Source organism: Xiphias gladius, chromosome 18, assembly GCF_016859285.1.
Source record: "Xiphias gladius isolate SHS-SW01 ecotype Sanya breed wild chromosome 18, ASM1685928v1, whole genome shotgun sequence".
NCBI lineage: Eukaryota > Metazoa > Chordata > Actinopteri > Istiophoriformes > Xiphiidae > Xiphias > Xiphias gladius.
In genome coordinates, this window is record NC_053417.1 from 24353934 (window position 1) to 24595471 (window position 241538).

Here is a 241538-nt window from a genome sequence, read left to right on the forward strand (position 1 = left end):
TTCAGCCTTCCCTCCATTTCCCGCTCCCCATCTCTCCTAATTTCCCTGGTTCTGAGTGCTGCACTAACTGCCTTCTGCCTTTTCATTCTGTTACAGGTCAAAAGACCCGACAAAGTTCCTAAAGCCTGGTGGCACTACACCAAGGAGTGAAATGGATGAAAATTTGAGTGGGTTCAACAAAGGAAAATTATTACACAGTACACAGATACACAGATACACGGTACCAGTTACCTTTTCTGCGAATAGCTGTAGCTGTTGTGGATTTGTCATAAACATCCAAACTCAGAAAGGAAAGTTAAAAAACACAGAGGATCAGACAACAACCTGAGATGCCGAATGTATTTTGAGACTTGCGTTTGAAGATTTAAGGCTATTGTTTTTTGCACAGCTTTGCAGAAAACCTTCACTGTTCCCTGCTGGTCCTTGATTAGCGTGAATAAAATTCTAATCCTCATACTCCATTCATTTATATGATTTTAAAACAATCATTAATATACTTTTTGACACAAAAGGGCATATAGATGAAATAACCAATGTTCATACCTCAGCGTTCCACTTTATGTACCCTGATGACACAGTATATCTTCACCATACATGTAGACCAACACTTCATGCCAGCTGTGTGTCAGTGTCCCCACATGTATTTACTGTTTAGCCTCCTGTACTGTGCTGTCATCCGTTTGAGTCAGACTGCACATCTGTCATTGTGGATTGGTACAGTGGTCTGTGTGACAGATGAGTCCTTCCCTCTCAGCAGGGACTCTCCAGGGAGGTGCAAATTTCTGCGCATCCAAGCATTGGCAATCATGCGTAGCACCTTGATGAGATACGGGCCCCCGCCACTTGATTGACTGGCATACTAACGTGACGCGATGGCTACGAACACCGCAGGCCCAGAAACATCAAGACCGCAGGCATGCAGCCCCGTCCTCGACACACAGAAACACGCTTGGACACACAGAACGAATCACTGCACATTAAGAGCTCATCTTTCTCCCTCTCCCCTCTACTAAATAATGTGACTAGCTGATATCCGTGGCTAATCTCATTAGGGTATGTCACAGTGCAGGGGACAGGTTGCCCCTGAAGTTGCAGAGACAAGGTATTATTGTTGATTGCACAAACGCAAGTTACTCCATCACGGAGAAAGATGTTTTATTGTCCACTTCAGAGGGAGGATAATGTATTCAGTCAGGGTTTGGAGAGTTTCTTGAAATGGGCGGCAGAGGGTCAGAGACAATTAACTTTCAAGGGTCTGGTGAGAATCAGGGTTAAAAGCATCCAATCAAGTCAAGACAGTAATTTGCTTTCCCCCTCGTTGCACTGCTAAAGCCAGTTACTGGTCGATCCAATTAAGACTTTGGTTCAGACCTGGCGTCATCCTGCAGTGGCGCCCTGCAGGCAGAGGCACAGAGAGCAAGACGAGATCTCTGTGGAGGGTTGTCTGTCACACAGGGATTGTTTGACACTCAGTTTTGATTGCTCCATTTTTCTGTGCTGGGTTCCGCTGTAGGAGGCTAACAGGCCAAGTTGAAGACCGTCTCTCTGTCTGTCCTCCCCAATGAGGACAAGCATATCTCCCGCTGGGTCAGCAGGACACTGATTGGGCGAGAGACTCGACATCTGCCCAGAGCCAGAGAGAGGATGGACCCAGTTGTCCCGCTGTTTGTTTAAGAGCAGGACGCCATAAGGAAATGCCTAATGTCTTAATTGGTGTGAGTGGCAACGGACGGTACCTGACGAGACTCATTAATCAGAGCAGGGTGAAAAGGCTAGAGGCCTGGATAGTGAGAGGGAGACAGAGAAGTGGAGAGAGAGGGGGGATACCAGGCCAGTGCTGTGCATGAAGCAGGGCCCCTGAGCCGCCTTGTCCTCCTGCCTCGCACCAACCCAAGACACCCACTGATACCCTCACAGCTGTGTCTGTCACACTCGGCCACTCTACCACAGTGCAGAATGAGCATGCAAAAATAATTACAATCCTTTTACACCCACACACATATATGTCCTCCACATGCATAGCGACATTCGATGGTGTAAAAAACCCCCAGATCACTGCCATGTGCCACGGAGACAAGATCTTTGTTGTACAGAGAATGTTCCTCCCAGAGTTTCATCTCTCTGCATCATGTCCAACATGGCCTCTGCTCTTTGGGGGCCATTACGAGCTCTGTCTCACATGTCTGACAGCAACCCTCAAGAGGCTGATATATCCACAACATACACTCTCATAAAGAAAATAATCATAGACACACATGCATATACACACATACAAATGTTTTTCCCTTTAGGTCAGTCCATCAGACAGCAGCCATTGTGTAGGGACTGATGTTCCTCTGCACAAAGTGAAAAAAATGTTCTTTTCTCCACTCTGTCTTTCTCAGTTTGTCCTTTCAGCATGTTTGCCCCGATCTTGTCCAGGTCACTTCACCTAATGGAGTAAAATTAAGGCCCTGAGGCCAGGAGTTGTCCTCTGGACACAAACATCCATGTTTCAGGACAAGGACTTTCTTTGTTTTTCACTGTTCTGCCCCTGTTTCTGTGCCCCAGGCTTGCAGAGAGAAGTCACTTAACTGCCTCTTACGTTGCCATTTTCTCTGGCTATTCATGGGCATACCATTAAAGCAAAGATAGCACTTTATGTTTGTGTCACTGCGTTTGCTGGCTGCCTCCCAATGTCCTCCATTTCTATGGCTGACACAACAACCAGTTGAAGCATGACTCACTGTAATACTGCTTGTGGAGTGCCCTACACTGTAGGCCATAAATACAACATCTTTTATTGATAGATCTCATTTAATAGCCAATCTCGGATATCTGCAAAAGATTAATGTTTCTGTTGTCCAGTAATGGTTGTGTTTTATTGAAAGTTCAATGTAACACACTGTGGGCTTAAACTGTCGTAATTCACTTGAAGAAAAGTGCACTTGTGTTGTTTTTATATACAGCTATGATCAAAGCAGAATTTGTTTTATTTCTCTGTATATTGACAGCTGGCTCTTTCATGCACTGCCAGTTTTCTGAGTTTTTTCTCCAGCTCTCATTTCCTACACATTTATTCCTTTTTTTCTCCTTTGTTTTTGGATGCGTAATTTTTAGTTGCACCACAGAATACATGTACAGTATTATGCAAATGTTTGTGCAGTGTTATTCCTTCAGATGGATTTCTATCCACAAAATATTTCAGTATGAAGAAGAAAGCACGTAGAGGCAGACTGGGAAGAAATCAGTGGTGCATTTGGCATTGTTTGTCCAAATTGTGTGTACACTACTCAAGTCTGTGGTATCAGGGAAAGCGAAATTACATCTTTTTCTTTATTTGTTACTTCACTGCAGGTCTCAAACTAGCAATTGATGCCCACATGTGGATAGGTATGTGTATCACTGAAATATTACCTAAGAAGATATTGACAAGAAGTTCTTCATCGCACAGGGCCGGTCTCCCTCGAAATGATCTCTGCATATTTTTGACGCACCCCTGATCTGGCAGCCTACCCGCTGCTCCAGATCGAGGCAGCGACCTGAGTATCTGTGCTGTATATGCCACCTACATGTGCAGTCCCCCACGGTCCTTCCCATCAGGCCATGCACACTATGGAGGGACACTTTGGCTGGTGGGCATGGTTTTCCTCAACTGTCCACCCACCAAAACTCATCATCTTAATTGTCTCTTCTGTTGATGTGGAATTCAATAAAAGTGGCAGGGACCACTTTGAATTGATCGTGAATAGATGCCACTGCTTGGCTGTCTACATGACAGCTCGAGGAGCGTGGATTTACTGTATTAAACAAAGTGTGTGTGTGTGTCTGCGCGAGTGTGTATTTTGGGTTGGGGGAGCTTCTTCATTATCCTGACTTGAAAAGTGGTTTGCTCTGAAATCTGGCACATGGGTGAAAAACTGTATCTGCATTGCCCCCCCCTTCTGTTTTCCACATAACCTTGCTGGTAGTGCATAGCAAATCTGTCTCTTCACATTTGTATAGATATGTTCAATTGCTCAAAGGGCATGAATTCCTCACTGGCGCCGGAAAATGGCGAGGTAAAGATGAAAAACCATCAAGTCCTTACTTTTCACATGGCTGCATTCAACTCATTGCTCTTCGACAGCATGCCCCTGCCTCGACCTTGCCTTGTATATACAGCCCAACCAATATTTAACATGTCACATGTCCCACACCTGCTGTCCTGGGACACCCTCGGCACAATACTCCTGCGACGTTAGAAGGGCCAAGTGTGGTGAAGCCTGCTAGTGGCACACTTGGACATACAATGACAGGTGATCATCTGGAAGAAAGCGTCCATTCATCATGAGGGATCGAAACTATAGGGCACGTTGGGAGGTAGATCAGTAAAGATGAGCGTGAAGTCATTTCTGGAACTCACCGGAAAATCTCATAGAAAAAGTCATACGGATACAGCTACAAAACACAGAAGGTGCACATGATCCTAGCAGTTAATTGATGTGGTCTTTACATGTGTCTAATGTTTTCATTGTGGAAAAGCACAAAATGAATTTGACTGCTCTCTTCTTTTTTATAAATAAGTATTGATCAGCACTGTGTGCTCCTCTCCAGACAGCAATCAAGACCACTGCGATGCTTGGCACTCATTTCCTCTCTCACCCTCAGGCTACATTGATTTTATGAAAGTGGGGCTCTTCTAAAACCAGTTTGTACTTTAAAACTTCATCGTCCTCTAGCCCATTATTATCATGGCTCATGAGGCCTCTCTGCCCTTGGGAATGAGAGCTACTGCAGAAAATGTTGCCAGAACATTTGCCTCATTGCCATTTTACATATATGTTTAAAAACTGTCTCCTTTCCTTTCAAGCTCTTAATCAGTGTTTTCCTCTGAATGTCGAAAGGATTAGATTTTTTTTCCTCCTGCAATTTCTGTCTGAATCCATCTCTTTTAATTTTTAAATCAATCAGCTACATCAGTTGGGGCAGTCTTGTTGTCACGTGATCACCCCACACTGCACTTTATTTATAAGATAAAAGCTGATCAGGAATCTGCAGCCGACTAGATTAAGACCCAGTGGTTGTGGTGCAGCTTCACACAGTCCGCGCACTAGTATTCCCCCGAGGCTATTGTTATCCGAGAGGAATTTTTTGCTCTCTTTTTGGCAGTTAGGAAAAATCCTTTAGTATTGGAGGCATTTTGTCCCCGATAAGAAATTTGGGGTAGGCGTTGCATTTGAAAAGCTGATGCTACAATGTTTGCTGTTTGTTAATTCTGAGGAGATATTTTACCCTCATAATTTGGTTTCTTGGGACACAATCTGAAATTTGGCATATTAGTAAAGGACCATATCTGTATTTTTGCATGTATTAACCCTAGTACTACTACTAGTACTACAAATCACTGTTTTCTAAAACACAAACTGTGGGATGGGGCACGGGCCAGTGCAGAGCCCATTAAACTTTGGGGCAGATCCAGATCATTTACCACGAATTTGAATCTTTTGCGCTCTACTGAGTGCGATTCTAGTTGTACTACTTTCCATTTAGTGTTTCTGACTTAAAGTGGTGGCATTTCACATCTACCTATTCACATATTTATGAATAACAAAAATATTCAACTATTAAAAGAATTACATGGCATTCTCTATTCCCATTATAGGAACACTGCCCAGTATTTTATTGTATTACAGCTACAATATTAACAAGATAACCTGCAGCTTGGTTATTGGGTCGTTTCAAATTGGTGTACTTAAAATGTTAATAAGCCGTTTCTGATCCGTAGCTACAGAGTGTTACTGGGGTAGCTAACACACATTTTCACAGATGCCTGACAAAAGAATGACCAAACTAAAATTTTGATTTAAATGGAGCATTTGGCAGGGGAAAATGGCAAACTGGCGAATGCATTTGGAAGTGCTGCATGTGGTAAATCAACTTGAATTCCAAGTAGCTAACAAGGTAGGATAGGATCAAATTTGCTGATGATAAATGTAAAATAAATACTATTTTGGAGACTCTACAACCTTTCCTGTTTCCCCAGGTGCTATCTCTCTCTCTCTCTCTCTCTGTCTTTCTCTCTCTGTCTTTTTATTAATTACAGTCTTAGCATCAGCAGTGCATCTCACAGCATGGGGTTAATGTGGAGGAGGATATGTCGCCCGGGGAGGCTGATGCCTGATGCCATTGAGTTCTCTACACCCCTCGCATCCCACTGTGCCACCCACATCCACGCTCTTGCTACCAATGTGCAGCTAAGTGCACCTCTTAATCTGCTTACTGAACTTTCCTAAACATTGGATATATTTCCATCAGAAATTACTTTGGCTAAACGCCATCGGATTCTTTGTATTTTTCTTTTCAATTCCCGCTGACAGGAAGAAAGCTTTATATTAGGACTAATTTTCCATTCAGATGAATTCTTTTTAGTGTTGAGAGACCCGTACAGGTTTTTGGCTTTTAGCTTTTCTAATAGTCTGTGGATAATTTCATTCAAATAGTAAAAAAAACCCCTCACTTTCCTCTAGTTGGAGCTAATCTAGTCATTTAGATAGTTATGTTTTTTGTTTTTTTTTGCTTTGGTTTAGATGTTGGAAGTTGTTGGAAGTGGATAGAAAAATAATTTATGACATTTACTGTATAAAAAAAAAAAAAAAAAAAAAAATCTCCAGCAACGTCCGTTTACAACAACAGTGCTCCTGGGTAATCATCAGACTTCAGTGTGAACGGTTTTCATTGGAACTACTTTTCAGACCCTCTTTGTCATTTATAATGTGTGTTCTGGTAGTTTTAACATTACTGTGATGTAATGCCCCATGTCTTTGCAGTATGTAATTGCCTGGCCTAGGATTAGATGGGGGTTACATAAATAAAGGGATTAGTACGATCGGTGTCAATCTCCAACAGAAAGGATTTATATTGCCTAAGGTGTACTTATTCTTCTGAGACAAAGACAAATAATGATTAATTAGTTACAAAACACTGCATTATTGCAGTGACTCGGAAATTGCGGAAACAATAAATTTTATTTCAGAAAATCCGTTCGCTCTGACGCATGAATTTTGGTGGTATGTTTGTAATTGTGCTCATGTACATTAATTCTCCAGCTCTGTTCAGTGAAATGCAACACTCACATCTCGCCTGGGAAATACATTCTGTTATTGCTTTGGAAAAATAAATAAATTCAATTACGTCCTATGCATCGAATAACGTGGCTCTCGTTCAGCCGGGCTTTCCCTGTTTCTAAGTGGTTAATGCCACAGTGTGGAGCGGTAACTGAAACACAGGAGAGCCTTATTGACATTAAAGAAGATATCATCCTACCCGCATAGACTCTACCCATCAGTCCAGGAGCCGTGCAGAACAGAACACAAAGTTTCTAATTTCAGCCAGGTTTATTGAGGCGTCAGATTGCACCTGCCATGGGCTCACACTCCGATGGCCTTTCAAACCTTAACTTTCTTTCTCAATCAGGGAAAATGATTGCCTGGCTGGCTGCTACCTGCATTCGTCATTCTGTAATTACACTTACTTCCATTTAGAGACACATGCCTAGCAGCTCTGACTGGGACTCGACAGCTCCCGCTGAGGCGCTATGGGCTGTGTATCAACAAGGGCCCGGCTAGCAGGTACCAGATGAGGTGGTATTTATTTAACAATGGAACTATATGTGACGGATTCTCACCTTTTCAACATCTCTTTTCAGCACAGATGTTTTATTATGTGGTGTTAAACAAGTCATTGCTCCCTGTGAGCCTTTTATGTATTAATGGTCTCTGTGATGGTTCAAAGAGCACTACACAATTTTTTTTTATTACAAGAGCAAGACCATAATTTTGCGATTGTTGGACAAAAATCTAAAAAACAGCCCATTAGAAGGCAAGAAAGGAACAATGGAGCAGCTCTGGGAAATGTGATGATGTAGGCCCCGAGAGCCCACAGTGGATCCACCGTAACAGCTGCATCACTTCACAAGTTTGGCACAGTTTCACAAGGCTTCTGTTGTGCCCTGTTCGGTTTGCTCCGCAACTTCCACCAAAGCAGTCTCTACTTACTGTGTAAACCCAGCCCAGTTGTTTAGAAGTTTGTTGGGTAGACATAGCACATGGAACAATAGGCTGTGGTGCCATCTGTTTAGAGAAAGAAGCATGAAACACTCCTATACAGAAGTTTGTTGTCTCTCTCCTTAATGAGTGGTACACATCCATGCTTCCTCCAGAAAAAAAAAAAAAAATCTGTACACATCAGTATCATAGTATATAAGTCTTCTTGTTTTTCTAGTTGTTTCTGGGTACAGATGGCTCACAGAATCTTTTACCTCTTTGGAAGTGTCAACATACATTTCTGACTTCATTTTTTGGAAAAGACCAAGTTACCAAAATTGTAAATGGTGAATGATTTTTCACTGTCTGCAGTGAAAATTTATCATAGGTTTTATAATTTTTTTTAAATCAATGAATACAATTGTTTGAACAGTTATTCAAATCACTATGTAATTTTATTGTTACCATTAAGTAATTCACACTTAGTGAGCCTCTTCATACTTCAGTCACATCTTTTTGTCAAACCTGACAGTTAAAGTGTTCTCTCAATACAAATACTACATCATGTGGAAAAGATTACACCAAAATCTCTCTCTGTCTAGATTTCTAGATAGACAGTGACAGTGATACATGTTGCTGGACCTAAGCATTTCTTCGGTAGCAATGCAGCATCATGAAAGACGTCAAAAGGGACCCTTCCCTTTTCCATTCCTCATTTTACGCTTCTATTGTACATTATAAACCCTTTTCACACTGACTGACACACGGGTGCTGACAATATTTACAATGCTATGTCAATGTTACTGTATCGGAATTTGTGTCTCAATTCGCTTCGTGTATTGTGTAATTACTAATCAAGGTCTCTCAGTCACGACGATATGTCTTGGTTGGTTTTAGGTTCACGTTCTGGCTCGGTATGACATCATCTGCCGACCCGCTGGACTGATTCAGTTGTTCATAAAATCTGATTGCAATTTGGGCAGGAAATTAACCTCCGGGGCAAATTGGTTTTTTAATGTTAGGAGTAGCATTAGTCATGCCGAAGAGGTGGAAGCATTAAAGTGTAGCTGGTATTATTCGTTCTTCCTGAGCTTGAAAGTGAATTCAGGATAAACATCGCCACAAAGACAGACACAACCAGAAACAAAACATTCAGCTGGAAAGCTCAGAAAATAACACACGAGCCGTAAGTGACGCACCAGAGCTGAATGCCTTGACAATGGCTAATTTATCTGTCATGTCCATGGCATATGCCTCAATTAGAAAGTAATTTTCTACAGACATCATTGTTCAGCTTTCTGGTCTATTTTTCTTGCTTTCCACAGTGGTTCAGCTGCAACAATGCTATACATTAGGCGCATTATCACTGCCTCCAGGGGCTGTTTGATCAAAAACATAGCATCCAGGTTTCTAGGGGACTGCAAGAGAGAAATTTGGGGCAAGGGTTATATATTGCATCATGATGATGGGCCATTTTGCTGAATGGAACCCAATACAGAATTACTTTCTTCAGGAACTGCAGAAAATGTCCATCAGAGCTGCGGGCAAGAACAAAGAGGCTTCATTATTGTCTGTGGCTTTCATTCTGTTACTCTGCTAGTGATGAGAAACCAAATAGAATCGCAGAGAAAACTACGAAAAGCAGCAATGTAAATATTTAGGGTTACACAACTGTTGGAAATGTGTTGAAGCCAAAGTTTATTTTTTCTGTCTCGCTTGTCAATAATTGCATCGACTTCTGGAGGTGGCCATATCACATTTCTGCAGGACATAAAGGACGAGCCGACCTGCATGCGCTGTAATGAGCTTTTTGATTAAGAATGAAAATCCGCTGGAGGGAGAAAAAAGTCTTGTGAAAGAGTAATTTCTCCCGCGCCACATCGCTACGCCTGCCTGCGTAGAGAGCATTAAACGGCTGCTCTAGCCAAACGTCCTCATCCTCCTCCAACCCAGTGTGCCCAGCCAAGAAGCCAAAAACAAGTACTTTGTTCGACACTTATGCATCTGTGTGCATTGTTACTTAAAATGAGACGGCTTGGCAGCGGCGAGTTATCCTTCGAACATTCCTATTAGAGCTGGCTTCAGTCAGCCTCTTTCAGGTTTGGACTCAGAGGATATGAATCCATGTCTCAGAGAAAAGTGAGGAGAATGGCCTGAAATGGAGAGGAGGCTATAGATGAGAGAGCATTAACGGGGGGTGTGTTCCTCTGTCATTCCTTGGATAAGGTCTCTGCCATCAGCCTCGTGGTTAACACACTCTTTTGTCACACCTCAGCCTTGTTATCTATTACCTCCCCCTCCTTCTATTTCCATTTCACTGCCTTTGTGTGTCTGTGCATCCTCTTCTGCTTCTTTTGTACATTTGGCCTACGTGCGAAGTTCATTACTCTCTTCCTCGCTTCATTACAGCCTAAAGATGGGCTGTCATCACCACTGATGGCTGTGCATTAGTGTTTCCTCCCTCTGTCCCCCTACCAGTGCGACGGGACACCCGCCGCAGCACAGCAGGGGTGATAGTGCCATGTGGCCTTTGCATGTTTTCGTGTGTCTTATTTGGTAGACGGAACGTTTCCGACGCTCTTACAAGACCCCCCAGAGCTGTTATCAGCAGAAACAAAAGTCACCTGCCTGTAAGAGATCCAAGCAAACCAGGCAAGAGAGTCCTAGAGGGAGGAAGAGGGAAAGCAAGGGATGCTTCCAATTAAAGCTCATGGCGATCTTGGTGGTATCAGAGTGGTGGCGATGTCTGTCTGTTTTGCTGTAAAGCTTCAGGGCTCTGGTACTCTTCCACTGGCCGTGTTTCGACAACATGCTGGGCCTGCATGTGGAGATAATCGGCCTCTATTCAGATGAGGATCAGGCAGGTTTGTTTGCTGGAATCCTTAGCACCCTCTCCCTGCCATATAAACAACGGGCATGCCATGTCTGGCAGGAGGCTGTTGCTGCTGCCAGAGGTGGCACAGGTGAAGCATGGCCGCCGATTGAATTACGGCGTTCATCAAGTGATTTTCTTTTGAGTCACTGCTCGAGTCACAGTGGCATCATACTCTTCCTCTGGAAAGCTTTGGTAATCAGGAGGAACTTTTTCACTGAGCAAACGGGCCCGAAGAGTCAATGACCAGTCATCGGGTCTGAGTGAAATCTACTGAGGTGCTCTGTAGGAAAATTGAACAGTGCAATTATCAGCGGTGGCGACGCGCATTCTCAGTATGAATGCAAAGAGATATTTCTTTTGAAAATCTGTCAAGGGGGGGACAAGTTACGTAAGCATATGACATCCATGAGGAAAAACGTACTTCCTACTTACTATGTGTGCGATTTACTACACATGGAAATCACAAAATGTCTCATTGCATTTGAGTGAGAAGAGGTACTGACTGCTATTTGTAAATTCCGACCAAGTTAAAAAAAAATCTAGGAAGGTTTAAAACAACATTTCTAACCAATTTAAGTTGCAGCGCTGCTTCTTTCTTCTCCCCTCGTACGCTTAATACGTACACTGTCCTCTAGGGGGCATTGTTGGAGTCTGATTGTTCAGAGGTGTCAGACACATAGGTCTAATTTTGTACCTGCAGGAAACATGCCCTTTCATCATGTTCAAGGATACATGCTGCATTGATATATGTCATAGAATTAAATGATTTAGGTTTTGATGAGAACATTTTTAAATCAACATATTGTGTGTATCTTAAACCTTTAATGAATATGTAAATTCGGCATCTTATCGTTGCCTCTTTTGGGCTCTGTCTTTCTTTGTAACGCATCCATCAAAGCTTTTTAAGACTGAGGTGGTCTTGGTGCCCCCCCCCCCGTCATGTTATCTTTGGTAAAAAGCTGGCCAGGATGGATGTGGGATGCTTTTGGTGTGTGAGGTGTAGCATACAGTATGTGCGCGTGGGCCTAGAGTCCATCTGCGGCAGAATAAGAAGGTTCCTCTGTCATAACCCACTCCACTGCACTAACATCCTCAATTAACAGCAGCCAGATACTGATGACATATTTTCGGGATGTTGCTCTGCCTCTGTGACCGATATCCTCATACTCTGCTGGGCTCCAAAGTGCCAACAAAAATGCAAAGGTGTCACGGACATGCAGTGAAACCATACGTGCCCTAAATACCTCTTCCACTGGTTCCCGCTGCTGCTCTTTCAGCCTGCAGGGGGAAGGAAAACTAAATGTGACTTAGGAATTGGTGCATAATCGCGTCTCCAGGTGTAAAGGAATTTGCAGCATGTTTTTTCCCCTGGCTGCATATGGGATGCATAATCAGTTAACACTTGACCTTGACTTGTATCATTAATTCAGTGAGTCAACTGCCAGCCTCTCTCACCAGCTGTGCTCGGGATTGTAACCTTGGCTTGCTGAAGGTCAAGCACTCCTCACAAGAGTTTTTACTTTTCTTTGATGGTGGGGGTTGTGCAGGCAACTTTTCAGCCGACTTTTTATCCGTAATCCACCTTTATTATACTTTTACATTTGAGATTTCAAGAAATTGGATTAGACTAGCTTGAATTAGTTATCACAGCAAAGTAAAGTTTATCTGATGGGTTTACCTGCTACCTGAGAAAATGGCGAATAGGAATCTCTCGGTTTCCCTTTTACCCTTTTTCTTTTTCCTCAATCAAGTGTTGGGGCCAGCTACTTGAAAAAAATGTAACCAATTATTAATTACACATCACTAATTGAAAAAGTTAATTACTTTACTTCTTACTCAACAGCAAAAGTAATTGTTACATAACTTTAATTGCTTAGTCTAACACTGTCAAAGGTGCCTTTCTAAGCCCTCACACCCACAATTTATATCTTTTTTATTAACTCTTGTAGAAATCAAAATTTAGACATGATGGTTAAACAAGCAGTCATTCTATGGTTTGGAGGTAGCCTCTGATCAGCAAGGTCTCGCTTCACGTTGGCCCTCGTGACCGCACACAGAGCTCCAGAGGCTCTGTTCTCACCGTGAAGCTGCAGCATTCACACACCCTACAACTAAGAACAAAACCAGGTGTTTATCGGTGGCTAGCATTAGCAACCCAGCTAGGAACACAGAAAACGGAGCTTTACTGTATTTAGTAACTGTAAAGTAATTACAGGAGTTTAAATTGTTATCCCTTCGGGACTGTACGAAAATTATTAATGAGGGAAGAGGGTCAGAAAAAGGGGGAGGGTTTTGTATTTTTTTGTAAGAGCTGGAGAGGCTCTTCTTAATTTTCTTCTCACCCCAGATTTAAATTTTATTTCAGTTCCCCTTGAAGATTAATTGAAAAAAAATTCTTTAAATTCTTTTTTCTTTGCCTCTTTTAGTCATTATTAGGGAATCAAGTTACTATTATACAATATTTAGATATTCAGGGGAGGGTATTGTAGTTTTTCTCTAGTCATGCTGTGGAGTTTCTTGTTTCGTGAACAAGTAAATTATTAGGTTCAACCCCCCCCCCCAAACACCTATCATTTCCATACAGCCCCTTACACTACTCATTGCAGGCAAAAAAGTAATCATATTACTTACTTTGATGCCCAACACTGGTCAAATCTAATTCTTTTCAAACACTGGTAGAAAAGTGGTGGCTTGATCAGGTAAGAGGGGGAGATGGAGGCAGCAGTATCTAGGTCAGCAAAGACGGAGTCCGTTGAGTAACAATGGTATAGTAGCAGGTGAGCAGCTGAGTTACCAAGCCAGAAAATTCAATTAGAGCCCAGTGCCTGCCTGCATTCAGTTTATTATGGTGTGGTTAACAAAGTCCTCCTGCTTGGCGAGATAAAGCCAAAGACTGGTGCCTTTTGTTGGTCCCATCACAGGCTGCACTGATCAGCCTGTGATGCCCTCGATCCTCCTTTGGCCAGCTGGGAGTGAACTGTAACGCACTCCAGTCTTTTGTGGAGTTTTACTTAAAATAATTTCTGCCCGTGTCTGCCCACCCACAACCCCACCTGTCTTCAAATTACATTAAAGGCCCTCTAGTACATTAACCACCAGACAAATCAAATTGCGGTTTCAAGAGGAGGATCAGGGTTAAATGAGCCTTTCAAGAGATTTGGACCTGGACTGATTTTTAAAAGCTCATCAAGCAAAAACACTCAACCTTGGCGTGCCCTTTAGACCTCAGTGCCTTAGAGTAGTGTCTCCTCAGCTTCTGTTTACAAGGACACAATGTCATCTACTCTTCCTTGTTTGCGGTGCTACAGAATTCAGTCAAACAAAGCGTCGCTGATTGAGGCAGGGTCACTGCAGAGATGTCACTGTCTTCGGTGTGACGTGGCTATCTCAAGTGAAATGAGCTGGAAAAGCTGCTGTCATGCGGTGGCAAAGCAGACCCACAGCAAGGAGGGAAATGGATTGTAGTTGGAGCCAGATCTGACTTTTGATAACAGGCGAGCCGGCCTTTGTGTGAGCGGACACACTAATGTGCAGTTAGCAGGGGCAGTCATCCTCAGAGTCGATATAAGTCACATGAACCGTGAAGGGCAGAGGTCAGCCGAGGTCAGACGCACACTTGCACATCAGCTACGTGGCAATCAAATAACATTTCAAAATGCCAAACGGGAAAAAGTATCTGCAAATAGGTGAAATGAATGTATGTGAAGCACAGACAAGTCCACATCTGTTTTTGCAGTATAGTAATTTCACTATGGGTGGTCAAGCATGAGTTTTCATCTGTATGATGTGATCTGAAAGAGATAAGAGGCAACTGAGGTAGTATCGTATGCTGTCTCAGCTGCGGAAAGATGGGTGCACCGATTCATTGCTGCAAGCACAAAGGGACAAAGTCACCCCCCTTTTGAATTTTGTGCATTTATTTGGATAGTTGACTTTTTCTAAATTTCTTGCTTCCTTAGTTTTTTTCAAGTTCAGATGCAAACTTCCCCGTCTTTTTTGATTTCAAATGGACATCTGCCTTAGATGGCTACATTTCCAAAGCTATTCTGCTATTTCCCCTGCAAGTCTGTGATGTCCTTTGCTGCCAACATGGGGACTTTGAGCAATGCAGCAAAAGTCTCCTATATCAACAGCAGTCTCAGCCTTGACTAATAGTACCTCCTCTTGTGGATTTTACTGCAGGGAAAAAAGAGAAAGTATTCTACCACAATCGTATGACCATTTACTCTTATCTGTCTTATTAAAGTGATGTACGTAGGTGTCCCATTGACAATATGGCTTGTAAAGAAAAAACTTTATATCAAACTGGATATGGTCTTTTCATAGACAGCAGATAATGTTGTTTTTATTTTGTACGGCAAGTCTGGAAACTACCAGAAACTGATTGTTATAGGTTGAGTATTTTGATCATTTATTCTATACAGGGATTGTATCTGATTCTTGCTGGAGGTGTATCATATTTTCCGTGTAAATCCTTCCCTATTGGTTCCACAGGCCCTGAAACAACGGAGTCAGGGTGCGGCAAGCCCCCCCCCTTATTATCGGGTTTTAAAACCCGGTGGCCAGTGAAGAGTAATTGCTTTAATGGTGGAAAAGGTGAGGGCAGTTTAAAGGATTGATTAAGGGATTTGGTTTCACGCTGAACAAACCAAAGAGGGAGCCAAGGTCACAGCGAGGGGCCAAGACAAACAATAATACCTGTCAGCCCGCTGTCTCACCCATGGACTCACACTCAAAGAAACAAAAACACACCTCAAGTCACCCTACACCTCACTGTGTTTTCTGTCAGGAACACTTTTTATTCACCCACAGTCATGTATACTTCCAAAGGGCTGGAACAAAATACAAACCAGAATGCTTATGTTATTGTATTATTATGTATTAGCGCTAAATTCGTTTTGATTACCCCATATGTTGCTCCAGCTTCAATAAAACTTAATTCCTTAGCTCATGTGTGACAGACAATCACATTTATGCATTTCGAACTGTGTGTTTGGTGTCTCAAGCAGGCTTTCAAGCAAGAGTTATATTTCAATAATTTTAACATTAAATGTCATTTAAGCCATAATTTAACATAACTGCTATTCAGTGTGTGGCATGTGTCAGGTCTAAGGGCCCCTGAATGTCAGGGAAATGTAGAATATAATGGATGACTGCGCCCCCCCCCTTTTTAAATTTCATGACATGACACCCCCCTCCCACCACCGTTTTTTCCCAGTGAGTGGCTTGGCATAACACAGGGTCAATGCCACTGCTGAAGATAGTGTGCTATAACCGAATTAGCAAATTCAATCTCCTAAAACAAGGTCACGCTTCTTTCGAAAAAGACTCCACACTTTTAGTGTAATTGCCCACACAATTATGTTAATTTAAAGGTCCTGTACTTAATGCAGTGCCTGTTTGTTCTTAACCAGAATCATATGCTGATTTGAAAGAAAATGTTCCTTCACTTGAGTTAAAAGGCTCGGATAAATTGCATGTCCCCCTTCACAATTGCCTGTTAGTTTTTGTCCCCTGGAAATGTTCTGAAATAAGACGTTCAGTAACAGTATGAGCAGTTTTTGTCCTCCATGCCATTCAAGCTATAAAAATATTTCCAACACACACAAGGCCACACACAGTGTTTTCCTTCGCTTAGAAATGTATTTGCCTCTGGCCTCTGCTCTTCCCAGCTGGTCACATCTGTGTGAACAAGCAGAACAGGCACAGCCGTACGGCCTGTGTACAGCACTCATGAGCAGTTGTTGCTTGGCAACCTTAAAACTCTAGGTGATTGGGGATGTCTGGCTGCTTGGAGGATGGGTAGGGTTAAATGAGGAGGTGGTGAGTTTGAGCTAAAAGGGCTGCATTTATCTGAGGCTAACCAGCTTCTCCTATTCACGCCGCTGCCTTGACATTATTTGTGCTATCATGTAGTGAATATGGAGGTGCAGCGTTTTCTGCTGTTGGGACATTTGAGACGCAAATATCTATTTATGGATGTTTTCACTTCAAGACGTCAAAGAGCAGACATTTTTAAATCACACTCATGGTGGTTTAAAGGTTAGACTTTGGAAATGAGATTTTCTGTGTGTATTGGAGTCAAACTGCACAAGGCTGTTGCATATGTGTGTGTGTGTGTGTGTGTAGCTGGCTGAGTGTGTGTTTGTGCTAGTGTGTGACACTGTGTCATCATGACACTGTCCTACTGTATAGCCAAGGGCATGCCATCATAATTGCTGCGAGTGATTCAATTATGATCCAATTCTATCTACTCCACAGGGGGCAGGAGGTGCAATGGGACATTAGAAATGGATAATTTACTTCACTGTCAAGAGATGTACACTGCTACTTCTTTTATCCATGACAAAACCCATATGATGCTATGCACCCATTAACTCACTGCAGAAATCCCGGACAGATATGTACAGCTGTTGGTCTCAATCTGCAGCCTTTTTCAAACAAAAGGAAACGTGTATTTGGAATTTTTTTCTTCCATGATGTCTCATTGGGTCGTGGCTCCATTAACTCTATACTCTCAGAGGGAGGCTAGCTTCATGCTACATTAGGAATATGGCCTCATGGATTTCACATTAGATGTTTTTTTTTTTAGCAAATCACAAAGTTAAGAAATATTAAAGCTTAACAAACCACACACACGCTTTGAAAATTCACATGAGCAAAACAGCCTCAAGCAAATGCAATTTTGTCACATTCGGGAGGGTTGTTTAATATCTTAATGTCTGCTGCTTTCCTATCTGACGTCATAGCGTGATAAGGCCTGCAGTCTGGCAAACAGCAGTCATGTGTGAACAGTAATCATGTGTTGTCAATCAATTGCCTGAAGCTTTCACTCAGGAATCAATCAGCCTTGGGCGGCTTACAGGCAAATCAACACTTCTGCAGGAGTACAGGATGGACCGGCTGACTGGTAGCTTATTCTGCTTGTCAGTGCAGAATTGAGGAGAAATCAGACACTGCCTTGCTGCAAACTGGGCAGAAGAGATTCTATGACTTTTTCTATGTCTCCCTATCACTAAAAATACACATACGCACACACAAACGCACCACTTTCCGTATTGAGAAAGCCTGATCTCCCCCCCGTGCCTTTGTCTGTTATCAGAGCAAAAAATCATATGTTAGTGTATTGGAAATGTGATGAGCTGTTTTAATGGTTGAAAAGACATGGAATGAATCACCAGCCATTCTGGACTGGACTGGTTAAGTGCAAACCTCAATAGTCAGTAGATGATGGTTTCACATCTTTGGAGACTGATGCCATGATTTGAAATAGCCTCAGCGGGTTTCTTACTCACACCCCAGTACCGTCAGTTTTTTTGGAAAAGAGGGATATTGAATTGCAGGATCTAGTCCAACACGCTTCTCCATCTGTTCCATACAAAGAAGTGTCTGAACAAACAGGTGCCTCAGATGGACCATGGTTCAGGGGAAAATTACACGTTGATGGTCGGGTTCACCACTTCGATTTCCACTGCAATTAAAAGGCCAATTAAATGCCCATTCTCTCAGTTTCCTGGTAATGGCACTAAATAATACGTGTTGTGGGGCTGTGGAAACTGTGAACGACTGTGCTGCCATCCAGCTGAACTTGGCCATTGTCTCATATGCTGTTGCAGTTCCAACCCCTGTTTTGATGTGCTTCATAAACATTTAACTGCCATTTTATAGAGCTCTAACAAGTCACACAGAGACACAATGGGCGTCCCTAACAAGCCCTTTTTTTTAAAAAATTACTGACATCATAATTTACCACTGAGAGTGCAGTTGGTAATTAGCCAAAAGCATCAACAAAAAAAAGGCGACAACGTGCAAAGGCAGTGATGACTATTATGGTGTTCATTTTTGACCAGTCCGAATGTCTGGGGTTGTAATGCCCACCCTCCTGGGCACCGCAGGTCTACTTTTGTACACGTTCATTCAAACAAGTATGAATTTTATTCCATTTTTCTGCAGAGGAACTCATTCAAACTTCATTAGCCTTCTGGGCTCAGAGGTGCATGATGGCAGTAGCAGAATCCAGGTGTGATTTAACATAGCTGTGTTCTGTCATCATTCACATGGGCACATGGCTGAGAGAGGGGGGTTGACAGGTAATGGTGCACTAGCTCTCATGGCCCCTAAACGTGGGAGATTCATCATTATGGCATACATGGCTTAAATACCTGTCATATCAAGGTGGGAAATAAGCACCGCTGCAGAGATTGAAGACACTGTTATAGGGAAACATTGCACCATTTCTCTTTTAGCCATATATTGGGTTACATTTTTCGTTATTTTGAGTCTGAAAAAGCCTTGTGGTATTTGATTTTAAAAAAATATTTCCTTTAATATTTCATTTTGTTCTTGCATTTCTGCAACACCAAAGAAAGGAAAGAAAATCCAAATTCACCACTGCAGTTTCATATCTGTGAAAAGTTGTTGTTTTTCCCCAGCTATGTATAAAGAAAAAAGATCAAGAGGAGACAAACAAAATGGAGAATTAAAATTACACTGTGGAAATAAAAAAAGACCCAGAGGCATGCAATCCAGACATTTCTACACTATCATTTTGCATTAACAACTGTAACATTTGGTTCCATTTTTAGCCAAAGTCACACTGAAGGAAGCCAATTCTGCAATTCTCCCGCATCTTCCAGAGAGTGGCTGCGACAGCTAAATATTTTTTTTCTATTTGACATTTCCTGTGACCACAAAAATCTTGCAAAAACATGTTTGTCTCATAGAAAAAATGACACTTCTTTGTGCTCCAAACATTGTTTCTGGAAATCATGCTGGAGACTCCCTGCCATCAGCGATGTTTGGGGTGCAGCACAGGGCTCATGCCAGGGCAGGCTACACAAAAATAGTAGTATTACTAAAAATCTTAAGGGGGTTTGGCTGGTCATGGCTCCCTGGGGAGGAAATCCTGATCTGTTCTCTGAGACACATTCGTACATGCACGTACACAGACACAAAAAAGAGAAAACTAAAGGCCACGCCATAGAGGGGGAGAGAAAAAGGAAAGAGAGACAGACAGGGTAGACAGTGTAAGATAGTGTAAGATTAGTTTTCTGTACCCCGATGTGAAAAAGCAACAAGAGCAGAGCATATGATGGCCTGTGAGAGAATGAGAGAGCACACAAATCGTGTCCATGGACAGACGAGGTCGACAACAGTAGCACCTCTGTTCTTGTCTTCTTTTTTGTGGTTTCTGTTGCACCTGAAGAGAGATATTTGAGGTGAGGCCTCAGAGACATAAGCCAGGTATGGACGGCCAGCTGGTGTGATTCTTTGCAATTGCCGCTGTGGTTATGATTTTAAAAACTGGACATCGCATGCTCATGACTATCTCATGCGAAAGTAAGTAGAGTAAAATAAGGACATTTCACAGGAAGATAACTGATATTGATCTTTATTTCCCCACACGATGGATGACGTGAGAATACATTTGTGACTGTACTGAAATAGACTGGGTATAAGAAAGTAAGATAAGCCACTGTGTAATTATGGAGAAAATAAAGCAGCACAAGTGGGAAATAATATTGAACATCTAAGAGTAATTGCATTAGCAGTAATTCGGGGTAGGATATGAGACAGTACCAAACAGGCACACTCAGCAGAAAGGTAAATACCACAAATTATTTATCCTAGTTCTGCGATGCAGGGTGTGTGGCAACACACAGTTTTCATGTATACACGTGTGTATATATGTCTATACTGTGTATATACACCATTCAGCCGCAACATTAAAACTGGAAACTAATATTATGGCTGATTGGTGTATAACTGCACACATGTGTGGGAGGTTTCGGAAAAAGATTGGCGATGAAGATCTCAACTCTTGCACAACCACCAATTATTGGTCACCATACCAAAGAATATGCAATCTTTGTTATTGTTTTCCTTCAGTGATTCAAGGAGGTTAAAGGAGTCAGAAATCCCAAGTCCAAATATGGAGATTTCATATATTTTCTTTGAAGCACCAGAGCGACCTTCATTCCCGAAAGTAATTTCCATTCTTGTTTATTATGTTTTGAAAGCATCACTTGAAATGGTCTGAAACAGAGTTTCTCGGTATTCACAGGATCAATTCATTCTCCGGCTATCAGAATGTGCTTATTCATCGCATGTTCGAAATTGATGCACATTTCTTTGCATTTAGAGGTATAGTTACACCTGCTTTGCATGCATTTGGCAAAAGTTGTTGCAAACACAATGTGTCTCAGAATTGTCTTTGGGAGAACAGATGAAGAATTTTAAAGGCTTTCCTCAGGCTACACGTACATTTTTAATATCATTTTTATAGATAATGATAGCCCAGAACTCCTACAGGATACATTTGGTGGTGCTTCGGAGCTATTTCATTGGTAAATAATTCATGATTAAGAAATGAAAGTGTGAATTAATCTAATTTGAATTTTAATCTTTGGCAAAGCGAAGAATGATTGAAGGACCTGGTGTAAGCATCCAGATGCTATAGTAGATGTTGCTATCTGGCTTCCTGTTCTGCCTACAGGAAGATGAGGCTCATAGCAGCTTAGTTGCAACCTTCATATTATGCTGAAAAACCTGAAGAAGTCCAGCTGTGAAAACATCAATTATTCTTCATGAGAGATAAGCATGATCATTAGCATAATACAGTTTTGTTTTGTTTCTTTGTCTGTGCTTTGGTATGTGATTCTATGTGTTACATGGACGTAAATGAGCTTTTTCATGTGTTCAGGCCTTTTGAATGTGTGTCTGCTTAATTGTGTGTTTGCATGTAAGTTTTCCAGTAAAGATACTCTTTCCGGATTTAACTCTGTCACATATTCCTTGTTTCCATGCCCTTATTTTTTCTGCTTGTGGCACTGGGAACAAAAATGATAAAGTTAATGACTATGTCAGTTTGAGTTGCTGGCATTTCCCTATTGACATCTTCAATCCCCCATTTACATTTCATATCTGGACGAGCCACTGGCTGGAGCCCTATGTGAAAGGCCAGGCTGGATTAAGGTATCATTGTGATTGTATGCTACTTTATGGGCAGGCAGGCAGGCAGAAGACCTAAATCCCTGTCTGGAACAGAGCAGGTCTCAAGCTGCTGGTAAGCTCTCATCAGTCTCACCCTCTGCCTCACGGCGCTCCCCCTCTCATACCTAGGAGATCAGACGTGATGGCATGTAATGGTGGATATAATTGCTTTGTCCTCTATCTATCTTTTTCCCTCTTGTCCTCTCTGAGTTGGAAGTAACCAAATGAACTGAGGTGACACATGAGGAGAGCATGAGCTCTCCCTGTCAAAGAGCCCAGTGATTTCTGTCTCACGTCCAGAAACAAATGTCAGATTGGCTGCAGTCCGACAATATTTTGTTGGTGTATCTGGCAATGTTTTTCCCTCACCCACATACATCTGGTATCTTAGTACAAGTCAACTGTTTTTATATTGATGCAATGCAGGAAGTAGCAGACGCTGCATGCTGACTGAATATGTTGTTCTCTCTCTGTTTATCAGGGCTCATAAGCCCTAAAATCACGTTTCATGTACTGCAAGCTTGCTCCTCGGGACTGTAAATAGCCAGTCTCCAACACTGAGCTAAAGTAATCCAACCCATCGCAGCCAGTTGTTGGGATTTTCCCCCTCTCCTTTACAGATGCTATGGATAAAGTGATTGTCTTATTTTCTCTGTTAACACTTATGAGTCAGAAAATGTGTTTCTCATTGTTGTGGAACATACCATATCCTCCGTAACCATGAAGGATAAGGATATCCAAGGTCCCTTGTTAGTATGCAAAACATTGCATCATATTTTTCACCATGTCTCATTTCCAATTGCAAATGGGGAAGGAATGCAAAATACGCAGGAGAATAGTGCATTAAACAATTTGGTTCCGCTTAAAAGTGGTTCCTTTGACTTGGACCAAGGCCCCTGAGATGGGCATGGATGAGAGATGACTGAGATGCATGAAGGAGCTTGTTCCTGGCTGCTTGCTCGGCTAAGCAGGCCCACTTCACCATAATAAGAGGTCATCCCTGTTGGAGTGTGGAAATGTGTCTAATTAAAACAAAATGCTTTATCAACAGCTGAGGCAAAGTGAGCAGCCCCAGTAAAATAAATAGCCAGCAATTTCCTGAGATTCATATTCTGATAAGCATCTTATTAAAACCACTATCTAATGGAAATGCTCTGTATTGTAATAGGACTTTTGCTAATTTTCTCTTCCCTCTTGCTCTTTTTCTATCATCCTCTTCGCAGCCCACATCCTGTGTGTGTGCATGTGTCTTAGTTGTTCACATCCATGTGTATGTTGTTGGTTTTGGGCATGCATGACAGATGCACAGTAAAACAAACAGGAAGTCTACCCATTTTTTTTAAAATTTCTTTTAAATTTTGGATTTTGCTTGCTTTGCAGTTAAGCAGGATTGTACTGTGAATTACATAGTGCTGTAGGCACAAAGTCCTTAATTGTTTTTCTGTATCATCCTTATTTGTCTTTTCTGACAGCTCAATTGTGGCACTGATGTGTTGAAAGACGGACCATCAATACTTTTGATGTTTTCTCTCTCCCTCTTTCTCTCTCCCTCTCTGCTGCTATTTTTGAGGTGCCATGTTTCCATACTGATGGCATCTGAGTCCATGATTTGTTGCCACAAGTCTGATGTCTGAGATTACAGCACAGGGATGCAGCTCATGGCGCGCCTCCAAGCAAGGACAAAATAATAATAATAATAACAAAAAACAATTTAATACAATGCCTCACTCTGCAAACACATCAGCGCAGCACGCAATTACCACGTCTCCTGTGACTGCATCTCTGTGGAAATTAATTGCTATTTAAATTTTTGGTTTTCCATTGATAAATCCTGACAAGCTTAAGAAATGCAATGCAATCCAAAGAGAGACATATGATTGGGCCGCAGATCGGGCACATTATGTTCAACTGAACTTCAGGATGGATTTTTTTCCCAGAAGGGGACAGGAAAAAAAAATCCCAGCTATGAAACCGCTTCAAAATACATGCACAGAAATCATCACTCTGACATCCTCCAAATAGTTGCAATTTGTTGACTAAAACTTGAACTGGTCATGATGGTGTTAGGCTTAATTTTAATTCTCTCCCTCTTCCAGTAACTTCCTGCGTGAAATATTTCTCCTCAGTGTAGAGCAGGAAAGCTGGCCGAGCATCACCACATGGCAGGGGGCTGCTGAGGCTCCATCAGTGGGCCATTACGGATGTAATTGGCTACCTGTATGAACGTGGTTTCTGCGTGTAAGAGTGATAGAGTGCATATTCTGATTGCATGGCATTAGTCCCTAGAGCCTCTCGAGTATGTGTCTGGTACCCAACTCTAACAGGTGGATGGTGGGAAGTAAGCAGCGGGGGTGGACTTCCTAATGGACCTGGTTCACACACATCCAATTCCCAAGACACACGCTGCACATTGTGGACTCTTCTGCTTACAGCTCTGCCATGAAACATTAAAAAAAAAATCTATTCTGCTCTTTGTCTGCAGAATATAATGAGACCGTAATGAACGTTTGTAGTGTCGCATGGCTGTGTGTGTTTGTGTTAACGTTTCTTGTTGCATACATTAGACAGAGTTATATTACAACAAAACCATGGATACTAATTGGTATAAGTCATTAATATTATATGATAATGAGGTCAACGAAAATGTCCCCATTAATAGCTGACATCTTTTAACCTTGGAGCATTACCTTTAAGGAATTACATTCATTTTTATACGTAGTCCCTCATTTTGTGAGGCTCAAAAGTAATTGGACAAACCAACATAATTATAAATATAAGGATTATTTTTAACATTTTGATGGAGGTCAGGTGACTGACTTGGGCATTGAAGCATATTCAGTTTCTTTGCTTTGAGAGGCTCTTGGGTTGCTTTATGTTTTGGGTCATTATCCATCTTTACTGTGAAGCTCTGTCCTATCAGTTTTGCAGCATCTGGCTGAATCTGAGCAGACAGTATCATCCTGCTATTTCTAAACACCTGTGACCCAGTTCCATTGGCAGCCATCCTTCCCAATGCCATAACGCTGCCTCCACCACGATTGACAGATGATGTGATATGCTTTGGATCATGAGCCGTTCGTTTCCTTCTCCATACTCGTCTCTTCCCATCACTCTGGAACGAGTTAATCTTGGTTTCATCTGTCCAAAGAATCTTGTCCCAGAACTGGGCAGGCTTTTTCGATGTTTTCTGTCAAAGTCTAATCTGGCCTTTCTGTTCTTGAGTGTTACCACTGGTTTGCACCTTGTGGTAAACCCTCTGTATTTACATTCATGAAGGCGTCTCTTGATCGTAGACTTTGACAATGATTTGCTTACGTCCTTGAGAGTGTTCTTGACCTGGCTAGATGTTGGAAGGATTTTTCTCAACCAAGGAAATAATTCTGCGATCATCCGGTTTAGTTTTTCCAGGCCTTTAGGTGTTGCTGAGCTCACCAGTGCATTTCTTCTTTTTAAGAATGTACCAAATTGTTGATTTGGCCAATCCTAAAGTTTCTGCTATTTGTCTGATAGGTTTATTTTGTTTTTTGCAGGCTAATGATGGCCTCCTTCATTTGCATCGACACCTCTTTGAACCGCCTATTGGGAGTTTCCGTTACCACCTACCAAATTCAAATTCAACACTTGGAATCAACTCCAGACCTTTTATCTGCCTAATTTGTCATGAAATAACGAGGGAACAGGCCACACCTGACCATTAAACCGATTGCCCGTTAATTGTCCAATTACTTTTGAGCTTCTAAAAATGAGGGACTATGTATGAAAATGGCTGTAAATCCTAAACAGTAAATGCAATATTTTTGTTATTTTGTTGTTTATGTACCTAACTGTATGCACAAGATTGAAAGTTATGCTTTTTATCTCTATGTTTCTTGGTATTTGTTTTTCTCTACAGTCAGGCCGATTGCTTACACGGGTCAGAGAACAGAGGGGATGGAGTTTCACTGGAGTCGACAGGTTGCCACATTCCCTCGTGATATCTTCAAATATGGCCAGAGAGAGAAAGAATTAAAGGCATCACAAGAGGCCCCTTTGAAACCTTCCAACTTAGTATGAAATTACTGCGTGCAAGCACTTTGATCAGCAAACGGTCAAGCGGCAGCCCTGTAATCGGACATCTCTCCATATTACCACTGGGAGCCTCATTCCCAGCACTGTGCACACCCCTCCACCTGACCAGTGTTTGATTTGCTCACTGAACTGATCTTCCAACAAATAAGCTTTGTGCGTTGCCTCGAATTACCCCATCACTATCACCCGTCGCACATGCTTTGCAGTATCGCCCCCCCACCCCCCTCTTCGCACGCACCCAGCTGCCCCGTACATCAAGAGATAAACAGTAGGTACTGCACATCACACAGTCATAATTCCAGCAATTAACCTCCTCACCCTCTATGAATCCCTTGAGTTTCTCGCCTCACCTCTTCACTCAGGAACTGTGTTTGTCTACCAGGCTAGATTCCAAATGTAAACATAAATGCAAAATGACCAGTGGCTTGCCTACAACACCCTAACGACACGCGCCGTTGGGGCGTTGTCGCCCAGTGATGTGTGCTTCGATTTCAGGTCCAATATGAACAGGTGCCAGGACCGAAAGTGAGTCAAACCACTGCGGACGTGGACCATCTTGACACAGCCCTCTGCTGTGTAAGAGACCCAAGGGTTTAATGAAGGTCTGTGACAAGAGGTTAATCCGTGAATTATGAGTGCATCGGAAAGCATCTGCTGTACTATTGCATTGCAGGAAGGTGCTTGAAAGAGCAGTCACAGAGATGAGCATGATAGACAGAAAAGGAAATAGATGATATTTGTGCATGTTAGTTAAAAATGAAATCAAAATAAGGACGTTACGAAATTAAAGACTTGAATATTATATAAATGCTATAATGATTCAAAGGCTAACATCAGCTACACTCCTTGCAATTCTTATTTATTTTTCAGATGTTAATAATCTAAGATACATATTTTTCCTATTTCAAAAAATGTACTTGTCTTTTTCACCGTTACAGAATCTGCAACCAGCCTCAGTGAGTCGATACGTGTCCTAAAGTGAAACATGACTGATGATAACGTACTGTATGTAATAACCAGACTTCACCTTGCAAAATGGGTTAATATATCATTTCTCTTTGCGCAAATCAGGCAAAACCTCTTCCAGACAGTTCCGTGCAACCTGTTTTTTCAATATGAATTGAGTTATGCTCCAATCAAACAAATCATGGCTCGTTCAAAACAGGGCTGTGTCAAACAGGGCCGTGAGTAATGTATTGAATAAGTCTGTATTTGATTACCCCTGCCACCCAGGGTTGACTAAGATCCATTTTAGAGGTAGTGCGGTGGAATTCCAATATGGACACCCTCCAGCTATTGACCCTGTCTTTAAGTAGGCGCTGTGCTTTTAGTGTACTTACAGTGGTTGTTCCACATCTTCTTCCTCCTGGCAGTTTCACAATACTTTTGATGGCAGACACTCGCTCCCTTTCTCCCCACTCTGCATTATTGATGCATCAGAGAATGTGGATAGCCTACTTTTTGTCATAACTCACTAAGGGCACAGAGGCAAGAAGATAAGGGGCTGCTGTTGGTGCGATGTGGGACTATTTCCATGTCACTCCATCATTGTAATAGAAAGTAAGAAATAGATTCTGTTGTAAACACGACCGGGTCTCTGAGAGAGAAATGCAAAGAAAGCCAAAAATCAACACTTGGCGGCCAATATTGCGATCACTGAGCAAAGATTTTTCATTTATGAATAAAATTAAAGCAACGATAGGCAAGCACTCGTTTGGTGCCTTCCCATTGACGTGAACACAATTTAATGGTGTCTTCATCCCAAGTAACATGGCTCTTCATAGATCCGAAAGAAACAGATATAGCAGCATAAGGACGAGAATGCACTGTCATGAATTTCTACCAACCAAATACCTGAAACGTCCAGTCAGCACGTGCTTAAAATGTCTTTGGTCCCGGACTGAAGTCCGTAACCTGAGCTGCAGAGCACCATGTCGCTGATGCCATGGCACATTTCAGGAGAAAAAAGAAAAAGAAAACTTGAAGGATTTAAGGAAACTCTGTCTGTGGTTATTATCTCCCTTATTATCTGTTCATTTCTACTGGTGAGTGATGCAATAAACACATCTCTGATCCAGAGAGTGGTTGAGGGAGAGCAAATCAAAAAGTAAATATAAAACTAGAGAGAACAAGGCGAGCAGAGATGCAGACATGAAGAAATCACAGAGGAGAGAGAGAGAGAGAGAGAGAGAGAGAGAGAGAGAGATGTATCTGAGCAGAAAGGACCTCAGGATCTCAGTTTGGTCTTTAGATGGCAGTATTCTAACAGAAACAGAGTTGGACGGGAGAGTCGCTGGCTGGGTCCAATGTGTGCTGCGCAGACAAGACTGTTATGGGTAAGAACATTTTCTCTTCGCAAATGTGATGCAATATCCACATGTTTCAATATTAAGTCCGTTTCGTCGGTTATAAAGATGTCCAAAGGAAATGAGGGGGGATTTCAATCTCCACGTGATAGTTCATTTCTACAAGGAGTTCTTTAAACTGCAAATTATGCTTAGCGTGTTAGAAAATTCAGACTATCTTTAATCAGTGAGCCTCTTTTTGGTGGGCTGGTTTTGGGCAGGTGGGGTGGGGTGGGGTGTGTGTGTGTGGGGGGGGGGTGCATTGCAAATTGCCATACAGCATCATGTTTACAGCAAAGTGCTTAGTGTCTCGAAAAGTTGTTATTGGTATAGTTCTGATGTTGTTCTGGGAGAGAACCCTTGCTTTACAGGCAAATGTTTCTTTAATGTATTTATTATTAATGTTTTTCTTCGGGCGGAAACAGTTAACACCACAATAAGCCGGAGTGTGAGGGGGCTGGGTTTAAACGCGCAGTGTGCCAGTGGCAGCGTACACACACTACTGTACGTTGATGGAGCCGCCGATCTATGGCAGTCCGGCAGAGCCCTGTGAGCAAGCCACGCTGCGGGTCTGAGCCGACGCTGCGAGACCACGCCGTCGGACCGCGGCCAGCCTGGCCACAGCTCGTACACGAGCCGCGCGTACGGTAGAGCAGCCCGGAGGACGCCGGATCCCCCGACCGGAGGAATGTGCCGTCTCGCCGCCACGGTCCAGTAAAGTAGCACCGAGGGGGGTCACCTCAGACGGCGAAGGCTCCGCCGCGAAGTTTACGCTCTGAATCGTGCAGTTGCTCGCGGTCGCGGAGGTTTTTTTCACTTGAATGAATGACGCCGCTGCCGCCGCGGAACAGGTTTCGTGGGCAGATATATTCACGGACTTGGCAGAAGAAGTGACTGTAGAATAATCCAAGCATCCCCACAAAGGGAGACCTTGCCCTGCTAGAGCATTTGGAAAACATTTGTTTGTTTATTTGTTTGTTTGTTTGTTTTATTTTTTCTGGACGTGAGTCTAGCGCATCAGTTAAAACCCAGAAGGCAGCAGCCGCGCTGGGGGGAACGGGATTACCGGGAGATCCAGTTTCAATGAAGAGGTGAGTGAACGATCAACGGGCTCGTTTAGGCGAAATCTGCTGTACGGGGTGTATTCGTGTAAATCCCACATGACTGTCATGTGCGCTACCAACAAAAAACGGCCAGACTGCTCCGTAGAGGGCTAATTTCCGACACTGCGGAGGGACAACTGAAGAGAGACATTTTTTCATTTTTTTTTTTTTCCATTTTGGGCTGCAGGCTCTGATGAGGTAGCAGCCTGCTCCAGTATTTCACCGTGGCTTTGCAGCGGCTCAAACGAGTGATGAGGCGCGACCATAAAATATATGGTTTGCAACAGCTGAGACCGTTTGCGCATTTGAAAGCGTTGCATTGGAACAGGGCGCTGCGCCTACAACGGGCTCTACACACAGGTGTTGCTCTGGATCCTTCCCGGTTCCGCCAATTAGGCGCCGTTCTCATTCATTAGAAATTTGGCTTCCTCCTAATACACCGGAATTATTGAGTTACAATCTGTTCTGCAGAAAACGATCATTCCAGTTAGCCTCATTCTGGTTGAAGGGGGTGCCTCTGGTTTGTGTTAGTTCTGCAGTGTTTAATGAAGTTACTTGACAGGCCGGGTTATTTTTAGAGTCTTTATGTCCTAATGCTTGCAATCCTGGCACTGCAAGACTGTCTAACGATTTTGACTCCTTGACCTTGATTGTGAGCGCAGAATTCCACAGCCATATATTTAAAGAACTACACACCACACACAAACCGTTTTTAGATGTAATGCACTGACTGGTACCAGGCTACAGACCCGGATCTGTTTTTCGCTGCAACAAGTGAACCTTAAGTCTGCAGCTGGATCGGATTATCAGTTAAATATCTCCCTTCTTATATTCCCTAAAATAGATACACTATGAATTACTTTCACAAGGTCACTGATCTGGTTCACGTCCCCTAAATCTGATATATTCCTTGTCAGATTTGTTCTCTTCCTCTCAAATGGTAAACAAAAAATCCAAATTGAAAAAAACAGCCAAAAAAAACCAACAAAAAATAAAAAAACAATCCTTTATATTGCTGCCAACTAGCATCAATTTAGGATTCCAGATCGTCTCTAGACCGCATCTGTCCAATTCAGCAGATGCACCTACAAATCTTCATTCTCTGTCAGACTGCCACTGCTCCGGCAAGCACCCGTGACAATGACTCTAAAGAAAATAAATGTTGTCTTAAGTAGAAAATTGCCTCACATTTGCATGAAAATAACTTACATCTGGCATGGCTGATGGGTAGCATATTAATCCCTCCGCTCGCGCAATCAAAACCCGTTCCTTCTCGGCCCGAAGGAACGGGTTTTGCACGTCTGAAATGTGACCAGCTCCCATCATCGTTTTAATATCCATCTCAAAGTGAAACGACCCTTTTACCCCAAAGCAGCCACTAGGTTGGAAATAGCCGCCTATGGAAGAACAAACCCGAACTCAGCATTGGTTTGACCATCACATGCTGATTCTATTCACCTAATGAACTCAAATCTAATTAGAAGAAAAAAAAAAAAAAAAAAACCCCCACTCTCTGATCGTGTACTGCTAACACTGAGCTATCAGTCCCTCTGACCAGTCGGCTATTCAGCCGCCGTTATGTGACTGTCACACACAGTTTCTATTTTTGAACCTACATTAACCTTATATGACTCAAGTTTATTGCTGCGAACTCATTTCTTTGAAGACAAGATCATACAAGAGAACTGCTGTTAAAAGTATTTCCAAGGCTGTTGTCGACACCCTCTTTCTAAATAATGGAGGATATGAGTAAAGATATTAAGAATTCTGCTCAATGAATCGCTTTCAAGTGATGCCTTTGAAGGCACGCCGTCCGAGAAAAGCCTTTTGAGAACCACAACATCACACATTCACCCAGTCAATAAGGTTAACCTCACCAGGATGGAGAGAAATTGGTTCGACTGGACAAACTTAGATCGAGCTTTGTGGAGCAAGGCTTGTTTCTCTGCTTCTGCCCCTCCACTTCACCTCTCTGCAGGGGGGCTGCAATATTTTGATTGAATTTACGGTGAAGCCGTGTGGTCAGAAAGGTATTCTGTGCCTGGTCTCTGATCGAGTGATTTGCATAAGTCTGTTCAGGACTACTACATTTTCCCCAGGGAAAATATTCAGGCCGTGCCTACTTTTAATAGTGGTGTTTTCACCTGTGCTCAAACACAAGATAGATGTACTTTGGCCAGGATTGTGCAGGATTTTGTCTTCACTGCAAATGTTTAATCCTGTCTTCTGGGATAGATAGAATCAGCATCTATCAGTATCTGCGACAAACTCTGCTGTCTGGCGCACATGGCTCAAGAGCGTCCTCTGTTGATGAAGAGCAAAGAGCCTAAATTACAAGTTGAGTTAATTATTGGGCCACAATGCGAGCATACAACCTCTCTTCATTCAGTGCCTTCCACTTACGCTGCTCAACAACTCTGATGACATTAACAACTCATTTTTTAACTGCCTGATTTGCTACTGAATGAGTTGTTTCTGCTTTTCTGTGTGCTGTGTCACCACCAGCATTCACACGGCACACTGCTGCTTGCTCCTCTCTGGATTCCCCCCTGAAGGCAGCCAGACTCACCACAGTTTTAGCTTGAGAGATTTTGACAAGTCGCTACGCAAGCAGGCAGAATCCTTGACCTATTTCTTAATGAGTGAATACTGCAAATGCGCTCAGCGGCTGTGTATTCTGAACCCCCCCCCCCCCCCCCCACAAACCTTCCCAACTGTCTTTTGCTTGCACACACACAGGCAAACACACGAGCACATGCAGGTAATGGTGCTTTAGTGATTCACTGCTCATTCTACCACACACATAGGTCCTCTTTTTCCTATCTGCTGGAGTGTACAAATAGTGGGTGAGTGAGTGAGTGTTTGTTTTAATGCAATTGGCCTCCCATCTTCCCTCACTGTGGGCTGTTTATCTGAACCTCTCAACTGTCCAGCTGTCACAACAGAGATCTCAATCTCCTTGACCCACACACGCTCCGCTCCCTCAGCCTTGTTATGGGCATGTTTGTGTCTGGAATCCGGGTTTATAGGGAGTGTGTACGTGTGAGGATTGACATAAGGGAGATCTGGATCTGTGGTGACATTGATCAAGTGCAGTGCAGCAAGGGGGATCATTTAGTCTGAGAAGGATCTGTCTCCAGTGAAAAGCAGAAGATCTCCATCCACGCAGCAGGCAGCTCCATTCACATCGTCTGGGCTTGTAAGCAACACAAGTTTTTTTGTACCTGTCTGTGACGCTTCAAGCACCAGATTCAGCAGTCTCTGTGGGCGATGATTATCCCAACAAACATTCATTTCAGCTGTTGTTGGTTGTAGAGGCAGGGCTCTGATAACTTGATTCTGGAGTGTAGAAACTGAGGAGTCTGTCTCTGCACCTGGTATAAGATGAAACAAGAAATTTAATGCAGTGACTCTGATGCTCAAATATTGGGCAGGTATTGGGCTAAATTCGGGAACTGATATTAGAGAGCTTCCACAGTGTTACGACATCATAGCAACCGAGCTTATGTAAGAGGGCAAATGAATGATGGATCTCTTTCATTGAGAAATAGATCATTTTTCATTTGCTTTGTCCAAGATGTCCTACCTAACAATCTGTGTCTGGATTAGAATACATTTGGTAAAATATTTTTGATGCTTCTCAATGCCCCTCTGTCCCCCTGCTTTATAAAGAGACTCCCTTGAGATTAACATATAGATACCATTGATCTTAAGATACAACATTACTCTTTGATAATTCCCGCACAATAGCAGATGTTAGAAAACACCACGGGGCTACATTTAATGGTCTAGTCATGCTGCTGCAGCCGTTTTCATCATCTTGAGTAGTTGTGCATGTAGCCTTCGGTGACTTATTGAATCGTTGAAACCATTTTAAATTGATGACTACAGGCCACTACATTGTTAAGTAGCAGCTTGCCCAGTATGAGCAACACATAGCGCAGAGTGCGAAAATCAATACCCCTCCTTTGCATTTCATTTTTCACAATACACAGTGAGACCGTACTGTTTTTTAAAATGTTGTAAGTACTTGAAAGAGAAAAGCCACCTTTTTCTGCTGTGGTGTTCTAACGTGCTGGGATATTTTTTCTGTGATAGGCCTGTTAAGAGAGTTTGTTTCCCCATGTCTGTCAGGATGCTGACTGTTTCTTGATAGAAGAGGGCTGTGGGTGTGTGTGTGTGTGTGTGTGTGTGTGTACACAGCTCCCAAACAGGCTCCAGCCAGTCTCATCAGAGGACCGACAGGGAATGGTTAACCGTCGTCTCTCTGCCAGGCGCAGACATGGCCAGTTCAGATCCTGCTCTCTCTATTGATGGCAGCAAGTTAGCAATGAACCCCAGAGTGCACTCTGCTGTCCCAAAGGCTTGCCAGCTTGCTGAAACAAAGCCTTTTGTAGGGCCACTAAATCCAACAGATGGAGAAATGGACAGTAAATGAAAGTAGAGGGAAAGGGGAATAAAAGAATTTAGTGGAGCTTGTTTGTGAGTAGGCATTTAGGCTGCCCCTTTGGGAAGCCTAACACCCTCACAATGCAATACTGGCAGAACTTAAACGTTCTCTCGTTGACATGCTGCGAGATCGGCTCTGGGCCCCTGTGTGAGCAGAGAAGGCGGTCTGCTCACGAGGCCTCTCCAGGGCCAGGGAAGCCTTTATAAAGATGTTAATGGAACTGCCTTCATGACACATTTCCATGGGACAGGATCCCTCGCCTCGGCAATTCTTTAGCGCCTCAATCTGCCTGCCACAATCATCAGTCTCGCTCCCTCTCACAACTGTGTGTTTAGGCATTCAGCCCCATATCTACATTCCCCTGCCCAAGCGCTCTCACTGTTTATCTGATCTCTCCTGTCAGAAGCCGTCCTATATTTTACCACGTGTAACAAAATTACGCGATGCCAGCGATAAGGGCAGCAATCCTGGCACAGGAGCTCGTAGAATAACAAGACCGGCTGTTTGTTTGTCAATGATCTTCACACTGGTTGGAAGTCAGACTGTCACCCCAGCAAGACTGGAGGATTGTAATGTTTTTTTTTTGTTTTTTTTTCTCCAAACACAGTCAGCTGGTTGCTTGTTTCCCAAAAACTACCCACACTGCTTCCCCCCCAGTCGCCTTAGCCCTCAAGGCTGCCCAGCACAGCCCGAGTAGCTTATCAAAGCAACAACAAGAAGAGAAGGGGAGAAAGACCCTGAGCTGTAGATACAAATGCCTTGACTTACCTCATTTACAAGAAAAAGGCACTGAATGCATTGTCTCTACCATTTTCTCTTTTCACACCCATTTGAATATAAGTCAGTTTAGGCTGGCACCATCAATAATCAATTAGCTGGTGTCATGGGAGGATGTGTGTTTTTGTTTGGTGGAAAATTGACAATAAGTGAGCAACATAAAGGAGCGGGAGAGAGAGGCAGAGTGGGAGGGGGGTTTGTGCAAGACGCCATGGGCAGCTGTCAGGAGCAGATGACTGTGTGTGTGTGTGTGTGCGGTGAGCGTGTGTATTTTGTGCTTGGCTGCGTGTGTTTGTGTCCATTTTAATTTATTTTTGTTTGACTGCATGGCACATGCGTCTTTTTCGGTGTGTGGTGCCTGTGTGTGCGTGTCCGTGGAAGATGAGGCCCCAGGGTAGGCACCGAGGGCAACCACAATGCAGTGCTGCCCACACTGCCCCCTGGTGATGAGGATGCCTCAGCCTCCCATTGTCACCATGGTTACTGCAGGAAAAGGGGTGCAGACGTTGCTCGTCTGGTCTGCTCATGTGCGTTAGGGGAGCATAGCCAACAGTAGCTTCGTCCCTCTACTCTATACACTGTGGACCAATTACAACTAGGACCACTTTCATCTCAAAGGGGCCCATTATGGCTATTAGCTCTCTTCCCCATTTCAAAGCAGTGTGTAATTGACTTATGGTAGTATTTGCCCAAGAATTGAAAAAAATCCAGCAGGTCACTGTATTTACATTAACTTAATTCTGTATATGCTAATTGTATTGAATTTTCTTCCTATGGGATTGCAGGAAACATAACACTCGAATTCTCTCGTTGAGATTTAAGGCTCAGTGACACATACAGTATATACCTGCACCTATGCTCTCTTCATTGTTACTATTTTGCAGTCAGCCATGGCCTTATCTGGGTGGATAGCTCCTCTCAGACAGGAGCCCCATCCTCAGCCCTCAGCAAAGAGAGGAAGAAAAGAGAGGGGGGAAATAAGGCCTTCCAAATTCATTCCCGTGTGAGATAGCAAACAGAAAACCCTGTCTGGAAAAGTCCTCCCCCTTCCTCGTCTAACTTGTTCCCTCCTACATACCCCCACCACCACCACACACACACACACACACACACCCCCCTTCTTGATGAACTTTTTCCACTATTGTGGACCAGAGTAAATTGTGCTAAATTGATGATGAAAGACCTTGAAACTCCCTCATCTTCAAAACACAGAATATGGGCCACGGTCTTATTTCCCTGTAATATTGATAGAAGAGTAAAGGCAAACAGTCATGCTGAATGAGTCAACTGCATACGTGACTTAGTAGTCATGACCCTTCCATGTTTTTAACACGAACGCTTGGTCAGTTTGTGAAGGCACTAGGAAGGAAGGATCTTGGATGCATCATGAAAAAACTTTGGACCAAAGCTACTGCTGCCAGCCCTGCAATTCCAGACTCTTTACTTTGGCCCAAGGTGATTTATAGTGTCCAGGCCAGGGGAAATGAATTCTCCCCTTGGATAACAGTAATGTTTATGTGTGGATACATGACTCTGATCTGCACACTGAAGCCAATGGGAGAAAAGGGATGAAAGGTACCCAAAGAGGGAGGCCGCTTGTCATAAAGCCCACACAAAGTCTGTGCCGAGGATGTCTACTCACTTTCCTGGCATGCCTGGGGCTAAACCGTTAATAACACTTTATGAATGTAATTGCTTTTGCTGTTGATTTTGACCTCGGCCTGACCTTTAAGATTATAGCTTTGTACACCCTAAGCATAGGGCTTTGTGGAATGTGTGGGATACTGAGGAACAATGAATCCTGTTTTCCCCTTGATGCTTTTCTGTTTTATCAAATGATATCAACAAAATGGCTATTGTGAATCATGCTGTACAAACCAAATTGAGCTACATTAACAGTTTGCCTGCCGAGTGACTGGTATTTGTTCCTGCCAGCCAAATGTTATCAAGATGAATCTGTCAAAGGGGAAGTTAGATGTTGTTTCATAACTCTTACTTCCTAGTGCCCCTCACTATCAAGGGGAAACACTACATGTACTACATGCACTCAGTGGAATAGCGGGAGATCGCCCAGACAGGCACATTATTCTGCCTCTGTCATAGCCAATGAAATGTGAAACATGACAGCAGCATCTTCATGTGACCTGCAGTACATGCAAAGAAAATCATTAACATAGTGTAAGTGACACGATGTGATATCACACCTCGCAAAACACATGATCAGAAATCACTACATCTTCACACGTCAGCTGCAATGTAGGTCAGAAGCACTGTCTTTTTCTGTACTGTTTAAGAAGAATGAATCAGGGTATTTGAGACAGTTTTTCCAAGTGTGACAGCCAAGCCTTTCGCAGCGGAGGACATGAAATCCCTGTGTTGTCCGTGAAGATGTTGATTAAATATGACTGCTCTGTTGCACTTGCCTGCCTAAGGGAGGCAGAGGTAGAAGACGGGAGGGACGTGAGTGGAGAAAGTGAGAGAGGCTGGGAGGTGGGCAGGTTTGTACTTGAAAGCAATGAATGAGCATCTTTTCTTCTCTTCATCTGCAACAGATAGGGATATGAACTATGGAAACTAATGGTGTTATCCAGCAGTTCCGCACAGAAGGTGCATTCAAAGAAAATTTGACATAATACAGCTGCTACAACCTCAGTTTTACCGGACACACCTTTATTTCCTCGTTCATCTCACAGAGAAGGGAATTAAGAAGTTATTTTCTCCATGGAGAAGGCATCTCTGAGCTTGTAGGTACAGTGTTTACTGTTAAGTACACTGCACAAGCCTCATTGCCTCTGCTGCTGCAAGTCCTCCCCCACATTTTGTAGAGAACATGTTCAACCTGACAGTGGGTGAATAGGTGAGGTGAATTTGCATTTTATTACAAAGCATGCACAATGTTTCAGGCATTGCATTTCAGGCAATGTTTTCAGAACATAATGTTGAATTTAAACAATATGCTTTTCAAGGTTTGTTCACAAATTCCACATATCACTGAAGAGGAGGGCTTGATCAACCCAGTTAAGCATTAATATTAGTTTGTCTTTTCTTTTTGAGGAGTAAAGTCAATGTTTTTTCTTCAAAGCTGATCAAACAGTATCATCCCCTCTGTGTCCACTCTCCTCCCTTGCGTCTGACTTCTCTCTTCGTTCGCTCCTACTTATTTGGGACGGTGGAAGAGTGAGAAACAGGGAGAGTAAGCTGGGTGGAAGAATGCCAGAGGGGACCGGCATGTCGCTTCACCTGCATTCACCTGCATTTTGGGACCTGAGCCCGCATTCTGCAGTGCATCCTCAGGAAAAAAAAGAGAAGTAGAAAATAGAGTTTTAAAAGAGAGAGGGGCTGCTGGGCAACATGTCACAGCTGAATAGATCCGGAGAACACATTACCACATTCTTACTCATCTGAGCGCATGCACACACCTATTCTCACCACAGTGTAAATCCTTCTAGGATTCCTTGTGTGCAGACATTGACAAGGCTGATAAAGGACTCCGTGCCTTTGTTTATTTTGCCAAGGCTACAGTATTCATGGGTTGTGTCATTCAAACTTTAGTTGCTTCAATGGCCTAAGGTCTGAAAAGCTGAAATGTAGTCTTTCTGCCTGTCTGTCTCCATGAGAACATGTGCAGTAGCTTCTGTGTCTTTGAACACTATTATTTGATAAAACCAATTAGAAAAAGGAAAGCAAAGAAAAGAGAACAAAACTGTGACAGATTTTACTGCAGGAGTCACTGTTAGAGTATTTCAGTCATATTTATAACAGTATCAGAGTTACAAATGGAACCTGTTTCTAACATAATGTGTTATCTGAGCTCCTTGTAACATTTGGCAATAAAAGGGTCTTCGCAAGCCTTCCCTGCACTTGAGAAAGATGTTACTGTTGATAATCACCTCAGTGAGATGGCATGTGTAGACAAGAGATTGATTTCTCTGATTCAGATGATGATAAGAATGCACCTTTTGGATGCGTAAGGCCAACCTTAAAAAAAAAAGAAAAACCTACACTAAATTCCGGTAAATGACTGGCATATTGACTCATCAAAGTCAGGGGTCACTCCAAGTAACACTCAGAGGGCTGGCTGTCACAGTCCGCTGAAATCCAGCATGCCCGGCCTCTGGTGCAAAACAGAACAAGAAAAAGGGGAGGTCTGGGATTTTTTACTCGTGACACTGAGTCAGGCAGGAAGAGAAGAGGAAGCTGGAAGGGAGGGACGGATTAGGAAGGCAGAACCGTTTTAGTGGAAGTCAAGGGCACTGTGTGCCAGGCAGAGGTAAAACCAAGTGGCATTAGTTAAAGAAAACAGAGGGCCTGGGAATAGCTGACTAACCAGCCCCGCTTCAGCGATCTCACAGGATGTGCAGTATGGGCTCAGATGCCCTAGGTGTGTGTGGAAGTTTAATACTCCAGACTAATGGGAAAATTCTCTCATTGACTCCTAGTTGGTCCCAGCCAGACTGAAACAGCAGTGAACCAGCCACCAAGTGTCCTAATTAGCCCACTTCAGCATGTTAGTCTGCCCCAGCTGCTCCTATTTATGTTACTGATGAAATGCTGAATGGGGCTTTTTTTCCCCTTCGTTACATTTTCTTGAGGGTAGCAAATAGTCAGTTTTTATCTTTTTTATCCTTCCTGTTATTGCTGTTTTTTGCCAGAGTGTGATTATATGTTCTCCTCGCTGCTGATGCAATTTATGGGGAGCAGCAGCAGGACTGTTTTGTCTGGCTGAAAGGGTGACTGCCAACTACCCTATCCCATGTTTTGCCCCCATCTCCCCCAACTAGGAAATAACAGAATGTGGTGATAGAAGGAAATACTCAGGCGACCCACTGCTGTGTTTATGCTGACTCTCACGTGGGCACCAATTTCGTCATATCCACTGCCATAGCGTACTTATCATCGAGAGGTTTCAGTTACATCTCTCAATTGGATGGAGAGAGGCCAGCTTGCCTGCCGAAGCCTCATTTTACTGCTTCACTAAACCCGTGGCCCAGTATGATCGCTTTTAAAGCAGTCAAGCCACAGCGTCCCTCTCTCAGTTTCATCATCTATGTGTGCGGTCTAAGGAAAACGTTACTGCGAGGTGAAAACTGCCACAGAGGAATTCAGATCGACTGGGTTTGGCATTAGACATACTAACCGAGCATGGGAATGCTTTCTTTCTGTTCATGTTCTTTATTGCTCCCTTTTTTTCTCTTGATATTGTTCTTTCCCCATCTCCCCTCTTTATTGCTCTTTCACCTCTCTCTTTTTGGCTGTCTTTTTGTCTCTCTCTGTCTTTTGCATCTGGTCCCAGCCTGCCTCACTTCCTTAACAATGAGACAAATGCTAATTTTAATCATCTTACAAGCAGAGATTAGTCTCTGATCAAACTTAATGCTCAAAAAGAAACTGCTGCGTTCAGCTTCAGAGGGAGAGAGAGAGAGACTGTGCTTGTAAATGTGATCTGGTGACTAAGGCAATGCAAGATTCTCCACTGGAGAGCTGTTACACTTAAGCCCTTTATACATGTATTTGTCTTTCCCAACATTTTACATGATGTGCAGTAAAAGCATTGTAAGAATTACAGTCCGTTTCACACTATAGCTGGATTTAGACAGTTCCTGCTCTGAATATCAATGTTTTCCCCCCGTCAAGTCCTACTTATGTTTGATTACATCAGTGACATGCTTTCCAGAGATCCAAGCTCCTCCACTGGGTGACTATATCAAGATGTAGTACAAGGAGAATTCTGATGGACAGTTGTATGAGGCTCAGTGGCCACATTTAAAAGATGCTCTCCAGTGTCTGAAGAATAGGGATGGCCTGACTATCCCCTTGTTATATCTACAGCAGAGCAAGGGACACACTCGGGAGCCTCTGGCCTGTGAAAATGAGTGTGAAGCACTTATTCCCAGGTTCACTGATGTGGTGTACGGGCTGTAGTAGCTCTTCATAAAGCTCTGACAGACTCAGAGTGGCTCTGACACTCAGGAATCTTGTATGGTATAAACAACCTACATGTGTGCGGTTGCCTCAGTCAGCTCTATCTCATTTCAGGCTGCTTGACTTTCCTTGGTTCACCAAAAAGGGCAGAGCCCTAGCGCAGACTTACTGCAGTTGTGATGACTCGAGGAAAGGAAGAAGGGAGAGCGGAGATGGGAGCAAGAAAAACTTGGCAGGTAATAGTCTGTGGTGTCCAGGTTTTTTTTTTGTATTGCCTGGCTGTTTAAGGACACAAAATATAATCCCAAGAAGTCCCTTCCCCCCTCCGTGAATTTGAACATAATGAATACTAGACTTCTTCACCCTCCGATCCTTTTCTGTTCTCTGTGCTTCATCAAAGTGGTGGACGATAATGTTCATACAAACGCTGCTTCCATCTCTTGCGTATTTACAGTACAATACTCAACCTTCACAGCTATATTGAATAACACCATGCATTGCTTTTACTCTGCCAACACACTATTTTTCATTATAGACCTTCTAGGTTGCTACATGTTCTTTCCACTTTTTATGAAGACAAAAACGCTGGTAATTCGGAGCATCCATTCTTTGTACTTGCGCAGTATAGTAATTTGGCAGTACAGTGCACTAGTGTGATTTAAATAAACATCTTGTTTGGCAAAAGTTATAACGGTGCTCCTAAAACTTCACACGAGTGTTTTTGAAAGAAAAGTGTTTGCTGTGGTAGTGTGCCGGCTCAGCTCTCAGTCCACTGACTCACAGGAAACCAGCCAGTGCTGATTTTCCACCGTATCCCAGCCAGCACTGCATCCTGTACGGGGTTCACACGGAACAGGCCGGAAGGCATGCAAGTGCACTTAAGCACTGATCCTCCAAGTAACTCATTCAGTCAGCCAACTTGCTCTCCGAGCCCTGTCTTGTCCTGCTATGGCCTGTCTGTAGCCGCCGCACTCCAGAGGACGATCAGGTGGATTTTTATACACCCAGACGAGTGCAAGGCCGAGCTAATGCTTACTGCAGCACTCACTACTGTTTTATTATTCATATTCATTGCCAGTCCTAGTTGGACTTGCATACAAATGTAGAGTAAGCTTTTCTCTGAGCTGTGGTCTATGGCAGCGGTCTTATAACTGTACTTCCCTACGTGCTAGACTTAAACCATGTCTAGAATTTGTCAGGTCTTTCAGGTCTTTTAGAGAACATGTAACAAATACTTTATGTATATGTCTCACTTCAACCATCAGGAAACCCACAAAATTCTTTCATTTACTCATGTAAAAGTTCAGATTTTACTAGAGGAATATAATTTTTAGGCTGCTTACAATTTTGCTACAATTGTGTTAGATACACGCCCTATTTGGCCCCTTGCTGCCTGTTAAAATGACTTAAGTCTGGTGTGTACACATAGAGAGATGAACACCATTGTCGTGTTTTGTGATGGGTTGTCCAGAGTCTTCACAGAAAACAGTACATTCTGCTTGCTAGGCATGTATCCTTCTGTGTGAGTAAGCACCCAATTTCCTCACCACATGCTGTTATTGCCTCTCATCCGAAAGGGAGATTGGGTTAAGTAACTAGCCGCAGACTTGATTTTGTGGTGTTTTATCACCTCTGATGAAATAGAGGGGCCTCTACTAGGCTGAGGTAGAGAAAGACACAAACCGAGAGAGCAGGAGGGAGGCTGAATCATTTGCGACTGTGTGATAATGCATCTGTTATACGTGCCTCAGAGGAAAGAGCCTGAAAATAGGACTTAATGGTCCCCAGACAGTGGTTTGTATTTGAGAGGCAGGCACCACTATGCTCTGGGTCACAGCAGGTCTTGAACACAATGAGTGAAGGTTTCCTTCCTCCTGTAAAAGTTTACATAAAAAACAATGTAACCACTACATTAACTGAAATTTACTGTGTTATGTTACTGTAAGAATGTCATGATGAATGTTATTTACAAGATGATATGAGCGAAATGCTTTTTACACTGACAGTCGTTTAACGTGCAGGTCTCAGGTCTTCTAGATTTGTTACCATTGCTACTGTGAACTCGTACCGATATCATAAACAGTCCGTTTTTTCTTCACTTTTCCACATAAATCTTGATCTGTGCTATTATTTCACAGAAGCCGTCTGGCTTAGGTCAGACTCTAATGTTTGGCCTTTTAGTCACCGTTAATCGAGTTTGGTGCAAAGACAGAGCAACGTCAACATGAGGACAAGGCACGATGTTTATACCGTCGCATGCAGTATGGAGGGAAGAAGAGCGGGTCGTTAGGGTTAGGCGGTTAAACTCCTCACAAGTGCTTCCATTGCGGTAAATCACGGTCATGAGTGTGAGATAAGGTTAACCAAGTGTGTGTGTGTCCGGAGCTAGCGCTGACCCTGAGCGGACTGTGATTGCGGTTTGGAGTACCACCTGCACTGGAGCTTGGACTGGAAGAGCAAGTCTTAGACCTGGTGACAGCCATATTCCCAAGCCTCCTATGTGATAGCGGGAATCGTTTCGCATCTTGGAACCAAGTGTTTGTTTATACAGTCTTGCTGTGTCTGTCAAAAAATCAGCTAAGGAGCATGGCTAGCTGTAAACATCATTAACCCAGTGGAGAGAGTCCCAGAGAAGACTGTCTGCTGTCCTGGATGAGCGCTGACACAGACAGAGAGACAGCAACTTGTGTACACACACACGCGCACTAACTGCAGCTGTAGACATCATTAGTCAATCACATGAGAGCTGAGATGAAAAAATCCCCCTCTCCTCCTTTTATGAGTATACCGAAAAACTGGGCGTTAACTCTCAGAAGGTTCACGAGGGAGCAAACGTGTCTTTGCCTAGTGTATAGTGTTTCCCTTCGATGCCGGTGCCAGCGCATCCCGCCAGCGAACTGGTCCAGACTCTGAGCGGTTGGGGGAATAGTGATCACACATACTCTAATGTCATGTTAATTGCATTGACAGATAATTGATTTCAGCAGGGATAGAGCTACAGCTGGCCCAGCCAGCATTCATGGTTACATGTCTATATATTACATCATTGGTCCTATTCTCAGTGTTCAGAGTTACATCGCATCCCTGGTCCATAGGTATTGTACCGCATGTCACCATACTCGGAAACAATACACCGTCTACCACCTGTCTAGCCCATCCCCGTTAAGCCACGTTATCAATTCATGGTGATCTTTACCGTGGTTCTGATAGAGGAGCTCAGTAGAAGAGTGTGTTTCCTGCTGCACTTCCAGTGCCTGCGTATTGGCCAACCCAGAGCAGCCTCATCCTCTCAGCGAGGGAGTGATTAAAGAGCTACACCAGGCTATACGGTATCATACACTCCTCAGATGAAACAGTAGCAGTAGAAATTGAAGGGATTATGTTGTCTGATAGGATTCTCACCCCCCCCCCCCGAAACTCTTACATAACCTTTTGGGATTTTAGCTTGTGGCTACTGAGTGAATGACTAGATATAATATACATTTAGACCAAAATAATAGTACTATCTCAATTTTCGTTCACCTCCTTTTCTCGACACGTCTGCTTCTCTCTATTCCTCTCTGTCTTTGACACCCCTCCCACCAAGTGTGCAAGCCTGTGTAAATTTGCTCCAGATAATAGTGGACGTACCGTGCCAGCTTCTGGAGTTGTGGCTGCCGCTGTGGCTGTAACGGCTTGTTACCCAGCTGGAGTAATGACTGCATGGCTCCTTTCCCTTCCTTCCTGCTCTACCTGTCTTTTCTTTCATCTCTCTATCTCTCTCTCACACACTCAAACTGGGGGCACTGTTTTGTTTTGTTTTTCTCACTTTCACAGACCATCATTCACCTTTTCTGTCCCCTTATCTCAATTCCTCCCTTGCTGCATTTTGTTGTTTGCCTTACCCTTTTCCTATTTCCTCCCTATTCTTTTCCTTCTCTCAAGCCCTCCAGCAGTAGTTTCCTTGGCCACTGAGCCATGCTCCAGCACCACTCTGAACTCGATGAGACATATGATGAAGCAGGGAATGGGGGAGTGAGTGAATGCATGGGGAGATATGTGGCTACTGAAATGGAAGCCATTTTTTTAAATGTGATTTTCTTCATTAATCTGCCTCTGTGAACCTGAAATGTTTCACACACTCTCCATGGAGCAAGTGCTTCATCTCACACATTTCAGCTCACTTGCAGGGCTCTTTGGTGGCGCTTAACTGCGGATTTGGCATGATTATTTGACGGAAGGTTCGGTCCATTGATGCCTCATTTTGATTTGGTAACTCCACACTAAAGGTCAGAGTCCAGGCTTTGTTTAGCGGAGTGCAGCTGCAGGCAGATAACACCTCTGCAGGGAGAGTCTGTTGATAAAGAAAGCAAATACACAACAAGAGCCAGTGCAAACAGACACATGCTATGATAATGCTGGTGCGTGCATGCACACACACACACACACACACACAGGTCGTGCTGTGGCCTGCCCTTGTTTGGGTTAATGCCATTTGTATCTTCTTGGCTTGGCTACCCTCACAACAGGTAGTCCTCTCTCATTACGTTAAACTCTGCAGCACATTAATGACCGAGAGTTTATGTAATCTGATTGCAGCAAGGCCTGACGAACTGAGCCATTGATTTCATTCCATTCTACTCGACGCACAGTTGCCTGCTCACTCAGACCAGTGCCCCTCTCGCTGTCCTTTTGACCTGTTGCCCGGTGCCCCAGCCAAGTTCTTCAGTTTGCCAAGTCCATTTGTCTGCTTCAGCAATTCTTAAATGTGCCATAGGATTTGGCCAGAAAGATGCAACCTCACATCTGAGAAATGTAATGTATCATGGATGTGCAATTTAGGAAGTTTAGTTCACAATTAAAATTAGTGGCTTTTTTTAAGACTGCTTGGAATTTATAATTTAATTTAGGAGAATAGTTGACTTAATTTTCTTTGCAGGTTTCATTCATTTCTCTCCCCTCGATATACATATGAGTGGACAAAATATTATGTACACTTTACAGTGTAATGCAATCCCATAAAACACCATCACAGCCTAAAAACTTACCAGTTTCTGTAGCTATTTTCACATATCATTCATTCTCTGTAAAATAATCCCAACAGTAATTTGAAATGTAATTTAAAATCCTTTGGATTGCAGGGGTTAGATAGATTTTACAGCCGTGTGTCTGTGTATCTCCTGTTTTTTAATAATTCATGTAGACATAATTACATTTCAGATTCACCAACCACCGAAACACACCACACCACAGGTACTTTACCTTTCATGCTGTACAACTGCATCCGTCCCCACGCAGCTTTCATTATACCACTATATTGACTTTCAAAGTGACAGGATTGTGCAGCATCGGCAACATGCTTCAGGGATAGCTAAGACCCTCTGATTTGATAAAATGTGTATGGTGTCAATCAAGGTGCCTGATTCAATTCCAATCTGTACGTGAGCTGAGGTGAACTATCTGATCCCGCGGCCTCCAGTGACATGCTGCTGTGTTTGTTTTCCTCGCCCGCTGAGGAATCCCTCTCCTCTCACTGAGGCCCTTTACAATTTAGATTTATGGAAATGCCTCCTAACAGAAAGCTGCTTTCAGAGGATGACAGACAGCCACGATGAGGCGTACACCATATAGCTACTGGTAGTGGGACTGGCTGAGAAGATCACGCCTCAGGATTCAAGCTCCAATTTAGTAGGGAAAGTACAAGTAGCCTGTTGGTTGTGTCAGCAGAAACAAGGGTTGAGAAAAAAGGGTGATAATTTATGTACTTCTGTGCGGGCGGTGTGTCTGTGTGCCCTGTCTATAGGTGTGCATGCCTTTGATTGAGGGCGTGGATGTGTGCCTGTCTGAGCTTGTACAAGGGCACAGAGTGAACGTCTTTCCGTCTGGCGGTTTGGAGGAGGAGGTGGTGGCTGTGGGAGGGGAAACAAAAGTAATTTAGAATAACGTTGACATTGTAATCTCTCTCAGCGGACGTCAAAGGTTTTATGCGTAATACCGGTGTGTTTTTGCTCAAATGGAGTTTGAAGTGTGTGAAGCAGGAGAGGGGCTCAGCAGAGTAAGGCTCAAAAGAAAGATGAGATACACGTGCCCTTATTTGCATTCAGGGATAAGCGGCTATGCTTAGACATAATTATTTCATTATCATGAAGACATGCTTTTTTGTGGAAGGTCCCAAAATGTGTGTGGGGGGTGTGTTTTAAAAATCTTTTATAGGCATTCATTGGAGTAATAACTCTGAGAGGCTGAGGTGGTATGAAGTACTTTAACTGCTTTCATAGGTGCAATTCAGTGAAAAGCAATTGAAGGCCTCGCTGCAGGCATCTAAACTCAGATGGTCATGAGCAAGTGCACTGATATGGGTCACTAACAAAGATAGTGCAATTAATCACTGGATGCCAAGTGCTTTTTTAGAGTGCCCTCAGAGCACATGCCTTATCTTGGACAAGTGCACATTAATTTACTATGCATCACTAAATTACCGTTCTTTTAGCCATAGCTCAGAGCGTGGCACATATCGTGTAAAGATAAACAAAAACAAAACAGCTTATAAAAAGGCTTTGCACAAAAAAAAAAAAAAATTGCACAATGGTCGATTTAAATTAGCAGCACCAGTGTTTGCACTGTTCCTGTGTTATGAGCAGGTCTTTGTGACACTAATGTCACTATTTCCTGCATCAGTGTGATGGAATTTTAAATTGAGTCACTGAAGGAACTAGAAAATGCGCTCAGTAGAGCATATACGTCCACCAAGGCCAACGCCAAACAATATACACCAGACTTCAGAGGCAAAAATTCAAGTTCATAGTAAATGATCCACATCAGCTCCAACATTTAATGGGTTCTGGCCCATGACCCATCCCTCCACCAAGTTTGGTACAGATCAGTTCAGTAGCTTTAGTGTAATCCTGCTGACAAACAAACAAACAAACAAACAAACAAACCAGTAGACACGGGTGATTACATAACCTCCTTGGCAGAGGTAAATATTAGGCATAATCAGCAACCTCCAACACTACAGCACAGGAAACCAGACTGAGTTAATGATAGCAGTTACTGGAGGCTTGTGGTTTCCGAGGGTGTTATCCCTCTACTTTGCTAATGTGTCATTTCCTTGTGGTGGCTGGAAGGATGGATGGATGGATGGATGCAGAATAGATGTGTTGAATTTCCTTGGAAGCTGACAAGATAGACCTGGCACTGGAGCAGAGAAATCCATTCCATATTGAGACAAAAGAATGTATAAATATAACTCTAGCTCAGCAACTCAAGATGCCAGCAAGTCCTCTCATTATCTCTACTCTTGATAGCAGCAAATAGTGAAGACTAATGGACTAACCTCTGCCGCTAATCGCTTTTTTATAGTCTCCTATAGAAGAAGATCTCCCTTTAGGGAAGATTAAACTTTCTATTTTTACTTCGCAAACGGCCACATCAACTGAAAAGCTTACCATCCAATGAGCAAAATGTAAAACATTTTAAACCTTTTACTTTTTCTTGACTAGCTGGTTTGTTGATTTTTGTTCCAAGTTGTCTGTTTGATTTGTAGCGTATCACTTTTACTCAAGCATTAAGATTTCACGCTTTACATTAATCATTCAGGGAATAACACATTAATCCAAGGCATGAAATTATGATCTCCCATTTCCTTTTCCTATCTGACAACAATGGATTTAGCACCATAAATGGATTTTGGTTTATGTTCTTTATCTTCTGCAATACAATTGCTGTAAATATGAATTTAGGAGATCAAACAAATTTGGCTGCATTGTTAAGAAGCTTAGTATGTGTGGACAAAAAGGAGAAAAAAAAAAAAAAATCAAAAGGCACATAAACAGAAAACCTGCTGCCTATTCCAGGGTGACAGAGGTTTAGAGCTGCTCCTGCTCCAGAGGCCGCTTCCTAAAGCCTGTTCTTTCCTGATTCAGTTTGCTGGCTGCGGCACTGCCCTCAGGCTGAGTGTCCACAAGCCTCAGTGATGGTTTGCATAGCTTTCATCATTTCACACTTTCTCATGTCTGTCTGCCTATTCCTTCTGCTGCTCCTCAGCATCTTTTCATGAATTCATCGGCACAATGCAGCCCCCTTTGACCACGGTTGGCATGGCCACTCCATCTTGCTCAGTGGCTGGGGAAATCACCAGCATTTCGGCAAAGCGACCCACAAGCAGACACGGAGACAGAGCACAGGCAGCCAGTGGGAACAGTTTGTTTAACAAGTGCTCGGAAGCAGCCTGGCTGAGTGTGCCAACGCAGTGTTTGGTGTGCCTGACTATTCATTCCGAATGGAAAGTTTTGCGAAAACTGCCTTTTCTCCGAGCCATGATCACAGCCTGCGTATGTGCTGGAATGTGATTGCTTTTTTGTCTCTTTTTTGACTTGATGCTCTTCTTTCTTTGCCGTCCATGTCTGCCAAAGAGATTGTCAGATGATTGTTTGAATGTAAATCTACTGACAATGACCATGTTATTTTGAGGTTTTTTGGCATTTTATATTCTTATGTGATGGAACGCACCGAAGCAGTTTGCCATCATGCCAGTCCTTTTTTCTTTCCTAAGTTCAACGACCGCAGTTGCGATGCATCAACAAACTAAACTTACTTCAGAACCAGGGCTTGTTGTGTTTGGTGTTGTCAGAGACAGACAGGCATTTGTTCATTGTGTGTTAAAATAGAGCTGATATTGCAAACAGTCAGTTCTTGTTAGAGCCACGGCACTAATGGCAAAAATAGTTCTTGCATATCAAGAGCCAAATTTTCAAAGCTCCTGACTTGAATTTGTGCGTAAAAGCTGAAAACACTTCCTTCATTCTACCTTACCCATAATTCTATCCACTGCCAACGCAGTCATGCCCTCTTGTTTTTCTAGGTCAGTAGGTAACTATGTTTAAGTATGAATCATTCCTGTTTGCATTTATATGTTAATTTCCTTCTTGGTAATTCTGACTCCTCATAAACAAAAGAAAGACATGGCTTTGAACTGAGGAGCATAAGGGGCGATCTGGTGTTGTTCTTATTCTTTTCAAGTCTACTCCTCAGCTGCACAGTACAGAGAGGTCTCTGTCAAGTGCAACAAAGAGGTGGTCATGCAATCAACTTAAACAAAGAGTTTATTCCCTCTGTTACCCAAAGCAATATGAATGGATAACCTTTGTGGAGCCTTTTATTTACGCCATTCAGTCACTCTCTTTCTCTGCCTCTGCAGCTGTTGCCACAACATGAGGGACTGATGCATATATTTCTTCCAACGACTGGGGAAGAAGAGAGGGGAAAAAAGGAAAGGAAGAAAAGATGGATGGGAGTAAATGTTGCATACACACATACGATTAAGGGGTGGAGGTGCAGCAAAAGCTCTAAAGGGCAAAAGGCTGCGGGGCTTGAGCAAAAAGCTGGCTCAGCAGGAGGCTGATTATACCACCAAAGGGATCCACTTTGCACATCTAGCAAGTACAAACTCAAACAAAGGAGCATGGCAGCGCACAGGCAGCTTAAAGTGAGGGTGGGAGTCTGGCTCTTGCTGCTTTTTTAGAGGCAATGGCACTTTTATGACCATGCTAATAAACTGCTTCTGGGACAGAGCACCTCCCACACCTCCGCCTGCACACACGCCAAGAACAGCTTGACTGGGCCTTAGGACCTTTGTTTATGGTCACATGGATCAATACACTCCCTAAGGGTCTATATTTAAGTCGGAGCTGAGTAGCATGCCCGTTGATCACAGGGGGAGGGGAGGGACCCCAAGATGGCCATTACCAGATTTGGAGCGAGGTGTCTGAAAGGGCAGGCACGGTTCAGAGGGAATCCCAAATCGGATCTGCAAATCGAACTTGCCTCGAACACAGTCGCTGTAGTAGCCTGGATTTTACAGTATCTCTCCATATAGCAGTCTTTTTCTGTCTTCAATTGCAAGTGCTTGTTAATTCAAGGCGCAGTCACTGATTATTCTAGCCACATCTTTCACCCTTGATTCTCTGTGCCCTCACTGCTGGAAATGCAAATCTGGAGCGTGACAAACGATGTAGGGCTGTCTCTGACACGTTCAAGCCCCTTGGCGTCCCCATGTCGCTCCCCTGCTTACTTCCTCCAGCTCCACGGTAATTACCCTTGTTGGATCGCTACGCCTAATCATACTTGATTTTGGGATGCACTGCCATTGTCTCCACTTGTTAGCCCCTCACACTGCCTGGTTCTGATAGAGCACACTGATAATACTGGGGAAATGTGGCACACACACACCAAAACACACACATACACATACTGTATATTCTGCTGGCTGGTGTTTTTGTGAGCAAGCTGTGTAAAGATCCAATAAGGTAGCTGGTTCATTTAAAGATGAATGTTGTGCTGCCAGTGATTAATCCCTCTACAATCTGATCATGTCAGCAGGAGATGAATAGAATAAAAGGATAAAAAAAAAAACAAAAGCAGTGTTTAGAAAAGAATAATTAATAGATTCAGATTCTGTAAAACAGGCCCCTTAAAGAGCAGGGAGCGAGGGGAGGGGTGCGTGGAAGTGGCTCCCAATTTGTTCTCACTTTGTTCCAGTAATAAGATCCAGGCCTTCCTTTCCAATGGATGAGATAATTAACTCCTGGGGACAGGCTGCGCAGAGCTACGTCTCTTGGTTTATGGCACATGGAAAGAGATCCCTGCAGCCCAGGCTGAGCATGGTTGCATAAACTGCAGACATTGCTGTATGTTTTAACAGATAGTTGTGGAAAAGGGATAAATGATAGGGCTGTTGTTTGATGGCTTGTAGTCAGAGTAAAGGGGAGGGGGTGAATGTAAAAATAAAATGAGGAGGCGGATTAGAACGGAGGAGAACACAGGGATTTCAGCTGTGTACTAATATATCTGGTATGTCTTTTATTGTTGAATTTTTGTTGTTTTCATCAAAAGTTGCATTTATGGATATTCTTGTCAATGTTTTTTGAAGCTTCATTTCATTACAGTGTTTTATATAGCTGATCATGCAAAAAAGCAAAATAAAAGCCTTATTTTATGTCATGATAATATTGCTAATATAAACTGGATTGGATTTTGTTAATAAAATTGTCTTTAAAGTTTCAAAAATAGATTTGGATAAGTTTAAATAAATTATAAATTGACTTTATGTGCCATGAATCATTACGAAGTGTCCAAGGCTTTATTTGAAATGTGAGTCTGTGGGCGATGTCAATGTTGGATGCTGTATTCTTGGAAACCGCTTGCTCAGTGTGTGACAGCAGCAGTGGTACTATGAGTCAGGTCTTCCTAATTTCTGTTGCTGTAGCCTGCCTCTCATTCCTGCATTGTCCCGCTCTGTCCAGCAACTCCTTTGGAATGTGCACCATAATGGTTTCCGCATATTGTCTCTTTAAACCTCCACTTCCTTTCTCCACAGCTCATCATCTTACTGAAGTTAAGCTTTGACCTTTTTCAAGCAGAAACATCTCTAATGAAGAGCCTTTTCCATTTGGTCACACATTTCCTGTATATGAAATGTGTGTAATAGTTTGATATCTAACATCTTTTCTCTTTCTCCCTTTTTTTCTTTTCCAGAAACATGTGAAGACCCTTGTGAAGCTTTGACCTGTGAGTTAGCCTTAAACTACAAAAAGGCGAAGGTCTTTTCCCTTCTTCCCCTCAACCATTCTCTCTGCTTCCTCTGCACTTTCCTTGCAGGCCCGTTAAACATGGAGGGCCAGCAGGCTACACGCAGGACTTTATCACCTACCCCTAAAGTGAGGGCTGTAGCTACTCTGCTAGGCTTCTTGCTCTTAGTGACCCCTGCATTGTGCAGTGGGCAGACATTCACTAGTTTCCACCCTGAACACCGGGACTGGGTCTTCAACCACCTGACTGTTCACCAAACCACAGGGGCATTGTATATTGGAGCAGTCAACCGTGTGTACAAGCTCTCAGGCAACCTGACCCTCCTTGTTTCCCATGATACAGGCCCAGAGGATGACAACAAGGCCTGCTACCCCCCTCTGATTGTCCAGCCCTGTTCTGAGCCCCTTGTCTCTACCAACAATGTCAACAAGCTTCTCCTCATTGATTATTCCCAAAATCGGCTGCTGGCCTGTGGCAGCCTTTACCAGGGTGTCTGCAAACTCCTCAGATTGGATGACCTCTTTATCTTAGTGGAGCCCTCCCATAAGAAAGAGCACTACCTCTCTAGTGTCAACCAGACTGGGACCATGTATGGGGTCATTGTGCCATCACAGGGCCAGGATGGCACCCTGTTTATCGGCACAGCAGTAGATGGAAAACAGGACTACTTTCCTACCATTTCCAGTCGAAAGCTGCCACGTGACCCAGAATCATCTGCAATGCTTGACTATGAATTGCACACTGACTTTGTGTCCTCCCTCATCAAGATACCATCAGACACACTGGCACTGGTCTCCCACTTTGATATTTACTATGTTTATGGCTTTGCCAGTGGCAGCTTTGTTTACTTCCTGACTGTCCAGCCTGAGACTCCAGAGAACAGCATGTCATCAAGTGGATCCACCAGCGACCTCTTCTACACCTCTCGCATCGTCCGCCTCTGCAAAGATGACCGCAAGTTTCACTCCTACGTCTCTCTCCCTGTTGGCTGCGTGAAAAACGGCGTCGAGTACCGGCTACTGCAAGCCGCCTACCTCGGCAGGCCAGGCCGCGTTCTTGCTGCCTCGCTCAACATCAGCGCCCAAGACGATGTGCTCTTCACCATCTTCTCTAAGGGCCAGAAGCAGTTCCACCGCCCGCCAGATGACTCAGCGCTCTGCGTCTTCACCATCCGAGATATCAATGCACGAATCAAGGAGCGCCTGCAGTCCTGCTACCAGGGAGAAGGAAACCTGGAGCTCAACTGGCTGCTTGGGAAGGATGTGCAGTGCACCAAAGCTGTGAGTTTCATTGATAAACGCTGATTAAAAGCATACACACACACATTCACAGATGTAGTGTATATACAGCATGCACCTTTTACTCATTTAGAGTATGAAAATGATGACTGAAATATGTCTTTTCCATGTGCCATCCGCTATTGTACACATATTAATCATCAATGGTCCAAAGCTGCTCTTATTGGCAAATGTAAATTACCATTTATGCAGTTCAGTTTTTGCACATTAGTAAATATTTTAAGGATCTAACTGATATTCAGTACAGCATTTCTATTCACCCTGAGAATGTAATCAGCCCTCAGCCAGCCAATGAAAACACAAGAGAATCATTAATGTACTGTACAATTCGATGGTCAGAATTCTACGATACTCCAGCAACATCCACATCTTGTTTCCTTTCCCAAAATAAGATGGTAAACAGTAAGGGGTTGAACAGAGGTTCTCAATGAGCCTAGAAACCACAGTGATCAAACAGTTTTAGGGCATATGCTGTAATGAAAATAAACTCAGCAGTCATGAGGAAATGCTTTTGACTGCCTTGTGTAGCATCCACCTCTGTTATCAAATGATTCTCACACTACCTGTAAAAAGTATATTTCAGTGGGAGATATTCATAAATTAGGGGAGATTTTTTTCTTTTCTTTGTTTCTATCTTGGTAATCATCAAAGTGATAATATTCTCCTTGAGCACAATACAAATAAACACACTCTCCCCCATCTAGAGCAAGGAAAAGCAGTTCAAATTACCCTGCCTCAGATGATGGCGTAGATCACACATCAGTCTATTCTTTCTGAATCACCAATTATCCTATAATACAAGGCCATGTATCTGCCACATTGTGTCAAGTTAGAATTAAGTTTTTTTGATTTTCCCTCATTCCCAGGAGGCTACAGTCCTCGGTGCTTTCATTTAGTAATTGCTATTAGGATTTTAAAAATATTAAGAATTAATGACAAGTTAAGTGTCTGACAAGTCAGTTACAGAGTGTGTGTTTGCATGTAAGTGTATTTGTGTCTGCATGTATGCAGGAAAGGCTTGTGAATGCTGGATTTACATATACAGTATGTTTGTTAGGGAGCTGTGGCATAGGTCTTAATGTATTTTTAGGGTTTAATGATATCCCTATCCTCACTATGGTGACAGCCACTGATCAGCTCCCTTTGTTGCTAATCCCCCTTGGGCACTCATTTGACCACTCTTATTGAAATAACTAAATTCCCCATTAGCACAGTGTCAGAGGTGATTGTCAGGAGGAGGGAGACATTATCTCGACCTAGCGCTGTTGGGTTTTAATAGCTCAACTGAGAAGGTGTGAGAAGAGGTTGCGAAAAGGAGAGTAGGCGGAAGAAGGAGAAATGGGGGCATACAGCGATGACAGTGCCGAGGCAGGGAGACTTTCTAACTGTTGGAGCTCGAATTAGAACCTTTTCCGGTTTCCCAAAAGAATCCCCAATCGTCGCAGTATGCTCTGAAGGGTGCCAGGCATTACCTGCAAAAGCTGCACCTCCCACTCCATTCTTTAGACACGCACTGCCAATAATGTTTTGCTCTCCTTCAACATTATACACCCAGGATACACAAGGTTTGTGTGTGTAGCCGCGGAGATAAGAAGATGTAAAATACAGTCCTTAAGACCATGTCCTCATGCTCAATGAACAGCCAGTAAATCCATAGTGTAATATGGATTATGCAGATAGATGTCAATGGATGAGGAACTCTTAAAGCCTATACAAATTACATTTAACAAGCTAATATGTCAACCATACTAACACTGTCTGCTTGCTGTTAAATCCCCAACTCAAACACTGTGGCTGCTTTAAAGTGCACATATGTTTCACATGTCTTTGTCTTTTTTTAAATAAATATGTTCCTATAACTCTTTGTGCAGTATTTTTAGAGTGCCCGTGTCTGAGATCCATCAAAATATGAGGCGAATCAACCAAGAGATTGTATTTATGTTACCATTAACTGTACCTCGCTTGGTTTCAGAGTAAATTACACACGCAGTCCCAGTGCCTCTCCTCTGGTCCATTGCTAACAGCAGGTAGCCAGTGAGCTCAAAGCAGAGAACCTTAATTATACCCCGAGCTCCCACTCCTGTCTTGCAGACATTTCACTGTGTGTACGCTTACATACAGGCCAAGGGTGAGGCTGAGGCTGAGAATGGAACTGAGGCTGAGCCAGGGGATTCTGACACAGCAGCCAGTCAAAAAGTTTATCACCCAAATGTCCAACCTTCTGCCATCGGGAGATTCACACAATCTCTGTAGTCGCTCCCGAGGAGGAGAGCCATGATGGGATTCTTTCTGTATCGGGCTGTGTCTGTGGGTCTCTCTCTCTCTGAGCAACACTATCATCCTGTCTTGCGTTTTGCTCATGCCCCACCAACTAATTAACAACTCGTGAGAGCAAAGGGAAGCTGGTATTGATAACACTGACTTAATGCATCCTTCGTTCAAATTCCACACCAAATGGAACACTTTATCATTGTTTAAGAAGATTAGCAAGCAGTTTATTGTTGAGGCAGACCAGGGTAACTAGTAAATATTATACTGTACTGTGAGTTATTCAATAATGATTAATTACAAAGAGTTAAAGTCTATTTTTAGTCTCACCACAGCCCTGCTAAAGGTAATCAATGTCATTTGTATGAGATCATTTGTATAACAGTCTGAGATGTGGCAAGCCTCCATTTCTTCACCACTTGTTAGGTTTATGAAAAGGTAGAGGAAAAACAAAAAATTCTGCAAGAAGGCGAACAAGAAAACACAGCCACGAGGAATCCATGGGGATTTGGCTTGGCTGCCAAGTCTGCTAAATGTACATCATCTAAACAATCTAGATATAATCAGAACCAACTGGTATGGAGCCCAACACACCATATGTGGAATAGCTGCATGATTTGAGGGAGTAGCTATTGATAAGCCATAGTCTGGAACTCACGGCTGTCTTTCAAGATAGCTGCCTGCTTTCCCATCTGATTAATTCTGTGTCCCCATTTCCAATCAGTATGTTTTTGAAACAAGCATTAATCAGTTATATACCATGCATTTAAATTAAAACAATAAGAGTAAATGATAATGTAAGCATACCTGATTTTGTTTTTTGTTTTTTTCTGATTTAAATACTGTAGTGGAATACCTCGTAGCACCCTGTGCTATTTCGGGCAAAGGAAATGCCATAAAGTGAGGGGGTGTGACTATAAGAGCGGAGGTGATTATTCTCTGTCAGCATTACTGCTGTTGCTGTGCTCATGAAAATGTGCATAGTACTGAACGGTTTTACAGGCCACGGTGTGTAGTGAGAAGCCGAGCTGCCTCCCAGAGTGGGAAATGTCACTCATCATAGTCTGCATATACCATTCTAAAATAAAATAAAAAGGGACAGAGAAGAGACAGACAAAAGATAGATATGGTGACAGAAAGAGAATTAATGAGTTGGGGTTTGAGTAATGGGATATGTATATTCAGAGGGTGAATAAGATAGAGTTTGTGAGCAAGAGATTATGGGTTATATACATGGGAGGCTCGCCTGGCCATCTCACTTTACTCCACATGGCACTTTGAGGCCACTGCCAATCAGACTGTCTCAGTTGACCTGATTCAGCACCAGAAAGACCACTGTCTTGATCCTCATGCACATCCTCCTCTTTTACTATTATCTTTTCTTGTCTTATAATCTTACCTTGGGATACACTACATCTTCACTCCCAGCAACTCTCCTAAGAAGCATAAGGAGACCAAAATTTTCCTAAGAACTGAAGTCAAACTTCATGAGACTTTATGGTAGTGATTATTTTCTAATGAATGTGTAAATAAAGTTCATTTCAGAGTCTTTGCTCACATGAATATTTCGGGGCTGCACGGTTATCATGCAGTGTGTTTGCCATTGCAAATAGTTATCATGCAGTATGTGTCTTCCTGCAGAGGTGTGATGATAGGCCAGGGTAATGAGCCACGGTGTGAGCAAGGTGGAGCTCAGTCAGGCGGAGCTGAAACATGTCTGCCAAGTGGAACAGAGAGGCAAACGTTTGTCTGGCTGGGAGATTCGCTCGTGCACTTCCACCATGTTTCTGACCTCCCCTATCTCTCGCAGGCTCACCTCTCGCACCCCCTCCTTTCCGTTTCAGACAGTCTCTGACACTGCCCCTATTTCAACAACTCGGACCGTAGCCCTATCCTTCTGTCTCATTCTGTAACCTTCAACTTTCCTCCTTACTGAGCTGTCTTCTTTTATAATGTTCTGCATCTCAGCCTCTCCACTCTACTATTGTCTTATTCTCTAAGTCTGTTTCTCTGAGGTATTTTTGTCATTCCCCCTTCCTACACTACATTTCATGACGGGGACTTCTATGTTTAATGTGACACATTTGTCTCATACTCCCTATCACATTTTTTTCCCCTCTTTCTGTGTTTCACTCTTCATTTTAATTGTCTTCTCTTGTCATTCAAACCTCACTTCATAACCTTTTCTTTTCCTCTCTTCCACTAGCCCGTGCCCATTGATGACTCTTTCTGTGGTTTGGACATCAACCAGCCACTCGGAGGTTCTCAGCTGGTGACCGGTCACACTCTCTACACTGAGACTCGGGACCGCATGACTTCCGTCACCTCCTATGTCTACAATGGCTACTGTGTAGCCTTTGTGGGCACCAAGAGTGGACGGCTAAAGAAGGTGAGTACCAGCTCCTTTCCTCTTCTCACCCAGCAGTTTTAAAGGCCTGTTTTAGGAGATTCCTGCTCACCTCATCACTGTGATACATAAGGACCCTGGCTGTCCAGTGGTCCATGGGGTTTAGACCCTGTGAAGTGGTCCTATTTCCATGCAGACAGATCATGGTCACGGGGAAACCTATCTCCTTAATATTTCATGCCTGCTGTCAAAGCGTTGGAGAGGGGTAATGGTGATGGCTAGCTCACTGTAGTGGTCATCACCAGTTCCTTGTTAAGTGAGCTCCAGTGTCACAGTGTTGAATAGCCTGCATTGGCCTATTAATTTTAATAGGCACCTTTCTGCCTGTGGCCCTCTGAGAGGCAAAAGAGAGAGAAGGTCCATGCACTAAACCTCCAGTCTTGGTTACGGAATACAGACGCCACAGAGGGTTAAGGTCTGCTGGCCAGTTAACAATCATAGTTTTCACACTTTAGCCACAGGAAACAGTATAATAGGTGAGATTGCTTATTGACAGGATTGAACAGCGAAGAAAGTGACTGCTATGCCCATGTTTGCCCACAATGTCTATGTCTATGTTTTGCTGATTAATTTCCAACAGCTGTTGCAATGTTTTGGCGCTGACATTACTCCAGACAGCTGATGCTCAGACTTTGTGTTGAATTTCAAAATGTTAACGACATGCTTCAGTTTAGATAATATGTGTTGGTGTCGGTGCACTGTGTCACAATAGTTGATGTCTTGCATACTGATGGGGCTCTCTAGACTACACATAGACAGCTGGTTGAAGGATTTGTCACTATTCACTTGGCTCCTCCTCCCATGGGGCTGCTTTTTTGAGTGACAGCAGGAGTGTGTCACAGGGCCATAACTGGCTCATACAGTCTTTCCTCCGTGCTTAACAGCTGTGTGAAGTGCAGAGAAAGAGACAGGAAAGGAAGGAAAGTCGATAAAAACCATTTATCGTATCATACCTCTTTTGGCAAGTTCTTTGTTATTTCAAGGCTGGCAATGCAACACAAAAGGTGTTGGCCTTGCTTATTTTGGTCTTCATATATTCACAATTATATCAATACACCAATCAGACTGTGGTGTAGAGAATATTAATTCCATGTAATCCCCTGTTTGAGCCGTTTAATAATTTAGCACCCTTTTCTACTTGGTTACATTAGATTAGACAGAAAAAAGTGTTTTTCCTCACTTTGTTGTTATTACTTGCATATTGTTTTTATCTTCCTGCTTCTTTCAACACTCTTGTCTGTAGCTGCCGCCTGCCTTCCCCAGTCTCCTGTATCTCTTTCCTGTCTTCTGCTCCCTGTTTGAGAATCCATGCAAAATAGCCTTGCATGCTGCTGTGTACTTTGGCTCATTTCTCACAGGGGCATGACTGTAACCACAGTAACACTAACATGGGGGGGAATTAACCAGAATATGAGAAGGGCATCTAGAGAATAGGTGCCATGATCCAGGGGCCAGAACAGAAAAGCCTAGTAGAGCATGCAACCACAGAGACTGATCCAGATGACAACAGAACAAGGTTATAACCGTACTTTCACTAGTGTGGAGTTTTCCCCTCAGCTGATTTATTGTCATCATAGCCATCATCCTCTGCCTACGAGGTAGCCTAGATAAGAAGATGCAGGAAATCTTCTTTCTGTGAGAAATATTCTGACTAACTCGATTATATCTTGCAAAAGAAAGATGAACACTGGCTCTCAATATTATGAGGCATGAGAGAAAACAATTGTCAGTGTTAAGAGTAATGAAACTAACTGTTTCTCTCACTGAGGGACACAAAACTGAAACTGCAGACTATTTGAATTGCAAGCTTATCTGTGTTTTTGGTAAGCTTGTATTTTAGTGTAACATTGCTGCTGAAGCAAGAGTTTGCTGGGCTTTATTTAGACCTGTTTTTGTTTTTTTTTAGTTTGTTTTTTAAATCACGTGATTAGACAAGGCGCTGCCACTACTTAGCAAAAATTTGCATGCAAGTAAATTGTTGGACAACGACCAGTGGTGATTTGCATACAAACACATGATTCAACATGCGCTGACTGTCAGTCTAATGTCCACGAGAGAGAGTGACCACAATTAGCCTACCCAGCGTGTCAGTTTGCAACAGCATGTGAAAAGAGAGTATTACTTTTTTAATAAGTAATGAATAATCAATAGTACTGCATGATAGCAGTGGTAGGAGGAGGGCTGCTTTGCCCGCTGTCATTTTTAAGCGCGCGTGTGCTTGTTTCAGTGTGTCTGAAATGTGCATGTGTTTACATTGAGGGTGTTATCCATTCACTCCCTCAGGTGTCACAGGGAGGGCAGAGGGATAGAGTGACCTGATGAGCCCTGGCTACAGCTCCTCTGCAGAGGGCTGATAAGCTCCTACAAGTATATGGGGTAGGGTGCTGCAGGCTTCCTTCAGATCTAAGCATGAGCACAGCTATAGGGTGACAAGATTTGATGCTTTGTTGGAGATACCATTCCAAATCTCCACCTCTTTCCAGCAACCAAGAGAGACAGACAGATGGGGAAAGGGAGGGGTGTGTTGTTTGGGGATGCATGGTTTTGGGGGGGTGTGTGAGAGACTTGGTGGAAAAAAAAATAAGAAAAGAGTAGCAGGAAGAGGCAAAGATAGAAGGTACTGGGGCAGGGAGGAAGAGACCGTTGAAATGTGAATTTTGTGCCGCCAAGGAAACCAGGGCTGCACTGCTGCCTGTAATTGGATTGGCTCCCTTCCCAAAGAATCCCCCCTCCCCCCTGCCCTCCATCTCCCGCTTCCCCATTCAATCTCGCTCCTCCCCTCCCTCCACCTCACTCTTGCTCTCCCTGCAGACCGGCTCCTGTATGTGCTGCTGTTTCCTGGGCTTTGCTGGAGCATAGCAAAGCAGGAGGGATAGTGTTGTCGGATATCGCTGCCTGTGGCAGGCTTTTGCAGGGGATTGATTGAGAGAGAGGGGTTAAGAGGGTGGGGAAATAAGAAGACACTAAGGCGGGGAGAATGCATATATAGTGCGATAGAATGCAGGAAACAATAACATTGCAGCTGTAAATGTTGGATACCGTTTGTGAGGCTGGGGTATTCTCAGTCCCAATTTAGAATAACACCTAGTACTATCATGCAACGGATATGTGTTAAATGTGTAGTCTGAATGTCATGAGGCTTTCAGAAATTGGTCGTGGACTACTGGGTGGCACCCCTGGAGGCAGTGACTGATTGTGGAGGGCAGTAGATGTTCACCTCAGCAGAAAGCTGCTAGGGGGCAATCAATAGTCTTCGTGCACTTTTTCTAGCTATAGTGAAACCCTTTCCCATCAGGACCAAAACTAGACCTTTTTTTGACTCTAAGCTAACATCAGAAGATTTTCCAGTTAGCTTGTAGTCTAGCTCATGAGTTGATGTCCTATTTAAATTCAAGACCTAGATTTACATTGATACTCACCAGGCTCCATCATCTACATATCACTCTTATGTACCTGGAGACCAAAAGACTGCTACAGGGCTCCGTGGGTCAAATTGTAGAAATAGGCAATCTGCTATGCAGTTTATTCTGGATCCACATTACCCAAGAATTGCATCATCTAAATCCAAATTGGCTGTGTGTGGTTCACTCTATGCTTAAGCACAGACATATCCCATAAAGACGGACCGGGATTGATGGAAAGCAACTATGGCACTGAGGAGGAGAGGAGCTGTGGGGTGTATTTCCTTTGACATAGATGGAGATGGAGGGCATGGCTGCATGTGTAAAATTGGATGTTGAAAGACATCCCAGCAATAGATGAATGGGGAGGTTAGGGGAAGCTCAGCCGATGCACATTCAGGATTCCCCTGTTAATCAGAGTCAGTTCGCAGATAGTAAGAAAGAACGTTCTCCATCCCAGTTTTGCCATACAGAACAGCAGAGTTTAAGAGCTCTTGAACCTGAGACCAAGGAGATACATCATCTCCTGCTTTCTACATCCCACAGAGGTACTCAGGTCTATGTAGGTTGGTTTATTAACTTATATAATATGTACAGTAATTAAGTAATGAGGCCTTGACATAAAAAAAATTCTATTTTATAAAAATAACCATTCTTTTCAGTAGTTTTAAGCTAGTACTTCCTCAATACTTTAACCTGCACTGCATGCATTGTTTTCTTTATTCAAAAACCACAAATTATGATGTCAGTGTTGAATGGAGGGAAGGGGTTGATTAGTGGTGGGTTGTACCAGCAGTAAACCACTCATGAAAAAAAAAAAAAAAGTCCTCCGGTTCTTTATCTTTCAAGCCTTCAACCATAATGTGCTGTTTCAGCCTAATTAAATGTTCTCATCATGCCCTGATGAATAATCACGAATTGGTTTGGATGTTGCCCCTGGCAGCTAAAGGGGACAACTTGAAAGGGTGGTTCAGGTGTTTAACTGGACAGACTGTTGAACTGGTTATTGTCGCAGAGGGTGCGTGGCTGACTCATGCGGCTCCCAAACTGGCCCGAATAGCAGCAAGAGTGTGTGTTGTGCAGACAGTACTGGAGTGTTGCTGAGGGTAGCAGCTGATCATAGGGCATAAAGTGTCGGGGACTTGAAAGGCTTGTAAATGCAGGCAGCTGCTCCTGCGTGGCTCTGGTGGACAAGTGGTCAACCCCCCTTCCAACCCCTCTCTCGCCCCTCTATGTTGTGTTCAACCCGTAATGAGCCTCAGAGAGTTAGTTCTTAGATTTGTCGCCCTTAGAGGAAATGTGATCTGAGAGCCTTGCCTGTCTGTTGCCTGTCAGCCCCGAGGCTGCTCACCTGCTTGACGTGTCCAGGCCCTGCTTGGGTGTGGCCGGGCTTTGCCTGGCAGGGTTATTTATGTGGAATCCAGGGATCAGCTGAGCAGATTTGTTGTCACTGTTCTCCAACCTTTGTGCTCCATGTTTGCTCAGGCCCACCTGGGTTTTCTACCTGGTAATGGAGGAGGAAAATGGGATAGAGAGGAAGCAGGAAGAGGAAGGGAGAGGAGGACAGGGACGGAGAGACAAACTGATAGACAGATGGGCAGATAGACAACCTGAGAGAGAAGGAAAAATGTTCTAACTAGCACGGAGGATGATGTCCCTAGCAACAGCTGAGGCCCATGGCAACAACTGAATGGTAGGCAAACCTGTTCCCCTGAGGGTACAAATTACTATTTGAACTGAGGGGTCCTGTCACCTGCATCCCCTAAACCACACACGCAGACACACACATATACTTGCTATCTTGATATGTGAAATATGACCATGAACCCCTGTTCATGTCACTTTATAAACAACTTTCGGTTGTAGTTTCCATTTGGTCAATAATGCTTCCTCGTGGGACTGCAAAACAAACAACAAAGAACACAAAGAATTTCTAATTGTAATGGCTTTATTATACATCTCCATTGTTGCCGCGTGACTTGCATTAACCTTGAGCTGACGTGAAAAGAAATACAATTACAAGAGAAAAGTGTTGTCACAGTTGCCACCAGGTAGAATGTGTTTCCAATCATTATAGACACACATTATTATTTCTCACTGAATTATAATAGCCATTGCATCACTTTGTATCAGATTGAATGCTGTGGTCCAATTAAACTCACACAGAGTGAATAATTGCATCCCTTTGTTAAACTGTATTTGTTTTTGTTGTTTAAAATTGAATGAAAACCACCCCACTCGATACACCTGTTTATGAAGCAGACAACTAACACTTCAAACTTAGCAAAGTGACATAATGACAAGTGACATGGAGACATAAGGAGCATTTTAGCTGAAATGATAGCTGCCAGTATGCATTTGTTCCAGCCATCTTCAGGACTCTCCCTGCTAGATTGTCTGCAAACTTTTTAATCCCGTTAAATTAAGAGATAGAGCTTCAATGTGCCCATCGGCAACAGCTGGGAGCCTGGAATAGCCTGCAGAAAATTACTTTTGCTAGTAAAAGAACATTTTCCCTCCCAACACAACTTGCAGCACATTCTCAAAGAGGCTGAACCACAAGTCTTACAGTAAAACCAGCACTGTTTGAAGAACTGCAAATACAAGTAAATTTTATTTTGGCATTATCTAGACCTCAGGGTGTCTTTGGATGGTAGCTCACAGAGAGTGTGTCAGGCTTCCTTTCAACCTCTACAGCAAGACACAGGACCAATGAATATTATCCTATAGTACTGTAGAGTGCACTATCTAACATCTGCTTTGTGCTTTGTTGGGAATACCCTGATCACAAGGTGGTCTGAATGCAACACAATGTCCATGAGGAACTTCAGTAGAGCCTGAAGTCCTCTGTTGTATCTCTACAAGCTATTTTTTAATGTTGTTATTAATGTTTAATGTTGTTTATTTTCAAAAACAAAGGGGGCCTTTTTTTCAGGCAGTGTGTTTTTAGTTTTGTGTTTATTTGAACGTGCATGTATTCGACTGGGGTGTGGGTATTTGTGTGTGGAGGTGGTTGCCATAGGTGTTCAATTGCCACAACCATCTCTCTAGACTAGCTAATGAGTAGCTTGTTCATTGAGTCGTAGATTGGTAGGAGTTCTGTCTGACCTTTAGGAACCTGGCCTCCACTTGACCCCCTCCTGCTCAGTTCTTAACCCTGAGCCAGATAAAGAGGCAGCCGGCAGCAGCCCGAGGCTGCAGCAGCAGGCCGTGTCTTTCATGACTGTCTTTAGAGTTCAAGCCTCTCTATCTGCCAGACCTGTTCCAGGCTTCTCTAAACACTTCACTGTTAAAAGGCCAGTAGAAGACTGAGAGCCCCTGCCGTTCCATTCATCCAAGCTTTATACTGGTTTTTCCCTCTTATTCTCTCTGATTTACCCTCTGTCTCTGTCCGTCTCTCTGTCTCATTCCGTCTTTCTTTTCATAGCAATGAGTTAAATGTAGCCTGGTCAGTCACCCGACCTGCCCCTCTCATTTTCTTTCTCTTTTCTTCTTCCCTCTCATTCCTCTTTCTCCGGGTCTCTTCTCTGTCTCAGTCTCCCACTATTTTTCCCAGTCTCTTTCCTCTTCCCTTCTCTGCTCAGCATATTACAATGACATAGCCTACCCTGCAGTGATCTCATTAATCACATTCAAACAGCTCTCCATTGCTTTCTCTCCTTCTATCTGTCTCCCTCTCCATTCTCTTCCTCTAATTGCTTGCTCTTTTTTTGCCAGTGTCTCAAAGGAAGCGTTTTTCATTATCTAACAACCAGAGACAAATACTCATACAGTGCATACATTTTACTACAGATGGGTTTTATACATGTCGGCTTAGTTTAGCCAGAAGATATGTAATAGTATGCCTTCATGCCAATGTAGCCATATCCCAAAAGACACAAAGACAGACTCACATATGTCTGTAAATATCATGTGCACTACTTATTCATTAACTTATCACACAGATCACATATGATTTTATTTATGAGAGTTGTTATTGGCGATGCCTTTTATTTTTTTTTAGGAAAAAAATTACCCTGTTGAGTGCATCCTATAATTGGACATAACTTCTTGAGTGTGATTAATTAACCCATTGCTGATTAGAGGCAATTTTCACCAGAGACTGCCTGTAGAAAGCGCATTGCTGTAATCCAATTTCTTCAGCATTTTTTCTTGTTGATTGCGCTACAATTTAAGTTGATGGCAGCATTATTTACCTTGCTCTTGAAGATTTTCTCGGGTTTGGAATTACTTGGAGCCTTAAAGGGAAAAGAAGACATAGGTCTTGGCTCGGCTTTTACACTGTTGCTCGCACACAGAGCCTGGGAGTCATACTATGCCTGTGGCAGTGGATTGTGTGGTTTTCACAAATGTTGGGAGCAGTAATGACATTAGGATTGGGAAGCCACATCAAACACTACTGGCTGCCCAGATCCATGTCTTCCTGGTAAGGCAGAAAAATTAGACAAGTAAAAGTAAGGGTGAATATTCCCAAATGTTTCTCTTAATAAGAAGTGGCCTTTTCCATTCTTATGAATACGGTATTTGTAGCCCACAAAGCCTGGCACTTGACTGTTTTATGTGCAATAAAAACACAACAAAAATCTGTCCAAAACATTATGCATGGAAGCTGTGTTGGGAGGCAGGGCCTCCAAGCCTATCAATATTCCTGTTTAGTCGGCAGCCAATGTAGGCCCCACGGGGAGATAATTTAAAATTCATAGAAATTCTTATCAGTTGTTGCGTCGCTCTTATTGATCTGTTACTGTGGAAACAGCATAGTACGTGTGTAGGCCTTTTTTTTTTTTTTTTGCCTGAGGTATTAGTCCCAGAGCTCCAGTGACTTTAAACAGTTCTTCCAATCAAAGAGAAAATTTCTCTCGCTGTCAAATGAACTTTAAGCACTCAGTGCTTGACTTTTGTCCTCTGATTTGCCAGCTGGCATGGAATATGAGTTGTTTTTTTTTTTTGTTTTTTTTTACACTTCAGTTTCCCCACTGACCTTGCTGAAGTACACAGAGAGAAAGGGGACGGACAGAGAAAGATTAAACATCTTTAGGACAGAAAAAACACAGAAATAGATTTGTGAGCAACGTCTGTCAAAGTGGATGACTGGCTCAGTGCCAGGCCTTATTGATTTGCTTTACAAAGCACTTGAATGGGCCAGATAACTGTGATTAGCCAATTCATTACTGCTGGCTCTTAGAGTGGTCCAAAATTAGATAAAAGGGGGAATAGGAAGGACAGAAGGGGAGTGAGAGAGAAACTATTACTTTGTAAACTTGCACAGAAACTCTATCAGTGACCCACAACAAAGGGAATCTTTTTGAAGTTCTTGATGAATTTTCCCTATTTTACATGCAGCGTAATGATCATCCTCATTAGAAAGCTGTTACGAAATGAAAAAAGAAAAACGTGCATTGTTTATTCGTTTGATAGCATGCATAATGATTCTAGATTACTCAAGCAACCAAAACAGTATTCCTCTCATCCACTTTGCAAATGTGTGTTTCCATTTCAAGTGTCTTTTCAAGTTGCACAGCTCTAATAGATCTCAGAAATGAGAACTGTTTTGGCTTTGATGATATACTAAACTGTTGTCTGTGCAAAGGCAAACTGAGTGTGACAGCGACTAATGTTTCTGTCTGATAGTGAGACAGCTTTGCTGCTCCTCTGTCTCCCACTTCATACAAGACAGCAGCAGTTATCGGGGCCCTTATAGTTAAGCTTGTCTGGGTGACAGCATTCTTTAATGCATTTCTGTGATCACACAGTGTTTACAGGAAGATTTCATGAGCTCTACTTTTCTTTGATATATGTGTCTTGACATTGTGCAGTCATCTGGTTATCATTTATTATGATTGTTATGGCTATAGGAATTAGGGGCCGTGGTAACATGCCATGTTCCTTATTCCTGTGACATTAAATAAAGCAGCTTTCCTGTTTCCCTTGGAGATATCCCTGTGTACCTCTGAAACCTGGACGCTGAATCTCTGACGGCAAAGGATCGAGGCCAGCGGGCCTTTATCATTTTCCCTGATATCCCACTTGTTCCAATTTCCATTCTGCATTTGTTCTGGGCACAGTCTGTCTCCTTATTTCTCTCTTTCTCTCGCTCTTACCACAGGGCTGTCAAGTAACTCCAACTAGCCATCAGCCTAATGAACAGTGGTACAGTGCTAATCGCATGTGATAATATTTCAAGCCACTGGTAATCTCCGCTCACTCAGCCTTTACCTACTCCTCACTTCTGCGCCTTCAACACACACATACACACACATGGGGCGTCTCTTTCTCTTGACAGCTGCATGTCAGTGATCGGCCTCATGCTGTCATGGAACGGAGCTGTCAGCCTAGACTCCTCCTTAATAGTCCAGTCTAAATGTGACTGGACGGTTCCTTTTTGTGTAGCTTGTAACACATTGTACAGTGTGTTGTGGTCACTGGCCAGAGCTTCCACTCAAGCCTCATGGTCTACTTTATTTTAGAGACCTATCTGCTGGTTTTAGTGGTATTTATAGTCACTCGTGTTTTTACCAGAAAAAATATTCACCAAAATTTACCATTCCCCTTGTCTTCCCTATATATCAGTTAGTATAAGGTTATAGTTCACTTTCAGTATGTTCTTTCCAGAGGTCCGGGCAGTACCCAACCATAAAGCACAATGACACGGCCTTGTAATGCCATTAGAGATTGAAATAGCGACAGAAAGAGGCAGTTGTGTGAGAGGCCACGGACACCAGATATCGCCAGATATTGTTTGAATGGAGATACCGAATAGAGAGAAAATATAGTCAATGTACAATATGTGATATGTCAGGATGTATAGGTGGATAGATTGCTGGACAGATTCTGTGTAATAGGAAAGTGGAGATGTGCCGAGGTGAAAGTGAAGAACTGAAGGAGGTAGAAAATAGCAAGGGCATGTGTGTGATTGTGAACAGCACCTGCATCACCAGGAAAACCCATGCCAGGCCACTGAGAGGGCATTAACAAGGTCACGATATCAAAGAACAGAGCAGGAGCCAGAGGCCTCTTCCAGTCACAGGTCAGCTCAGCCACCGCTGTTATTCATTAATCCCTAATGGTTAGCGTTTGGGAAAACATTATCTGGGCCTCTGGTAACTTGAATAAAGGTAAGGGTCAGGGCCAGAGGCATGGGTTACACATTCCCTTGCTTGGTGACACTGGTGTGCTGTGTCAGATTGGATTAGCAGTCAAGGCAGAGAGGTGATGATTTGATGGAATCACAGCACAGCGCCACACCATCAACGTTCCTCCTTTTTACTTGGTTTAAAAGGGCAGTTAAATGTTCCTGTGGGGAATAACGCGTTACCGTCAGTCATAGTTAAGTGTTTTGGTGCATTTGGCAGTCACAGTTTGGCGCTGCTGGAAGCAGCTGTCGGCTCAGTGGGGTGTTATAGATAGAGGAGGTGTGTCGCGTTTTCATGTATGTGTTTGTTTGGCCTATATTAGCTGGCTGTGATAATGAATTACCAGGGAAGCAGACAAAACCAATTTTAGGTTAGCCTTGTGTCAGTTAAACTGGGTGATTAGAAGGCAAAGATTTTGTCCACATCGTTTGCATGGTGCTTCTCTGAGGTATTTTGCCTTTGACAAGTGTGCACACAGTACATGCAGCTGAAGGCTTATGTGTGTTTTATTACGTGTAGGCCTACACTTTTTTCCTTTGGTGTGGTGCTCATACAGATTTTGCTCACTTATTTGAAAGAAAGAGGTGTGAGAAAACTCCCTTGATCATACATTCAGAAGACAGTACGTGTTTTCACTCTATTTCAAGACTGTTTCATCACACACAAATGTGCGCGCGCACACACACACACACACACACACATACAAAAAAAGGGGAGGGGGGTTGGTGTTGGGGGCTTTTGCCTTCCAAGTGATTAGGAAACAAGAAACACTTATGTCATGAGTTTTAACCCTAATAAGCCCAAATTATTGCGGTTGGGTGAACATTTGGGTGCAGGTATGCTGTGTTTAGGCTGCGAGCTGGATTGGAGGCTGGGGCTGAGGGGGTCGGATCGGAAGGTGTGGTAGATCAGATGACTGTGTCGGCTCCCCAGGATCCTCGGCTGAAAGGGGATAGGATGGTGTTTGGGTTACACCATGCTGGGAATGCTGTCCTCTTTAAATAAGACACACTTGAACAAAGTGCAGCTGATCAGATTAGCGTGGCTGATCAGGTTTCTCAGCGGGTTGTTGGCTCCCACTGTCTGAACATCTTGACTAGGAAATGCTGTTTGTACTACACACACTGAAGAACAAAAGGAGTAGAATGAAGGGATATACCAAAAATTGTTGTTAAGCTTTAGTTGGAAAATACTGTAGATGATGATTGAACATGGATTTTAGTGAGTTCATTTGTTATCAGTAAAGCCTAGGCTGCTAACATGGTAAACATCTATCCTTTTGTTCAGTGAGTTTTGCTTTTCTCCATCTGCAGTCTTTCTCCAGGGTGAAGTTATTCTTTTTGGCAGTGGAGAGAAATTCTACAATAAAGTGGACCTTTGGGACTTGTCTGCTACCATTGTTTCAGACAATGATAGCAGGATGAATTGTACCAATCGAGTTGCGCTGGGTTCTATTGTTAAGTTTGCTATTGTGTGATGAGAAGGAAATTGTTTCTCTTCTCGGGCCCTGATGAATCCACCCTTCAAAGACCAGAGATCATTGAAACAACATCAGAGGAGGAGAAATACGAATAAGAATATCAGCAGAAAGGCAGCATCTTGGTTTGATTCTCAATTTCTTTTCTCATTCGTTCTTCATCTAATACTCTGCTGCTGTTTACAACTTTTCACTATATCTCTTCTTCTGTCGTCTTGCTTATCCACTTTTCAGCATCTTTGTCTCTGTTTGTCTCATGTTGTTTTTCTCAAATTCCCAGTCCCTGTTCCTGTCTCTTTCCTTCTCTGCCTGTGTTTCTAATTTTTCGTGGCTTTTCACCCTCGATCCATCCAGGCCAAGCCACAATCCCTTATAAGGCCAATGGAAGCCCCCATCTGGCCTCTTATTTCCATATCAGATCTCCAGTAACAGACAGGGTTTATAAAGGATCAGGCCCGGAATGTGAAGCTGCCTCTCACTCGGCTGTGCCACAAACCCTGCTATGCTCCCTGCGCCTGGGCACAAACCTGGTGACATTTCTTCTTGCAGCCTTTTCTCCTCTCACCTCTGTTTCCCCACATTACTCCCCACTTCTCCTAAACTCATCATCTCATCTCTCTCCTTTATCCTTTCTCTTTAGCTTGTTTTTTTTCCCCCTCCGTCCTCCTTTTCCTGGCTGCACCTCTCTCATCTGTTGGTGTCCTCTATTTCCAACCACCTCAACAGCAAACACGCACAAACACACTCACACTTCTCTCCTCTCTTGGCAGCATCTTAGCCGAGCTCATATTCACGTTCGGGGACAGAAACAGCTTGCTCAGATGGTTGCTTTCTCTAAGTTCATAGCTTATACAGCGATGCAGCCGCAGACAGCCAAACAAAAGACTAAGCCACATCTGAGAGCAAGACAAAAGGAGGAACGCAGTGAAGCCATACAGTACAACTCCACAATAAACACTCTTAAAACTGGCTCAAAGGACATCTGTGGTTTGGGCCCATTATATTTAAAAGCTCTCTTTCCTTCGTCATTATTACATCTCTCTGTCTTTCTGCCTCTTCTTTTTTCTCCGTTTTGCACTCACCAAGTCTGTTCCTCATTACAATTTGATGTTTCCACAGGCTTTTTTCCTTCCCTGTCGAACTCTAATATGTAAAGTGTCGACTTTCCTGTGTGTGTGTGTGTGTGTGTGTGTGGTTTGGTTTGTTGTCGTAGAGAGTCTGTTTCTGATTAGGCTAACTCTCACTAAGCTTTTCCTTTACTGCCACATTTGGGCCTTGCTTGGCAGTGGAACCCGTAGAGTGAATCGCGCCAGGCCTTAATTGTTTTAAAAGGCTGGCAGAGCTGGCTTTCTCTTTGGCTCTATTTGTTGTGTCTTTCTATCCTTCGCTCTCTCTGTGCTCTCCCGGTCTCTCTTGCACCTCTACTTCCATTCCACCACATTCTCCTTTGTTCCTCCTCTGTCTCCTAGGGTCTGACACAAATGGAGGGATGAAGGGATGAGAGGGGATCTCATATAGCCTATAATGCTTATTTCCTCTGGGGCCTGCATAGCTCATTAACCTATGTTAGTCTCCGCATACCCCCATTAAAGAGAGACACCTGGCTCCCGTGGGGCCAACAGGGAAATGACAAGTCCAGTCTCCTTTCCCTTCATCAGCATCGTAGACACACATAGGGAAAGGACTCATTACACTGAATGCTTGTGATACTTCCTTTACTGTGGCTACAGCGGTTATTGATGCTGATGTGTTGATTTCTCTGTCATGTCGGCTGTGCTGTAATGTGACATGTATACTACACATTGAAATAATGATATCCACATTATATACAAGTGGCTTTTCATGAATAACAAGCAGCCCTGCTTCTCGCTTTAGAGGAAATCAGGGGAGAGGAATGTTGAATGTTAACTACACAGACCAACAGCCCCAGCCCTTACACACAGTTGCTCTGTTCAGCTGGAAACAGACTGTAAGTTTCTGGTACAGTGGCAAGACTCAGATTAGCCAAAGTCCTTTTCAGAGCCAGGGCAGCATCAGCTGCATTCTGGGTTACGCATTGAAATGTATATTGTGAGTAATTGTCAGTGAAAAGCCTAAATCTTGTTTGGGCGATGCATCCCAAATCTGTGTTCAGGTCCCCTGGCTGGCTCTGGTTAATCTGCTTGGTGGGGACTTAGCCTTTCTAATGTTCTTCTCGTCCACTCTGCAATACAGAGAAATGCAGAGATAAGCAGAATGTCCCTGCACCCTGCCACCTGGCCACAAAACAAATAAATGCTATCAAATGCTTTTATTATAGATTAAAATATATGCAGATATGAAATGTTGCGCCATCTGTCTTTGTTTCATTTTCAGTGACTTCCTGTTCCTGTTTTTCTCTTTCTCACTTTTTTCTTTCTCCATCTGTCCTACCCCCTCAATTTTTTTGTTTTTCCCCCTGTGCGTGTAGATCTCTCAACCATGCATTTCTGGGACTAAAGCGTGTAGGTTGAACTGCATCACTTTAACGTCAGACTCCATGTTTTCCACAACACTAACCTCTTTGTCTTTTGCTGGCTGCAGCTTCTCAGTCCTCTCCCCGTTTCTTTATTCCCCAGTACTCCCTCTCACCCTGTGCTGTGTGTGTGTGTGTGTGTGTGTGTGTGTGTGTGTGTGTGTGTGTGTGTGTGTGTGTGTGTGTGTGTGTGGCGGACAAGTGGATGTTAGAGAGTTACAGTGACCTGGAACCGTCTGTAGATTGTCTCGTCACATTTTGCGAATTTCCTTTCCCCCTCCTCTTCCGTTAGTGTATTTCTTTTTCTGCTGCACCTTGCTGCTTCTCATTCTTCTGTCCGTCTCCATTGCTAATAAATATTAGCATATCATTGCCATAAGGAGCTTCTTCAACTTCACAATTAATGGGTTTTTAATGGTTCCCCGGGCTTCACCATTATCTGGCCGAGCTTCTTAGCCTAATCCAGCTGGGACCATATGGGCAGCAGCCCTACTCCATACACTGGACCCAGAGCTGTATTGAAACCAGTGGGGAAGCAGAGCCGGAGTGTATTTAAATGCAGAGGAGCCCAGGGCTTTATTTAAAACCAAAGAAAGTTTATTTGTTCAACAGCCTGAGAGACTGGAGTGAGTGCAGGAGGGCTCGCTTTCTTTTACAAGAGCTGGAATTAATTGTCCACTTGGGTTCAAGGTGTGAAAGTGTGCAAAATGTGTGTATGTGTGTGCGTATATGCACATTTGTGCATACGCTTAGTTAATTTTACATCATCTTTTTCTTTTTTCAAATGTGGGCTTTTCTGCAACTTAGTGTTCCAGCCAATGCGAGTATAAAACTAGCATCTAGTGAGTTTTGAAACGCACTCAAAAGACGGCCAACAAGCTCGACTATCTCATCCATGTGAGTTGCTGGTGTGGACCGAAACATCAGCAGGGTAAAATAGACATGTTACTTGACACACCGACAGTGTTGGAATATTTAAATCCACGAGGATTTATTGTTACATATTGCATTTATATTCAAGCACTCAGCTTGTCCTGAAAAGGAAGGTGTCTGTGTTGTAAGTTTATGAGCTGCTGTCTGTTTAGATAAATGTCCCTCACGGAAATTTATTCACCTACACTTCCCTTGCACTTCCAGTTGCTTCTTCTTGTTTCCTGAAATTCACCATGGACATCTGTGCCTACAGGTAGATAACTACACTCTTGGTGAAATTCCAACTTTAAGGCAGGTAAATTGTCTTGATTCAGCAAATACATGCTTTATTTGTTCCACTGTCTACTGTCAGTTCTTAACAAAACTTTGAACACCTTCAGACTTTGTCCTTGTTCACTCTTCAGTAAACTCAAAGCTAGCCACTTTTGAAATCCAATTCTTCCAGATGGACTCGAGAATAAATTACTAAAGGTCAAACTAACTGGCCAAGCAGCTAACAAGCCAGCAGGCCACAGTCAACACCTGAGTGGAAAGCAGCCAGAAAAGCTCTTTACTCATTACAGTTTCTGTCGATGGAAAGAAGATTAAAAATGGCTAAAGACTGTGTCTCCTCAGCTTACTTTTACACATTTTGTCCTCAGCATGATCCACTTAGGCATTTAATGTAATGCATGTTATATAGAGGGGTTGTGGTAAGTATAGAGTTCCTGCTCCTCCTCTCTATTCTGTGTGTGTGTGTGTGCGCGCGTGAATGCCAGACAGTACAGTAAGTGCTGACGCAAGCTTTATGTGTCCCTGTCCAGGTAATGGCCTGTAGCAGTACTGCAGCCTGCGGCCTGCCAGAGGAGGAATGACATTTACTGCCACCTTAACTAGCTCATTAGCCTGCTTCACAGCCTTTCTGTCTATTCACCACTCCACAGAGGGTAATGAGAATAGCACTGTTTTACGCTGCCAGTTGTTATTCCGCTCATGTCTTTCAAGGCTATCAGGATGGAACACTCCGATTGTTTTGGGAAAAGGTTTCTGTTTCACCTGCTTTCTATGCTGTTTTAGATGAGTGTTCACTCAGTCTCTCTCTGAAGAAACAATTGATGAGAGTGTCGAGTCTTTATATGACTACGACTCATTGTACCCTTGTTGAGAGATCACTGCTGCATACTCACCTACACTAGAGCTCATCTTTTAATCAGACCCGATCCAGGAGACTGATTGGCCCTATTGTTCAGTGTGCAGGCTATAGATATCTGTCTTTCATTCATTCTAAATAGACAAACACTCATTTGTATTCACGCAGACACAGGCAGAGACACGCACCTGCACACACACCTATGCACACAAGCTCACATCTTCATTATGCCACTTCTTCAGTTGATTGGAGGGTTGTTGTGCGATGTTGATGTGGGACAGACACAACATAATCCTTCCTCTCCTCTCTAGTTGCCTGACATTTCTCTGTTCTTCATCAGGGATGCGGGGATTGAAAGAGAGAGGTTCAGAAATAATGGCAGTGAAATGACATGCAAATAGCAAAAAATGTAATTAAAACATCAACGTCCGACTTACAAGCCCTGTCTCCTTTACGCCGGTAGCTGCGTTCACCTCTCTGCTGCTGTCGACTGACATGAGATGCGGCACGATGGGATGTGTTTGTTTAGTAGACGTGTGAGCACGACGGCTGTACAGTGATACAACCACACACTGACATACACACACACGTACAAATCAACAACGGATGTGTCCAGTCAGGCTAGTGGAATGCCCCAGGCCCAGGCACATCCCAGGGCCTTTGTTCTGGCCGTGTTTTCTTATTGATAAGGCAGCAGCGATTTGGAGACAAAAAACATTAAGACAAGAGACTGATTCAAAATACGGCACACTAAAGTATATTTCCAAGCTGCACAAAAAGCTTACTAAAAATCCTTTTATTGCAGTAAAATTTTTCTTCCTGCCGTCCAGTTCATGGTCTGCTCGGTACAGTCATTTATCTAGTGACTCTCATGTTGGTCAGCATTCCCTTTCTGACTGAAAACAGCCCAGGGCCTGTTCTTACAGTCTGATACCCTTTTGTCTCCCTTTCACTAATTGACTGTGTGTGAGTGTCTGCATGCTTCTGTATGTGTACTGCTTCACCAGGGCCATCATATCCTGTGTCTACTGCCTTAATGTAGCGGGTTAGACATTAGACTGTCTGTGACTCATAAAGAGTTATTGTACCGCTCCTAGAAGAGCCATTCAGAGGCGTAACTGCGGGCAAAGTGCTGAGGCCTCTGTGTGTCTGCACTCTTAACAGGTATCAGACAGCATTACAGGTTCCCACAAGAAGTGGATTAGACAGACCGTACCCAGCTCCTCAAGGTAAACACGCCTTTCCCTTCTATCCGCGTCAACATCAGTCCAGTGTGCTCCTGTTTAGACTTTGTTGAGGATCACTGGGAATATGAAACACTCATGTGCTGTCAGTTTTCTTTAAGAAGTATTTCAGTCTGTTCTGTTCTTTTGACCCCGCTGTGCAGTAAAGAGAAATGATTCACTGTTGGCTAACCTGTTCTCAATGCTTATTCTCAGAAAGTAATGAAGCGACACTAAAACCCTGCTCAGGGACTGGTTGGGTAAAGATATTTCAGCTTCCCTTTTACTTCTGGCACGAGACTGTGTTTAAACAGAGTTGGTTTTGGTGCCAAATGAGGTGCCCATTTGGCCAGGACCTCACACTCTACTCCATTCTCTACGAAACCCGCTAGAGAGGAAGTGTCCTCACCAAGCAAATATGCCAGCTGTGACCAATCGCAGAGCTCCCGCCATAGCTCTCTCCACTCACAGCGACCACTGTATATTCTTTTTTAACTGTTCTGGATCTCTTCATAAGTGCTGGCCAAAATAGTTTGAGTCTTTGTTTATGAGGTTTTAAGTCAAAACAAAAACCAAGTGACTTTGCATTGTCTTTTTTTCATACAGTCTTAGATCATGGCCTGTCCATCTATAAACAACTGCTTACTTTGGATAGTTTAAGTAAACTGTTTTTTTTATTCCCAACTGCTTTGTTAGCTCTGTGACTGCCAATATTTTCAGCCTACCAGTCTGCTTGCTTAATGGCAGCCTTGCTTCGACTTTCACAGCGTGAGTAAGTGATTGTAGGTGTGTGTGTGTTTTTGTTAGCTAGTGTGCTTGCCTGTGTTTGCAAGTTTTAGTGGCACCATGTGACAAAGAGGTCTATTTTGGCTCTGGCAGGCTTGTTTTGGGGCTCTCAGGGGGATTTGGGGGCCGTGTCGAACCATTCCAGGTTGTGTTACGGCAGCTCTGCATGGCCTTATCCAAGTGTAGTTAACATGTATGAGTGTGGATTAACATGGAGGCCTCTCTCCTCAGGCACACTCTGTCACAGATCTGTCAGGCAGATCTGTCTCTGAGACCCCTCACACCACAGCTCTCATCTGTCAACAGGCAGTACCCTACTGATACACACGGGAACAAAGGCATGCATGTACATGCAAAATACACAGATGCTTACAGATGTATGGCTGTAAACATACACTACAGGCACACATGCACCCCCACAAAGAAAGGATATGAGGTGACATACATGCACTACACCAGTTGATGTGACCTCAGGGAGCGAATATGAAGCTCGTGTTTCATCACATGAATTTTGAAATATTTTGGACATTAAAAATGATGCATTCATTTCCTCAGACAACCAGCTAAGAGTAAACCACAGCCTGTCAGAGGCAAATACCAAAGCTCTTGTTTAATTTATGAAAGACAGCTGTCCAGGGTTGTAGACTAATGCTAACAAATAGCTTGTAAGAAAGTTTGATATTTAATATGCTCTTTCTACATGTCTGTGAACTCATCCAATAAAATAAATTAAACTAAATCCAGGAGACACACACAGTTGCTCTTTTTTCATGGTAGTTCCCGGATTTCTTTGTTGAACAGCAATGTTGACATGCAGTCTACTGAACTGTGAACCGGATTTTCAGGAAATGTAATGGTAAATATGATTTCAATTTATTCAAACTTCCAATGGATGGAAATTTGAAAAATACTGAAAAGCAATACATTTTGCAGTTACACTGTATGTTTCACAACACACACAATGACACACACACACACACGCTGCATCAAACAACAAATTAGCTGCTTCTGAAAGATCAAGAGCGTAACACAGATGAGGAACTCCCATGCTTTAATTACCTTTAATTTGCAAATTCTTATACCTTAGTTACTGTTTGTTGTCAGCTGTGTTCCATCTCTAGGCCTCGTGAAAGCATTAGAGACAATTTGGTCTCATCTAAGCTACTTACCGTACTGTTTGTGTCGTCGCAGGCTAGTAACTCTAAAGGGCTTGCTCAGACACTGGTCGACCGAACAACCAAATGGATAGCCAAACGATACAGTGCATCACGAACGGTGACAGCTCAGTTCGTCTTAATGCAAGTATAAACCAAAATGAGCTCTTAATGAAGTCATAATCATTCGCATAGACACTGACCAAGAGGCTTAACACACTATTATACATACATACACACATCATGCATGTGGGCACTGAGACACCCACTGTTTAACTGTAATGACATATTTTGTAACTTTATAACATAATGATTTAAGCTCGAAATGTAATCTCTCTTCTTTCCACAGTGAGTTTATCACCTCAGGTAAAGTATTGTAGGGCTATTAGAGGGAGGGTCATGAATGTTTGCAATGTTACTATCATAAATTATAATGTTATGGATTTCAGAGGTCAATCCGCCGTCACGCCGCATTAAAGGACAGGTGATTGATTTGACCATAACATGATCGATAGGTGACCCCTACTGAGACACGCTTCTCTATACCCTGGTGTGTTTCGGTGTCAATTGTCTGTGTGTGTGTGTGTGTGTGTGTGTGTGTGTGTGTCTGTGTGAGTGTGATTTTGTGTGCGTGTGAGTGTGTGTGTGTCTGTGTGGTGGGTTGCAGGCCAAGCTAGCAGTCATGGGCGCTCAGTCATCCGGGGAACTATGGGAGGCAGCTGCACTCTGCAGGGGGGCAGACTGGGGTGATATGGGCTGGGGATCGACAGGAGGGGGGGGTTAGAGAGGAGGGAGGTAGGGATAGACAGGATCCCTGTCTCTGTCTGTGTGCTTGGCTGCTGGCTGCTTACTGCAGACGGCATGTCAGCTGGGCCTTTTCCCCAGACCCCCACCCTACTACCCCATTTCGCCATCCCAGTCTCTCTCCCCAATCAGTGATGGACGGATGGTTTGGAGGAGGAGGAGGGGCACAGCCAGTTAGTTCCGCCCCACGGCGGCATGCTTTATTGGGCTTTCATTGGGGATTATTGTTATTGAATTATGGAGGGCCTCCCTTCAGACCAGTCACTGGCAGGAAGTAGGGACGGCAGGCCTTCACACAACTGCTGATGTGTGACAACCCCCCCCCCCCAATCCTCCAGTTTTGCTCCAGCTTCATAGCTTTAGCTGGCCCCAGTTAGCATACACACCGTTCGGATCCCTTACATTTGCACACAAAGACACACGTGCAGGGACACACGATCAGGCTCACGCATTCAGATGGCAAAGGAATGCAACATTTAGAGTCATTTGCCTTTCGGCTGGCATTACCCCTGCATTAATAGAAAGGGAGAACAAATAAATGGAAAGTGTGTGGGAGACAGATGAGGTGTACGACGGTGGTCATATGGAGAGAGCTCTGGGTGCGGGGTTACTATCTTTCCATATCGCTGCCTGTCTGTTCAACCCAGTCCATCCATATCACTGCCCTCAGGACTCTGCATTCCTCACACCCATCCCTAAACCTCTTCTGCCTCTGGCTGGCCTCAACCCTCACGCATGTGTTCAGCGGAGGGGCACAGACCAAGAGACACCCAAGAGACTGAAAACCATTTATGCATGTATGAACGTATACACGCACACACACATCTGCTCAGCACCCGCTCCATGCCTTTGTAAGGAATTGAGATTATGATTCCCTATTGTGCTGCACCCAGAGGATTACAGAAGGTGATCCTGGCTTTGCTTATGTCTGGGACCTATGTATATAATGTAGATTTGACACTGCAACTTATGTGGAATCAGAGGATTGGTTGATGTCATGAAACTATTATGGCTAGACATCAAACTGAATTCTTTGCAGTAATGTTTAGCCGATTATTGTGAGTTAATCTGGTTAAAAAAGCAACTGTTGGCTAAATCTTAGGGATTAACTTTATATCCACCAGGAAATAGTTCATGATACCATGGCTGCCCAATTAATGTTTCCTTTTTGACCCTCCAGCACACTCCCTGCCATTTTCACATGAGAGAGCTTATGAAGGGATTTAGTGACCTTTGAACTCAAACGACTCCCCTTCCCTTATGGCTTTACACCTGCGTCGAAAGAACATATGACATCTGCGGCTCTGCATTAACACACCAGACTCTACATACTCACAAACAGTCCTCTTGGGACACCGCACAATTTATAAAATCCTGATAACAAAGCTTTAACCTTGTTTCTGTTTGTTGTGTAAAATAAGCAAAATGAAATTACTGGAGCTAAAACTTGTGGCTGTTCAGACAGCACAGAACCCAGATTGTTTTCCTTCCCCCTCTCAGGTACAGAGGGATATTCTGTACCCAGCCGAAACTGATCCTAACACTGTTTATTCTGGCCCGTATATTGTAGCACAACTGTGTGTGAGGAGTAAACTATTCCTCTTGCCATCTGCAGTTTTCTGTCTCTTTCTCTTCTCTCACACTCCATGCTAGTTGGAACAGTGAATCAAGTGCATAACTGTTCTCGTGACTCATTTTTAATGCACTATGACCTGTCCTTTTTAATAGTCCCTTCATGGTGGGTGTGTGTATGTGTGCCTCAAGGGTGTATCCACTGTCTGCCCCCTCTAAGACAAGAGAAAATACCTCCCTGGGTCTGCCAAAAAACCGTTAACTAACCAAGCACCCCATTCTTCTCCTCCCCCCTCCTCTTCTTTCTCCTCGTAGTTACTTCCCACATATGGACACAGTTATTTAGCCTCTAGTTGAAAGGGAACAAAGAGAGTGTAAGCAGTGGTCGGGGGGGCGTAGATGCACTATATCAACTTGCTATGAATCCTTCCCAAAAGGCCTCCATGCCCAACCCCCCTTGCATTCAAAGACGGAAAAACAAGCTGCTAGGTTTTTGTTACCCCAAACATTTATGTGGTTTTTACAGTAAAAAGAACAAGGAAGAAAGACGTGGAGAGAAAGGGGAAAAGAAAAGAGATGTGTTTTTCCACAAAGAGACAGAAAGCCCATTTGTGGGATAACAGGAAGCCAGAGAAGTATGGGGGGGTTCTGGACTGAAGTACCCAAACATGGAGCCGTCTGGACGGAGTCTGTGGTCAGCTCATGAAATTGAGAAAATAGAGAAAGCTGGCATTGTTTGATGTGGGTCTTACAACTTAGTGTCTTTTGCTAATTAAAGGACACTGTACCTGATCTGCCAGTTTAGCTCATATTTGAATGGTACATTCAAAAAAAAGGTATCAATGAGCTCTGAAATTTTAATTGGAAGCGTAAATGTGTGAAAGTAGATGAACGTTTCCTCTTAGGAGAATGATCTCATCCTAAAACTGGCCAAGTCGTGATAGAGCAAGAGTAAGAGAAAATGACAGTATACTGTAAAATGCTTCCTTTTTGGATTTCACGGTGCTCTTGTATGCTTTTTGGCAGAAGATTTTTGGTGTAACAGAACCCTCTATGGCCCCCGCTGCTAATGCTAGACATTACCTCACAAAAGTGGATTTATATAGAGGAAATAGCTAATCCCTCAGGTAATATGGGCATGAATCAGTCAGGCCAGACAGCAGGAAAGATCATGCTTGCTCCCTCTCTCAGTTCCCGACACAGTGCAGATAGCCCCTCGGTGCTGTAGCCGTACTGTATTTGTGAGGAGAGGGAAAGGAAGAGCTGTCACAGCCCTTTATGCTGTGACTCTCACTCTAGCTCAAGGCTAGAGCATAGAGCAGGGTGTTTGTGTGAGTCTGGTAGTTGTGATGTTTTGAGCAGGAAAAAGTAAGCGGTGGGGGGTTCTTGGTTTGATTCCTTGTAGTTATGCTCCATCCCGAATAAAGAGAGACACTTATTTATGCAAACATCGTTGTATGAATGAGCAGGCATACTCACACCCACATCAAAATATTACAGAGATACATGCTGATACACCCCAAGGTGCAGTAACTGATGAATTTGGGGCACCTTGCTGCTTCCTGTCTAATTTTGAGATCCTTACAATATATACCAGTTGAGCACGGCATCAGATTCCATCTCCTCCCCCATGGTGTTATTTCACATCCCCAACTTCTTCTCCGCAAACCCTACACACACACGAACTGTCTGGCTGCTGACCGGCACTAATGTCCTAATGGCGCTGTCCTACATACTTGGTACACTAGTGTCTGTTGGCAACCTCACTCGCCCACCCTGAGCTGTAGGCGGATGGGCAGGCGAGGGGAACAAGATGGGAGGCTAGGGCTGCCACCTACACCTCAAATCATCTCCTGTGCTCTGCTCTTACTATAGTTCACCACCAGACCACCTTTACACTAGACTATCCTGTTTGCAGAAAGAAGGGGTTGATTTTAATTATTTTTCATCTCTCTTTGATCCTGAAAGTCTTCAAATAAATGATCTTAATTTATAAGCATCAACATTTTATGCGCAGTTATTAGGATAGAAAGAGAGAGAGTCTTTATAGGTGTTCACATCAGTAGTCAAGCAATCACAGGTTTTATGTACCTGGAATTAGAAACAATTATAATTGCACTTCAATTAAGTGCCCATTTCCATTCATCAGAATTTGCCCTAGCCGTGTTCTCTGTGAACAAAGGACAGTGAACTGTTTATGCAATTATAGGATAATGGTACGTTGAATTTCTCTACATTTCCCAAGCAAGTCTTGAGCCTCTCGGTTTAGGTTTGGATTTTTTTCAAGTCTCTCTTAATACAACTCTCACATGCCATTTACTGTATGTTGAAAGAGTTGTGAGTCACTGTAACCACCCCTCGTCTTTGTTTTGGCCATGATGCAGAAACCTTCATAGGGCAACTACACTGTAAGAAGTGGGGGGGGGGGTGACAATCCTCGTTATGAGCAAATTGCATTCAGAAGTTCAGCTGAAGTTTATATGAAGCTTCGGCAGTCTGTTAGAAGTTTTCTTTTTAAGTTTAGTAAGAACACAACTGCCTAGATGAAGTTAGTGAACTACTGAAATAAGCTACTGAGATTTCTGAAGTCTCATATAAGCTTTGGCTGAATTTTGGGGGGTTGTGGCCTGTGGATTTTGGCCTGTTTAGGATGGATGTGCTTTATTATTCATACATTATTATTTTGATTACTATGAGAATTATTGTGGTATTTTTTTCATTGAAAATGTTTCTGCAACATAGCTTTCAAATAGCGCTGGTATGCTGAAACTTGAAGATACCCCGTTTACCTATTTACCAAATGTGACCTGCAGACAAACTGGAGGGCTTGTAAACGTTTCTGCTCTTCCTCAGTCCGTACCTGATTGCCACATGGCACTGTCTGTCTGTGAGCATCAGCGCCGTAGACAAAGATGGTCTGATGGGGCTGGCTGGTCATCACGGTCCATCCCCTGAGCAGGGAAAGTGCCACTGTCTGGGCTCCTATTTATCCATTCATCCCTGAACCCTCCACTGCTCCCCGCTCATTTTGCATATGGAAGAGGGAAGCAGGAGCTTTGCAGTGTGATGGAGGTGTGCATTGATCCAGCGAGGCGATGAGGATGGAATACTAATGGGGTTAATGGAATTAATGGTGCTGTCACCCTTGGTTGGTGAGGAGTATCAGGCATCTTGCTGGCTGTTCGCAAGCTGATTGCTCTTTGCTTGCTGTAGTTATATTCAGGCTATGACTTGGACTGTATCTCACTGTCTCCAAGTCTTTTTGTTATCATCCGTGTCTGCATCTTTGTCTCGTTCTCTTTCGAAGTGCTATATGAAGGCAACTGGACTTGCTTGTGGGTTCTTTGAGACATTTCACCTCTCATCCCAAAGGCTTCTTCAGTTCTAACTCACTGGTGGGGACTCCCAGACATTTAACCTCTTGTGGAGTCGTTAACACCTTGAGAGCTGTTGAGGTCACATATTGGTCTCACAGGATACCTCGACCTTAAAGAACTTAAAGCAAGTCCAGATGCCTTGAATAGCACTTAGACTAGCGTTATACTTTGCACATCCGCGGCTACGCGGGGGTCCGCTAGGGTCCGAGTCACGTAAATTATGTGCACGCCTCGCGTACACCCTCTGAGGACAAAATTTTATGTCACTTTGACCCTAGAAGACCCTCACGTACTCGCAGATGCAGAAAGTATAACACTAGCCTTAGAAAGGCCAAGAAGTGGATGACTGAGAATCTTCACAGACATCTGATTCTCTTCTTTCTCCATCCCCTTTTTCTATACTGTATCCTTCTTTTCCTCCCTCATTCTCCCTTCAAATGGCTAAAAGCTGCTTTAATAATGCACCTTTGTGGCAAATGTCCTTTGTTCATTCAGCTATTGATTTTATAAAGTGCATGTGATCTATAAGTCTTTATATTCCTTGTGTCCTTGCAGGGGCCTGATTTGTGGATCTGTGTGTGTGTGTGTGTGTGTATGTGTGCTGTCTGCGTTTGTGTATCTGTGTGTATTTATGATTCTGCGCCAGTCCTGAGGCAGGCAGTGTGTGTGTAATAATGGAAGGTTGACATTTAAAGCAGTGTATTTAGTGCCACTGAATTAGCATACTTTAACAGGCTGGTCTATTCCTTCTGGAAAGAAGCAGGCATTAAATCCTGATGCAAGATTGGTGGGCAATTTTAAAGAGCTTTAGTGAAGATTCATAGACTACAAAATGTGCTGGTATCACACGCAATATACACACACACACACACACATTCATCCACACCTTCTCTGTCTCCGTCTCTCTCCTTCTTTTTCAACTTAGTCTGACCTGAGCGTGTGTTGCTCATTTATTTCTGCATACACAGCATTTTCCCCTCCTGCTGCTTCGGAGCATGTGTATGAGTTATGACAGGATGAGAGAGGATGGGGGATTGTGTGTGTGTGTGTTTAGATTTGTTTGTGTTTGAGTGTTTGGGGGATAAAGGAAGATACTCTGTCACCAACACATGTCTCTGCTGATGAGTATCTGTGATTCCCTGGTCTACAGGAAGACGCAGGACTGTTGCTGTTTTGCATGTATAATGTGGAAAAAGGGATACACGGCTGCATTCTATGGCGTCGGTAGATTTCCCTCTGTACACAAGCATGTGCCTGTCTCATCATGTATTTGTGTGGCTCGCAGTAAATGTCATAAATGTGCATAGAAATGTTCAGAACACAAGACCATAAGTTATTCTTCACAGTGTTTCCTAATGAGCAGAATAATGAATCAAGGCCTTGTTTACTGCTCTCACATAGAACAAATATGCCTGAAAGTCATTAGCGTGTTTTATGTGCAGACAACATTACACATGCTTGCTTGGACACACGTTACAGAGTGGAGGTATACATGTCGTCTGGACTCTCGGCTTGGCTGGATTCTTTATGTTCAGTAAAGCTGTTTTTTAATTCAATTAGTGATTTGCTTTTCATGTGCATTGCCCTCACAGACATTTAATGCTAAGTACATTGATCTCATCGGTTGGATAATTAGGCCACACAGAGACACACACACACACACACGTTTTCATTAATATGCATAGTACAGCATCAGTTATGCGGTAATAAAATAAATCTAATAAAGGCTTACTCATCTGATTATTCTGTTGTAAACCATGTAAAATCTTCTGTTACACAGGTTTCATTATTTAGGAGCCTATTTCATCACTGTAAAGTAGGCTGTTTATTCTGAGGTCTCACCTCCATAACAGACAGGGAAAGTCTGGGGAACGTACCTTATTTCACTGCCTTAAAAGGATTTTTACTACACAATGAGTTGAGATAAATTAATGGAGTGTAATAATAATAATAATAATCTGTAATATGCATAGATGATGATAACATCATGTTTCTTTTAAATCACTTTTAAGAATAATTTTGCATGTTATATTTGTATTTGTGTATGGTGTCTTGTTGACAGTCAGCCCTGCCATTATCAGCATAGAGTTTATCAATTGAAAAATATCTTCCAATCAAATTCTACAAAAATTATGTAATTTCAAAATGGAAAATATGTAGAAAACCGAACCCCTTTGTTTCAGCGTAGGAAACAAAATAAATGTGTGGGCTGATATCAAAGTCATGATGTTGGTGTTGTAACTGCACCAAAAGCTATTAACCTGCGAAGATAAATCAGGTTTAACTACAGTCATGACCTTACATATCCTGTTTTCAGTCTGAGAGGGTTTTTGTGCTGGAATGCCGTTGTTTCCTGGCAAATTGAAGTTACGGTATATTCTCACTGGGGAAAATCAAAACTGAAACAACCAACAGGACAGAGTCTAAAAATGGTCAGCACATTCTCTTACTCACTTCATCCTGAGCCAAAGATCGGCCAAACAATAGTGATGACATAATAGTTTTTTATATCTCAAAGCACATCTATAGACATACACACACACATTCACACGGACACACACTTTCAGTTGATTCCCTGCTGATCCCGTGCCCAAGGGGAGAGAAGTTACCATGGCAACCCTTGTCCAGCACAGGGGTTTTGGCCTGCTTTTCTTGTGAGAATGTTGAATGGGGTCAGCCCCCCCCCCCACACACACACACACACACACACACACACACACACACACACACACACACACACACACACACACACACACACACACACAAACACACAAAACTCATCAGTAGCATCGCTGTCTCCGTTCAAACAACTGATTGGGTAACCCCTGTCCCGCATAGTTCATCCTTCTTTCTTATCCCTTCCCCCTGTTACTTTTTTTTTCTGTCGGCCAGTTGAGGTTAAAGGTTCATGGTGTGGTGTCCATCTCACCTTTGTCTCTTTGTGGAAACCTACAGGAGGAGCTCTAATTATCCAGGGGCTGCTGGGAACTTGGTAGGTTTGAGGTAACAAGAGGTTAAAGGTTGTGTAATCCGTCTCTATGGAGCTCTGTGTGGTATGGGATGGTTTTATGGTAGTGGTGGGATGTCATGTAAAGGACAGAGAGGTCATCTCACCTGACCACCAAGGCCTATCTGTACTGGCTTCTTACTTCAATATCTTACCTCACTCCTCCAAATTGATCTGATGTTTGTATTATTAAAGCAAATGTCCAATTTGGTAATCTCTATTCTGATTGATTGAGTCCATTACGTGTTCACATGATAAACACCTGGGCATGTAGGTTTCTTCTGAGAAAATTCCCGCAGCACACATGTTTTAGTGTGTATGTGGCGAGCAGCAGCAATAAGGATTATGTGGGATCACTAATTTAAAGAAAAAGATCTTTTATGGTAATTTCAGTGAATTTCACTAACGGAAAAATAACTCACAGTATAGGGTGCACACAAGCAGTACGAAAATACCACAGCAATGTGACTTATTGACTGATCAAGGATGATGCCAAAAATAAACTAAAATATTGATCTTGCAGATTACTTCTGGTTATAATCACTCTTTCTCTATATATATATCCATATTACTATGTTATATACACTCATCAAGCACTTTATTAGGAACACAATACTAATGCTGCGAAAGGCCTCCTTTTGCTATCATAACAGCCTCAGTTCTTTGTGGCATGGATTCCAAAAGATGTTGGAAACAGTCCTTTGAAATCCTTGTCCAAGATTGCATCATATAATTTCTGCAGATTTGTCAGATGCACATTCATGCTGCCAATCTCCCTTTCTACCACATCCCAAAGGTGTTCTACAGATCTGGTGACTGGGGAGGCCACTGAAGTACACTGAAGTCATTGTCATGTTTCATGAAACCGGTTTGAGACCATAAAGGGATCCACATGGTCTGCAAACAATACTCAGATAGTATGGGGCATTCAAACGATGATTAATTGTTATTTAAAGGGGCCAAGTGTGCCAAGGAAACCTTCCCCACAGCATTACACCACGACCACCAGCAGCCTGGTCGGTTGACGTAAGGCGGATCGGGTCCATGAATTCATGTTTTTGACGCCAAATTCTGACCCTACCCTCTGCGTGCCCCCGCAGAAATTGAGATTCATCAGACCAGCCTTCTGTTTTTTCTTTTTTCTTCAGCTGTTCAGTTTTGGTGAGCCTGCGCCCATTGCAGCCTCAGCTTTCTGTTCTTGGCTGACAGGAGTGGAACCCGACGTGGTGGTCTGCTATTGTGTTGTGCATCCCAGGAGATCAGCAGTTTAAGAAAATACTCAAACCAGTCGGTCTTGCACCAACAATCATGCCACGGTCAAAGAGATCACATTTTTCCCCATTCTGGTGTTTGATGTGAACATTAACTTAAGCTTCTGACCTGTATCTGCATGATTTTATGCATTGTACTGCTGCCACAGATTGGCTGACAGGATAATTGGATAAATAAGCAGGTGTTCCGGTGTTCCTAACAATGTGCTCGGTAAATGTATGCTTGCAACTCTGTAATTTCCCTTATTCTACCTCAACATTTCTCTCCTTTCTTTATTCGCTTTGCTTCTCCCCAGGCTCCCTCACGCCCATGTCTCAATACATGCCACGTGCTTATACGGTAATAGTTAATAGGTCCAGCACATGTCAAAGAAGGCCCCACATTAACGTGCCCTTGATGAAGACCTCACTGAGTGTCAGAGCCTTATAGCAATATCATACATTCATCAATAGCATGCTCACTCACTCCCCTATGGCAGATACAGTACATCTCGGTAATATCAACCACAGCATGAAACATACTATATAGGGAGGTCATTCAAGCTCACACACATTACAAGTGTAAATGGTGGGCTTGATTGAAGTGCTTTTATTTCCTCATTTGCTGTGCAGATCCCACTGGCTATAATTTCCTACTATCTCACTTCTACCTGCCAATCTTGTCCCACATTTAAAATCTTACAAATCCGGTGGGAGAAATTGAAACAATTTCAGCTAATTTGCCCCTCACCTGAACGTTTTCTGAGATACTTTTTGATTCACATATCTTTGTGATCTACTTTGAAGTATGCCGAGGGAAAAAAACAGGAGGTGTGATATTTTCCTCGGGTTCAGAATGTTTGACATTCCTGTAATAACTTTTGTCTTTCATCAGTGCATTGGCTGTGCGTACTGCTTGTAATAGATGTATGATTGCTTTGTCCCTTGCTTATTTACTCACATAAGTATAGCTTTTATTTCTTCTTCAACGTGTGCATCATAAAAGTAAGAGCTTCACCTTTGAAACATAATTTTCCCTGGAGAGTAGGCTCCAGTATTAGAAGTCAGGCTTTTGTGAAGAGGCATTTGTTACGTTGTGCTGATAACATGGAATTGTTAAATATAACTGTGAGAGCTTGTGTGTGTTCATAATCGTGTAAGCATGCATTTTAGCTTGGTATCATATATTGTGATGGTGCTGCTGTGTCTCTGTTGGGTGTAGCCAGAGTGCTGACTCCTTTTTCTCACAACCCCTTTACACTTTGCCAATTTTCTTTTCTACTCTTTAAGACATCCTTGTTTTCCATTTTGTGCTTGTTTAATCCACCTTATCTCTCTTTCTGTTAGCTCTCTGTGCTGCTTTGTTTGTTTCTTTCTTCAGTCGGGTCAGCTAAAAAAGCTAAACTTACTGTGGTGTCAGCTATTTAGGCTGTGTATACAAATAATTTTTCTCTCAGTGTTCGAGTGCCAGTTAAGTTGAAACAGTGGTCTCTCCGTACTGGTGAACCCCATCTTTGAGGGCTAAGCAGAAAATCCTTCCCACCACATCCCTCCGTTTTTGCTCTCTGAACCTTCTTGGTACACGTCCATCACCAACACGCCGGCCACTGTTTTAATGTGGAGCTAAATATAGGCCTCACATTGTGCCGCTGTGCTTAATATGTGTGTTTGGGCTGATTAGAGTTGAGTCCTGATCTCATCGCACCACAGACCCCTAATGCAAACCGCGGTCTCTGGATTCCATTTGGACTCGAGGGCAAACAGGGGAAAGTGCTGATATAATCATGTTTAGAGTTGTGAGTTATGTGACTGAGAGAGATGGCAAATTTACAATTACAGAGCTAAAATGGAATTGAATGATTCTTGGATAGAGCTATTATAGACACAGCTGTTGTAAGATTGGTTGTTAAAACTCACTGGGAATCAATTTAATAGGATGTTTGCTTTTCGATATTCACTGACAGTCGATGATAATAAAAAAACTGGTCATTTGAATGGTCACCGTGTGTGATTTGTTGGATACAGTCTTGTGCATTTCTGTCCAAAGGGATGAGGACAGATGTTGTATAGGAGAGGGTTAACTGCTCTGTATTTGAAGCGGAGAGGCAAATCAATAGGCTTTATGGTGCCTGGCCAACAATATGAAGTAATTGCCCCTTGTATTGGCTAAGGCTCAGGTCATTTGACCAGATATGGTGCCGCCATATGAGCAGGTTAAGGAAAGAATTACACATGTGAGGAGTGGAGTCTTTCTCCTGAGACCTGTGTCTGTTTCTGTCATTTGCCCCTCTCCTGCCTCCCCAGCCTTATGTGGCCTCTTCTCTTTTTTTCTTGCTTACCTTTACTATAAACTCTACATGTGGCCATTTTTTTCCTCTCTTCTTTTCCAACTTTTCCTGTCTTCCCTCATGTTCCTCTCCTCCATCACCACAGAGAGACCTCTCCAGCCTCAGTCTGTCCGATGGGAAGTGACACACAGCGCATATAGGCGAGCAGTCTAACATGCGCCTTATGGGAGCTTATATTGTACAACAAGAACAGGAACAAAAGAGACGGCGTGCTGGGCTGGTGGGAACCATCACGCGCGCACACACACACACACACACAAATACACATAAACACACACATTTCTACATGCTGCTCGCTACTGACACCAGAATTCTTCAGCCTGACACTGGTGATGGATTAGATGTGTTATCGAGGCGGAGAGAGGCTCCATGTTTTCACCCGCTGTGCAGGGAAAGAAAGCAGGAGGAAAGTGGAGGGGAGAGAGAGACATATGCACATACATAGGCAGCTGAATAGCCTGTACCCATTCCACCTGAGGTAAAGAAATAAAATAACAGTCTGCTACATTTCAAGTAGGGTTTCCAGGACAGAGCCTGGTTGGTACACACTGTTCTTCCAACTGTCGAATACAGACAGTTGATTTGTATCTGTGTTTTTATGTGTGTGTTTGTATGAGAGTGCTCATTTATCTTCCTTCATGAGCTGTGTACTCGTGTGTACAGTATGAATATAAATTTAAGTGTACGTGCCTCTGTTTTCTTGTGAAACAGAGAAAATAAGGATGAATTTGTGTGTCCCGCTGGTATCTGACTTCTGAAGTGTTGGTGATGAATCCCCCCCGGCCCCAGAGAGACTCATACTACCAGTCCACTCACCCTGATGCAGCCCCAACTCAAGCCCAAAGGGACTGCATTCATCTTAGGCTGGGAATTATATGTCCATTTGCAGGGGGGTGGACAGTGTATCTGTCAGCACACCTCACACCCCAGTGCCACCATTCATTCACTATGCCATGTACTCACCCTCACATACATGTATGCAAAGACTCTCAAATACACAAACACTAGAGCACAGACCCCATGCACAGGGGCTCATTGAAAGAGGGTGTTGAGTTTGATTCCAGCTGGGGCCTTGGTGTCTAGAGTTTGAATATTTTCAGAGTGTTCTTATGGGTTCCTTATTGAGTGCGCTGATTTCTTCCTACACTAAAAAAATATTGGGCCCTTTCTCCTGCCTTTGCCCTTACCATGGCGACCATAAACACAAGTGAACGTTCAGTTTGGAGGGGTGAAAAGCAGAGGACAAATTACAAGTACTGTATGTGGATAATGTCTTTTGTTTCCCTCAAAGTTGGGCTTGCAATGCGAAAAAGATGCGGTGAGAGCTCTGCCCTGTCACAGAAGGCTTTCAAATCATGGCTGCCTCCTGACAAGCTTCAGTAGCTCTTAAAATGATGTCGTCAATCTGTCAACTGTCATCTGGCCCAAGGTACCAACCAATCTCAACATCAAATTCAAGGCCCATTAACCGAGGCTGAGACTGGCCCCATCAGATGAATTGGATTTGATTGGATAAGGTTTATCATGGTCATTGTCAGATCCCTCTGACCTGTGGCTTTTTCAATCGGCATGACCCCACTTGACTACAAAGCTCCCCCTTTCCTCAGCAGAGCCTCCTCAGTGGTGTCTCTGAGAAGGGTCAGTGTATTGAGACAGAGCGAGAGAGAGTGTGGTGGTGCTGGTGGTGTGCTGCCGTAGAATCTAATCCAGTGCATGGGATCAGGCAGATAAAGGCAATGCCTGTCACTTCAACACCAAAGACTGTTGAACTGGATTAGTGCAGATGCAGGAGATAGCTACAAGATAGGTTACTTAGAGACATCAACTTTCACTCTCCATTCTGTTTTTCTCTTCTCTCTCTCTCTTTGAGCACAGCTTAGTTTTAGCCATAGCAGCAAAATCTCCCTAAAATCAACTCCCATTATACTATTCTTGCACAAGATGTAGGTGGAAGCCCTACAATTTGACTTAATCCGAACCCGCTTCTAGGCGCTAGTGTTGCATGTGCCACACACTGTGGTTTGGTAAAGGTTCCCATGTGTCGGTTACGGTCTGCTTCTGCCAGCTGTAATATGGTGGTAAAATAATGTACACCCCCAGATGTATATTTATTCCGTGCTGTCAGCCACCTGTACACATGTATGTGCTGTTTTCAGAAACGCTAACCTCCCTCAAGGCAAAGGTTTGAAAATAGCTTTTATCCAAATCTGAAAAGAAAGCAGCTCTCAGGTAATAGTTACCAGCTGTGGCCATTAAAAGAGAAACATTCTTTAAAAATTGAGTGGCTAATGTTGAACAAACACTTGGAGACAAGCTTTAAAACAGAGACCATATCAGCAAACCAGCAAATCATCCTCCACAATGTTTTTGTTGTAAAACATGTTTATATTACAATGTTTTCCCTTTAAAAATAAATTTGAAATATATATAATTAAAAATTATACGCTGGCATTTTATTTTTCAGTGGCTTCTCATGCAGTGTAGGATTATACAAACTGATCATTTTGGCATTTTGCATATGTTGCATAATGGTGTCTATAAAGGCAACTGCAGTTTTGGCTTTTCCTTTTTCTTCTATCTCCGAGCAGCAGCATCCACAGTGCACTGCAAACACACATTTGATACACTTTTACCCTGGATTTATTCAGCACTTTTCACTCAGCAAATTGCTTCACACAGACTTACACGGTTGGGGATCCAGTGTCTGGCACAGTGTTCAAAACCAGTGAGACCAAGTGAGAGAGCGAGAGAGAGAGAGAAAGAGAAAAAGGGAGAAGGGCAATTTGAATTGGAGTTTGGTCAATCTTCAAACGTTTTTGCAGGGTGCTTACATGGTCTGATCAAAAGCACCCCACTGGCACAGGCTCATGTAGCCACAAGGGGAGGCCTCTGATGCCGCTGCCATGGCTTCCCTGCTGGCCAAACCCCCCACCTCCCACCCGCACATGCCTGACTAGGTGCTGTGACATAAAGTTTATCCATAGAAACAAAAGCTCAGTTTTTGATCCTTTTGTTTTTGCAGGATGCGGCAGCTGGGAAACTTTGCCCTCTCTCATCAGTAGTAAAATATTATTTTTCTGTACATCACTGGGAGGTTGTGATGGATGTCTCAGAAACGTATTTGAATTTTAGAGTGTCTTCAATATTAAAAAAGATAAGTAAACTTTGAAAGGTTTTGAAATGTACATGTATCTTAATAACACTTAGTTTATCATTATTCTAACTTTAAAAAAAATGCATCAGACATCTGTTTGAATGCATTTGGCCAGCCTTCCCGAATGCTGTGAGAATTGCCGTAGGACTCCACTTTCACTGTTCTAAGCAGCCAGGTGTTACGTCAAAAAGTTTCAGTATTGGGTTGCTAGCTACCCACTGATTGCAGAAGTGCAAAATGATGTATTCAGGACGAAATTCAAGACATAACTTTTGGTCATATTGAGTTGTTAGTTTTATGGCAACACATTAATTTCAGTGTCATTCTACACATTACATTCCAAAGTGAACATTATCTGTGGGGTAGTATCGGGAAGCCTGGCCAGACTCTGATGCTTTCAATTTAAAAAAAAAAAAAAAAAAAAGTTTTATTTACACTATGCAACCAAATTACATCACATCATCTCCAGAAAATTAGAATACAAACAGCTAAATTGCAAACTTTGCTTAAGTGAGAACAAACCGCTCATATCCACCTAAAGGTTACATCACATTGCACACAGCTACACAGACATCCTTCATTCTGAACTGAGAGATAACTCCCCCCTTCAATAGGTCCTCCAATCTACAATCAGTTAAGGCAGAACCATATTTCTCTCAGGGGTGTCTCATTCTCTCACACCTAAAACAGGCAATGACAAAATGTTTCTTGTATCAGTAAACATTAGTACAAACGAGACAAAATATTCCTCTCCAACTTGACAAGAACTCTAATCATATCATTACAAATAAAACAAGTTAGTATCAACAAAATGTTCAACCCAATACAATCACACCATACTTGGTTTAACTTGGTTGCCACCCCTTTCATTCCTGAGAAGCATGGTGAGTATGGAAATTTAGAATAGAAGACACCTAACATTTAATTCAAGAAAACTATAGATTAAATCAATGAACAGTAGCTGAATTTGAACTATACCTGTCTGAGTTTTGATTTAACCATGAAATGATGTTACTGTAACAAAATATGATGTGAAACACAGACAAACCCGAGATAGTTTTCACTTGGAATGCTATAGAAAAAAGAGGCAAGTTTGACTGATCAAACAAATGACAAACATAATGAGAAATACATAAACGCGCACATGGGAAAATGTGGTGTGACCTCACCCACTTTGTCACAGCATTAGAAAAATATCGATTCTATACATTACACTGCAGTACTGCAGCCAAGAGAATGTGGTCCAGTGTTATTTCAAAATGGTGAAAGTGGTTTGGATTTTGGGAACCAAATGTTTCAGCCCTGGATGTGTTCCAGGCTTTCTAGCTAGTTGATGACAACTCTCCCACTTTGTGTCGCTTGGGCACGTACATTTCTGTCCTTAGTTCTCCAGGCATCTTTCACAATGACTCTGTGTATGTTTGTTTGGATTTGTTAGTATCTGAAGGATATTTTATGCCTCATGTTAATATTGAGGAGGCTGCTAATAGGTTGGATTCATACTCTCAAGCCCCTCCGACAATGTTGTGTCTGTGAATCTAAACCTCAGTGTCTGATCATCATTTTTTGATGATCAAGACAAGACTGTTGTGTCCCTGGGGTACATGTAGAATGTTTTTCAACACTCATCCATCTTCACCCTTTCCCCCGCTTCCTCACTTTACTTAGTTGCCGCTCCTCGATGCTGGTGACAGAAAGAAGTTAGCTAATGGTTGTGATATTGAAATGGGGAACCATGTTAGATCGGGCCAAAGCAAGGACAGCTCTCTGGGGCATCAGGGGTAGATAGGTCCTCTTTAAATAGAGGCAGTATTAAATTCATAGAGGCTTCCGGGTATGAATCCAACCTGTTAGAAGCCTTCTAATCCAGCCTGATAAATAATGCAGGGTCAGATGGGGCAGAGAGGGGGATATATGTAAGTACCTGAGAGAGCAGGCTAAAGTTGACGTAAAGCGATGCCAGGGGAAAGGGGTGTTTTGAACTTCAGTCATTTACTCAGGTGGTAGATACGGTAGGCTGGTAGAATGGTAGTGAGATCGAAGTTTTGAAAGAATTATTTTTGGTCCAGCAGAGATTGGTTTCTCCATTTACTGGCCAAGGGTTTTCATTTTCCTCTTTTTTTTTTTTTTGTGTCTCATTCGCCCACTCAGAGGTGAGCCTGCGCTGCAAAGAACGTTCAACTAGCCCACCTCACACACAGGCACATTTCTTTGCTTCCTTACAATGATTTGGGTGTGTGTTTGTGCCTGCATGCAGGCATGTGTGAATGTAACACACTTTGCGAGATTTACAGCTAGTGTAGAAAACCGATTTCTTAATGTGAAAAGCAACTGGCTGTGGATGTGTTTGTGTGTACATGGTGGGATGGTGTGAGTGCTTCTGGAGTGCTTGAGTGTCAGCAATGTTGATTCAGTTTTCTCTGTGAGAGCTGTAAGCTGTTGAAAAAGAGGTATATACAAAAGAAGCAGAGACTGAAAAACAGAGACAGTATTCGGGACTGGGGAAACGGAAGGCCATTCATCATTTATCTCCGTGCACATTTCTGCACACCTGATTAAATGTGTTTGCCTAACAGGACAGTTAACTGTTTAGTATTTGCTAGTATGGTACTAGTATGATAGTACCCTTGGTGTAGTGTGTAACTAAGCGTTACCCCAGCCCGGAGAGTAGACGTTTTGTTTTGGACACACTCTAAGACAGCTGTATGCGTGTGAATGTACTGGCCAAATGTGAATTTCGAGGCCCCCCGGACAGTGTTGGGAAGCTTTGTGATAGCGATCTGATTCAGATGAACTGCAGACGTGCAGGGGGAAGGTCGGGTTATCTTGTGATCCCCAGTGGCAGCTTGCTAGGACACATATTATAGAATGATGGCCTGCCCCTACGGGTGCATACACATAAACCCGCTCACACACACACACAGAATAGGCCCACGCTGACAGAGTAGTGAACAGAACAGTCTGGCCATGCACCGACATGCTTTATGGATGAGCATATTTGCTGAGGTCTCCCTCCACACTGCAGTGTCAGTAACCAGATCAAGACTGGCATGGCTCCCACATCCTGCCTTTCTCTGCTTACATATGGTTTTCACATATGTCCTCTTTTTGGTGTTTGGATTAGCCTGTCAAGGTCAGACGTAGGTCAGCCGCGGAAGGCTCAACCGCTTTGAGCTCTGCTCCTTAACTGTGCCGCCTGCTGTCGTGTACTCAGCTAACCCCTCAAGATTTGATGGCAAAGCTCGAGGGGCTCTGTGTGAACTTACATCACATTTCTCTTACTTCACCATCCAGCAGTTTACCACACATTCATACGCACAAGTACATACACAAAGGCCTGTGTGTGCGCGCGTGTATGCGCACACATTTGCCCAAATACCCTCCCACGCGCCCAGTGCAACTTCTTTTGACTGACATATGACCTTGACTTTCCCCTGTGTGATGTTTTATAGAAAGTCTGGCTGCTCTTTGACGCTGTCACCATCTGAATAGATAGATGAATGTTTGGGGGGGGGCAGACAGGGATGGACAGATGATAGAGCCATCAGCTTTCATGGGTGGGGGAGGGCCTAGTGACATGTGACATGACAGAGGCATCTCTCACGCCCAGCATCAGGGCGCCAATGTCGACCCCCCAAGATTTACTGTCCTGGTTATATATTTGGCCATCAGAATCTGATGAATATAGTAGAAACAGGGCAGGCTTTGGCCCATTTGGATCAGGGAGGGTCACATACCTCATATAAGTCATTAGAGTGCTTTTCCACTGTTTTTGTAGTGAGGTGGTCTTGGCTCTCAAGTTCAAAGCTTAACTGTGGTAATACATCATTCATCAGGAGAAAGCGGAAAGGAAAACAGGGCTAAGGTTTCACAAAGGTCTAATGATATCAGCAAATAATTCTTAACAGTTGTTGTAACCCCATCCCTCGTGGAATCACAGAGGGCTGACATTTACCTCATACCATAGAATAACACAATGAGTGGCACGCATTTTTGGCCATTATAAAGAAAGTATTTGAAAGTCAAGTAATCATCCCTTTGCTTTTGGCAGTTCTTTAATTCACTATTCAAACAGCCCTCGTGGACTATCTCCCCCCACCCAAATCTCCAAGTAGCCAAATGATGATAATAATAGATTGTTTTGCAAATATGATTTGACCCGTGTCTGTCATTCCTATCAATCATTCTTTTTTTGTTTTGCTATTCCTGTCGTCATACTGATAAGATAGCATAGATAAATAGCAATCATGTGACCTGTTTGTCTTCTGTGTTTCTCAGATTCGTGTCGACGGGCCTCCTTACGGTGGTGTCCAGTATGAGACAATATCGGTCATTAAGGACGGCAGCCCTATCCTACGAGATATGGCCTTTTCACTTGACCGAAACTACCTCTACGTCATGTCCGAGAGACAGGTAGGTGATGGACGACACATTCATCCAAAGTTGTGCTCGTTAAATATGCAAGTGCCGTCATGCAGGAGAACGGATGATTTGAGCATGTCTGTGTGTGTGCATATGTTTAAATGTCAGGAAAAGTGTGTGTGCTCTGGCAGGGCCCGAGATGGCCCACCTCTTAACATCACCAGCACCACCACCCTCTGTTAGCTATAAATAACCTAGGTGGCACAGCAGGGGACGTTGTGACAGCGTTTGATAATGAAGGAGAAGAATGAGGGCAGGGAGAAAGAAAGAAATAGAGAGACAAGGAAAAGACAAGGCACAAATGAGAGCGAGAGAGAGAGAGAGAGATGAAGGGCACTTGCCGGCTGGGTGGTTGGCTGGCTGAGGCAGAAGATGAGAGGAAGAGTGATGAGGGAAAGAGGGACAGCTGGAAGAGTATATGACTTAGACAGAGAAAAAGAGAGACAGGGTACAAGGTCATCCTCTCACACTTCTAATGAAGTGACACAGCATTACAGGGCAGGTGGGAAGAGGCTGATACCCATCAATGCAACTAACATACCAAGTAGGCAGAAATGGGGAGGGCAGACAAGGGCGAAGGGGGACACAAGGATAGAGTAGGGGTGAGGAGATGAGAGGAGATGAAAACGTGGCAGCATAGAAAAGAGAGAGCGAGAGAGAAACAGAAATGAGAGCGAAAAGAGGAGGAGAAGTGACGGAGAGGAGGCGCAGCTGCAGGGGAGCGTGGCAGCGCGGCAACCCTAGAGACAGACGACGTGCGAGGCTGTCAGTGTGAGGTGATAGATTGCCGTCCTCTCTCCTTATCTTTGCTTTTAACACACTCAACAACTGGCTGGCCAGAGCTTACAGGTTAGGAACCACGGTGGGCGGATATGGTGCAAAGGAGTTAGTTAGACAATAGTGTCTATTGCCGAGAGAGAGAGGAAGAGAGGAGCAAACAAATTTATCTCATTCTACAGTTGCTTTTTATCCCCTCAGCATCTGTGACTAACACATCACTGTGCTGTGTATGATTTGCTTTATGCCTTTTATTACTCTGAAAAACCAAAAAAAACCGAAAAAGAAAACAGGTGAAAAGTCGCTCAGTTTTAGTCAAACACTTACGTGCTGTGAGAGTAAAAATATAACTGTGTCTAATGCAATCACCAGTAATAGCTCAGTACTTCATCCAATATCACTACCGATTTCTTACAAAGGCATACCACAGAAATGAAAATTCTCTCTTTTATTAACATTTGTACAGTATATTCAACAAAGTATTTTGATCGTACAACTAGTATTTAAATGTTTTTTGTTTTTTTTTTGGATATCTCGAGGATAAGTATTCCAATCTGCTAAGTTCATGCACAAACACAGTATATGCACTGGTATCTGACAGTGAGATGATGACTCTGTTGCAAGGCATGACATGAATTACACAAGTAAAGAAGAGTTTGTACTGAGACTAAAGTCTGTTTCCCGTATTTATTAAATCCTTTTTTCCCACTTATTCTGCGGATGAAACAAGCTTTTGATGTTGAGCTCATAACTGCTAGTCATCTGAATGAGAAGTGATGTTGGTGAATATTATTAGTATTCAGCATGTCGACTCTTCTGTCTTGCTCTCCGGGGGTTGGGGAGGATCGAAGCAGACAGACACACACACACACATACTCAAATGCTCTCAGCTGCTTTGGGGATGTTGCCCTGCATGTTCAAGGATACAACTATACTTAGACTGAGAGAGTAACTGGATTGGGGTTCAGCGTGGCCACACACTCATTCAGCCTTTTTTCATTAATGTGTCAAATTCAACTGAAACTACATGTTTTTGGCTGGACTGCAACAGCGGGGCCAGCCCTATAAACATGAATGTCGAACGCTGACTTGACTGACTGATGAAGTTACACCATTGGTCCGCCGAATGCTGAGTGACCGAGTGATGACATTACATCATTGGTCGGCCGGCCGAATGTTGGAGTTTCCCAATTTGCCGTTGCATTGTCACGCGCAGTTTTTGCTACGTCATCATGGGGGCGTTTACAGGCAGCGTTGCCAACTTAGCGCCTTTTTTCCGCTAGATTTATCAACTTTTCAGACCCCTTCAGAGCCTTTTTTTTTTTTTTTTTTTCAAAAAGAACCTAGCGAGAAAAAATCTGGCAACTTTTTGGAAATGACACTAGGCAGGATGCAAATAAGACATGATGATGTCGTGAAGATGCTCATTAGCGTATTACGTCATCGAGCTACATCTAGCGACTTTTCAAGCAGGCTTTAGCCCCTTTTCATTGACAGTAGTTGTTTGCAGCGGTTCTACAACAGTTTTCAACTATGTACTCAGTTTTGCACATTGACCATATACAGTCCAGCCATATACTAGGTTTTGACATACTCTTGTTTGATATGGACGGTTAGAATTGGATTTATTTAGAATTTAACTTCTGATGTTCCCCAACCTTAAAGCCTGGACCTATTTCAATGTCATTTATTTTATAAGTCTAGATGGAACTGCCCATACTTATGTGTATCTTAGTAAGAGTATTCTCTGTGATGAAGCCTCTTTCTACGCAGGGGGATGAATTTAGAACCTATAGTAATGGATACAACTGAATTTTTCAGGAATCTACTAGCAGTATCCACTGTAAAATCACAGAAGCCACCTCCAAACCAGCGCTTTTACACTAACGTTCAGTGGAATAAATCTATTTGACCTTCATCTTATCGTTAATCTAAATATCACCTCGAGCTGCACTTGAAGTTAGACATCCAGGACATCACGAGATCTATGTTTTCTGAGCTTCACTTGTTCCCATGTGTCTGGCTGATGCCGTCTGAGGCCAAGCGCATGGTGATGGGAGACGGCAAGAACAAAGGAGGGATGATATCAAACAGAAAACAGGGCATATTTGGCTCCAGTTGCATTTCCTACTCTGAATAACAAAGAGGCCCTCTGTGTTTGGCACAGTGGGAAAGAGAGAATACAGAGAGTGAAAGAGAGAGACAGATACTGAATGACAGAGCAAGAGAGGGAGACAGAAATCGGGAGAGAGTAATATTTGCTTAGTGAGGCCATGCTCCAGAATCTGGGCTCTCGCTCCCTCCAGTCCTCACACCTGTCTGTGTGTGTCGTGGCAAGGCTGAGAATCGTGGGATGTGCGAGGCCTTTGTAAATACAAACATGCAGACAGGCGCCCACAGGGACAAACATGTACACACGCACATGCTTCCTCATATTTTCATTTGCATAGGTACCGACATAATGCACAGGCTCACGCAATCACATGGACACCATAATTACAGACACAGGCAAGCGCCGGTCTCCCATTCAGTATTCAAATTGAATCTCCATAAGGCTTTCAGAGGCTTTTCATCTAGCCTTTTTCTCTCACCCGCATATGTATAGATTACACCTACTGCATATGTATAGATCTTCCTAGACTCACTCTTACACATTCACTGCCTACCCCAAATTATCTTTCAGTATGTGAAAGAACTTTATGCTCTCTCTCGTTCTCAGTTTTTTTTCTCACACTCCCACACCATCATTCACTCACCCCCAAAAATATTTAATAGCTCTCTGTTTCATATTCGATCCATAGTGCTGTCATGTTAAACTGTGCTTTTGTTTTGTAGATGTAATGACAATAACATCCACCATATTAATGATGTGGTGAGATTGGCCCAGTGCGAGGCAGTGCAGTGGAACTGATGAAAAGACCTGGCTCACTGACTTTCTCTTCTCAGGGAGTAAGAGTGTGTGTTTGTGTGTGTGTGTGTGTGTGTGTGTGTGTGTGTGTGTATGCCTTCCAGTAGGGTGCTGTATCATTACTGACAGTCCTGAAATACATAACAGCAGGTTTTCATCTCAAGATTTATCTTCAGACATCTGTGTATATCCACTATGGTGCCTCTATTGAAAAACCTCAAAAACATGTTTGTTGCATCATCTTTTGGATTTCTCACACTTTGCACTTTTTGTCTGCCAACTCTCCTGGTGCATCCTGTGATTGTGCAGATCCATCATATGGACTTCTGCAAGATCACATGTTTGAGTCATGTTGCGTGAGTGTGTGACAGCCTCTATATTTAGACCAATAATCCGACAATTTTTGGTACTTGGCTCGGCAGCAATGTCAGCAGCAAATACAGTCCTATGCCTTAGTCTTATGAAATGCCCCTGAAATGTCTTACATTCCTAAAACACCTCACTGCATTTAATATTGCATCAAAAGCCGTAGATTTCCAACTGAATACCACATCTTGCTCTGCATGAACAAAGCACACATATGTACGTACTACATAACATCTGCATATGTTTCACATGGTAAAGGAGAGAGGGCTTTAAGCTTTATCTATAAGCCATACTTTACATACAGCCAGATACACTGTGCCTGCTTTAAAGACATAATTATTCCAGCAGAGGCTTTAATCAAACAGGTAGAAAGAGTATTCATGTGTGAATGGCAGTTGGAGCATAGCTAAACCACCGGTGCTGTTGCCAGCTCATGCAAATTCATTTAGTAGGATCTGCCCGAGTGTTTGGCCTGGCCTCATCCTAACCAACTGGTCTCTCTCTTTCTTTCTTTTTTTTCAGGATATGTATGCCTGAGAATGCAAAACGACGTCACCTGGTTCTCTGAATTTAGTGACCAGTCCTGCATTTGTGTATTTTTGAATGTCTTCTGCATTTTGAGAGTTCAGGCCGGTGAAGGGACATACAGTACAAGCACGCCTGACACTGTGGCCTAGACAAGCCCTGAAGCAGCATTGGCACTCTTTGTTGTCAGTTTATCAACACAATGCAGTGCGCTGGGACTGGTGACTGCATTATGCCGGTTGCTTTGGTCAGCGGCCAAAATGGAGAGCCCAGGCTGTAATGTATTATTCATAGCAGACAATCAAGATTTAACATCTGCAAGGGTTTTGAAGTGATACCTGTGGCGTGGCCTTAGTTCTGCCTGAAAAGGTTTTTAAAAACACCTTAATAAATAAAGTTTAAAAAACTACACACAAAAAAAATAAAAGTGGTTAAGTTTTTATCACATCATAATTTAATCCCACGAAAAGAGGCAGCTGTTGACTTTGTAGTGGAGCTCAATGGTTTTTGTAATGTTTTATGGCTGTGGCACACACGAGTACATAATAGACCTTAACAGATTTAATAGTGTTTCCAGTGAAATACTGGCCCTCTAATTGCCAGCTCTTTGTAAGGATAAGTGTGAAATTCTTGCTAGCATGACCAACTGAGGGATACTGAGCTAGCTTGTAAAACAGACTTGTCTTTCATGGACAAATACACAATCCTCCCCCTATAGAGGCTTTCAGCCATGTGCTGCTGTCACTCTCCAATACACTCTTGGCTCTTTAGCAAGCATTAAACCCCCTCAGCCTCCAATCCTCATACGCCATCCTTCCTCCCTTAGCCAGCTGTATGGAACGGCAACATTACAGCTCACAGATTATCAGGAAAGAAAGGAAGACCTCTTTTTTTCAAATCTGGCAATTTCTCTCAGGTGCTCAGCTGTGAAATTTGAAATCCATGCATGGATTCTTTCTTCTTCTTTTAAACCTTTTTTTTTTTTTTTTTTATGAGGCCTCTTCTCAACCTATTCTCCCTCCAAGCACCTGCCCCCCAGAGTTTTCTGGTTCTCCTCCCTCCTTCCCCTTATCCCCCAGACCCTTTGTTTGGCTGGTGTGGTTAGATTGGGAGGAAATGGGTTCAGTGCTTATCAAGACAGGAGGAAATAGGATTCATTCACACCTTGTCCAGATTTAGATTAGCTGACATGCTACTGGCTCATTATTATGCAGGACTTAGTGTGTATGACATGCTGATTTCGTGTGTTAATGGGCATAGAACAAATGATGGTTTGTGGCCAGGCCATCAACTGTGCACTGTAGGTGTTACCGCTCGTTCAGACTTATAAAAAGCGACCAGCAGCAGTGTGGGTAAAAGCTGTTTGTTTCCTGGGTTTACTGTTTACAGTCTCCACAACAAACAGATTGGACTAGCTCATGTCCAGGCCACTCATTCAAAGACTTAATTATGTATGCAAGTTCTTGTGGCTTTTATTTTCCTAAGAGCCCAACTTATATTTACCATCTATTTCAGAGCTTACCGGAAGATGCTTGCTACCTTATCTAATAGAAGAAGAACAATAATCCAATGGGGAGGGGAAAAGACTGGGCACAACAGTAGGACAAACAAAGTCAAAATGGCACAGGGACAAAAGATTAGCGCTTTGTGTTTACTTCTTTTGAGTTCCTCATTCCTTTCCATTAGCGGTTAGTTTGCTGTTAGGGCTGAGTAGTGAAGCAGTTTCCGGTTTCCAACGGCAAGGCAAACTGTTGCCTTGCCGTTGCATGACATTGTGCTGGCCCCAGGGTAGTCTGGATAGCTTGCGGGTGCCAGAGAGTGAACAAGACCAGGGGTTTGACCATTGACCCTTATCTCTGTGTTTCTCACCAATCTGTCCGTCAGTGACACTCGAACAAAGAGTCCCAATTATGACTACCCACCATTAAAAGAAAGGGGACAATAAAGAGGTAACTTTCAGGATGAAAGAGCAATCGGTGGAATGTGCTGAATTCCGTTAGAAACTCTCTAAAGTCCCACAGTCTTCTCACTCCTTCTCAAGTATTTTTTTCAGAGTTTCAAAAAACAGAATGCTGAATATTCTCCTCGATTACCTCTGCATTTGAAATGCCTTTCTGCGTCCCACAGGGTATAAGAGATATCTTTCTCTCATAAGTTCCTGAATGTTCCCTGATTCCCTCGTTGTATATGTGGTTGGGTTTTGCACCACGTGAATATGAGTTAGCAAAGATATATTGTACCTAACTTAGGCCTTCAACTGAGGTCAAATGAGGTTTGTTTTATATGGTTCAGCTGACAATACAAGGCAACCATAAAGTCGTTAAACCATCGTTTACGTATATGAGAGAAGTGACCTGTCATGCATGAGAAAACTGTGATGCCATGTGCCAACATATGGACCACACATCTGCATCCCATCCCACCTTCGTTGGAACTGATTATGAGAGGGGAACCGCTTACTAGCATCTGTGTGTTTTTCGACAGACCTCAAAAACAGACAAACATCTCTGGGACAGCCTCCTATCAGTCAGACAGCAGACACTGGCCTTGATAGATTGGCAGTCATGTTTTATCAGGGATGTAAGTGCAACGGCGGGGTCAGTTTGGCAGCCGTAGGGGTGAGGGCTAGCAAATCAATTGCACGGCTACCCAGGTGCTCTGCAGTTGGATTTGGGGGGGGGCTGTAACTGCAGCTTGGAAACTCTGGCTTAGATTCTTTGCTGCTTTCCCTGACAGCTTCACTTGATATTGACACCTGGACAAATTAGGATAAATTCCCTTGTCAATACGCACATCCCATGTTATTGATGATGCAATTTAGCTTTTCATTCACGAGAAACCGCTTTCATCCCTGTCCTACTTGTCAAGCTCCCTTAATCTGAAGCCATGCGTATGTATGGCTGTATATGTGCGTTTGTGTGTTCTAGTGTAGTTTGACTGCACATTGCTCTAGCTTGATGATAGTTTATATTAAGTGTATATTTAGTTGTATCTTGAAATTTTAAAGCATATTTTTTACTGTATGCATTCATTATTTTAATTGTCTGTGTTCATCTGCCTGTCTGTTGTTTGCAGCTTTTCATGTCTATGTTCAGCCTTGTTTGACCGCCTGGCCACTCACCGCTAATTTCATTCTATATTTTAATTTTGACCATTAAAGGGTCATATACTCACTCTGTCCACAGTCCCATCCCCCATTACAGTAATCTCTCTGCCGATTTATGGTTTATTTTTCACTGACATAGTTTTGTATCATATGACATTGAAACTGATGAATAAAAAGCTATAGTTTGAAGTACTTTTTCAAGGAAAAGTGACTACCCAAGTTATATTTCTCTTTATGGTAGTTAAAATGTGTGTCCAAGTTGAATGTGCCCTCTTTCCTGCCTGAATCAGATGCATTCGAAGGTTTATGTGCATGTATAGTATGTTCACATACTTGCTCCATTTGTTTGGTGTAATTCATGTGCACTTCATCTATTTATGTGCTGCTTCTCAGCATTGTGAGGTCAGGGGTTGTGGGAAGTTCAAGGGTTGACTGAATCTGTTCATTATAGCAAAGGGGTCACTCGACAGGTCAGTTAGAGACGCCCCTTCAATGAATCATGTTTTTATAGCATCCATTTGCTTGACCACTGCTAGTCAGCTATTTGTTTCTCATGATGACAGATATGAGTGTCCTTTCCCCTTTCGACTATGTTCTGGTGATGTTTTACATGTCTGAATGCTGAGCTCTGTTTGCCCCCGTTGCGCTAGCCTACCTAACAAAGGCACCTCATTTGCATGAGTCCCTGAGCAGGCATTGTTAATTGACTTAAGCCAGGATTAGTGTTAATCAGGTTTTGTGCCCTGGAACCATTGGCCAATCCTAACCTCATTATTTGATAGCAGCACACGTCCTGTCAGCTCCCATCGAAGTGTTAATTAATAGAAGCCTTTGCACCCAGGTCCCTGCCTGAACCCCCCTCTTACCTCCCATTTCCCCATCCATCCACCCACCCCCCCTTCCCCCTCTCCCACCTTCACACCCAAGTCCCTGGTTTATCAGCAGAGGTCAATACATAGTAACACACTAGACAAGCTGTGAATTCAGTGACTAGCAGCAGTATGTGTTACCAGACCGTTCAGCTGTCATCAAACAAGTGCCCTGTAGCTTCACGTCTGCTTCAGGTGAAAGGCTTTCCAAATAGACTCAATAGTGTCAAGTCCAGTATAAATGGATTTCAAGACCCATATGAGAGACCCTGTGGTGGGTTTGTTTGTGTCTGTCTTTGTGAACATGTGTGCGTCGGCCCATCCCTTAATACCAGCTTAAACCCCACGGCTGTCCCCCCCTCCCCCCACAAGAGTCTCTCACTGGCCCTCTGACATAATATGAGATAATGAGGAAAAGGATACCTGATCCTTAGATTCTCTGACACCTCTGTCTCTGTCTGTCTGCAGTCTTTCAGACTTTTCCATTAGCCACAAACGTAGCCACTGGGGGGGAAAAAAAAAAAATACATTTTATATATATATATATATATATATATATATATATATATATGCACACAAACATATATACGTATAGAGGTGGTCAGTTTGAGGCGAAAAATCTCACGCTAAGTACCTTGAGTAGCAAACCTGTCCTTGAACTTGTTTAAAGCCCCTCATTATCCAGAAAAAAAGTGCTATTAATCACTGATTAAGCTCCAGTTTCCGTCCTCTCGACACTGTTTTTCTGTGCTTATATGCAGAATTCAGAATAACTTTCCTCTTAATTTTTTTCTTCCCTTACATTTATATGAGGGTGTATATATGTGCTTTGATACCGTCTGGGTAGGTGTGTATATTGTACACATTTGTGTGTAGCATGTGTGTGTGCGCATGTGTGCATGCGCACTTTGTCACTGCTAATATGAGCCAAAGGAACAGTCCAGGAGCCATCCTGCCAGAAAAATCAGCTCTATAATTAAAAGCTGTGAGTATGTCCCCCTTTCTCTCTTTCTGTCTCTTTCACTCTAACTGTCTGTCTGCCTCTATAATGGCACAGCATTTGTCTTTTTCCTCCCTGTGCCTTTGCAGAATGCTCATGACATTTATTGTGAACCTAATGGCAGTGCTTCACTCCTCCTAATTGTAGGCTTTAATTGCAATAATTATTTACAAGCCTAATTAGAGCCTAGAGAGTGTCAGGGAGAAACACGAGTGCCGGTTGAAGGAATCACGACAGGGTTTGTCAGAAGCCAGGCAAAGAGTAAAGTGAATAAAGTGGTAATGTTTGGTCTATAATTGGGGAGGCCATGTCTGCACGTCTTCCTGCCTCTCTGTCTCGCTTTTACTGTCTTTTTTTTTTTTGCTTCTGTCAGTTTCCTTACTCCTCAGTGCTGAGATGGGGTGCAATCACAAAGTGAAGTGTAGTGTAGTAGGTTTTGAAGCGGAACTCAGCCATCAGTGGAGAGCAGCAGGCTTGGTCCCCAGCACTGCGGTTAGAGGTCTCAGGCTGGCTGTGCAGACTGATCTTTCTTGTTTGTGAGGGGCTGACAGCTCACTTCCCTACACCACCAGCTGCCTTCTAAAGGGATGAATAAGTGTGTATGTGCACACACGTGCATCTTACGTGCATTTGTCACTGAGTACATTTGTTGATGTGTGTGTGTTCTAACCCGGGCGGGTTCATTTGCTGCAGTTTGGCAGATCCTCAGGAGGTCTTGTGTGTGTGTGTGTGTGTGTGTGTGTGTGTGTGTGTGTGTGTGTGTGTGTGTGTGTGTGTGTGTGTGTGTTTTACTGTGTGATGCAGTCATGCTGCCAGGGCTGCAATATGCTCTTTGTCTGTCCTTCACAAGGCCAGTCTTAGTAAACAGGCTACAGCAGGAGAGATGCTGGTTTTGATGGGCTACCCATGGCAGCTCACCCCTTTCTTCTTCCCAATGGAAGAACACACACACACACACACTCTCTCTCTCCCTCTGTCTCTGTTTACTGGGGCTGTGCAACACATTCCCCAATTTTCCCCACTTCTTTTGCCCCTTTCTCTTCTCTTTTCTTCCCCGTTCTTCTCTCCTGTCAGTGTAGCGTCCGATGGGAGAACTCAATCCCACAATGCCATTCTCCTCTCCCTTGCGGCTCACTTTGACAAAGCTGTCAGCCTGAGCCCTAGTGATGGATGTAGTATTGTACCGTGTGTGTGTGTGTGTGTGTGTGTGTGTGTTTGTGGGTAGGTGGGTGTGTGTGGGTGTGTGCGGTAGTCTGCATCTGTGTACTACTAAAATGTTAAAAATAGTCACATATCCCATTTTGGACCCTTGCTGGGCAGAAGAATTATAAATATACTAAATCTGTAAATTGTACAATAGATATCATTTACAGATGTGTATGCCCCAGATCCTCTGTTTACCCTTGTGATTCCTCTCGTCAGTGTTGAGAGAACTTGTATTTGGGCCCGAATCTACGTTTTTGGTAAAGAGTAAATGATAGCATTTACAGAAGAGGACTGTACATGACAAATATTAAAAAAGACGCTTGCTGTCACTCTTAAGGATGCTGGGCAAAGCTGTCCTCAGATGCGCTAGAACACACACTCTTATAGACAAACACTGAATGAAGATGAATGTGCAGGGATGGATAACATATATCTCCTAATGTAATATTTGAGGAAAAATATTAGAAAGAGCACACGCTAGATAAGGCCAGTGATTTAAACAGCGCGTCTGCCGACAGCCCGCTGAAATATTACCCTTCTTGCTGACTTGTAAATCGGATATTTGAAGCCAGAGGGATCACATGGTCGTAATAGATAGGGCCACAGAGTGACGGATGTGGCTGTGTGGGGGATTGGGGATGGAACAATTGCACAACAGATTTGTGGTGGACAAATACTGTTACCTACACTCTGAATGGAGGCAGCATCCACAGCTGTTTAAAGTTCATGTGGAACCAAAAACACTATATACCTCAGAGGCAAAACACTTATTTATTTCACACTTTTCAAAAGCAACTGGGGAGCAGTTAATTTGGCTGCACAGAAGCAGCTGTCTGAGAGCCGTGGGATGAGAGAGAGAAAGAGACAGAGGGTGGTTGAGAGAAGAGAGACGAAGAGAGTGAGACACAAAGGCAGTTTGGGCTCATTATGTTGATTTTTCCTCTTCTGCCAAACAAAGACAGCCAGGCACTTTTAGACACACCACCATTGATCAGTCACTGCTTTCTTTCTCCTTCTCACCCCACGGAGTTTCTTTATAGGCAAATCTAATAAATTGCCCATAGCTTTTGTCTGCATACAACCGATCAGCCACAACATTAAAACCAGTTACCTGTTTTAAAGTTGTACATCATACATATATATACCCCGTAAATATACAGCATATATACATTCATGTGGTAGTTTATATATATTAACCGGTAACTGGTTTTTATTGTTACAGCTAATGGATGAGTGTGATGATACACATGCAAACATGCACAGCACACATATACATATATGCATGCTTTCATTCTTCCAAACATGGTCCTCACAGATAAACAGACAGACACACACACAAACACATACACGTGTACGCATACACACCCAGTTTGGGATTAGATGAAGTGTCCCTCACCACCTAAACGCTGTTATCGATGTTCCTCCTCCCTATCTGTCTCCCTTTCTCATGTACACAGACTAACATCCATCTAGGCACAAACCCACACACACATGCTTACACTTATGCACAAGCAACAGCCCTGAGAGCAGTGGGGTGTAACCAAACCCTTCATTTGTATGTACATCATGTACACTGGGAGAGATGCTGAGACAAAGAGAACAAACATGCTCAGAGGCATGCACACACACATTCTGTTACACACACACACACACACACATAAACCTTACACACTCAGACATGCACAGTGGAGTCCCTCTGTAAATCAGAATTCATTTCTGTCTGTCTCCCCCTCCAAATCAATACCCTCATTGGTCGACAGACAGCCTTAAGTGTGCCAGGAAGGCTCCCTAGCCTTCACACCCTCCTCAAACACACATACGCATGCACACACTCATGCCTGTTGATGTGTGCTGGCCTCTGCTGCTCCCTTATTAACTCTTCACATGCTGACTGAAGCATACACCTCATTACTGGCTGCATTGACAGTCTGGGATCCCACTGAGAGACACGCAGAAACGCTAAACTAAGACAGACAGGCCAGAGATAGAAAGACAAAGAGGTACAGCGATGTGACAAACAACAAGAACGTCACATAGACAGTGAGTCCAGACGTGGGTAAAAAAAATAGGTGACTGAGAGAAAAGGAAATCACTCAAATAAAGCTTAAGTGAGTGCAAGCAGAGAAGTGAAGACATAAAGAAATATAATAATGGTATGTAGCCAGACATTGGGCCTTTGACTACTCTACACATGGACTGATCTAGATATATAAAGAGACAGAGATGGAGGAGAAGGCAGGTGTTAAGTGTAGGAGTAAGTAACAGGTTGTTAATGTAGTCTGTATCACTCAAACAAACTCACTTATGAGCAGTCCACTATATATACATTCATTTCAGCTCTAATGCAGCTTAAGCACACTTAAATTTCCATTCTTTCACTACTAAAGACTTCCAACCCACTGCTAATGTCATAATGAGTCATATCAGGCGTTGAAGTGGCTGCTGTTCAGGCCCCCTATACCTTTTAGAATTAGCGCCCAGTTTCTCATGAGGTCTGAACCTGGCTGAGTGAAGGTAGGTTGCCAGGTACGAAGTCAGTGTGACAGAAAGAGAGAAGTACTTCATTAGACAAGAGCACACCCAGTTCATAGGCTCCATTTGCAGTATGTTGCTGAAGTACTTGAGCCCACATGATACACGTATGCAAAGTATACAGACATGCATTGATTTAACTACCAAAAAAGAGGCATTTACAGTGTAAGAATAATTATTATTAAATAAAAAATAAGCATATAAACCAGGATGTTTCATCATGGTATGTCAGTGTGTCACTTTTTATAGCTGTCTTTGCGCATGAGTGCACATACTCACACATACAGGTTCACAGACACTCTCACAGCTCCCCGTTTCCATCTCTTAAATGTCAGTGTGGGCCTTTAAAACAGTTGCCAGTCAGCAAGCAGGGTAGAGTGGGGCTGAGAGTTCAAAGTGGCCAGGCAGCATGGATGTAATTTCCTCCTTTTAGCCTCCTGACTGAATTACAGAGCAAAGAGGCCACCTCGACTGGGAGCAGCAAAGGAGAGCGAACACAGGAGCGCAGAAGAGCGGGTTCGGGAGGGGAAAAAAGGGTAGGGGAGGAGATGGGGAGATAAGTGGAAAAGAAGGACGAGAAAGGGCCGGGGAAAGAGCCAGGGAGTTTCAGATCATATCACCCGTATCCATCTTCACATCTTTACCTTTGTATAAGAGGGTGCACATGGGATCTGGAAAGTAGTAGAGGCTCTGTAGGTATCATTAGCTGTACTTGACATTGTGCTATTAAGTGAAACTGTTAAGTCATTCACACAGTAACTAAATGAATGTGTTTTTTTTTTTCCAAGCAGGTATTCTATTAGGGTTGTTTCGGTGGCACGCATTCCATTAACGTTGGAAATTAGGAGTGAAAAATGCAGTCATGGACTGAGAAATAGAAAGACGGTGAGAAGTAGTTGGGAGTCAGACGTCTCGCCATGTTTTTGTTTTTTATGAACACTGTTTTTGATGTAAGTTACTGAAAAGTGTTCTGAGCATTTTAAAGCTGTCGGCAGCCAGGGTTCAGTTGTCTGCGGTATGTACAAAAACACAGTCGGCACGTATACACACACACACAATCAAAACACACACAAACACACCCATTTCTCGGTCTAACCTATTCCCCTCATCTTCTTGCCCAAAAAGAGGATTGAAGCCATACATAATTGATACACTCCTAGCTGTATTGACTGGTTGAATTTTTCATCCTCCTCACTGGTCGATTCCCTCACTCCATTATTTCTATGGTCACACTCCCTTCGCTGCCTCACAGCTCCCCTGTGATTCCTCCCTCTAGTCCTCTAGTCTGTAATATCTAAACACACACACACACACACACGAACAGACGTTAGGAGACAGTCCCATATCCCTCCTCCACCTTCCTTATTGCCCACTGCCCCACTTTGTCGTTAATCCATACAGTTGGCGGTCGGTCCAGGGGACACATGCTGAAATTCAATGCCACGTTTGTGCACGTGTGTGGTGTGTGTGTCCTGTATGATGTACAGTCGGTCTGCATGCATGTCCATTAGGGAAGGGATTTTTATCCGTGTTTTTTCCCAGCAACATAGGGGGGTTGGGGGGGGCTCTTAAATGAATTGTTCAAAATGCTTTTGGAGGTCTTAAATGCGTATTTAAACAATTAATCAGGCTGAACAAGAAGAGCCACCAGCACTCGACAAACACATCAGCGTCACCTACAGAAACACCAAATGACAGATAATCTTAAGGAAAAAAGGCCTAAGTCTCGACCACATGAATTCCACCACAGTCACCACAACAATGACTGTTCATCACAAGAGGTGTCAGGAATAAAACATTGAAGTGTATTATTTCCACTTTAGATACATAATCATTGTTCCTGGGTCAACGTTAAGACATAATGGCCACTCAACTTCAGAGTTCAAACTGCGGTCAGAAGGCACACGCCTGACCTGGTCCTCCCCTTCTTTCCTGCCTGGCAGTTTTCTTTCCTACCAGTCTGTTACTTCTGATGAACTGCCAAGGACCAGGCTTGCCCAGGACTGAGGGGTTACAGAGGGAGTAAAGCCTGAATATGGGCTGGAGGAGGGGATGCTGGAGGGCTACTGAAGCTGTTTGGCATGGAGATTAGAAAAACAGCAGCTTTGCTTGACCCAACCGTGATGGCTAGATATCCACTATGGTACCGTTTCAATTCAGAGAGAGTTAGTGAAGCTCTCTGGGTTGTTGCCATGCCTCCTCCCGATTAGCCCCTAGCCCCCCCTCCCCTTTAATTTTCTTTTAAATCAGCCTTGTGATGCTATGCAGTGTCTTGATGTTTTCATGTGACCAAAGTCGAGGAGCTCAGACCAAATCCAATGAACAAAATGAATGTGTGTGTTCATGTGTCTGTGTGTGCATTTTGCCTTTGAGTGGGTGAACAGACAGAAAGGAAAAGATGGGCTGACAGAGCTGTCTTTGACAATAAGGGTTAAAAGCTGCGATTTTCACACCATATCATTTTTGAAGTATGGGGCATGGCCATTTGTAGATGATGCCAGCCGTATCATTTTGTTTTGCCTCAGCCTTTTCTCCCTCCCACGTTTAGCCTCTTAAAATCATTGAGTAATATCTACTCTAGATGCTATTTCTTCTACTTTAAAATCTGTTGTTTGAAAACCACCTAGTATAAAAGGGTCTGACCTTCAGAAAAAGCACTAACACACAATGGTACTGTATCTCCCACCTGATTCCCCTAAATTCCATTTATTCAGCACCTATCCTGCATTAGTGCTATAGACAGTTCTTTAATAAATGTTACTCAGTAGAAGAAAATCAATATTGTGTATTTCTACACAAAACTTGTTTCTCTCAAACGACTTGTCTGACATCTATTACAAAAACATCAACAGAAACATAACCAATTTCTTTCGATGTGGAACCGAGCAGCTGATAGCAACAGTACAACCTTTATCCAGGGGATAGAGGTTGTATTTTTTTATGTACTGGATGAGGGGGATTTTTATGTGCACTCATTATGCGTACATGTGGCCGTAATTAATTACTTTTACACATTTTGCTCTTGGAATGTGGGTCTTAAGCCATCATCAAGGCTTCCAGCTGTTGTGGCGTCTTTGCACAGGGGCAACTCAGGGCCTCCGAGGGATCAGCAGCCGCTCACCCCCGACAACCAAGCACATGCCCCTGTTCTGTCCTTAATCAAGCTGGGTGTAATTGGTGTGAGTCTTCAGGCCTGATTATCCTCAGACTAGACACAACACTTCAACACAACCCCTCACCTCTCTTCTCAGGGCCAGCCGGGCTTAGGATAATTTGGTTGAACCGCTGACTAGCCTCAGTCTCACACTGCAAAAACACCTAGGGAGGGAATTTATTCTCAATTTCAGTCTTCAGAATGGCTGTAAAACAAGTTAAACAAAGAGGGGAAAGATAGCACTTGCTTCCAATGCAGATGATTTGTTTTCAATGTTTTTCCTTACTGTGAGAGAATGCTATTCCATGTGGGTGGATGTCAACAAGTTGGATGAGATGGCTCCGGTATTACACTACAGTGCAGATTTGTACAGTGGAAGGATTTTGTGAGTTGAGGAAAAGTGGACCAGAAGGGGGAGGAGAGAGAGAGCGAGAGAGAGAGAGAGAGAAAGAGACATGGGAGATGTGGCCACTGTGCTTAGATAAAGAAGGATTACTAGAAAAGATTAAAGAGTGGCCAGTTAGGGAAAAGGCTCAGCCATCTTTGTTTAGTTAGCCTGGACACAGGAAACAGTGGCTGCAGGGTCACCGTCGGACTGAGGGACTCAGGGGCCTGTGGATTCCATTGGGTTTCATTCAGCAGCAAGTATTTGCTCTGCTTTTGTGCCTTTTGTCATTAGGTCCACTCAAACACACACAGTTATAGCCCTCCCCTGCTTTCCCTCTCTCTCTCTCTCTCTCTCTCTCTCTGCTGGAATGGGTATTGTGTTCATGATCGATGTGCCTCATTCCAGTGACGTGGTAGCCTGGCTAATTCTCATTAAAAATGGATAGGGTGTAGGGGAGCCGCCTGTGTGTGTGTGTGTGTGTGTGTGTGTGTGTGTGTGTGTGTGTGTGTGTGTGTGTGTGTGTGTGTGTGTGTGTGTGTGTGTGTGTGTGTGTGTGTGTGTGTGTGTATATGTGTGTCTATACATGTTTAATGGGAGGTGTAGGTGACAGGAAGTCCCAAAGGTGCCAGCTGTTTACCGTAGACTGCTGAAGGTTGGACGGACTAGTGGTGGTTGTGGTGGTGGATGTGGGGGTGTTCCTGAGGTCAGAGCCGGGCCTGTTGCCTTGGCAACAGCTTGCAAATAGCTTCCTCTGCATTACTGGTGACGATGGGATTTTTCCCTTTCTGTTTGCTTTCTCTCTCGCTCGGAAGGTGAGGCACATCTGGCACCACAGAGACTAGGTCTCATCAGAACACAGAGCAATGGGCCGTTTCCACTCTGCTCTGTCCTCCTCTATGCCTTTTTTCAGTCCCTCTTTTTCCGTCTTCTCTTCCTACTCTGCCCCTGTGTCCCCATCCATCAGAGAGGTGCAGCGAGCATGGATGGATTTCAGGGCAGCAGGGCAGAGGAGCTGAAATGGAGCCACCATTTATTCTCAGCCACGCAGACACAGGACCAGATGAAAGTGGTCCTGCTGCTCTCTAATGCACATACATTGTCAGCCTCTCTTGGGTGCCAGAGCCAAACGCTTCTATCCTCTTTTATGCTCTTCTACACTCAAAATGAAATTAAACATGAGGAGCAGACACTGTCTTCACAGGTGGCCATAAATAACAGTGGAAAATATGTGCAATGGGAATTTTATCCTCTGGCCCTTTGTCTTTAAATACTAAGAAGGCAGCAACACTTCTATTATGCAATGCCCACACTTCTAGCTCTCTCTGACAGTACTGTCACCTAGCTGCTTTTTGTTTTTGGTGGAGTTATTGTTTTCTCGAGACACAATTGCAACAAAAAATAAGCTTAATCCATTATTTATAAAAGTTACACAAGGAAAGTTCTAATAATGTTGGCCCCATATGGCAGCAGAGGGTGCCAGGTTGAATTTAAAAGACTTCTTTACACAGAAATCACAAAGGCAAAGAATGCTCTTTTCCTACCACGGCTGTCCTTTAATTTTCTGATTTAGGTTGATAAGAATTTTTGTATTTCTGCATAACAGTCTTGCCTGTTGATGTGGTAAGGCTGGGCATTAATACCACAGCCCACAGATCCCTAGCTATCGGTTTCAGTAACAGACACGACGCCACTGCATCAGTGAAGGCTTGGCAATAATAATGGAAGCTGAAGCCTATTCAGCATGGCCTTTGACAGCTGAGGGTTAAAACAACAGCTTCCTCTCTTTCAGTCAGTCACCCAGGTTGCCGCAGTATGCGACTCCACTGTAGCCTCACTGGTTGAATAACCCCCTGCTAAGGTCATCTTAAGCTGGAATTTTATTAGCATTCATTTACCAGAGCGCAGTACGTCTCACTGACAATGCCCGGTCTACCTCAGGTCGGCTGTGGGTGTGAATGTGTTCCTGGGAAACAGAAACAGAGACAGAGAGCAGAGAAAGTTGACTGCAATATCAGATCACATGCAGCGCTTCTTTGTCTTCCTTGAAAACACAGGAACGACAATCTGCACGTCCATTATGGCGCCGTGCGTGTGTGCGTACAAACGCAAACACACACACACATGCACACGCAGTGGGAGAAGGGGCTTCATTGTGCAGCCCTGCTGTGTTGAGTGACTGTAGCGTGTGCTGGGCAACAGCTGCTGTGATCCCCCGCAACCCTCCCTCACCCTGCCCTCCTCATCTCCACTACTGGCCCACATTGGTCTAAACATCAATACAGTCACACACACACACACATACACACACACACTATATGCAGCACACATAAGCACACTCTCTCTCTTATTCCGTGCTTTTTCCATCCTCAGGTTTTTACCTTTTTTTTGTTTTTCAGACTATATCAGCTGACAGCAGGCCGTGTCTCTCTGTCTGTAGACACCGCTCTATGTCCAGGGACACCCCCAGCTCAACCCCACTACTCCCTGACTTCCCCCCCCACTGACAGCTGTCTCCACACTGTAACCCTTTAATGGAGCAAGGCCTCTCTGAAAGTTATACTATAAAGTTTCACCGGCCTTGCACATGTTTTGGGAAGGATCATGACGGCTTTTTTTTTTTTGGGTTAAGAGGGATTCAGAGACTTTGAGATACATACACCGACTAGGTTGCTGTTTCCCCAACCAAGTCTCGTTCCTGGTTGGCGTGTTTGTCATCAGTTGCGACTTCTGCTGCTGATGTGACCCTGTCTGCAGCTCATTACAGCATGCCACCTGTTTGTCCTGAAGCTAGGCAAGACACACACAAACACAGACACACACACACACAAATAGAGTTTGTTGAGGTGACAGGGGGTTAATCTAACAGGAGTGTCTATGGCGGAGCAGCCACACAGTGCAGGGACTATCAGCGTCCCACCGTGTCAATGGCTTTCTTTGTCCCCTGGGCCCATCTTTCTGTTGCCGCAGGGTTTAGGACCAGGCAGACAGGTGGTGGGTTATTGAGCTTCTGAGGAGCAAAGACAAAACTAAGGAAAAAAAAAACCATATAGGCCAGACACACATACAGCTCACAGTCTTCACAGCAGCTGACAGGTTTGCCGACTACAGCTTTTCGCAGGCCACGCAATAGCAGGCACATGTCACAAATTTTGGTGTCAGCTGTTTTTAAAATTTGATACATTGTAATAAATAAAAGCCATTGACGGACACACAGCTGTTATCTCTTCCTGGATGACGGTTAATTCTAGCCCATGGTCCCAACAGCAACTAATATCACCCAGTGATCGGTGATTTGCACAGGGATTTTAAAAAAAAAACACTTAAAAGGTGCTATTTGCACCCTTCGTTCACTCCCCCAAATTTTGCAGAGGAGCCACTTATTAGGCATTGATCTGAGCCTGTGGTTTGGAGCTGAACGGGGAACACACCGTCAGAGTCTGCTGTCATTATCCAACAAGGCAGTTGCCAGGAAAGTGAAAGACAGACAGGACTAACAATGAATCCATGCCAGACTCTGAAATTCACTTTTTCAGCCTTCGCTTTTCTTGTGCCTCTATTCATCTGCTGTGCGGCGGCGGTGGTGGTGGTGGTGGTGGTGTTGTTTGTGTTGCGGTCTGCGCCAGTGTGTACGTTTTTACTCCTGCTGACACAGTGAGATGCAGGTGTGAGCGGGGCAGCCCCGGGGGATACTCACAGACACACAGACACACACACTGACCTCCGGATCGTACAGACCGCTGCTGCGCTGCACAAACAGACTGAGGGCCATGTGGCTGAGCAGAACCATGCCTTGGCAGACAGCGAGACGCAGACAGAGACACGGCTAGATTCGCGCGCACACACACACACACACACACACTCTCCTACACGTACACAAACTGACAGAAGGAAGAGTGCATGTTTTGTAGCAGCTGAAAACAGACCCAGCCTGTGGATGACACAACTCAGCTGACTCACACACTCAGTGGTTGGTTGTTTGATTCTCGTGCTTTTCTGGTGTGTTGTGTTCAATTTCTCAACCGTGTATTTCTGTAAGTTTAATGTCAATCGCATAAGCACATAAGCACAAGGATGTTTGCTCCATATTTAAATGATTGTCGTCCAACGGCCCTGTGTGGATTAGTGTGGATTTGTGGGTGTGGAGTGTGTTTGCTTTGTACTGGATGTGCTTATTCATATTCTTTGCCGTTGACAGTTTCAACATGTTTTGCTTTAAAATACCAATTTTACTCCCCATTCATTCATATTTTGAAAATATGAACTTTTCAGTTTTACAGTTACGCTACAGTCGTCTATTTGACTTTATTAGACTTTGTTTAATAAACTTGATCTTTACATAAGCTTGGGGAAAAAGGTTACACCTAGAATTAGTAATTCAGTAATTTTTGTAGTTCTACTGCAACTTTACTTTCTAATAAAGTTGAAACTGATATGAGCTGCCCTATCATTCTCAATAATTACTTTTCCCCGACACTTCTTACATTTTTTGTAATAAAGTTGGATTTTTCACTACTCCTCCGGGTACAGGTGTGTTTGTACAGGCTCTACCTAGTGGGGACAGATGCCCTGGTGCAGACAAAGGCCCATTGATGGCAGAGAAGCAGCTTTCTCCGGCCAACTGATCCCAGCTGCTCACTACTGTTTCTTCGGCTTAGGCAACACTTAAAGGCAACAGTTGCCTGTGCAGTTGACATCTCACACATCGACATGCAGGGGCATAGTTCACCCAATCATCTGCTGACTGAATGAGCATACCTCTAGTGCGCACACACACACACACACACACAGACACATAACATACCCAGAGGCTTCTTTTAGCGAATCTTGTGATGTTTGTCAGGCTGCACTGTGACATTGACGCTTTGATGTGCTTTTAGGTTACCCAAGTTCCCATCGAGTCATGTGAGCAGTACGGGACCTGCGGAGAGTGTCTGAGCTCTGGGGACCCACACTGCGGCTGGTGTGTCCTGCATAATATGTGAGTATCCCTCAGTCATCAGCCAGCCAGTCCAAAGATATTTTACATACAGGTTTTGTTGGACATCTCCCAAAACGGCCCTCAATTTCACTGCACAAAGGCAGGTAGGGCTTTTATTTTTCATAATGTTTATCTCAAAGATCAAATAGAGTTTGAGGAGAGGAGACAGTGTCTGACTGGAAATGGATAGTTGTGTCTCAGAGGTGCAGAGCTGGTTCAAAGCTACTCGCTGCAGGCATAATTCACCTATAGCCCTGTTCTGACATGACTTGATCTGAACAGGAAATGAAGACCATTCAGTCTCTGTGTGACTTAGCGGAATCTGGAAAGACAAGCAAGAACAGACCAAAGACAGTCATTAGTTAACTAGTGGTCCTGAATAGAATTGTCATATACTGCATGCACTGGCACTGTGCACTGTACCTTTACGTGTGTAATGGACGCGGCCTAATCGTACATTTGCCGTGCGTGTTCTGAGCAAGTTAGGCGATATTATATCTTACCCACTGTCACAACAGCAGCCATGAGCATAGAAGCCAGGAGTGACACCTGCTGGAGCCAGTTAGTTACTGCAGCAGAACTAACTTCTAGAAGGCCAGACAGGAGGAAAAAAAACAGATAGAAAAAATAAAAGCGCTTGATAAAGCATGTATATTTGTTATATTTTGGGTATGAGTCACTCATTGCGGTATTCATTTGTAAATGGAACTGAGGGTATACTGGGGTAAGAAGATGAATACAACACAATACTAATAAAGTGTAATCACATTCTGCTCCTTCTCTCCCTCTTTGTTTCTTAAGCACACAGATTCTCTCATCAGCTGTAGCTATTTCTTGGCTGCTATGTCTTGAATTCCCCACTTACGGCCCCTCCTAAGTGCAGACCCTCTCTTTAAAGGTATACCTGAATGTTTGTGTGTATCAGAGCACCGCCGCAATCATCATTATCATGATGGCGGCCCCTGCAAAGTGCACTTAAAGTAATTTACATCACTCCAAAGCTGGGACAGGACAAATAATTGCCTAGCGACAAGGTAATTCAGCATGCGCCTGCAGCGGCACGGGAGGGGCTGGCTAAAGCTCTGTATTCTCTGCAGTCCGCGTGCCTTCACACAGGGATCATTTACCACAACATTAGCCTCGGTGCTAGGCTGTTAATCATACGCTTTTGTGTAGGTGTGGTAGGGAATGGAATAATTCGGGTTGGTAGGAATTCACATCCACAGCACGTGGGCAGTCCTATTGCCAAAAGGTGAATGGCTTTTGAAAGCTGTTACAGTGAAAACAGCTGCAAGGAGGAAACAGCTGTTTGGTGTGTAAATACCTCAAGCGTGTGTGTGAGTGCTTGTGTCTGAAAGCGGGCACACGAGCACGTCGGTTCGATTTTTGTGTACATGCACAAACACTTGTGTGGACCGCTGTACTGTACTGTGGGGAGAAAAAGGTCAGCACCTTGATTCACGTCAGATCAGCCATCTGTTCACCCAACACTGCGGACCCTCGCGCCACCTGTCCCTAGTTCTAATCCCCCTATCTCTGTCCTGACCCTGCAATGAGTGTGGCAGGACCCTTGTCAGCTCCGGCCGAGTTACTACTGAGAGGAAAAGAAGTTACAGGACGGATAGTTAGCTCTTCTTACTGCTGCTCATGTGGGCATCTATGGACTTCTATGTGCGTTTTTATTTTGCAGCTAATAAACTAATTATATCCAAAAAATGAAATATTGCGAAAAAAGGTTTCTACATGTGGCTGAGGTGGAGAAGTTGGCTTATTGAAAAGAAAAGATGTAGTAAAAAATGACAAACTGATTTTTTTGAATACACCTTCACATTGTAGTGCCTAATTGAGCTTACTTCTACTGTAGACAAAGCATTCATGCCATGGTGCCACTCTCCAGCAGAAAATCCCAAAAGATAATGCATAAAAAGGGCTGGGGTGTCTGGGGTTTACATAACTGCAATGTCCCTGGTTTAAATCCAGAGAGTGGCACCTCAGGGTGCGCATACTGGAAATCAGAAAAGAGAAACTCATTCATTAAAAAACACACTCTTATTTACCCGAAAGTTCCGAAATTTGTACAGGATTTGAATGGAAACATAACAGCAAAGTAAAATTAGATGAACTAATAACTGTAAACCTGAATGGGTTTGTGACACGGGTTTAGTTATCATGAAGACTGCATGTATACACTATAAGACACTTCCTTTTGCTCTTGGTTATAGTATCTTTCAAATATAGCTGGAGAAAAAGCAGCTGCACCCTTCTGGTGAAGAGCTCCCCCATCCCACACAGCCCAAATTACATTTCTTGCCAACAGTGGTGCCATCCACAGCTGTGATCACTACCGCTTCCTTCTGCCCCCTTTTCCCTCCATTTCTCCAATTCTCCATCATCCATCCCTAAGCCATTGTTGATTTTTATAAAATTATCTTTTCCCCTCTCCCATGTTTGCGTGCAACTCCCTCACTCCCCTCACAGCAAAGCTAGCATCTAAGCTATGCCACTTATCTCCTCTCAGCTCATCGCGGCTCACTACTGCGCTGTCTCCCATTTAGACACTTTCCCCTCTGGAATCAGCTCCTCCACACTCCAGAGATGGTTGGCTTGCCACATACAAACACCCCTCACTTTGATCACCCCCCTCCCTTCTTATACAGCTGCCATCTACAATATCCATCCTCTTCTCTTCTCCTCCAAACATTGTGTCTCCCTCCCCTTTTTCTTTGTTTGTGTGTGTGTGTATGCTCGTTGAAGTGCAGCTTCCTTAGGTGGCTAATTGGAAACACAGAGGGACATTAGCTTGGTTTGCAATGATGAGGAGAAGGAGAGAATGTAAGACAGGCAGTAAGGTGGTAAGCTGGCCAGGAATGGCGAATCTGTCTTCCCTGTCTTTCTACTCTTTTTCTTCTTCCTCTGATTTAGTGTGTTGTGCGATGCTAAAGTCCTTTAATTACCAGCAGCTGCTAGGCATCCACTGAATGCATGAAGAATGAGAGGGAAAAAAAAAGAGAGGGGATAAGAATGAGGGGAAGAGAATGAGAGAGGGAGAGAGCGTTTGATGCCGCACACTCATCGGCCCACAAAACCGAGCAGCATTTTGATTGCAGCTCAAAGGGAGCTCATCATCTCGAGCGCTCTTCAGTCACAGTCCTCTGAATGGGTAGTTCAGCCTTCGTCTGACCACAATCCAAAAACATGGAGTTATGGTGATGCTTTCTCTCCCTCGCTCGCTCGCCCGCTCTCTCTCTCTCTCTCTCTCTCTTAGCCTGCAACTCATCGTTGTTAGATTAGCTCTCTAATCATGCCCAAAAGAGGCTTTTCCATCTCAAAACGTCTCATATCACTCTGTTCCCCCTCCATCCTCTCAACTCGCTCCCACATTCCAGGAGAGGACTAGCGGTTTTGTTGAGATTTGTCAGGATTAGTCACAAGTCTGACTTCTGTCCAAGAGTTGAGATTGGACAAGTGATCCAATGCCAAGGTCAGCGGTTAAGCAGTATAGTGAGTTTCTCAAAGCAATACTGTTTATTATCAGCTTTATGATTTGACTGAAGGAGCGAATGGTGATAGGTTTAAGTTATGTGATATGTGCATAAGAAGTTCTGTCGAAATCAGCGCTAGTTTATTGTGCGGATGACAGCGTAGGGCTGCTGGTGTAGTTAGGCCCCGGCAGAGAGTGAGTCAGCATTTCAGGGCTGCTCCGAGCAGAGTAGCATATCACTACTGTACTATGATACTGTATTGTATTGTACTGTCAGTCTGCACGCGGCGGAACTGCTCGGATCTGTTTCGGTAACAACCCACCCAGCAGCCTGAATGGCACAGCTGTCCACTTTGCACAAATTGGTGTTACAAGCTTAAATGCTGTCGAACGATTTGTTCGGCATCCTGGTCGGAGCACATGATATATAGGTACAGTTTGGCGACAGGAAGAATCAGGTTTTGGGACACGGCCAGTTCTTTAAAAGAGTAGTGACCTAGGATTTAAGAGAAAGGAGGCAGGGGGTTAAGATGGGAAATGGTAGTTTAGGTTGTTGCATGCGTTGAAATCAACTACTTACCCCCTTGTCTCCAAAAATTAAAATCAGAAGCAACAGTCCTTTTTTTTTTTTGACTACAACTTGTTTCTTTAGACATGTATCACTGTGCTATGGATGATGTCAGGCACCAGCCATAAAATCTCCTCTAATGTACCTATGGCAACAACAATTAGCCTAGCAATGAAAATAGCTGCTTCAGCCCATTGTGGATGTCAGACTGTTTGTCTAATGGCCAACTCGTCAGCCACAGCCACAGTTAGCAGTCAGAGGGAAGCTGCATCCATCTTCCCAATTGTGCCTAATGAGATATCGATCACGAACATGCAGGTCTATCAATATTTCCGTAGATTCCTCAGACATAGAGGTAGTACAGGTTGGTAACATGGTGGCTGAAATACTGCAGCAGTAAGTATAGTATGAATGAGCAGGCTACATATAATACAGTTAATGATAGTAAAAGCTCTGTGTGTCTGTATCTTTTGCTTGCCCATACATTTTCATTTTGAAACGCTTGCATCCCTGCACTTCCTCCTCTACCTTTTTTTTCTTCTTTTCTTTTGCTTTTTCCGTCTCTGCTCAGCCCACACAAGTGAAGCTATGGCTTGTTTCAGAGCACTGAGAATTGGTCTCTTTGTAAATCTTTTTTTTGTCACTTTATCTCCCATCTCTTTCCCCTGCCCTCATCCAATATCTTTAACAGAGACTGAAACACTGTGGTTGCATAAACCCTACATGCATGTGCACATGTGCCTATGAGTGTGTTTTACAGTTTGTGTCTATATGAGTGGACTCAGTTTACACTACAATAGTTTCTGGATCTGTATGAAGATGAAGTGAATGGTTTGTGGCCATACTGTGCTTTGGTCCTGCAGGTGCTGTCCTGCAGTGACATTATCAGCCACCACAGGGCACAGGCTATGAGTTGCAGTGCTAGACTTGACCCCTGACATGAACTTTGGGTTTCTAACTGTGCCCTCACGTCAGGCCAAGCCCACACATGACCTTGAGCTGGTGAAGTTTACCATTTCTAGTGGTTTGAAAGTGAAAACCCTGCTTTTTTTCTTTTTTTTTTATTCCTACTTCACTTCCCTTTGTGCCACCTGTGTTCCTCATTTAAACGGATATTCTCACACTTTATGGATGCAGCACTAAGAAACAAATGCCCTAAATAACTCAGTATGAGGATAAAACACTGAAGGGAGGAGGCAGTGTGTGTGTGTAGGCAGCCCAATGCAGCACAGCCCTGCACATCACTGCTCCCCTAATCATTCCTGTTTTCATGTTGGGGAGCCAAAATCCCAGTGCAGTCAGTGTTCATACATGTTTACATTAACGTGTGTTTCTGTAGAAATGCAGAATCCCTAGACTAGGTTCCATTCAACCAAATCAAAGCATGCCAGTGATTCTCTGGCATAATGGGTTACCACTTAAGACTAGTAAAGCTTTGTTAAGCACCATCAAATATTCAATATACCCCCCCCCACACACACACACACACACACACACACACACACACACACACAAACATCCATACACACACATGCACACACACAATACCGTGCCACCGAAGCATCTCTGCTCTGAAATCATTTTTCCTTTACGTGTGGTGTTTTGTGGTCCGGCTCCAGTGAGGGAAGGAAGGTGATTTTAAAATGGCTCCCTCTGTTGTCTCCTCCTTTTAAACACAGGGCTCACAGCTAGGGCTGCAATCTTACCACATCTGAGGACTTCCACTGAAGTCCTCAGATGTGGTAAGGGAAGGGGAGGGGGGGTAGAGGAACAGAAATCTTTCCCTCCCACCTGCCTCTCGTGCTCTGCTGTCAAGGCCAGGATTGCGTATGTGTGTGTATAAAATTTTGAAGGATTAAGTCCAAAGGACTGTATGCCCTCATGCCTATGTATGTCTCTATGCACATTCATGTGGATGAAGAATCCAGTGCACATATTTTTCTGTCCGTTACGGGGGATATGTGTCTCTCAAAGCTAGGCACAGCAGAGACAACAGTGTAATTGCAGTGTAACTGCTACCTCCATCTTCCCTCACCATAGAAACTGCTTTTACAGCCACACAGCACCACAAATTACACTGTACGTGAGATATAGATTATTATATTAGATTACATGTACTGTAACAGTTCCCTTGCACCTCAGAGCTCAAACTCCAACAGTCAAGCCCACGCAAACAGGAGGAAACAAAATGCTCTCCTTTGCTTTTTTATGTGTATGTTTTTGGTTTTCCCACTCACCTTACGTGACTGCATGAAATTTGACTGCCACTTACAACTGCATTCATACCCTACAGTGGAGTTGTACGTGACAGAGAGGAGTAATGATGGAAGTGCAAGCAGCTATTTCAGCACCATGGACAGGGCTTAGAGAGCATAACACCCAGGCCGAATGCCTGCAGCAGCTGCTGGAGGGAAAATAGCTATGAGCTGCTTATCACGGGACACAGGCTGAAAGAACTGCATGCATTGTACTGCCAATCTATGCATATGCATGGAGGCTTGTGTGTGTGTGTGTGTGTGTGTGTGTGTGCGTGTGTTTCTTTTTTGTAAGAAATTCAATGTGCATATCACTTCATTTAACACCTTATTTCTCAGTGTGAGCCCCAAACCCCCACACCTCCACCCCTCAGGAATTTGAGTGATGGAACACAAAGCATTGGCTAAGCTACTGAGTGACAGGCCGGGGCCAGGCAGGAGGATAAGGGAGGATGTACAGGGGAGGGGGTCAGGTGGGGGAATATGAGGAAGGCAGGATTCTAGTCAACACTCAGTGGCATGCACTTCAGCTAATGAGAGAGGCAAGGGGTCAGCTTCTAACTACACAGAGATAATGGCCATCTCATGAAACCATGGCAACAGCAGCCATTCTGTAATCCTCCCACCACCGCTGCCTCACCCCCTTTGCTTCGCCCTCATCTTACTTCGCCGTACCGAAATGAGTTTTGTTTTTGAAAAAAAAATCACAGTGAGGGAAATCAATGAGGGGCTTTTTGTCAGTTAATGACCGCCCAGGTTTTTGCATCTGTACCCAGACAGCTTGGAGACATGGATAAAACATTGTGCTGTAGCCCACACCTGAAGGCACATTAAGTATAATTTTCTACTGATATTATGGATGTAAAAGAAAACACCGAATTGCAGGCGGAGTAACACCTTCCCTAAGAAAGGTGTTCTAATTTCAGCTTGTTAAATAGTTAGAAAAAAAGGGAGAGACGTGGTCAGATGGAGGAGAAAAAGAGAGATATTTGACGAATGCAGTAGTGATAGTGTCAAATGTGTAAAATGAAGAGGCAGAGGAATTGATATCAGGAGTAACAATAAAAAATGTCACATTTAATGTGTATAAATACAGTTCCCAAATTGGTGAATAAGGAAACTAGGTAAAAAAAAATTCTGCTGCAATGGCCCCCCTTTCGCAGAGGGAGACTCACAGCACTACACTAATTCTACACTTTCCTGCTGTCTAAAATCGCCAGGGAGTTCTGTGCATATGAGCGTTTGTATGTGTGCATGCCTGGTGCGTCTGCATGTGTGTATGTGAACCTTGGTGTGCTTGTGCCTCCTCATGTGAGTCTGCTGGATATGGCCTGAACCTCTGACAACATAATTACACACAGAGTCTGTGGATGAAGATGTAGCTTCGAGTCAGTATGTGTGAGAGTATGTGGTTAAGAGGCATGATATGGCCCCTAACACACTCTGCCACACACACACACACACACACACACACACACACCACATACACACACACAAAGTTAGCAGCCAGGGGAGAATGGACAAGGCTTGTAGTGGCACATCAGCACTATGGCCAGGGGCTGACCCATCGGGGTCCAATTAGAGCTGCTGTGACCAGACAGCCAGTTAGCCAGACACTTAGACTGCCGGGCTGCATGAGGATAGAGAGCCTGTGGTGTAACGGGGTGGCGGGCTCACACAGTTTTAATAAGAAGGAGGCGGCGGCTGAGCTTTAATGAGGGTTGTGGTGGATTGTGGGGGTGTTGTGCGGTACTTGATACACTGTCTGACCATTAAGATCTCTTATGAGTGAACAGTGTATAATTTGCACTAGTTATGTCTCCGAAGTTATTCAATGATTGGAGGATATAATTTGGGTGTGTAGTGCTTAGTGCTGTGGCTTCATGGTTAATGTTAATATGGTGTATAAAATTACCCACTGGAGGCAGTGGTTCTACTGCTGTTGCCACCACTTCTCTCTGTGGTTGACTGGGAATGTGTAGCTTCCTGGAGGCCACGATCACCTTCAAGTTTATCAAACTTTTAGAGCTGCGAGTCCCAGAGGCCAGCTGTCATTGATGGAGGGGCTGTCATGAAATACACATTTTTACCAGTGTGAGCTATTTTGCAATTGATGTTTTAAAGCCATCCAACAAAACAGCAAACCCCTTTCACATTACGTTTTCGATATACCATCTGTTATGCCAACCAAGACTAAAAACAGGTTGGTAACAACGACATAACTTAACCAGACTCCAGAGCATGTCGCATTAATAGCTTTAATCAACACAAAACAAAAAAATCTACATGTCTGATACAGACAGCACGGAAACGGAGAGAAGGAGAGCAAAGAAGCCCTAAGCATCTGGCTAACTTTAAAGGCTGTTAGAAACCAGTCCAGATGTCTTAAGCCAAAGGTGGTGGATCAAATGCTGGATGATGTGCACTTCTATCGACTATAATGTGTCCATACAATGTCTAGTAGTAGTCTGGGTAATCAGTCTTGCTATTATTATACGCAGTCTGCCCAGTAAAATACTGTATTCCTGTCACACACTCTGTAGACAAAAGTGAGTTATGAACATCTTACATGATGTTAATAACTCACTTTTGTCCACAGAAGGAGACGCAGTGTTGTTTCCTCCTCACAGAAACTCACAGTGTTTGCCGTTAGTGTTTTTGAAATTTTTTAATCCTCCTCTTTCCTTCCCCTTCCTTCTGTTGTTGGATAGGGTTTTAGTTTCCGTCACAACACTGGCGATTTGTCTTTCTTACCCCGGGACTTCAATTGTCACATGATGTTTTCATTGCAGCATTTATTGTAACATCAGTATTCATTCCTATCACTGTGGTTGATACTGTTTCATTGTTTTCATACCTTTCCTCTACTTTTCATTGTTAATGTTTTCTTTCCTATTATAACTTGGCAGCACGTCTTTTTTTCCTGTTATTTATTCATTCCCGGAGTAACTTATGTTTTACTTCCTACCATAACGTTGGTAACATATCAATTTTTTCTCAGTGTTGTAATAGCTTTGGTAGCCTCTCTTTTTCATTTTTATTTATGTTCCCGTTGTAAAACAAATATCAGTATCCCCTTTCTATTTCTGTCCCTCCTTCTCCTCTCTGTTAGCTGCTCCCAGAGGAACCGGTGTGAGCGTGCAGATGAGCCGTATCGTTTTGCCGCTACTCTTAACCAGTGTGTGAAGGCCACAGTGTACCCAGACAGCATTGCAGTGTCAGAACCCAGCGTACCTGTAAGTTTACACAGACACACACGTTGGTACGTACAGTATGTACACACACACGCAAAATGCCAAAAGCCTGAAATCGCAACCACAACTTGCACACATCACAATGAAAAATTTTCTCCCATCTACATATTCCCTACCCACGTACAGAGGCAGAACATTTTCAATGATCCCACTTAACAGTTTGCCTAGTCTTGATTGTGGTTGATGCATAAACATTAGATGGGAAGGTCCGTAAGAGGTCTACGTGGGCGTTTCAGCGTGCATATGCTCGCTTGATACAGTCAATATGTGTGCCAAGACATTTTTGTGTGGGTGGGTGTGTAGGTGTTAAAGTTGTCCCAGTGCACCTTAGTACAGTGCAGTATTTCCACATGCACTGAGCAAAAACAGGCATTTAGAGCATCAGTGAAAGGCTCTGCCTGTCCAAGGTCTGATGAATGCTGCACATGTGGACACACACTTTAGCTTTTTAAATACCCACGATGTTAGAGGGTCAGTTTATCCAAAACGCAAAAGATAAAACACAATTTCAATCTGTCCAGATTGCTTTGCTGAGGTTTGGACGTTTCAGATTTAGAAAGGTCCGTTTCCACCCCGAACGCTCAGCAGCATTTGGTTTATCTTTTTTAACAATTATTACAACGGCATGGCTGAGTCATGCACACGTTTGGTATAATACATATTTTCATAGAACACAATTCCTGGAGGAACTGCTCGCAACAAGGTGTGGACTAAAATGTGAAGATTTCTGGCATGAGATGCTGCTTTACAGTTTTTTTTTAGATGTAATATTTTGACACTATGGTAAGACAAATCAGTTGCTAATGAGTTCTGTGGTGATGGGATACTGAAAGACACAAATAGAACTGATTAATTGATTGATTGACAACTCTCAGAGTTTTTCTTGTATTTTGAGTAAGAAGACTGTTAAATCTAATCGGTTAAACGTGAAAAAATCTGATAAAAGTGCCAGTAGCTCTGGCGGTGACTCTGCACCACATGGTATCTCACCCTCAAGCTCGCCCTCAGTAAACCTCGCCCCATTGTCTGGTTCACAAACAGCAGTTTATCAGTGCACATGTTAGCAGTTACGTTTGTTTCCATGTCTGCCATACCAGCAGCAGGGTCATCTCACCGAAACGTCCACACACACACACACGCTCACAAATTCACACAGTTCACAAATTCCAAAGGGGCAGACAGCTCCATCTCCATGACAACGCAGTCTCTTCATGTGGGCACCGGGAGAGACAAAAATGCAGAGAAAACAATCAAATTACCTTTTATTAAAACTCTGCCACCAATTAGAGTGGTCGACGGCTGCAAAGCTGCGAAAACAGCCACCACTACAATCATCATCAGGAAAGACGGGAGAACAAAAAGAGCAAAGGTTTAACAATTGGAGCCCAGCTTACTTTGCTTAGCAGCCATGCTACCGCTGTGTGTGTCTGTGAGCGTGTGCCCGAGCAAATTTTGAGTGTTTATCTCTATATGTGTGTCTCGGGGAAACGATGAGAGTTAATTAATGTGAGAGGTTATTCAGGAAATTTTACATTGAACAAAAGACATTGATTGCTCTGATTGCCGTAATCAAGGATCTTTCTGACACACCTCAGAGTGAAGCAACACAAACAGGGTGAAAGTAAAACAGGAGAAGACGAGAGGTCCTCAGAAGAAAAAAAAAAAAAAAACATCCGTCCTCTCAATGGGTTACCAGAGCAAGCCAGCTAACGAGGGAGGCAGTGTAGTCAGCTACTGAGACAGTCAGCATCTCTTGAAAGGCCTACAGTTAAGCTGCTCAGCTGCCTTGCATGTCCCAGTAGCCCTGCGGTGTTTAGTGAGAGGCAGATAAAACAAAGAGAAACTTCAAATGGTATGGCCCAAAAATAACAGCTAATGGAACAAGGCTGCGAAATGCCATGGTGATAATTATCCAGGCTGCCTCACTTGGCTGGAGAGCCAGATCACACACCCTGTGTGCAGAATACATTTATTTATAGGCAGAGCAGCTGAATGCTCCAGCCCCAGTGTCACTGCTCTCCAGAGAATGACTTCAAACACCTCTATGTGCGTCTGAATGTGTGTGGTATATTGCATATGTACTGCACATCATTTGTGAACGTCTGAGTGCAGGTTTTCTCTACCTATTGAATGATATCGTCTACTCTCAAATAAAAGATTAAGATCTAAACACAATCTTATTATGGTGCTGATAACATTTTTAAGACACAGCACCATTTCCTGGCAAAGTGGATGTACAGCTTTGCCAGCAGCAGTGTCTTCTTTTTTTTATTCTATTTGGAGCTTATTACACCGCTGAATTCAAGCCACTATGTTTTTCACATTTTTACCCACCTATTATGTCTCATCTTACCAAAGATGCAAGTGCTAACGCTCTTACAATATTTTTTTTGCTATTTTCTTGGCTAACGTTGCTGAAACATCACGCATCTCCGTGTTGTATCATCATATATGCATTTAGCTGTGCCCTGATCTGTGTAGGAAAATTTGACACCCGGTCAACCCTACTACCCATTTTTTGATGCACGTTCAAACTGCCGTGTATAGTAAACTGCTGTTGTGTTCCCCACCCCGTGTGCAGCTGCTGGTGAAGGTGAGCGACGTTCCGGACCTTTCTGCAGGCATCACCTGCTCCTTTGGCAACCTGACAGAGGTGGAGGGGCAGGTCAATGGCAACCAGATACTCTGTGTGTCTCCTGCTGCCAAGGACGTCCCCCTCATCCCCACCGACCAAGGTATGTACAGCAAACAGACGCATTCTACAATCCATTCAATGCAAGCTGATGAGCCGTTTGCCTTCAAATAAACATTATCCTATGTTATGCACTGTAGACTGATCTGCTCGTGGCAATTAGATGAGACCTTTACTCCAACCACAGCCTTTGTAAGATTCCCATTTGTCCCCTCCATCTCTGAGCTAACTACTCATGCACACTCTAAAACATCTTTATTGATTCAACACTCCAAATTTAAGCAGCCGCCATCTACGTAACAAACTCCCGCTGATCCAGGATCAGGTGTCTGGCTGTGAAATGTGCTACACATAAGGCCAGGCCCCATTAGAGCTGATGGAGGATCAGACCGAGGGTCCCCTGTCCTGTGGCTGAGCTTCACCCCACCCCAGTAGTGCCCAGATAGTAGACGAATTGGCGACGGTCGAACATGCAGGTTGAGTTAGACGGGGGACGATTTAGCTAAAGAGGCAACAGGATAGTTGATAAGCTGATAAATATTCAAATAAAAAAATACATGATAATTATCATTAATGATAGTAAGTAATTGTATTTCAGCCGAGGTCAAAATGTCCAATCAGCCATTTTTATCTCAGCTAATAAAATCTAGAGTAGAATATATTTACAGCTGAGTAGAACATATACAAACACTGCCTAAAACAATTTTAAGGTCAAGGAATAAAGCTATGCTAATCACCTCAAATCTCATGACCTTTCAAGCATTCCCCCAGCATATTTTCAAAAATCCACCACAGTGACTCTGGCATTTATTTATTTGCCAAAAATACATATCATTATGAACACCTGTTGTTTGACAATAAATACCTGTTGTTTGCAAGCCAAGATGGCTGCAGGGTGACAAAACCAAACACCCTGAATAATATATTATGTGCAGTGTGTGGAAATCACTGTGTGTTTTGGGGGTTTGGTAATCCTCCTCTCTGTGAGTAAATGACAGCCCTGTTTGCCCAGGGCTCCCATGGGGGGCGGTGCATCAGGCACTAATATGAATGTTTTCCCCCAGGTAAATGTCAGCCAATCCCCCCTGTAAGCCCGTCCTTCATCCATCTAGCTACCCAATCCACCCTACCATTCCTCTCTCTATCTCCCCCTCCCTCCTCGTCCCTCCATCCCCTTTCGTCACCTCTCCCAGCTGTTTATATCTCCATTTCTACTCAACGTTCATTCCCCTGAGGCAACTTCCTCCTGAACCCCATACCATCCTCCCCTATCCTCTGTCCCCTAGCAAGCCTTTCTATCTGTTGCACATCAGCGTTGATCGTGCAGCGGAGATGACTTGAGGAGAAGAGAGGAGCGGAGGAAGTGAGATTGAAGGTGAAGGAGAACGGGAAATAAGGGAGAGAGAGGAGACATTATAACAAGTGCAAAGGAGAAGAAGGGCTAAAGGTTGAGATAAAACTTTGAGAACACTGGGCTGACGTTGAGCTTGAAATTAAAGACATTAGCAGGCACTCATCTCCACTAAGGAAAAATAAAATCCTAGCGGAGATTTGTGTGGACAGGAACTCTGTACCACTTTGTTTGCCAGATCCTGTGAGACAAAAGCAGTGGTAGAAGTCAGCTATGAGCCTGCTGTACAGACTTGCTGTGAAACAGAGCCTGATTCCCAGCAGGTGCTGTAGAGAGAACGGGGCACGGTGGGTCATTCAAGCCTCCTACACACTGAATGTCATCTAAAATTCAGGCTGCTCTACACATACACATATACAAACACACACACACACACACACACACACACACGCACATATTTATGGAGTCTGTATTCTCGTGGGGCGTGTTAGGAGGCTGTTTTCACACAGAACAGAAACACAGCCAGATCTCTGTTCAGTAAAATTCAGGAAAACTAAATTTGATCAGATTAAATGATTCTGTGTCTGACTAATAACTACTATTTATTTTTTTTTAACATGTATTTTTATAAGGAACATTCCTTTTAATTTGGCTTGCATGTATACAATACTCTGCAATAAATGCTACATTTCTAGATATCTTTATATGTCACAGCTCGTAACAATGCTGAATTTCAACATACTGCATAAGCATAAGATTTGATTATGGTTGCTGTTCACAACTATGCCAAATAATGTAAAGAGAAAGGGGCCGTACTGACGTAATGCATGAGTGTATAATAAATGTCTCCTCTCTTTCAGATTGGTCAGGCGTTGAGCTGAGACTCAATTCTAAGGAGACTGGTCAAATGCTCATCAGCACAGAGGTCAAGTTTTACAACTGCAGCGTCCACCAACTGTGAGTATCTCTCTCCGTGTCCATTCATTCTCTTTTAGTTTACAAAAACACTGCCCCAGACCTGCTGCCCAAAGCCACTGGATCAATGCTCTGGGAATACGTTACAATTTGTCCTTAACCTTAGCAAGCCCCAGTCCCCTAAAAATATCCCCCCGTAAAGGCTAATGCAATCTGATCGCTGGCTGCTCCCTGAGCACCGTAACAGGAAGTTTCTGTGCCGCTGCGCTAATGAAGCCTTCTTCTCAAACATCCTGCAGTACAAAACACACCGCTCTCCGCCTAACAGGTCTTCAGTAGGGATTTCATGCTCGTTTTCATGCCACGTCTGCCCCTGATTGAGTGATGTTGAACTGAATCCCTGGATTGGAGATCTCAGTGTCAGCGGTGCCTTTGCTATTTGCTCGCTCCACTCCGGTGTGGTAGATTCTGTTTGTGCGAGATCCAAAGGCCTTGCTGACCCGGAAGTGTCAATGAGTGGAGAGCAGGAGAGTCAGGATATCACAGCAGTGACGCTAGCAGGGGTACAGGAATCATTGCATGTCATATTATCCTTTCGCTATCCCCTCGACATTAAAACAGAATGTTATAGCCATTTTCTCCTTTGCCAGATGAAAGCAGGCAATGTTATTCTGCATCTCTGCATCTCCGTCTCTCTCACACACACACACACACACACACACACACACACACACACACACACACACACACACACACACTTAAACACACAAAAAAGGATACATACACATGAAAAGGGCATACGCTCTCATTCGCACACTCTGATGCCAACTCGTGCTCTCGCTCCCTCTTACATACATACTGTAAACACTGTTTGCCTGAAGGTGATTCAGACCTATTCTTCTGAATTAGTGTGCTTGCCAGAAATCCCTCCCATGCTTTTGCACCACTGAATATTTCACAATAAGCAAGTATGCATAACACAACCTTAACTCGGAGGGAGAAAGAGAGACTACAATACGCTCTCTGAACAACTGCTCATGAATGCATAGTGTAGTAAATGCCATCATAATCAATTAAAAGCGTATGTTGTCTTTGGTATGGCAACACACACAGAGCATTATGTCTTTTAGTCTCAGGCTGTCACTTCCTCCTGTTTTCTTGATCATTTGCTCATCTCTCCATCCATCCATCCCTTCATCCATCCATCCATCCATGTAGCCTACTTTATACTTCTACTCCACTACATTTTGGGGAAATGCTGTGCTTTTTAAGAGTTACTTCGCAGATAAAAACCTTTTTAAAAACTTATAATGAACGTATAACAGTTAATCTGTTCTATCCAACAGTAAATGAAATAGTTAAAACTAGCTCCACTTTGTCAACCTATCACATTAAAATGCTGTTTACATGTTAATACATTAGTAATAATATCATATGTGTTTTTACCACAGTGTTTTTGCACTGTGGTATTCAAACTTTAACTTTAGTGAAGGATCAGTACAGTGACAAATACACAAACACACACACTTAAATGCTGTGCATGCAAAAATGATCACACACAAACACACACACACAGCTGGTAATTACAGTTACACTCCAACAATGCAGGGCTAATGGTAATTGCTGGATCAAGCTGTGCCGACGTCTTATTTGTCCTCATTACTCAACATTCCTCCACTCCGTCTCTCTCTCACTGTCTTGTCCATCTGATTCTGGTTATGAGCAGTAATAGGCAGCCTCCTGTTCACACATGACACACAGTATTAATATGTGGCAGTACAAAAGTTGGCCCAGGAGCTGTTAGGTACTGTGCCAACCACAAGGGCACGACAACAGCAGGTGCCCACTCATTTCCTCTGTCCTGCGCTTCCCCCACTTTGGCAAACTCATTGTCCCTCCTTGACTGCGTCGCTTTTTCCTGACTCTCACTCTGAATGTGTGTGTGTGTGTGTGTGTCCGTGCAGGTGCCTGTCATGTGTGAACAGTGCCTTCCGCTGCCACTGGTGCAAGTACCGCAACTTGTGTACCCATGACCCCTCCAGCTGTTCCTTCCAGGAGGGACGAGTCAACGCTTCTGAGGTTGGTGGGAACACACACATGCAAAAACAGACACATGCATATAAGGAAGCTTGCTAGCACAAGTTTCCCTTCCCATCTTTATCACTTTCCTCCCCTCTCACTCCCCCTCTCTACTGCACATTCCCTCCCTCTATTTACTTCTGCCTTCATCAGGCTCTGTGTTCCCGCTCTGTGTCAGCCTCGGGGCACGTCTTCAGAGAGACAGCCATCTAAGCCCTTCTGGATCAGAATTTGCGTTTCTCATTCAGAGCTCTTGTTCTCTGCAGTAGCAATTAACACTCCATTATCTCTGGAGTTATTGAGCTTACTGTGTCTTAACAATGACAAAGGATAACTCTGACCAAGTCAATCGTATGCAGTAGATACAAAATGCTTAAAATGTGACAATGTGTGTAGGGTTCTCTGTGTCTCTGGCTATGCGCACATATAGTACTTATAAATTATGTATTTGATTGCATGTGCTGCTATATGGGTGGATGTTATTTTACCTTTCAAATCCAATTTACTTATGGCGTATTAAATAAAGCGTATATAGGCATTATCACAGTGGGCATCACTCTTGCATTTTTTCAGTTTTCTACTTATATATTTGCTATAGAACTGTCACAACTTTATAATTAGATTAACTGCAGCCAACAGCAGCTGTTTCAATAGGATGATTCTCAAGATAAAGCTGTATTAGAGTAGAGGTCTTTATTTGGTGACCATGTGATATCATCCGACAGGACTCAAGATTCATGGATGTAAAAGGTCACTAAGCTTCAGTGTGTGATACCGCTGTAACAGTTTTCTCGGTGCAAATTTTGCTTTCACATTATATTAGTGTTCAGTGGTTTTTCAGTAAACCGCTGAACACTTTTTTAAATCATTGTCAGTCTTTGCCACTTAAGCAGCTTCAAAATCCCACTCTTGATAATTAGTCGTTCAACACTCAGATATCAGCTCAGAGCTTCCCAACGTCACAGGAGTCACTTTTGAATTCCAACTTCGACTGAATTTCCACTTCAACTGCACTTATCGTGCTTCATTATTATATTATTATATTATTATATTAGTGTCCTATTCATCACTCTCTTGTAGAACTGTGGTTCCTCTCATCTTGCTAGGGACCTAAACACCAAAAAAGCACCGTGTTTATTTGTCGGATCCGTTGGCACTGATATGTGCTCTCTGCCCTGTTCCCGTGTCCTCCAGGACTGTCCCCAGCTAGTGCGCTCTGAGGAGATTCTGATCCCGGCGGGGGAGGTGAAGCCTATCACCCTGAAGGCCAGGAACCTGCCGCAGCCCCAGTCTGGCCAGCGAGGCTACGAGTGTGTCCTCCACATCCAGGGAGTCAGCCACAGAGTCACTGCCCTCCGCTTCAACAGCTCCAGCGTGCAGTGCCAGAACAGCTCGGTGGGTTTGCTGCCACTTGCCCAGATTGTGCCCGATTAGGTGTAATTGGTGACGCATGATTTGTTTGTGTGTGTATGTGTGAATTTTTATTTGAGTTCTTATTTATTTTACAGTAAACATTGTACATTCAGTATATATAAAAAAGATACTGTACATTGGTAATTAAACTGGTTATAGTACTGTCTTTAGGAAACAAGTGCCACACCACTTTGCCACACGGTGTTTGTGTTTGTATTTGTGTACCTACGTATATGTGTCATTCAGACAGTGGAGACACAGTAGATGCAGCCTAATTACACTGGAGAAGACTGCACCATGGCTCTGCCCTCCAGTCAAGTACGCGCTGACTTCTGCGGTACAATCCCAGTGGCAACACATATATGCACATTTTTCTCTCTCTCTCTCTGTCTGTCTCTCACACACACAAACGCACACTCACGCACGATCACAGGCACATACTCACACAGTGGAAGTCAGGCTGGAATTAAGGCAACAGGAGGCAGTTAAGGACAGTATCTCTAAAGACCATAACGGAAGCTCGAGCTTCTGCCCAGCTGTCCCATTTATTTTGGTTTCTCACTTGGCTCTCTGATGATGAGATGATGTAAGTTTGGGGTAACATTGGAAGGACATAGTGCTGCGTCTACAAGGACTCATCGGGATTAAAATTAAAATCCAAACCTACCATTGAAATCCTCCTCTCTTTTGGTCTCTTTTCCACTTCCACCTCCATCTCTCTATCTCTTCCCCTCTTTCTCGCCATCTGTGGCCTCCAGTATCTGTACGAGGGAATGAAAATCAGCGAGCTGCCGGTGGATTTCTCAGTGGTGTGGAACGGCAACTTCATTATTGATAACCCGGAGAATATCCAAGGTAAGAAAGAGATACGCCGCTGACAACATGTGCTGGCAAACAGGATGAAGATGGACCAATGAAACACTGTTTATCATTTTCCTTAACTCTTTCTGAACTCAAATATGGTCTTTTCTCAGTGTATCTATTTATATGGTATGTTAATCACAGATGTATCTTAGAATATGTGTTATTGGAGATATCAAAATAAAGAAGAGCTAGCCTGTGGGGATATTTCACTTGCAGCAGACCTGCAATCTTAAATAAAAGTACTCTTCAAATACTTGGGTAGGCTTTTCAGATGTTGTGTGTTCACTGTATATTCCCACTACTTCCTGTATCCCACAGTGCACCTTTACAAGTGCGCAGCCCAAAGAGACAGCTGCGGCATGTGTTTGAAGGCAGAGAGGAAGTTCCAGTGTGGCTGGTGCAGCGGAGAGGGAAGGTGTACCCTGCGGCACCACTGCCCGCCCATCAACCCTTACACCACCCGCTGGCTGAACCTGTCCAGCAAGAATGTCAAGTGCACCAACCCACGCATCACTGAGGTCAGTACCCATAATCCTCTGCTTGTTCTCCCGGCCTTCCCACACAAATCTAGTTCCAATCAATGTGCAATAATCAGCTACCCCAGTGCTGCATTTCATCCCATTTCTTCATAGAGGAACATGAGGAACTCAGTTGATAATAGTCTATAAGACTATACTTAAAAATTAAAAAGTTAACAGCTTGTAACGGCCTGATAAGACATTGTCATTGGTATTAGTGGCAATTCTATGACATTGTTAAAGACCTTCTTTCTATTCTCTAAAGCACAACACAACCAGTAAAGCGCAGACTACACTTGATCCTGACATACTGAGTTTTTTTTTTTTTAACATTTATACAAAAGTTGTACTGGTAACAGAAGAGTTCTTAAGAGACAGGTAGGACTCTTGACAATGAAATGTCTGATTTGCATTGAGAGGTACTGCATGAGAAGCAGCAACGCTACTCTGCTCTGTTTTTCTCTGGACCCAGGACGAATGACAATGAGCCTTATAGAAGCTCCAGAGGGTGCTGGCCCAACCTAATGCATGCAGATCTGTAAATTTCCCGTTTTTCTCCGTCCGTCCTTTGTCTTGTCTTTGTCTTTCTGTATCTCTTTCTCCAACTGAGAGAACATGTGTTGTTTTTACTCGAGAGGAAAAAAAAGTATATGCTCCACAGTCTGTATGTGTATGATTATGTATGTATGTGTATGGCTGTGCAGTATGTTATGCTCACAGGTGCATATTCATGTGAGTTCTTTTCTCTTTCAGGGCTTATCCAAGGGCAAGGGCCCTGACATATGCTCACACATACACATACAGGGCACAGAGATAGTGAGTTTTAAAGGCCTGTCTCTTTGACATCTGCCTTCTCTTTGTGGCTGGGTGCAGTATGAATAGATGCACGCTCGTAGATTTCAATTTCTTTTGGCTTCTCACAAGGTTATTGCAGCACTTTGAAAGTAACTTTGGCACCAACAAATGTTAAATAGAGAAACCATATAAAATAGCCTCACAGACAAAAGAAAAACAACCACTTTGAATAAGTAGCTATACCTATTGTAGCTAACAAGGACGTTTTATTATCTTGTTATTCATTCATAAAGACAGCAAGGACGCGTATATGTATATGTGTCTCCTTTGCTCTCTCTCCCACTCTCTGAGCCTTCCCAGACATTGCAATCCAACCCAACCCAATAGCTGGATGTCTTTCACCTCAGCGCCAGGGTCATGACCTGGAAGTGCTTATTTGTTGCCCTATAAGTGGCCCCTTTGTTTGTTCAGGCTACAATGTTATCCCGCCTGGTGGGTTCACTGTCACAGGGGAGTCGGGCCAGGAGGACACACTATTTAATTATGCTTGGTAACGCACCACTTCACCGCGGGTAGCTCACCAGTACCTCTACCTCCGCATTGATTCATTTGGCTTCTCATTCCTCCACCACATACTCACATCTAACTCCAGCCAATTAAAAAGTGAAGTTAACAACATGGTTAATTGATTTGCTATACTGTACGCAGATAAGCCAGAAAAAGAGAGGCAGGATGAAGAAGAAGGCCATTCCTAGTTCCTTTTAAGTCTGCCTCTCCACGCTGCTCCCCATCTGTTTCTGTCTGTCTGTCTCTGTCTGTCTTCTACACTTACTCCTCTTTCCTCCTTTTGTGCATTTTTACATCACTATCTCTGGCTCAACCTGGTGAATTAGGTTTACCCTCTCATGTAACTCCATTATGCTTTCAGTTTGTCATTTCTTGCGCTTTGCCATGCAGTGGGACCTAATTCCCCTCCCTGTTTCTATTAGTGTTATGATCACAGTATGTGATTGCCATGGCCAGCACCAGCCCAGACCTTCATCAGCCATTCTAAAAACATTAATGGGCAAAAAAGCTGGGAGATTTACAGGGAGGTATTCAGGGAAACCCTTAAACTTCCACTTTGTGTGGAGGGGTTTTTTTTTTGGCTGGACCACAACAGCAGGAACAGCCCTGTGAGCGAGGGAGTGAAGGAGTGAGTGATAAAGTTAAACTACTGGTCAGCTGAATGCCGCGTGGCTGAGTGCTGAGGTTACACCATTGGTCAGCCGGCCAAGTGTTGGAGTTTCCCCATTGGCAGTTGTTCAAAATGAACTGGCACAAACAGTTTCTACTGCATCAGCAGGGGAGCGTTTACAGGCAGTGTTGCCAACTTAGCCCCTTTGTCGCTAGATTTCCCACTTTTTAGACCCCTTTAGCGACTTTTCTTCACAAAAGCACCAAGCAGAAAATCTAGAGACTTTTTGGACGAACCTTAGCCCTTTCTGTGGACAAAAGTCGCCAGTGCTGTTCTGCAAGCGCGAGGTCAGGCTTTCCCTCTGCAGGCACACCCCTCTATGCTTCTCATTCAATTGACCATATGGCTGCTGACATAGACGGGAATGAGCTTCTTAAATTCTCTCTGAGTGATTATTTTACTGGTAAATATAGCCGAACTCACTGCACAGCTGTTGTCTCTAACTTATGTGTATGCTGATTTTGCCAGATGAGTCCCGGTTATAAAATCAGGATTTTAGCAGTGTGGAGCAGCAGCTTGGAAATGGTTTGGAAGTGACAGCTGGTTAACATGTAGTCTTAATGGGCTGCGTTTCAGTCACTATTTCATACTTGTTCCGTTGTCTGACAACAGAAAAACATGTAAATGAGAACAGCTTTATTGTAAATTCAGCTTTATTAAAATGCTGCACATGTGAGCACAGACTTGAAGCAAACAGATATATGGCGGTCCAGCCACATACTAGGATTTGACCTAGTCTTGTTTCATTTGAGGAAAGGCCAATGTTCAATTTTGAAATCTCACCAAATTAGTAAAAAGCGAATTTTCATCGGAGAGGCAGGTGCTTTTGCCCAGACACAGATTTAGGAGCAAAGCAGAAGTATTAAATGGACAATGCAAAGAAAGTTACTGTATCAATCTGTTGTCCAGTGAGTGTACTGATTATAACTCCTGGCCTGCTTTAGCTGGTAAAATATCACCTCAAGACATTTCCAGAAAAGTTATAGTTCCAACCAACATTTCAACTGTTTCAATATACAGAGAACATTAGGGTTTATGTGTCAGTATGTCAGAATCATAGTAAGAACTTAAAGACTAGCCCATGGTCTGCAGTCAGGCTGGCATATATCCAAGGCATATACCCAAGGCAAAGAGATACCAATTTGTCCACCTACACCAGCTGCAAGACTTGGTATTCTGTGGTAGAGATATTCCCTCGAGTGGAGAAAACTTATTGCCAAAGCGCTTTACAGCTACATACAGTGTATAAGCCACAGATCGATCCAACAAGTTAATGTTGCAAGGGAACTGTCAACAGGAATGGGAAACGTAGAAAAATCTCATACTGATTTAGCAACATTGTAAGTGGAGGACAGAACTAAAAAAAAAAAATTTGCACAAGACTACAATTATTAGAAATGATTCCTGCAATGCTTATAACGACATTGACTGATGATCTATTACAGAATCAGAGTGTCACAGGGTTAATCTTGACTTTAAGTTTGAGAGATGGATAATGTTAAAATTGTGAATGAGAGCAGCTAGAGTATGGAGGGTTTGAGTGAGGTAAATTGAGGCAACAGAGAGAACAAACGACAGAGCAGAGGAACTGAACCATGAAAAGGGGGAAGGAGGAAAGGGAAATGGAGCCCCTGTGGGCTGTCTGAACTCAGGTCTATTTACAGCTGTAGGTGGCAAAACCAACTCTGCATTAATTCAAATGCTTCACAGGAGCACGTACTTCAGATACACACAGACACACCAATATTTCTCCTCCTCAGTGCCGGTTAAGTCGGCATTCGTTCGTGCTGCGCCCCACCCCCTCTGTCTCTCAGTGATTACAGTTTCTTTAAGAAGCAGACATTCCCCTGGTGGGCTGAATTTATTAATAAATTTGGTTTTGATTGTATGCACCAAAGCCCCCATCATGAGTTGATTTGTATACATACTAGCACATTAGTAGATGTGCCTACCAAAAGATAGACCTCTTGAATAATTAATGTTTCTATTAAGTGCCATGGTGCCTCCCACCATGGGCCATTAATATTGAAGAGATGTAAGCCCCTGCTAACAGCAGAGGGAACGACATCAAATGAAGCCGGGACTTGGATGGGCATATGAAAGGCATCTCCTCAATAGGCTTTGGCCGTGGCTTGTGTATGAGTTTACACTATAGCAAAGAGGCTTCCCTGCCTCCCAGTGATGGCAAGTAAAAAGATCTGGCTGCTGCCTTAGGAAAGAAAAAATGTAGGATTCCTCTCTTTCTTTCTCCCTCACAGTGTGTGCAAGCTTATTGTTGATATTTTGAACACCACAGGGATGGTGGGCCTGTCAGTCAGTATCAGAGTACAACTGAACTCTCCTCGCTGCTGTAACCCGGAGAGAGCTGCTGTACACTACGTGTCCTACCCTTCATTAAACCAGCCAATAGAAGCAAGAACAAAACATTGCAAAGTAAAGTGAATCCTCAGCCAGGCAACATGCAGTGCAATACTTACATACCCCACACGTATACCTTGCAATAGGTTAAAACGGCCCTGTTCAAACACACTGCATCAGTATACTCGGTGAGGAAGAAGACCCAGTCATCCACATACATACGCCCCTCAACACAGAACTGTGTCTCCCATTTTCTCCCTTTTTATGCTCTAAAAACTCCTTTTCATCACAGCCCATATCTCTTGGCTGTCTCCAAGACATTTAAGACTCCATAAAGTATTTAGGATGTAGTTTGTTCAGGAACAAGTGATCAGTGGGCTTTTATCAAGCCCATTAAATGCTACTCACAATTAAATGTGACATGCTCGAATTAGTCTGAGCCGAGTCCAGAGACAAAGAGATTAGCTGCAAGCTCCTGAATTGTATCAAGGGTTATTTAATTTCAAAAGCAAAATATCCCGCTTTGGCAAGAATGGAAATACATCAACTGTTGTGTAGTATAATTCTGGGCAAATCTCTTCAGTGTCAAGGTGATGAAATCCTGTTGTAATAAATGTGTATATTAAAGGTTGAGGATAAAGAATACACACTAAAAAATACTGATATGGTATATTTTAACAGTAGATGGGATGATTAAACATTATTATCACTGAATTGTCTCGGAGAATGCCATTCTGCTCTGTCAACTACCGTCGTCGTAGTGACACGCTGGGCTTGCATAGCCTGGAGGCAGCCGGGGCACTGTATTGCTCTCTGCTGTACGTACTGGGTTTAGCCTTGGCTGCATCAGCACAACTTTCCCCACCATTACTTCAGCTGAATAAGTCAACACCACACTGACAGACATCCGCAGGCTGCTCACATTGATGTCCATTTCCCCCTGTCTCCACAGTTTTTTTTCTCTTGCTCAGACTAGCAGATTATCTTCTCAAAAGACACCCTTTCTTTTCTGGAATTTTCTGTCTCGTGGATTAGAATGCCTCTCTTCTCAATTTAGGTCATCTCACCCCTCTTTAGTCTTTCTGTGGTTGTTGCCAAATCCTGCAGAATGTCTGTGAAAAATGTGGTGGTAAATGGCCAATACTCTGATCCCCTGAGCTGGAGAAAGATAGATTATGCTAGAGAGAGTGCAAGAGTGGGAGCGGAGAGTGCGTCGTGCAAGCTGACTGACTGTTTGCTTGGAATTACCCTCTATTGACAGTGTGACAATGCAGGCGGGCAGAAGCACTACTCCTAAAAGGATTACACAGAGAGCATGGCATGGCAGCACTGGGTGGGAACCGGGGGAGTAAGGGCGGCAGGGTGTGCGTGCATGTCCAATGAGGCTTCCTCTTCCTCTTCCCCCCTGAAAGTCTGTATGGTAAGACAAACAAGCAAGCTGGTGCTAAGGGGAGGAGGATGTGTCACCTAGCCTGAGGGGGATGAGATGATGAAAGACAGAAAGCAAAAGAAGGAAAAGAGATGCAGAGAGGAGGATGTTGCAGTGTAATATAAAGACGTACTCCGCCCCTCTAAAGATTATCTACAGTACATGAATGCAGTAGTTTCCCTCTGGTCTGTAAAGGTCGTTAGGATCCGGTTTAAAGGCAGTCAAACCAGAGTTTTATGTACAAGGAGGCTCTTTTATAGATGTAGTCCCTTTGTTTGTGTAAGAAATACAGACACACAGACAAAGAGCAGCACTTCTGTCACGCCTGCCAGGCTACAGACATCGGTGGTGTGAGCCTTTGAAGTGGTGGTTTTTCTATGATCTTCTGATGAATCAAGACTCTGTCTGCCAATGGGGAGCCCAGTCAAATGGGTTTCATGCATGGATTAGACTGTCTTCCTGCGCTTGTACTACCGTGGGAAGGGTTCCGTTTCAGCTGCGAGGGTAGGAGGAGGAGGTCTCCCAAGCTTTTAGCAGGCCCATCTGTGATACAGCACCGGTGTCCTGTCACCGGCCCCGCCTCACCTGTCATCCATCAAGGCTGATAGGACTGAACAGAGTGGCATCCACTTTCCCTCTGCTACTCATCCCATTTTCTCCGCTCTCTTCTTCCTTTCAATCCCTTTCTTTTTTTATCTGCTCTGTTTTTTTTACTCTCTTCTCTCTCTGTTATAGTCCCCAATCCCCTTCTCCTCTCCTGTCTGTCTTGTTCCCTCTCAGGCCCTCACATTGCTTATGTAACCATCACTAAGTCTACTCGAATAGCTGCTGCCATTGCCTGACATGGATATATTTAGCCATTATGTGTGCCCCCCCCCCCTCATACCCTGCATGCCCAAGCAGTGCTAAAAGATTCATGTATTCATACCCCTCAGGCAGTGCAGTGACACACTTACTTTACATCCAGAGCAATTAATGTCCACTGATTCTAGATTACAATGCCGGCGTCCCACAGGGAAGCCGCAATACCCCAGTGGGTGTCAGGGGTAGGGAGGGAAGGGTACGCAGCACCTCTTGAAGGGTCTGTTTCATCCGGCGCTTTTGCAGCTCAGTAAGCGGGCACAACTGACTGTTGGTTTTATCCCTTCTGCTTGCATGACCAGTAATAGCATATTGATTGTTTACATAGCACTAGCAGCTCCACACAGCAAAGTGACAGTCATTTCCTCCCTTTTCCTCTCTTCTTTCTCATCTCCCCTATCTCTCTGTCCACCAAACAGTGTTGCTTACTCTCTTGGTCTTTCTTTATTTCCCTCCGCTCTTTTTGCTCTCTCTCTCTGCTCTCACTCCGTTTGCCTCCTCCTCCTCCTCCTTCTCTTCTCCTCTTTTGTTTAAAGGGCTGGATGATGGCCAGGTCAGAGCCTCGACAGGGTTCTGCAGCACAGAAGGCAGTGTGCCACCCTGTGCCAAGGTCATGCTGGGCAGCCATATTGTATTTTATGAGTAGGTGGTATGCACTAAGCATTAATATGGCCCCTTGTTAGATTTATTATTCATGGCAACAGCAGTAGATTCTGAGCAGTTGACTATCCAGAATTTTAACAACGCCTCCCATGTTTTAATTGTGAAGTTTCCTTAATGGACTTACTGTTGTATAGTCTGTAGGAAGGAATTGTAGAAGAAAAATACATTTAAAAGTGCTGTCTTCATGCGTGTTTGTATGTATGGATGTGATGCCATTTTTAAACAGGAAGAGCTACAAAACATGTGCCATTAGCTACTGTTGTGATTAGAGCATACTCTTGGCACAACGATTCATGGCATGTTCTGACATTCTGTGGATGCGGGCATGGGGAGTGCTCTTAATTGCTTTTACAGCCACCTGGACCGAAAGAGCATATTTAGCCTTGAGCATCGACGGAAACCTGTGCACATTTACGATTTGTATAAGACACGTCCATAGCTGAAGAGACAAACCTCTTTTATTGTCCCTTTTCACAAGACATTCAGAAATTCTCTTATACCCTATAGGTGACTCCAGTGGCTGGACCCCCAGAGGGAGGCACACGGGTGACCATCCATGGCACGAACCTCGGTCTGGCCTTTTCAGACATGGTGGGCAATGTGGAGGTGGCAGGAGTGAGGTGTACCCCTGTAGAGGATGGCTACATCATTGCTGAACAGTAAGTCACACAAACAGGACAAGCGCTAGCATTTTTCTTTTGAAACTGTTAGAAAAGTTTAAATCTTATTGGTCATATTTTTGATTGAAAACTACACATAATTGAAATGGAAACTCAATACATAGCTACAGTATACGATAATAAACATGCAACAAATCAGTTATAAACACTCGTAATGCTCTGCGTATATAAGAGCTAACAAACTCTGATCAATATATATAGATATAGTGACAAAAAACTGCTTTCCCCACCATCTCTGCCCTAATGAAGACTGGCGCAGGTCCAGACATTTTGGCCCGGACATTGCTGTTGTATCACCAGCACACTAGCCCAGTTGTCTTTCTTTAGCTCATCTAGTCAACACCTATCCCATAACAGCTGCGTGTGTTTACCTCTGTTTACCCCCCTAATTGTCCCATGCTGTGCATACATTATGTTAAAGCCTGTCCTGTTCACCCTGAACTAATGAAACGTGGCCCACGCTTCGCTACTCACCCAACTCCCCCTTGGCTGGACATGCATGCATGTGTAGAGTAAGAAACCCGGTTCCTTATGGTTGTTGACCTCCTCAGGTGATGCAGGTCCCCTAACGGAAAGATATGGATGCACATTCATACAGCTAAACATGATTTACACTAAATATATATTATAGTGTTTGGATTAGGGTTAGCTTGGATTGCCTTTGGGTATTGAGCATCGTTGGGTCGGAAATATATATAATTGTAGTACAACTTGACTACTGTAAACCCTGAACTTAATGGGTTCCACAGACTTCACAATTCCCTATAGAAATATTAGTGTAATATTTTAGGAAAGACAAATGCTCAGAAATAATTGGCCTGTCTCTGTTAGTGTGATATTCTCCTCTCCCCACTGAAATAGAGTCAGTTAGAGAACAGTGTAAAGTTTTACATGTATAGCTGCACACTGAGGCACAGCTGACACACATACGCTTACACGCACGCACACACACACACACACACACACACACACACACGCACGCGCACAGGCTATCACAGTCATGGCTCTCAGAGGAGCCTTTAACCCTAATTTTTTCCTTGTCCCACTTCTGCCCTCAGAAAGAGAACAGTTCAAGACTGCGCCATTGCTGTAAATCGCATACTCTCAGTCTTATGGTGCTGTTACAATACATATGTCACACACACACATATTCTCTCACACACAAGTGCTTGCACAATTGCAGCTTACTAACTGGTTATTTTATAATTCAGTCACATAGTTTTGGTGGTATTTGAAAAGTATACAGCTCATGAATAGTTGATGTCATACAGAATGCCTGTGGTTCCTAGCTCTTTACTGGGCAGTGGTAATTAAAATTCTCTATGTGCCACTTGGCTGTAGGGGACAATTTGTCAGCTGTGCACTGATCTGACAGCACTTTAATCCAATTGGGGACAAGCTAGGGAATTCATTTATATGGCATGTAAAAAAAAAAAAAGACAGCAAAATTAAAAAACTAACCTATGACCCCTTTAGTCTAACTTTGAAGGCGTTGGACTCTTCTGAGCTGCTCGGAGCTGCACTTTTATTCAAGAGCCTTTTGGGGTCATATATTGTTTCTAGGTTCATTATGTGCATGTCCTTATCTGAATGTAGCTGTTTGTTTCGAGGTCTTAATTCACTCACCAGGCATCCTATGATGGGCTTGACTGGACGGGACAAAAAAAAAACGCATACGTATTTATGTGTCTTTGTTGTTACTACTTCAGAGGAGTGTATGAAAGCCACTCCTGCTCTTAAGAAAAAGTCTCAACTTTTGTGTTTTTCAGCAGCCAGAAAGTTTTTCTGAGTGCCGATACTATTGAGAATTTTTATAGGGGGTCGTCATCATTAGTAAGGATGTAGTTTAAAAAGTAACCCTCAGGTTTTATGGAAGGAGCAGGCCTCCTGAAGGAGCCTAAGAAGATACAATTTAAAGATAGAATTAAATGTTCAGTTTTGAATATTTAAATATATTTCCATTAATATTCAGCTTCACAAAACGACCAGTACAGTAGGGCCTTCAGTTGGGGAAGCAAGTGAGTCTCTGTTTCTCCGAGGGCTAGTGTGAAGAAAATATCCGCGCTGTCAGTGAGCAAATCCTCATCTTGCCACTCTCTTCCACATAGTTGATCCAACAAAGCTCGTTTGTTGTAATTCAGGTGATCAGCACTGGAGAAACAATACATCTGCTCTCCTTCATCTGCTCCGCTCCCGACTGCCTGTGCCATCTGCCTCACCACATATTCAGTGATTCCTTCTTGTACTTTATTACTACCTGGCACCGTCCAATCAATAGATGTCCTCCTTTTATTATATCATTTGATCTGCAGCGCTGGATGACACCTGATCACACGGTATGATAAAGCTCTATTGATCCCGCGGCGTGATTTACATTAGACACACCGCACTGGCAAGGCACCAGGGCTGTCGGGTGCCTGGTTGTTTGTGGGAAATTTACTTCACCCAGGGTTGGATGTGTTGGAGTGCCAAGGGAGGAGATGCACTGGTCTCATTTAAAGGCTGTCATGGAGGGGGTCCTGGTCGATGTCTGGATGTGTCCCGTAATGAAATGAGTGAGACAACAAAAGAAGATTGCATTTAGAGTGGAAGATAAATCGATATCAAGCAGAGAAGTGCTTTGATTACTTTCTCCCAACTTCACTCAAGCATTCAAACATATTCTTTTTAGCTTTAAGTTATTTTTAAGAAAAATTAAATAAATGAAGAAAAATTAAAAAAAAAGAAGTAGAGGAAACATAGAATTCTCTTTGGTTCAGATTAAACTTAACAAATAGTATTTTGTTTCAGTTTAAAATAGTATTTTGTTTTTTATGTAGCTCAGCTTTATTTTGCACAGTGATTTTAATGAATTATTTTGTGTCTTTTGTAGGATTGTGTGTGAAATGGATGCAGCTCCTACAAACAGTAGACCTGGTCCAGTCCAGCTGTGTGTCGGAGAGTGCAGACCAGAACTCAGGGCTCGCTCCGCACAACTCTACTCCTTTGTGGTATGACTGCAATTCTCCATATCGCCCTATAATCCCCTCTCTATATGCTCTATATAAAGTGTACTGTAGTCAATAGGAGACAAACAATATACAGTTAGTTCAATTAAAAGTAATTTGTACTTTGCTTGCAAAGTAATTGTTCTTGTGCCGCAGGCAAATAATGATGTGTGAGTTGCCACGCCTACCAACAGTGTAATTAAGCAGCTCTGTGTATGCTTACTTGTTATTTTGGATGTAACATTCTTCCATTAACAGCACAAGATTCTCAGCACAAGCCCTCATTAATGATATCTGCAGGTCTCTGGTTGTTGATGCTATTTGTCTTATTGGGTTAAGATTATGAAGTTAAGTTAACATAGGCTCATATTTTTTTCTTCCACTAGTGAGTGTTTTTTCCTGTTCCCTAGTGTTGCAAGTCAATGTACTCTGTACAGCTCAACCACTGAGCTGCATTATGTAAGTTGCACATTACCCAGCGGAGGACAAAAATAATAACATATTCTAAGATTGTGTTTTTTGTATTTTCAAGAGCTCTTAGAGTATTTTGGGTATATTTAAAATTCTGTAAGCATTAGCTCCAAGCAGGAAAAGAAAATAGTCGATCAAATATGATTGGATGGTTGGTCAGGGTCATAAGAGAGAAATGAAGACAGATGAGCAAACAACTTGCTAAAATGGAAAGCAGCACTCCACATGGCAGGTAAACATTAACTGCTCCCGTCCTTACACATTCACGCAAACATTTCCCTGTCTCTGTCATCTGCTGTCTGCCAGCCTGCAGCTAACAGATAATCTACTTTGCCATTTGCACTCCCTCACGCCGTCACAATTAGTGCTCCCTTAACAATTAACAGCAGCCAGTAATTATTACTGTTGTTCTCAGAGTACCTGCTTTAGCCTGTATCCCGGAAGTCACACTTAGCTGACAGTTTTGAGTTTTGTCAGAGTGTTGCTCTTGGCTCTGTAGTAAATCCTCTGCTACTTCTTCTCACTGGTGTTATAGCTGCTACTCTGGAAAGCAGTGGAAATCCTCAGAGAATACTTCACAGAGCCTAAGAATTGGCACCACTTGCGATTCCCCTGTATTGGAGGCCACCAAAAAAAAAAAAAAAAGCACACCACCACAGAGATGTTCTTCAAATTTCCCAACAAGACCAACTCGCTATGAGGCAGCAACATGGGAGCACTTGGCAAAGGGGCAGTGTAAATGACGGTGTGCATTTAGTTGTTTTTTATATTGCTGTTTTATATTCGTGCACGTAGAGGTGTGTGTGTGTGTGTGTGTGTGTGTGTGTGTGTGTGTGTGTGTGTGTGTGTGTGTGTGTGTGTGTGTGTGTGTGTGTGTGTGTGTGTGTGTGTGTGTGTGTGTGTGTGTGTGTGTATATGACAGGCTGTCCGCTAGGATATTTCCCCATCTTCCTGTGCAGCGGTGGCCTACCTGCCTGCTGCTGTAAACACTAGCTATTTTCAGACTGTCTTTAAAACGCTTCACTCAGACATGACCCAGCACTGCGCAACACACAGGAGGAGGATCTCTCAGGGGCTCTTAAGAGCTCCTAGTTTTATCTTCTTTTCACCCACCTACGCTGCACTCCACTGCCATCGGCTTGGCGATATGAAGAACTATAATTTGCTGGGGATATGTGATAATAAGTGAAGGTTTTAATAGATAGCACAGAGATGCTTTCTCTTTTATTCTAGAAGATATCCATCTGTTAGTCTCCCTTTTGGACTCTTGCTTAGTCCTCTCTTTCTCCTCCTTCAGTCTCCCTTTAATGCTCTCACAGTTATACCTCTTTTTCTCTGCAACTCTCTGTTTTGTAGACTCCCACAGTCACCGGTCTTTCCCCTAGCAGAGGTCCAGAGTCTGGAGGCACGAAAGTGACCATAATGGGAGAGAATCTCGGCGCCGGCAGCAGTGTCAACGTTCAGTTTGGAAACCAGACATGCGAGTTCTTTGGGTGAGACTTTCTTCCTGCGCCCATTTTTACCATAAACGTGTTATTAGTAGCCCATAAAGTTTCAGTGTCTGAAATAGCGTGCGTGATCGGGCTTTTGCTTAACAAAGCTTATTCATGGAGGAAGGCTTTTTATTGTACTTGCACATTAACATGAGTTGGAAACGTGAAATGTCCACATTCAATAAAGTGCAAATGAAAGACAAATTTGAATTTCACTGTTTAGAGTTTCAACATTACAGTATAATGTGGGTATTAACTAATCTGCTCCCTACGAATGTTGAAAGGTGAACTATATTAAATAATTAAAAAGTGTAAAAACAAAAAAGTGAAAAGCAACAGGAACATTTCATAGTCCATTTGTCTTTGCTTTTTGTCATGTTTAAACTTGTTCCTAGTATCTTTATGTATTGAATTATTTTTTTGCATGTGCACTTTGCAACACATTTATGCCTTTAATATATATACTGATAGTATCATAATTCTTTTGACTTGGTGTTTAAATTTTTGGAGCTGCTACATACATCACTGTCAGAAAATGAAAAAACAAAAAACAAAAGCTCTTGTTCCCAAGATGATGTGAGTTATTCCCATTAAATAAGCTGTGATATTTCACGGTTTTCTTGTATTTTATCCCTTGATATTACTGAGAAACCCCACAGGAAAAAGCCTTGCTCTCTCTCTCTTTCAGAAAATTCTGTAAATCTTAATAAGGTTTTGATGAAAAACTGCATCAAACCTTGTAATAATAGCTTCCAGAAAAACCTTGTGCTCCTATGGATCTTTCTTCTTTTTCATCCACCCCTTCATTCTCATTCTTTCTATCAATCTGTTCATCTGTTCTAACCCCCTTGTTTTTTAATTCTCTTGTCTCTCACTCTCCAAGTTTCCTTCCATTTCATCCCACCATCCCTCCTTCCCTCACTTAGTTGCTCCCACATGCCCTCCTTCTACTCTCCACTCCTGTCGGCATCTATTTTAAGCCCTGCAACAGTAGTCTGACTGTAACGTTGTAAGGTTGAGAAGTCAAGCCAGCGTTAATGAGATGTGGGGCTAATTACTGGCTTGTGTTTCTCCACTGTATTCCTGGCATGGGAGGGAGAGGCGGATGGGGTGCTGTTCTACAACAAGCTCGCATATTCTAATGAATTTAGGATAAATTCAGGGGGGGGGGGGCAGGTAGAACATGGAGCCATGGAGAGGGAGGAGAAGGCATAAATGCACATATGATAGAGGTGGAGGTACTGTTCATGTGTTAGTTGGCGTGCACAGACTCATTATCGGGTCACGTGCACCTGTGTGTATTCGTGGCCGGATCAGAGAGATCCCAAGTCCAAGGAAAGTTTGAAAAACTCAGTATTTAAGGGCTGGGTATTGCATGTATTACATGTCCTACATGCAGTTATTAGAGTGCTTATTTGTTTTTATTATGGAATGGCAGGCTTGTTTGTTTTTGCCATTTTCTGACTCAGATGATTTAAGAAAAGAGCTTGTAGTACAAAATACATAATATATTCCTCTGTTGTAGGTGGTGTCTTTTGCTCTAAATAGAATCTGTATATATTATGATATGTTCAGAAAATATAGTAAATGAATAAAACATGGATGTTGACTTTTCAAAACATGCAGATACTTTCTGCACACTTAGTTTTCCATGTAGGCACCTATTACTCTGTGTTGATGCATATTTTAAAAATTCCAATGATGTTTGTATTCTGCTTCACTTTAGACGGACCATGACGGAGATAATATGCTATTCTGCCCCTGCTCTGTCTGGTGTGGGCCCAGTGCAGATCAGCGTGAGCGTGGATCATGCCCAAATCAGGGAGAGCCTCACCTTCGAGTACATAGAAGATCCTACTGTCCAGCGTATTGAACCAGACTGGAGCATTGCAAGGTAAAGTCGTAGTAATTGTTGTACTGGAAACACACAGCACCATACGCACTCCACAAACTGTACATGCGAGACGTTATTTTATCCAAAGCTTCACCCCCCAACCCTGGGCTTCTGTCACCCAGACAGGGATTTCAGCCCCCCATTCAGAGCTTTAAAGCCAGTCTGTCCAGGCCAGTGGCAATAAGCAGACATGAGTCAATATTGCACTTTCAATTACTGTTCAGTTCTCTTCCAATTAGTCTGGATCTGATAGAACTGCCACCGCTCACAGATTGGAGAGGACGGGCGCCGTTGAGACTGGGATTCTCCTATCAAATGCAGTGTTGATCCATCTGTTGTACGTCTTTAGCAGATAGATACACATACACCAAACACTACTAATTAAAAGGAGGACAGAAATGAAAATGAAATAGCGGCTTAGTAGAACAATGTGCTATTAGAGGTGTGAGTCCGCAGCAGATGGCGTGGGCTTAGAGACGGAGTGCAGGGGACAATGCGGCAGAAGTGTGATTGCACAGAGGGAGAAGAGGGTGGAAATGATGAGAGACAAGGATAGGGAAGACCATCGTACTAGTCATCTTTCTCTGCTTTATTTACATCTATTCTTTGTATGTAGAAGGGAGCAGAAATTGGATATTAATTTGGTCGCCCAATTAACTCTTATTTAACTAACACAATGTGCACTTACAGATAGATAGATAGATAGACAGATGGATACTGAACTTAGACAAAGAGCAAGACGAAGAGCAGTCAATGTATAAGTCTCATCTTCACATTAGCTGAGTCCGTAATTTAATCAGCCTTTAGCAGTACAGGGTCCATCTACAGTAACTCACTCTCCACAGTACGACAGTTAACTCCCATCCTAATAGCACATACCCGTCCAACATTTATTATTGCACTAACTCCAGCCTGGCATCTTTATTCAGCATGCCACACTGACAGCCGCAGAAACTAAAACAACATACATCAACAACAACCCAAACAGCTGCAGGGAGAGCCGCACATCCAGCAGTTTCCTTCTTGCTTTGTTTGTGTGCTCTGCTTGTGCCGCTGTGTTATGAAAGCCCAGGACCACCACTGCATCCTTATATGCTTGAGTTGCCATGGTATTTCAAACACAAATCTGCACCAGCTGATTGGAGCCAGTGAGCATCTCTAATCATCATCTTTGTAAGAGGTACATCAGGGTTAGAGAGTTTAGTTGAGATTTGCCTGTAGAACTTTTTCTTTTTTCTCTTTCTGAATCTGTCACTTTCTTTCTCTCTTCCTTTTTTCTCTCCTCTTGAATTTTAAAAAAGATAAGACCGAGAAATGATAAGGCATTTGACAAACATAATTATCAAAGGTGTGGAATGAATTCTGTCTTTTTCTTTGAATTTTTTTCTCCAGCGGCCACACGCCTCTGATGGTCACAGGAACCAATCTGGACGTGGTTCAGGAGCCCCGGATCCGAGTCAAATACGCTGGCCGGGAGTCTGTGAATGTAAGATCCAATATGCTGTCTTAACCATAGAGCTAGTGCTGTATGCGCACCAAAAAAAATGCTCCTATTACACCTACTACATACACATGCTGGATAATGACTGCTAACTAGCTTCTGCTTGACTCACTAAGTTCTGCTATACAAGCAAGCTAAGTGGTTTTTAGCTTAGGTAAAAAAAAAAGTACTATCTCTCCTAACAGCCCCTCCAGCTCTCTACGCTTCCTTAATTTCTGCTTGAACCCAGGCGTCTCAAGCGCGCTCCAACTAGCATCTGAATAATGCAGCCCGCAGTGGTCTGCGTGTAGTATTTAATTAAGATTTTATTCTAAAGTTTCCTCAGGCTAAGCTCCCTACCCCAGCCCCCACCTGCTAAGCCCCGTTGTTTTTTCGCTGCCACACTAGTCACCCTGAACAACATTTTTACTTGTTTTGAGGAAAAATAAGATTATCAGTCTATGGAGATATACTTCTGCAGTAATGGAGCAGGCTGGAGGACAGTGGAGTTTGGGGAAGGGAGTGGGCAGGTCAGTGGGGGGGGATGTCAGAGGTGTGCATGATCGGGGGCAAGGAGACTCCTAATGGCCTTCAATGGGAGATTAACTGCGGTCAGAAGTCTTTGGTCAGCATAAAGAGCCCGCGTATAATCAAAGTGTTGGCTGCGGGAAATCATTACAAATTGCTTTTGAGCCCTGTCCTGGGGGTCTTTGCTTAATTAAGAGGATGGGATTACCTCGCCGTGGTCTGGGGAAAGTGAATGGACTAAAGGGGAGTAGGAAAGATAGCAAATGAGAGGAATCGGAGAGGGGAAGAGGAAAAAGAATAATGCTCTGTGCCCAGTACTGCGTATCTAATGTAAGACACATTCACATTTAAGACACTTTCACACACACCGTAACAACACAAAACATGCTCTAATACAATAGTTCCCAACGTTTTGGATTGGGATTTTCCATGATTATATATTTTAAGTGTTTATCAGAATTCTTCTCCAATGACGAAATGAACTGTAATTACGCCTTATGTTACATTATATTGTCATACATTATCTGTTTATATGCCAGCAGTCAGATACGTATGTTTCACAGGAGGAGTTATAGTTGTAGACAAATACATTACTAAACACTTATCACTGCCTATAACTACATTATAGTATGTTGGAAACCATTTATTAAGTGTTCGTATACTGGGCGGCACAAAATAAAAACTAATATTAGAGAAAAGTGCCAAAAATAAACATTATTTTGCGTAGCGGAACCCTGGTAATCATCTCGTGACTCATTATATTTATCTCACGATCCCCATGTGGGGCTCCCTACCTCCGACCGTGAACTGCTGCTCTAATGTATGCTAAAGGCTCTATTTTGCAAAGATAGATCAGGCAACTTTACGAAAACCTACTGCATATACACACTCCACAGTCCACTGCATACACCTGTTTGCTGAGGCACAGAAAACTGAAAAAACACACGGGTTAAAACGTTACACTCATATACACAGTATACAGCCACCACAATGTAACACCTCATTTATAGAATCTCAGAAGATTCCCGCGTACACGAAAGCTTCCTCAATGCCATGCCTCACTTTTAGAATTTGACACAGATTTGTCCCAACATGTTTCCTCCCCCTCTACAGTCCAACTTCCCACCTCTGACATTAGTAGTCTAAAATTGGCCTTAAGTGTCTGACTTGCTTAGTCAATGTTCCTCTACTAAAAATATATAACTATGCCCTGGGCTTTTGTGCTACAGTGTTTCCCCATGTAAGGACACAGTTTCCCTAGAAGACTTTTGTGAGTTATGAAAGCCCAGTAATTACAAGTAAAAGACATATTCAGGCTGTTTAAGGTTTAGAGAAGAGAAAAAAAAAACATTTGATGAGGCTGCCTGAGACCTGGCGAAATGGGCTTTGACTCCTGTGTGGTCTGTCTGATTTGTCAGTTTCCGCAGCTTTGAAAGAGAGTTCTTCATCTCCGCCCAGCCTCGCCTCTTCCAACTCCCCACCTAGTGCCCGTGTCACTGTCTTGATTGCCCTCACAGCCACAGAGAATGAATTTCTGTTAAATGCTAAGGTTACAATTACCCAACCCTTCATCCCATCTCCCCACTCTACCCCTTTCCCCTCTTGTCACGGGAGGAAGGAAAAACAGCAGAGTAGCCTATAGCAATAAGAGCTGCTGTCTGTCAGCCAGCCTTCAAATGATCACCTGTCTCCCACTAAATTGCTTCTCTTCTTTCCCTCCCTTGTGTCACCTGCACAGATTCACAAAGAAACCGGAAAAGAAATAAAAGGACAATTTTCCGTGTGAAATGCTCAGTATCTGTCACCAGATTCACAATTGAAACATTTATCAAAATCTTGATTAAAACTAAAAGGGTTATTTTCCAGCTTTAGAACATTTCCCTGTCCCAGAAAGATTTCATCTGCTGCATTTGCCACACTTAGGACACTTAGACTGAGTGTCAGGCTTGTCACATCAGGTGCATTTGCAGCCGCTGCTTATCATAGAAGGTGTTCAGCATGGGTGTGCCAGGCTCCGATCGCTTCTAGGCCAATCAGGCCGATTGTCTGAGACTAAAGAATGGTGCTGATCGATGCCACCATTGATAACGCACGCTCAAAACGCACAATTTACATGCTCACAGTGATGCTAAACTGAATGCGTCTGTCTTACAGTGCCGTACGTCTCATCTCAGCGGTATCAGCATCATAATTGGCTCATTGAATCATCGTGGCATCTTGAGCGTCCACAGTCTGGAGGGCTAGCACTGTGTCCTCTTTGGCATCTGTTGCGTAGTTTTGGTGTTGACTTTAAAAGAAGAAAAAGCCCTTGTTAACGCATGAGGCAGTGCATTACAGAGGATGTCGGAAATTAGTCTCACCCTCATCACAAGACATCCAGCAGATGATTTTTCACTTTTAAGCATGGCACACATCTTAGAGGGAAATTTAACTACTGGATTTGCACTAGCTTAATTACCACACAGACCTTGTATGGACGCATCAGAGCTGAAGTTAGAAAAAAATGCCAGTATTAACAGTTGGCTGAAACAGCAGGCAGGCACGAAAAAAGACAAAGTGTAGGAGTAACAGGAACAGCAGAACAGCCAGTGACTAGCTATCGAATGTTAGCCCGCAGATGACCTTTGACTCTGTGGCCCCTTCGCATTTCTCCGACACACATCTCCGCAGCCAGGTCATCCCTTACGTCCCTCATTCCTCTCTGACTCGCTCTCTCTCACCCTCTCGCTGCTACCCTGGCCAAAGACCTTTGAATGGTTGAGTGGGCTTTAGCAGCACAGTAGATCATGGTAATGTATTCAGCCAGAGGGGTTGGAGTGTTACTGCCTTAAAACACCCTGGCTCAATCCAATACTAGAGGAAGAAGACAAATGAGACCAAGATTCCAATTATTTTCTCTATCTGTTGACCTCAATTCACTTTGTCAATGCCGAACAATGTGTAGCTTCTTTCTCCACATGCCCTAAAGGAATGGATGTACTAGTGTACGCTCTGTATTTGGCAACATACAGAATTTTGTTTTTATTGTGATGTGCTAGATATAGAGAGAGAAAATACGTGATGTTGTTTGGAATCTGTGCAGTGTAATGTCATGACTGCCTATTGTAGCATTCTGCTGAGAAGTTTGGTGGAGTGGTAGAAAATAATCTCTTGATTCAATAGTATTTCAAGATCCAGTAATCCTTTTGTAGTGCCCACAGAATGAGTTATACATTTATAAAAAGTACTTAATATCCATTTATTGAAAGGCAGAATTCATGCAAAGGTGTCATTGTGTTTTGAAATATAGACATTTATTGCCCCACCCACAGAGGAACCCAAATACCTAATTTTCTTTATTACTTTACAATGTCCCATTTACCCATCACTATTTGCCCGCTCCTGCAAAACAGCCTACATGGTAGCAGCAGCTTTCTATCCTGACAGGTTTCAACGAAGGGAAGGATTTATTTAAGATAAAAAGAGCGAGAAAGTGACGACAGTGTCGAGAGAAAAAAAAAAAAACCCAACAGTATCCATCTCAGGCAGAGCAGATGGTAGTCAGAACTGTACTTGACTTGCAAATGCCTCGCCGTTCCAACGTGACAGTCCCAAGGATGCTGCCGGAGCATCTGGGCCTGTCTATATAACATGTCACCATGCCAACAGTAAGAAAGCAGCCATGTCAAACTTAACTTGAACTCATATATCCATCAGACCCTTTTGATTCCCATGTACTGATCGGAAGCACATACTGTATTAGTGGGTAAAATGAATTTTGATGATCTATTACTAAACGAAACAAAAGTCATTATTCATTCATTCATTATTAATTTACTGTCTTTTCTACAAACCAGTGGGTGTTATACTGTGAACAACAATGTGATCGCACATTGTTTTACTAGTTATTCTGTCATGAGTATGGTTTTCATGTCTAGTAGTTTGAACTTTAGAATGGCGCTGTTCAATTTTTCTCAGTCACTTCCGGCTTACGGTGAAGTGTGAGCCCATTCATTGTAAAGCCTCTGTAAAAAATTTTCAGAAACTCCTTGTTGCGTCTTGCATTTTTTTCAGCGGTTAATGTGATTTCACACAACCTAAACTTTTCTGAAAGTATGTCAGGAGTCCTATCTGGTTGTTCTATCTATTTTTAAAAGGGCTTATCCTCTCTCTCTCTCTCTCTCGTCGTGCGCTGCTACTGTAGCTTGTAAAGTGCGAATACTAAAGAAAAATGTCACAAGTTGCTACGGAGCGTTCACGCCTTGTAGTGCGGCTAGTGACTGGTGGAGCAGCATTTGCCGTATATGCCGTTGTGACAGTTGTAATGTTTGAATCGTGTTTCTGTCACCCGTAAACCTGGATTTCTTTTTTTTTTTTGCTGCTTGTCTGATTTATATTGTTGTAAACTGTATATCATTGGGTTTTTGACTGTCAAAGTCTGAGTTTTCACTGGTCTGACAAAACAAGGCACTGGAAGGTGTCACCTTTGGCTTAAGGAAGTTGTGTTTTCTGACATTTCACAGGCCACAGGATTAATTGAGGAAAAAAAAAAAAAAATGGACAGGTTCATTAATAATTAAAATAATCACATTGTACACATTATACCCAAATTCTTTAATTCAGAATTTATTTTCACAGTTAGATAAACACTTAACAATATACTGTATATCCAAGAGCAAAGTAAGTAAGATGACCAGTCCCTCCTTCAACCTCTGCAGTCACAATCCTGCGACTTGCCTTATACCGTGCCGGCGAAATGCAGTTGATGTAGCCTGCACAGAATGAGTTTGCATTGATCTCCCTGGCTTGCTCCAGAGCTGCAGACAACAGGTAGGAGGTGTGGTAGTCACTAGCGTTCAGCAGCTTTGATGATATTTACCTCTAATTAAGTTTCTTCCCCAGAGAGAGAGCTGGGAGGGAGTGAAAGGAGATAAAAACCTCTCGGAGCGGAGTGCTGTGCAGCAATCAATCCTCTCTCCCCTTCCCTTTAGAGCTGAGGAAGGGAGGATGGATGGAAGACAGGTCTCTCATCTGGGCAAAACTGGAGAGAAGTAATAAAAGAGCCGTAGCTCAACCTCGAGCTGAGGAAACAGAGAAGCAATGCCTCCATCCTTGGTGTCTGCCGGTGTTTTTCGGTGAAACAGTAGCAGCAATTTATTTTTGATTTTGTGGAGGTTTCCTCTCCAATAATGATAGATTTAATGACAGACAATAAATCCTTTCCCTTGAAAAGAATGAGGATTTTATATACCAGTTATTAGGCTGGCGAGCTCCCTTCGGGGTCCATGTTGATGCCAATGTGTTTCAGTTAAGATCACACTTTAGGTTATAACAAACAGAGGGCTTTAAAATGGATCAGCTTGAAACTTAGTGTTTTGGAGACAGAGAAAAAGAAAAGCAAACAACTTAGCTGTGCTGAACTGTCTACATTTATCCTGGATGGCTGAATCGCATTTCTTGTTTCATTTCTGGATGCTCGGGCTGTCATGGCATGATGTGTTTGAGTGCAACACATCCCCAAAAGTGTCTCAAAAAAAAAGTGGATTTTCTCACACATTTTTCTTTTGTCTGTTCGTTCTCCTTAGGTGTGTAAAGTATTAAACACCACCAGTATGAGCTGTTTCGCTCCCTCCCTGATGGCAGAATACCATCCAGGTTTGGAGACAGTAAAGCACGCGGACGAGTTTGGGTTCATCTTCAACAACGTCCAAGCGCTGCTGGTCTACAACAACACCAACCTCCTCTACTACCCAAACCCTTCCTTTGAGCCGCTCAGCACCACTGGTGTCCTGGAGCAAAAACCTGGCTCACCCATCATTCTCAAGGTATATGAAATATTGATTAGTATGTATTTAAATCTACAGAACATTTACTGGTTCAACTTTCGCAACAAACTTATCCCAGTATCTTTTAGAAAGAAACTGAATTTACTTGTTGCTCAATCATTTTTACTTTCTCTGGACATCGATATCAGCTAAATATAGATATAATTTATTTTTTTTCTTTCAGTATTTGGGTTTAAGAAGCCTTGTAACTGAAAGACTAAGAATTCTTTGAGGATTATATGCTGTTCTTTTATCCTGATTGCCAGCTGTTCCCACTTACGGCCATTGTGAAATATATCACCTTGTTTGATCTCAGTATGGAATCATATTTGGCCCCAGCTGTATCCGAAACCTAGGAATCTAATTAACAGTGCATTTAGGGGACATATTTGCTTTGTGGGTTTTTTTTTAAATTGTCTGATTTTCATTGAGCCATGTGTTCGTGGGTCTGACTTTTTTTTTTTTTTTTTTTTCCCCTAATTTCGCACCCCTCTGTCCATCTCCACATGCCCACAGGGCAAAAACCTGGTTCCCCCAGCATCAGGAGGGGTGAAGCTCAACTACACGGTACTGATTGGAGAGACTCCCTGCTCTGTCACTGTGTCTGAGAGCCAGCTGTTGTGTGAACCGCCCAACCTCACCGGACAATACAAAGTCATGGTCAGTATGTGTCTGTGAATGTCTGCCTTTGTGCGTTTTTCCTAAATGTCTCTCCCACCCCGTTTCCTTCTATCCATGTATTTATGATTTCTTCCTCATAATAGTTGGCCCTTAAACTCCATTAGTTAAGCTCTTGTCAGTGTTCATTCAGCTGAAGGAAGGGGGGGTCAAAGGGAGAACAGCTTGAGTGTGCTCTAGCTGTCAAAATGGTCTGCCAGAATCCACTGCAATTATTTTTAGTTGCCTGCTCACTTATTGAGTGCAAGCCCCAGACTCTTTCGCTCTCAACATCAGTATGTAGGTGGCTGCGTGTGTTTGCACTCAATATCAGTTTCAGCAGACAATATTTACCTATGTTTTGGCAGGATTTCTAAGACTTGGCTTAAGCATTGCTTTATATCGATTATGTGATTGATCTCGCACCCACTGATCGTATTTTGTTGAAATATGAGTAAATTATGCATTTTACCTCTGCGTTTTAATTTTACGGATTTTCTAAACTATACAAAAGCTCAACTGTGATTATGTGTGTTTGTGTCTTTCCACAGGTTCAAGTAGGTGGTCTCCACGTTTCTCCTGGCACAGTCCACATCATGTCAGACAGCCTGCTGACCCTTCCGGCCATCGTTAGTATCGCCGCCGGTGGAGGCCTCCTCCTCATCATTGTCATCCTCGTCCTCATCGCCTACAAGCGGAAGTCACGGGAAAATGACCTCACCCTAAAGCGCCTGCAGATGCAAATGGACAACCTGGAGTCACGGGTTGCCCTGGAGTGCAAAGAAGGTTAGTGCTAGAAGAGTAGAGTCAGCATACAGACCAAGTGCAGAACTGTGTAGCAGCCAACTGTTAGATTTCAAATTGTAGAATGAGGATGATTATGAGTCTGCTTTGCTTGGAATATCCATTTATTGCCGGTAATTTTAGAGGCTGCTCTGTCACTCACGTAGTTGAATGGGGCCGATGAATGCATTTCACTTGTGCAGGCTGTAATCACATAAAAGGCACAAATGGGTATTTTTGCATATAGTACAGTAAGTAAATTACTGGTTGTCTGTGTGCGTTAAATAATGCAGAGAAAATTTCTCTAGATCTAGGTCAGTGAGTCATCCTGGTTATATACCACAACTCGCAGGTTCAGTCAGTTGGCCCCGCATGTGACCTGTCTGGTGAATCTGGTGAATCCCTGCAGTTCTTACTGCCTTCTAGTTTGCATGCTGTATACAGACTCGCACATAAGCTGACACATGAATACGGAGCTTCTCATTAGAGTAAACCCAGCCTTCTCCCAGCGAAGAGACACGTTATGTTTAGTACATTTTATTCATGTCTTAACTGGAGGGGTAATTCCACGTTTATGTTGTTATGAGATGTGGGTTTCTGTATCCGTGTAATTGTGTATATTTTTTGCGTGCAACTGTGTTTTAGTCCCGTAAAAAGTGACCAACGAAATCCATTAAACTTTTTATCCCAGGTTGTGAGCGTCACTGCAACAGTATCTAACACACAGCGACTCTGAACCCCTTTCCTCCCTTGTGGCTCAGGGTTAAAAGAGGTCACAGTTGTCCATCTGACCTTTGGACTTCTACCCAGTGGGAGCACCACAGATAACCTCGGGCTGACCTCCAGCTACCACTCCAAACAGCAGTACAACGAGACCGCTCTACGTTGCAACATTCAGTTCTCTATGAATGCTTTCAACTAAACACTGCTGATTGGCCCCTGATGTCATCATTGGGGCCTTTTATAGCCAATCGCTCAAACGGCAAAAGTGGGGTTTATGTTTGACAGTGTTCAGGGGATATCATCAGCCAGAGAGGACCTTATTAGTTATCCCTCCCAGCTACCCCTGAGTGGCTCTTCTAGTGTTATTGTGCAGTGAAACAAAAACCTTCCAGAGTGGTCAAATGACAGACACTTGGACAGACAGGCGAGCAGGTAGACAGAACAGACAAACAGGGGGAATCAGTCATGCACAGGCAGCCTTGGAACAGGAGAAAATTAATGTTTTAACCATTAGCAGTGGCCAGGAGTGTACTGCCCTGCGGGGTGGATTTAGATGGTACCTGGGCCCCTACTTATGAGTACATACGCCCCTTGTGCGCCCGTAAGCCAGCGTGTTGGTGTGTAAACCCAGCAGTCACAGGGGGCTAGGGGCCAGGAGGTAAGGGCTAAGACTGGTTGGAGATGGAGGAGTTTTTAGGAGGGTGTTAGGGAATTGCTGCTGCCCCTGTGATAGGCTGCAGACGGGGAGCCTCCCCCAAGGGCGGCGAAGCAGAGCAACTGAGCCGCGAGCCTGAACAGGAGTCAGTTAGGATGGAGCCAATTAACTAGTGCTCACCTGCAGCCTCACACTGAGATGACACACGCTCTTTGGGGCCTTAGCTACAGCCAATTTACTGGCTGGTAGATACAAACAAGTGAGAGAAGGGGCGGTTTGTTTGTGTGTATGAGAGAGAGCGAGCTCTGTGTTTTTTAGGGCAGAGATGTGAAACATTGAGTTTTCCTGACATGAAGACTATCTTGGGCTTTAGCTGTCAGCTTCATCATAATGGTAGTAAACACCATGAAGATAAGAAGGATTCACATATTTGGCCCTTGGGGATTAAAGAACGGTTGTATATAAAAATGGGGTCCAAAAGTCTGAGACCGCTTTCCCATTCGCTTGAATGAGAAAGCGGTCTCAGACTTTTGGACCCCACTGTATATGCTGCATGTCTCAAGTATTCCCTCAAACTGGTCTCTCTTTTTTTGTTTTCCTTTTCTCCCAGCCTTTGCCGAGCTACAGACAGACATCAATGAGCTGACCAGTGACCTGGACAGAGCTGGTATCCCCCATCTGGACTACAGGACGTATGCCATGAGGGTCCTCTTCCCTGGCATAGAGGATCATCCTGTCCTCAGGGAACTGGAGGTAGGGAGAGACAGAGAGCGAGAGAGAGACAGATGGGAAAGAGTGATCGGAAAGAAAAAAAAATGTGACACATAAGCAGCAAATGTGTTAAGAAAGGACAAGAGAAAATCAAACTGAGGTAAAAAAAAAAAGAGATCGGGAGAGAGAGCGATAGAGTGGGTTCGCCCTTACCACTCTCCCTGTAGGGGAAGCTCCATAAGCGGCAAAGTGCTTGAGGGGGAAAGGATACCAGCGTGCCTCTTATCCTTCCTACCCTCTGGTCTCACACACACACACACACACACACACACACACACACACACACACACACACACACACACACACACACACACACATATACACACCTCACATGCAAGCTCCCTCATGGAAAACAGGGTCCAAGCACATGGCTATTTCATCCACCAGTGGCTGCAGTATGAGGAGTAATGAACTGAGTAATTCCCAGTCCACAGGCAGGACTATGGGTCCCTCCATTGGGGGAAAAACTGGCTAGTTAACACTTTTCGCTCCTCTTCATGGGGCCAGAGTAGTGCTGGGAAATGAGTTGATTACATGTGGAACACACAGAGTGTTGTCCACTATCAGCAATAAAGAATTTCATCATGAGAGAAGTCCACCTTTCTATTTGCAGATTGTGTGTGAGGCAGGGTGGGATTGCTTTATTGGGAATGGTGAGGTAGAGGGGTGCGGGTTCAGATCAGACTAGCCCTGTATGCCAGGACAGTGATGTTCAGTAAGTGGTATAAGCAAGGCATTTTGTGCGTGAAAGGTTTTCCGAAGGACGCAAATTAAGTCAAGTCAGTTGTATTTATATAGCCCAATGACACACATTTCACAAAACTTCACAAAACACCCTCTTTCCTCAGACTCTAGGTTAAACATCCAAAGGTTTGAAAAACAGTGACGTGCAGTCAAACAGAAGCAAAGAAACTGAGTTTGGTCACTGTGGGATTGTCTTACACTGGAAAGATATTTGACATTTGACTTGAAAGTGAAATGGCAGCTGACTCAGGGTCCATTGCTTTTTAACAGACCTGGGTCAATATTTGATTGATTGCTTAAGGTCTTCTCAGATACTCACCACGAGTGGGAACGTCTGTCTGCCTGAAGGGAAACATGAGTGAGGGTTTTGGTACCTGTGTGTGACAAGGTCAGGATGGAAGCTGGAGAACAACAATCCCTTTCAAAACAAAATTCTGCTCGTTACTATTCATATTATTACTGGACATTTATTATTCAAATTAGTGCACTAACAGGCATATTTCTTCCAACCTCTTCTGTCCAGGTGTCAGGTAATGGCCAGCAGAATGTGGAGAAGGCCTTGAAGCTGTTTGGCCAGCTCATCAACAACAAAGTGTTCCTGCTCACCTTCATCCGAACCCTGGAGATGCAGCGTTCTTTTTCCATGAGGGACCGCGGCAACGTGGCCTCACTTATCATGACGGCCCTGCAGGGTCGACTGGAGTACGCCACCGACGTCCTTAAGCACCTGCTGTCAGACCTCATCGACCGCAACCTGGAGAGCAAAAACCACCCCAAACTGCTGCTGCGCAGGTGACACAGCACACATTTAAGACAAAACATGGCAATAATGTCCTGTAGAAATATAAGGGCACGGGTCAGTTGTTACCTGCTACATTTAAAAATAATTCATCCAATCTATAAATTAAACTTTATGAATTAAATTAAAAGTGAATATTATCCCCAAAAGCTTTCAACAAACTCAACAAAGAAAGGCTTGCTAACAAATTAGATTGGCATTTATGTCCCTGTTTTGACTTTTAAATGATTAGAAAAGAAAGAAAAATGAGTTAACAAAGAAATAAAAAAAAAAACTCTTTAATATTATGTTCTTTAATATGAGATGGTTCATAAAGAGAAAATGCTTTCATCCTCAGTAATACCCTGCCCCTTACAAAACTGTGTCAGATGTTCAATTCGATTAAGTTCAGTCAAACATACTGTATTACTGTATATCCATTCATTTGTGATCCTGTGCCCACAGGATAGTTATGGAAATATCAAAAAACGCAGTCCTCATTTAAAAACATTTAAATAAACACAGGGCTGTAGGAGGATGTTTAGACATATAGACAGATGGATGATGATTGATTTAGAGCTGTATGTTCTTTTTCTTGCGGAGGGATGCATTCTGATTTCCCCCTGTGTTCCCACGAAGACGCTTCACAGAATAAGGGTTGTAATGAGTGCTACAGTAACATCTGTATGTATGCTGAGATAAGCGCCTTGCACGTCAGGAGAAACATCTAATTCCACGTTCTCTCTCACACTCTGTCTCTCATCCTGCTCTCTCTCATTGCCAATGTCAATCTCACTTATCCTCCAGGCTCAGGCACCTTATAAAACATTCAAAAGCGGTTCAGCTTATCTCTTTTTTCCTCTCTGTGACTCCCAGTGTACATTGTTTTCCAGGGGAGTTAGGATGATGTGCTAAAACTTTAAACACCTGCCTAAGCCCTTGCCCAAGTGTCCTCGGCTGCTTTGCTGTTTCTGTTTGTATAGACACAGATTAAAGACGAACTGCACTCAGTTAAAAAATGTACAGAATATACAAAGCACAGCCGCTGTGAACAGGCTCTCTGAAAACCTGACTTCTCTGTGCATGATTTTGATTATGTTTACATGACTAATAAGCAGAGGCAGTGAGAGCGGGCAGCTGCTACACTTTCAAACAACACTTTCATTCTGATGTTAATGTTCCCTTAGTGTCTGTATTTGAAAAACCCCCATTAATAGTCAGTGTAAATAACTGCCAGACGGAAAAGACTGCACACAGAAGCAAACAGAGCAAGAGGTTGAAAGACAAAGAAGTGGACTAAAGCGACACAGCGTCAAATGGGCCTAGATTAAGCTGTTATTTCATATGACAGCAGGGCCCCACGTAACTTCTAAGTTTTCATTATCCTCTCTTATTAGGAACACAGTGGTACATAATCCTCGGGTCCTGCCGTTGCAGCCTGGAGGACTAAATGTCCTATAGTTTTTACATTTCACTCCTCATTTTCTGAAGAATTTAAGGGATTATCAATTTGACATGCCTCTTTGCCGTTGTTGTCTTCCTCATCGCCTATTTAGAGAAAAGCCGACAGTCAAGCCAGCCAGCTGACTCACACACACGCAGAGACAGGCGCGCGCATGCCCGCGCACACGCATACGCACAACTGTGTTTGTACAGGGCATAGATTGAGGCTGCCGGGCTGTGCTGTGTTGCCATTTTCCCGTTCAGTTGTCTTGTTCTATTGGCTCTCCTCAGTCTATTTTCTCATATAATAGGATAGTGAAATTCTTGCTATTATGTTGGCTAAGATCCCACTCTGTTTTCTGGTATTAATGAATACCGCTCACAATGAGCACGTAAGCAGACCCTTTTTTATGATGTCCAAGTGTATCTGTCTTGGTACCACCGCTGTTTGTGTGCATGTTGTCTGTGTGTGTGTGTGTGTGTGTGTGTGTGTGTTGGAATATGGTATACTTAGGAAGTGAAGCTATGAATAAAGCTTCGTTGGCTACGTTGGAAGTGTGCTGTCAGTAGATTAGTACAAGCAGTGGTCCCTCTGAATGTGGTTCTGGTTCTTAATGCATTATTAGTGAACTTGTAGCCCTGGGCCAAGTTTACATGGTTATAGGAGGGAGCCCACATACAGGAAGGACCTCCAGATCACCCAACTCACTTCCTATCCTCATTTATATTACAGCGGGTTGAAAGCACACCCCGAGACATCTTTGAATCAGAGCAACGTTCAGTCCTCTGCGTTCGGCTGTCATTGAATCCATTTCTCTAGGGGGGGACATGTCCACAAGCCTGCACGCTCAACCTTTTAAGAGAAAACCATAATCGCACAAGCATCACAGAGAAAGATACAAAAATAGTTCAATCTGTCATGGTGTTTTAGCATGTTATCCTCATGTTCCCTCAGTGACCTGGAATAGTAATCAAAGTTTAATGTGTAGAGTGGAACCAAATGGTTGTTTAGTAAAGGATAGGGCCGGCCACATTCTGTACTGCATGTTATTGTCAGCAAAGGCCATGAGAAGACCAAAACCAACGAAGCATTAGTCCGTCTCTCAGTGCTTCTCAGAACTTCCCACCCTGTCTCGTGGCACTCACCGAAAACATGAATGTTGAAAAACAGGTCACAAACATATACTGTACTTTCATTTTTTTAAAATGACTGTAGAACAAGCATTTCTCAAACAGGGGTAATTAGTCGATTTGGGACCGTTTTTAGCCACAAATTCTGTGCTCTTGTGAGTATGTGCAGCAGCAGCAGGATGGTTTATGTGGCGGTCGACTCTAAATAAACTGTATACTGTACACTGTTTAGTGTAAGTGTATAAGAGAGTGTTGATACAGTATGGGGCCAATGGCGAATAGGGAGGTTAAGACACGACAGCAGTAAAATGCGGCTGCTCCAGCAAAGCAAGGTGCCCTTAATTATTGAGCCCCGTTCCTGCGGTGAGCTCCAGTGAGGAGATGGAGTGCTCTGCCATCGCTAACCAAAGCACAGAGGGGAGAGGGGAGGACAGGAGGGAAGATGAGTGGAAAAATGAAGGGAAAGGTTTAGAATGTGGAAGAGCTGTGCAAGGGGTGGCATTCAGCGACGGAAGTGCAGTTAAACATATTAATTCAGCAAATTAAACGGAGTTTCTGAATGCTTTTTCCACAGAGAAATTTTCGAGTTACATGGGAAGCACATTAAAGATGTGGCATTTAAATTCGTTCTGGCTAACATTATAGCATTGCGTCTCTGCCTGCCTCTCACCATCACTGTATGCCTCCGACATACCTTTATTTCTGTATTCCCCTCACACACACTCCGTCTCTCACATGGCAGATTATCTCCTGATTGTATTTTTTTCATATTTGAGTGTTTAATTGCTGATGTATTATCTATACTTTGTTGGCAATGATAATGTTAGATTAACTTGTATCAATCTACTGTTACTAAACTCTTAGCTTTATATAGAGTCATGGATATAGATATGGCTACAGTAATTTCAGAATTTTGATAAACAGCAATGAGGAATGAGGCTCTCTCGCCTACTTTGCAGGGCTAAAGCTAGACTGAATTCCTTCCCTCCTTCCGAGATCCGATGGGTACATTAGCTAACAGTAGATTTGACTCATAGCACCTGATATGTTTACAGTAGTTCATAAATATGCAGCGGGAATGCGCTTCAATTTCCAGAAAGAGAGAAGTTGAATGGGCTGACGTGGTATGTAGAATGGAAATGAATGCATGTGAAAAGCCTCATGGCAGATTAAACAGGATGGGAAACAAACCATTGTCATTTATTTGAGTAACTAGCTAACCGCATTATGGTTACTGAGAATGCAACACATGCAGTAGGCATTGTCTCATGTCACTGGCTGAGTATAATGGTGGGCTGATTGTGTTTGATTGCCAGCGGGCAGTTTGTATATGTTATGCTATAGTCGTTCTGTGGCTCTTTTTCCTATTGTGCTCAGCTAAGTGCTAGATCCTAATTTAACCATCCATCATACCAGTCCAGTGAAAACAAATCATAGCATGCACAGTATTTTTGCCCTTATGTAGCAGAGATATAATATCTTCGGTCAGTTAAATTCCTGGAATCACATTTGAGGGTGCACTCATGCTCTTCTGAGGCGTGTTGTTCAAAGAAACTATGGTCCCCTTGGTATTTAAAGATTTGAAGTGCCTTCTGCTTTCTTTGTCTTGATAGGGAAAGATTTTAGCTCATAGACACTTACACTCACCTAAAAGCTTTTTGAAGGCAATATGTAAGCTTTGACAATGTGTTTGATTTCCTCATTCGCCAGTCCGCTAAGTGGAACTGACGGTGCACCTCGTGGTGTTTGGATTCCATTTTTCACCGTTAGTGAAAAACGTATGTTCTTGCACTCACTTTCCCTCTGTGCTCTATTTCTATGGTGCTCATCTCAGTCCCCCTTCTCTCCTCATGTCTGTTGTCACTTCACATCATTGTCCTCTCTTTCTGTCTGTCCATCACTACTGATACTATATTAGTTACGATGTTTGATGACCCCCCACCACATCATCCTAGAATAGCCAGCCACTTCTTTTGACATCAAACTCCATTCTCCATTCTCTCCATCGTCTCCCTAAGTTTTGCCACAGCCACTCTCTGTACCCAGTTCCTTTCTCTTTCTCCTCTTTGTAATGTTTTTTTAATGGAATCACAGAACATTGCTTCTATCACCTTGAGACTTTTCAATCTTGTATTATTTTTCTCCTCAGCGTTTTTGTAATGAGATTTCCGCCCATGCAGAGCAATGGAGTACAGCGTTATTAAGAGAGCGAGTGTTGTGTTTGGCATTAGTTTCACTGAAAGACATTCCACTGCCTGCTAATATAGCCTCCCCTCCACCCGAGCTGCCATTAGGACACCAGAAATGGGGGATGCAAGGCTCCTCTTAAACACTATGTGGGATAATGAAATCCTGACTTTCATTAATGAAACTCAATTAATAGAAGGAAGGAAGTGCAGGCAGATGAAGAGGAGGACAAGAAGGAAAGGAGAAGGGGAAGAACAAAGTGCGCCCCCCCCCACCTCCCTCCTGACATTCAAAAGGAGAGATATTAAGGGGGAGTTAGCACAGCCCCCGCACAAAAGGCTTTATTTGACTTCCTTCGTCTTCGGGACTTGCTGAGCTTATTAAAATGCTTAATAGGTTCCATTAACTTCTAACACACTCAAGTCTCATAAAAGCAGGGAGGGGCAAATGGTAAGCGGCGGGGGGGGGGGCGCTGCACAAGGATTTGGGGTATTGTCCAAAAAATCCTCAATATATTTAGCTTTATTCAGCGTGAAATAAAGCCTTGTAGTGGCTCCTTGTTTATGTTTTCGAATGAAGACTGTGCAGCATTGCACGTTTGAGCTCGTGAACACTGTCTGTGTAGCTTCCTTTCTTTATGTATGTGTACCCTCACCTCTGTGTATATGGCGGAATGACAAAGAGGTTTGAAGCACAGAGCTTGTGTATCTGTGCCACCAAGGAGGATGCAGTCGCGCACGCGCACATGCCCAGGAGCGGGCACTTCCTTAGCTTTTCAGCAGTGTTTACTCTCTTATCCTCCAGCAGAAACTGGGTGAACTAATCTACAGTACATCTTTCCCTACCGCTGGCACGTCGCACTTGAAATAGGCTGCCACCCAGCCTTCCATCCTCTCAACGAGCCGCCGGTAGACTGGCCGGCAGTCTCGTTCACAGAGGAATTGCCTCCAGGCGTGGGAGACAACATCACAACTCAGCCACACCTCATTCAAAGCAAAATATAACCTCTTCTCCTCTGTCCTGCAGCTGAAGGGAAGTTCTGTATTTGCACGCGAAAGAGAAAAGGAGCGAAGTCTCAGCCTTATGTATCTCAGTATAATGAGACAGGAAGAGTGACTGACACTTTTTATAGTCTCAGTGTTGGCTGTTGTAACCTCGCCTGGCTCATACAATCCATCAGGGACTTCTGCTTTGGTCCCAGACTCTTGCTTATAGCCCTCAAACTCGACTTAACGCAATTATCTCCATAATAGTCATAATCTCCCTTTAGGTCCATTCAGAGCCTGAATAGGTATAATCATCCCCAGCACTATTTAGCTCTGAGGAGACGGAAGCCTTCCAGCTTGTCTTTAATACCTGGCTGCTTCAATTCCTGCTAATCCCTAGTTCAGCACAGTGCGCTGTGAGGCCCCTCCATCATATCCACCAGAGTAATCACAGTAATTTCCTGCTACATTAAGAGGGTCATTTTTTTCAATGCATTGCTATTTAAATTGGCAACGCTCGTGTACAAGCTGACGGGGAGTGATCATTTGCGGTCAGGTGACAATCACAAGCTGTCACACTCTTGCAAACAGCAGTCCAGTCTATGGGGCACTTTACCATGGCATGTTAACTTGTGATTAGTGAGTGCAGCAGCTGCGTTAGAGCTAGTTGGAGTAATGACAGTGATAATGGTGTGGACCGAAAGCTGGCTGGTAGAAAAATCCATTTCCAATCCAAAGCAGCTTGGTATTGGTGCCTTTTCGGATTGCATTTTTAATCTGTCTGCATGCAGGCTTGTGCAGCAGTCAAACGGAGAAGGTGAAAGAGCAGGGCAGCACCGTTTTTACAAGATGAGGGAGCTTGTTGTTGCTATTCACCTCAGGTGCTTGTCCACATGAGTTACACAGAAATAACCCTTTCATCTATGCTTCATGCTTGTTAACCATTCCCACCTGGCTGTTTGGCATTCGGTTCTTTTTTTAAATAACTTCTGTTTCTCTTGTGTTCATGATGGTGCTAATGAGGCAGATGGGGGATGTTTGTCTGCCATTCAGAGAAAGATATGAGCAGGAATTATAATAGAGGTATACACAGTCCTCTTGTGTGCTCTGCGGTAGAAATAGTGTAGAGGTCATTGCACACTTGTGTGTTTTCATGCCCAATCAAGCCCAGCAGCAAGCTGTACTGCCATTTGTGATTGACTGGGAAGGGAGAAAGTGTATGGGAGGAAGAAGAGAGAAAATGAGAGGAGAGGAGATCGTTTTGGCTGTGATCAGGCATTACCTGGCTGTGACAGCACTCGTCTCCCTCAACAGCTGAGGCTTGTCACAGCTGCTGATGTCCCGCTGTGTTCAACCACACGTGAATTCGCACACACACACACACACACACACATCCGCTAACGCTCACATCCATGCATACTCAATCACACACTCATTTTAACACGTTCACGCACACAATCCATGCACACACAGATGCCCTCTGCTCTGCTCTGCTCTGCTCACTCACTGTGACCACAATGTTGCAGGCAGTACACAAGCAAAACCACCGGCAAGAGGCACACACCCAGGATGCCAAGATAACCTCCCTGAAGTCTTGCTCATAACCTCATGAATTATGGAGCAGCTCTATTATTTTAAAGTTTTGGAATATCAAGACAAAGAATAGAGTAAAATTTGTTTTTCCTGTTTTTTCATGTAATTTCAGAACGGAGTCAGTTGCAGAGAAGATGCTTACAAATTGGTTTGCCTTCCTCCTTCACAAATTCCTCAAGGTTAGTGCACCAAGCAACACTTGTACTTTGTCTCGGTATATGTATGTATTTACAAATGAAAAAAATTTTTTATCTCGTGTATCTTATTAATTAGGTTTCTAAATTAAAAGCGTGATTGCACATCCTTATATACGTAGAGTATGTGACTCTGTTTTCAGTCTGGTGAATTTTTGTGTCTACGCTGCGATGTTTCCTCATGTGCGAATCTGTTGGTTTGTACAGTATGTCTGTGTGTGTGCGTTCGCAGGAGTGTGCTGGGGAGCCTCTGTTCATGCTGTACTGCGCCATCAAGCAGCAGATGGAAAAGGGGCCCATCGACGCCATCACTGGAGAGGCCCGCTACTCCCTGAGCGAGGACAAGCTCATCCGCCAGCAGATTGAGTACAAAACCCTGGTACGTACCACTCCACGAGGCACACAAGTCGCCTGCACGGAGGCAGGTATACACAGACACACAGGTATACGCAAGCACACAGGAAGACCCGTGACACAAATACCATACAGCACACGGGGCTCTCGACTCAAAAATTGCGTGCTTCTAGGTAAAAGGATGCGAAGCTGAGCTACACGCACAGACACAGGAGCCCACCCTCTTATTTATTGCTACAGTAGTGGACCAGCAAAAATTACAACATATAATTTTCACAACATGTCTCCTAATTATACTTTTTTGTCATTACTTTTTCACCATAAAACCATTTTTAACATGGCATAGTTGTGTCTGCTGCGCTGGGTTTCTTCCTTCCTGTGTGGGAAGAAAATTAACTAATGACCCCACAGGCTCCAGTGTTGGTCCAACATCAGGGTAGGTGGCTCTGGAGATTGGAACACACCAAACAGACCCCTTACACATACACACACACACACACACGCACACAGAGAAAAAAAAAAAAACTCACACAGCCAGCATGTGACATGACAATGCTCTGATTGCTCTGACTGGGAATTTGGCTCATTACGTGCTAATGCCCCAGCAGAGCTGGAAATTGGTGTCCTGCCGAAGGTGTGAAATTAGATTTTGGAATGCCAACGAAAGCGGAAATGGTTTCTCAAAGCTCCTGCCATGCTCCAAGGAGGCTCTAATGAGGGCGAAGCCTCAAGCTGTACCCACGTCAGGCAGTAACGGGACACCTCTTCCTCTTCCTCTGCTTCCTTGTTTCCCTCAGTGATTTTTCTCTCTTACTCTCTCCTATTCTTCCCATCCGTACAATCCAGATCCTGAACTGCGTGAACCCAGACAATGAAAACAGTCCAGAGATTCCAGTAAAGGTGCTGAACTGTGACACCATCACCCAAGTAAAGGAGAAGATACTGGATGCCGTTTACAAGAACATGCCCTATTCTCAGCGGCCGCGTGCTGTCGACATGGACCTCGGTATGGCGCACATACATGAACTCATACCCATGCACACACACACACACACACACAATACAGACACTCACGGATACAATTGGCAGGTTTAAGGTCCTTCAAATCCATAGATTAATGTATTAGTGAGAGAAAACCAAGCCATGTGTACAGATTATCAGTGCATCACTGTGATTAAAGCTGTGTTCCAGCAGCCCAGCCAGCCAGCCAGCCTCACTGTGCAGCTGCCAGGCCTGCAATCAGACTGACTGACAGTGTATGGTGCATCCCTCCGTCTGGCTGCTTTCGCTTCATGTTAGTGCCAGTAAGACACAGTAGATCGAGACAGAGAAGCATGCATGTCTTCGTGTATGTGTGTGTGTGTGTGTGACGTGTCTGTGACGTGGCTGGCTGGCTTACCCAGGTAAAAGCTAACAGACGGGCTCGCCAGCCTCATGCTGGGCCCCACTCAAACACAGTCTGCCACTTCCATCCTCGCCCGTCCGTACCTTGCCTCCCATTGCCCTGTCCCTCTCATTTTCTTTCCCTTCTCATGGGTGGAGAGAACAAAAGCCCCCCTTTGCTTACTGCAAATCAGCACATCATCCATCACTCCACAATATGGCTTTTTTTTTTCCATCCCCTGTCTTCTCTTGTTTTCTTCTGTCTATTTCTCATCCCTTCACTGATGCCTTGAAAATAATTGAGTGTGTGCATCGGGGTGAGAGTATGTTCACGTCTGTATGTGTACATGTGTGACTTTTTTTTTTTTTTCCTGCAGAGCTGAGTGTAAGTTAGACAGCTTTCTCAGGTTGATGTGCCAAGCAGGGATATCATGTGATCACCTGGCAAAGACACAAAGTAATAAAACCCAGTCAGCAGAGGAGAAAATCAATGATCACTCCCAGCATGAGAGCCACAATGGCTGTCCGCTTCCCCATCAGCACCCTTATTATCATTTCATAACCCCACAACAAACTGTCAGCCACTGCCCTCCGCCAGCAATGCCTATAGCTTCCACCTGTTCCCCCCCTGCTTTTTATTTTTTCCTTTTGAAAGGAGGTGATTTTCTCATAGATCGCTTTTCATCCTGTCATGTCTGCTCTACTCTTCTCTTCTCTCTGACCCCGACGGGCCGACTGCTGCGTATGCTAATGGTACGCCATCTCTACGACACAAGTACCAATTAAAGCGCGCAGTCTGCCTGCATATATCCTGAAATTGTTCGTGTGTAATGTTTAATTAAGATGCGTGTCGATCCGAGTCTGTGAGAGCGGTACAAGAACATCGGCTGTTGCTATCTACTCATTTGGGTAATGTGTGTAGAGAGCTCTCTTTGGGAGTAGGGTGACGTTCCACCAACTGGAAGGCGAATGAGGTTTAAAAGAAAAGTGATTTAATAGTTTGTTTTGTTTCATAATGAAGTCATGCTTATCTTATATCTTAGCACAGTTCACGATTGCCCTGTAAGGTAACTTGTAGCTGAAGGCGTTACATAATGCACACACCAAAGTATTACGCTTTACCCACATTTAATTCAGAGCGCATGTCCATCTTCAACACATGGTGGTTTTCATATGTACATCTTACACACATTTCGCCAAACCTCTCCACTCAGAGAAAGACAAATGGCAGTCTTTGCAGCTCACTGTGATGAATAGTTTGCAGAGGCAGTTGTTTACAACTGTGTGTGTGTGTGTGTGTGTGTGTGTGTGTGTGTGTGTGTGTGTGTGTGTGTGTGTGTGTGTGTGTGTGTGTGTGTGTGTGTGTGTGTGTGTGTGTGTGTGTGTGTGTGTGTGTGTGTGTGTGTGTGTGTGTGTCCTCAGAGTGGCGCCAGGGACGAATGGCTCGTGTGGTGTTGCAGGATGAAGATATCACCACCAAGATAGAAAATGACTGGAAGAGACTCAACACTCTCATGCACTACCAGGTAAATATACACAAAGGTTTCAGGGAAATGTTTTCCTTAATTAACTCTCAAACTCCACCTTTTTTTTCTTTTTCTTTTTTTTTCTTTTTTTACCAAGAGGAAGCTCATTTCAGTTAATCTTCTGCTGCGGCTTTTATTATGGAAATTGTACCACACACCTTGCCAAACTTTGATGTTTCCTGCTCTTGACTTTTAGGCAGCCACTTTTCAGCCCCTCATTTGCATGCCCATGCCTGGTGTAGCACCAAGTGACTCACAGAATAGAGGACAATTACTGCACGGGTGGCAGGAGAGATGAACTCTCAACACCTCAGCCGGACACTTCTCCCCCCACTCTGCAGAAAAGAAGCTGCTCAAGTCAGGAGGATAGAATCTCTCTCGTTCTCTCCTCTCCTCCCGTTGACTTCTATGCCAGTGACAATTAGTCCCGCTGTGACTGCGCGCTTCTGTCTCTTCACATGTAGTACCTTGATTAACACCCCACAATTTGAGGGCCCAAGGGCCCTCTGCTAAACAGAGAAAAAAGAGCTAAAGTGGAGGAAAACTCGGAAACAGAGGAGTTTATGGCTGTTGAAATTGTAAATTTAACAAAGGAGACCAAGAGGGAGTGAGAGGTAGCCAAGGAGAAATAGTAAAGAAGAAGAGCAAAGAAAAAAGAAACAGGCAAGGCAGGAGGAGAAGGCAGCCAACTCCACAGGTCATGAATCTTTTGGAGCTCATGCTCAGCCAGCTCTCATTAGTCAGCCGTCTGCTTGAAGACTGCATGAGGCTCAATTCTGGGCTACCTGGTCACGAGTAAAGGCCGGGACTGAGATGCAGCTGTGGCTGGGGTTGGACACTGGAATCATGGGGCCAGGAGATGCAGCTCCATCTATATGCAGGAAAGGGGGACAGGGCCTGGCAAGGCTCAAGCCCTCACAGTGGGGGGGGGGGGGGTCTGACCCCTTGCTCCAGCAGAGCAGGCAGAATAATTTAACAGATGTAGGAGTCATTAGAAGAAGGAACTGATCATAGTGTCCTTCACACAGGACTTGGCACCATGCAGCTTCTTTCCCCTTTGTCTTTCCTCCCTTGTCACCCTACTTTATGTCCTCACCTTCATTTCCTACAATTATCTCAAATTTTCTCTCTTCTCTTTTTTTTTTTGTTAACCATGTCCCATTTTTTCCTTCTCACTGACTGGCAGGAAACGATCATTCTTTTTGCCTTCATTTCCTCCTTTCTCCCTTTCTTCCTGCCTTGCTCTGAGCACATCATCTTCTCTGGTCTCTGCAGAGCTTTAATCCTTGATGAAGCAGAGCAGTATGTTTACTTCCACACCATAATGGGCTCCTCTGTTGTTTTTTTGCATTTCTTTGTGTCGCAGTCTGTCTGCTATCGTTAGCCAAGGGAGACGCTACGGGGCACACAGTAACACGCGTGTGGCCCGCTTCACTTTTTCACTCGCTCAATCGCGGATCTGAGGACTGCTATTGATCACGGATCTAAGGGTCCCTGCGCAGAACGTAAAGCCCGGCACTGTGCAACTTCAGAGGAGATGCTGGCGGACTGCAGGGCAACGTGGGGAAGCGAGAGGAAAAGAAAAGAGAGGGGGAAAGGGAAGAAGCATGAAAGAATAGGGCAGTTGACAGAAGAGACACTTGAGCATCGTTAATGTTTTGATGAGCTGGCAATGGCCCGTGTGAGTGAGCTTGTGTGTGTTTGCGTCTCACACCATGCCACTGCGCTGGCCGCTCTGACAGCACACCTGGCTGCCCATGACAACAAGGGGAACACAGCTCATTAGTCAGGTAAAAGCTTGAAGAAGAAAATGGGAAGTTGTGCAGTGGAAATGTCGAAAGGGGGTCCGAAAATATGCAGGATGAGAGTGAGCATCACCTTCGGTCTTTGTTATTTCTCCTGCAACAGAGACACAGGGAACAGACAGGGGCATTAAAATTCATAGGGCTCACAGCATCCTAAGACACCCCATTGGCTATTTACACTGCCACATGGGTGATAAAGGTTTACATAACCTGGATATGGAAATACACTCCTTCCCAACTCCCTGCTACTCTAAAATTAAAAACATTAATACAGACATTTAAAATGAGTTGAGAATCTTTATTCCACACCTAAGTATTCATGGTCAGGGGACTAAATTACCATCCTCCCACTCCACTCTCTCTATATTTGTATTTTGTAACGGTCTTTCTTGCATAGATAAAGATAGAAAAAGACAGAGGCAAACTCAAATATACACACAGTGTATGTGACCACACACTTATAGCACAGATCCGTGCTGCACACGCCTATACACAGACAAACAGAGCGATAAAAGATTTATGAGACTGGAGAGTTTCTGGCTGATTGCTGATTTGGATCTTTCTTTGTTGATTAATTTTCCTCCCTCCTCAAAACAAAGCTTTTCATCACAACCTTCCTTCCTCTTCTCTTCCTCCCCCGTCTCTGTCCTCTTGAGACCCGTTGGTGTTAACCTTGCTGCTGCTGGATAGTATCTGTGCACCAAGCAGGGATCCGAAAGGAGTCCCACAGCCACATTGATCAGACATCTCACAGACCTGAGTCACTTTGGGGAGAGGGCAGCATTAACAAATCTCAAAAAAAGGACGTTATCATGATGTGAAGTTGTCGCTTGACCCACAATGACCCGCTTGTCAGTTGCGGACCCGCAGTGTATTCACTGGGGCAATGTAATTACATTGATGATGTTTGATTTATTACTGGTGGACTCTGGCTTTTCCAGCTTATTGATACTCGTTTGCCTCGTCCCTTTGTGGGGACGCATTGGCAGTGTGTGTTTATTCTGCAATATTATTCCTAACGTGCAGATGAGTGACAGTAAAGGGCAGACCTGCTTCTCCTCTTTCACCGTGGCTGAGACTGCATCAAAATGAGGAGTAGAGTCAGCCTGGAAACTTCCATCCCCTGCTGCCTGGTGACCTCTGTCTGTCCTCTTCTCTGCGGTGAAGGAACAGGGAGAGCAGACACTGGTGACCACACCAGGAGAGCCTGCCAAGCTAGATCCTGTTTACCCACCTTGCAGATATCACTTTGGGCATTTTGGGCTATTTTCAACTGCCCCAGACACAACGGATGTTACTACATTGCTGCCTGCTCATTAATCTAATGCTGTTGCTGTCTTGGCCCGCTGGTCCACATTGTAAACCTGAATACGCTTCCCAGACAGGTGGTAATATGAAGGTCTTTAGGAGGAAGAATATTTCCTGAGTCAATATCTTTAACATAGTGTTTTCCATTGAAGAGGACAGCCATATTTTATTATCCTTGCACTTCTGCGGCACCCTGAGTCATATCTCCAATAGCAACCGCTGTAGTATTTGTAAGAACTCGCTCAGATGCTTCAATGACGCATTTCATTGTTTAAAACCCAACTTAAATTCTGTCACAAAGTCCTGCAAATTGGCACACTCTTCAAAAGGTACTGTGTGACACTCAAGACAGAGTTATATTCACATATAATGGCCTTTACAGATTTCTGCATTCCTGATGTCAGTTGCTCATATGCTCAGGCTGTGTGTTTCCAAGCTACTGGGCAGAGTCGACAGGTACGATAAGCATCGTGATCTGAGGGCATGAGTCCGGAAGAGATGGGACACCAAGGGGGATCAGGCTAGGACCAGGGCTGTGGGTTGTGTTGGGAGGGCTGAGAAGAGAGAGATAGAGGCTGACCAGATTCCTGTCTGGTCGGCTCTGCGCTGTCTAATGGAAGGTCTTATCACCGGCGGGGCCCACAGCCCTTATCACACCTGCCCACAATCAGCCCCACACTGGATTACCTCCGAAGGGCGAATCTGCACGCCTTCAATCATTTACTCTATCACAAGGACCCATCTCTGCTGTAGCCTCCCTGTCAGCCAAAAAAAAGCAGCGAGAAAGAGAGAGAGAGAGATGGAGGGAGGCGTAAGGGGGGGCAGAGAAGCTATTTCATGCTCCCCAGAGAAAATGTATCTTAGGAAGAGCGGTGAAAACTTCACAGAAGTCCACGTTGTCGATGTATTAGAGTTGGTCCGTCCGTCGTCAGCCAAGAGGAGACTATAGGATGGAGCAGCCATAGAAATTAGGCTTAGGAAAGCAGAGAAAAATGAGAAGGAGAGAGAGAGAGGTCAAAAACCTTAGTTGTGGGTAGGGGTGGGGGTTAGGGAGGCCGTTTTTCATTTCTCTCCAAGAGGTCTGGGAGCCAGAGCTGCAACATTAAGAGGATTCCTCCAGATTCCATCCCAAGTTTCAAGTGTCTCTGTAGTGTGGCCAGCAGAGGCCAGATGGCAACTCCAACTAGTAACACGGCCGAGATTAGTTTGGGAAGAGTGGGAGAAAGGGGTGAGGCCAAGACTGAGCGAGGATGAGAGGCGCTTGACTCTCGAGAGAGGGGAGGAATTCTGTAAATTTCCATCCCAATATCCAGCAGCTTATTTTCCGACAAGGGATGGAATAGAGCCAATTTCTATAGATTCTTTGAGGTATTCCTTTTGGAGCCTGGCATTTGCCTTGTGTTTATTACTCCACTGGAGGCTCGTCAGTTTTTCTTCACTGGGTCTGACGCAGAAATCCCTCCTCGGGGTGGGCTGTAAATGCCAGCCAACAAGCTGTTTGTTGTTTTGGCTTTCGGAAAAGAACCTCAAGTTTTGTTTGCTGTGTTTTGTGTTTTTCTAAAATGTGATATTTTGGTGTAATAACAATACTAGCGTTTTAAAGATTAACTACAGTTAAACTGCCATTTCGTGATTCATTTTATTTAATTTAATAATTGTGCTGTTCGATCTCCGTTAAGAAGCATCTGGTAAAATCGATTTTGAGGACATCCTTTCCTTTTCTGAGCTTAAGTGACTGGAGCACATCATATCAGGCCAAGAACCCTTTGTTAATATAAACCACACGGGGGGGAAAAGGATGAACCTCAGCGTATGTCTCTTATTCATGGAACACCATCCTTTACACAGCATCCTCTCTTCGCCTTTCTCTTTGACTCTGACTGCATGCTGATCTAATGCTATTATTATACCTACGTACCCCATTTTCTTTAAGGCTGTAAAGTGTACACGAGATGAGACGTTCAGCATTCTAGTCTCCTCCTGACAAGTCTCCCTTTCCCTTCTCCCTTCTCTCTTAGCGTCTTATCCTAGTTCCAAAGCTTACATCATGTCTCTAATGTTTGTGAAGGGTGTGACAATGACAGTCATGTAGGAGTACAGCCATCATGCAGCCACAGCACTCTGCTCTGCTGAAAAAAAGCCAAGGGGCTGCGGTAGAGAACAGCAGGGAGCACAGATATGACGGGAAGGCTGGGTTGTGGAGGGGTTTGGGAGATGTTTTGTTCATGGGACTATTCTCTAACGATCTGACATTCCCTCATGTGTTTTTTTTCAGGAAAAAAAATGTTTTAGAATAAACACACTCTGTTCTAATTACAGTAGGGAAATCATCAAAACAATGTGATGCCAGCAGAATCATGTTGCATGCGTCTCTTCACACAGGTGTCAGATCGCTGCGTTGTGGCTTTGGTGCCGAAACAGACCTCATCATACAACATCCCTTCCTCAGCCAGCATATCACGCACCTCCATCAGCAGATATGGTGAGTTAGTAGACCAGATTGCTCTTTTAATACCCTTGTTTTGGCTTCGACATTGACAAGATTGATTGCAAAATGCCATATAGCATATATATATATATAGGCGATTCCGGATGGACTCGCAAGCTTATTCAACAGTAAATTCCTTGCAAATGCAGTCCTGTCACTCTCGCTCACATCATAATGTTTTTTATATTAGGTTTTGTTTCAGTTATGAACAAAGCCAAATTCTCTCTGCCCGAAGCGAGGGTCAGCTCTGTTTGGAGTTGCTCTTCTTTTTGCTGCAGAGGGAGGTGGGTGGGTTTTCAGCCTTTTTCTCTCTCCAACTGTGTGTACTGCAGTTTTCTTTGCAGTTCAGCTCCAACCTCTATTGGATGGTACAACAATGGAAAAAACAGAGCGAGAAGGAAATGAAGAAGAGGGGCGAGTGAGAGATATAGCCCTTGTTTGTCATAGTAAGCCATAGTAGTACTGTCATGAAGGTGCATTCTGTGCAAGACACAGCGGCCTGCTCGTTGCTAGTTGCGCACTTGCACCCGCACGTGCATGTAATACATGCGGTGCCTGTACACTAATGCATGTAAATACGCACATACTTCAGAAGTGCTTGCGGTGTGTTCTGCGGGGTGCCAAATCTGGTCCCGTGCCAGGCACACAGAGCAGCACCAGGCAACTTGTGATTGCTAATTATTCTCTGTGAATGATCCTTCACACAAACAGAAAAAGATAAGTGAGCACGGCCAATTATCCGGATTGGCGGTAGAAAGCGAACACTGCTGCCACAGTAAAAGAGTCAGTGGCATTCTCCTCCCTCCAAGCAATTACAAGTCTTATTTGCAACTTTTGGAAACTGGACCTTAACGATGAAAGATCTTTGTCTTCAGTGCATGCACTGTAAGATGATGTGGAGAGACATTTGCGACAGAAGTGATGAAGATGATCTGTGATGACCTTTAGACGATTGCAGAGCACTCATACATCACTTCTCTTTTAAACAAAAACACCTTAATGTTTGTGGGGAGAGACAGGACGATGATAGATGACTGCGGCAATGTAAACAGTTACACTGTTACACTACAAATGTAACTAAATTGAAGAATCCCTCTTATGCAGTATGCTGTTATTTTAATACTGTATCTTAATTTGCCTTAATCTGGAGTTTTATGCCTAGATGGTGGTTACATGGAATTACTTTTAAGTATTTCAGTGATGAGGGACATTTGAAACTGTTATGAAATTGCAATGAGGTGTTGAGAGGTTGTAGTCTGTCACGCTTTTCTCTTACTTTTTTGCCTTTGCTTTTGGTTGTTTTTTTTGTTTTGTTTTGTTTCTTTAGCAGTTGCTCAGGCACTGGAGTTGGATATGCATGGCACAGAAAGCAGAAGCTTTGCTGGCATGAGCCCATCCCTAATCAATCATGGGTTGGCACAGCGAGCACAGCTGCACCTCAACACCTGCTGGTGGATTCATACCAGTTTAACTTTCAACACTTAGCATCTTGACTCAATTTTCACCACCAGCCGCCGCCCGCCCCCCCCCTCGTCTAGCCCCAAGATCAGCCCAAACAATCTTCTCTGCTGCCTGGCCGTACTCAGGAGCTGGGGACTGCAGCAAAAGAGGGAAGGGCTGTGGGCCCTATTGTTAAGGGAGTTGAAAGGCGGCCGAGGGTGCAGGGAAGATGGAGGGGGTGAAGAAATAGCAGAGCAGTAAAAACCAGGGACTGGATTAAGATGGGATTTGGGTCCTCTATCCAACCTGCGCACATTCACGTATATTCAAACCCCCCTACTCAGGCCCGAGTCCCCAGTGACCACCACAGAGGCGCAAGTTGGTCTTATTTGAAAGGTGTAAGTAGCTGTAACGGTAGTAAAAAGCTTTGTTGTTCAGCTCGGCTTTTGAAGCCAGGTGAGAAAGATCCTCATTGAGATCCTCAGATCCGGTTTCTCTAGAGAGCCAGCTGCCAGGAGTGGAAGCCGGCTAATTAGGGAAACTGAAACCAGCATCATTCCAACTGAGTGAAGAGCAAGGAGGCAGGAGGACAAGAGCAGAGACTAGGAGGATGTATGGATGAAGGAGGGTGGCTTCAGCGCTTAACAAATTAAGGATCTTTTGATGCATTGATTAGAGTGTGACAGGGACGTTTTCAACAAGGCACTGGCACAGTGTGGCACGGAAGAAGCCAATTATGGGGGCTTTTAAGAGGCGCCACCACAACACAACCATGTCTCAGCAAGTGAGGCAGGTATTATATAAGTAGGCAAAAGGAAGAGAAAATGAAAGCGTGTAGAGGAGAAAAGAAGCATGCAATTATCAAATAATACAGGACAGACAGCAAACAGAGAATAAATATGTAGCACTTTGTAAATGCCTCTGCCCTGCACAATGTCTTTACTGTAGGAAAACAGGTGGCAAGGTCCTGTTTTCACCCATCTACTGTGTCATCTAGGATTCCAGTTTGAAGAGGGCTCCTACTAATCAATGCAATGCCAGGGACCACAACTTCCCCCTCCCTTTCATTACTTTGCTCTTCTATGAAATTACCCAACACTGCAATTTCCTTCACATCATGAGCACTGAGGATTCAGCTTTCCAATGAGTTACAGAGGAGAGATTGAGGTGTGAGAGTTGCTGTGTGTGTGTGTGTGTGTGTATGTATGCCGTTGTCGGTATGTGTGTATGTGGGTGTGCCGTTTTAGGTGTATGCTTAATTTACATAATGCCGCACTAAAGACAAGCTTTTGTAATCACAGCCATTTAGGCTTAACGATAATTCTGCATCTCTCTCTCTCTGTCTCTCGCTTTTTTTTTTCTCTTCTTCTTCTTCTCTCGACAGACTCTTCATTCCGCTACACGGGCAGTCCCGACAGCCTTCGTTCGCGTGCTCCCATGATCACCCCCGATCTCGAAAGTGGCGTGAAGGTGTGGCACCTTGTGAAGAACCACGAACATGGAGACCAGAAGGAAGGAGACCGGGGTAGCAAGATGGTGTCTGAGATTTATCTGACCAGGCTACTAGCTACCAAGGTACATCAGCATCCTCCCATACATTTCTATGTGTCAGCGTATCTGTATCTGTATCATCAGCACACGCTCAGTTATCCTACACTGTCTCTTGTCACCTGTGAATTCCTAATCCCTGTGTGCTCCCCGTCTTATCCTAGGGCACTCTGCAAAAATTTGTCGACGATCTATTTGAGACGCTGTTCAGTACGGTCCACAGGGGGAGCACTCTCCCCCTGGCCATCAAATACATGTTTGACTTCCTGGATGAGCAGGCAGACAAACATGCCATTCATGACACAGACGTACGTCACACATGGAAAAGCAACTGGTAAGGACCTTCTTTTTAAAAACACAAAAGGGCTATCGCACAGTATGTCTTTATAACATGATGTAACTGTTCTAATGTCACATGATGGTTTTCCCCGACCAAGTAATATAACTCCTTTTCTCTTACATCTGTCTCTTACTTATTCACTTTGTCTCCATCTTCCAGCCTCCCGTTGCGTTTCTGGGTGAACGTGATCAAGAACCCTCAGTTTGTGTTTGACATCCACAAGAGCAGCATCACGGACGCCTGTCTGTCTGTAGTAGCTCAGACCTTTATGGATTCTTGCTCCACTTCAGAGCACCGCCTGGGCAAGGACTCCCCATCCAATAAGCTGCTCTACGCTAAAGATATCCCCAATTACAAGAGCTGGGTGGAGAGGTAGGATCTGAGGCACTCACTCTATACACCATCCTGATCCCCCTCGTTCACATCTTTTTTAAAATCCTTTTTAAAAAATAAAATCTGTGATCTCTGGGAAAATTGATTCATAATTCTCTTTCTTCTTGCCTACACTTGTCAACCAGATTCTGTAAAAGCCTTTTGTAATCGACCGTTAGCAGGCAGGCTTTGTTAGTCAAAGTGATATTATGGCTTAAAAATTTGACTATGAAGAATTTAGGTCTCAGCTGAGCTATTACATAGACTCAGCGAGTCTCTGTCAGTGATGCCAAGTGTTGCCCCCTGTCTCTGTCCCCAGGTACTACGCTGACATAAACCGGCTTCCATCCATTAGTGACCAGGACATGAATGCCTATTTGGCAGAACAGGCCAGACTCCACTCCACGGAGTTCAACATGCTCAGTGCTCTCAATGAGATCTATTCGTACGTCAGCAAGTACAGTGAGGAGGTTGGTGATATTTGCCTATATTTGCGTTCGTATTTGCTTGCACACACACCTAACATGAGCGCAGTGGTTCCGAAGAGCAGTCTGCATGCCAGCGGCGTATCAGCACCATCACCATCCTCTACCTGCTCGGCTCTACTCTGAGCTTCCGATGCCCCATTTTGCTCTGTTATGGCTCTTTCTCAACGCCCCCCCCCTCCTTCTTTCTCTCTCCCTTTTCCATGCAATGACTCCTGACGCATTAACAACATAGTTACATTACATTATAATTTATTGTGTGACAGTTTTTCTCAGCTGCAGTTGTACTGTGCCCTGTGCCCCCTATTAAATGTTTTGGAATGTTGTTAACTTCCTTACTGAGCATAATTTCTTTTCTGAGCTTGGTGATCTCACACAGACCCCTCCTCTGAACTACATACTGAGCAGCTTCCCTTGCAGATTTCACCTGGAGGGCAGTCCCGGCCGCTGATTGCGTAGTGAGCTGCTGCTTTAGTAAATCAGCCGCTAATTACGGGCAGATTGCGAGCGCAAATTGAACGAAAGGCGTGCCGCAAATTTACCCCGCACTTTAATGCATGTATATCTTGCCCTTGGTGTTCCCAGACTATTCGTATCTGGTAAAGGTTAGTGAGGTCAGCTCAGAGTCTTCAGTAGACCTCCCCAAAGCCCAGAGGTCTAGTGAGACCTGAGCTTAACAAGGCGGTGTGTCTGATCTGTGGGGTAGAAAGCGAATGTCTACAAGCTCTCAGCATGGTGTTCTGTCCTTTCCCTTGTGCTGAATTAGAGTGGCCTATCAGTTATATATGGCTCTCATGAGCAGAACCATAGGCAACACACACACGCTGTCCGATCACGGGAAGCATAAAAACGGAGAGAAGAAGATAGGGAAGGAAGTGAAAGAGAGCATTCATGGAGACATTCTGCTTCTAATGTCAGTTCCTCCTCTGGGAAGCATTAGCCTGACCTTTATGTTGGACCACAGTCTCTCTCTCTCTCTCTCTCTCTCTCTCTCTCTTTTTACCCATTATCCAGTCAGCTTCCCCTTTGCTCTCCATGAATTTCATACACTCACTTTTTGCTGCCTCTGCAGTTGTAGCTGTCGGGTGTACACACGCATGGAGACATATGCAAACACTCCCGTTTTGCGCACATACACACGACACATGTACCTTCATCACTCCTGCAGTATCTGCTCTCTCTCTGAGTGCGGTGCATAAAACCTCATCTAGCACCGTTAACGGTTGCTCATTCTTACTCAGCCCCGTGTCAGGCTAACCAGGCCAGAGCTGCAGCCTACTTAAATGGATTTGGGAGATGGCAGTGGGAGCTGCACCTGCATACAGTGCTACAGATTAATAATAGATTGCTATCTGGCCCGATGAGGAGGAGGAAACGCTCCGCCTGTAGCTGCCAGCCTTTAAGAGCACTTAAACAGATGAGTGGAAGATGGTAGGTGGGCAGGCAGATACTGTGTTCTGCAACAGGACAGACAGCAAACAAAAGGTTTTCCATGCCGCGCAAAAAGAGAACAAGGATGTAGCTGACATGTTTTTCAGACAAACAGCGGTCAGTTCATTTTTGCTTCATAAGGAGGTGGTAGGGCTGACAGCCAGACTGAACCAAGCTCCTGAAAAGTAATATTGCGGTTCCGATTGGCTGAGGGCAGACAGACAATTGGCACCAAAATGACAGACCCATCAGAATGAGACATGATGCACCCCACAAAACGTCTGAAAGCACAAAAATAAACATTGCACTGTCTTCTTCTACGGCAGTGGAGAGCTCGAGAGTTAGGATGACAAAATGCTTGTACAAACCAGATAGTTCATTAATATTTATCACTGATGTATTTTCCTTCCTTTGCTGAGCCCTTGAGTGACCCTGAGTATGAATAGGGAACTAAAAACTGAATAAGTGAAGGTGTGACCCAACACAGATAAATTTTTGACATTTCTTCTCCAATATTCATTCATTATTTATCCCTTACCTCAGAATATTTTAAATTACATATTGCGTAAGAGTGGCCAATGAATTATTTTGTTTGAATTATCAATTATTGACTCAAACACTGCATTCCAGTCTAGTGTAGACCGCTGTGAAATTTATCTACTGTAGCAAAAAGATACACGGTATCAAACCATACATTGAAATAATGGCTGTAGCATTTGGATGCACAGATCCACTTCAAAGGTAATGAAGGCATATTGTTGTATTTTTTTTTTTTTTTTTACTGTTTTATATTCATATTAAAGGCCTTCGCCATGTATGTTGGTGTCACTCTGACATGGATTCATCCTGACAAGGCAGACACTAGATGAGAGCGCAAAGAGGAGAGCCTGTCTGAATCCCTTTTGAACCCAACTTGACAAATGCCAAATTTACAAGATGAGGCTCAGAAGATAAAACGGGAAAGGCTAATACACAAATATTTCTCAGTGTTGTCAAAGACAAAGGCAGTGATGTAATTCTTTTCTTTTTCTTTAACGTCGTGTCCATATAGAAACCTAAAAATACATGCTCTACTCTGTAAATAAAAAATGTTTGTAATTGTACATTTTGAACACCAAAGCAGACACCGTCTATTCTCTGTTAAATGTAACCAGATCTAATTCTATACATGTAACATAACCAACAAGGACGCAATCACACCGTGTGTCTGTTCTGGCTGGTGTCTGACCAAATTTCTTTTGTTCCGCACAGATCACAGCTGCTCTGGAGCAGGATGAACAGGCAAGGAAGCAGAGGCTGGCCTACAAGGTGGAGCAGCTCATCTCTGCCATGTCCCTCGAGAGCTGAGAGTGACCCCGCTACTGAAAGAGAGAGACAGAGAGAAAGCGAGAGAGAGAGAGAGAGAGAGAGAGAGAGGACTACAGTCTCTACTGGATCTCCCAAAATGGTTACTTACCTCTCATCATGGGAGCTACAACCACGAACCAGACCTGGAATCTCTGTATCCACAGCCGGACAGACATACAACTGCATACATTTGTAATACTCCCTCTTTCCTTTCATGACAGCAGCAGCTAAGGGCCCAAAGACTGAGACAGAGGCCCTGCAGCTGGAGCTGATCATGGCATTAGGAAAGAACATCAGCGGAGAAGGCAACGAAATGGCTTGTATTTATTTTTTTTGTTTGTTTCTTTTTCTCAATGGACATTCTCTCAGTTTGACAGGAAATTGTATGTTGTGTGTGTGTGTGTGTGTGTGTGTGTGTGTGTGTGTGGATGTGCACGGGTGTGTGTTTGTGTCATTTTAAGGAAGACTCCTGCAAAGACTGTGAGAGCAAATGGGGAAACAGATTTATTCTCTGCTCAGTCAGAAACTCACATCGGAGTGTGAAATGCAGACAAAAAAGGCGAGAAGCACAGGAGCAGATCTCACGCTGGACAGCTGAGTTTGCATTCAGATTTCTCAGAATTTATTTTTGTACTTGTACACTTGAAAATTATCAGTTGCAGTTGAAATATCCACCCAGGACACCGGAAGTGTTGTTGTATAAAGACATAAAGAGTGCAACGCAACATCAGGGTGGTGCGGTAATAAAACGGGCCATGTTCCATGTCCTCTCTCACTCCTCGCCTCCTCGGACTCATGCTTCACATGACACGGACAAGACGTCTGCTCTTTATCCAATCAGAAGTGTACAGGAAACCTGTGCTCATCACCGAAGAGTCAATCGAACTCGTGGTGGTCGCAGTTCAGCCAGCATGCTTGCACCTAAACTGAGGATGGCAGAGATGAAGTCTATAGTGTGTGTTTAGGAGATTACCTTAAATCAGCATCACTCTAGCGTCCAAGGCTTTTTTTTCTCAACAGTTTGGTCATCTGTGTATGTACCGGTCAATACTTGCCAATCAGTGTATGTGAATGTACAAAATGTTTTTTTGTTTGTTATTTTGATTGTATGTCTATTTGAGTTTTGTGAACAGAAAGGGGCTCAGTTGAACTGAGCGCCTTAGATATTTTCAGCAGCTCGTCAAGTGACCAACTCCATTTGTCCGTCCGAACCCCAGCCCATCCAGCCACTTCCCAAACATTATTTACCCTGAATCCCTTTTTTCTGCTGGAGGAGGGTGTGTATCGCCTGCATTGTGGCTGTCACAGCTAGCAGTTAGTAGATACCAGGCAAGGCCAAAATTGGTGTCTGTAGGCTAAAACTCTCCATTATATATCCACTGTTTGTATCTCTTTGGGAAGTTGATCAACTTTATGTGTACTTCACATGCATGCTATCACAATTCAGATGTTTTTAAGGGTCCATCTTTGATTTTTATCAAGTGCCAATGAGTCATGCCAATTCCAGTTGGCCAGTCGAGCTGTTAGCCGATGGGAGACCTTACCCGACCACCACCCATGTCTTCACACAGACAATAAGAAGCCTAGTTCTGTCGGTCTAGTTTGACCAAGTGCCAAAAGATCCCGCTGTTTCAGATTCTTCACTAATGTGTCAAAAATCGGTTTTACGCTTTACAGACAGAGCCAAGCTCTCATATTGGAGTGTAGAGCTGGTTAAAGTTGAAGCTTGTCTAACTGGAACGGTGCGTTTAAAAAAAAAAAAAAAAAAATCCATGAAAGGTACGAAACATGAGCAGGAGAAAAGAGATCTCGGGATGAGGAAGAATCGAAGACATGGAAAACGCAGACATAGGACAGAGTTTGTTTCATGTTACGTGGATGTGTCTCCTGACCTAAACCAAACAGTCACAAGCTAAAAGGCTGATGTAACCTTTCCGCCTTCTCGCTGGATGACGACAAACTGTAGATTCCATCCTTTGGATAGGTGATTTCGTTTTTTTTCCGAGATATATATTTGCTTGTTGTTTACATCAAGTACTTGAAGATAGGTAGTATTAAAGGTTTGTACAGTATACTGCAATTGTGTGTGTTAAGAGCGTGATAAACACCAGGAGTGGGTGAAAGGTGCTTCTTTTCTCTGTGGCCTTAGATACCCACCTGCTTACCGTTCCTGATCTTATTAGTCCCCGACCCGGGGACAATCCTTTCAGTGCTTCGGAGCCCAATGGCTTTTCAGTGATACCTGGCCCAGGCACTCTGCTGCGAACTGTCTTAGCGAGATAAAGTAAAAGGAAAGGTGAAGAGGGTACGGCCTGGCTAAGGCAGACATTGCCTCGCTCAGCACTCAGTTTGCCTGAGCCGTTTGAAGAGAAGTGTTGAGAAATGAGGAGAGAGGGAGAGGTATAAAAAGAGAGAGAACCCCTTTAGCTCTAGTTTCCTTCTCTGGCTTTGAAGCTGCTCTTTGATCTGAGTCAGTTGTGTGCACAGTGTGATCAGGAGATGGAAAGAAAAAAAAAAAAAAAAAAACATCAAACTAGCAGGCAAGGAGAAATGTAGGATGAGGCGATGATTGATATGCTATTACCGAGTTCGGCCAGTGGGGGCACAAGTGAGTAAGAGTAGCTATAGTTTGCTCCCTCGTCTGAAAAAGCACCTTTCTCGCTCCCTAACCCCCTAACGAACATGTAAAGGTACACAATGGCGCACATATTCAGTAGATACACAAAACATAAAGCTTCTTCCTTTTTGATTAAGGTGTCTTCCCAATTTCAGCGAATAGAATTGTATCCTCCTCATACCTCACATTGCTTGTATGGAGTAATGCTTTTTATCATTTTAACAGGACCTAAATGCCTTTTCCTTTTCCAAGGGGTGAAATGTATGTTTATTAGACTCCTTCCGACTCTTAGATGAGCTCCCCCGTATTCAAAATTGTGACGAACGTAATCAGAGGCACACAAATTAGTTGAGAGTGGCTTTGATTTTTCTCTCGGAGATCATTTATATCAGGATATTTCCTTTTGTCTTGTGTGAGATTTTTGCATGCATTTTAAGCCATACTTTAGTTCTGCCATTCCATATCGAGCCGTGCCATCATTAGTCTAACTGCAATTCTTCCTGAGAGCCCATTTGTACACATCTTAAAATCACAGCTGAATGCACCTTTTTTGTGAAAGAGATTTGTTTTAGGTTTTTTTTTTTTTTTAAATAATGGCTTGTTTCCATGCCGTGCACTCATTTCTGGGAAGCTTTTTAATTCACTTTCAACTGAGAAGAGGGAAGTTTGTTTACTCTTTCTGCAGTGCAGAATCCCATTTGACTGCCAGTTGTGATATGGATAGATGCGCATAAACACAGCCTCATTTCAGCTCAAGCTAATTGCAAATTGACGATGCTTTGTGCACTTTTTTGCTCTCGGTGTAATGTGTTGCCGAAGAGATGGTGTTGTGGTTTTGACTGGCACATGTCATCATTCCTTATATAAAACAAAGCATTTAATCAGCTTTTTTTTTTTTTTTTTTTTTTATTGTTTTATGGAATCAGACAGAGGAACTGAAGTCCAGATCAATGTATTAATCTCAAGTCAAAATATCACCAAGCATAAAATGAGTATCTTTCCATTTTAAACACATTGTAATCAAACCCTTTGTAGACACTGGAGTTCTGTAAAATAGTAATTACTGGCAATGATGATGATGACAACGATGATGATAATAATAATGGCTGTCTGTTCTTCTTGTTTTATAAAAGTGTTGTGAAAATTGTAAGAAACTTAAAGTATTTAAAAAAGGTTGTTCTCTCGTTTTTTTTAATTTGCTTTGGTTTTGTTATGATAATATATTATTGTGTACCTATTGTAAATATGAAGCACACCTATTTTGCAAGCCAAGGATTCACTTTGTACTGTTGTTATATATAAATAAACTTTGCTGGTTAAAAATTGCATTGAGCTGAAATCTGTATTCGCGTCTTTTTATTGCACAACCTCCCAATTTAGACAAATAGAGAGGAGAGAATGATAAGTCTTACTGTCATCAAGACCCACAACTGGACAACCTGTAGCCGGTACTCAGACCAGTCCATGTAGGCCGTTCTTTCTCTCTTAAGTTACACTGTGGGCTACAACGTGAGTCCCGTAGTTTTTAGCCTGTAGTTGCTTACATTTTGGCAGACCGGCACAATGAAGAGTATGCCGAATTAGCTATCAGCAGTTCCTGTTTGCAAAGTACCCATGGATGTAAACACAGCAATCACTTGAATAAATTGACCCTGAAGAAGACTTACAAACGTGGTGATTTTCAGGCAAGAGCTGGAGCTATAAAGAGAGTTTTTTTTTTTTCTCGTTTTTTTTTTTTCTGTAATATCTGAGCGGACACCAGAGACAATGATACCCTCGGAAATTGGAAGTCAGGCTGAATTTAAAAATACGCGTATTATTCCTGTGTGTTCAGATTTGACTGAGTTTGACTGAGTTATGACTCCGAAAAGGAGCAATTTCGACACAAATTGCGGCGCTAAGGGGTTCTGAAGTGCCTTTATTGTCTCCATGAACTGCGTGTCACCACTGCTGCGACTGCTGACTCTGTTTTCATTCCTGCTGTTTTCAGAACACCGGCATGTACAGTACCTTCCACCTCACGCCTTATATTTGCCTCACGAAAGTGTGCCCCACAATTTGAAAACCTCCGCCCCAAGGCGACTCTCTGGCACATCCCCAAACTCCTGCAGCATGTGAGCGCCAGGAAGACACAGGTCATCCCTCTCCCAACCCTTGTGGCTCTGGGTTCATCTTGAGACCCTGTATTTCCCACTCACTTCCTGCCAAAGGGCTAACAGAAAAACCCACGGCCGTAACATGCCGAATTGTGATCGTTTGTCTTCATGCAAGTCTGTTAGCGCCGACTGGGCTCAGCTTTCTCTGCACCAACACAGGGCCTGCAATCACATCTGTTGGCTAATGGAGGTGCTTGTCGGCTTTTTTAGCTGGATTGAAATGGCCCTGAGGTCAGTGATTCCGCAGAAGACGACTGCGGATGACCACTGTTCGGATGCAGCTGTTTTTTATTAGAGAGTAAACAGTGGAAAGGAGCAGATGAGTGGGCAGAGAGAGAGAAGTAGGAAGGGGTTTCAGGTGCACATGTAAGCATCAAATAAAGTCCTTTAGCAAAACACTACATCTCTACCAGATTGTTTTGTAATAGCAATCATACTGTCATTGTAATGGCTGGTTGTATTCATCATCCGCTCTGTGAGAAAAGCAATGGCAGCCATGATGCTACCACCACCTTGCACCACATGAATACCTGACGTTGTCACACCTTAGGCAAAATCCGATTTACCTGATTATATATAGACGGACATTATTGTGCGGAGGAGCGGTAATTCGTTTCATTCTACATGACACTAATGAAAAGATGTAGTCTGACGCAGTTTACTCAGGTGGACTACTGGCGGAAACAATACTGCTCGACTTCCTGGTGCAGCCAGTATATCAAGCAATATGTATTCTATATCTTGAGCCCCCTGGCCACCCCTTCTCCTGTATTTCCTCCAGGGAAGGTCTAATCCCCGCTGCTTCTAATCCTGTATTGCTGGGACCAATTCAAATCCACGTGGGACTTAACGCCCTGTAATGCCTTTACAAGTAGTTGCATAAAGCTGACATCCCATTCGTTCTGGGTAGGATTCTCAGCCTGGATTACAAGGCAAATTCTGAAATAATTAATGTGAGTTGGCAAAAGAGGATGCCAAGGGTGACTTCAACTCCGTTTCAAAGAAACAGTTGGGTATTAATTTCACAATGAAACAATCCCTGGCACCTTGTTGGACCTCAGTGCTTCTCAGTCAGATCCTGATGGTTGTTAAAGGTCTTTGTTTTCCCTTTGCATCCATTTGAGATCATCTGAAGGCAAAGTGTGGCAAACCACTGCACCGGGGATTTGGTACTCACGCCTGTCACTTTGTAACCACGTATTTGATTATAAACAAAGGTTTTGGACTATCGTCTTTTGCGGTATTTGCCCAGTTGTATATTCGGAGCTGACGAGAATTAATAGGTTATATTTATGGACGACAACTCCAAGTGTCCTTGAGCAAAGACCCCAAGCTGCTCCTGAGGAGTGCACGGATGAATGTGGGGCATTGTAAGGTGCTTCACGACATACTGTGCCTGCACCCCATTTATCATTTTGATCTTTGCATGCAAGTCATCAGTTCTATCTTAAACACTCTGCTTAAAAACAGCCATGGTCTTATTTTAAAGGATTAGGCTAGCGATATTCTATATTATTCTATTCTATATTATTATTCTAAGTCTCTCAATACTTTCCGACTGCCCCAGCCCGTCTGTGGCTCTCAAGTTCATACATTCTTACTGGAGACGTAAATCTTTAAAAACAGGTCATGAACATAAATTGTCATTTAAAATTACAATAATAATTAGATAATTTCCTACAACAAGTGCACACTATAGCGCAATTTTAGCAAAAATTGCTCAAACAGGAGCAAATAGGTACATTTGTTGGGTACTATTTTCAGCTGCAGATTAACGGTACACATTCGTAGTTCTAGTGAGTATTTATATATATTACCTCTGGCTGGAGATCATAGCCAAACTTGTCTTGTATTTTAAAAAACAGGTATATGTCCTTCTCAAAAGAGACCATCCGGATTACTAACATATCTTTAATGCTGTTGCAAAATGCTAACTATGATGCATGCTATTGTGTATGTAATGAGATTGGAATGATTAATGCCAACTTAAAATGTTAATTTTAGGTGTTTAAAAGTTGAAGTGATTGGAGGTGATGGGGGAAATGAGGGGAAGAGAGAAGGCTGAGCTGTGGTAGGAAGAGAGGGGCGACGCAAACCGGGAAACATGATCTGAGCAGGCACATGATGCAGAAAGCAGCATTGAAGCTGAACTGAACAAGGAAAAGTAAAAAGGTGCGAGTGGTCGTGGAAGTTGTTCTGAGGGAAATTGCGAACGAATGTGAATCCGGGTGTCATACGCTCTCAACACAGGTTGTATTTATAGTCTGGCTTCCCGCTGTTGGAGCTGTCATTCTCAGTCTGCTCTGCAGCCCGTCTCGCCTGCCGCCCACTAGCCCCTCTCTCATTAGAACTCCACAGCACAGCTCACGCTGGCCACGTCTGTGGGCGCTCTGCATAATTCACAGGTCGGAGACTCATTCGGTCGCATGTGTTGGCCTAACACACACACACACACACGCAAACACACGCAAGTCACACAAACAATAAATAGAGTGATGTTTGAAAACAGCACACGCGTGAACACACAGGTGCATAATCAGCAGGGTGAGCCCTGGGAATAATGCAAACATACATGTTCTTCTGAAAAAGGGAAACAGTCCAGCTATTAATTGACTGCTTCACCCATGCTTAGTTGTACGAAAAAGTTTACCACTGACATTCTTCTTCTTCTACTTTTCTGAGTACTGCGACGGCTGACGACCGGTGTGTCTCTCTCTGGACGCGACTTGTCCCTGCTCCCCGAGATGGTAATGAGGCTCTCCTAGCGGGCCCGCTGACAGCCTCCTGTTGTGTGGCCTCATCTCTTTCAGCACAGCACAGCAAAAAACAACGAGGGTGGGTGGCATCCATTCGACCCAGCGCCCAGGGTCCACCCGCATCAACTGTGCATCCAAAAAGTGCAGGCGTAGGTATTTTTTTCAGCTATGCAAATGCACAGGGACATTAAAGTGCACCCGGGAACAGGGTTGTGTTATGAATATGAAGTCGCAGAACACACATAATTTGATTTTGTGTGTGTTCCTGCGCACCCTGTGTACCCACGCAGACACGCGCACACAGTGACACAAACTCAACCACCCTGCTGCTTTCAGGCGCAGGCTGCAGGTGAGAAAAGCCTGCCAAATTTCCCTAGCTGGGGCACTCGTTTGCATATGCAGATGTTAATTACCACTGGAGCTTGTATGGGCCAATCGGCAGGCTGCTGGAACAGCTTGTGCATCGCTCTCTCCCCCCCACAGGTCGCCGTTTCCACGGTTACTCCCCTGGCTGATAATAAAGATAATCACCTCCGATTTCCTTCATGGCTCATTTTCTCCTGCTCGCTTCTGAAAGGCCAGAGCGCCGCTGTCTGATTCTCCACGCTAAGCTCTTATCAGCACGCCAGGGCCGAGGACCGGGGTGGGGGCTAAGTCGACACACCACCTGCCGCACACTTACCAGAGGGGACAGATTCGTTCAGTGGGAGTCTCAGATATGGAGGGGTAATGGGTGCAAGATCATCCATCCGGTATGGTGTAATTGTGGTTGGAATAAAGGCCTAGATGAGAGCAGGGTCAGATCAGATGAGATCAGGTGATGGTTGTTATCACACGGACTGACAAGGCGCTGAGCCTCGCCTGTTCAGTAAGAATGAAAGTAGGTTTTCAAAAACCTTGAAATTAAGACTTAATACCCTAAATCAATAGATAATATCTATCAGATATTTTCAGAGCGGTTTATTCTAAACCGCTCATGGTTGTTAAAATGTCCGAAAGGTTATTAATCGGGATGTTTAACACCAACTTCCATGATCATTATTTGTCATTACAAAGCAACGTTTAAATTTTTACATTACTCTTAATCTCCTTTAACCATAATCTGTTGTCATTAAACGTTGCCTGTTGCACACTGTATATCCAGTTGCTACCTCTCATAGCAAGCCATCTGTTACGGGGCCAGTACAATAGATCCAATTCTCGCTCACTGTCTCTCTCTCTCTCTCGCTCTCTCTCTCTCTCTCTCTCTTTCTCTCTGCCACCCCTCCTCTCTCTCTCCCTCCTCACAAATCCATTGTCCAGATAGGAACGTGCCTGGGGTAGCAAGGCTTAGCTTTCGGCACACTTCTTTGAGAATTATTTAAGGCTTAGGAGTTTCTGTGAAATTAATATTTGATGTGCAGGACCTGAGCGTCTCCTGACGAGCCCAGAGCAACACTTCAGAGAACGGCTGGGGTGAGGTGTATAGCTCCATGCTTCAAAACATACACACGCATGCGGGGTCACATCCAAGGTTCCAGCACCATACAGAAAGAAAAAAAAAAAAAAAATCACTCCAGACATTTTATAGTGGGTTATTGAATCAAAAGGTCTGCACCATAAAGTCTGGGAGTTGTCTGATCTGATCTTGGAGGCATTTTGTCTGAGATTGTCCTTTTATTTGCCATCTTCTTTAACCGTTTTGCTTAGTTTAGTAAGGTCCCGCTCAAGACTATGGTTTTTCCTCTTTTTGGTATGCATCTCGCATGCTCTTATATTTCCCTCTGCCTCTCATCTTTCCTTCAACTTATGACATGTTGACCACATTTTGACAGTTTGACAGGTCCACGGCATAACATTAGCCAATTCAAGATGTTTTCCATGGCAAGAAATTGAGGAACTGTAACACTAAAGAAGATCTTTAGTTTTTCCTGTTGCCACCAGAGTGCAGAGTCGAGTCATTCAGAAATCTCTTTTCCTTGTGTGATGGGCACGAGATGGTTTTAAAAGCCCTGGTCTTGTAGTGCCATCTCATGGCTCAAGTGTGAAATAGCTTTGTGATCAAATTCCTTGTAAAATGAAGCATACCGCCCGAGAGAAGCCAAAGACCACATGAAACGGGACCTTGCGACTGTTTAGACAACTGTTAATTATTGCTTGAGCAATATAATTTCATGTACCTTCACTTCATGCACGTACAGGATACCAATACCATAGTGTGGTGCTCTCATCTGGTATCCTGCAACTGTGGTTCTTGTTGGTCACGACAGATGAAAGGACAGTCCTGAAAGTCATTCAAACAAATGCAGAGCTTGTGTTTCAGTTAGGTTGTTAATTTGACATCAAAACAAGGACTGTTTTGGAAAACATGAATATGTTGAACGCATTAATGAAAATTATCTGGCTGTATTCTTGCGTTTCTTGTCCTCGTTGCTCTCCCTCTTTGCCCTCTTTGTTTGTTGCTGTTGTGGCAAATAGAAATCAGAATAGTTATGTAACTTGGACGTTAAGGAGTAATGAATGATTGCTTAATGTAATTGCAATAACTGGAATAAAAGCGGCGAATCGGCTTTTGAAGTGCCAAATGCTTGGTCTCATTCTCTGCAAGGGCTCTCTAATGCATCTTCTGCATCAGTATGCATAGACCCATAATAGATACACTCAAAGAAAATCTGGATCGGGGATTTAAAGCTCCTGGGGTTATGACTGAGTATCTTTGAGACCCAAAGCACTCCCAACCTTCACAACCCTCTCAACCTTGAGCATAAATCACTTCAAGATGTCTACCGAGCCACCCAATCAGAGCCAATTAGGGCTAGTTACAGGCCTGTAGAGTTTGCCCTTTTCATAAAATAAAAAAAAAAAAAAAAAACAAGGGAAAGGACTCGAGGAAGTTGGGGATGAAGAAGTGACTCAAAGGAGAGGTTGCAAAGAGACAGAGTCAGGGGGAGAGAGAGGGGGGCGTGTGTGGATGTGTGTGAGGGTTTTTTATTAACATGAGCTGGGATTTTCCAAAAAGTGTTGCAATTGTTGCTATGTTGACTAACTTCCCTTGTTGTCTTATGTATGTGTTATGTATGTTACATATGTTGGTCAACATATGTGTCCAAGACTGAGTATGCACGACTGTGTGCCCATGAAACTGTTGCACAAAGTATGTGCGTGCGCTGCGCATTTGAGTGGGTCAGCTGGCACCGTGGGACCGATTTTATGAACACTGGGAGTCGGCTTTCACCATAGGGGAGTCATAAAGAAGAACATCTGCATGGGATCAAGGCAACAGAGAGAATGAAGGAGAGTTAAAGGTGGGAGAAGAAGGAGAGGAGAAGGAGGAATTTGGCATTGCACTCTTTGTTATGGAAAGTACAACAACACATACCTCTTAATCATTAAAGTAAGCAGGTCATGCACATCAGAACTAAATGAATAAGAGAGGGACATTTTCTCTGACTCTACACAAGATTATCAAGACCGTGTATCAAATATTCAGTTCATTGTTCCTGCAGCACGTAGCCAATAGTATTTTGTATTAAAATCTTGTTTACACAGAAACATTCTTTGGGTTTCCCAGAACATGATGTAATAACAAAAGAGGCTAATGCCTCAGTCATATTTCCTGTTTGTTTCTCTCTCTTCTGGCAGTCTTTTTTCTGCAATAGGAATTGTCACTGGTGGCAAGATTACGTTATGGTGACATCATGTCCTGAAAGCTGTCTTTGTGGCTGCAGGTTTTGTTCTTTCTGAGGTTTTCTTTTTTCTTTTTTTTTTTAGGTTTTTGTTGGTGAAGTGGGATGGAGTTCTTAACTGCTTGGCCCAGAATGCTTTAACTAAACCCAGCACCATTAGATTTCCTCTTAACATGGTCTATCCTCATCGTTCTCACATTTGAGGTACACCAGAGTGGAGCGTGTGGGATATGCTCTTCACATCGATCAACTCTCCAGAGTATTCTTCTCCAGGTCTGGCTGTTGTGTCACTCTATATTGCTGCCTCCATTATGTCTTCCTGTATTTCTCTTTCCACACAGCTCTGTTGGTGAGAGACTGGTACTGTCCCGTCATTATGATGCGGAAACATTTGACCCTGTCCTGTTTCACACAGTCTTATGTAACGGACATGGAAGGCAGGGCATCAAGGTAGCACAAGCTACATGGTTAAAGCTGAATATAAAGACATTTCCACATTTATCTTTCATGGGTTTGGGGTCATCACTGGGTCTGTCTGCACACATCTGGACACACATGGCAGGGTGGATGCCTGGCTATTACCACAGATGGTGCACAAGTCGAATGGCAGGAAACAGAAGAGGAATTTAGATGCAGGAGTGGCGATGGATGGGTAAGTCAACCGGATGATGAGAGAGGAGAGGGGCCCATCAGACTGAACGGAGCAGTACCGCCAGTGTCATCACACAGAGGATGGAGGATTTTTCATTGTTTCCTTCACTCTATTGGTCAACTCATCACTGACGTCCATGCCTGGGAAACCTCTCCAATAGAGTCCCTCTGCACTCGGATTCCTGTTTCACACCGCAGTCCCAGTAATGAAAAGGAAAGCAGGAAAGCCTCTCAACTCCCAGTAATGTTTGTTGGCATTTTTATCCTAACAAACAGATTTCATGATTGTGGCGCAGATGCCATTTTATATTGTCACAGATTACCTCATTTTGAGCTCTCTAAATGGCCCACTGTCATAGGCTGGAGGCCAGCCTTGCAAATGCAAATGTCCCTGACTGAGTGATGAAGTTACACCATTTGTCAGCTGGCCGAGTGTTGGAGCTTCCCCGTTGGCTGTTGCTCTTTCAAAATTAATTGGCGTGAACAGTTTCTATTGCGTCATCAGAGGGGGTCTTTACAGGCAGTTTTGCCAATTTAGCGCTTTTTCTTGCAAGGTTTACTGACGTTTCAGACCCCTTCAGCGACTTTTTTTCAAAACAGCACCAAGTGAAAAATCTAGTCACTTTTTGGACAAACCTTAGCTACTTTCTGGAGAAGAGAGTCGGCAATATTGCCCCACTAGCATGAGGTCAGGCTTTCCCTTATAAAATCAGGATTTTAGCGGTGCAGAGCAGCAGCTCGGAAACGGCTTGGAAGTCACTGCTGGTTAACATGCAGTCTTAATGGGCCCCATTTCAATCCTTATATCATACTTGTTCCATTGTCTGACAACAGAAACAGAAAGACATGTAAATGAGAACAGCTTTATCTGGAAATTTCGGCTGTATTAAAATTCAGTATATGGGAGCACAGAGAGTAGGAGAGAAGCAAACAGATAAAGAGCTGAAACCTGCTGACGGTAGGCAGAATGAAAAATATATTGCGCCGACATCATGAAGGCGCCAAGTAGCGTATTATGTCATCTAGTGACATTTAGCGACTTTTCCAGCAGGCATTAACTACTTTCCATTGAAAGTAGTTGTTTAGAGCAGTTCCACAACAGTTTTCGACTACGTCCTCAATTTCACACATTGACCATACACGGTCCAGCCAGGTACTAGGTTTTGACCTAGTCTTTTTACATTCTCATCAGCTTCTTCTCAGTTTGCACTTAAAAACAATGAAGAATTAACAAGATTAGCAAGGTGAAGAATGAAAGAAGGTTTTGGTTGCTAACAGGTGTTAAGTTTGTAGCAGAATGATTATAAATAAATGGCGGGCAGGCTCACAAAAAAGACTATTATTATACAGCAGTCTATAGGAAAAGTAATCCGTTATTCAACATTTGATTTAATGACATGCCACAGAACAGAAGAATGATACAGAATAAAGAAGCATAACACTTTGGGCAGAGAGACAGAAGAGTGGAAATAAGGCCACCAGGAAGACTATTATTGGGAGCAGCAACAACTTAGCCACGGGATGTCCTGCAGTCTTCTCAAATTCATGCATTTTAATATAAGCATTTAATGTAACCAATATTACCCACATATTTATGCCTGCTAGCCTGTACAATCACATGTCAGTCCTGCTCCTATGATTGCTCCATCCATCTGGCTCCAAGACCCACAAAACAGCAAAACCCCCTACGAAAAAAAACCCAAACAGGTCCCTGAGGGTCAGATTCCCTGCTGCCATGTGCTGTTCCTCGTGATGTCCTGGCAATGCCCCCTTCACTACACAGAGATTCTTTGTGCATGTAAACCAAAATAAGTTAAATGGTAAGATAGGGAGGGTGACTAAAAGATGGGGGAGGAAAAGAAGGAAGGGCAAATATGAGATATAAGTAAAATCCCTCAGAAATACCCCCCTGCCTGGTTTAGCTATTCAGGATTCTTCAGCTGACATTCTTCAGCTCACATCGTCAACAGACATTTCCTTCACTTTCAAATAAGTGTTAACCATACTACACAAAGATAATCTTCCTGACAGGTTTTGCTCCAAAGTTCTTCACAAAGACAGACATACAGTATGTGTACACACATACAAGCATAAAGACATGTACGTGCATAACAGATGTGGTAATAAAACAACATTAAAACAGAAACAAGTTTAAACACAAGTTAAAACCCAAGGAATCGCATAAAAATAAATAAAGGTTAAACACTATTAAAAGCCAGAGAATAAAAGTGGCTCTTAAGGTGCAGTAACAGACTCAGCCTGCCGAATGGCCTCCGGCAGGATATTCCAGAGCCAAGGAACCACTGCAGAAAAAGCCCTGCCCCCTGCCTTTTTCTTTCCACAAACAGAGCATAGCCAACATGCCATGGTGGGAGGATCTGAAGGGTCTGGTCGTGCTGTAAGGGGTGAGAATTTATGAGATATACTGTATGTAGGGGCGAGACCATGGAGAGATTTGTAGATAATTAGAAGGATCAGTTTATCATGAAATGACCGGGGAGCCAGTGTAAGGATGCAAGGATAGGGGTGATGTAGTCTTTTTTCTTGGACCTTGTTAATGACCAGGCAGCATCATTTTGAATTGGTTGTGAAGGGGAGAGTAATCCAGCCTGGATGATATTAGATCAGAGGGTGATAGGAAATGCCTCTGTCTTATCCTCATTTAACTGAAAGAAATTATGAGCCAACCAGTCTTAATATATTGGAGACAGCTTTGTAATCGACTTACATCGGCCTGATTTGGGAAATTGAGGAGAAGGAAGATCTGATTATTATCTGCGTAGCAGTGAAAAGGGATGTTATGAGTTTGGATGATTCTTCCCAATGAGAACATGTAAAGACAGAAAAGAAGTGGACCTAAAACTGAACCCTGCGGAACCCCGCGTGAAATATTTGCAGGTGCGGAGGATGAGCTGCCAATGGAAACACTGAAGGGTCTGTTCGAAATGTAAGAATGGAACCAATCAAGAGTCAAATCAAAATGTCGACCTAGCATTCATGCGATCTAGGAGAATCGTGTGGTTGACAGTGTCAAAATCACGTAACCCTGACTGGAACAATATTGTTTTGGTTTAAAAAGGACAGTATCTGATTAAAAACGACCTACTCTAAAACCTTAGATAACAAAAGAAAGCTTAGACATCGGCCTAAATTTTTTTGGAATAGCTGGGTCAAGGCCAGGCTTCTTAGGGGATACTGCAGATTTCCCTACTTGGTGCAGTCACATTCATATAACACAACTGTTTGACTGACAGGTAGACAGTGTAAATAAAAACAATTCTGAATCACTGAAACAAGTGAACTGACTCCCATCAGGTATGTTTAGAAACTCTGGACTTGAAGTATCAATCTTTCAGGTTTTTTCACTTTTTAATAAGAGTTTGAACAGTAAAAACTTACTTTAAACATGTCAAATTAATGTTAGTTTTATTAATTGTTAATGTCACTTCAAGTGGCCCTGAGCAAACCTCAAAAACTATTTGGACTGAAACAAACAAGGTGACCAGCAGGAGCACCCGTATCCAGACACCAGCCTGATCTTGCCTCAGTTCAGCCTCATATGCCTGCATTGTTTGACAAGCAAACCTCCAAGCAGTCCTCAAAAACCCAGCGGTGGGACTGCAGTGCTTCCAGATGTGGCCTGCCTTGATCTCTGGAACAGCACATCTCTGTGTGAACATGAATGGTGAACACCCAATATCACACTCTTCCAACACACCGCACATCAGTGTAACAGTTCGTCACTCTCTGCTGATGTGGTGCGATTACGAAATAGCATGTGTGTTTTGCCTATGATGTCAGTGTGTGTGTGTGTTACTGCATTTGGAAAAGGTGTGTACAGTCCATGCAAGTGTGCATGTGTACTTGAGCGGTTCAGTGGATGACTCACTACGGGCTGTTTAGTCATCCGTCCAGGGACACACAAACACTGTGGCCCAGCGTTCTGTGTGACGCCATGTGCTTTTACAGGCCTCTCAGCTACAGTATGTACACAAGGAGGCAGGAGGAGTGCTTCCTGTTTACCAGGTGCATCAACAAAAAACAGAATTAAGACAGACTTAACATCTTTAACACCTTTGAACAAATACTAAGTCAAGCTGAAGTCTTTTGTGTTACAGATAACTAGCTTTTATTTATTTCGAATGTTTACTCACATAGGATTACTGAATCCATAACTATTGAGCCACTCTACTTTCTTCTCATAGACAGATCAGTGGAAACAGCTTGTATTTGTACCTCGTCTTCCAGAGCATCACTTGAAACTTTCCTGTACTGCACCCACGGCTGCCGCACTGCAGAAGCAGCTGTGCTGCTGGTGCACAAACTGTGCAAACTTCTGTGCAAGAGTGCCAACTTTTTCACCAGGAAACAAAAAATACGGCATAGATAAGGCCCCGACCAGATGCATAGTTTCACCCAGTAACATCTCACTATCTCATTCCAGTGCCTGCTGCACACAAGGACAAGGGAGGAAGCCAAGACTGTTATTTTGGGGGAAACGGGTTAACGGTAGGCAGTTAGAAAAGGGGTGTGGAAAGAGCAGGGAGAGAGAGAGACTGAAGGAGTGGGGCCATATAAAGAGCAACAGAACACAAGCCAGGCTTTATCCTGCTTGTCTGTCTCGCTCACTCAGACCTCACAGGAAACTCCCACCTCCCCCTGCCCTCACACTCACTCACCTTCCCTTACCGCACTTTTTACTTTCCCACACGGTCCCACCGGCTGCGCTGAGTCTGACCAAAGAGGATGGCTGTGTCCGTGTGCAGAATGAATGGGCTCTGGAGAAGGATGGCTGGAGTTCTGGTGCTTTGCACTGTCTTGTTCTGCAGTGAGTACTCTCAAAATGATTAATTATGGTATCTTCTTTTGCAACTTTAATTCACTCTCATATTATTGTATTCTCCACGCAGAGTTTCGTTGCTTGAGTTGAATTTTTCTGATGTTCTTTCGTTTTTGTATGAAAATGTCTCTAACATTATAGTGGGTAAAATTCGGTTTCCGTATGTGTACATGAACGGTGACTTTTTACACACTACTTAGGGGGTTTGCTTTGATGTGTTCCACCATGAGCGTGCATACAGATGCAAAGAGGAATGGTAAGCAGTGGTGCGGCTGCAGACACGAAGGGTCTGCTCAGGAGTGGAAAGTTGCAGTTTAGAATAATTATGCTTTACATCCTGCAGTGCACGTGGGTGGAGCTAATATGTGTTTGAATGTGTGTAAAAGGACTAAAACCAAACACACAATATAGTCTCAAAATACATAAATGTATATCTTTAATAAAAAATAGGATCAGATTGGTCCTATCTATTGCTTTGTACTCTGTATATGACTGTGTCTCCAGTGAGTTATAAAGATACTTGAAGTACACGTGACTGTGTGTAAGCTGCATGTGTGCTACATAAAACAAAGCGACCACATAACACATGTGGATTCAACTGAGAGCAAAAATAGTTCCCCTCAACTGTGTTCCCTACAGATCTGTAAACAGTAAATAAATGTGTGTGTGTGTGTGTGTGTGTGTGTGTGTGTGTGTGTGTGTGTGTGTGTGTGTGCGTGCGATCGTGTGGATGTGTGTGGACCCACTGGGCAGTCCACTTAAAACCGGTCTGAGGCCCGATGCTAATTGCAGGGTGATGTATGGCTTGGATGGTGTTGCTTCCTCGCCGGTTGTAAAGCAGGACTAGCTCTAGTTCAGCCCAGTATAACGACTTCTGCAGAGCCTTTAGGCCCCATCTATGGGCACGGGGGCAGTAAATGTTAGGAGTGACCTTGGGAAGACGAGGAGGAGTATTCCAGACTGATGAAAATAACCACGGGCTTACTTTGAAAGGGAAAAGTTCATGAGATGGCGGAATATGTTCGCAGTTTGCACAATAAAAAGGCACACCACATACCGTCTGCATCAGCATCTTAACAGATGGTAATTAGATTTACATGGCAATCTAATTACTCCGGGCACTCCCCGCCAAGAAATCAAAACCTCGACACAGGGACAACATTTTAAGACACATCCAATAATCAGCTTTGTAATTTTTTTTTTGATTATTAATGTTGTTGCATGTTATTCTACTATATTATTATCTCTATAATTAGGACTTTGTTTTTAGCCATTCCCAATTATTACATTATTACAACCACGCCCATCTTGCCTTTTGTCACATTTGCATATTGCCAACAGGGCATAGTTTTTTTCTTTGGTGTCTGAATTACACTCAGATTACATGTTTTACATGTGAACAAACAATCCTGTTTGAAATAGGATCTTTCATCGGCCCCAACCTTGCCCCCGTTAAAGGTTTTAGCAGACAGCTTCTGATTTCTACTTCAAGAATATCACAAGGGTGTTGTTTGAAGTCCAACAGCAGTCCTCCGATCACACAGTCCTGCCACATTGTTTACACTTGTGTCCAACTAGCATTAAATTGTGAATTTGCAGGGGCATGGTCACATTTAGCTCTGAAAAACAAAGATGCAAAATCTCAGAGTTAAACATACAGTATGTAAGGATGTCTTGGATCTACATCCTGCCGGTTCTACCAGTCTGTGTTGATCATCCGCATACTTTCATGGCTATTTTCTGTTTATGTTTTGGTCCATTTTGCGCCACCCGCCAAGTCACAAGAAACATTCTGTCTCCTCATTGACTCTTTTCACAACGTAGGACTATGCGGCTGCAGTGGTATAGAGGTCAGAGGTCTGGCTCTGATGACGTCAATATTCTCTGACAAGGAAACAGACATTTTTAATGTTTCATGTTCCCTTATGACTGTCTTAATCAAATACAGAAGACTCTTTGTCAAGACACTGGATCCTGATAAATAAAGAGGCGTGCCAGTGCACGGCTCCTGCCTTATTGTGTCTTATTCTCGCTGTGGAACAACTGCGGATCGGGAAGTTTGATCAATGCCACATCAGATTTGGCAGTGGTGCCATCAGCCCCGCAAGTGAGGCAGTTGATCCCAGACCTGTCTTAAAAACATGCTTTGTAGCACTTGTGCAAAAAAGACAAGAGCCTCACCATTAAATTCTCTCAGTTTGTCTATGACTGAAAATCATAGACTGAAAATCACTGACAATATTATATATATATATATATTAAAATTCTGGTTGTGCGTATCTAAAGCTCAGTTAGTAACATTTGTAACATTTGTAGCCGAAGAACAGCTTGGTTTAGATTTGTAGTTTAGAAACACTTATTCAGCCAAACAAGAGCAAGAAGATGGATGAAAGGCAGGATGCAAGAGTGACAGGAAGAGAGATTTTGATGCACTTTACTAGTAAATGTGCTTGACTGAGTTTATCGGAGCAAACATCCTTGTCACGGCGTATAAGCATTGCAGTCACCCTGACTCTCTGGCACAGGCCGATTCCGTTTATGCTCCTACTTCCCATGGCTGTTATTCAGCAGTTATGCAATTGTGCAAATATGTAGAACTGAAATGGGCATGTACTGCAATGTTGGATGATGTCATTCGATGGCTCTTGGAGTATGTTATACGCCGTCTCTCTCTCTCAACATTTCGGGGGGAAAACCCACGCTTTAAATCTGCTATGGAGAAGGAGAAAAACATCTTGTCTTGCTCATTTCAGCGTGTCATCAACAATAACTGTTTCTGTTGTTAACTCGGGGCCTCAGGCGGAGCAGCCGTGACAACTGCTGTAAGAATATTCCACATTGAACCAAGATATTTCCGCGTGGTTAGGAGATTCCAAATTCGGTGTGCATGTGTTTCATGTGCGTGCACATGCGCAAAGCCGGCAGTGCTCAGTAGCGGTCCTTTGTACAGCACACACTTAAGTGGCCTTCACTGATACAAGCCATTCAAAATGGCATAAATCGTGGAGGCTGATTGAATACAAAGGAAGAAGAGACATAAGAACTAATGGACTACTGAATTCTGTCAGAGAAAATGTGAAAAAATGTCCCACTTAAACCTTTAAAAAGGACAGCCCAGGCTCCACAGAGAGTAGAATTCAGCGTCCATATTTCCCTGCATACAAAATGTGCAAAGACAACTTCACCCTGCCAATTTAAACATGGGCAAAATATTGCCACTCTTTCTCATGACCCTCAGCTATTGACCAGCATTCTTTCAGACCCACGTTGTGATGGTGAGGTTTGATTCACGTCATCTGCTGGAGGGAGTGGGTCTTTTTATGTAAGCCTTGGCAGATAGTGATCTTATGTCAGGCTAGGGTGTGTGTCTACTCGGGGCCCCAAGTTATGGCTGAGGTGCCACATGAGCTCTCTGAGTAATTAAACCTGGAGCCTGGGCTCTGTCAAACTGCCAATTTGCTTCGGTGATTTCCACATAGGAAAGAGCCAGGTCGGTCTACGACTGAAATCCTTCAAATATTTTAAAAATACCGCCAGTCAGAAGTGTCCGTTCTGTTACCTCATCTGCTAGCCCCCATCAGCGTAAGCCTCATAACAAGGGAAGGAGTTTTTAAATTGTGTTTTCTCTTTCTGGATTATATTCTTTTGAGTCTGACTCTATCCCAAAGAAAACATATAAATGATAAGAAAACAAAACCACTGTCGCCACTAACTAAATGGTCATCCAGGAAAAGGAGTTGACTCGGAGAAATAGATCGTCTAGGAACAATATTTACCGAGTGAAACAGTCTTAATGAAAAGCAGACGCTGTGCTAGCACTCAAATCTTCCTTTTCCAATTACTGCTGTTCTGGTGAGCTTATTGTTTCATGTTCCCCTGGCACCCTGCTGCAATTTTACAGCTGTTGAGTTTTACTAGCGTGGGGGGGCAGGGCTATTCCTCCTGTTTCTCCTTCGTTTTCAGAAAAATTTGGCGGCTCAAGTGGCACTGAGGCCGAGAAACCCCAGATATCACTGCTCAGATCCAAATCATCCCCCTTTGTTTAGCTAATGAGCAGCCCAACGAATATACTGTGAATTCCACAACTAGAACTTGGAAGCACCCTCTGCTTCTTGTGTCATCCCCGCTTTTTCACACTGGCTCAAAACTAAAACTTGAGCAACAGCTCAGTGATCCTCCTCACGCTGATTGATCCCAGGTTTTGTGATATCATGCCAAACACCAGCAGAAAGCCATCGGCGCATAGAGCACGTAGTGTATGTTGGATAACCAGGAAGGGCTGTTTTTTATGGAGGGGTATGCTGTTTACCCTGAGGAATAAAAGCACTTTAATGAGCCTTGGCTCAGGCCTTTTCACTGCAAGAATAATTGCTCCTGGTAATTAGCTTTCAGCATAAGGCATGTCATTGAAGCCGTGCTTTATACTTATTAATTGAAAAAACAAGTCTTTTTGGACACTACGTCCATTTGTACGTCTATTTGTAGCCGCATCTGGGAGGCAGTTAGATTATTGCGATTATTTCTCGGCCTTCCTCTCCTACTTTAGCTGCTTATCTTGAATCCTGTCAGAAGCAGGTTGATGAGGGCTCTAGGTTTCATTATCCTTTTACAGCCTCTCCCCACACAGTCTCATGTGAAAACAGCAGCTGAAATCAGCATCTGCCGTGGAAGCCCGGTCCAAGTTCTGACACAGGTAGGAGAGCAGCTTGTTGCCACACGCCCCTCCGAGCAGCTGGAGTTTCCAGTTTCTAATCTGCTATCAAAATGGACGGACTCTTTAGGAAGCACAGGTTTTAAGTTTGACTGCCCCGCTGAAACTATTTTAATGAGTAAATTAGGGATCGGTAGCTGCTATCAATCATAAAGTTACCTTTTCATTCTTTGCTTCTTTTCCCTCTCACGGCTGTTCTCCTATCTTGGGTTTTAAAAGTGGCCCAATGACATAGTGCGGGAAGGAAACAGAAAAATTCAGGCTTGAATAACGTCTTGAGTAAAATTATCACATCAAGCCACCGAGACGTAGAGGACAGTCCCTTTGCCGCGTCCCCATTAGTGTGTCTGTATTGCAGCGCTGGTGTGTGTTATCTGTAGCCCCCAGCATGTTCACCTCTGCAGTTAGAAGAGGTCACTGCATGCCGCGTGCTGTGACAGCCGCATCCTGTTATAGGATGTGCACGGATAACGTTCCGTTTAAGGGTTTTTGTGTTTTGTTTTTCAGAACTATCTTGTGTTTTGTTTAAAAACACCAGGGGTGTGGGCAGGGTGGAAAAAGTCAACCTTTTTAGTTCTCACATTCAGGGACCCGAGCGGTGTACTCATGGGATTTATTTTGTTCCAGGTTGTCACTGGAGTAGCAAGTAGTAGTAAAGTGGTGCCTGTCTTTTCATTTTTTTTCATACAGTCCCAGAAGTTAGACAATGTAATATATATGGTATGCTATGGGATCACACTAGGTCCCGGAGGAGAGTGTTCCTGCCATTGCGGGAACTGGTGTTCTAGCCTTCAGGGAGACAAAGGATCATGTCTCATCTGGTGTTGAAATAATTACTTGATTAATAGATTAGTTGATTGACAGATTATAAATGTTGATAATTGATTCATCATTTCAGTCATTTTATGAAGCAGAAATGCCAAACATTAAGTCCCTCCAGCCTCACAAATGTAAGGGTTTGCTGCTTTTCTCAGTTTTATTTCGGTGTAAAACAGACGACTTTGGGTTTGACTTCCCCTTGGGCTCTTGAAACATGTGATGGGTGTTGTTTTCCCTTACTGACATTTCACAGACTAAGCGATTCTAATAGTTGCAGTCTACATCTCATCTGTCCATCTTTGTTGGCTATCAAGTTCATTTTTTAGTCCCAGAATTCCTTTAAGGGTCCGCAGGACTTAAGAATCCCTGACTCTAGAAAGTCTAAGTCTAAGGCGACATTTCTCCGGTAGGGACGGAAAAGAAAGGAGTGAGGGGAGACTTCAGCATCCTCTGTGGACATCTGTAAGCGGAGGACACGGATAGGTGACGAGAGCAGGGTGTGGCTCATGATGACAGCCAAGGTGTTGTCTCAGTGGTCTGGGTGGAGGACGAATGCAAGTCCCAAGATTCCGAGCCGAAGCTCTGAATCTTTACACACCCCCTTACGCCCCTTAAACATTATGTCACGGATCTGACCGCTCTCTGACCGTACAGCACATATGCAGGGAGGGAAGAAGTTCCCTTAGGAGACTTGCTGCAGCTGCACCACTCTTCCCTCCTTCAGGCCTCTTCCCCAGTCTCCCCAGAGAGGAAGCAGGCCTTATCCTCAGATATCACAAGTAAAGGACTGCTGTCCCCGTGCTCACACTCTCTGACTGCACCCGTTTAATCAGGTGTGACAGTGTTTGTTTTCACTGCAATTTCCTCACTCTTCCTCAGATGTGAGAGCTGGAATAGCAGGAAGGGCAAAAGATGGCAATTACGGCAGCAGGATGGGAAAGTTTACGAGTGACACAGACGAGTGAGGCAGGGACGTAGTCAGTGACAAGACTGTGCTTCAAAATATACTTACCCTCGTGTCCCAAGCGCACATTCACACACCCACGAAGCATAGTGAAGGATGATAAAGACAAGGCAGGGCTTCGTGTGCAGTTGACAATCCACTCCTGCAGCGTGCTTGTGCCTCGGTTGTAGCTGAAGGTGAGCTCTAGGATTTTAAACTGGATCACTCAGAGGTCTCAAAACCAAGTGCTAAAAATCCTTCTAAAGGTCGTACAGAGAGAAACAACAGTTCTATTTAGTTTTATTTTTTTATAGCTCTAGCCTTCGGTTCTGTCTGTTATGACAACATCGCAGTCGCCAGAGTAATTGTTGACATCTCTGAACGCGGCAACATCACTAAAAAACAAGTCCGGAAGGTCAAGAAACACAAGCAGTCAGATGATCTTAGAATCGTAGATGTAAGAAGTTTTGTTTTCGTGATCTCTCGCTCCATGGGCTGAGAAGGGAAAAGCAAGTATTTAGAAGTAGAGAAGTAACAGTGCAGGATGCTGAAATCAAGCTGTGTGCTACAGGATTGGACCTGGAACTATATTTCAAACTGAACACCGCAGGATCAACAAACGTTAAAGAAACATATACATGCGCACATATGCGCGTGTGTGTGTCTGTGTCTGTGTGTTCCCCTTCTCTTACCACAATAGTATCAGCATTTTACACTGATGTCTATATTCCCTCCAGAGAAAGTTATAGGCACTCTCTAGTTGTGTGATTATACGTTCTCTGACAGTGAATAAAGGGGAATTGGAGGGCTTTTCCCAAGTGAGGAGGAGAGTTGAAAGAGGAAGTTGGACAAGGGAGGAACTTGTCAGGAAGGCAACAGAGCCAAATTTAAAAATTCGGGCTCTGGCTTTACAAACAACTTTCATATGTAAATTGATGATAAGAAACAGTTTCCATCTCCATCTTATCGTCTGTCTTTCCTGCTCTCCCCTGAGTCAACTATAGTCAGAATACCTTGGAAATATATGGTTTACGACCCGATGTAGAGTTACACCCAGCAACCCTCACATCTGTATGTGTTTGTCTCTATCTCAGGCTTGTAATGGGATTTTTGTTGAGTGTGGACAGCCCCATCCTGGAATTCAAGCAGTGGGAGGTGATGTGCAAAACAGGGTTGTCAATTCAGTTATGACCTTTCTTAATCCATTTATCCATTTATCCATTTATATTCCACCACAGTCAGTTGTGCAGTTCTTGACAATCTACCAAGCGATTAGGACTGCTTTATTTATGGACGCAATATCTAACATGTTTGCAGCGTAACTGACTTTAGGAGTAGCTTACATTCCCCTGGTGAAGTACATGAAATACAGTTGGGTCAGCAAATCAGTAGCTGCAACATATTCCACCAACAAGTCAACAATAACGTGCAGTTATGTAAATCTTCCTAGACAGAACAAAGCATTTGGCATGGGCTATTTGTACTATTCTATTAGCAGGGCGCTGTAACACATTTTAAGGATCCACCAAATTACAGTTGTCATTTGCTGGTAAAATGTTTGCCTTTGTCCTGCCTTACAGTGACTGTTATTTTGTCCAACCACTGGCAAAAAAAAAAAAAGGCAGCATTTGAAGTGTCACTCACGCCCATATCGTACCCCCTCCTTAACCTGAGATTTAGTTCTTCTACATCTGACATGGCCACACACCACACACTACGTCAAAGACTGGAACAACCAGACGGAGAGCTTCAAAGAGGACAGCCAGGGCAGGAAATCCACTTGATGTAGCCCAGTAGTGAAGAGGGTAATGTAGAGCAGGATTTACTTGAACCCAGAGTTTACATAGTCTGCAGCCTTGCCTGTGTGCTCTCTGAGCCCATCAAAATCTCTCTGGAGAGAGACCAAGGTTGTGTTTGCGGAGTAGGAGTGCTATGTGTGTTCCTCAGTGTTTGTGTTGAGACAAGATGTCCTAAGGCTTCGTGCTGATGCTGAGGGGCCTGGCTGGAAACACGGTGAGATTTCTGACACAGCTGTCTGAGAAGTCTGTGTCCACAGTGGTGGAGTGCTACTGTGTATAAACCTCTAATAACGTAGCGAAAAGAGTTTGAGCGTGGGACCTTTTAAAGCGAGTTGATGGTGTCTATGTACGTGTCTGTCCTTGTGCATCCGTATCCATGAGCATATACAGTACGTACTTTATATATCTGTATGTGTGCAGAGTCTGTGCACGTAACGTCCGTTAAAACAAGAGAACCCATTAGTACAGTGATTGATATTTTTAACAAACTGAGAGGGTACATCATGCTTATTCCAGTCAGCACTTAATCGTCAACTGCTCAGACAATCTATCAATTTTAAAAACAGTTGATGGATACTATCTGTCATGAGAAAATTGTTACACATATGAGGCATAAACTGAGGTACTAGGTTAATTCAGTGGTGTGGAAGCCAAACATCCTTGCCCCACACTATTGCACTACTAAACATAGCAGCTCAAGCTGAAGGCAATTTATTTGAAGGCTCTAGCAGCACAGCGAAACATTAGGATTTATGCCCAGTCAGACCAGTTAAAATGCAGCATATGACCACCTTTGGACAATGTTCGGCCAGTTGATGCCACTGTCAAGATAAAACAACCGGTGGGAGGAAACCATATGTCAGAGAGCCTGGTCTACAGTGCTGGACACATATCATCATGGTGGCCACTTGCCAGCTGGGAAAAAATGATCTAAAACGACCTTTTGTTTGAGGTGCTAATATTCCTGCAAGGAGCTTGGAACTTATTCCAGTATTTTAAAGTCAGTCATGTTTATAGGATTCCAAACGCACACTAAACGTCCAAATCCACTGCATTTATATAAATGTGATCAACTAAATAATTGGTAGTGGTGCCCCAAACACTTTTTCCCTCTGATTGTGGCATAGTTTTGGTTAATTGTAAAACTGTTTACACACTATAGTGGTTTTCTTCCATGCCGAGGGGAGTGTTAAGAAACGAAGTGGCAGGATGAATTAGTTTACAATGCTGTAGTCCTTGTTAGCCTCTGATTTATACTGGAAAAGTTTAGTGGGCATGACCGCACACTGATACTACTTTAGTTATCCTTCATGGCTGTGGCAGTGGGCGCAGGGGTGATGCTGTACTAGAAAGAGTTCTGTGTGTCTGTGTGTGGGTGTAGCAAGACATCACCAGTTAAAATGCTTTCCCTCTAACCGAACAGGGAACTCTTAACAACATCATCTAGCTGGGTAAATCAACATATAGTTCAAGAGGGAGAAGGTTTGCAGTTATCTGCAAATACAAATCGATTTATTAATACGGATATTTACCTGGTGTAATATTCATCTGACAGTGGACCTCAGACTTCAAAAGGTCATACGACCAAGGCAAGCCATCTATCCATTCAACTCAAATGAATTAGGGAAACGCTTTCCTATTTATTTAACCTTGCTATGTCAGAAAGGTCTTTGCACCACCCAACTTAATCCCAAGATTATTACAGAAACAGGATTTCTTCCAGAGGAAGGGTGTGTAGTCAAAAGGCCGTGACCTTTTGACTGAGCGGTTTATTTGCATAAACTGCAGACGGTGAGAATTAGCCCATATGGGACTACTAATTAGTTAGAGCCCCTGAGCACACATGCCAAATTGCTTTGGCAATCTTTGGGTTGGGCATGACCAAGCTGTTCAAACCAAACTCCTGCCCTGACCTCATTCACTCGTTCCGCTGAGTGTGTACTTGAAATTTCATCCCAAAATACCATACTTACTCACTCTCTCTCTCTCTCTCTCGCTCTCTCTCTTTCTCTGTCTCACTTGCTCTCCATTCCTTGCAGATGAGGTGATGTGTCAAGTTGATATAACAACAGATGCCATATTTTTATCTACAGCCGATCCAGCTGCAGACGCCAGTGCTGGTAGGAGCCTTGATAAATGGGATTTGAGATTAACATGGGAGTCCTGGCGATTACAAGGGAATTTCTGAGAAGTTATTTCAAAGTTCAGATTTTCTTATTTTCTTTCTTAGTTACTTTGCTCTATATCCACTTCTAACAGAGTCTATCATGCTACCTTGACATATTAGGTTACCTGATTAAATAAAGGTTATACATACATCTAGTATGTGCCTGTGTGTAATAGCATTGTCCGTCGCTTGTGTTCTTAGCGACAGGTGCTCCCGCTCCAGGCACCACTGCTGCCACCAGTGTGGGTCCCGTTCCCACTGTCGCTGGTGGTGCGGACTCTGCTACTTCTGCATCTCCTGGAAATAGCCCATTAACAACAATTGTTTTAAACGTTACACCTAATGCTGACCGCCAGGGCGGAGACACCTCAGGAACCTCAGGGACCACTCCTGGCAGCCTTGTCAGAGACTATGAGAGGCCTACAGCCACTGAGTCCCCAGATGAGTCCCTCTTTGCTAAAAAAGTGGTGGTAAGTACCTTCCTGTACCATGTCCAGATGGTGCATTTCTACTTTTCAACTTTTCAATTATTTAAGTAAAAGATACGCATTTGTTTTGAACGGAACTGCATTTACAATGGAAGACTAATGGTAGTGGTTACATTCATATGTGCAAAGTGTGTTTTCTTCTCCTGACCTCATTTGTCTATCTGACCTGGCTTACTGTCTCCACAGCTTGATGTGAAGTGTGTTCTAAAGGAGAACATCACAGAAAGTAATGCTGTGAAGGCTGTGGTAGCAACAGAGGACTGTGTGAGTACGGGTTTATCATTTCAATATCAATGTCAAAGTAGAATATTCTCATAAGATATAAATCCATACATCCTACCACCACATTTGTGTCAGTCAGCTTGTTACAGTAGCCCAGCTCATCTCCTCCCTGCCAACCTCAGGCAGTATCAAACTATCAACAGCTGAGATTCTGCCTTGCAACATTTAAGACAACAGTGAAATTAGACAGAGGGCTGATGCCAGTTACCATCTAGTGACACGTTCTTTTTTACCAAGACCTTAATCTGGCCTTCTAAACCTTGGGTCCAGAGGAAGAGGCTTACTCTACTAAGAAGAAGATTAATGTGTTTTAAAGAGCTACAGTTGGAAATATAGCCCTGATAAAGGCAGATCTTTTCTCAGACATTCCTCGGGCATTGTAAATCTTGAGACGGTGTTCCTGGTGGGAGACAAATGTAGAGGACAGCTTATGTTTCCTCTCTTCCTTTGAGGTCCTTATTGTAAAAGGAGGGATTGCAAGGGTGTGGCTTCGATTTGTGGGTTTTTTATATTACAAAAAGCTTTGAATAAACCGAAGAGGTGTTTTCAGGTTTTGTCACAAGAGGAAGACAAGGAGTTAGATATCTATATCTCTAGAAAATGTCCTATTTGGAGCCATCTTACTACACAATTATAGTTCTCAATCACAATGTTAAATCCTAATTTTGTGCTTTGACACATCAAATCCAACTGATTGTTGCATTGTACGGTATGTCAGTTCAGGTGCACAGAGCCAAAGCAGCAAGGTCTGATCCCGGTTGGCATACTTTATTTAGCCTCTATTTGGGTCATTACTATAACATCCACGGAGCCACGACCAGCTGCAGAAGTCATCTGTCCAACCCAGCCTGAAACTAAACATGCGCCACAGTGCCAGAGGCCTTAGCCAGCTGATGATTAGTTCAAAACGCAGGCAAGAGTGAGTGTATGGCATGAAAGACCGTGATAAAAGGTCTTTCATGCCATCGTATCAGTGGAGCAAATTTAATAAAGCAGTAGTTCAAAATAAGAAAGTTTTTTTTCATACCTTTGTACATCTCCAAGTCATCAGTCACTATAAAAGGCAGTGTCTAATAGGACAAAATATGAAAAAACAAACCCACGTTCTCCTTCTTCATACATTATTTCAGCATCGAACGAGACCTTTGTGTTGTTACAATGTGTTTATTCAAATCCAAACCTCATGTGAACTCTGGGCATGGGTGTGACACAACATGCCATGCTTTCCTTGACCTTACGTGGCGTAAAGTCAAGGAAAGCAAATATGAGACAATGTAGGTTTCCTGAGAGTAACATGTGATGGGTCACAAGTGACACAGACAGATGGAGAAGAGAAGAGGTTCCGAGGTAGCGATATTGCCGTTCGAGTTCAGCTTTCCTGAGTGTCTTCCACCCTTCCTCAAAGATCTGGATGTTACAGCAGAGTCCAGCTGTGGGCTCACTCCCAACTAACTGAGGATTCAGGGTTTGGTCATAGTAGTCTTCTGGGAACACTGAGAGCTGTCTGGATCAGATTCCAGAAAATGAAGAGTGTTCCCAAGTCACAAACCCTAAAGTTGTGCAATGAGGTGATATCATTGCACAGTGTTAAGGTAGGAAAAAGAAGGTGTGGTCCGCAAGTTTTCCACCCAATTGCTTTTTGTCTCCATGACGCACACAAAGGCCTACGTGCACCGATGGTCAGCTGGGAGAATTCAGGAAAACACATTTGATTGTTGGCCCACATGTCTCTGTATATGTAGGAAGTGAAAATTATCTGTTATTAAACTTAATTATATTGTAATACACATTTCACATCATTGCTCCTTTGAGTTTATTCAGGCCACTATTGCAAATTACTACAAGTATGTATTGTACACATCCCTTTTGACATACAAATCCTTTCTTATAGGAGGCAACTAAAAGCATTATTCAGGAGCACGCTGACAACTTTTGCCGCATGGAAAACTGTAGTCTAGAAATCTTCCAAGATGGCAACACAGTGCTGGTAACCAGCAAAGATGGTGGGTATTGATGACATATGTATAAAAATCTACTTGCAAATTCACAGTTTCATTTATTTGTCACACGTTATGCTGCATTCTTGTAGTATGGTTTTGCACCAAAACGATGCAAAGACCTGCTTTATTAAGCACTCATATATTTCTAATACTCATTGCCCCTGCAGTTATGTTGGGTACATTGGCTCGAGCACTCCAGAGTGAACAACTGAAAAAAAAGGTAAGACAGCACTAGAAGCCACCACCTTGAATATGATGGTGTGGAGGTGAATTAACCCTGCAACTCATGAGGCAAGGCAAGTCCTTCACTGCAAGGCATAAAATTGAAATGAACTTTATTATTTTATCCTAACCTGGGTTACTACTGTAGTTCTCCTGTGTTTTGCAAGTCAAATTAAACAATTCACTAGAACCTAAATTGACAGCCTACTTCATGGATGACTGAGGTGACTCTACTCGGGCTTAACTTGAGAATAACGATTTTGTATGGTTTCAAATACTATGAATTCACAAACATACTTCTTTTGACCACAATCTCATCTCTTCGATTTGTTTTCAGCTGGGTGTGACAAAGACTGAAATCCCGAAATCGGGTTCAGGTTCCTCGGTATTTGTCGGAATTCTGGTCACTGGTCTGCTTGCTGCCCTTGGAATCACTGCAGGTTACTTCAAATGCCAACGCACGTCTGACACCAAGGAAGTGAGACTGGTAAGCACATTTTCACATTTTCTGTTAAGAGCAGATGTACAATATCCTGTACTGTATGTTGCCACTATGGACCTTATTTCCTTACTTTCTGGCTTACATGTTCACGCTGGCTCGACCTGAGTTGGTACATCATTTTGCACACGGCCCATGAACTGAAAATCATTGAAAAGATTTTTGCCTTTTTTCTCTGCAGACACTGCATAATGGTCAGCCATGCTCACTGCTGCAGTGGCTCGAATTTGATCATCTGAAATCCTTTTACTGTAACACTGGTCTGAGTGACCTTACATGGGACCTGCGGGCGTGTTTTATCATACATATGTAATTTGTTCACCATATGTTGTGGGTGTCTGCATTCACAGCTGTCATTATAGATTCAGTCACACTAGGCATCGATTTTCTTGGGTACGTTTCATGTCTTACTACAGCTGAAATGAAAACAGGACCATTTCCTTACTTTTGATTCAGTCGCTGCCAGTGTTTTAATTAGGGAATGTTGCTGGCTAGCTATCAGAGAGATTGCGCAAAGAAAGACCCACGCCCTTTTCTCTGCTGCTTTATTCATCTGAGCTCGCTGTTTCATCTAGTTGCTAGACACAGCTGTTTCTCTGCACCACTCAAAATATCACATGATAGAGACCACATTAGAGGGTTTGTTTTATTACTCCCACTAGTACTGAAGTGCTAGTGGGAGGTTGTGGGAGTTAATGGATGCATCTGTGTACATATGTGTTTCTATTTACTTGACAGAACCGTATCTGATCATCAAATCAAATATAATAACACTCAGAATATTTTATACAAGGACCCATAGAACACATGAAGTGAGGCTGTTTCTCCTTTTTAATACACTGAATCAATGTATGGGTAGACTCCAATCTCCTACCGTGTCAGAGATGGAGACGTCAATACACATGTCCAATGTACACATTGAGGCTGCTAACCAGTGCACACGGATACACACATCTGCGCTCTCTTTCTCAAACATTTTAGCATGCTTTACATTAGTATAAAAAAGAGGTGACAGCTGCTTTGCAGCTATTTCACCCTGCCTACAACCAATAAGTATCTTGATACCCAGGTTTTTTCCATCTAGCCTTTAAATAATGAGTTGTTCATTTGTTCTGTGTTTGTAGGCAGAGGAGGGCTATCCAGTAGATCAGGAGAACCAGGGGAACACTCTTCTATCTGTGGCCCCCCTAAACCCCCCTCCAGACAACCAGGAGAAACCCAGTGTAAATGGAGAGTCCCTTGAGGCAGCCAAAACCCAGCCTCCTCCTCCCACCAACGGCCACTCCACCACCAAGACAGCAGACACCGAGCTGTGAAATAGTCCACAAAGTATTGCAGCCCAGGAGCTACTCCCACAAACACACCAATCCAAACACATTCCTCTGAGAACTCACCTCCTTTTCTGAATCCTCTCCTGCCCAACCACACAGCAAAGTGGACATCGGGGATTAGAACAATCTCCTTCATCAACACCCCTCTTGTAATGGTCCCCTTGCCTCCTCCTCTGGCCATGTGCCTCAACAAACATCAGGAAAAACTAGTCTGATGATGACGATAATGATGGTGACGAATGATGCTGATGACGATGAAACGCTCAGTCCCTGGGGTGTTGACGGCAGTCAGGCTGGAGACGAGAGACGGGAGATGGGCAGTTCTGGGTGGGAAGCGATCGTACATTAGCATCAATCAGCTCCGGCTCCCATGACGACTGCAACCTTTGGAGTCACAGCCATGTGCTGTCAACACCCAGCGGGGTCTCTGCTTGTTGTCAGGTTTAAAGCTTCAGCCAAATCCTCCACTAGAAAATAGAGTACAAGCACATAAATGAAATTGTTCCTTGGTTTATTGGTAAGCCATGACAGACAGAGAGGAAACAAATCAATCTGCCATGAAATCTGTTTACAAACTTCTCAGAGAGAAAATCCATTGGGCTCTGATCGTGTTTGTCTGATTGAGTTATTGATCGCGTGTGCGTGCGTGTGTGTGTGCGTGCGTGTGCGTGCGTGTGTGTGTGTGCGTGCTGCTGTCAAATCCTGCATGTGTGTGTTAACATATACTTGCATCTGTAATGTGCATGGACTGTATATATCTATACATGCATCTAAGCTTTTCTTGCTTACTGTATGTACTGTATGCATGTTTGACGAGGAGGGAGGGATTGTGATCACGCTGCGTGAGGGATGAGTTTGAGTGTGCATGTGACATTAGCCAGGAAAAGTGTACAATTTTGTGAAATGAGTTGACAAAGTGATGGCTCACCGTGTTACAGTCGCTCACCGTGATGAGGATGATTGAGTATTGACGTTGCAAACTGCAAAGTGAGATCAATCACGAAGTTAACAGGCCTCTTTGCAGCGGCTCCATAGCCACTGCTGAAAATCGTGAGACTGACTGACCAACAGACTCATAAAGGCCTCAGACGCAGAGCTTCTTACTGTCAGCTCTGGCCATACATTTTTCAGTGTTATTCTCTTTTCAATATACTGTATAAGCTCTTTTTTACTATCAGTTTTCTATTGAGCAGTGTGTATAGTATGGTGACTACTTTGTCTTGTTTTTATTCTGTGTAGGCAAACTTGCTATGTTCATTTTAAGTGCCAAAGAATTTCATTTCATAGCTTATGTTGTACTAAAAAAATGTACTTTGTGGCACCTTTACAATGTTTGATCCAGGTCAATTACGATACAGAAATATGCCCAAGGGCTATGACTGTTAGAGAGAAGCATCCAGTGGCCAAAGTCTGTGACATTTTCTTGTCCTTATGTGGCCTGTACGTTCAGGTGACAACAGTTTTTACGGACATACCAGAAATAAAATTCAAGAGGAAATAAATTTTATTTTTCTTGAACTGGAACTAGGAAACGTATTGTGCTATATAAATGGGATGTCTCAAATTGATTCCCACTTGCTAACATTCCAGTGTGACTGTTTCATTTTACTAGCACCTTGTAGTTTAAATTGGATTTAACGTGAAAAAATAAACAACTTTTTATGAATTTGTCATGTTTTCAGCCTCATTTTATTTAATAGGAAAACATCAATCCTAAGAGTGAGTGGAAAGAGTAAGGGGGTTTCCAAACACGGAAACATAGACGCATGGACACACATATGCACACACGTACTTACGTCTGTGCTCTAACGCACTCGGAATTCAGATCTCACACAGCCCATAAGGTCACGCAGCTGGTTTGCATAAGCAGTAGTAATTGCATCACTTCACACTGTTTTGTCTTTCACGGTTTGGGTGGGGCAGCGAAAACCTCCCCCAGCTGTCTTTCTCTAAACAGCATGGGACATGTTCATGAGCACCAGGTCCGTCCAGGGTCCTTCTCGCTGTCCATCATCACGTTCACTTACAGTGTGTCCTTTGAATTCAGTTTCTGTCACGATCCATTGTAAGGGACAGTGTGACTTGTTTAGGTCCCATCCATTCACACCCCCTTCTTTCATCACAAGATCAGGCCCAATGCGAATTCCTGCCCCTGTCCCCTTCCACGCCCTACAAGGAAAATATTTCCTCAAGGGCATTTAGCAGTGCTGACAAACAGTCCTGTTGTCATAATGTAATACCACAGACTTAAATATATTGGGTTAAATGTGGACATATACAATCCAAGACTGGCTAACTGCTCCGCGGTTCAAATTTAAAAGGTGTAAATAACTGTGGACATGAAAGTAATATATGTCCTCTGCCGTATGTACACTCATGCATGTCTGTTATTTGGAACCTACTTGGCCTTGAACTCTGTGAGGTGAATCATCGGCTAAGATCATCTTACTTTACACAATGTCTAGATCCACCCCTGTGAGAATATCGAGTTCCCGTCCATTTCAACTGTCTGCTCCGTATTTACTCATTCCACTGGCTCTCCCATCTGTCAAATATAAAGGTTGGGTTCACTCAAGTGAAACAGAAATATCCCTATTTTCTCACTTATCTCCCGTAATAGTATCTAGCCGTGCAGATTTCAAATGTGCATCTCCGGCTTTCCTGCCAACGCCCCAATACAAGAGAGGGACCTGAATGGAATTTGATTTGTGCTGCTCGCAGAAGTGAAAAAAATAAAAAAAAATTAACAGCAACAACCTCCTTCTCTGTTCACGACAAGGTCTCAATAGACAGACCTTGGAACTACTCCTTTCATTGGAACTACTCTCTAATGAAGCAATAGTCCTAAGAAAATAGCTGACAGACGGCTGTGTAGTAAAGCTGATTTTTTTAAAATATAATTCATCAGTGCTGAGAGCACCGCATATTAAATTCCATTGAACTCCGTTGTATTGGGGTTTGTAGCAGAAATGTCAGAGACGGATATCTTAAGACCTGGACAAATAAAGACAGTGCTGTCTGAAAGGCCAGAAAACACTGTAAGTGATTTGTAATTTTGACCCGTCAAATTTTCCACCCATCGGCCCGTGTAGCCCTACAGAATATCTCTCCAAATCTTCTCCTCCTCGGCCTTTCCTCGATGTCACGTAAATCCCCCCAGCTCGAGCCTGCTCCCCTCCCATCTGTCATCCCATCCAGCTCTTCGTTTTCCCCACCCCTCCGCTCCTCCATCCAGCCAAGAGAAGTGTATGCGCAGTGGAATCTGGGATTATGAACAAAACTCAGCTGGTTGTTTTTATTGTGGGGAGGCTCCCCCCTCAGCGTAGCTGCAGCTGCCAAATACGTCATGTTTTCCCTTTCCATGCCAGAGCACGCCCCTTCTAAACTCATTGATGGTAAGATAATATTCGGTGCAATCGAAGGGTGGGAGGTAGAGGAGAGCACACACGAGGCCGAGGACACTGGGGTCAGGAGGTGTCGTCTGCATATTCGGCCCCTGATGGAAATTAAAAGTTAACGATCTTTCAGGTTCGTGAAAAGGTTACGTTATTAGGAAGAGAGTCCGTCAAGTCTTTGATCCTGCAGGACAAATGAGTTGAAACATTAGATCACAAATTTTTTTTCTGGGAAAACCTGCAACATTAATAACAACATAAATATTTTCTGCAAATCCCCCGTAGAGGTTTCCCGTTCCTAAGCCTACCGCCCTAGAAGAAAATAAGGAATGCGTACCAGCTTCCTTCCTCTCTGGAACATCATGCGTGGTCTTTATCTGAGTGGGACACAGTGAACAAGACAACATGACCTCTCCGGAGCTACGGCTGGATAGACAGGATCTTATCTGTTCCCGGAGAAATTAAGTATAAGACGGATACAGTAGATGTCAATCCACACGCAGGGTCTTTACATTCTCTCTTTTTTTTTTTCATTCCCAGACTGAAAAAGAAAGAAGGAGATTATATAAATAAATAAACCAAGCAGATCCCCCCCCCCATGCATTTAATGAATAATGGCTTGAACCTGCCATGACCCGTGTTTAGCCACCTGGGGGCAGCAGAACGCGTGAACACAGCCCTCACACACCTGTCTAATCTTCTTCATTCTGATACGGCGATCTCACCAGCGGGGACTTACCTGTCGGCACGTCCAGCAGAAGTGGAGCAACATCCTCACCTACCTGGCAAACGTAAGGCCAACACTGACCCTCGTTTCAGATCCGGTTGTTTTTTTTTTTTTATCCGCACTGACTCCCGAGGGAAACGTAACGCCGGCGGCTGATAGCCCCGTTTGAGCCTCCCGTGTTATCAGCGCACATTCCCCTCGGTGTCTCTCAGAGATCCGTCGTGTGACCCGAAAAAAAAGGCGGAAGAGACGGAAGCCGCCTGACGCGCTCCCGCTCCGCACCTGCCGGTCGCGAACTTCGTCGGGTCCGTCCGCCACTTTTCGCCGCTGGGCCCCGGCGAACCGGGACAGTGGCGTTGCGGCGATGGGGACGAAACGAATGGAGCTGAAAGAGGCTAAAACGGCCCACGGGGCCGACTGGAGCCGTGGAGTCGGGTACTTTACACGCAAGCCCCCCCCCTCACATGCATTATTTGCTTTAACACCGATTAATGGCTGCATGCGGGGAAAATATTTGTAAAAAAGTCGACGAAACGAAAATGGCGAAGAGTTTAGGAAAAAGTGAAGAAATGGCAACCTCCTAGGACCCGGTAGAGAAACCGTATCTCCAGGTGCTACAGCCACATATAGTCAGAGTAAATAGAGCTAATGCAATACAGTAGTTCAGTGTTGATACGTAAAGTATCCTCAGAGTGAGATGAGTGACTGCACACCTGGACCCGGAAAGGACGATTACTACACAAGTCTGAAAAGATGCTGTTAGTGTAGAGGAGAGAAAAACTGAATGGTTTATGGCATTGATTCCACCGAACGCTTTAATCTCACCAAGTGGTCTTTGATTTAACAAAAAAACAAACAACCAAAAAAAAAGAAAAAAAACCTTGTTGGGATTCCTGCTCTGGCTGGATCACACTGTATCAAAGCACGAGGGTCAGGCGGGGACACATATCTGAATCAGTTCAAGCTGACAAGAGACATATCTTCCAAAACTGATGACATGCCGACCATGACCCTGACATAACTAACCCTGACTTGGAATCGGTTGACACTGCCCTATGTAATCGGCTTCCCTTGTTTTAACACGGAATAAACCCACCTACCGATCAGCGAACTAACTTGGCAATAAACCGATTGAGTGGGTCTCTGAAAGTGACAAGAGGGAGCTCTAGGAATGTACTGCATTTCACCGTGTTTAAATGATTGAGCGGGGTATTTTTCCCGTGCGACACCCTTACGTGTCCACTCACACTCACACAGACGTTATCTTAAAAATCAAAACCACATGACAACCGGGGAAACATGTAATATACACTCACATACTTTGAAAAAAAAAAAAAAACCCATGCATCATGGGAAATGCACTACGCAGTTTCAAAGCTGGGATCCACATTAAGGGAGGGGCCCTCTGTAAGTAAAATACGGGGCCCCACTGACTAATGTGCGCACATGAGGGAGTGACCAGACACATCCTACATCTTACTGTCCCATTAGACAGCTGTGCCAGAGCCCATTTAATTTTTCAGTATTTTTGTCTAATGGCTGTTTACACTTTTAGCCCTGGAAAAAAGTCTCTACAATATCTGTTGCAGTCTAATGTTAGTAGACTACAGGTTGCTGTCGTGTGTGTGTGTGGTATCAGGCTGCACTTTATAGTATCTATTTTAAAGTATTACTATAGGATTTTCTGAGGAGTCATTTTGCTTTATAACATCTGTCTGGGATTTATAAAATTGGTTAAATTAATTAAAATGAGGGGACAGCAAAGCCTTTTAAAGTAATGAATACGCGGATAAACAAATGATGAAAAGCTCCAGTGTAATATTTTGTCTCCATAGACACCTAAACAACAAATAACAACGGAAACTTAGATTGACATCCTCTGTTTCCTGCACATTGCTCTGTGCCGTCAGTGTCTGTTACCAACATCTGCTGTAGGAAACAATCTGGAAAGCATTGTCTCTCTTTTCCAGTGTTGCAACTGCACACAGATGCATCACACCCTGTAGTAAAGCGTAGTGAAAGTCCATGCAGTTGACTGCAATCTAATGGCCTTTTACAAAAGCTGACTTCAGTGTTGCAGACGCATTGCACAATAACACTACATATTATAGTGTAATCTAATTTATTAGGCTGATGAAAAGGTGATATTCGCCTCAAAATACTTTCCGGCTGGAAAACGTTCCTTTTAAAATGCACACACTTTGAAATAGGCACATGCACAACATTTACAAGTGACTCAGATCACCCCACATTGAAATAAGCCAAACTATAGATAAAATGAAGCCCACATAAGAAAGTGAAGTCTGAGTGTGATATTGTTGGGTTAGGATGCCCCCTGCTGTGTCCTTGAGGGTAAACCAGGGGCAAACTAAATACGGCAGAGTCGAAGTGAAAAGGAAAAAAGGAAAACGGAAACTTAAAAGCAAACAGTTTGTATAATTTTGGAAATGTGGTTGACATGGCCCACCCAAAGTTTTAACTTAAGCCCAGTTGGAGTCCCTCCCGCGTGGTGTTTTGTCCCATACTCATTATGTGATCTACAATCCGAGCAGTTTTAATATAGCTGCTTGCTAAATCTATTGAAGTGATGATCATCACTGCTAATCCCATGCTATTATATGCTGGTCTTTGCAGCCTGATTAGCAGTCTTGCTTTGCTGCCTCTCAGAGGCATGGTCTACAATCAAAGGACATCACGGCTTCAAATCTGGTGTTGGCAGGCACATTCCTTACTGATGTCGCCTCGGCCCTGGATGCAGTGGGGAAAAGCCGATGATGAAAATGTATGTAAATAAGATAAGACACAGATAAGCTCGGCTTCACTGATCCAAGGGCACACTAACATGGTAAGCCGCTATGGAGGGGGAAGAAAAACCACGTGCACCATTATCCTCCCAAAATATTAAGCTGCAGGCAACGTAAAGCTAATAAATAATGAAATCAAGAATCGTTTTTCTTAACTTGCTGTGACAATTATGTTGATGCTACATGCGTATTTTTACAGAAAATAAAACTCAGCTCATATGTATGTTGTATCATGACAGTAGTACAAATGAGAAATGACTTGGAGACAATAAAAGTATTCGAAATGAAAAGCAAATGTTAAAGCTAACAGGAACCAAAAATTTTGCGTGACTAAACCAAACTGCAGCAGTGAGTCTCTGTCCGAAGTCTGCACATGCACGGCCTAACAGGCTAAGCTAACAGGCTACATGAACGAATCCGGCGAGCCCCCGAAGCTTCCAAGTGGTCTCTTTGGCGTTCTTCGGCGTGCGGGCTGCAGTTCAGCATGTGGGCCGGAAGTGCTGGGCGACAGCCGAGTCGAGCCGAGTGTGCGGCCCTGTAATCCCGAACGGTCCCAGCAGCAGGCGCACACGGCGGCGGTCGGCCCCTTAGGGGATAACACGATGAAGTCGGTCACCCACCGCACTGCATAAGCAAGCTCAACTTTCTCCCAAAGCACTCTCTGTAACACTATTTCACGTTGTACTGTATATGCTTCCATTCATATGGCTGGCAGTTAGTTTTGCGTTTGGATAAAAGCCTAAAGCTTCTGTCATGTGGGACTTTGGGGAGCAAGTGTAGGGCTTTTTCCAGTGTCAACTCCATTTGTGTTGTTGTGGAAGACAAAAGACTCTGAACACAATTCAAAACACAAAACACTGACGGGGGTTGAAGTGAAATATATTGCAAGTTACAATAAAGGAGACAAATAAACCTTATCACAAGAAGTCAGAGGAGGGTCTCTCAGTGGAAAGAGTCTTAAAATCATCTTTTATCGTGTTTCTCGAGACAAAGAACTGAGCCCCAATAGGTCATCTTTACTTCAATCCAAACGCATGATCCAATAAGATAGAAACAATTATAATGTTCACGCTCTGCCCACAGCTGCTTGGTTTGTTTTCCAGTCATGGTGAGGCTACAGGCTGCGCCATATGTAGCCCCCCCCCCCCCCCCGGACTCATAAAACATCTGTCTAAGGCCCCTGGGAGAGACACCGAAACTCCTACAGGAGCACCACCAAAAGCGAAATAAACGATAGACCAACTCTTCCTTCGCAGCGTCAGGCTCACAAAAGTATCAGTAGAAAAGGCGAGTTTGTTCATTTTTGGCCAGCACTACATTCTACAGTTTAGTAAAGCTTGAAGCCAAATCTCATGACAGTTGTGTGCCATCACTGGCAAGTAGATCTAATCAAACCACGCCTACGCCGTCCCGATGAAACAGATTAGTTGAGTTTTTGAGTGTTAAACTCTCAATAAAAAATAAGGATGTTTGGTTTTTTCCCCCCCAGAAACTCGAACATTGATTATGGCTTATTTAGCAATAAATATCAAATGTCAGAGAGAAATACTTTGAAGACTACATTTGAAACCAGGTTTTCAGGGCCTTTGAGCTTCAGATTAAGGCGCCTAATAAATGCAAACTAGACTATTAAATTATTATTATACTATTAAAATGTGTATATACATATACATATATATATATATATATATGTATAAATAACGTTGTGATTTGTATGACCTTTAAGGGCACAGGGGTAACTAATAATCAGTCATTCTGGCACGTGTAAAAGTTTTGGTACCTTACTAAGTTAGTACTCACTCTCTTCCTTTCTTGAAAGTAGATTTTTACTAACACAGGATTTTAAGATCTATCCACAGAGTTTCAGTGACGCTGAGGTCAGGGAACCGTGAGGGCCGTTCCGAAAGCTTCGGCTTGTGCCTCTTAAAAGAGGTTCATGGTGGTATTTTCGAGGTCCGCTTTGGATCACTGCCCTGTGCCAGAAGCCGGCCTCTTTTCAGTTTCACTTTTTCTCGACTGACTGCAGGACATCCGCGTCCGGAATCTTCCGATATTCCCTGGAATCCACGCTTCCCTCTCTCCGTGCAATGTTTCCTGTGCCACCGGCTGCCACAAGCACACCCCCAGAGCAAAATGTTTCCACAGCCATGCTTACCAGCTGGCAAAGAGGGGGGGTTGCGAAGTACTGACTTCGTTCTGGGACGTTACAAGTAGAAGGGTCCCCAAACGTTTGCACGTTACAATGGCTGTTTTTTTTTTTTGCCTGATTTTTTTATTATTTTTTTAATTTTTTTAAGTTCATGAGAAGTGACAGTGCAACATTTGAAGAAAGGCTAATTTTCTAATGTCTGCAGGAGTTGTGTGTACTTCCTTTACCTTTAAAAATAAAATAAAAAAAAATCAATAAATATGTAATTGGCCAAGGAGAGCCCAAACCTTTGCGCACAACTGTATTTGTTAATAAAGAAGAAAGGCTCATTTTATTTTCAGTTCTTCCTAAAATAACGCATTGTCCTATTTATAAGTAGTACGTGGTATCAGATTTTAGTTTTCCGGGAACACCTTAGGACCACAAAATAAACGGCTCCTTCCTTCCTTTCTGATCCTCCAACTGAGTGAAAGGTGAAAATAACCCCGTCAGGCTGAGGAGCGGTTATAGGTCATATCCTCGACCGATCGTCTCGTTCGAATCTTCCGGAATTACAAGTCAGCAAGTGTTCACGTGCGTTAGCAGTCGCGGGGGCTTGACGTCGCCGTCGCCCCTCGAGCCCGTCGAGCCCCCCCCCGCGCGTCCGTTTTTTTTTTTCTCGACACACCGGCGCGCGACACGTTCCTCCCTCCCGCCCGGCGCCTGTTTGTAAACATGCGTCAGAAGCACGTGATCCCGCCGACGCATGTCGGAGCAACGTTCCAATCGGGAAACGGGGGTGTGTGCGAGTGGGCGTGGCCCCGGGTGCGTCGCTGCGAAAATGTCGATGGACGAGGCGTTTCATCCGGGGCAGGGGAGCACTCTGGACTTTAATAATAACCAGGAGGCTGACGGGCGGTTATGGCGGGGATGACGGAGTACTAATAGTAAAAGGACCGGATGTGTTGCGAAAGAGGCGCCGTCGGTAAGCCACCCCCACCCGGCCACGCGCGCGCACACACACACACACACACACACACACACACACACACACACCCCTTCACCCGTTCCAAGAGAAACTATTTACATCCACTCTCGGCTCCGGTGAATCACATACCCTCCTCTGGATCGAGCTCGCGGTGCGTCTGTGGCGGGCGGCGTTCGGCGGCGGCCGTCATTTTTCCCGCTGTCCCCTCTGATATTTCTGTAATGTCCCCATTTCCGTCTCCAATTTGCCTCCTGTATAATTCCTCTTAAAACTGAGAGAGTAGACATCAAGAATCGCGCACGACCGAGATTTGACGATCACGATGTGGTGCGCAGTTTCCGACGCGGTTTCCAACGTTACCCGGAAATCAGCGAGGCATTTGCTCTCAGCTGTTTCCTCGCAACATGTCTGCGCGGTTCGTGGCTCATTTTTCCCTCGGCGCCAGGGAGAAGGGCAGCGGGGCAGGGTGGGATGGAGAGGTGTGCTGGACGCTCGCTGCAGGAGGATGTTGCGCACTTCGTTTTACCTCAGGAGCGGGCTAAGCGGTCCGGTCATCCATGCGGTGCTGCGTAATGGTTTCATTTGTGAGGTAGATCTCTTTCAGTGTCAGTGTCTATAGAAGTTTTTGTATGACTGTTGTTGGTGGCGAGGACTTAGATGTGTTTGCTTCAGCCCGTGATATCCCTTTATGTCGAAAATAGAAGTAGCAGGTTACTAAGTTGGTTTAAGTTACAGAGGAGTGGAAAATACTTTAAAGTTGTGTACGGTCAAAAGAAAATGATTAACTGGGAGAACTGTGTGCTGCCGGTACTTTTATTCAGATTTATTTTTACAGGCCACTGACTTTGAATTTTTGTCATTATTGCACCTGTCAGTGTGTGTGTGTGTGTGTGTGTGTGTGTGTGTGTGTCATGTTGTGTATAACGTCCCATCCCAGCTGAACACGCTGTATTTTAAACTGTAACATGTGTAAAGAAATGTAAAATGAGTTACCACTTCATTCACGAATCTTTTGTTGTGTAAAGGCATAAAGTTAGAGTGATCTAAGATTCTTTTCCCAGTTGTCCATATGCAGAACTACATTTCCTTCAATGAGTTTATTTTTAAAAAAGAAAGTCTTATTGATTCTTTCTGAATGCTAATTTTTATTGTTTCTCAACCTATAGTGCGTGCGCCTGCTGTGCCAGCGCCTTGACTCAGCTCCATCCATCCAGAGGTTTCTATGTCATACGCACTTTTTATTCCTGATGTAAACAAACCCCCCAAAAAGCAGTACTCTTACTTAACACAGGATGGCGTATTTGTGCAGGCTTATTGTACAGGCTTTTGTACTGAACCTGAGGTAACAGAAAGATTGTTCTTGGAATGATTCAGATATTTTATTAGGAAGTATTGATGCAACACTACAAAGTGAGGGTAAAACGGCAGCGTGCACATTTAAATGAGAGCCGGTAAATGTTTTTTTGTTTCATTCCTAACTATTTTGTCGACCGAACGTTTATCTGTTGGGCTTTAGGAAAAATGGCCTGACGTCTCTTGACATCAAAAACCCCAAACTGACTGTAAATTGATTTGATGACTGTTTGAGAAGCGCAGTAAGAGAGAAAGGTCAATATCTGGATGGTATGTGTCCTAAGGAAATTAACATATTAGAGAATCTGACAGAACAACAGAGTGAAGCTTAGAAATCAAAATGGCCTGCCTTCCAGATAAATATTGATATTCTTCTTTTCACAGAGGGGAATTGGGTACTGCTCTCCACTTTTTGTGACAGGTAAGAGCCAGCACACGTCATAGAAAACACAGCCAGCAACTCGTACCGTAGAACGAGTGGCACAACAGTGCAGCAGCCCACTGTTTATATCAATTATTTTCAAAAAACGCGCGAAATAACAGTCGGCCGGCTGCACATTGATGTATATATTCAAGCCCAGGGTGTGGCCAGCGGTCAGTACTCAAATGATCAACCAAAATGATCAAAGTTACACGGCATCAAATTGTCGCATCATGTCTGTACAAAGGTCATTTTCTGACTCGTCCACCGCTGTGGGGAAACGTTTGAGTTCACTGCGTTAGTATGTTTGAGACGTCATGAAATGATGCCTCGGATTTTACTCGGACTCACTGAGGGAAGAATTCTGCAAGACGTCCTTTTTTTCTTCACCCTGTTTGCATGCTTCAGTGGTACCTGCATAGCAGGTAATAACAGAAAATACCTGAACTGAACGCTTTCAATAAAATACTGTAACAAACATAATAGCTTTAGGATCTATGCCCGTCGTTCCCAATACAGTCAAAAACAATATGATTGGAGTTGACTGGGCACCTTTCCAACGGAGAGATTAAAGTTTAGGAAGTGGAACAGGCATGGCTGATAGATGACTTGGCTAAAATTAACACACTGCCCACTGGATGAGGAGCATAAATAGCAGACAGGAAGTACCAGCACTTGGATGTATCTTTAAAGCTGTAGTGTGTCTCTGTCAGCACAAACACAAACCACTGTCGCAGTAAAACCTCCTGTTCTTGTAAATTCCCAGGTTATCAGCACTGTTGCAATACCTGTCACGATTGGGTATGGATGTAGTGGCATGTGACGGAATTCAGTATAAGAAATGAAATGCATCAGTTATTTGGTATAGTGTGCAAAGTAATACATGTTAAAATGTAAAGTGTTATTGTTACCGTAGTTATCCTGCATAGGATGCACATGCAGACTCCTCAGATCAGTGCCCTCGGCATCTAGCGGTCTGCTCGGCGCACACATACTTTGATCCCCCAGATCCCTCACATTGCCCATATAGCTCGAGGGTGCGAGCGGCTTCTTTTTTGCCCGTGCTCTCCTTTCTCAGTGCCGTCGGGCGAAGCTGTGGGCTCCGTATCCCCTGGCTCCGGTGGGAATGAGAACATCACGAGCGCTTTAGGAAAGGAAATCTACAGCCACGTGAAATGCCGGATGAAGGTCCCGACATGTAACTGGGGGATGATGGAAAATTTACGGCATTAAAATAGAAGGATGGTTTGTGCCTCAACAGCTCAACCAAGCCTTTGAATCATCCTATGTAAAAACCAGAGGGTTTAACCAGTCAGTGAGACCGCACTGCAGCATAGGAAATATTCTCAAAATGTCGTTGACTGCAGTTCAGCACTTGAGTTCAATCCAACAGTTACGAAGTTAGGAAGAAACGTCGTCCCCTGCGGAAATATTTTTCCAAGTTTTTAAAGATTATGAATGATTTATGAGGGCACCCGTTGAATGCACACATTACCATATATCTCTCTAACAAATAGATGTGGTGGTGAGCTGACACAGACCGAAACTTTGTTTACCTTTTGTTGACGGAGACAAAGCTTTCATTTCAGCTTGGCATATAAAGGGGGACTTTATGCTTCAGAAATGCAGACAGACCTAATAGGCACAGCCTTGTTGAGAACAGACAAGCTCATAAAAGAGACAGAACCAAGATTGTTCCTCTTATTGCCTTGCTGGACATTGTTCACTGTATTGCAGTGGTAACTACACTAACCCAAATTGGCTAATTTGACATAAATTTAAATACCTTTTGAGAAATGATTTTTCATTGGACTGACCTGTCTCCCAAACTAATTATGGATATTGACGGTAAGAATTTACTCGTAGTGTGTGTATATCTTGATTTTAACTTAGTACATGATAGAATCCTATTAGAATTTGGTCCCTTTGTTTTGTATATAAACAAGTCGCTGTCCTTTTCCTCACTGCCGTCTGTTACGGGCTGCTGGAGGTGGTAGCGTTATCCTGGAGTTGGAAAGGTTGGCTACTGTAGCTTTACAGTTCAGCCGTAACTGTCATATCTAATGGAGTGTTCCCCATTTGCCTTGACCCATTTCCTAGTTGTAAGATAAATGAAATTATTTCAGTGCTTTTAAAAAAGGCATTGTTGATCTTGAGGGCAGTATTTTTTGGCGTTGCTCTCTCAAACGTGCTTTTCTCTTTTTATCTTCCCACAGCTCCGTGGTCCAATTTACATTAGAAATGAAGACTCGTCTGATCAAGGTATGTGAACAGTCAAATGAAACTGCAAAGGCCCAAATTCTTAAAATAAACTTTGCTAATTTTTCACTGAACCAAAACCGACTATTTATAAAACAGGAACTTTTAAAGATACAGCTACATTCCTGTTGTACATTTAATACGATACACTCGTATAAATATCAGTTTACAGTAATGTTTTTTTTAATCTAGTCATCATTTTACAAGATTCAAGGCTTTCTTGAACTGGATAGCAGTGTTATTTTGAATAAATACAGTGAATAAAACAGTTTGTTGTTTCCTTTGGGTGAGGTCGATTGTAAGCAACGCCTAGAACTAGAAGAGGAAGTACGTGTGGTATACCTATTCACGGTACAGTGTCGGAGTGGGGGTATCGACAGTCGATCACCTCGCACGATATGCGGTTTTTCGATGCTAGCTCTATTCTGGAAGTTAAAAGTAGTAACATTGAGCGAGGAACCGGATGCATTCTACGTCAGACTACTAAAGACTCGCACAGCAACGTAAACACGAGCATCACGTAAATATTCCCTTCGATTCATATTCAAAGATAAGTTGGATCCCCTATCAGACAGTATTTTAAAAGCCAAAAGACCATCTGAGTGCTTACGCAACTGATACATAAGCTGGTGATGTGCCTTTAAAACCAGTGGGTTGTCAGGTGATCGAGGAGGCTCAGTCAGCTCAGCCTCACAGACAGAGGAGCCAGAGTGTGTCTCTAGCGAGAGCAGGGAGGAGAGCGCCAGAGAGGAGGGCAGCGGAGAGGGAGAGAGAGACCCAATTATAAGGGGACATGGGGGGGGAATGGGGACACAGCAACGTCACAGAGTGGGGGACAGGGAGCCATGGTGGTAGGGTCCCTTTAACTACAGTCTGCTCATGCTGACTCGCCTTGTGTGGCAGCTAGCAAGTGTGTTTCTGGCTCAGCCTGATCAAGAAGCTGCGTTGTGTAGCCACAACAGTGGTATAAAAGCACAGAGAATTAAGTGCTGCGTCACACTCAGGAAGAGGAATAGCGTGATCATGCGCGGCCGTGCACGGCCGTGCGTGCATGCGCACGTACATATGCATTTGTGTAGGGTCTGCTCTGTCTCTGTGCATATGTGTTTGTTCGGAGTAGCCGTCTAATAGCAAATCTGCTGTTGCAACAAGATGAAAATAAAGAGTGCGTGTGTCTGAGAGGCAAGCAGAAAGGCAGAGAGGGAGATACAGAGAGGGAGGGAGAGCAAGTCAGAGAGAGAGAGAGAGAGAGAGATTTTGGATTAGTTGCTACGTCACTTTTTCATGATGGGAGAAGCTGAGATAACAGAAGCCCAGAGTCATCGAGTTTTCCACCTGAAGTGGACACAATGGTTTCGGACAACCTTGGCTTTCTCCTCCTCTTCCTCTTCCTCCTTGGTAGTTTTTGATCTGTTCTGCCTGTCGCTACTATATATATGTGCGTGCGTGTGCGTCTGTGTGTGCTGTGTGGTTCCTGCGAGCTGGTATCGAGAGTTTCAACATGGATGCTGAAGATGTGACACAGTTTCTCTAGGTCTTGTTATGATAGTATGGTAAGGTGTGTGTTGGGTGGGCAGAGGTGCAACAAAGGGGTTAACAAAAGAATATTCTGGAGTGTTCTTAATACCACAGCGAAGCTCAGTCAGGAATGTTTTGCTGAGAATTATCGAGGTATTCGAACATCGCTTTTTTGCCACCATCACCAGAGGCAATACGGATTATTATTACATTGGTGTAAATAGGTGAATACAATCCTGCAGGGTGCTGTATGACCTATTACGAAACAGTATTGTATGTTTAATACACCGTTATATGGGAGTGTGTAACGAAGCAGCCAGGTGGGCAGTACAGCAGCAATCAATTGAAATTACAGGCTAAGTCCGTTGTTGAATTCAGCGAAAAGGCTGACACTTTTTTTAAAAATCTCCCTACATATGTGTATATAAATGTATCTGTGCTCAAACTGTTGACTGCTGGCCTACTTGTTGTGGTTAACTCTTGATGGAGTTGATGGAAAAAGTGAGCGCGGGGTTGGAGAGGGAAGCATGTATGAAGGCAGAGACCGGTCGGGGTCCAGCTGTATGTTGCTCTCAGACGACCGATGAGCTCGGTGTCTGTGGCGAGTGGCACTCGTGTCATGTGATTTGTTTTCACCCTCCGGGGCCACTGGGATCTGGCAAAACCCTTCCCAAGACACATTTGTTTCTGCGTAGTTAGGAGAGACAGAGGTGGTGACGCAGTCATTTCTGGGCTGGACTTTTCTTCAGCCACTACACAGCTTGTATCTCTCCCTTTCTTTATCCATCAGTTTATCTATTTATATCTCTCCTGGAGAAAGGGAGCAAAGGGGCAAAATGTCAAGGCTTGAGATCAGAGACAGAGAGAAGGAGGAGAGAGAGAGAGAAACTGATGGAGAAAAAGGAAGGGGGGAAGGAGAGAGAAGTTGTTTACCTTGCTGTCTTGGTGACTCTGTTTTGGCTTCTCTCCAGTTCACATGCACTGGACTTCCTAAAGCTGCAGCATCACAGGCCATCGTGCCAAAGCTCAATTCTCATTGGATGGGAGGAGCTCAGCTGGCTCCACAAGCGGCACAGCAGTCCTTTTATTGGCTTAGTGCAAGCAGCTGGAGTGCAGCATTTGATTGCTTAAGAAGCGCTGTTCTCTTATACAAAAGGTTTTGCAATTGCAGAAACTCTTGACCATGGATACGTGAGCTTCGTGTATGTTTATATGGGTCGAGCCGTTGACATAGTTACTGGTTAAAAAGGTAACTGGGGGGTTTTCTAAAAGCGGTAGCCTGTGTTTCCTATGTGCGTTTAGGGAGCCTCTAAGTGATGAGTGGGATAGTTTTCATAAATGTTTTTATCGGGAACATTGCTGCCTGTGTTTCGGATCGTGATATATTCATCATCTAGCAGATGCTGACGTTTCTATCTGTACCTGCCTGTTATGACGCAGCGGGCAAACCCAAGGCCTTAGTAACGCGATGTTTCACAGGTACTGTAATTTCCTAATAATTTCCCTGGAAGTTCCCCGGAAAGAGCTATGCAATGTGTACTTACGACACGGACAAGTTAGTTATTTGAGTTAGGTTTATGAGGAGGCCTTGATTTTCTGAGGAATTTCCTTGAAAGAACTGCTAAAATGAATCAGTGACTTGATCAATTTAAAGCAGAGTAAATATTGGTTCATTTGATTGTGTATACTCTCCATATAATTGCCTGTGGACAAATTTCCCATTTTTGCATGTGACCGGCTGTGCACTGACCAAAAGAATTTCTTGGCTGCACCAGCAATTGATCGGAATTACTTCATTGGAAGTATAACAATAGGACACAGTCTCCATTTTCCTAAGAATGAGTTCCAGATTGCATAGCCGGGACCCTCCGACAGTGATATATGATTTACATTTACATTTTACTCATGTGGCAGGCGCTTTTATCCAAAACAACTTGGAAGTGAGGCAACTCAGGGTTCAGTGTCGGACTGCCAACCTTGCGATCAACGGACAACCCACTCTATCCACCTGAGCCGCAGCTGCCCCAGTTCCTTCCTAAGAAATTGTAGGAAACTATGGGACTCGTGAAATAAAGTGTTACCAAGGCCGTCCTTTTCACTCTGGACTGTCAGTGAGAGAGAGCTGCGCGGCGTCTTCTGCAGTTTGCCTGCCCGGCACTCCCTGATACCTTTTGTCCTCGTGTTGAGGGCGGCAACCACGCGAAGGCTCCGGATCCCTAGACGAGAACGAGGTCTTCTCATTCTCCTGGCATGAAGTCGGGTGTCCAGAAGATGCCACATTTCTGAGATGATGCAAGAGCGTGTGTGGCCGCCCGTGGTCTGCATTGCAGCTCCTGCTGCTACAGTCAGCGTCTCTCTCTCTCTCTCTCTCTCTCTCTCTCTCTCTTGCTCTCTCGCTTCTAAATGCGCTAATGGACAAACCGTATACCGAGGCCATGTACTTATTTTTCCTTTGTAAAGGTGATAGTAAGAAAAGAAGATTCTTGGCATCAGCGTTGAAGCTGGTACTGTCCCAGTCACCTCACCACCACTATGGGGGGGTCATTCCTTATGAATGAGTTAAGACTACAGTTAGTTTACAAGTCTGTGTTGACTACACATCAACACAGGGCGTAAAGGTGACGCACAGTCAGAGACAGAAGTACACTATTCCAACTCCCCTCCAGACAGTTGATTCATTATTTATTTTAAACAACAAGCTGTATTTTAACTCAGTAGTATTTTGTAGATGTGTTGAAACTTACAACTTTGAGCTATCAAATTGTTTATCACACATATTTTACTGCAGTTTACTGAATCGGAGATTTAATATTGGTATTAAATTGTTATTTTTTTTGTTGTTCTGGGTTTTTTTGGGGGGTTTAAAAAAGAAAAAAGAAAAACGGACTGCTGTGAAGATACTGTATTACCCTCGTGTGTTGCCCCAGGGTACTTCACAGTTCCTTCCTGATGTGGCTGACCACTCTCTGAAGGTGTCCTGTCCCTTTAAATCTTTTATAAGCATTACACAACAGGTCCGGTGGCACACAAGCAACAAACAGCCCGAAAAAGAAAATTGACGGGGCTTGGTTGAGCCAGCCAGGCGAAGGAACCAGACACCTACGGATAGACGGGCCCCTCTGATCAGAGCTGTCACTGTGGCTCCCATGCAGACACACACACATCAATTGCCTTGCGCCCCCTCGAACACATACAGCCCCGACAGAAATATGTACTTGTAAAAGCCGTGGGGATTTGTCCCTTCGTCTTGTTGTGACAATCAAAGTAAATCGCATGTGATGTTTTGAGGCTGGGGCTAGGCGTCCCTGATTTGGCTTTAATCACTGTAAGGACAAGTAGCATTTGTGGAAGATGTCATTGGAAACATGAAGAAATTAAGGCAGACTGTGTGTAGGCGCAGTTGTTCTGGAGGGACGGGGGGGGGTGTAGACGAAAGACAGTGAATTGTCTGCGGTCCTTTCACCTGCCTGCAAAGAGTAAAAACAGCAGGAGAAAGAAAGGTTATAGAAACAATTGGGTAGTTTAGTACTTTGTTGAAGCACTTGGCAACAAGTCAGTGAACTGGCCACTACCTGTCCCTGCCACACCCTTCCAGTGTATTGTTGCTGCGTGTCTGCGTCATGGCTCTGATTGCCAGCGATCGACTGCCACTTCCTTGCTTTTCCTTTGTAGTGGCTGCAGAGCCAACGCGCTATCATCTTCATTATTCTACCGAGCAACAGAGAGGAGGGGGCTCATCGAGGTCCGTCTGTCTGTGGCTGCAGGTGAGCCTGTATGTCGAAGACATACAGCGGCAGTGCTTTGTGTGTCTGTTTTTTGTTTGGCCCTTCACACATCCGTGAAGCTTGGATCGAGTATCAGATCAGTCGTGTAGGCGTGTTAGAGAGAAATAGATTGAGAAAGAGAGA

At 43.6% G+C, this 241538-nt stretch overlaps 2 protein-coding genes across 9 annotated transcripts; both read left to right on the plus strand.

Moving 5' to 3' along the window:
• Positions 1–28193: 28193 nt before the first annotated feature.
• plxna2 (plexin A2) lies at positions 28194–191860 on the plus strand. Of its 8 annotated transcripts, none has more exons than XM_040152521.1 (33): positions 28194–28274; positions 29297–29374; positions 52050–53383; positions 57876–58058; positions 97597–97731; positions 119449–119549; positions 128966–129089; positions 131689–131842; positions 134011–134107; positions 136030–136144; positions 137339–137539; positions 138316–138412; positions 138740–138939; positions 146790–146941; positions 149835–149952; positions 151777–151913; positions 153640–153807; positions 155200–155293; positions 161380–161619; positions 162136–162279; positions 162828–163062; positions 165048–165190; positions 166476–166744; positions 174183–174249; positions 174497–174643; positions 175465–175624; positions 177424–177527; positions 183023–183122; positions 185953–186143; positions 186281–186450; positions 186616–186828; positions 187148–187298; positions 189996–191860. In XM_040152521.1, exons 3-33 carry the CDS (start codon positions 52184–52186, stop codon positions 190089–190091), a joined length of 5706 nt encoding a protein of 1901 aa, XP_040008455.1. In that variant the 5' UTR covers positions 28194–28274; positions 29297–29374; positions 52050–52183; the 3' UTR covers positions 190092–191860. The 8 variants fall into 8 exon arrangements, with proteins under 8 accessions (XP_040008455.1, XP_040008454.1, XP_040008448.1 ...); XM_040152520.1 differs by having other exon boundaries at positions 28211–28274; positions 29292–29374; XM_040152515.1 differs by lacking the exon at positions 29297–29374 and having other exon boundaries at positions 28243–28274; positions 52050–52082; positions 52173–53383.
• Positions 191861–206524: 14664 nt separating this feature from the next.
• On the plus strand, positions 206525–223708 carry si:dkey-261h17.1. Its single transcript, XM_040152631.1, has 8 exons — positions 206525–206764; positions 217088–217168; positions 217417–217685; positions 217890–217967; positions 219877–219988; positions 220153–220205; positions 220545–220694; positions 221831–223708. Exons 1-8 carry the CDS (start codon positions 206683–206685, stop codon positions 222020–222022), a joined length of 1017 nt encoding a protein of 338 aa, XP_040008565.1. The 5' UTR covers positions 206525–206682; the 3' UTR covers positions 222023–223708.
• Positions 223709–241538: the final 17830 nt, after the last annotated feature.

Bases quoted from the DNA above. Each gene is read 5' to 3' on its own strand.
- plxna2 (XM_040152514.1), top strand. The intron at 138,940-146,789 runs GTCAGTACCCAT...TATACCCTATAG, and splicing joins CCAACCCACGCATCACTGAG to GTGACTCCAGTGGCTGGACC. The intron at 177,528-183,022 runs GTAAATATACAC...CTCTTCACACAG, and splicing joins ACACTCTCATGCACTACCAG to GTGTCAGATCGCTGCGTTGT.
- si:dkey-261h17.1 (XM_040152631.1), top strand. From the start codon at position 206,683: ATGGCTGTGTCCGTGTGCAGAATGAATGGGCTCTGGAGAAGGATGGCT. The intron at 206,765-217,087 runs GTGAGTACTCTC...CATTCCTTGCAG, and splicing joins TTGCACTGTCTTGTTCTGCA to ATGAGGTGATGTGTCAAGTT. The intron at 219,989-220,152 runs GTGGGTATTGAT...TTGCCCCTGCAG, and splicing joins GCTGGTAACCAGCAAAGATG to TTATGTTGGGTACATTGGCT.